The 260,736-nt window shown below is 50.4% G+C and overlaps 1 protein-coding gene across 6 annotated transcripts; it reads right to left on the reverse strand.

The window, feature by feature from the left end:
* Positions 1-43,073: 43,073 nt before the first annotated feature.
* On the reverse strand, positions 43,074-240,593 carry LOC144937220 (spectrin beta chain, non-erythrocytic 1-like). Of its 6 annotated transcripts, XM_078864581.1 has the most exons (47): positions 240,135-240,593; positions 239,691-239,894; positions 239,336-239,451; positions 238,547-238,702; positions 235,384-235,516; positions 143,225-143,449; positions 118,358-118,509; positions 109,252-109,425; positions 108,135-108,226; positions 105,133-105,213; positions 102,108-102,223; positions 100,937-101,049; positions 98,875-99,062; positions 97,038-97,155; positions 96,118-96,276; positions 94,578-94,880; positions 93,322-93,475; positions 91,580-92,004; positions 90,490-90,656; positions 89,514-89,792; positions 87,669-87,806; positions 85,498-85,618; positions 84,074-84,172; positions 82,090-82,188; positions 81,241-81,459; positions 80,809-81,027; positions 80,467-80,669; positions 79,073-79,163; positions 78,260-78,406; positions 77,261-77,524; positions 75,687-75,911; positions 74,065-74,154; positions 72,599-72,877; positions 70,825-70,955; positions 69,517-69,721; positions 66,375-66,569; positions 64,783-64,962; positions 63,433-63,677; positions 61,840-61,978; positions 61,350-61,434; positions 59,004-59,200; positions 58,424-58,521; positions 56,709-56,772; positions 55,545-55,786; positions 52,724-52,897; positions 50,754-50,796; positions 43,074-48,664 (listed from the first exon to the last, which is right to left on the reverse strand). In XM_078864581.1, the coding sequence occupies exons 6-47, from the start codon at positions 143,388-143,390 to the stop codon at positions 48,431-48,433; spliced, it is 7,113 nt and encodes a 2,370-aa protein (XP_078720707.1). In that variant the 5' UTR covers positions 143,391-143,449; positions 235,384-235,516; positions 238,547-238,702; positions 239,336-239,451; positions 239,691-239,894; positions 240,135-240,593; the 3' UTR covers positions 43,074-48,430. The 6 variants fall into 6 exon arrangements, with proteins under 6 accessions (XP_078720707.1, XP_078720708.1, XP_078720706.1 ...); XM_078864582.1 differs by lacking the exon at positions 235,384-235,516; XM_078864580.1 differs by lacking the exons at positions 235,384-235,516; positions 238,547-238,702; positions 239,336-239,451; positions 239,691-239,894; positions 240,135-240,593 and adding an exon at positions 198,646-198,792.
* Positions 240,594-260,736: the final 20,143 nt, after the last annotated feature.

The raw sequence follows: 260,736 nt of genomic DNA on the forward strand, positions 1-260,736 counted from the left end.
CTCTCAGTTTCTCACCCAGATCGATTCTTCTCACGGTGCCCGGCATCCATCATCACGTCCTCATTCCTGCGGTGCACAACGCCTGCTCCCTCACTGGTCCAACCTCTCAGACCCGTTTGTCAACACTGGTCTCATTTGCGCAACTACTCACACACAACCCAGTGCGGTTACAAAATAGAAATAAATGAGTCTGGAATCAAATTGTAACCCCGAGTCGCAACTATGCACTGAGCATGCTGCTGGAATGAGTCAGTCATTGCACCGCATGATTCCAAGAATGCCCAACAGGCAATGCCAGCCAACTACACAGCACATTGATGCCACGGTGCAATGCACAGTTGACCCAGGAACACGGTCATCGATTTGGTGAAGCGGTGGTGCCATTATAGCACGTGCCCCTCAAAACTACAAACAGTCCCGATGTTGGCCATCGCAACGCCCGTGAACGTTTGAAACGAACGTGGCCGACCGACACTGTGGCCGACCTTCAAACTGATCCTGGAGCAGACCGACCGACCCTCCGACAGGGTCTCGTATGTACGGTATGTGTAACTTCTTTTGCACCGTACGGCAGAGGACAGCAAACTCAAGGGCAGTTCCAAAGGAATGAGTTTTCAATCTTAGGTTTAACAAGTGCACAAAAGCGATGGCAGAGCCCCAGGGCCCGACCACCGAACTGAACCATCGGACTATCGGCCACGACGCCGTCAACAATCGTCGAGTTCCGAGGCCCGACCCCTCCAATTGCCCCCTCGAAACTCACCGAGGGGGGTCTCGTCTGCGTGCCCACGTCGGCCGATTCCAACTCGACGGCTACACGTGCATCGAGCAACTTGCGCACCGCATGGGCGCCACGGTGGCAAGATGTTTGTCTTTTCTTCGCCTGGTGTATGCAGGAGGTCGTGAATTCGATCCCGACCCTGACGCCTGTTGTATATTTGGAGATTGAGTGTCTCTCTCTCTCGCCGTGGTCGCGTGGATTTTAATCTGCGGCAGAGGCGGATTATCCTCGTAGCATGCTACGGGCCCCGCACTTTCAAGGGCCCCGCACTAAATGCTTTCAAGCTGTCAATTCCGGTTCAGTGATTCTGCACTTGCTCTATTACTATAGTACTCGACTGCCTTCAACTTTTATGAACGACTGAGTGTTTAAGGTTAGCGATTTGTCGTATTATCTGGCTGTATAGCAAATGAAAAAATGTAATTACTTTACTATGCAAGGAAAAAAAAATTGTGTTTTAATATTTAGGTTTTTTTCATTTAGGGCCCCTTTATAAAGTATGCTAGAGGCCACGCACTAGCTACACCCAGCACTGATCTGCGGGTCCTCCAATTTTTCCTTCCACACTTACAAACGCGCGTTTAAGAGTATTTGGCTGCTATAAATGTCCACGTGAAGATGAGCCACTTCGTGGAGCTATCAATTGTGGCCAGGTCGCTTCTGAAAAAGAGCTATACAGCTCAATGTGCCCTTACCTGGTAAAATAAACATAAACGTTTGTAGTTTATGTGAGACACGCAGGCACGCAGTGGGGTAGGAGCTGGGGACAAGAGGCTGTCGTTAGATTCGGTGTCACATCCCTCGCTGGCGCGGAGCGAAAACCCCTGACCTGAAGAGACTGCCGTGGGCACAGCAGCAATTGGTCAGGATCCTGCCCCAACCTTAACACGTGGGAACATCTGCGTAACATCAACGTAACGGCCACGTACATTGACACGGATCTATCTTTTTTTCTCGGCGCTCGTTTGACGCCGCGAGGCACAAGAGAGGCAATTCAAGTGCTCGGTTGTTAAGGTACGCGCCATAAGTACGCACGTTCTGCTTCCAGGAAGGATTTGCATCTGCAGATTTCACTGCTACCCAAGGTCCCGATGGAGCGATGCTGATTACGGAGAGAGAGAAAAAACCCAGCCAAATAAATGGATTTCTTCAATTTACTCTGCGCATAATGCGTGGCACAACAGACACTCCGTCTCAATGGACTCTCCCTTTCTCATAAAGCTTCTCATTCATTCCCTTTCTTCCTTTCATGAAGGAGCGGCGGGCACAGCAGCTGTCAGCGTTAGGGTTGCAGGAGATCGTACCTCAGAAGGGATGCTTTGTATTGAGCCCAAGTGTCACACAAATCTGAGCCCGATTTATAAAAGAAACCTCAAATGAATAAACACTTCTGGTCGCATTCTGGAGTTGTTATGCTTGGTCATGCCGCCACAGTTTAACCCAAGTGTGGCTGCTTTCAAATTCAACAACTGCTTTGACACTTTCACCAGCACCTGTACCCCCCCACCAGACTAGGGTTCCTGACGGAAATGTTCCTTCGGTTGCTTTTTGTTTTCATCACGCAAGCCCAGCTCGGGAGCTGGGCTAGAAGTTTGCGGCCTTACAGACCGGGTCAACCAATCGCACGTCCGCACACTGGCCTAGATTGGCACGTGGTGTACGTTACACTATGAGAACTCCTTTACCAGTAGCAAAATATAGTAGTGGGTTTTTACCCTTTAAACTGGTACAAAACTGGCACCTTTATACAAGGCATCATGTTTGCAATAACCGCAACACAAGCAGTCAAAATGCAAACAAAAAGAAACAACTCTGATAATGGTAATGATATGCACTGTCCTTGAAGTTGATTGGTGATTGAAGGACAGTGCATATCATTACCATTATCAGAGTTGTTTCTTTTTGTTTGCATTTTGACTGCTTGTGTTGCGGTTATTGCAAACATGATGCCTTGTATAAAGGTGTCAGTTTTGTACCAGTTTAAAGGGTAAAAACCTACTACTACGTGGTGTACTATTTGTGTGTGTGTGTGTGTTTGCCCACACAAATAAAAGTCGAAAAGCAAAGATATAATTGGCCGTCCTTTCTGTTCTTGTGGCTAAGTTAGAATTGTAGAATTTGTCGAGTGCAAATGTCTCGCAAGAGACGCGTGAAAAAGTAAATTCCAGATAAAGGAATAAGTGGCCGGATAGATCGCGAGGCAAGAGCACTGGAGCTGGTACGGCTGAGGGACCCCTGGCTTCGTATTCAGACGGCCGCCTGCGATTGCATCACGTTCTCAGTTGAAGCAAAGTTGATCGTCTGAGCCGAGTCACCAATGACTGTACCAAAAAAACAAAAACCCCCATCATGTTTAAATTTGGATTTGCACTTAAATTGGATGAAAACCACGAACGAAAAAAAATGCGATTCTGCACTTACTTTGGCTAAATTCCAGCCCTGAGGTTTAACTGTTGGTGAACATCCGTTACTTCGTTAAATTCCAGCCCTGAGGTTTAACTGTTGGTGAACATCCGTTACTCCGTTAAATTCCAGCCCTGAGGTTTAACTGTTGGTGAACATCCGTTACTCCGTTAAATTCCAGCCCTGAGGTGTAACTGTTGGTGAACATCCGTTACTCCGTTAAATTCCAGCCCTGAGGTTTAACTGTTGGTGAACATCCGTTACTCCGTTAAATTCCAGCCCTGAGGTTTAACTGTTGGTGAACATCCGTTACTCCGTTAAATTCCAGCCCTGAGGTTTAACTGTTGGTGAACATCCGTTACTCCGTTAAATTCCAGCCCTGAGGTTTAACTGTTGGTGAACATCCGTTACTCCGTACAGGGCTGATAGGAAAGTGGTGCCTCCTGGTGCCGACGAAAATTCAGTGAAAGGGATTTTAGAAGTAGGTCTGTGACATCTGCTTCTGCGGGCCGCCATCTATCACAGGGCAGGGGCTGCACTGCTCTAAGAGATTTCGGAATGAATTCAACTCGCGTCTTGACGCTGTTCGCACAAATCAGGTTAAAATTTGGGGTAAAAGAGAAGAGAAATTCTACACAAAATGTTTTATATCTAGAAAGGTCGGTTTACTCAAGCCAATGGAGGGGTAGGATTATTTGGCTTAACCCGTTGTGTCACTTCCCGTGGCATAGAAGCCTGTGGAGTGTGGGATGGGGCAGTGGCGGGCACATTCGCCGTTCAATGACCTTTAACCCCGCGATGCAACAAATACAAACACACATCTTCACGCATTTATTTGTTAATATTTACACGTTTTAGGTGAGCGCGATCAGCACTATCGATGCGGGTGACGTTGGCATTGTTTGCACAATGTTCCAACCCTGCACATACGCGAGTTACACATCGTCCTCACGCCGAATTTTCCTTTGTTTTTGTGAACGCACATTTAAGAGCCGCCGAAAATTAATCGAGCACGTTAAGCCGGACGCCACCGATTAAACGTACTTACGGAATCAAACAAAGGAGGTGTTGAACGAAAACCAATCTGTGGAAACAACCTCTCCACTCTAGCTGCTTAACAAATTACATATATATGCAGGAGCATGAGCAAGTGTCTGCATCGTTTAAATATTTATTGCTAAAAAGCGTGCGGAAAATTGCATTCGTCTCAGCCCAATTGAAGCCTTGATCAGAGAAACGCTTTTACGAATTCAATAATGATTTGAGAACGGTGGTGCTTCCACAGATAAAAAAAATGTATTATACGGTGAAAAAGTACCGTTTGTTCTATACAAACTTTTGTACGGTATTCTTGTACAATGTATTTTTCAGTACTGTTTGACGTCGTTTGCTTTTATTACCATTGTAATTATTATCACGGTAGTGAAAAGGTGATGTTTCAAAATAAAATCGGACTACTGTCTTTATTGCTTTTGTTAAAACGTCGTCGCTTTATTTCGTGTAAAAAATTGAATGCGTTGCGTTACAGAGCCCTAGTTTACCGTGACAATCACTCAAATAGAGTTTGGTTTGTGTTTTAGACGCGAAAACATTGTATCGTTACCTTTAAGAAATTATTTTCTGTCATCGTGTGCGTCCTTTTTTTTTAGGTTGTAGCTGAATATTCAAATAAAACCTGGCACTCACGCACATTTGCGTTTGTCCTGCAAGTGAACTGTAGGCTCTAAAGCGCACCTGTGACATGGGATGTGCGAACGATACGAATATCTGGCGCGTTGCAATGAACAAAAAACATGATGGAGGTAGCTAAGTGGGTGGCCTAGACGGACAATGTTGGCTCAGATCAGTCAATACCCCGAGTGTTTAACAACCAATCGCTCTCAAAAAATATTCACGTGAGAAACTACAATCTAAAATCCATCCCGATACAGGCTTCCGCGTGCATCGCAGTGTTTGGTTTTCAGTGACAAATTACAAAATACCAGGAAATGAAAATAAAAATGCGCTTTCAATGGCTGCGTTTGCCGCGGCACGACAGACTCAAATTGACAACACCGACGAAGTCGAAATCTCGCACTTTCTTATTTCGCGCTGCCTCTCATCGCCGACACGTAGAGGATTATTGGCATCGTCGGGCAAGTGCTCCTCTTGAGAAGAGCCTTGATCAGTACGCGTGTCACAGGAATGCGTAACGTTTTGTCGAACGATTTGGTTTGCATTACGTCTGTGAATTAAACAACGACAACAGCAAAACATTTGTTGAGGAAAAATGGCCGCTTCCTCCTTGGGGATACGAGCTGTCACTCCAAAGCGAAAACGTAGCGACAACAACAACAACAACATAAAAGCACATATTTCAGTTTCATTTCATTTTAATATATATAAACAGGGCAAAACGTTCAGGGTGATCGCTTTTCCGATGTCTGCGGTGTCGACGAGCAAACGGGGTGAGATTAAAACGGTCGGAATGGGCACACACACACACACTGCGAGCCAGTGGCTTTTTACAAAGGTCAAAGGCTGAAAATATTCATCCGAGCATCATTAACAAAAAGGGAACTAACGCTAAAACCACAAGCAGGGCGGTGAGGTGGCAAGCACGATGATGGAGCACGGGTTGGTGGATGGGGGGTTTGTGGAGAGGGATGATTGTGATGGGGGGGGGCTGGTGGTGGGGGTGGGGGTGGGCAGTAATTAGCACCAATTTCTCTGAAACACACGCGACGTCGTCATTTATCAGCTGTAAGCGAGGTCCTCCACGTCGCTTACAGTAACTGACGCTCTCCGGGAGGGAAAGAAACCGTGGCAGCGTTCCCAAACGCAGGTGGCCTCTTAGCGGTGTGGGTTTGCGCGCTCACACACACACACGCGCGCCCATTCGCTCGCACACACACATACACGCGTGAACCGCAAGCGGACGGGCCAGCATGTCTTATCGGCATTATCGCGCCTCCCAGATCGACGCGAATTCCCGTGTATTGTAGGAAAAAATCAATCAGTACGCGGATATGGGTGTGAAAATGAAAAAAACCGCTAATCTAAGTGTGATTTTGTTGCAACAATTTAACTTTTTTTTTGCTTGTTTTCCCCTCTAATGAACCCACCAGGCAAGAGATTATAGTAATTAATTTTGGCCCGTAAACAGAAACCGCGTCATGTTCCTCTTCACAATGTTGCATTCGTCCTGCCCGCAGTCGCCGAGAATGGCTTGAACGGTGTCAGTTTTGTTGCCAGATAAAAGAGTAAAAAACCAAATATCATATTTTTTACTGGCAAATGAGGTTCCAATGGTGTAAATGCTTACCCCGAGCTCTCATAGTCTGATGGTGCATTGTCTTTGAGTTGTGCGCCTTTTGGCGTCATCTGGTCCAACCCATGTGAGACTCTGCTCTAAGGAAAGCTGTCTCGGGTGTGGACCAATCAACTTCAAGGACGGTGCATACATTAAAAGAGTTATGTTTTTTGTTTGCATTATGGCTGCAGGTATTGTGGTCTATGCAAACATGACTCCTTGTCATCTTCTTAGGTTTTTTCGGTAAAGTCACGTAGAAAGTAAAATAAAATAAAAACAAAAATCACGACGTTTCGGAGGCAACACAAGTCTCCGTCATCAGGTGGGACCGTCACAGCCAGATTAGCTGTATCAAGTGAGGCAATGATTCAAGATGTAATCCCTTAAAAGCGAGTTGAGGGGGGAGGGAGAGGGAGGGGGGAGCTCATCAGACTATGGTAGCCAATGAAAGGAACGTATCGGGAGGGAGGGGGGGCGAGGCCAAAAGGGTGGGCGATGGACGTGGAAGCGCTTGTGCCCAAGCGGCCAATTACTGCACACGCCAACACAATGGAGCGATTGTGCGCAAGCGGCCAGCCACTGCACCCGCCAACACAATGGGCAGAGAGGAGGAGGGGGAGGTCTAATACACATGACAGACAAAAGAACGAAAATGATGATGGGTACAAACTTAGGGGGAGCTCATCAGACTATGGTAGCCAATGAATGGAACGTATCGGGAGGGAGGGGGGGGGCGGGGGGGGGAGGCCAAAAGGGTGGGCGACGGACGTGGAAGCGCTTGTGCGCAAGCGGCCAATTACTGCACACGCCAACACAATGGAGAGAGAGGGGGAGTGGGGGGTCTGATACACATGATAGACAAAAGAACAAAAATGCCCATGTTTATACCAATGCTGGCTGAACAATGAAGAGAGTACTGTTAAAATAACTGGGGATGTTAACACTCGGTAAAGTACAGTAAAATAGTGCCTGTCAGATAAGATGGTCCAAAAAATTTGTGATTAAGTCTGTGATTTTTTGGACCATCTTATCTGACAGGCACTATTTTACTGTACTTTACCGAGTGTTAACATCCCCAGTTATTTTAACAGTACTCTCTTCATTGTTCAGCTAGCATTGGTATAAACATGGGCATTTTTGTTCTTTTGTCTATCATGTGTATCAGACCCCCCACTCCCCCTCTCTCTCCATTGTGTTGGCGTGTGCAGTAATTGGCCGCTTGCGCACAAGCGCTTCCACGTCCGTCGCCCACCCTTTTGGCCTCCCCCCCCCGCCCCCCCCCCCTCCCTCCCGATACGTTCCATTCATTGGCTACCATAGTCTGATGAGCTCCCCCTAAGTTTGTACCCATCATCATTTTCGTTCTTTTGTCTGTCATGTGTATTAGACCTCCCCCTCCTCCTCTCTGCCCATTGTGTTGGCGGGTGCAGTGGCTGGCCGCTTGCGCACAATCGCTCCATTGTGTTGGCGTGTGCAGTAATTGGCCGCTTGGGCACAAGCGCTTCCACGTCCATCGCCCACCCTTTTGGCCTCGCCCCCCCTCCCTCCCGATACGTTCCTTTCATTGGCTACCATAGTCTGATGAGCTCCCCCCTCCCTCTCCCTCCCCCCTCAACTCGCTTTTAAGGGATTACATCTTGAATCATTGCCTCACTTGATACAGCTAATCTGGCTGTGACGGTCCCACCTGATGACGGAGACTTGTGTTGCCTCCGAAACGTCGTGATTTTTGTTTTTATTTTATTTTACTTTCTACGTGACTTTACCGAAAAAACCTAAGAAGATGATTCCTTGCAGTCACGAAAGCTTCAAATCTAGAATTAATGACTCCTTGTAAAAAAGGTGTCAGTTTTGTTGCCAGATAGAAGGGTAAAAAAACAATTATCATATTTTTTTTTACTGGCAAATGAGGTTCCAATGGTGTCAATTCTGCTGCGTGGATGCGTTCCGTCGGCCGTGCTGTCCTTCGACTCTCCGACTTCCGCGTTGTCAATCACACCTCCTCCTCCTCCTGGCTTTGACATTTCTCCTCCGCGCAGACACCGCTAGAACCGATCATCAGCCACGGGCCGTTGCGCTCATCTCCTTCATAAATGAAAAATTGGAAGAAGACAAGCCGCAGTACGGGTTGCGCGATTGTGACCGTACAACCCAAACTACGGACCACACAGTTAGACACACAGAGATGCATAGCGATGCATAGACACAGAGAGGCACATAGAGACCCATAGAGATGCATAGCGATGCATATACACAGAGGCACATAGAGACACATATAGATGCATAGCGATGCATAGACACAGAGAGGCACATAGAGACACATAGAGATGCATAGCGATGCATAGACAAAGAGAGGCACATAGAGACACATAGAGATGCATAGCGATGCATAGACACAGAGAGGCACATAGAGACACATAGAGATGCATAGCGATGCATAGACACAGAGAGGCACATAGAGACACATAGAGATGCATAGCGATGCATAGACACAGAGAGGCACATAGAGACACATAGAGATGCATAGCGATGCATAGACACAGAGAAGCACATAGAGACACATAGAGATGCATAGCGATGCATAGACACAGAAAGGCACATAGAGACACATAGAGATGCATAGCGATGCATAGACACAGAGAGGCACATAGAGACACATAGAGACACATAGAGATACATAGAGACCCATAGCGATAAATAGAGACAATAGAGATACGTTTCGACTCATACAAATACAAAAATACACAGAGATGCGCAGATACCTATAGGGACACACAGAAACCCATGTCGGCTCGAAAATATACATTACAGACAAGCCACAGTAGTGCGATTGTGTCCATGCAACCCAACCTATGAATCATATAGTACACCACTGTGATCTTATTTAATTTATTTTATTATCAGCACAAAAAAGACAAGTGAAGGACAAACAGTGCAAATTAAAAATCAACAAGGCAAAAAGGTGTGTAGGCGTGGTTGTAAAGCCTGAAAAGGCTTAGATTAAAGCCACGTAAAAACAAAAGAGAAGAACATTGAACAATCTGCGCTCCTTCAACGGCGGAGGAACGGCAAAGCCACGAAAAGTCGTCTCCCTCTCTCGCCGGAAGCCCTCTCGCCGTGGCCGGCAGCAGACCGCGGCGTCGACGTCAAGTTCCTGAACATCACTGCGGCCCAGTGCCGGATTATACTCCTCGTAGCAAGAGTAGATACTGCATGTGTAGTAGCTACGGGTCCCGCACTTTCAAGGGCCCCACGCTAAAAGCTTTCAAGCTATCAATTCCGGTTCAGTGATTCTGCACTTGCTCTATTGCCATAGTACTATACCGCCTTCGACTTTTACGAACGAGCAGGTGTTTAAGGTTAGCGATTTGTCGTATTATTTTGCTGTATAGCAAATGGAAAAATGCAATTACTTTACTATGCAAGTTAAACATTTTCGTGTTTTAATATTTACGTGCTTTTTATTTATTTAGGGCCCCTTTATAACAAGCTGAACCCGGCACTGGTTGCTCCCGCCATCAGACGCAACGGAACAGAAACCGCGCGTTCTGCTACGCGTGCTGGGAGATTTTTTCAGGAGCTGAATTCGGTTCCTTAGGAAGCTCCCAGATTAATGATATTAATGATTGCTGGCATTTGATGATATTTGATGGCCAAACGAGAGTGTGGTGCAAGTGTACGTGGACATGTGTGTGTGTACAAGCACCTGTTGATACACATAGAAAAGAACGAAAATGCCCATGTTTATACCAGTGCTGGCTGAACAATGAAGAGAGTACTGTTAAACACTGGGGATGTTAACACTCGGTAAAGTAAAGTAAAATAGTGCCTGTCAGATAAGATGGTCCAAAAATGTGTAATTAATTCTTTTTTGCGTGGTTGATAACATCTTTCCAATGATTACTAAGTTTGTACACATCATCATGGTTGAAATTATGTCTGTGTTTGTATATTTGTATGGCTTCGTGTACAAACCTTTGATGGTAGCCAGGAGGTTTGCAGAGAACCTTGGTCTCGGAAAAGACAATTTCATGAGAGCCCACCGAGTTGTAGCAATGATCGGCAACGGCCGAAGAATCAGTTCTGCCGTGTTTCAGATCTGACTTGTGCTCGCAGACACGATCAGAAACATGACGTTTCGTTTCTCCAATGTAGCAATCACCACAAATGCAACTCAATTTGTAGACTCCAGGATACTGTAAGTCAGGAACGACATCCTTCACAGATGGAATCAGATCACGGATTTTATGCACAGTACTGAATCGGACTTGGATCTTATGTTTGTTTAGAATTTTGGAGATCTTTTTGGTCACGCCTGCTATGTATGGTAACGTGATAGTTTTGGTCGGAGTTTCATGTGGCTGTTTCTGTGTGGTGGGAGAAACAGCTTGGCGGATAGTGCGGTCAGAGTATCCGTTCATCCTGAGGGCCCGATGTACCTGTCTTAATGCACTGGTCAGGTGGTGTTGGTCAGAAATGCCATGGGCTCTGAGGTATAGCGTTTTAATGAGAGAATTCTTTTGAGATGGGTGGTGGTGGGAATCCGGTTTCAAGTAGGAATCTGTGTGGGTGGCTTTCCTGTAGACAGAATGTCCCAAGGATCCGTCAGGCCTCCTCTTAAACAGAATATCCAAGAATGGTAGTTTACCGTCTTTCTCCACTTCCATGGTGAATCTGATGGATGGGTGTCTAGAATTGATGTGGTCCAAGAAGTGGTTCAATGCTGGGAGGCCATGTGGCCAGATGACGAAAGTGTCATCCACATACCTCTTCCACAGGGAAGGACGCAGGGTGGATGTCTGGATGGCGTCTGATTCAAACTTTTCCATGAACATGTTGGCTATAACTGATGACAAGGGGGAGCCCATAGGGGTACCCTCATTCTGTTTGTAGAAGGTGCCATTCCAGGTAAAATAGGTGTTGGTGATGCAATGCCTAACCAGCGCAGGTACATCAGAATTCAATCCATGTTGGACTAAGTCCTCAATTATTGTTAGGGTGTCCGGTACTGGGACTTTGGTAAACAAAGATACTACATCAAAGCTGACGAGGATGTCATCAGGAGATAGTACCATGTCCTTAACCATAGAGACTAATTGGGTTGAGTTGAGTACTGCCGAAGAGGTCTTGCCTGTGAAGGGGAGCAGAGTATCTGATAGAAAACGGGCTAGTTTGTACGTAGGAGAGTTTATCGTCGACACGATGGGTCGTAGCGGGGTGCCTTCTTTATGGATTTTGGGAAGACCATAGAGTCTGGGAGGTCTTGCCGCCGATGGTTTTAGAGAGGGACGTTTGCTTGGTTCGATTAGGGAAGTCGAACTCGTCATGATACTGTTGGTTTTTGTCGTTAGGCTTTTAGTGGGATCGTTTTTAATTTTGGAGTAACTCCCATCATTAAGAAGGTCCAGGATTTTGTTGTTGTATGAATCTTTATCCATGATGACCATGGCATTGCCCTTGTCTGCCGAGAGGATGACTATATCATCTCTCTTTTTTAAGTCCGCGAGTTCAGAGCGTTCGTTTTTGCTGATGTTACTAGTGGGTTTCTTAGCATTCTTAAGAATAGTAGCTATTTCAGCTCTTGCTACATCCGCATGGATGTGTCCTATGCCTCTGAGGGCTACATCAATCTGAGAAATCATATCCTCTACTGGTATATATTTAGGGGTGACGGCGAAATTTAGTCCTTTGGCCAGTACCGTTTTTAGATTGTCAGAAATTGGGATGTTACTCTGATTAATCACGGTCTTGTTAACATCCAGCTTTGCAATGTGTGGCTCTGGTTTCTTTTTAGATAGGAGGTTGAATTTAGAAATCAGGTTAGCTTTGCATTTGGCTGACATTGAGTCAGCAGAAGCAGAAGTCATGTTATCAACGTGGTTCCAATCAGAAGGTGACATTTTTTGTGTTAACATTAAATGTGTTTGTAAGAGAGTCTTGTCTAAATTATCGAGTTCAGATCGGAGTAACCTTATTCTCTCCGAGATTAGTGATAGGCTAGCTTTAAATAAGATCTGTTTAGAGTTCGGTGAGGACACAGCAGTGGATGTGAGTGTGAAAGCGATGGTCCCACCTGATGACGGAGACTTGTGTTGCCTCCGAAACGTCTTGATTTTTATTTTATTTTACTTTCATTAATTTTAATGTTTTACCTACGTGACTTTACCGAAAAAACCTAAGAATATGAATCCTTGCAGTCATGAAAGCTTCAAATCTAGAATTAATGCCCTCTACGGGGAGGAATTCCACCTATCTGTTAGAGTTTTTAACAGACAACGAGACAAGAAGTCACAGCTTCTCGAGACGCTGGCCTTCCTCAAGAGATGCCGCGATAACAAGGTAATACCCATCGCTTTCACACTCACATCGAACCAAGCAAACGTCCCTCTCTAAAACCATCGGCGGCAAGACCTCCCAGACTCTATGGTCTTCCCAAAATCCATAAAGAAAGCACCCCGCTACGACCCATCGTGTCGACGATAAACTCTCCTACGTACAAACTAGCCCGTTTTCTATCAGATACTCTGCTCCCCTTCACAGGCAAGACCTCTTCGGCAGTACTCAACTCAACCCAATTAGTCTCTATGGTTAAGGACATGGTACTATCTCCTGATGACATCCTCGTCAGCTTTGATGTAGTATCTTTGTTTACCAAAGTCACAGTACCGGACACCCTAACAATAATTGAGGACTTAGTCCAACATGGATTGAATTCTGATGTACCTGCGCTGGTTAGGCATTGCCTCACCAACACCTATTTTACCTGGAATGGCACCTTCTACAAACAGAATGAGGGTACCCCTATGGGCTCCCCCTTGTCACCAGTTATAGCCAACATGTTCATGGAAAAGTTTGAATCAGACGCCATCCAGACATCCACCCTGCGTCCTTCCCTGTGGAAGAGATATGTGGATGACACTTTCGTCATCTGGCCACATGGCCTCCCAGCATTGAACCACTTCTTGGACCACATCAATTCTAGACACCCATCCATCAGATTCACCATGGAAGTGGAGAAACGTCGTGATTTTTATTTTATTTTACTTTCATTAATTTTAATGTTTTACCTACGTGACTTTACCGAAAAAACCTAAGAATATGAATCCACGAGGTATATTGATAATTTCTACGGCATTCAGCTGCTTCATGAAGGTGTGTACCGATGCATCGGTTAATCACTGGGGCATGTAGCGTCGATTAATCACTAGGGCGTACAACAATGCATCAATTCATAAATAATTTACGTGATGACGCATCTATCAATCGATCATTTGTGTAGCGATGCATCGATTGATCCCTGAGGTGTTTAGTGACGCCTTTATTAATCGCTAAGGAGTGTAGGGATGCATCGATTACTCACTGAGGCGTATATCAATGCATCGATTAATCAATCCAGATCTATTCACACGGCCATCACGCACACTCACCATACACGCATCAAAAATTGTTGAGGGTGCCACGGTGGTGAGATGTTAACTACCTCGCCTGGTATGCAATAGGTCGTGGCTTCGATCTAAACTCTGACGCCTGTTTATTTGGAGTTTAGAATCAACTTTCATGTAGAGTATTTTGCTGCTCTACATTTCGACGTGATAAGCCACTTCGCTGAGCTATTACTTGTGGCCAGGTCGCTTCTGAAGAAGAGCTGTATGTAGCTGCGGGCCTAACCTGGTCAAATAAAACATAGTGACATCGGTTGTATTCCTCAAGCTTGCTAAAAGGTTCGTGGAAAATAAATATTTTGAGGAATGATTGAGCGCAGAGACAAATAAAAGAGCTACACAGTTGATACCGAGAAAGGGCGAGACGAAGCAGCAGCAGAAGGCAAACAGCGGAAGAGACGCACGCGAGATGAACAATTCGGAGGCCACTTCTGACAACAACAACAACAACATCAATAATAACCAAGCAGAGGAAGGGGGAGCCCTTTGCCCGGCAGTGGGAAGTTACAGGTTGAACACAACAACAACAACATCGTGTACACAATTAGTTTACTGCCCCCCCCTCTCCCCCCGCACCCACTGGAGAAACCACAATGCACCACAACTACATAACTACACATTCTTGAATCTAATAGCGCTACAGTCGCACTCGTTAACAACTTGCCATTTATTTAATACTAATAAACAACAAAGACCTTCAGCATAAAAAAAAAATACAAAACACAAGCCAAAGGACTTACACGGTCGCCTCATGTGAACCCTATAGCGACAAGTAATTTATGTTTTATATTAAATGCAAATGCGGTGCTGCTGCTGCTGCTTCTAAGTAGATGAGAGAGGAAAAAAAGTACGAGGGAGGGAAAGAAACTGTTGGGAGAGTCACATTTGCCGGCGAATTCCCACAGCCAAGTGGACAATGTGGGCCTTATCTGCGGCATGCCCGACTACGCAAAGCCACAGTGGTTGAGCTAGAACACAGCTTTCCGCTCAATCGCCACAGAGTTGCGAACAGCCGACACACACACAACATTACGCCGTTAGGTCGGATAGGTTGAGCGCAGGTTCGGGCCCTCTCGCTCGTTTGTTTTGCGCTCACTTGCCCGTTCATTGTTTCCCAAGATTGTGGATGCAATTGACGATGGCATCAATTGCATCCACAATCTTGTGGGAGGCAACGTTGTTCGCGTTTTGATATCGGGAGGGGGGAGGGAGCGTGGGGAGACCTTTTTTGTTGTTCTGAGCCGGTCGGTCGGAGTTTGCAGACGTCCCCACACGGCGTGGCTTTGGCGACAGTGCAGAAGCTTGGCTCGCAGGCTTTGAGCCAAAAATCGCAATCGTTTGAGACACCCACGAACAAATGTGGATGCAAATGTCACCGTGTATCTTTGTTTGCGTGTTTTTTTTTTCGAAAGTCCTCTTGATTTTCTCGCTTCTTTGGCCAGGTGACCGTGAATTCCGATTGTTTCTGGCTGAGGGCACCTTCACGTGCACGGCGAGCACGTGATGGGTAAGTCGGCACTCGGGTGTGTTGAGTCAAACGGACGGCATTGGCGCGGATATAAAGCCGAGTATAATCATAGTACAGTAGATCCCCTCTTATCTCGCGTCGATGTGGAGGGTCGGACTTCTCGGATCCTATCAGTGATCTGACCAATAACCACCAGGAAGCGTTCCCTTGGAGGGCACCCCCCCCCCCCCCAAAACTTGCAAAGTGTTGGCTGCGCCCTTGCTGCTGGTAGGTCAAACCTCGCAGATGTTTCACATCGATGTTTGAAAAGAGAACATACAATTTTTTAAGAAATATATTCACATATCTAGATAACACATAGGCATTCGCGAACAATATTATCTCCCCCACCCCTCCTCTGATCTTCGCACTTGATTGGGTCACAAGTGACGACATCACATGGAGCCCTCTACTTAAGACCGACGCAGGAGGAGGCTTTCTCCACAGCTCTGCTGGCTGTCACCTGACGAGGCTCGTTGTAACTACTGGCGAAACGTCGGACTCGAATTGTCAATGTTGTGGGTTTACTCTCCAACACACAAGCGGTGTGCTGTACTAGTAACGAACTGGCATGTTTTGTTCACGTGACACACCTTACTAATTTAGCTGGTGGCTGGTTTAACGACGCATTTGTATTTACGCTATCTAACCCAAAAACCTCTATTGTGGATATACATATATGTACACGCTCGTAACGCTAATTTAAAAGATACTACTTCTGTTGTGTATGCGCCAACAATTGCTGGACAAATGGTGAAGAGGGACGTATAACGTCAACCCTGAGCATTCTGCGCACAACCGCACCGTGTTGGATTGGATTGCAGTGGGATGCCCCTGATCCGCTGAGCATCTGAAAGCCATAAGCATGGGCAGTCACGCCACAACCAGCGCATCCTCCACGTTGCAAGGGATAAGATTATTATAACTACACAGTATATGGATGAAAAAAGCATGTAAATGTAATCACATGGTTAGCGCGCGGCGCTACGAACACGGCAACCCGAGTTCGATTCCCGCTCGCAGCCAACAATATTGACGATTATCTGAACCGGTCCTGGGCCTCCCCTATGTCTACTCAGCCTACAATGAGTACTGAGTACCACTGGGGAGACAAAGGCGGCCGGGGGTGGTGCTGACCACCCACCCCTTCGTGTGCCATGCCGGCCTTCATAAGTGCTCGCTAACAGCGCTTGCCCCAACAGTCCACCAACGTTGGTCCAACCTCAGCCACCTTTGGCCCAACATTTGCATGTGTACCGGGTAGTCAACGGAGAAATTTGAAGATGTTGAGAACGACACTGAACTTGATACAGAACTGTATTGGGAGGTTGTGTAGGGGCTTGAAGACGGGGGTAATGTGGTCTTCTATGCCGGTGGAAAGCGTGACTGGCATCTTCCATGATGTCGTGCATTCTGGTGAGTGATTTTGCGGGTGCTGTAAAGGAGAGACTTACTGTAGTCCAGCCAAGATGTGGTGAAGAGCATAGGTCAGGGTCTCACAAGCACGAACATTCCACAAATTATGCAACCTCAGTCAAATATTTTACTGGTAGGAACCTCCTGGTTACACCAGCCCACAGGGGATCATTGTGTCCGTCCATCCGTCGTACATCCAAAAATGGGTGGGGAGGGGCTGTGTAAGGAGGGGAGGGTGGGGAGGGGCTGGGTGGGTGGGGAGGGTGGGGCTGGGTGGGGGGTGGGAGGGGTGGGGCTGGGTGGGGAGGGGCTGGTCACCCCGTGGTGCCCTCATAAAACTCAACGTTTAACCTACTCACGTCGGCTTGTGCCCGCCCTCACAGTCGGCCATATTTGCGGAATACACCACGCCGCCGTTGACCCTGGCCATTGACCGAGCAACCCAACGTTCCTACCAGCTCCCTCCGCAGGAATGTGTTTTTTTTTATTGAATCAAGCAAAGAGGCGCTTCATGACAACGCGAATGATCGCGCACATCTTTGAAGTGTCCACAATGTACGCCCGAAATCGTGCAACTGCCCAGCAGGCAAGGTCGAGCGAGCGCGGAGGTGGTGGATACAGGAGATGTCGCAACGGGAGAGACAAGAGGTCACCGCGAACAAGACAAACGCCTGCTCTAATGCCCAGGCGTGATTGAGGACAGGACACGTGCGTTATTCTTCAAGGAAAACGTCAGATGATTTTGGTCATGTTTTCATTGACGTTTTAAATTGACTGCAGCATACGCGTTGCAACGAAAACCCGAAACACATTTTTTTATTAAATTGTTTTTTTCATGAAAAAAATGTTTTGCTATCTGTCCATGTTTCAAGCAATGGTTAGGTACAATAATCTGTGTTATATATGCAGCAGTGGGATGGGAGGGCATACAATACACATGGTGGGGGTGACGACACAATCGATGTTAAACGAATTGTATACCGATGTTGACCGCGAAACAGAAAGAGCGACTCAGGACATTATTGAGTGGAGTGGGCAGCGCCTTGAACAGAGGGTGGTGGGGTGTGGGGGTGGTTCAGTCGCCCCCCCCCCAATATTAACAAGATATGACTGTGGGCCCCCCTCCAATAACCCGACTCACTTTTACTGGGATGTGTTTAACCCCGTATACAACAATGAGATGTGAGGATATAACTCAGTGTATATTTATGCTTGTTGCACCGTGCATTGGCTTTAGAGGAAGACAAGCCTCACAGTGGCAGTATTAATAAAAAAAAATACACGATTTAAGGGTACACATCTCACAATTAAGTTACCGTGCGTCTTACTTTCACGCGCATGTCAGCAAACAAATCCCGGTGGTCAGTAACAAACACCCAGCAGCAGGACTGCTATATTTTACGCCGTGTGTGCATTTTTCGGAAGTGTTATTTTTGTTCATTTGTAACAATGTTGTTGGGTTTTTTTTGCATCAATGCTTAATTGTTGGAATATGTTTTGTTGAATAACGTTTCTTGAACATTGTTGTTGTTTACTCGTGTATCTGTGGATTCGCCCCCCCCCCCCCCTTGTGGCCGACTGGGTCCCCTATGCGTCGCGTAACGCTGCCATACCCCCCCCCCCCCCCCCAGTTACGCCTCTGCCCCCCTCCAAACACTACAGGGCTGCCTGTGTGTAAACTACAAAACTAAACTATTTTTACTTTTAACAGGTAAGGCCCCACTGATATAAATATATAGCTAACGACTACGACTGTAGCGCGATTCGATTCAACAATGTGTCGTTGTGTAGTTGTGGTGCATTGTGGTTTCTCCAGTGACTGCGGGGGCAGAGAGGGGGGGGGGCAGTAAACTAATTGTGTACGCGTTGTTGTTGTTGTTGTGTTCAGCCTGTAACTTCCCACTGCTGGGCAAAGGGCTTCCCCATTATATCCCATCCCTTCCTCTGCTTGGTTATTATTGATGTTGTTGTTGTTGTCAAGAAGTGGCCTCCGAATTGTTCATTTCGCGTGCGTCTCTTCCGCTGTTTGCCTTCTGCTGCTGCTGCTTCGTCTAACCCTTTCTCAGTATCAACTCTGTCGCACTTTTATTTGTCTCTGCGCTCATTCATTCCTCAAGCTATTTATTTTCCACGTACCTTTTAGCAAGCTTGAGGAATACAAACGATGTGACTATGTTTTATTTTACCAGGCTAGGCCCACAGCTATTTATAGCTCTTTTTCAGAAGCGACCTGGCCACAAATGATAGCTCAACGAAATGGCTTATCACGTGGACATTTCTAGCGGCCAAAAAACTCTAAACACACGCGTTGATTGTAAATGTGGAGGGAAAAAACCAGAGGACTCGGAGAAAACCCCACGCGCCGACTGGGAGAGAGAGACACGCAAACACCAAATTTACGGGCGTCAGGATCGGGATCGAACCCACGAACCTCCTGTTTACCGGGCGAGGTAGTTAACATCTCAAAATGTAACTGCCGTACGCAGATCGTACTTTACAGAGCGCTTCAAAAAATGTTAACTCTCATATGGGACTATCGTTTTTAATGGAAAAAATAACGGATAATACACTTTAACGTGCTAACAAATGTCATGTTATTAGCTTCAAAAAGGCAAAGAGTCTCCACTTGTTGGCCATCATTGTCAACACGTGCCTGGAATTCTCCAGGTGTTCTCCATAGCCCGGAGGGAACATTTCTTTGGTATTGTGGCAAATTCTCAGAAGTGTAAAAAGAAATTGAAACACCCTGAAAAAAACGCATACACGCAAGACGCGCTTCCAGAAAGTTTAATAGACAAGCCGATAAAAAAATTTATTTAAACAAAAAAAAACCCATCAAGCAGGCACCGGGCCCGTTGAGTTTATAAGCACCAACAACCGGATCCTGGGTCGAGAGAGATCAGGAACGGCGTCGCCGATTAGCACGCACGGCTCCGTACGGCGCGAAAGAAGTCCCGACATACGTCCACGAATGCCATCGCGTGAGCACTCGAACGCCCGCGAGCAAACGAGCGGCCAACACGGCCACGTGGCACACCGCCGGTAGCCACGTGGCTCAACCCACGTGATCGTGTCTCCTCCTTGCGTAACGGCAGCAACATGCTGAGGAGCTACATGTGCCGACTTCGGGGGTGGGGGTCCCTCGCTTCAAGCGCACCGCTCGTGTAGACAATGCAAACAGCGTTAACTCACGTTCGAGAAGATGTGACGAGGTGAGGTCGTTTTTTTTTTTGGGGGGGGGGGGGCAAGGGACAGTTGATGGGGACGTCGCCCGTTAGCTCGTTTTCCTTTCGGGGCAGTGTGACAGGACGGACGCGTTGCGTTACATTGTTATCACAGGCACAGTTTTCGTAGCCACGGACCTAGGTGCAAGATTCCCCTCCCACCTCCACCCCCCACCTCTACCCCCACTTCTACCCCCACCTCTACCCCCACCTATACCCCCCACCTCTACCCTCCACCTCGACCCCCCCACCTCTACCCCCACCTCTACCCCCCACTTTTACCCCCCACCTCTACCCCCCCACCCACTTCTACCCCCCTCCTCTACCCCCCCACTTCTACCCCCCCCCCACCTCTACCCCCCACCTCTACCCCCCCCCTCCCACGACTTCCGCCAATGTCCCCTCTCACCGGGCTCCTCCAGCCCAAGGTCCCCGGCGCAGTCGCACCGCCTGCACACTCGATCGCTGTGCCACAGCGCGGGGAAGACGACCCCCGAACACGACTGGCGAGGAACGTTAAACCGCGCCGCGAAGATCAACGGCAACGTTGTCGTTGTTTGCTGGAAGAGGAGAACAAACTAATGCGTCAAAGTTTTAAAAAAAGGCCCCCTTCTCCCTCCAGGGCCCCCCCCTTTGTCTTCCCAATTCGGTGTTGTCTCAACCCCCCAGCTTTCTGTCGCCCCCAACTCCGAGCGGGCCTGTCCCAGCCACTCCTTATCAATCCGTCTTGCTTTACTGCATTAAAACTACACCACCTTACAAGAACCCAATTCTTTATTTAAAAGTATTATCATGCTATATACAATTGTATGATTGCTGTTGGTAAAGGCGCTCTATAAGTATTATTAAGGAAAATTAGTCACCACTCGAAAGGGCCTCCTTTTCACAGCTCCGAACCAGTGAAAATCCCACGAGTAATTGTTTTTTTTATAATTCTATATCTATTTTTTCTTATATACACATATATACACAGTGCCTTTCATTGAAAAATCACACGTGAACATTTCAACACTCCGTAAATACAAACACACACAGTGCTTTCCCTAGACAACAGAATGAGGGTGAACAGACTGCACCCTGCACCGAGTCACTGGGCTCGTGGCTTCACGGGCATGGACGCGAGTTTTCAGTCGTGACTTAGAGAAACATCGACAGGGCCAAGAGTGATGGAAACAGCCGTGGGTTAGGTGGGGAGGGGGGAGCCACACGCTCTCTCTGGAGCGAGGTCTCTTCCTCGCGATGCAGAGAACACCGCAATCCGTGGGAAGCAGATCGCCAGATGAACCATCGGGATGCCTCAAGTCAGGTGGGTATCAAGTTTCAAGTTTCATTTATTTGGTATAGCCCTGTGAGCCATTCGGCTCTTGAATCGGGTGCAACCGCAACAAACAAAAAAACAAAAACATGAACAAGAAAAACATCTTAAAGTGACTATGTGCAAACAGAAAATCCAAGAAAAGACAGCAAAATATTTCAGAAAAAGCACCGTACACCAACGGGTATGGCAGGGAGCTAGGGGGGGTGACGTCTAACCATAGTACAACCAATACTCACATACTCTTAGTTCTTTCGGTAAAGTCACGTAAGTAAAAAATGAAATTAAAATTCATAAAAAATAAAATAAAAATCACGACGTTTCGGAGGCAACACAAGTCTCCGTCGTCAGGTGGGACCGTCACAGCCAGATTTGCTGCACCCACCTGATAACGTGATTTTTTTTTTATTAATTTTAATTTCATTTTTTACCTACGTGACTTTACCGAAAGAACTAAGAGTATGAATCCTTGCAGTCACGAAAGCTTCAAATCTAGAATCAATACTCACATCCCTACCAGGTGGTCCTCATTCGGTGTGTGATGAAGGGATGAATGGCCCGGTCGATTTCCCCTCCTCCCCCTTCCCAACAACGAGATTGTTTTGAACTGGTATCCTGACGAGGCGTGACGAGTGCTCTGACCGCTGTGCTCAGCCCGGCTGGATGATGAAGCCACCGCTCAGGGTGCAGTTTGCCGTTCTCTATCTCGTGGTTGTGTTTCGCAGGCGCGGTGGCGAGGTGGTTGGCTTGGGGGGAAATGATGAGACGCGGAGAATAAAAAATGTAACGAGGTTGAAAAGCTCACGTAGGTAAAAAAATAAATGATACAAATAAATAATAAAAGTAATAGAAATAAAATAATAAATCACGACGTTTCGGAGGCAACACAAGCTTCCGTCTTCAGGTGGAACCGTCACAGCACGATTGCTGTGACGGTTCACGGGCATGGACGCGAGTTTTCAGTCGTGACTTAGAGAAACATCGACAAGGTTTCATAGCAGAATTGCTGTGACAGTTCCACCTGAAGACGGAAGCTTGTGTTGCCTCCGAAACGTCGTGATTTATTATTTTATTTCTATTATTTTTTCTATTATTTTTATTATTTATTTTTATCATTTATTTTTTACCTACGTGACTTTACCGAAAAAACCTAAGAGTATGAATTCTTGCAATCAGGAAAGCTTCAAATCTAGAGTTGAAAAGCTCCTCGAACGGGGACGTAAATGGACCAATGTGGATACGAGACGGAATTAAGAGAAAGACCGGATGAGATACAGAAAGGACTCGTGTCGTCTCCTGCACGGGGGGTGTAGACACGGATAAATTAAGAGAGACCAGAGCAAGTGCAGTGATCTACGTAGATGAGACGCACATTACAGAATGCACACGACAATTAGACAAGCATTCAATACTCCGCATGCACAGTCAATAGAAAAAATTAATTTGCCTCCACAAAGAATTCAATTGTACTCTTAGGTTTTTTCGGCAAAGTCACGTAGGTAAAAAGTAAATAATAAAAATAATAATATAAGAAATAATAGAAATAAAATAATAAATCGCGACGTTTCGGAGGCAACACAAGCTTCCGTCTTCAGGTGGAACCGTCACAGCGCGATTGCTGTATCGAGTAAAGAGAATTCAATTGTAATCCACAGATCATCACTCAAAGCACCGTCGTCAATCCGCTGCCCGAGAGATCTCTCTTCGCTGTGACGATCAAGGGGGGTTGTTGGACCATACTTCACCACACTGGTCTAGTGAGCGCTGTTTGGCGAAGTGGTGGTGATCGGAAACTTATTCTTAGGTTTTTTTTCGGTAAAGTCACGTAGGTAAAACATTTAAATTAATAAAAGTAAAATAAAAATAAAATCAAAATCACGACGTTTCGGAGGCAACACAAGCTTCCGTCTTCAGGTGGAACTGTCACAGCACGATTGCTGTATCAAGTGATCGGAAACGTGTTCAGATATATCACTTGCCACTTGTCAGCCTTGGCTGGGAATCAAACTCAGGTCTCCGCTCGGGTTTCATCGTGCAGCTCGCTAGCCACTGCACCACTACTCCAGCCAGTAAAGTATGATGCAAAATTACTCTCCTTTTTTCTCCTGACACAGATGGTTTATTTAAACGTTTAAAAAAAATGACGTTCTACAGAGTGCTTTGAGGCCACATTAGCGAACTTGCAACGTGACTTCTGGTTACTTATTGGGCGAATTCAAACGAATAAATAAGCATCTAAGAGTATGACCCTCCACACCTAATTGAATGAATATTTTAGTCCATCAATCTATGGTCCTCTGCACCAATGTTGTTGTAGTTTCAGGAATTCCGAGTCTGCTCATCAGCAGTCTCGTCGGCACCCTGCTGATGAAATGACGATTCAAAATAAAATAGAAACTCACATTCATTAATAACGCTGCGGCCTTAAAAGGAAATGTTTATAACAGGCAACGTTTTGAGCAATTGCCCTACTTTCATAGTACGTAATATAGAAAACAATATGAAAAGAATTCCCAAAACAGGACTCCACCCGATGAGATGATGAGTTTCAAAAAAGTTGCAACCGAAGTTTGTCTCCTTAAACAAATGCTGCTGGAGTCAAGAAGGCTGATTGAATAACATTTTATTTTTCACAGACGGCTTTCCGTTTATTTCATAATCACTGATCAATTATTAATTCATTACTCAGAATCCTCACCCAGAATGTGGCCGATCTCATCAGATCTCGGAAGTTACCCAGAGTTGAGCCCGGATGACGCTTGGATCGGTGACCACCATGCACAACAGGTGGGCAACAACAGACAAAGATCACCCGTGTAGCCTTAACAGACTGTTGGGGCAAGTGCCGTTAGCGAGCGCCAATAAAGGGGGTGGGTGGCCATCACCATGCCCGGCCGCCTTTGTCTCCCCAGTGGCGATGTTTACTACACACGGCACCCGGTACTCATTTGAGGTTGAGTCGACCTAGGGGAAGCCCAGGAACGGTTCAGATAATCGCCAATGTTGTTGCCTGTGAGCAGGAATCGAACTCGGGTCCGCCGGGTTCGTAGTGCCGCGCGCTAACCGCTACACCACCGCTCACCCCCCTCGTGTGCGCTTCTGGCCTTCATAGGTGCTCGCTAACAGCACTTGCCCCTACAGTATTTTAAGGCTACACGGGGGATCTTTGATCTTTGTGTACATAAACACATGCACGTGCATGAAAATGTATGAACCAAACAATCAGCTCCCAATAAACATAATCAAATTAACACATACGATCTGTTCTCCTGGAATGAACGCGACGAATGTATGAGGAGACGCATTCTCTCTAACCCGTGAACAGCAAGGCGTTGGGATACTGCTGGATACTGCTGGATGCTTCTGGATGCTTCTGGATGCGACCCACGCGCCTCCGTCTTTGTTTCAACCTGCGTAGGCCTCTCGCGTGTTATCGCGGATTGTGCTTTACCCTATATTACATTATTATTTATTATAACGCGATATTTCCACAACGCGCTGTTATTCTACTACGGCGTTAGGGGCCGTCCATAAATGACGTCACGCACCTGTGGGGTGGGGCGGGTCAGACATTTGTGACGATGTGTGACGATGAGGGGAGGGGGGTTTGAGAAATGTGACGTCACATCAAAATGCGCAACTTTAAATAAAAATAGACAAAACGTTCTACTTAATTAAATAGACGTTTTAATAAATGTTTTCTCCTACAACATCAGAGTGCAGTGCCACATTAAATACGCACTACAATGACAATAGTTTAAAGCGATTTGAAGCATGTTTTATTTTTTTGCGGGGGGGGGGGGGGGCAGAGCTTTGTGACGTCATATTTGAGGGGGGGGGTCTGACTTTTTGTGACGCCGTGTGACGAAGGGGGGGGGTCAAAAATCGTCCAAAATCGCGTGACGTCATTTATGGACGGCCCCTTATAGGAGAACAGACGATGATGCCAATCAATCGATCTCACCTCTACCTTTCCCGCATCTCTCTCCTATCATAGCACAAGCACGCATGTAGCCTAGATGTATCTTATGTCACGTACCTGATCTTATTTCGTATAACTACGCCCCTATCTTGTATCTACATCTGGATATTGGCTAAATCTCTCTCTCTGGTGTATGCCTCTTCTGTCATATCGGTCGGAGTTTATAGATTGTTGTAAGGAGGGCAGCGGAGAGAGCGGGGATGGTGAAACGAATTTCTGCTTCGGGTCTGTGAGGGCGGCTGAGTCCGTGCCCTCTGAATTCTTCCCTCGGGTGATTTTTAGATGTGTAAGATGATATCATACGTGAGAGTTATGACATACTAGACACTATACACTACACACTACACTATACACTACTCTATACACTACCCTATACACTACACTATACACTACACTACTACACTACACTATACACTACTATACTATACACTACTATACTATACACTACACTATACACTACTATACACTACACTATACACTACACTATACACTACTATACACTACACTATACACTACACTATACACTACACTACTACACTACTATACTATACACTACACTATACACTACACTATACACTACTCTATACACTACTACACACTACACTATACACTACACCAGGGGTCGGCAACCTGCGGCTCCGGAGCCGCATGCGGCTCTTTTGAACCTTGACCGCGGCTCCGGGGCGGATGCTAGCGAGGGGAGGAGGCGCACTGTGACACCTGCTCTGGCGTTGCCGCTGCTGACAGGTCGCCGCTCCGCTCCACACTGCCCGCCCGGTGACAGGCAATAACGTTGCCGTTGCTTTGTCACATGTTTGGAAGAAGTAAAAACCTTCCTGGGCAGCAAAGAGCTCACCTTTGCTGAGCTGGAACAGCCAGAGTGGCTGGAAAAATTACATTTTATGGTAGACATGACAGCACATCTAAACACGCTAAATACAACCCTTCAGGGGAAAGGAGGCACAGCCCTGCACATGCTGGAGGAGGTTTTGGCATTCGAGCGCAAGTTGACAGTGTTTGTCAAAGATTTACAGAGAGGTACACTGTCTCACTTTCCCTCTTTGAGAGAGTTCAAACAAAGTCATGATACGATAAATTTGGAATATTTCAAGTCTGCAATCACCACAATGCAAAGTTCGTTTGGGAAACGATTCTGTGAGTTCAGAGAGGAAAAAACGACATTATCCTTCCCTGTCACTCCCCTGGCGATCGATCCATCCCTATTGAATATGACTGCATTTGCAGGTGTAAGTCAACCTGATCTTGAGATGGAACTGGCCGATATAGCCGACAAAGATATATGGGTGTCCAAGTTCAAATGCTTGACCGCTACTCTTGAGGATGTTGCCCGTCAGAAGGCCATTCTGGCTCAGAATCATAAATGGAGTGATATTGAAAACCTTCCCAAACAGGACAAACTTGTATTCGAAACATGGAATGCCATCCCCAACACTTATATAAACATGAAAAAGTATGCATTTGGAGTCCTGTCGATCTTCGGCTCCACATATGTATGTGAGCAGGTCTTCTCCAACATGAACTATATTAAAAACAAACATCGATCACGCCTCACAGATGACAGCTTGCAAGCCTGTGTGAAAATGAAGGTGACGTCTTACAGCCCTGATGTGCAGACACTGTGCACTGAGGTTCAGGAGCAAAAATCCCATTAACCAGGTAATTTAGCTATTAATTTGCAAAAATATATTTTACATTGTTAAGTGAAAAAGTCCTTTTTTTATTCAGATTGACAGCTGACTGCACGATCCTGTATATAGCAATAAGGTAAGAAACAATATATGCAGTGTTATATTTGTTTTAAATGTTGCAATGGTTTTGCGGCTTCCAGTTTATTTTTTCCTTCGGAAACGGGTCCAAGTGGCTCTTTATGTCTTAAAGGTTGCAGACCCCTGCACTACACTATACACTACACTATACACTACTATACACTACACTATACACTACACTATACACTACTATACACTACACTATACACTACACTATACACTACTATACACTACACTATACACTACTATACACTACACTATACACTACACTATACACTACTATACACTACACTATACACTACACTATACACTACACTATACACTACTATACACTACACTATACACTACACTATACACTACTACACACTACACTATACACTACACTATACACTACACTATACACTACTACACACTACACTATACACTACACGATACACTACTATACACTACACTATACACTATACACTACACACTAAATTATACACTACTATACACTACACTATACACCACTATACACTACACTATACACTACACTATACACTACACTATACACTACTATACACTACACTATACACTACTATACACTACACTATACACTACACTATACACTACTATACACTACACTATACACTACTATACACTACACTATACACTACACTATACACTACTATACACTACACTATACACTACACTATACACTACTATACACTACACTATACACTACACTATACACTACTACACACTACACTATACACTACACTATACACTACTATACACTACACTATACACTACACTATACACTACACTATACACTACTATACACTACACTTTACACTACTATACACTACACTATACACTACACTATACACTACACTATACACTACTATACACTACACTATACACTACACTATACACTACTATACACTACACTATACACAACACTATACACTACTATACACTACACTATACACTACACTATACACTACTATACACTACACTATACACTACACTATACACTACTACACACTACACTATACACTACACTATACACTACTATACACTACACTATACACTACACTATACACCACTATACACTACACTATACACTACACTATACACTACACTATACACTACTATACACTACACTATACACTACACTATACACTACTATACACTACACTATACACTACACTATACACTACTACACACTACACTATACACTACACTATACACTACACTATACACTACTATACACTACACTATACACCACTATACACTACACTATACACTACACTATACACTACTATACACTACACTATACACTACACTATACACTACTATACACTACACTATACACTACACTATACACTACTACACACTACACTATACACTACACTATACACTACTATACACTACACTATACACTACACTATACACCACTATACACTACACTATACACTACACTATACACTACTATACACTACACTATACACTACACTATACACTACTATACACTACACTATACACTAAACTATACACTACTACACACTACACTATACACTACACTATACACTACTATACACTACACTATACACTACTATACACTACACTATACACTACACTATACACTACTATACACTACACTATACACTACACTATACACTACACTATACACTACACTATACACTACTATACACTACACTATACACTACACTATACACTACTACACACTACACTATACACTACACTATACACTACACTATACACTACTACACACTACACTATACACTACACGATACACTACTATACACTACACTATACACTATACACTACACACTAAATTATACACTACTATACACTACACTATACACCACTATACACTACACTATACACTACACTATACACTACACTATACACTACTATACACTACACTATACACTACTATACACTACACTATACACTACACTATACACTACTATACACTACACTATACACTACTATACACTACACTATACACTACACTATACACTACTATACACTACACTATACACTACACTATACACTACTATACACTACACTATACACTACACTATACACTACTACACACTACACTATACACTACACTATACACTACTATACACTACACTATACACTACACTATACACTACACTATACACTACTATACACTACACTTTACACTACTATACACTACACTATACACTACACTATACACTACACTATACACTACTATACACTACACTATACACTACACTATACACTACTATACACTACACTATACACTACACTATACACTACTATACACTACACTATACACTACACTATACACTACTATACACTACACTATACACTACACTATACACTACTACACACTACACTATACACTACACTATACACTACTATACACTACACTATACACTACACTATACACCACTATACACTACACTATACACTACACTATACACTACACTATACACTACTATACACTACACTATACACTACACTATACACTACTATACACTACACTATACACTACACTATACACTACTACACACTACACTATACACTACACTATACACTACACTATACACTACTATACACTACACTATACACCACTATACACTACACTATACACTACACTATACACTACTATACACTACACTATACACTACACTATACACTACTATACACTACACTATACACTACACTATACACTACTACACACTACACTATACACTACACTATACACTACTATACACTACACTATACACTACACTATACACCACTATACACTACACTATACACTACACTATACACTTTTATACACTACACTATACACTACACTATACACTACTATACACTACACTATACACTAAACTATACACTACTACACACTACACTATACACTACACTATACACCAGAGGTGGGACAAAGTCATTGTTATGCAAGTCCAAGTCGAGTCGCAAGTCATCAAATTCATGACTCGAGTCTGACTCGAGTCCAAGTCACATGACTCGAGTCCACATCTCAGAGGTGGGACAAAGTCATTGTTATGCAAGTCCAAGTCGAGTCGCAAGTCATCAAATTCATGACTCGAGTCTGACTCGAGTCCAAGTCACATGACTCGAGTCCACACCTCTGCTATACACTACTATACACTACACTATACACTACACTATACACCACTATACACTACACTATACACTACACTATACACTACTATACACTACACTATACACTACACTATACACTACTATACACTACACTATACACTACACTATACACTACTACACACTACACTATACACTACACTATACACTACACTATACACTACACTATACACCACTATACACTACACTATACACTACACTATACACTACACTATACACTACACTATACACTACACCAGTCATTCTCAACCCGGGGTACGCGGACCCCTGGGGGTAAGTGGCAATGTCCCAATGGGGTCACGTGAGGTGATTGACGTGTAAAAGTGTATCACGCATGACAGCCATTGGTGAATAATCATGTTGTATGAATCTGCCGATTAAAAATAACAACGTTAAAATTGTAATCTCAATGCGATAACCCATAAGGATGTAAAATACCTTTCAAAACGCAGTGATCGTAGACCACGTGGTTGCCAAGAGCAAACAGCGAGACGCGCAGAGCGGCGTCCCGTTGAATTACAATATTTTTGTATAATTCGCTTGCAGTTACTAGCCAAGTTAGTATATACCTCACAAAAAATTGACAATTGTGTTAAAATACTGATGTTCATTTAACGTTTACAGAACCGTGTTGGGGTTCAGGCGAAACAAAATTCAACTTGGAGGGGAGGGGGGCAATGTAGCCACACAAGCGGGGTTTAACTTCTAAGTGTTGAGGGGCAGGAGTTCACGTTGTCCCTCACATTACTAATCGCGGGTGCATATAATGAATGAATGTGTAATATTAATTGTAAACAACTAAAAATAAATTCATGAAGGTATCCAGTTTGAGAGGGGGCTGCCCCCCCCCGTGCCCCCCCCCCCCCCCCCGCAACTCCGCTCGTAAATAGCCACAAATATTGGGGATCGAGAATCATCACGGGCGAGTTTAGAGGGCTCAGAAAGAAGCCACCCCCATCCACTCCACTCCACTCCCAGCCACCCCCATCCACCCCCATCCACCCCCATCCACTCCACTCCCAGCCACCCCCAGCCACCCCCATCCACCCCCATCCACTCCACTCCCAGCCACCCCCAGCCACCCCCATCCACCCCCATCCACTCCACTCCCAGCCACCCCCAGCCACCCCCATCCACCCCCATCCACTCCACTCCCAGCCACCCCCAGCCACCCCCATCCACCCCCATCCACTCCACTCCCAGCCACCCCCATCCACCCCCATCCACCCCCATCCACTCCACTCCCAGCCACCCCCAACCACCCCCATCCACCCCCATCCACTCCACTCCCAGCCACCCCCAGCCACCCCCATCCACCCCCATCCACTCTACTCCCAGCCACCCCCAGCCACCCCCATCCACCCCCATCCACTCCACTCCCAGCCACCCCCATCCACCCCCATCCACCCCCATCCACTCCACTCCCAGCCACCCCCAACCACCCCCATCCACCCCCATCCACTCCACTCCCAGCCACCCCCAGCCACCCCCATCCACCCCCATCCACTCTACTCCCAGCCACCCCCAGCCACCCCCATCCACCCCCATCCACTCCACTCCCAGCCACCCCCATCCACCCCCATCCACCCCCATCCACTCCACTCCCAGCCACCCCCATCCACCCCCATCCACCCCCATCCACTCCACTCCCAGCCACCCCCATCCACCCCCATCCACCCCCATCCACTCCACTCCCAGCCACCCCCAGCCACCCCCATCCACCCCCATCCACTCCACTCCCAGCCACCCCCAGCCACCCCCATCCACCCCCATCCACTCCACTCCCAGCCACCCCCATCCACCCCCATCCACCCCCATCCACTCCACTCCCAGCCACCCCCATCCACCCCCATCCACCCCCATCCACTCCACTCCCAGCCACCCCCATCCACCCCCATCCACCCCCATCCACTCCACTCCCAGCCACCCCCAGCCATCCCCATCCACCCCCATCCACTCCACTCCCAGCCACCCCCAGCCACCCCCATCCACCCCCATCCACTCCACTCCCAGCCACCCCCATCCACCCCCATCCACCCCCATCCACTCCACTCCCAGCCACCCCCATCCACCCCCATCCACCCCCATCCACTCCACTCCCAGCCACCCCCAGCCACCCCCATCCACCCCCATCCACTCCACTCCCAGCCACCCCCATCCACCCCCATCCACCCCCATCCACTCCACTCCCAGCCACCCCCAGCCACCCCCATCCACCCCCATCCACTCCACTCCCAGCCACCCCCAGCCACCCCCATCCACCCCCATCCACTCCACTCCCAGCCACCCCCATCCACCCCCATCCACCCCCATCCACTCCACTCCCAGCCACCCCCATCCACCCCCATCCACCCCCATCCACTCCACTCCCAGCCACCCCCATCCACCCCCATCCACCCCCATCCACTCCACTCCCAGCCACCCCCAGCCACCCCCATCCACCCCCATCCACTCCACTCCCAGCCACCCCCAGCCACCCCCATCCACCCCCATCCACTCCACTCCCAGCCACCCCCATCCACCCCCATCCACCCCCATCCACTCCACTCCCAGCCACCCCCAGCCACCCCCATCCACCCCCATCCACTCCACTCCCAGCCACCCCCAGCCACCCCCATCCACCCCCATCCACTCCACTCCCAGCCACCCCCATCCACCCCACTCCAACGGGCCAATACCCGGGGGGGGAGGGGGGTGGGCACTGCCTTCGAGGAAGTAGCGCGGGCAACGCGAAGAGACATTTTGGGCTGCGAGAATGACCCAAGCGATTAGGGGTGGTGGTGGTGGCGACGGCACGGAGAGCCACGCTTCTCCTCGTGCCTCTCCGGCGAGGAAACGCGACCAGGTGTCGTGGCTGTTGTTCCTGTAAATGATCGCCAGAGCACACCACGGAGGGGTTACTGCATTCGTACGGTTACTCATTGGCTGGTCGGGAGACCTGTGGTCGCGTAACGCACTCGGTTATCGTGATCTTTTGAAATTCCACCGTTTCTTAATTTAAAAAAAACAACCAACACGAATACCGCAAAGCCCACAGAAGCGGTGTCAGAAAATAAACCTGTGACTACATGGCCCTGGTTTTTGTTTGTTTGATTGTGTTTGTTTGATAATGAAATAAGGGACTCCACCGGACGCCTGATCGCACCGAAATAGCAAGCGGTGGAAACTAATCATCCACGTCAGAGTCAGGCCAACACTGGCGCGTTGCATTTGAGAGTCGCCGTTTCCAAAAATATATAAAAACCCAAATTAGGCAACTTGTTTTTCATCGAAAAGTTGGATGATCAAAATTGGTTGAATTTAGTTTGGCGTTGTTCCTTAAGATTCATCCAAGCACAGTGAGATTGCAAAGGTCAATTCCTGGCCTAAGGTCAACATTCGAAGATAACGACTATCATCATCATCATGTTACTCGGCATGATCATTCTCCTGTGGCCAATAAACTAAGCACCGTTTTGTGAGATAGCACTGCTTGGTTGCTGGGAATTCAACGGGTGTTCCTGGCATAGCACTGTGGAATTTACACCACAATCATTTCGGTACTGATGTCTTGCCTCTTCTGACATTGTTCGGAAGATTAACAACACAATCGTTCCAATTGGGCAGGTTTTTTTTGTTATCTATGCATGGATTACAGAACACACTCAGGTTAACGATATTCGTATGCTTACGAAAACGGGGCTTGCCACCTCCGAGCAGTTTTCAGTTTCAGTTTTCAGTTTTATTTGGTATCGCCCTATGAAGCTCGGCACGACACACAATGGGGTGGGTGACCAGCATCACTTCCGACCCCGTTTGTCTCCCCTGTGGAGATGAATTTTCACACCGTTCAATGAACCCATACGTGGCTGAGTCGACCTAGGGGAGGCCCAGGACCCATTCAAATATTTGCCACTGCTGTTGGCTACGAACCGAGTGCGCTAACCGCTACGCCACCGTCCCCCACAACAAAAACAAAGACCCCCCCCCCCAGTATAGCCTTAACATACTGCTGGGGCAAGTGCACAGACAAGCCCACAGACTGCACCGAACACGTACATAAACAACCCGTACTCAACCGCACACACCGCAAGGTACAGGGGGTCACCTTTTATTTTCTTAATAGTCGTCCCATGGCCCTCACGAATCCAGTCGCAGTCGCGTTTTAATATACGAAGCCGTATTGATGCGGGGGGGGGGGGGGGGGTCCCTGTGGAGCTCAGCAGCGGATAAACAAGCCACATCGTTAGTACAATGGGGCAAGCCGCATTAACATATGAATTTGGGTATTTCCTACATGAATAGCAATCCCTTTAAGGAGTTGGGAAATTGCAAATTAACACGCACCACGGGCTGCGATATAACAAATGCATTGCTCACGAACACTAAAGGCAAAGGATTATCTCCCCCGTATAGCCTTTAAGAGGCCGTTGAGGCAAGTGCTGTCAGCCAGCACCTACGAAGGCACATGGGGGAGGTGAGGGCGGCTAGGACCTTCACCGTGCCGATGTTTACACACAGCACCAGTTACAGTACTCATTCAAGGCTCAGTAGACCTAGGGGAGGCCCAGGACACACACGTATGTACACGTGCGGTTCTGTGTGCGTCTTCCTTGGCATGGGCACCTCGCTAAGAGCACTTGCCCCAACATTCCGCGCAAGGATACACGGCGGATCCTTTGCCTTTAGAGTGGGGAGCGGTGATTCATTGGTGGTTAACTTACGAATACGGCAGCCTGAGTTCAATTCCACGGCTAAAAACAGCGGCAAGCGAGGCATGGAGCGACCTAGGTCGTTGCTCGCCTAGGTTGACTCAGCCTTAATTGAGCATCGAGGACTGTGTGGAAACAAAGACAGCCGGGCATGGTACCGACCATACCACCCGCTCTTATGCGACGTTACAGCCTTAACACTCACTGACAGCACTTGTCCCAACAGTTTTAAAATATAAAAGGGGGGGGGGCTCTTAAGTGTTATCGTGGCCTTTGCATTTATCAACCGTGGTACCACAATCTGCTTTTCACGTTAATGTTTTTATTTTTATATTTCGTCGGTTTATCATTCCTTCCGTATCCTTGCCGGCACGTATGTTATACCGGCACTTACTCCCTATACGAATCAGCACCTCCGATTGCCACGGTTGGTTATGTACGGCGCGAAAGAAGTTCAACACACGCACGTATATACGGCACTTTAACCACCGATGATATACTGGAACGGTATGGATTTATTGCTGTTAATTTCCCAGTGACGCTTTGCTGGCCTACATTCAATCAACAACATCAGCACCAATAATGACCTGACATTTCAACAACAATTACGTAAACCACTATATTACAAAACTAGACATCATTAATGGGCAAAGGACATTTATCTGGAGTGGGTGCTTTTAGTCTGGCTGCAGCAACACTTTCATCAAAACATATTTCTGATCACACGCGATTGATCACTAACGATCATACAAATTAAGACGACACTGAATTAATTATTCCATGAGCTTCATATCAATCACACTGCTTTACCACAGGCGAAACACCCGCGACGCAATTCCGTGCAGACACCATAAGACACAAGTTAAACAATGTAGAACACGCGTGCACAATAATGGCAATAAAGACTAAACTAAATACCCAAGCGGACAAAACTATAAAGTGGAATTTGTTGGTAACATTTCTATTGTTTTGTTAATAGTTTTGATATTTTTCACCGTAGTTTTTTGTGTTAAAAATGAATATGGGGAAATGGATTACGATAATAATAGGGGGGAGCTGTCCTTAAATGTGAATAAAAAATAAAATGTGTATAATAATGCGTGTCTCTTGGAGAAAAAAAATCACGTTTGGGCCACCCTGTAAAATGGAGTAATTCTCGTAAATCTAAGAACATTGTCAAAGTATTAGCAACGTTGGCCATACACAAGTCATAAGATGAAACCACATTTCTTTAATAAATGGGCCAAATTAATTGCTTTGGAATTTCGATTCCATGTTGTTTATTTTCACCAAATATCTAACAAGTTAGCATTCATTGAGATAACAAAAAAACAGGCTCATTGTCTGCCAACAAAAAAATATATGCACAAATGTTTGCTGTTAACCAAAACAGCCGGCTTTACATAAATTCCCGCGCCTTCAAGTAAATGATGGCGGTGCTGCATTCATAAACGAAGGTTGCAGGAGGTCGGTAATAAGCCGAAGGGTTTACAATTAACATCAATGCGCATGGCTTTCTGGGTGCTTAGAAGTCTCCAGTGGGAATTATTGTAGGATCCTCCAGCCACAGCCATTCGTTTACTTGTATATAATAATAATAAATCTCTCATTTGCCTCTCCATTAGCAACCCTTGTAAAATCAACACAGCTGAATTTAACCACAGCATTTGTTCCTCCTGGGTAGACTCACTGACGCCTTACAACATTTATTCTGTTGTTGTTGTTATTCAGTAGCCCACGGAAATATAACCACATAATTGAAGGTATCGCGTTCATTTTTTGTTCGAGGGTTTATTTTTTCCAAATGTATTCCAGCTTGAGAACCATTTATGAGAGAGCACTGCAGAAAAAGAGAGTTTGCACAAGACATGTGAACATTGTTCAACTCACTATTTTTATCCTTTGCGCAGTAAGGGGCCACACTTCCCCATACACTTTGCTGCGAGATTGTCATACGAGGGTGACACTGACATTATTTCATTCTCAGACCTGGAATTTAGCAACGTTTATTAACGTGATGGGTGTTTTTTGTGCAACTTTCTACACCGGAGAACCTGGTATAATCACAGGCAGCTAGAACCTGGATCTGATCCCAGAATCTTAGCCAACAGTTGCTGTCCTATGGATAGACTGGCTCCTGCCAAAGAAAATGTGGAATTCCCCCCACTGGTTTAGTCCCACCAATGAAGATTGACACTCTCCTAATGCTCATATTTTACTCTGTAATCCACATCTCCCTTGCCACTGACTTTTGTGTCAACAAAGCTCACAATTAGTTCAACGTAAGACAACGTACCTCCACGTGCGTCTATACACTTTCATGTTTAGACCAAATTGAAGTTATTGTTATTGGCACGACATTATTATCATTTTGGCTGTGATACAAACTACGTTGATGCAGCAGAGTATCCGTGTCATGACCAAGAATTCACATCCTGGTGCAGGGTCTAAACTAAGCCCCCATCACCACAATCGACCAGGATCGATAAAACAGGTACTGAGTGCACCAGCGTATTTCATCTGGAATCTGACAGATAGCTGACAACTGGCTGCTTCCTCGTTTGATTGGCTCGGAAGCAGCGGCAAATATTCGCGCACGAATACAAGATACTCAAAAAGCGTATTTTCACTTCAATACATTTCCACGTGGAAAGTCGCCTGAGCTGTTTGTGCTGACCAGGTCGCTTCTGAGCCATATAGCTCAGTGGGCCTTACCTGTTAAAATAAAAAAGCTTAGCTTTTAGTTTCAAATGACCCAATAAATATTCATCATGTTGTACTCGGTGATGTTTATCGAATGATCTAATGCTCTCCGCCACAATTGTGGGCCGGCGACACAAAACAAAATTGCGTGGGGAACAAAAAGCTCCGTCACGTGCTCACTCGCTGAAAGGAGAAAAAAACCCTAAATCTTATTTGACCCTACCAAAGACAAAGATCCCCCGTATAGCCTTATTATAGTGCTGTTAGCGAGCACCTATGAAGGCCGGCACGGGACACGAGGGGGTGGGTGGCCAACGCCACGCCCGGCCGCCTTTGTCTCCCCAGTGGTGATGTTTACACACCGCACCAGGTACTCATTTGAGGCTGAGTCGACCTAGGGGAGGCCCAAGACCGGTTCAGATAACCGTCACTGGTGTTGGCAGTGAGCGGGAAGTGGGCGGGTTCGTAAACGCCACACTATCGCTCCCCACTACACACACGCAACAGTTGTTGGCTGTCTTGGTGAAACAACATTCAACTTGCGTTGTACTTATTGTCAATCCACTGCTGGATGAGGATACTCCCTCACATCACGGGGGCTGTTTGACCACGCTTCACCACACTGGTCAGTGCAAGCTGTTGAATTGCAAGGGCAGCATGGATTGTGTTGGGACGCATAGTACAGTACAGTACAATGGATTGGACTACATTTCCTCTGTCTGCTAGCGCAGCGCAGTGCGGGATTAAGCTAGTGCGGGGCTTGTAGCATATGTTATAAAGGGGCCCTAAATAAATAAAAAAGCATAAATATGAAAACACAACATTTTTACTTGAATAATAAAGTCAATATTTGTCATTTGCTATACAGCCAGAAAATACGACAAATCGCTAACCTTAAACACCCAGTCGTTCATAAAAGTTGAAGGCAGTATAGTACTATTGTAATAGAGCAAGTGCAAAATCACTGAACCGAAATTGATAGCTTGAAAGCATTTAGCGCGGGGCCCTTGAAAATGCGGGGCTCGTAGCTACTGCATATGTAGCTACTTTTGCTACGAGGATAATCCGGCATTGCTTCGGTGGTAATGCACACATCGCTGTGTTCTCAGCGTGTGGCACCACAGCGTCCATGGAGCTCCGAGGGCTCTTTCGACACTGCCGAGGTCCCCGTGCTATCTTGACGGAGCACGCAGCGTTCCGTCAGAAGTAACCAAGCGAATCTTAAGACGGTCGACCATCACTGAGCCCTTGGCGAGACGACTGATGCGATTTCAGAAGCGCGGGGATTGGGTGGGTCTCGCTGGATCGTGGTTCAAGTTGAGGAGGGATGATATTGGGTGGGCCTGGCTGGGTTGTGGTTCAATTTGAGGAGGGATGATATTGGATGGGCCACGCTGGGTCGTGGTTCAAGTTGGGGAGGGGTGATATTGTTTTCTATGGTGCATTACGCCTCCAGTGGCCATTGGGCCTAGGGTGGTGGTTCTTAACCTTGACTGCAGCCTTTGCACCCCTTTGGTTCTCAAACGTAAAAAAGAGTAAAATGTTAATAAATGCATAGGGTTTGATTAAACAAAGTGGTTGTACTTACGTTCCCGTGCTTAATTTGTACCTTCTAAACAAATCTGGCCATGTCCCGCACCTCCTAGAAAGGGCATCTTGCACCTCATGCTAAGAACCACAAGCATAAGCTGTACATATTTATTCTCCGTCCCATGATTGGATCACCTCTCTCTACCAAATAGAGATGGTCACTGTTTGTGTACAGAGCCCTCGAGATGGGTGCCGTGGTGGCGAGTTGTTAACTCACTTGCCAGGTATGCAGGAGGTCGTGGGTTCAAACCCAATCCCGACCCTGACGCTCTGTATATTTGGAGTTTGTGTTCTACCCGTGGTCGTGTGGATTTTTCTCCAGGTCCTTCGGTTTTTCTCTCCACATTAAGAATCAAGGTGCGTTTAGAGTATTTCGCTGCTATACATTTACACCACGATAAGCCAATTCGTTGAGTTTAACACGTAGGCTTTTCGTTGAGCTATCATTTGTGGCCAGGTCACTTCTGAGAAGAGCTATATCATACAGTGGGCCTTACCTGGTCAACTAAAACAGTTTCGCTCGCGTTTATTCAATTTTGTAGCGTTACGTGAACTAATTGCATACAACGTATATGAAACGGGCGTGATAGAGTCACACACGTACAGTTCGATGTGTGTGTGTGTATCGAATCTATGGCTTCGTTTGCGCCACTAATGTCGAGTAAATTGCCAGGTCCCCACAACTGCTCAGATCCTGTCAAAACCACTTTAGCGAGATGTAACGGGAGGATACCCACACGTGATTCCACGTGAGTGATACGTGTGAACCGGTCCTGGATCCCCCTTCACCAACCTACACTCGACTGGCGTGGTGAAATATGGTCAAACACCACTGCTCCTCCCCCCCCCAACACAGCATTGGATGGATGAGGCCCTTCGTCCATTCAGTGGCCAACGTTGTAAATGTAAATGTAGACGGTGTCCGGTATGAAGCCTCTTCCGTACAGCAGCATCGCGCGCACACTGCTGTGTGGAAACATCGTAGGAAGGGAAAACTGTGTGGGAAACCGTCGTTCTGAATAGTGCCGGCATGCATTGGGTGGGTGGTTGTGGCGTGAAACCGTCGTGTTACCGGCCAAATTCGCCTGCCGCAGAAGGCTGCAAACGATGATTGTCTCGGTTCATCTCAGTCCTTTGGTAATATACTTGCGGAAATATAAACACCCACCATTTATAACTACTAAACTATTTTTTATTTTACGAGGTAAGGCCCACTGAGCTGTATAGCTCTTTTTTTCAGAAGCGACCTGGCCACAATCGATAGCTCAAGTGGCTTATCATGTGGACATTTAAAGCAGTAAACTGTTTTAAACGCATGTTTCTAAATGTGGAGAGAAACACCGGAGGACCCGGAGAAAAATCCACGTGCCCACCGAGAGAGAGACATACCAAACTCCAAATATACAACAGGCGTCAAGGTCGGGATTGAACCCACGACCTCCTGTACACCAGGCGAGGCAGTTAACATCTCGCCACCGCGGCACCTTTACTTTTCCTGCCGGTAGATATAGAGGCAAGCAATGTTCGAGGCTTAAGAGAACTATGTTTCGGGTTCATTATTTGCGCCACCTGTGCCAGGAATCAAACCACCAATCGCACCACCACCTACCGCGGAGAGCGCGTCAAAGTCAGTACGTGCCAGCCAATTTGCATGGGCGTTTCAAGCGCCTTCATTTAAATATCAGACAAAGCTCATGTTTGCTCTTTCATGGGTTTTTATGTTTTGGAAACCTGCGTGGAAATGTTTTTCTTCCACCACCACCCACCCCACCCCGCATCCCATCCGTCGGCGGTGGAATAAAAAAAATCTACGAAAGTAAAAATGTTTGCCACCAGGGAAAAAAGGGAGCTGTGGTCGGTGGGCGTTTTTCACCTGCATCACAAAACACAACGAAATAATGAAGCGGATGATGTCTATAAATAAATACACATATACCCGCGTGTGTGTGTGCGGTTGTGTCTGTGTGTGTGCGGTTGTGTGTGCGGTTGTGTGTGGTGGGGGGGGGCGGTAGTGTAGCGCGGTTAGCGTGCTGCGCTACGAACCTGACCACGCGGGTTCGATTCCCGCTCATCGGCCAACACCAGTGACGATTATTTGAACCGGTCCTGGGCCTCGCCTAGGTCGACTCAGCCTCAAATATGTACCTGGTTGCGATGTGTAAACATCGCCACTGGGGAAACAAAGGCGGCCGGGCGTGGTGTTGGCCACCCCACCCCCCTCGTGTGTCGTGCCGGCCTTCATAAGTGCTCGCTAACAGCACTTGCACCAACAGTCTGTTAAGGCTATACGGGGTATCTTTGTTGGGGGATGTGAAACGTTTAAGTTTCGCATGCGTTGTTAATTTTGTGTTTAAATATTCAACAGCGCCTTCCACTGGACGACCTACAGACTGCAGCGGCAGGGCTTCACGGATGGGCTATTGGGGGATTTAAAACTGGCAACTTGCATAGCTGCTGATGTTTCATTACCGTCAGCCGCCCAATTTGTATCATTCTTGTTGTGTGTGGCTGGCAGGACAATTAAACTAACGTCCTTCAATTGATGTAATGTTGGTCATGCGGATTCTTTTTACCATACTTCACCACGCTGGTCAGCGTGGGCTGGTGAAACGGTATGGCCCCTCAAATATCACTCGTGACTCGAGTTAGCACGTCCGATTAGCACGGCTGGCTATGTACGATGCGAAAGCTGCTTTACGTACATAGCAGTTGGCCGGGAGTCGAACCCAGGCCAGCGAGTTCACAGCGGCAGCGTGCCAATCACTGCCAAACTGCCCCTCGAATCCTTTAACGTCTAAGTCCAGATAAGCTCGCCAGGAAATGGCCTCAGTTGCTTCAGTGTCTCTTAGTCAGCTGCAAGACAAGTTTGCTTGGTCCATTATTCCGAGCGGTGTGTGGCGTTGCTATTGCCGTTTGAGCCAAAATGTCGCAGCATCGCGCGCTTGCGGATGCGCGTCTGCGGCCGTCTTGGAACGCTGTTCCTTCCGATATCAGGAAGCCACTGGAGCTATGCACTTTAAAGTCGTCTCGATTGAAAACTCGCTTCTTTCAAGCTGCTTTTTGTGTTCATTTGTTTTGCCCTTTCCCCGCACCTCCGATGAGCACGAAAGTAGTTCAACGTATGGACATGATGGCATCAGCTCGCGTTGAACGTTGAGAAGGATGCCATTTGCGCACTCGGCAGCTGCAGTGAAAGCGTGCGATGGCTCCTTTTGATTGAGTCGGCTCTGTGTCCTCAACCACAGCCCCATATCGGAACGCTCACCAATGAACGCAGGCGGACTCACCCCGGGTCCACCTTTGCCTGGCCCAGAAAGCCAACGCGAACGTCAAAACGACGACAGCGCCACGTGGAGCCGCCGAGGCACAAGGCAGCAGTAAAGGAGCAATGACGCCTTCAAAAAAACAACGTGGGTCACAATAAGTCATAGGAGAATCCACGTACAAAAAAAAAACACGTGGCTTAACGTTTAATTACTTTGTGTGATATACCTGGCCTGTGCGGCAAGTGAAATCACTACCATCGACAAAAAATGCAGAGATTCCCACTTGTAGCCGGAATAGATCTTTGGGGACAAAGTGCTGTTAGCGAGCACCTGACGAAGGCCAGCACGGCACACGAGGGGGCGGGTGGCCCAGCACCGTGCCCGACCGCCTTTGTCTCCCCCAGCGGCGATGTTTTTTATACACACACCGCGACACGCGAGACACAAATTCAGGGATGGCCGTGATTAAAAGTACATAATGGTAATGCTTTATTAGGCTCAAAGGGTAGTAATTATACACGTACAGGGGGGGGGGGGCTTCCAGTTTTCGTCAGCGCTCATTCCGTCAGCTCATCCCGACGGGAGAAAGGGAGTGGGGGGGGTCGCCGCTGCCCAGGCCACTAACGCGCGTTTGAAATTTCGAATTCATCTCCCGATTCCTGTGACCAGATTGAGAATGTCGACCTCAACCACTCATCGCCCCCCCCTCCCCCCCGGTTTTACAAATGCGGAGAATGTTTGAAATGCCTCCGCGTGCTTCGCATTACAAAAAAGGGGGGGGGGGGGGCGCCTGGGTCGGAAATGACGAATCTCGCTGGTATTCTTGGTTCTTTCGGTAAAGTCACGTAGATTGAAAATAAAAAATAAAATAAAACATAAATTTAAAAAGCAAAAAACCCACGACGTTTCGATCGCAACACAAGCGATGCCGTGGGTTTTTTTCTGCTTTAATTTTTAATTTTCTTTTTTCTTCTATCTACATGACTTTACCGAAAGACCCAAGAATATGAATCACCTGAGGACGGCTGCTTGCGTTGTGGCCGAAACGTCGTGAGAATTATTTTATTATGTTTTATTTTCATAATTTTATTACTTCCCTTCTACGTGACTTTACCGAAAGAACCAAGAAGATGAATCATCTGAGGACGGCTGCTTGCGTTGTGGCCGAAACGTCGTGAGAATTATTTTATTATGTTTTATTTTCATAATTTTATTACTTCCCTTCTACGTGACTTTACCGAAAGAACCAAGAAGATGAATCATCTGAGGACGGCTGCTTGCGTTGTGGCCGAAACGTCGTGAGAATTATTTTATTATGTTTTATTTTCATAATTTTATTACTTCCCTTCTACGTGACTGTTCATCACTCGCCGCATTCGAATGCTCGGTACGGCTCGGATGGCGATTCCACCAGGGCACGCGTTCCCCCCTTTTAACAAGCGCGCAGCTCCCCGCGTCCTCAACGCGACACGCGCGTGTCTGGGATGAGCTGGCAGACCGATGTGGCCCCGAGCGCGCACGACTCAGGAGACACCCGGGGGTTGGGGGGCAGGGGCAGTGGGAGAGAGAACGAGGGAATGAAACAATAGCGAGAGTGAGACGTCTTTTTCAAGGAGAAAAAAGTAATTTGTTGTCGGCCTAAACGTCCTACCTGGGAAAACTTGTAATAGCTAAAAGCCCAATACCATGCATAATGGAACAGCTTGCTTAAATATACTACCACCTTTTTGCTTAGTAGGTTATGAGTGTGTGTGTGTGTCGTTAGCATTACCTAAGCACCGCTATCATTCCTATGTTTGTTTCATTTAACATCCTCATCTCTTCGCCCACTGTCCAACACACTTCACGCGCGTGTCACATCATCCGTGGTGTGCGTTGAGTATGCAGTCGCTCCTCTGCGAGTTATTCGTCAGACCTTAGACAAAGATACCCCCCCCCACCCCCACTCAGTATAGCCTTTAACAGACTGTTGGGGCAAGTGCGGTTAGCGAGCACCTATTAAGGCCGGCACGGCACACGAGCGGGATGGCTGCCAACACCACGCCAGGCCGCCTTTGTCTCCCCAGTGGCGATGTTTACACATCGCAACCAGACGTTGACTGCACACCGCTACAACAGGTACTCATTTGAGACCGAGTCGACCTGGGAGAGACGAGGGACCGGTTCAAATGTTTCGTCCCCGATGTTGGCCGCGAGCGGGAATCAAACTCGGGGTCGCACGGGTTCGTAGCGCAGCGCGCTAACCGCTGCGCCACCGCTCCCCGCTGCTAGCGGCTTTGTAGAGAGACGCGTGCAAGTGTCAGGGAGGTTTTCATGGCAGCGGCAAGCGAGCATCATCTTCTGCAGCGAACCGCTTCGTGAGCTTTGGAAATAATTCGGCAGCCCCGTGAGTTTTTTTTTCTCTCTCCCACTTGCACACACACACACTCTCCTCTCTCTCTTTTCAAAGCGATCCGTCCCACCGTGGGTAAGGAGAGAGCCGGACGGAGCCGCCTGGTTGGTGAGACGTGACGCCGGCGAGCGCTGCGCTCTTGGTCGCCGGGCCGGGCATCGCTCCCCAACATTCTCACCGACATAATTACAAAAAAGAAACGGTTGTGGTTTGTTGTTGTTGTTATATCTATGTATATTTTTTGTTGAGTCGATAAGCGAGCAAGCAAGCAGGCATACAAGGCAATAACTTCTTACCATTCGGCCATCCATAAAGCTCTACTAAAGCTCTGCAGAGTGTCTACCCCCCATCCACACCCCACTATCCCAACAAAAAAAATATTGAGTACTGTGTTTAATAAATTCCTTCACATTTAATATATTTATCTAAGTTAATACATATACCTTTATAACATCACCGCTCTGTGAAACTAAAGTGGTCAGTTTACTGGAAGAATAAAATAACACGGCCGCACTTTCACTCTCGAGGGCTTGCGTCTGAGTGTGATGTCCTGGTGGGATGTTGATGAGGTTCTGGTGGGATATCGGTGATCTTGTGGTTGCATAACAGCGTGGTTATGCTGACATATCGGTGGTGTTCTATGGGGATATCAGTATCGTTCTGGTGTGATATCAGTGTGGCTGTGGTGGGATATTCCACACCTCCGATTAACGCGGCTGGCTACGTACGGTGCGAAATAAGTTCAAACATGCGTACATACACATCGGCGATGTGTCCGGTGGGATATCAGTCGGCGGCCTGCGAGCGTTAACGTCCCCGCGTCCGCGTGCGACGCACGGACACAGACATTCCGGGACGCTGCCCCGTGAAGACAAATCAGAGGAACATGCAGCAATAAAACTTGACGTCCGTTTAAAAAATAAAAAAAACCCCAACGCTAACGTGAACAGTAAACGGCAACGATACGGCATGAGTGAAAACGACGACAACAAATGCGAGGTCGGCGACAAGGGCGACCGTTTCTCGACGAACGCTGCAGCCGGTGGCTCGCTGCGAGTGTCGAACCGAAAGGCGGCGGCGGCGGCCACACTCAAGCGGAGAGAGAAGACTTGAAGCTCTACACGAACGGGGATGATAAAACGCGCGGCCGCCGCTGGCCCATCGCCAAGTGTTGTAGTGTGCGAGCCCTCGGCAAGTATGTGTACAATCCCAGGACGTTCCTTCTCCTCGTGTCGAGCGGGGCGCCAAGATAATCGCGTGGTTCCCACTCGTGTTGTTGTCATCAATCTCAAATATTTTATTTTTATTTTATGAGGATAGACCCACCTGAGCTATGTAACTCTTTTTCAGAAGTGACCTGGCGATCACGAATGATAGCTCGACGAAGTGGCTTATCACCATGTGGATATTCATAGCAGCCAATTGTTCTAAACGCTTGTTGATCTAAACGTGGAGGGGAAACAAAGGGACCGGAGAAAAGTCCACGCGACCACGGAGAGAACAATGCCAACTCCAAATATACAACAGGCGTTCGGGTCCGAGATCGAACTCACAACCTCCTGCATACCAGTCGAGGTAGTTAACATCTCGCCACCGTGGCGTCATTAGGGCGATGTTAGATTCCCTGCCGCCCCCAGCCGCCCCTTCGTGAGACTCGAGATATTTCACGGCTACGCAGAATAAAATATTTATATTTCCATGCGTCGCAATTCCACCAACCTGCCAGTTCAAAGGTATAAATCAAGAGGCACAGGGCTCAGGCACACGCACAAACTAATCATACTCAAGAGGAGAGTTCAGTCTTGAGAATAAAAGTCAAACAAATTAAAGGGGAAATACACGGGGCCCTTCAAAAGATTAAATGGTGCAAAAGAAAATACGAACTCCCAGCTATTAAGTTCGAAAAGCAATGCTCTAACGCAATTGAGAGCTGTTCAGTTTGGCTTATCGCCTACTCTAATATAGGCCATATGCTTTTAAAAACATTTGTATAAAAAAAAACACCTTCGAAAGCTTTCCGGTCTAACTTGCGCATCTTCATGACACACAGCTATTCTCTTAATCCACATTCAATCGACCCAACACAGATCACAAATTCCACTTTCCTGTACACATCCTACACCTTCTCTCGTCTCAAATCTCCCCGCGAGCTTCCCCGCCCCCTACCATCGTCTTCCAGTCATTTTGTATCTACATCGTCGCACACTTCTGGCACAAAAACAAGAAAAAAACCCAAACACAAAAGGAAAAAGTCCTGTACACATCGACGGCAGCGCAGAAACTGTGTGGACAGCGACACTGCCATCTGTTCAGAGCACCACACTGAAACACGCTGCATCCTCTTTCTGTGCCAACTGCCACAATCTGTGACCCAATTTGGACAAAGCTCAGAGTTAACAAAATTGCATCAAACGCGCACACACACGCGCACACGCGCGCACGCACACACGCGCGCTTTTTTGTTGTTGTCGTTGTCGTTTCACTCGGCCGCCGACTCAACCTCGTGCAGGAGCTTGTAACGGACCTGGGGAAGGCCGGGAGTGAGTAAGAGATCGGGGTTGGTCAAGGTTTCCCCAAACCGAGCGACCGCTTCGGAGAGAAGGAGGGCCCCCTCTACCCTCAACGGACAGCGTAGGAGAGAATCTCCCCCCAAGTGCAGCTGACTTCACCGGGGAGCGCCTACAGGAGGGGGCAGACTGAGCCACAGGACGATCGCCGCCAAGCTCAAATCCCGACCTCGCCAGCGCGCACGGGAGTTGGCGGCGAACCGCGGGAGTTGGCGCGATCAAAGCAGGTCGGGGGGCATCCGCGGTGCCTTCGAACCGCCATCCACGTTTGGCCGCAAGGGGCACGTAGATAGGCACGAGGGTTAAACACGCGCGCGCACGCACGTACGTGGGTACGCGCGCAGGTGTACGGGGGGGAGGGGCAGGCGTGAAAGCCAAGCGCCAGGGCTCAACGGAGGAATCATCGACGGAAGACGGAGGAGGACGAGGGGTAGCACGTGGGGGCGTGGACGTCGCCATCGGCGCTCGAGGCGGTGGACGAAACACGGGGAGCAGCGCGAAGCACAAAAGAAACAACGCCGCAGGGGCAGATGCGCGACCGTCACTGTAAGGCATCTCACGGGCGCGCCACCCTCGAGGCCCTCCCCCACACACAAGTCACCGTTAGCCGCGTCCCACCAGAGTGTTTCGATGAATAAAAACTTAGAAAAAAAACGATAATAATTTGGCTTTTTTTTTGCGGCCGGCTGGGAAGTTTTTTTTTCTCTTGCCGGCTTGCGGTGATTTACAGCGCGCCCGGCGTGCAGTGCAGCGTGAAACGTCCCGAGTGCGCGCGTTACACAGAGAGCACCGTCATTATGGGGGCAGGGGTGAGGGGGGATGGGTGGGGGTCAGGGGTTGGTGGGCCGGTGGGTGGGTGTGGGTTTGTACAATCCGTTTTTTTTCATTTCTTCTTGCCGAACAGGCTGAAGCGCTTTTCCTTGTCCTTCTCGCGCTTGCCGGGGCTGGCGTCGCCGGCGCCGCTCACGGCCGTCGCAGGCAGCGTCTGCGCCCGTGCCACGTCGCCTGCACCGTCGCCGCCGCCAGCGCCGCCGCCACCGCTGGCGCCGCCGCTCGCCTCCGCCGGCACCCCGACGATGGCGGTGCTCACACTGTTGATCCAGCCGTTCATCTCGTCCTGCAATCGCACAAGAGGCAGAGACACCCCGCACCCCCACGCCAACCGTGTGGCCTTTAACAGACTGTCAAGTGCGGTTAGCGACCACCTGCCCCTAATGGTGGACATCTGTGAAAAAGAGCTTCATAGCTCATCGGATTTCCTCCAGTATCAATATATATTCTGATTCTGTACGGCCAACACCGCACCGAGACCGTGGTGTGGCCTGCACCGCGCCCGACCACCTGCGTTTGTCTACCCAGTGGCGATGTTTACACGTCGCAACACGTACTCATTTAGGGCTGAGTTGGCCTAGGGGAGGCCCAGAATAGGTTGAGATATTCGTCACTGGCGTTGGTGGCCATGAGTGGGAACCGAAACTGGGTCGCCGGGTTCGTAGCGCAGCACGCTAACCACTACCGCTCCCCACAAATGTGGACATACCCACAAGCCCACATTCACGCACACGGATATGTGCACACAAACACACGGACACAGAGACATTCAAATTTGTACACAGACACGACCAGATTTGTACACATACATACATGCAAAGACGAACAAACGTGCACACACACGAACACTAACACCGTACTGATGTCACCGTGGTGTCAATGCCAGGCTTGCTGCAAAGCGGCACTGCGTGGCATTCCAAAAGCCAAATTATAGGAGGTCACATGACATACGTAAGCATTATGCGTGGTAAAGTCTTGCCATTAAAAGGTAATAGGACAAGTCCAGGTAACATGTGTAGTGACAGTGAATAAGTCACTGGAGTGCGTGCCGCTGGGAGATTTGTGGACAATGAAATTAGGGGTAGCAGCCCGTTCTACCAGTTGCACCTGTGGGCAAGGCACGGATCCTTCTGGGGGATCCAGAGGGCTGCGGGGCCGTGGGCGGAGCCTGGCCACGTTCGGGAGGATAAAAGGCGAGCTCCGACTCACAGTCGGGGCTGCTGCGATCTGGAATGGAACTCGTCGTGCTGTCCTCGTCGTCGTGATCTTCGCCCTCTTCAAGCTGTGGGTCTGGCAGCATGCTGGCTGTCTCGACCTTGTATGTGGTTCTCCCCTAAGGCTGTGAAGGCCGGTATAAAAGAGAGAGAGAGTACCTCTCCTAGTGTCTGTGAATTAGCACACTAAATTTGGTGTCGGAATTTTTTTTTTTTAAATATTTTACGGTTCTTAGGATTTTTTTTTTTTTTTCGAATCCTTGAGGGGGATATAGGCTATGTCGAAGTTCGCAAAGAGGAAGGCTCTCATCGGCACATCCTCGGACGAAGAGGGCAACGGTGACGAGGGTTCTCGGGGAGCCCCGTCAGTCGAGATCCCGGCGGGGCAGCGGGTGAAGGACGACGAACCCGCGCCGCCGCCGGCTGGAGAAGAGCTGCGGGCGCTCAGCGCGCGCACCGTGGAGCTGTTCTCCGCTGTGACGGCACTGGGGGGCAGCTGGGTAAGGAAGAGCCGGTGGAGGGGGCTGCGAATCGGGGGCAGCGAACGGGCGATTCCGCCGTCACTGCCGACCAAGGGCGGGTATCGAGTCCGGCCAAAAGTGACCTGCCGCTGACGGCTCGTCCGGGGGCACCTTCCCTCGCGCAGCGGCTGCCGTTTCTCAAATAATTTCCAGCTGCGGGAGGTGATTGGGCAGCCTTCTGGCGGCAGTTCGCCGCCACTTGCGAGCTCGCGGGGTGGTCCGATGCGGAGGCGCTACGTATTCTTCCCACTGTGCTGGACGACGCAGCCTTGGCGGCATTTTTTTTCATTCCCGAGACGGACAGAACGACGCTGCGTCAAGCGTACGCCCTGTTGGCGGCAACTTTTGACATTTGTCAGCAATTCAACGGGCGTGTATGCATGTGGGAAGGAAACCGGAGCGCCCGGAAAAAAAAGCTATTGCGTGTGAGGGGGCATCGTGCCATTTGTAAGTTTGAACCCAACCATCGGTATGATCCACACTTTACCTGTAAGGTCAACAACGAGTGTGCAAAATCTTGGGACCAGTAAAATTTGTTTAAATATGACTCGAAAGGCCAACGAGTGAAAACTAGAATATGGACATGTAAAAAAAAAAATCTAAAGCTCACATCAACAACATGTAAGCAATATGAACTTACATCATCCTTGGCTTGGAACAGGAATTCATTTCCATCCTCGAGCCTGCGAGTGACAATAACACGTGCATTCGTTACTTCGCCAGCCGTGTGCGTGTTTCACCATCCTTCCTTCCTCAGTCTCTCTTGTCGCCCATTGAACCACGTGATTAGAGATACTCGTGTGGTGCTCGTGTGCACAATGCGAGCCCTGGACATTGTCAGGAAATTCCACGTTTCTATGGCAGGCAACCCAGTTAAGTCTTGAACACGTTGTGGACGGTAGGTGGCAAGGAGGAATATGAATTGAAATTGAACTCAATAATTGCTTTACAAAAAGGCTATCGTGTACCACTGTCCAGTATCATTTGCTCAGACTGATTCACGCTGTTAGCCAAAGTGTAACATTAGCATGCAACTAAAGCAGCTTTTGGCTAGCCATCAAACAAAAACGTCACTGCATGGCGGCTTTCAGATGCGCTTCTGCGGCATATTAAGAAGCCACTGGAGCTATGCACTTTAAAAAATATATTGAAAACTATTTTGTATTTGGTTTGTTGTATTCTTAGGTTTTTTCGGTAAAGTCACGTAGGTAAACAATTTAAATTAATAAAAGTAAAATAAAAATAAAAATCACGACGTTTCGGAAGCAACACAAGCTTCCGTCTTCAGGTGGAACAGTCACAGCACGATAGCTGAAGACGGAAGCTTGTGTTGCTTCCGAAACGTCGTGATTTTTATTTAATTTTTATTTTACTTTAATTAATTTTAATTTTTTACCTACGTGACTTTACCGAAAAAACCTAAGAATATGAATCCTTGCAGTCACGAAAGCTTCAAATCTAGAATTGGTTTGTTGTCCTTCCCCGCACCTCCAATTAGCACGGTTGGCTACGTACAGTTTTAAAGAAGTTTAACATCTTATCTTAATGTAATTTATATAGCACCTTACAGAGAATGTTATCCATACATATAACTAAACCCTAAATAATCAATGCTTGAGGTGGCCAGGTAGCTCGAAGGGGGTCGGAGCGAGCACTGCCGAGATCCTGGGTTTGAAGGCAGGTTTTTGTAGCCGCCCATGATTAACCCGAGTTGTAAACGGAGTCGATGGCTTCAGCCCGGTCACCAACAATTTGCACGCGCAAAAAAAAAAAAATAATAACAATCAATCCTCTTTGCGGCAGCGTTATGGAACGCACAGCCAATGCAGCGTCGCAGACAACGTTCGCTTGATCCAACCGTGAGACTGACAACAGGGCTGTGGGCAGGTGACGTCGTTACCGCCACTCAGTGGTGAACGGCGATCGTTGTTGTCGTTGTTGTCGTTGTCGTGATGTGGCCCGGCGGTAACGCGTTCGCCGCTTTTGTTTTGCGGAGGGTTTTCAGTATCAAATGCGGCGGGCTGCCCTGGTTATTATTCCTGCGGGTGTATTCGCCATAAAAATACGTCGCTGCCGCTTGACGGTGGACGATAGCAGACGTTCAAGATCGCCAGACGTCATTCGAACAGAGTAAGCCAAGTGCGTGCCGGCGTCGTGGCTAGCCAGGAAGCCGTCCCGTGGCCAGCAGACCTCGACATTGGCATTTAGCTCCTGAGCTTATTGCTGCCATCATACGCAAGAACAGAATGGCCGAAGTTGTAACTTGCTGACCCGCCCCTTACTGGGCACCTGGGAAAAATAGCTTAATAGCTCATCGGATTCCCCCTGTCTACATTTTAAAACATTCTCATTCTGAAAGTTTGTCAAATTTGAAGGAATTACACCCGAATTGGGATTACACACGGCGGCAGCGGCAGCAGCGGCGGCGGCGACATCGCCCCCGACGGTGAAACTGCCGCAGACCGTGCCTGCGAGACACGGCAACGCCGTCCTACGTGACGGCGGGAGCCCCAGCGCGCCGTGGGAACGACGGCGCGAACGCCCGAGCGCGCTCGATCGTCGTGCATGTGTCCAGGTTACCGAGGGCCCGGGAGCCGTGGCAGCACTCACCGCAGCTTGAAGACATGCTTGCGCTTCTTGTAGTCGGATGCCACCTCGCACGAGGAGCCCGACAGAGGTAGGGGGATCTCGCTGTGAAACGTGACCCCCGTGCCGGCGCTCTTGGGGTCCTTGTAGAAAGCGATCTGACCGGTGCTCAGCACGCAGTACACGTTGTTCCATGACCTGCGGGACAGGGTCAGGGGCGCCACGGTGGCTATGAGATGTTATCTCCCTCGCCTGCTATGCAGGAGGTCGTGGGTTCGATCCCGACCCTGACCATGCCTGTTGTGTATTTGGAGTTTGCACACTCGACCCGTGGCGATCGCGTGGATTATTTGGAGTTTGCCCTCCACGTTTATAAAACATCCGCTGAGATTATTGGGCTGTCACTATGAATTCCCACGTGCAGTGATGATGATGATGATGATATAAGCCACTTCGATGATGAGCTATCAAGTGTGGCCGGGTAGCCTCTGAAAAAGAGCTAATAGTTCAGTGAGCTTTACCTGGTAAATAAAATAGTAAAAATCGAAAGTGAGGGTTAGGATGACCTTCGTGTCTCATCCAGAGACTGGATTCAAATTGATTAAGTCCGTTTCAACTCGATGCCGGTATTAGTTGTCTGTAAGGTAACATGAAAACCCGTGAGAGACGGGCCACCGCTGGAAGGCTACCCTCTCTCGCATCAGAAACGTCAGCAGACCGATATGCACATCGCCATCATGAACAGAAGATTAAAGACACAGGCCACAGGAGTGTGATTGTGGCCATGCAACCAAAACTATGGGCCACTGTAGTAAACCACTAGAGTCTGCGCTCATCCAATGGAGGAGGAACACAATCCATGAACTCTCTCGTCAGGCATCACTTGAGTAGAGAAATCGAAGCGTGTGCAGGCATCATGACTAACCACAAAGCCCTTTTGTGGCTAGCAGACCTCGACATTGACATTTAAACAAAGCTAAACTATTTTAATTTTACCAGGTAAGGCCCACTGAGCTATATAGCTCTTTTTCATAAGCAACCTGCCCACAAATGATAGCTCAACTCTTATCATGTGAAAATGTATAGCCGCCAAATACTCTAAACGCATGCTTCTAAATGTGGAGGACCCGGAGAAAAATCCATGACCATCAATGCGCAAGGATAGAACAGAAGCCAGAGACGCGGAGATGGGAGTTGGTGGATCATGCAGAAGTGGAACAATTATAATTACTAGCTGCCTTGGAGTGTCTCACTCATGCCACTGACTGGTGGAAGGACTTTGACTGGAGGAAGCTCTCGAGATATTTTTGGACTTTGAAGAGGTGGGAGCATCCGCCGCAGGTGAACTGGCTTTCCACGAACCGTGGTGTAACCGTTCATACTCTGCGTGACCAGAGGCGGAGGGGGATTTAAGAAACCGGCACCGTCGTTTCAACTTCCACGCTGGGAGATAGAACGGGCGACCCCGAGGATTGCGAGTCCAGTGGGCTGAACATTACATCACGGCAACATCCCCTTTATAATAATAATAGCAGCAGTGGAATTTATTTCACTTTACGCATCGCCTGCCCAAGGATAGTTCCTATAAACGTTGAAAATAAAAAGGTCCCTTGTTTTGTCTACATAGACTGTTGGGGCCAGTGCTTTTAAGGGGCGTCATGGTGGGTAGCGAGATGTTAACTTCCTCGACTGGTATGCAGGAGGTCGTGGTTTCGATTCCGACCCTGACACCTGTATATTTGTAGTTTGGGTGTCTCTCTCTCTCTCTCTCTGTGGACGCGTGGATTTTTCTCCGGGTCCTCCAATTTTTCCCTCCACATTTAGAAACATGCAATTAGAGAAGTTGGCTGCTGTAAAATGCCACATGGTAAGCCACTTCGTTGAGATATAATTTGTGAAAAATAGCTATATAGCTCAAGTGGACCTTACATGGTACAATATAAAAAATAGTGTAGTTTAGTTTTAAGGCGAGCATGGCACATGAGGGGGTGATGTGGCCAGCACCACGCCTGGCCACCTTTGGTCTACACACCACAGAAGGTACTTCTTTAAGGCTGAGTCAACCTAGTGGAGGCCCAGGACCGGTCCACTGATGTCAGCCATATCTGGGAATCAACACTCTGGTCGCTGGGTTTGTAGCGCAGTGCGCTAACCACTACGCCGCCACTCCCCAAAAAAACGCTCTCACACACGGGTGCGTGCCAATGAGCATGCATGCACGCCAACAAGCACACGCACACACACAAGACAAAACCCCCGTATAGCCTCAAGAGTGCTGTTAGCAAGTGCCTAAGAAGGCAATCATGGCCAGCACCACACCCGGCCGCCTCTGTGTAAATTTTTACACAGAGCAGCAGGTACTCATTTGAGGCTGAGTCGACATCAGGAAAGGCCCAGCACCGGTTGAGATAACCCAGGCCGCCGTAATTGCAGCACAGGGCGCTAACCGCGACACCACCACTTCCCATAACAAAGACAAAGATCGCCCGTATAGCCTGTAACAAACTCTCAGGGCAAGTGTTGTTAGCGAGCACCTATGAAGGCCAGAACGGCACACGAGGGGGTGGGTGGCCAGCACCATGCCCGGCCGCCTTTGTCTCCCCAGTGGCGATGTTTACACACCGCACCAGGTATTCATTTGAGTCGACATAGGGGAGGCCCAGGACCGGTTGAGATAATCGTCGCTCATTTTGGCCGTGAGCGGGAATCGAACTCTGGTCGCCAAGTTCGTAGCGCAGCGCGCTAACCGCTACACTACCGCTCCCCACACACACACGCACACACACATTCACACACACGCACAGACACACACAGACACACGCACACACGCTCGCAACGCCCGCACCTGCTGTTGGCCTTCTTGTTGCTCGCCTCCCACTCGTGCTTGCGGTGCAGGAAGCCCTCCGTGGGCAGCATGAGCACCTCGCTGGGCTTGGCCGGGAGGCTCGCCGAGGTGTGCGGCGCCAGCGGCGGCGACGCGAGGCCCCTCCTCTCCCCCTCGGGCGATGGCGGCGGGGGGCTCTCCCTCGCCCGCCGCGCTCGGCCTTCGGAGCCGTTCGCCAGCCCGTCCGCACCTTCCGCGGCCGCCTGGGCCCGACACGGGGAAGCGCGGGTGGCAGGGAGGGGTGTTACTGAAGCGGCGTGGCTTGCGACGTCATTCTCGCGGCCGGAAAGGATTTTCCACTGAACGTACGTGTGCATGCGTGTACGTTGAACTCGTGCCGTGCCGTACGTGGCCACACGTGGCAATCGGCGTTTAGCACCGCCGGTGTTTGCTACAGAGTTTCAGGCAAACTCTCATCATAGGCTCGCGGTAGGCGAGATGTTAACTCCATCGCCTGGTATGCAGACGGTCCTGGGTTCCATGCAGACCCTGACGCCTGTTGTATATTTGGAATCCCCATGGTCGCGTGGGGTTTTCTCCGGGTCCTCCGATTTTTTTTCCTCCACATTTAGAAACATTCGTTTGGAGTATTTGGCTGCTATAAATTTCTGCGTGATAAGCCACTTTGTTGAACTATCGATCGTGGCCATCCCACGTCTGAAAAATATTTATATAGCTCAGTGGGCCTTAGCTGGTAAGATCAAAAAAACATTGTTTAGCTTAGTTCGGATGTCCCCATGACAGACGGACAGTTGGACAGCTATTGCAAGAACGCTGTCCGACTTCGTTGGGAAGCGTTGTTTATGTGTTCGTGAAATAAGTAGTTAATCTGTTAAGCAATATTAAAAGACTGTGGTGACGCTGACGCGCAAGCACGAATCTAACCGCTCGCTGCGTTTACGATCAGCGCCGCCTCTTGAACAAGTTAACGATATGATCACACGAAATGTCCGTAAGGGTGTTCGACACGCACGGCAGGGTTATTGTTACAGGTAGGAAAACAGTTCAACACTACCCACCAGGGATTACGTCGTGCACTAATGCGCTGTCCAACCAAGTTCCCACCTGCCCACTCCCATGGAACGTGTTTTTTGGGGCAATGACCAACCGCCTCGAAGCTCTCACCTTTGCCGACTCGACTTCGACCGCCGCGACTCCGTTTTGCACGGCATGCGCATCTCCAGCTTCTCTGTTGTTTGATGGAAAAAAACGAATGAAAAATGTAATTAATCAAAATCCAGGTTTAGGACATTCAGAATATTCACTTGTATTCATACCGGAGGAATCCGATTAACTTTAAAGCTCTTATTCACAGTTGCCCAGTCTTTCAGAGATGTCCAATCCATGGCCAAACAACGGACACCGTCGTACCGCACGCGACGATGTCGCTTCGACGCGCGTTACGTCCACGTTGTGCCCTCGTGTTTTTCCGCGCATTGATTAATCAACTGCTGTCAATACGACACGATGTGTTACGCGTGAGCGCTTTCCGTCGATAAAGCAGAGCGCGGTGGGCCTGGCTGCCCGGCGGGCCAGCTTTCAACCGCGCCGATTTTGGCGACTGACGCAGGGTTTCCGGCTCTTCTGGTCCGCCGATTAATGGGCGAGCCAACCGCGTTACCCGCAGACACAGACGGACAGTCACAGGCAAGACAGTCACAGGCAAGACAGTCACAGGCAAGACAGTCGCAGGCAAGACAGTCGCAGGCAAGACAGTCGCAGGCAAGACAGTCGCATGCAAGACAGTCACAGGCAAGACAGTCGCAGGCAAGACAGTCGCAGGCAAGACAGTCGCAGGCAAGACAGTCGCAGGCAAGACAGTCGCAGGCAAGACAGTCGCAGGCAAGACAGTCGCAGGCAAGACAGTCGCAGGCAAGACAGTCGCAGGCAAGACAGTCGCAGGCAAGACAGTCGCAGGCAAGACAGTCGCAGGCAAGACAGTCGCAGGCAAGACAGTCACAGGCATTCGGTCTAAGCTGGAATAACCGCGATGAGCTAATGAAGCTCTGTTTTACAGAGCTTAAGGCGATACGGGGGACCTTTCGTGTGTTGTGGTTGTGTGTGTGTTGTGGTTGGGCGTGTGTTGTGGTTTTATTGTGGTCGAGTGTGTGTTGTGGTGTGTTGTGGTTGTATTGTGGTCGAGTGTGTGTTATGGTGTGTTGTGGTTGGACGTGTGTTGTGGTTGGACATGTGTTGTGGTGTGTTGTGGTGTGTTGTGGTTGTGCATGTGTTGTGGTGGTGTGTGTGTTGTGGTTGTGGTGTGTTATGGTTGTGCGTGTGTTGTGCGTGTGTTGTGGTTGTGTTGTGTTCGTGGTTTTCCCTGTGTCGTGTGTACAGCGTACATCTGTAATCTGGCGCTCTGGAGGGTGGGGTTCATGGTTCGTGCAGAGGTCATCACCCACCTACGAGATGGCCTGTATGTGGTGGTACAGGAAGTAGGTTCTTTGCCAACATATGCAGATTTTTGGGCGTTTTACCCTCATGTGCGTGTGTGTGTGTTTTTTTCCGCCACATCAGCTCCCTACCATAATTCAAAAGAACCCAATAATAAATGGGTCAAATATCGCAGCGGTGGGGGGGGTGGTGGGATGGTGCATTGGTTCGCGCACCCGAGTTGGATTCCCATGGTTGGACAAATTCGTTTCGAGTGATATCTGAATAGGGTCTGGGTTACGCCCATCACCGGTAGAGGCTGACCAGCGTGAAGTATGGCTAAACATGACCCCATGGCCGATACAGAGTGGGGGAGGCCTTCATCCAGCAGTTGATTAATAATGATGTAATATTCATAATTTAAGCTTGTAAAACGCGCACAGTATGATGTTTTTCTTTCTGCTTACCTAGTCTGGAATTCCTCGCTGGGTTGAGGAGGTGAGAGTCTCTTCCTCTCCAGGTCATCCTCCTCCTCCTGCCGACGACGCAACTCCAGCAGCTCCAGCTGAAGAGGGGACAGCAGAGAGACAGAGGTAAGAAACCATCGAGTCCCCGAGTCGGCACTCTGCAGGAATGTAATCACTGTGGATGGCATCCTCCGTTTCTACGTGATCCACCAACCCCGCTGGCATGTTTCCAGATTGCAAGCCTTCAGCATCAATCCGAAAAAAAATTGACGTGCATCGATTTTTCCATTAAAGTTGATTCTCATGCTCACACCAGACGCACCGAACCGTGAGAGTATATTGGTGTTGCGTGTGAGCAACTAGCACGCGCAATTGTACGCTATTCCACTTAATTGCGCGGGATTGCGCGCAATTGTGTGGGATTTGCACGAGACTTATTAGGATTAGCATGGGATTTCACAAGATTGCGCGGGATTGTGTGGGATTGCTCACGATTGCACGGGATTGCACGGGATTGCGCGGGATTGCGCACGAGATCGTGAGCATTCGCGCGAGCTTGAGCGTGCGATCGCGCACCCACCGTCGTGAGTTTCTGCAGCGCCCCGAAGCGCTCGTCCCAAGTGAGCGCCGACTTGTCGAAGGCCTCGTGCCGCTTGATGAGCTTCTCCACGTCGTCCACGCTGAGGCCAAGCTCGCGGCTCGACAGGTACGGCTCCTGGCTCAGCAGCCACGTCTCGGCCACGGACGCGTCGCGGGCAAACTGGTGCACCTCCAGGACTGGCGTGGCCCGCGACGGGACGCGCGTTCAACAGCGACAGCGACGGCAACAACGGGAATAACGTGACATTAATAAAGAAATCACAACGACAAGGCCGATTTGCAGCACGCGCAGAATGCATGTGGCGAGTCGCCAACGTGAGCCAGAGGCATGTTTAAAAACGAGCGGCTTTTACGAACCAAAAATATACCCGGGAATACAAAACCCGGTTTACATCGGGAATGTGTTCCCGAAAAGGTGCGAGGACGAATATATCGAAACCACGTCAAATCGAAGCGATTCACGGGGTAGTCAGGTGGTGGAGGCGAAGGCTGATAGGCGACGGATAACGAGAAAGGACGGACGACGTTGCCGTCAGCGACGTGAGCGTGGGGTCGAGTAGCGGCGCTAATGATCAAGTGACGACGTACTTGCGAAACGACGTCATAGGGGGAGACGTGAATCGGGGCATCACCGCATTTGTTTGTTCTAGATTTGAAGTTTTCGTGACTGCAAGGATTCATACTCGTTGGTTTTTTCGGTAAAGTCACGTAGGTAAAAAATTAAAATGAATGAAAACAACTAAATTAAATCAAGACGTTTGTGTTGCGCCCGAAACGTCGTGATTTAATTTAGTTGTTTTCATTTATTTTTAATTTTTACCTACGTGACTTTACCGAAAAAACCAAAGAGTATGCATTTGTTTGTATTATCGTGAAGTCGCTTCATAAGGTCAAGACAAATCCTTCACAATCACCATCAGCAGCTGTGATCTACCCACCGCTGGGTGGAGACCCACCGCCCCAAGCCGTTACCATCTCTCACGGGAGGGCAATGCAAACGTTCCATTTGGCTTCCGCACGCACGTGACCTGAATCCATCTCCGCGGCGGCCACTTCCTGCAAGCTGCCACTTCCTCGTTGGTTTTGACCACCGGTGTCGATTGTGACTCGCATCGTGCCCAGTAACGAAGTCAACTCCCTTTCCCTCATGCTATTGGTCACGTCACGTTCAGCCCTGTGTTCCCCTGCACGCCTCTCACTGTATATCCAAGAGTTCTTAGCGCCAAGGTGGCGAGATGTTAACTACCTCGCCTGGTACGCAGGAGACCGTGGGTTGGATCTCGACCCCGGCGCCTGGATATTTGGAGTTAGTATGTTCTCTCTCCCCGTGGTCGCGTGGAATTTTCTCGGGGTCTCTCAGTTTTTTCCCTACACATTTAGAATCAATGTGCGTTCAGAGTATTTGGCTGCTATAAATTTCCACAAGACGATAAGCCACTTCGTTGAGCTTTCATTTGTGCCCAGGTCCTTTCTAAAAAAGAGCTACATAGCTGAGTGGGCCTTACCTGGTAAAAAGAAAAATAGCAAAAAAGAAAAAAATTTGTAAAAAATAAAAAAAATTATACTGGCAGACGTGAAAAGCAGTGGCACCAACTTTTGGTCACTGACACAAGCCACGAATAACTCAACAAGGACATAAATAATCAGACGCGACATGTCTCCTTCACACATTCGTCTCTCCACGTCAAATATATAACCATTTCTTACATGATCCATCAGCCGCACGGCCACATCATAGAGAGAGGGGGCCCTTTAGCCCAACGGTCCCCAACTTTTTTGGCACTAGGGACGGGTTTCGTGGAAGACGATTTTTTCACGGACTGGGGGAGGGGGGGGTTCATCATTGGGTATTTCCCCCTTTTCAAAGAAGCTCTCCAGCGACGTTCGTTTTTTACTCATTTTGGCTACTAGGGGTTAGCAGCTTGTGGGCTTACCAACACTGTGACTGAGACGAGTGCGCAGTGCGGGAAAGAGGCGCGGACGGAAGTGGTCAATAATAAAACAATGAGGGCGGGCCACGCGCGGACTCACCGCTATCACCTCCTCCTGCTGTGCGGCCCGGTTCCTAACAGGCCACGGACCGGTACCGGTCCGCGGTCCTGGGGTTGGGGACCCCTGCTTTAGCCTGTTAGATCGGCAGTTTACGAGCATTGATGCAAGCAAGCCAGACTCGAAACCGGTCCAGAGTCGGCTCGTCTTGATCGATGCCGTTAAATTAATGCACTCCCGGAAGGCCGTGCAGCTGATGGGTTATGTAAGAAATGTCAAGTGAGGATCGTAACCGGAGCGCCGAGGTGACATCGCGACCAACGCGGCGAGCACTTACTGAGCTTCAGCCACTCCCATCGCTCCTCCCACTTGTCAATCATCTCCTTCCTCTTCTCCGTCAGCTCGATCAGTTTCTCATTGATCTGGAGTCACCCAAGGAGGGGTCGGGGGTGGCACGCATTCATGTAGAAAAGTTAACTTAAGAGACAACCACGCCCGGACACCGTTGTCTTCGCATCGCACCAGGTACTCATTTGACACTGGTGTTGGCTGTGAGTGAGAATCGAACTGCGGTCGCTGGGTCCATAGAGCAGCGGCACTAACAGCTACAGAAATAAAAAAAACATAAGCACAAAGACACTCATCATCGCTGGCTTAACGAGCACCGGCCCTGGGTGCGGACGAAGCATCTAGCGCCGGAACAGACGCCTCCAGTAGGGACGCAGCAGCAGCCCCAGCGATGGGACGGGGGGGGGGGCGGCGGCAGCTCACAGGAGGGTGGCGGAGGGTGGGAGGTGGGGGGTGGGGGGTGGGGGTGGGGGTCTCACCTCTGCGGAAGCGAAGTGCTGGCGCTGCAGCAGCGCCTGGCCCAGCTCGACGCAGGCGGCGAAGCTGTCGTTGCGGGTGTCGACCTCGGCCTTGATGCCCTGGTGGCTGTTCATGAGCAGCTCCACGGACGACACATCCCTGGGAAGGAAGATGGCCATCGCCACCAACGCCACCGGTCACCCATCGCCGTCTCCGTAAGTCAGCGTCGTAATTTTCATCGTCGCCATCGGCGTCATCGTCGTCGCCGTTATCGTTCTCGCATTTGTCATCGGAGGTCAATGGGTTGAACCGGCACCGCCAAGATGCTGGGTTCAAGTCCGGGTATCAGCCGCCTGTGATTAAACCGTATTCTCTAGTTTCGTGAGATGATGGTCTTAGGTCAGACATCAATGACTTAACAGGAAAAAATAATTGATTTTGTGCATAATTTGGGTAGATTTCAGCTCTGCGAATTTAAATTATCGAATGGAATGTTTATCTCTATGGCAGGGCTGGTAAGAAAGTGCTGCCCCCCAAGCATGGATAAAAGGCCACTTCTAGAGAATTCACGAGTAGTTTAGTATCATCTGCTTCTGCAGGCCATTCTCTAATGCGGGGTGATGCGCCTCCTCTTTGAAAGTTCCAAGTGGATTCTTAGTCGCAATTGCACAATCAGGATAAGGATAAAAAAGCAGGATACATTTGAGGAAAGAGACAATAAAATATTGCACAAAACGTAAGACTTGCGATACAGGCCTGTCCAATTGCGAGCCTCCAGCAAAGTTAAAAAAGTTGGAATGTAAACTATTAACGATATTAATTTCACATGGCAGATTTTACAGACCGTGAAGGGACACCACTTAATTCTGGGTAAGAGTGGCACCTTGATGCGACTCAAATTGGCGTGACTCAAATTAAATTTGACCTCAGCTATTGCGCACAACCGTGAAAACCCACGACTCACGATGGAACAATAGCAAACACGCAAACCCGACTGACACTCTCCACAACAAAGTTCCGCACGCTCACACACGCACGTACGCACGCACGCACAGACACACGCGTACGCACGCACGCACAGACACACACGCTCCCTTGCTCACACACGCGCGTACGCACGCACGCACAGACACACACGCTCACACACACGCGTACACACGCATGCACAGACAAACACGCTCACTTGCTCACACACGTGCGTACGCACGCACGCACAGACACACACGCTCACTTGCTCACACACGTGCGTACGCACGCACGCACAGACACACATGCTCACTTGCTCACACACGCGCGTACGCACGCACGCACAGACACACATGCTCACACACACGCGTACACACGCACGCACAACAACCACTGCCATTCACCACTAAGTGGTGGTGAAGTCACTACGGCGCTTATGCCAGGCTATGTGCCCTCACACACGTACAACAAAGACAAAGATCCCCCCCCCGTGTAGCCTTAACAGACTTTTAGGGCAGGTGCTGTTAGCGAGCCCCGATGAAGGCCGTCACGGGAAATGAAGGGGGTGGCTGGCCAGCACCATCACACACGTACACGCAAACACTCACTCGCTCACACACGCGCACGTGCCCACCCGCCGCACTGACCGGGGGCTCTCCTGCGCGTCGATCTGTCGCCGCACGCCCTCCATCCAGAGCAGGAGGTCGCGCACCATGCGGAAGAAGCGCAGCTTGTCCGCCGTGTCCACGAGGCGCACGCGCCGCTCGCCGCACGCGTCCAGCAGCGCCCGCCACGCCTCCGCCACCTCGCGCTCGCGCCGCGCGATGTCCTCCGCCTTCTCGCCCGCGTACGCCGTCTGCAGCCGCGCCGCGTCCTCCTCGATCTGCTTCACCTGCTCCGGCGCCGAGACCGGCAAGCGAGCGACGGGGGTGGCGGGGGAAGGGGCCGAGGGAGAATGGAGGGGAGGGTGGTGGGTGGGTGGGGGGGTTAGGAGGATGGAGGTCGTAAGCGGGGTTGGCAGACGGACGGGCCGTGGAGGGCCACAGGCGTGAAGATGGAAGAATGTCTCCGATTAGCACGGGTGGCTGTGTACGGCGAGAAAGAAGTTCAAAGTACACTCGTACAATGTCAGAGACGCGGAGCCGGCAGCACTGCTCTCCTGCGTTGGAAACCGGCTTTCAGCCACCCGCGATTAAATCTGGGTCTCAAACGTAACGAGTGGATGGTCTCAAGTTGAAGTCGGCCTGCTAGACCCATATAGTCCAGCCCACGGCATCACACACACACAGGCACAAAGACGAAGATCCTCCCGTATAGCCTTAACGGACTGTCGGGGCAAGTGCTGTTAGTGAGCAGCACCTATGGGAGCTCGCTACCAAACCCTTCGGAGGGGTGGGGGGTGGCCAACACCACACCCGCACCAGTGGCGATGTAAACACACCGCACCAGGTACTCATTTGAGGCTGAGTCGACCTAAGGGAGGCCCATGACCGGTTTCAGATAATCGTCGCTGGTGTTGGTGGCCGTGAGTAGGAATCGGACTCAAGTAGCCGAGGTCATAGCGCAGCGCGCTAATCGCTACACCACAGCACACCACGCGTACCTATACACACATACGCACGCGCACACACATTCACACACACAAAGATCCCCTGTATAGCCTGAACAGACTGTTGGGGCAAGTGATGTTAGCGAGCACCTATGAAGGTCGGCACAGCACACGAAGGGGTGGGTGGCCAACACCACCCCCGGCTGCCTTTGTCTCCCCAGTGGCGATGTTTACACACCGCACCAGGTACTCATTTGAGGCTGAGTCGACCTCGGGGAGGCCCAGGACCGGTTCAGATAATCGTCACTGAGGTTGGCCGTGAGCGGGAATCGATCTCGGGCTGCCGGGTTCATAGCGCAGCGCGCTAACCGCTACACCACCGCTCCCCTCACACACACACGCGCACGCACACATGCGCACACACACACACACACGCGCACGCACGCACCTGCGAGCCGAGCGTCTGGATGTCGTGCTCGAAGGCGGCGTGCACGCGCTGGAGGCTCTCCACCGAGTGCTGGTCGCGGCCCAGGTCGTCCGACAGCTGCTGGTGCTTCTCGGTGACGCGGCCGAGCACCTCGCGCGCCTGCTGCAGGAAGCGGTGCAGCTCGAACGACGCCGCCAGCACCTGCGGCGGAGGACGATGGTTATATATTTGACATGGAGAGACGGAGGTGTGAAGGAGACGTGTCGCGTCTGATTATTCATGTCCTTGTTGAGTTATTCACGGCTTGGGCCAGTAACCCAAAGTTGGTGCCACTGCTTTTCACATCTGCCAGTACAATTTATTATATTTTAAAAAAGAAATTATTTTTTACAATTTTTTTATTTTTTACATTTTTTAATTTACCAGGTAAGGCCCACTGAGCTGCATAGCCCTCTTTCAGCAGCGCCCTGGCCACAAATGATTGCGCAACAAAATGGCGCTATCATCGTGTAGAAATTTATCGCAGCAAAATACTCGTATTTTTAAATGTGGGGGGAAAACCGCCGTGTACCGGCCCATTTCTACGGCTGCAAAAGGCGTTAAACGATGATCGTCTCGGTTCATCTCAGTCCTTTAGCAATCTATTTGCAGAAATATAAACACACACCATTCATAACTCCTGAAACTATTTTTATTTTACCAGCTAAGGCCCACTGAGCTATGTAGCTCTTTCTCAGAAGCGACCTGGCCACAAGTGATAGCCCAACGAAGTGGCTTGTCGCGTGGAAATTTATAACAGCTAAATACTCTAAGCGCATGTTTCTAAATGTGGAGGGAAAAACCGGAGGACCCGGAAAAAATTCCACGCAACCACGGGGAGAGAGAGACACGCAAACTCCATATATACAACAGGCGTCAGGGTCGGAATGGAACCCACGACCTCCTGTACACCAGGCGAGGTAGTCGACATCTCGCCACCGCGGTGCAAATGTAAGCGCACGGTATCACGGGGAGTGGAGGGAGGGAGCAAGGAGGTGTGTGGGCGTTTGTTGTTATACCGTTGCTTAGGACAGGCACCAACAGCCCAGATTACCAAGCGCCCAGTCACAAACGGTTCTACGTAAGGCACGACAGCCATAAGTTTGTAGGTTTGTTGAACTGAGTGAGGTTACATAAGCACTTGGGAAAAGAGGAGATGGGAGCGAATTCCAAAGTGGAGCAGTGAGAAGAAGGAAGCGGCCAGAGAAGGGTCGTGACTTGCAGAGTGATGAGTGGGTGAGTGAGTGAGTGAACGGATGGGTGAGTGGGTGAGAGGGTGAGTAGTTGGGTGAGTGAGTGGGTGAGGAAATTAGTAAACTGTTGAGTTTGTGAGTGAGTTAGGGGGCGTGTTGTTGTGACCTGCAGTGTGATGGATGGGATGAAACTGTCAGAGTCTCGTAGCCCGAGTACTCAACATGTTTGGAGGAAATCAACGAGCGAACTTCAAAGGATTAGCAGCCATGGTAGGTAGCAATACAAGAGTGATTGGGAGGCGACTGACCACCGACAATGGGTGAATGAATCCATCACGGCTCAATAAATCGTCCTCACTGCCCTACCGCAGCGCATCGTACCTGCGTGCGAGTGTCGATGAGCTCCAGGAGGTCGGCCCACGCCTCGTTGAGGCCGTCCTTCCAATCGGCGATGGAGGCGGCGTCGGGGTGGCCGCCGTTGATCATCTCGTCCACCATCTCGTTGGCGGCCTGCACGCGCTCCTGGCCGATGAGCACCGTGTCGCGTGCGAACACGCGGAAGCGGTCCTGCAGCATCTGTCCCCGGGGGGAACGCGCGCGCACACACACGCAAACGCAACATTGATTTTAGCAGGTGAGGCCCACCGAGCTGTACAGCCCTTGTTCAGAAGCGACTTGGCTATCACAAATGATAGCCCGACGGAGTGGCTTATCACGTGGAGATTTACAGCGGCCAAATGCTCTGAAGGCGTGATATCGATTCTAGATGTGGAGGGAAACACCCCGGAGGACCTGGAGAAAAATCCACGTGACCACAGGGAGAGGGGCATGCAAACTCCAAATCAAAAGATAGATGAAGAGTTGGCCGGACGGTGGAGGTTACGCCGCTGCACATGGCCTGTAACCCAGCACTGAGGAAGCAGCGAGGGTTGGTGGAGATCATTGTGCAAATGTTGTGAAACTCCCTTCTACCCGTGGGCGTCCAGGAGGCATCGTGTAACCTGGGATCGCCAGGAGAAGGCGGTACAGCGACTGGTCTAATCTGTACGGGAATTAAACGTTGCGCTTATCACGCGCATGTATTTTTATCTGGATGCTCCGGGTGAGTGTGCGTCGACCCATGGCACCTGGGTCTGCCCCGTGACCTCCTGCCAGCGGGCGTTCGACACTTCACGTGGCCTCAAGGTGCACATAGCCTGGCACAAGCGTCGTGGTGACATCACCGCCACTTAGTGGCGAATGGCGGTTTTTGTTGTTGTTTGGGGAGCGGTGGCGCAGCAGTTAGCGCAGCTGCGGCGCAAACCCAGCGAACCGAATTCGATTCCCGGTCTCGGCTAACAGCAGTGGCGATTATCCAGATTAGTCCTGGGCGTACCCTGGGTCGCCTCAGCTTCAAATGAGTAACAGGTGCAGTGTGTAAGACTTCGCCACTTGGGGGACAAAGGCGGCCGGGTGTGATGCTGGCCACCCATTCCCTCGTGTAACCGTGCATGCCTTCATCGGTGCTTGCTAACAGCACTTGCCCCTTCTTGGTTCTTTCGGTAAAGTCACGTAGAAGGGAAGTAATAAAATAATAAAAATAAAACATAATAAAATCAAATAATTCTCACGACGTTTCGGCCACAACGCAAGCAGCCGTCCTCAGGTGAAGAATGAGACACTACCAAGCTAGGAGCTTATATATAAGCTGGGTTGGAGGTGGAAGAGCGCCTTAACAAAAAGAATGTGCATATGAAAAGGAATTTAGCATATTCATGGGAAATGCGTAGGAGGTGGGTGGGGGGGTTTCATAGTCATATTATGCCCATGCATTATGCAGGATCAACAGCACCAAGGGGGGGTGCAGGGAGTAGCATTAACAAAGGAAAGGAATGTTAATAGTATGTAGCTGCAGTTACTAAACAACCACGTAGAAAACTAAAGTATAAACTACATAAAAAACTAAAGTATAAACTGCATAGCACCATCAGTATACTTACTATACTCTACAATAAGCTGAGTTACTAACAGCAAGTAATACATTACAATTCTACGTCGTAAAAATTATATAATATGCTTCCATCTAAACTTTATTCTCTTACATCACACAAGCATACACCGTACTATATACTGCCATAGATAAACACAACATTAAATTATATACTGTATTGCAATAAACCACCCTATACCTTATACATTTTAATATAACACTATGTATTATTCTACTCACCCTAAAGTGTATCACACTGCTATATGTTTACTATACAATTACGATACTATATATTACTTTGTACATTGTATTAAGCATATAAATGTTATACTATTTGTTATTATACACTGTACCATTGACCGTCGTGTCAATGGGTGAGTCGTGGGGGGAAAACTTGCAGCGGAGCAAAGAATCCATTCCCTGCGGAGAATACAATGCCAGTGAGTGGAACGCGGTCTGAAAGTCACCGTAAACGTGAACACAATCAGTTAAGATCCGAAATGGTTTATTACGTCCTTCCAATGATTGCTAAGCCAGAATCCATCTTCTCGGTTAAAATTGTCTCTGTGTTTGTATATGTGGATCGCCTCATGAACGAATCTCTCATGATAGCCAGATGGCTTGCAGAGAACCTCTGTCTTGGAGAAGTCAATGTCATGTGAGCCCACTGAGTTGTAACAGTGATCTGCCACGGCTGAGGTGTTTGTCCTACCGTGTTTCAGGTCAGCTTTATGTTCACGGATGCGGTCCGAGACATGTCGTTTGGTTTCCCCAATGTAACTGCTACCACAGAGGCAACTTAGTTTGTAGACGCCAGGGTAATGTATGTCTGGAACCACATCTTTTACAGACGGTACCAGATCACGGATTTTATGTACTGTGTTGAATCGGACCTGGATCTTGTGTTTAATCAGGATTTTGGAGATCTTTTTTGTGACCCCAGCAATGTAGGGTAAGGTGATGGTCTTGAAAGGCTCCTCAACAGGATCCTTCTTGACGGCTGGAGTGATGGCTTTGCGGATTGTGTAGTCGGAGTAACCATTAGCCTTAAGAGCTTGGCGTACGTGTTTGAGTTCACTGGCAATGTGTTCCTGGTCGGAGATGCATTGGGCTCTATGATATAGAGTCTTGATGAGGGAATTCTTCTGGGATGGATGGTGGTGGGAATCCGGTTTTAGGTAAGCATCCGTATGGGTGGCTTTCCTGTAGACAGAGTGGCTCATTGAACCATCAGGTCTCCTTTTGATTAGGACATCCAAAAAGGGTAGCTTGCCATCTTTTTCCACTTCCATGGTGAATCTGATGGCTGGGTGTATGGAATTGATGTGGTCGAGAAATTGGTCTAGAGTAGGCCTGCCATGGCCACTTGCCCCAACAGTCTGTTCAGGCTATACTGGGGGAATCTTTGCCTTTGAGTGCTGACCGCCCACCCCCTCGTGTGCCGTCCCGGCCGTCATGGGTGCTCTCTAACAGCACTTGCCGCAAAAGTCTGTTAAAGCTATACGGGTGATCTTTGCCTTCGCGCGCGATGGCGGAGCGGCGGGCGAGCCTCACCGTCACGTGGTCGTAGTCCTGGCCGAGCTCGTGCGAGCCGGCCACCACCTCGCGCTCGGCGATCCACTGCTCCAGGTCGTCCACCTCGCGGTTGAGCACGAACAGCTTCTGCCACTCCTCCAGGCGGCCGCGCCGCTCTTCCGCCAGGTCCTTGAGGCCCGCGTACAGCCGGTCCACTTGCGACTGCCGCAGCCCGATTCGCTCGCTGGCCGCGCCGACGCCGGAGGGGGGGGGGCGACGGGAGGGTCGCGTCGTCAAAGGGCGCGTCGATTATTCGAGCGGAGAAAAATCAATGTCTCACCGGATCCCGCGTGCAATTGCGCGTGTGTGTGCATGAATAAATGGCGGTGGTGTGCCGGCCCCGAGTGTGATTCCCGCTCACAGCCAACACCATTGAGGAATATCTTTACCGGTCCAGGGCCTCCCCATAGGTCCACTCAGCCTCAAATGAGTACCTGCTGCTGTGTGTAAACATCACCACTGGGGGAGACAAAGGCGGCCGGGCGTGGTGCTGGCCACCCACCCCCTCGTGTGCCGTGCCGGCCTTCATAGGTGCTCGCTAACAGCACTTGCCCCAACAGCCCGTTAACGCTGCACAGGGAATCTTTGATTAAATAAATATAGATTGGCACCAAGCGGCGATGCCACTGCACCCCTGCATGCAATGCCGAGGCGGCCGGGTATGTATGTTGAACTTCTTTCGCACCATACATTGCCATCCATGTGTAGAGACACTAAGAGTAGGAGGCACTCTGTTTATTAACTTCTGGCTTCGCCCGCTTCTGGAACCTACTACGGGTTCTCGATATGCCCCTTCCGTGACCCTTCCCCTAAATCACTCTCTGGTCTATCACGTGCCCATCTGTCAGTCAGGGCTGCTGTAGCTGCAGATCCCCTTCCCTGCCAGCAGCCAACGCTATGCTGCTGTCACCAAATCTATATCGCTACACGTGCTAATCGGAGGTGCAGGGGAAGGACAACAAACTAAACACGTAAATCAGTTTTTTCAATCTAGATTTAAAAGTGCGTTGCTCCAGTGGCTTCCTAATATCGTTCCAGACGGCCGCAGAAGCGCATCTAAAAGCGGGCGATGCAGCAATGGAGAGCCAAAAGCCACTACACTGCTGCAAGGATTTCCGGAGTTTGCGTGACTGTTTATGCTCCTTGACGGGAAGTGTTTATCGATTGCGTTACCCACAATGCAATGCTCCGTGAGATTGTGAAACGAGTTGTGAACACCGTCTCGGTGGGTGGCGTGCCAGGCTTGTGCCCACCACCCCCTCCCTCCCCCCACCCTCCAACTCCTACCTCTCGGGGTGCCCGTCGGAGATGAGTCTCCGCGAGATCTCCGACAGCTGGTGCACGTTCTCTGCGTAGTCCTCTACGGCCTGCTCCAGGTTCTGGTGCTTCTTGAGCATGGCCACGGCGCTCTGCTCGTCCTGCTCTCTCACACGAGGCACCGCGCGGACGACGGCCCCGGCACGTGAGCCATCTCCTAGCCAGAGGCATCGGGAAGACACCCTCCCTCAGGTGCTCAACCGCACGTTACGGTGGCAAGATGTTAAAACTAAACCATTTTTATTCCACCAGGTAAGGGCAACTGAGCAACAGTTCAACCGCCACGCAATAGATAGTGGTGGTGGCATCTACGTCTGTAGAACATGAAGAACTAGTGGCATCTACAGAAGATTATACACCTTAGTGTCCATGCCATCTAACATGTTTGGAATCGACAGGAATAAATTTGGACTTACGATCAAATGGACTTACAAACAGACCTCTGGAACCTAACTCGTTCGTAAATAGAGGAGACCCTGTAGCTCTTTTTCAGAAGTGACCTGGCCACAAATGATCGCTCAACAAAGTGGCTTATCAAGTTGAAATTCATAGCAATTAAATACCCTAAACACACAAAAGATATAAACACATGCGCATGAATATCCATCGTGTCAATCTGCTGGATGAGGGACTCCCCTTGCCACGCAGGCTGAGGATTTTAAACCACACTTACATACTTTACAGAACCAAATTAGCTGAAAAATACAATGTTACCATTTAGCGTGGGATTTTTGTGATTGCAAGGCATGTAAAGAAGGCATTGGCCCCCTCCGCATAATTGATGAAATGCCACGATTCGTGTTTGCGATTCAATTTAAAAGTATATATTTTTAACGTGACATTGTGGTGAATGTAGTAGTGTCTGGTAGTGGTGGGGTCACGTGACGCATCTGTAAAATGGCAGGTTCTACCACACACGATCTGATACGTCTACTGTGAGCAAAATAATGCATTTACATTGTTCAATCGTTGCATTGTCGCATGTATAGTCAACCATACCTGGGCTGATATCCTCAACTCCTTAGTATCATTAATTGGCCGATAACACCTCTATATACAGAGGACCACAGAGCTTGGGGAATTGTTGACGCCAGATCCTCAGCGCGTGGCTGCCTTCCCGCTTGTCCGCGGTTCCTCCTCGCTCCTCTGAGTCGGTCTCTCTCTACGAATGTTGCGAGCGGCGGTGCATTACAAGCTCAGATTATCACGATCATAATTGCTATGGCGGAGAGTAGGAGTTGTGGATATGACAATTTCTGTCTTTCCACAACTACCGGGGTGTATCTATTTAGTAGCTCGTCACCACTTAACCCATAGCACCTGGGTCTCTCCTGTGATGTGCAGTCAATGAGCTTTCGGCACTCCTCACATGTTACATGGACCTGTCCTGTTGCCTTTTGATGGGGAGACTTAACTACCCATAATGCTTAGGTATGGCATGTGACCTCCTATAATTGGCCTTTTGTAACTCCACAAAGTGTCGCTTTGCAGCAAACCCGGCACAGACACTGCAGTGACATCACTGCGGTGTGTGTGAAGCTATTATTATAATTAACTCGCTCCACCCCGATACAGCTGCTTTAACCTCACCACGCAGGCGGACATCAGGATTGCAACAGAGGCTCTTGACGGCACCACTGACACGGCCATTGTGATCCAGCCCCTATAAGCTGCCCCAACTCAATGAAACATTTGACCTTGGGGGTTAAAAAAAAAAAACTGCCAAATCTCTCCCCGTCCTCACCTTGGCCTTCTCGTCGCCCATCATGTACAGCTCCTGCTCGCTCATCCACGCCTCCGCCTCGGCCGCGTCGAAGTAGTACTGCTGCGCCTGCAGGGCCTCCTGCAGGCGGCCCTGCCGCCGCTCGGCCTCCGTCGCCAGCCTGGCCCAGAGGTCGCGCAGCGTGCCGATGCGCTCGCGCACCTCGGCCGCGTCGGGGCCGCCGTCTGCCGCCAGCCGCTCCCCGCGCTCGCACACGTCGTGCACCCACGGCTCGTGGCCCTGCATCTCCTTCTGCAGGGTCTGGCGCGTACCGACGGCAACGATGGGGGGGGTATACACGTGGTCAGGTACGCCGCTGCGATGTCTCCACCCCCCCCCCCGCCGACCCATCGAGGAGATACCTGTCAGAGGATCTGACGCGGCAGTGAGCTGGCGTCCCCTTGTCCTGGAGGCACTGGACGGAACTTAGCTGCGTTAGTTTAGTTTGTTGTCCTTCCCCGCACCTCCGATTAGCGAGGTTGGCTACGTACGGTGCGAAAGAGGTTCAACATACATACATGCAGAACTATGTATGTTGAACTTCTTCAAGATATATACATACAATACGGTGCGAAAGAAGTTCAACATACATACAGATTTATGTATGTACAGTGAATTTATTTCGTAACGTACGTAGCCAACCGCGCTAATCGGAGGTGCAGTGCCCCAAGAGAGGGGGCAGCTACCTCCTTCGTGGGTGGGGGATGAAGGAGTCACGCGATTGTGAGCGCGCGAGTCATCGCAGAGAGCGCACAATAGCGACAGGAACCAGATCTAGGCCACCACGCTGCTACGAACGTGAACGCCAAAACACAAGGCGGGGGGGGATATCGTGGGTTCCATTTACGCATGTGAACTGTGACCTCAACAATTAATCTTAACCTGGTACAGTCCAGTGGGCTAGGTGAACAGTCAATATGTCGCCTTTATCGTCCCCCCCCCCCCCACCAGAGTTTTATCTCCATCGCGTTATCGGCATCGCGTCTTCACGAGCCGGAGAGTCCATCGCGAACGGTGCATCCCCTTCGTGTGAGAGAACGGCCCACGGAAGTGGATATCACAGAGCTACCTCTGAAATCCCTTCAAGTGATGCTCTGATCCAGCCAATAGAGGGCAGCACTTTCCCACCTGCTCTGCACGTGAAAAGTACCGTCCGTCGCATGTCAAAGCAATATTTACTTTTCCCGAGCTGGAATTGAGCCAAATGGAAGTGCATAATAAAAAAAATTGCCATAGAGTCATTGGTGACCAGGCTGAGACCATCAACTCACTGCACTTGAGAACTTAGTTTAATCACGGGCCTGGATTCAAACCCAGGACTTCACCACTGCCAAGCTTAGCGCTCTGAACCTCTGACACACCTGTGCCACTTCAAGCAGGCCCTGATTCCAAACCTCCCCATCGTGTAGGGAGGATGCTTGGTGTGCGCTATCGATGTCACGCGTTACCTGGTTTTTCTTCATGAGCAGCTGCACGGTCTGGAGGTTGTGCCCGTGGTCGGTCGACGAAGCCAGGGGCATGTGATCATCTATCCAGAGCTGCGACGGGGCGAGGGCGAAAGACGAAGGGGGAAACGTTGCGATAAAAAACCTTCGCCAGAACAACGCCCGCGCTAGGCCCAAAACGAAGCGCCCGGGGCTCGCTAGTCAGGCGAGGAGCTTGGAGAGAGAGAGAGAATTATAGTGGAGAGACAGGAAGAGTGAGGAAGACGTGGCTCAGAGAACACAGGCAAAATCACAGACATCGAATTGCTTGTGAAGGAAAGTAAACGGACTAGAAGTCTGAAAAATAAGAATAGGTTTTACCCTTTCTAGCAATACAACAGCTGTTAAGATGTTCACGCACTAAATCGATGCACTTTCCAAGGCATCAAGTCTGCATTCACCACACGCACTTGTGGTGAACATGCAAACAAACATGCTCTGATAATATACGTGTTGCCTTCGAAACGGATTGTCCTACACCAGAGACAGCCTTCTTTATGGCCTAGTCTCACCACCAGAGTCAGGCCAGAGAACGCCAAAAGGCGAACAGCACGAGGGCAATGCACTATCAGAGCATTTATAGCTCGGGTGAGCAGCTACATCATGGGACCTTTTTGTCAGTATCACAGTATGAAAGATAATAATAGATGTGTACCCTTTCTAGCAATACAACAGGAGTTGTTCAAATGTCCCAACACCAAGTAGAAACCCTTTGCAAGACATCCAACTCTGCATGAGCCACGCGGACTGGAAGTCGCTAGAAGGGACGACTGCTGGCAGTGGAGACCACCGGCGGGGTGAGAGCCGCAGGGGGGGAACGCGCGCAAGCGGACGTCCACCCTTGCGGGTGGGGAACTGAAATCGGCTCGCGTGCAGCGGCGGCGAGGAGGGCCGTCGCGCCGCGCGGCTGCGAGAGACGGCGACAGCCGGACGACGGTCGGGGGGGGGGGGGGGTGCGATGATTACGGCTCTTCAGCGCCGTACGGTCGTCATTGGCGACGCGGGAGCGTTGGGCACCGTTGCTTCACCTCTGCATAGTCTAGCATCCGTGCATCTGTTTTGCTGGAACAGATGTGTCCACCACCTCGCCTGGCAATCTAACAATGTAATTTTGAGGGGAGACCTTCATCAAGCAGTGGATAGATCATTGCTGACGATGATGATGATGATATCGATGATCGAAAAGCACATACAGTCTGTTCTCCTATAAAGCAGTAGCTGAGTTCCTGAAGAGCATTGCGTTTTGGAAAAATGGCGTAATAATAAATAATATATTATATAGGGTAAAGCACAGTCCGCGATAACGCGTGAGATGGGTACGAGGCTGAACAAAGACGGAGGGCGTGTGGGTAGCGTCTAGAAGCATCCAGCAGCATCCCGCCTTGTGTGATTCTACGCCGAGGCAACCGTACAACTGCTTAATCATACTTGCGCGACGAAGTTCCGTTCACTCGATCGCGTTACATCCAATCCGCGTCCACGTTATATATATATATTTAAAAAATGCGTCCCCTAACACATTCGTCGCTTCACATATCAAATTCGCGTTCTGAAAGCATTTCATTTCGAACCGTGAACCCACTCACAATCTCGTCCTCCAGGTCGCGGTTGAACTGGTGGACCTCCTTGGATGCGAGCAGCTTGCCCTTCCTCTGCTGCAGGGGGTTCATGACCTGGTGGAGCCTCACCACCACCACGCGCTCCAGGCCGTCCGCTTCGTCGGAGCCCTGGCCCTCCTGGCGCAGCGCCGACGCCTGCGTCTGCAGCTCCTCCACCTCGCGCTTGCGCACCTCCATCTGGTTCTCGATCATCTGCCGCGAGGCCCGGAACGACGCGCACCCCACCGCACGCGGTCAGATCGAGCGTCGCGGTTTCTCCCCCCCGCCCCAAAGCCGACCCGGCTCGGGTCTTCTTCCTCCGTTCCCCGTCATCGAGCCGAGGTCACACCCCTCGTAAATGAGACTCGTCCCGGTGGGTCACTCGAGTTCTCACCCTAGGTCGAATAAAGTGTGCCCGGTTGTTTGGCCATACTTCACCATTCTGGTCAGTGCGGGTTGGGAAAGAAAGAAAGGAAAAAGAAGTGTGGAGTGGTCTAGCGTCGGGTTCAAATATCACTGGCCGCTGATGTTCGTGCCCGTGGCCAGGAATGGACCCCGGGTTGCCGGTCTCTACCGCACTGGCCTCCTGGTTTGCTGGCTGTGCAATATTCCTTAAGGACCCTGCTGTACTCGCTCCGTGACAATATTGACGTTTCTGTTTTGTTGTTGCTACTCCTGCTGCGCTGACGCAGCACCGTGGATCTCCCGTGCAATCCGTGTAAACAAATAAAGTAAACTTAAGCAAAAAAATTAAGAGTGCACCTTGACTTAACTTGATCGGGAGGATCGCAGGCTGCGGAAGCAACTTGCAGAGGAAGCCCTCTAGCAGGCGCTACCTCACAAAGCCGGACCCGTACGTTTTGAGGACGGCGATCGATTTCTCTCCGCTTCACGGTGGTTCAGTCACGTGGCGAAATCGGACACCGCGAGAATTACTCGCAGGAGGAGTGAAAGCTTCACCGCTATCCCCGCGCGCGCCGGGCGGGACGGCGTGGACGCAGCCTCCCACAGCCGCGTGAGGTCACCAAGTTAGCCAGGTTAAGCGACGTTGAAGTAAGCGTTTGAAAATAGCACGTTTTTATTTCATCGACTTGGGGTCCCATTATCGGCACCCCAAGAATTAAGAGATCCCCGAGGTAAAACGGACACTGGTTCTCAAGAGCAACAAATGTTGCCCCGGAAATGTCTATAGGCCGATGGAATAATTTATTTCTGCGGTGAAACGGACTGGATGCCGAGCGTAAACATGTATCGGCCGAGGAACTAACTTCGAAAAAAAGCATTGCAAATCCATTGCAGAATGGACTGAGACCATCATTAACTCACCCACTACACTTGTTGCCCTTCCCCAGCACCTCCGATTAGCAGAGTTGGCTACGTACGGTGCGAGAGAAGTTCAACATACATATGTACTTGGGAACCAGCTTCACAATCCCATCGGCCGCCTGGATTCCGAACCAAAACCTCGGCCGACGGGGTGGGGAGAGGGTGGGGGGGGCGGCCTTACCGAGTCCCTAGCCCCCACCTCGCCCCCACGCATTCACCGCGACGCCCGCATCCACCTGGTGCTTCTTGAGCAGGATGTTGACGCCCGTGAGGTCCTTCCCGTACTCGTCCGACTGCGTGTGCGACTCGAGCTCGCCGATCCACTTGTCGAGGTCGGCGCAGCTCTGCGTGAACAGCTCCGCCTTGTTGGCGTCGAAGAGGCGCTGCGCCTTGGCCTGCGTGGTCGACTCGAGCTCACGCCACAGCCGCTGCAGCTCGGCGAGCTCCCGGCGCACGACGGGCTCCGTCTCGGGCTTCTCCGTCACCAGCGCTTCGCCGTCCTGCCGCGCGGGGGAGACAGGGACGGAGGGAGAGAGCGCATCCTCCGGGATTAACGAGAGCGAGCCAACACCACGACGCGCAGCCGCCTTTCGTCTCCCCAGCAAGCGATGTTCACGCACCGCACCAGGTACGCATTTGAGGCTGAGACGACCTAGGGGAGGCCCGGGACCGGTTCAAATATTCGCCGCCACTCAATGGCGGAGCCAGGATTTTCAGGTGGCGGGGGGGAAATCCCTCCAGCAATGAAAAATGACAGAGGAGTTGTTAGTAAGTAAGGACTTGTCCCTTGCTTTTTATTCGACGCGTGTGTGCGGCGATGGCGCAGCCATCGATCGAGGGTCGAATTAGAACCGCGTGGTGTGATCGTCATCGCGCTCGCTGAAGGTGAATGCCTTCAGGGAAGTTGTGTACTGTATACGCAACTGCGCACAATTCTGTGAGTCACTTATAACTGCTTTGCCGTTACTTATTGCCAATTATGGACTCAGACTATTGTCCTATCATCTCATAGAGTCCCTAGCACGTAATAACATGCTACACAGTGGCAGTGGGGGTCGCAAAATGCCGCTTTATTACTAATAAACCCCAATAATTCGATCGACATTAGGGATTTCGATGGGATCATTAGGAGGGCACATGCCACCCCCCCCCCCCCAGCACAAACACTACCGCTCGCACACAGGTGAACGCGCGCTCGCGAGCACACACGGACGAGCGCCACGCAGCGCACGAACCTTCTTGATCTTCTCCAGCCACTCCTTGTTGGAGGCCAGCTCAGCCATGAAGGCCTGGTGCTTGAGCCACTTGGAGTGGAGGTTCCTGGCCTCGTCGTACGACGTGTCCTGCGCCGTCAGCATCTTCTCGTTCACCCAGCACGTCAGCTGTGGCGACGACCAAGCACACGCACACCGGAGCAGCGGGGTGAGTGGGCGAGTGGGTCGGAGGCGGGGGGGAAGAGGAGGCGAGTGGAAGAGTAGGTGAGTGGGTGATGTGAGTGAGTGAGTAGGGGATGTGAGTGAGTGGGTGAGTGGGCGATGTGAGTGAGTGAGTAGGGGATGTGAGTGAGTGGGTGAGTGAGTAAGTGAGTGGGTGAGTAAGGGCGTGAGTGGATGAGTGGGTGAGTGAGTGGGTGAGTGGACAATGTGAGCGAGTGGGTGAGTGAGTAGGTGAGTGGGTGAGTAAGTGGGTGAGTGGATGAGTGGGTGAGTGAGTGGGTGAGTGGACAGTGTGAGTGAGTAGGTGAATTGATGAGTAAGTGGGTGAGTGGATGAGTGGGTGAGTGAGTGGGTGAGTGGACAATGTGAGTGAATAGGTGAATGGGTGAGTACGTCAGTGCGTGATTGAGTGAGTGAGTGCGTGGGTGGATGAGTGAGTGAGTGGGTGGGTGAGTAGGTGAGTGGGTGGGAGAGTGGGTGATGTGAGTGAATGGGTGGCTCCTTGAGTGAGTAGGTTTGTGAGTGAGTTGGTTGGGTGGGATAGTGGAAGAGTAAATGAGCGAGTGAGCGAGCGAGTTAGCAAACAAGTGGCTTCTCCTGCCCAAATCTCACCTCGCGGCACTCCTGAAGGAACTTCTGGAGGTCCCTGTTGTCCCTGAGCCTCACCAGGACGTCCCCAGCCACCTCACGGTTCCTCCTCGCCCTGAGAACCAACGCCGGGCATTCATCAGACATCAATCGTCAAAAGTGATCTCATCATCATCACTACCGTCGTCGTTGTCGTCAAGAGTCATTCGGGACCTCGGATCAGGTGATGGTGGCGTCAGGTTTCGAGCCGGTGTCTCGGAGAATCTGTCCCCCGGGGCAGGCGATGCGGTGAGCAAGTCGGCGGCATCGTCCATTCAATGAATGCCGATGTAAACGTCGTCTACAGTAATTGAGGGCGTCGCGATTATTTTCACGGCGAATGTAATCACTGTTGATAATTACATAGTTTCTAATTACATTTCTTGGAGTAAGAGACGCCACGTGTGCTGTCCCTACAATCACAATGATCGCTCGTTCTTTGATATTTAAAATAAAATTACAAAAATTCCGGGCAAATATTTACGAAATATCGCAATAGTTGCAATATCTAAAGTGATATGGTAGCTACTACCAACAACATGCCACCGGTGCTTCGCAGCAACATGTTGAATGGGACTGCAGTTGAAGGACAGTTTTGGGCAACATGTTTGGTACAGAAGTAGAGCAAAGCACAGAAACCCATGCAATAGAAATGTGAAACGCAATTGTGAACTTATGGAAAACTCATATCGCGATAATTGTCATGTCGTGAATATTAATGTCATACAGTGATAAATATGCCCCAACGGTCAATCACATATTCGCCACTGATGTTGGCCGCGAGCACAAATCAAACCCAAATCGCGAAGCTTGTCGCACAGTGCGCTAATCACTGCACTCCTGCTCCCCACCAGGATGCATAAGGCAACGAAGACAAGCTGTAACCTCCGATAGCCTGAGCAGGCTGCTGGGCCAAGTGCTGTTAGCGAGCGCCTATGAAGGCCTGTACACAAGGCGGTGGGTGGCCAGCACCACGATATTTACAAACTGCACACCAACACCATTATCAATACTCGCCATTCGCCACGAAGTGACGGTGACGTCACCACGGCGCCTGTGCCAGGCCAGGTGCACTTTGAGGTCATGTGAAGTGCCGAAGGCTCGCTGACAGGAGGTCACGGGACAGACCCAGGTGCCATGGGTTGGCTGACTGAGACGACTGGCAGATGCACCAGCTGTGCCCCCCTACCGTGCCAGCTTGCGGTATTTTAGCCGCCTGGCGCTCCGCTCGTTGTTGCGAGCATCGCTCCTCTGCCCTCTGTTGTTGTTGAAGGCCGACTGACTCCAACTGTCCAATCGCGTCCTTCACGAGCCTCCTCCATGCACACACACCCACACCCGCGCAGGCAGGCAGCCGTGCGTGCGTGCGGGCTCCGTACCATTCCTGGATGGTGTCCACCTTGTCGGAGACCTTGTCCGCATTGACGTTGCCGTCACCGACGAGGCGAGCGCCCAGCTCGGTGACGCCGTGGATGCGCTCGTCGTTGGCGTCCATGCTGTTCATGAAGTTATCGTGCTTCTTGATGGCCGCCTCGGCGCCCTCCAGCGTCTGTGGCATCTCCGCGTGGCTCAGCGCGTACTCCTGTGTGCGGAGCGCCGCGTCGCGTCGCGAGAGAGAGAGAAGGGAACGAGTACACGGGTCATCGCATGCAAACACCGATCTTGGATGCTCTCCATCTCAAGGCACATCTCCCGCGACGAAATCGGCGGCGGGCGCTCACCTGGTTGGTGAGGAACACCTCGGTCTGCTTGGCGTCGCGCAGGAACGTCTGGAAGCCGTGCGCCTGCGTGAGCTGCCGGTGGCGGCTCTCCCACAGCGCCTGGACGTCGTCCCAGCCGGCGTCGAGTGACTGCAGCTGCTCCTGCAGCTGCCCGTGCTGCGGGTCGCTTGGGTCTTGCGTGAGCAGCGCGCCCATGTCTCTCACCCGCTGGAACTCCTCCTGCACTCACGCAGCCGTGACAGGGAGGGAGGGAGGAAGGTCGTCAGGGACACGAGGTTGCTAAGCACGAGGTTAATCGCGCACCAGCGGCGTGGTTATCGAGCGAAGGCCGGCGGTGCTGCCTGTCCCGTTGGAGATTCTGAGCAGAAATGTAATTTGGGTGCTGTCACCTGGCTGCTGGGGGGGGGAGCAGTGGGGGCGCGTGCACCGCACCTGGTTGTTGTCGATCTCGTTGCGCAGGCCCTCGAGCTGCGCCAGCTGCGTCTCGGCCTCGGGCAGGCTGGAGGGCGGCTCGTCGCTGGCGATGGCCATCTGCGTGCGCGACAGCCACGCCTGGAAGTCGTCGAGCGCCTGCAGGAACTGCTGCAGCTTGCTCGTCTCGCCCAGCGAGGCCTCGCGCGAGTGCAGCGTGCGCTGCAGCTCGTCCCACACCTGCAAGCGCGCGGTGGAAGGGGGGTGGTCAACGTTTGTTTTTTGCGTGCGAACGTCGCCCTCGGTGGGGTGGGCACCGGTGCGCGTCGCTGTGGAATTGGAGCGGTACCGGGAGCGGGGGCACACGGGGCAAACAGGAATGAGAATTGAGATCCCGTCGAGACCTCAGCGGCTGACACCGACTGAGCGGAGTGAATTGCAACCGCGCAAAACAAACGGCATAGGGAAGGTAAGTAGTCATTCAAATAAATAAAAGGCAAATAAACTTCTTTTTTCCCTTTAATTTTTTTTCACGTAATGGGAAGGCAAGCCTGAATAGACGCATCTTGCACACACCACGGGGGGATCAAGCGACACCACGGAACTGAACTGAGCGGGGTCGGGGTAGAGGTCGGGGTTAAGGGTCAAAGTTAAGGTTGGGCAACGACCGCCGGTGTCATAGCCAGCGGGGTAGGCGCTGTCGCATGAATTTGACTCGATGCAATTTGTGCAAACTACAGAATGCAGGCAAATACGACTGCGTTGCGTGCTTCGTGGTGAGGGGGGCCGGTGCGTGGTACGAGTGGCCAGGGGTAGGTGAGTGGGACAGGCGTCAGGTGAGAGGCCCAGCGGCCTGGCCATGCCTCCCACCTCCAGGTTGTCGTTGAGGCGCTGGCGGATGGCGTCCGCCTGCTCCGGGTGCTCCACAATGAGTCGCTCCGACTCCGTCTGCAGGTCGCCCATCTTCGCCTGTCGAGCGTCAACGTGGCGGCGTGAATCACACCGACGATGGTGGTGGAGTCATTGATAACGATGATGGTGGTACTGATGGTGATGGAACGGCTGCTGTTGACGATGATGACTGATGATTACAGTTGCAATAATAACCGCAGTGAAATAAAAAAGTAAATCAATATTGCCTGAGAAGCAACTCAAGCCACAGGATGCATTTTTAATTGTAGACCTTACGAGCATTAACCCCTTTGTTTGCCAGTTCAGTTTAATTTCTTGAATTCGTTCATAGTAAAAGAGCAGAGGTTCCCAACCTTTCCGTAGGAATCTACGTCAAACTTCTTTCGCATCGTGGATAGCCAGCCGTGCGAATCGGAGTTGATGCCGATGTTACTGCAGATGACGTGCATGATGGTGTGATGCTGTCAGTGTTGCTGCAGATGACGATGTCAGTGTTGATTCTACATTGTGATACGTTTGCTGTTACTGTCGCTACTGCTGTTAGCTGTGCTATCACTGATGACGATGATTATAATGATGCGACTGCTACTCTTGACACTACGACAGCTACTACTACTGCTTTGATAATGATAGTGGTGACATCCTGGACATCTGTGAAAAAAAGCTTCATAGCTCATCAGATTCCGACAATCTATGATGATGATGATTGCTTTACTGATAAAACGATGGTGATCCAACTCTTGCACTTAAAATGACTACCACTGACAAAGACACGAATAACCACGCAGGTTTTCACAGCTGATGATATTACGATTCAAAACTTGCTTTGGTTTGGCCACTTAATGATCTGCCCAAATTTGTGTCAGCAGACCCTCCACCACCTGACATATAGCCAAACCAAATTAAAATTATCAAGTGATGCAAAGGAGTTTGAACAAGCTTCTCACGACCACATTCAACAATTAAGGTACGAATTTGCCATTGTATCTCACTGCTGAATATGACTTTCAGAATGCGTTCCCCAACTCACCCGGCGAGTGAACTTAAGCAATAATAATCGGAGCGCTGTGAAACTCTTGTGTCGGGCAATACGGGGGGGGGGGGGGGTTTGATGACACAAATTTAGCCAGAGACCCTTACAAAGATCATTACTAAGAGGCCAAACCCAACATTCCTCTTTGAAAGCCCCTAAACTGAACTATTTTTTATTTTACCAGGAAGCGACCTGGCCACCACAAATGATAGCTCAATGAAGTGGCTCATCGCGTGGTGAATTCATAGCAGCCAAATACTCTGAACGCGTGACGTTGATTCAAAATGTGGAGGGAACAACCGGAGGACCCGGAGAAAAAGCCACGCGACCACGGGGAGAGAGACACGCAAACTCCGAATAGACAACGGTGGGGATCGAACCCCCGATCTCCTGCATACCAGGCGAGGTAGATCACATCTCACCCCCCCCCAACTCCCCCCGCCTTCCCCCCCAAACACCCCTGCCCCCCCCCCCAACTCCCCCTGCCCCCCCCAACACCCCCCCGCCTTCCCCCAACTCCCCCCGCCTTCCCCCCCAAACACCCCTGCCCCCCCCCAACTCCCTCTGCCTCCCCCCCAACTCCTCCTGCCCCCCCCCCAACTCCCCCGGCCCCCCCCCAACTCCCCCCGCCTTCCCCCAACTCCCTCCTACTTCCCCCCCCAACTACCCCTGCCCCCCCCCACTACTCCCCCTGCCCCCCCAACTCCTCCTGCCCCCCCCCAACCACCCCTGCCCCCCCCCAACTCCCTCTGCCCCCACCCAACTCCTCCTGCACCCCCCAACTCCCCTGCCCCCCCCCAACTCCCCCTGCCCCCCCCTACTCCTCCTGCCCCCCCCAACTCCCCCTGACACCCCCCCCAACTCCCCCCGCCTTTCCCCCAACTCCCCCTGCCCCCCCCCCCGTCGCACCTGGATGGCGGCGAGGTCGCGCTCCATCCCCGTGAGCTTGCGCTGCAGGGCCATGACCCCCGCGAGGTCGCTGCCCGGCTCGGCGGTCAGCTCGATCACCTGGGGGCCCAAACGAAGCACGCAGTCGGATTCTAAGCCACTGCCGAGTCGGTCGTCGGCCAATCATCATCATCATCGTCCTCGTCAGGAACGCGCGGGGAATGAAGGCACCGCCCACACCATCCACCGCGCTCCAAATGCGTCGCAGAAAGGAGGCTTCCCCCGAGGTTAGGCCCCCTGGGTTCACGACGATCCGACGGCCGATCGGACGGTGCCGCGATGGAGACATGCTCGAGATCGGCTCGAGATCGGCTCCCAACGGAGCGAGCTCGACGTGCGGGGCTGCGCGCTCGAGTCGATCGCGCGCAAGAATCAGCGCTCGTTTTGACACGTGCGTTGCACGTGTACGGCGCCTGGCGTCGATCCACCGTTGGGCGAGGGCATCCCCATGGGGGGATACTTGACCGTACTTCACCGCGCTCATCAGTTGCGGGTCGGCGAAAGCGTAGGTGTGGGAGCGTTGAAGTGCAGTGCAACAATGCATTTTTTTACGAACTGCACTCTGCTGCCTACAACGTAGGCCCCCCCACAGCAGCCTCTGTCGCCTTTGAAGCACGGCGTTAGCCCATGGGGACGCTATCCAGGGCTCAAGCCTACTTAGTGGCCGAGATCTGATGAGACGGCGAGCCTTCTGGGCTGACCTTTGCCACAGGTGTGAACTTTACTCCGAGGAACATTTGTGTCACATTTTGAAAAAGATTCAGGCTCAATCGAGTCAAAGTCATCTCTTCCCTGCTCAAAATGTGCATGGGATGGCACTTTATGTCCATCGGTCGCTCTGAGAAACTGACAGCAACTCCGTATTCCTATGGCGGGAGCCAGTCACTCCGATGGCATAACCACTCGACATCCCATGAAAGTGGTACTAATTGTATCGTCCCTGGAGGGATGAAGAGCTATGAGCAGGATTTGAATTTGTAATATTTTCAAATGAAATCAAAATATAAGAGTAACTTATCAGCCCGTGCCAGGTGGTAAGTGACTGACTGTCTATTATTACCAGTCGCCTGTTGGGCTGTACCTGGTGTGAAGTAACCGCATCCGCACAAACCATGGCACGTGCCGTTACTCGATGATGGGCAAATGGGCAACTAAAAACGAATCCGGCATTGTGCAACGTGAAACAACGGAGGCATCACCCACAGCGACGCCACCGCCCCTGACGCAATTCATCTCGCTCAGTCGTTGCTCTACGCCAACATCGGCCACACGACGAAGTAGAGGGAAACCGTCGGGTTGTGCGGTTATCCCATTTGAGCCGTGGGCGGACATTCACTCGCTCGCTCGTTCACTCGATCGCTCATTCGTGGGATCGGAGGACAAACCTTGGTCTTCTCACGGATCCAGGCCATCGTCTCGGTCACTTCGAAGAAGTAATTCTGGATGCTGAGCACCGAGTAGAGACCGCCCTTCTTCCTCTCCACCAGCTCGCGGAAGAGCGCCCACCTGCGGTGCGACACGCCGTGCCGCAACGCGTCCAACGGAAGAAAAATAAACCGCAGCCCGGAGGGAAAGAGAGTTTTTTTGGGAAAAAGTTTTCATCGTTGAAGAGCTAATTGAGACGGCAGATGTTTTTGAGATTCGTAGGGGCTGGACGAAGACACTGATCGGTGGATTTTATTTACCACCGAGAAATCGAGTTTCATGCAAATTAATTTTTTTTTTTACATATCGGTCACCCCATTAGGCATTTCTCATCTCCATTGGTGGCTCTGAGCCGTGGTGCAAATTCCCCATTGCTATGACAGGGATCAGTTTTTCCATAGGACAACCACTATTGGCTTCACACAATTGGTACTCATTTTATTAACTCCGGAGGAACGAGGGTTTGGATCGATGCAAAAATAGGGATTTACAAAAAAGAGCATGAGCCAACGTTAGAAAGAGCGAGGCGGCCACTTACTGCGTGGGTGGGGCTAGTGGCTGAGTGGGCGGGGCTAGTGGCTGAGTGGATGGGGCTAGTGGCTGAGTGGGAGGGGCTAGTGGCTGAGTGGGTGGGGCTAGTGGCTGAGTGGGTGGGCTATGTGGAGTGAGTCGGGCTAGTGGCTGAGTGGGGGTGGGCTATGTGGAGTGAGTGGGGCTAGTGGCTGAGTGGGGGTGGGCTATGTGGAGTGAGTGGGGCTAGTGGCTGAGTGGGAGTGGGCTATGTGGAGTGAGTGGGGCTAGTGGCTGAGTGGGAGTGGGCTATGTGGAGTGAGTGGGGCTAGTGGCTGAGTGGGGGTGGGCTATGTAAAGTGAGTGGGGCTAGTGGCTGAGTGGGAGTGGGCTATGTGGAGTGAGTGGGGCTAGTGGCTGAGTGGGCTATGTGGAGTGAGTGGGGCTAGTGGCTGAGTGGGAGTGGGCTATGTGGAGTGAGTGGGGCTAGTGGCTGAGTGGGCTATGTGGAGTGAGTGGGGCTAGTGGCTGAGTGGGCTATGTGGAGTGAGTGGGGCTAGTGGCTGAGTGGGGGTGGGCTATGTGGAGTGAGTGGGGCTAGTGGCTGAGTGGGCTATGTGGAGTGAGTCGGGCTAGTGGCTGAGTGGGCTATGTGGAGTGAGTGGGGCTAGTGGCTGAGTGGGAGTGGGCTATGTGGAGTGAGTGGGGCTAGTGGCTGAGTGGGCTATGTGGAGTGAGTGGGGCTAGTGGCTGAGTGGGCTATATGGAGTGAGTGGGGCTAGTGGCTGAGTGGGGGTGGGCTATGTGGAGTGAGTGGGGCTAGTGGCTGAGTGGGCTATGTGGAGTGAGTGGGGCTAGTGGCTGAGTGGGCTATGTGGAGTGAGTGGGGCTAGTGGCTGAGTGGGCTATGTGGAGTGAGTGGGGCTAGTGGCTGAGTGGGGGTGGGCTATGTGGAGCGAGTGGGGCTAGTGGCTGAGTGGGAGTGGGCTATGTGGAGTGAGTGGGGCTAGTGGCTGAGTGGGGGTGGGCTATGTGGAGTGAGTTGGGCTAGTGGCTGAGTGGGAGTGGGCTATGTGGAGTGAGTGGGGCTAGTGGCTGAGTGGGAGTGGGCTATGTGGAGTGAGTGGGGCTAGTGGCTGAGTGGGCTATGTGGAGTGAGTGGGGCTAGTGGCTGAGTGGGAGTGGGCTATGTGGAGTGAGTGGGGCTAGTGGCTGAGTGGGCTATGTGGAGTGAGTGGGGCTAGTGGCTGAGTGGGCTATGTGGAGTGAGTGGGGCTAGTGGCTGAGTGGGGGTGGGCTATGTGGAGTGAGTGGGGCTAGTGGCTGAGTGGGAGTGGGCTATGTGGAGTGAGTGGGGCTAGTGGCTGAGTGGGGGTGGGCTATGTGGAGTGAGTGGGGCTAGTGGCTGAGTGGGCTATGTGGAGTGAGTGGGGCTAGTGGTTGAGTGGGGGGGGGGGCTATTTGAAGTGGGTGGGGCTAGTGGCTGAGTGGGCGGGGGGATATTTAAAAGTGGGCGGGGCCGACAGAGGAAGGCTCCAGCAGCTCCCTACGCGCCCGAGTTGAGCCTCCCGGGAAAATTCGGTGACCCGGCTCATCCGGGGGGCAGCCGCTCGTTGCTCACCGCTTGTTGAGGTTGTCCTGGCGTTGGCGGACGTCGCCCTCGCTCGGGTGACCCGTGTTGGCGAGCTGCTGAGCGATGTCGTTTACCGTGGCCACGCGCGACGCTTGCCCGTTCATCTCCGGCTCCAAGCTATCGAACCTGCGCGTCGGCGGACAGGGGACGCCAAACGGAGGGATGACGGGCTGAGTCGACGGCCAACCGGCATCCAGACTCCGCGACCTTTCACCCCGACGGTGCTCGAACCACAGCGCCGTTGTTATTACCAGCACAACGGACGTATGACGATAATTTGTTGAAGTCGAGCATGCGGCGTGACGTGCACCCACCTTTCTCCGCCACGTTGCTCAATTGTTATGAGAGTCAACACGTTCGTCAATAACGCCTTAAGAGGAAAAATACATGACAGGCAATGTCCCGGGCGAATGATTGTAAGCACATGTTAAGGCCAGCGAAATAGAGTGAATTGGAGTTGGAGAATGCAACTTGTTCATACCATGGAGGCTGAAAAGAATTACACTTTAAATATATTTCCAACAACAGGGATGACAATGATGCCCAGTGACAGCCGTGTCAGCCAGGGCAGCACCAATGAGTCCCGGGGCATCCTCGCGGGGACAAATCCCTGAACCCCTTCACGGCCACGTGCTTTCCGACTGTACGTCACGCAGCAGTCAGCCACCTATGAACTCGGCCAGTGTAAATTTGTAGTATTTTGACCCGTGGTCCCTATTTGCAGTACAGGGACTCCTCTACTTATGAACGGGTTAGGTGCCAGAGGTCTGTTCGTAAGTCGATTTGTTCGTAAGTCCACCTTTACTCCTGTCTTTTCCTAACATGTTCTACAGCATGTACTTTAAAAGTTGTATAATCTCCTGTAGATGCCACTGGTTCTTACGTTCTGCAGATGTAGATGCCACCGCCGCCATCCACTGTGCGGCGGTTGAACTTACGACTCTCGATTCGAACAGGCAACTGGACATACGGAGAGGTTTGTTCGTATCCCTGAAAGTTTCATAAGTCAAATGTTCGTTGGTAGACGAGTCCTTGTAATCATAATGTTCCAGATTTTGCCACTAGATGGCAGCAACAGACATACCGCGTGCTTGGCCTGCAAACCACACCCACATTCATAGCTCGCTCACGCGTAACATCGGGACCGGTCACCACCGGAGGGCATCGCAAGGTTCGCCACAACAGACGGGGACCCCGACTGTGAAAGGGTTAAGCAAACCCCGGTGCACCCAAGATCCCAGGGGTGAAACGAGGAAAGTGGCTCCTCTAAAATAAACTGAATTTACTTACCAGGTGGTTAAAGCCCACTAAGCTATGTAGCGACCTGGCTATCACGAATGATAGCTCAGCGAAGTGGCTTATCGCGTGGGAATTCATAGCAGCCAAATACTCTATACGCATGATTCTAAATGCACATGGAACAACCGGAGAAAAATCCACGCGACCACGGGGAGAGAGAGAGAGAGAAAACATGCAAACTCCAAATACAGTAAAACCTTGGATTGCGAGCATAATTTGTTCCGGAAACGTGTTTTTAATCCAAGGCACTCGTATATCAAAGCACTCGTATATCAGTTGTGATCACGTGACGCTCGGCACACAAGCGTATACACGTACTACTCGTATTTCAAGACCTCGCTCGTTTATCAAATTAATATTTATTTTTAAAAATTTGCTCGTCTTGCAAAACACTCGCAGACCAAGTTACTCGCAATCCAAGCTTTTACTGTATAAAAAAGGCGTCAGGGATCGAACCTCCGGCATACCAGGCGAGAGAGAGCACATCTCACTCCCGCCAGCATCCCCTCCCCCGCGACGAGCCCTCGACCGCACCTGTGCTGCACCACCTCCAGGTCCTCCAGGCGCTCGGGGATGACTATGGCGTCAAGCCACTTCTCCTTCTCGTCGATCCACAGCTCGCAGGCGTCCGCCTCGCTGTACATGGTGTAGAGCGCCAGCGCGTCCTGCAGCCGCTGCTTGCGCACGAGCGCCAGCTCCACGAGGTCGCGGTACTCGCCCTCGATCGTCTCCAGGCGGTCGCGGATCTCCGGGGAGTTGGCCGCCTCGGCCGGCAGCGACTGCGTCATCTCGTAGAGGCCGTCCAGCGCCGACCTGGAGGGTCGGGGGGGGGGGGCGACAAACCGCGCGTCGTCAACCGTGGGGAGCGGTGGTGGTGGTGGTGCGTGTGCTTTGTTCGCGTTTTACAGAGAATTCTTTCCCGACCGCGCTGTCGGCGTCACGGTCACGAGCCGCGGTGCGCATGCGGGTCTCTCAGGAGAGCGGCAGAGCTACGTCCGAGACCTCCTCAAGCGACCGCCGTGCGGTGTGCGCACCTGTGGAGCGTGCGTGCGAGGGTGCGTGCGAGGGTGCGTGCGTGCGTGCGAGGGGGCGTGCATGCGAGGGTGCGTGCGTGCGAGGGTGCGTGCGTGCGAGGGTGCGTGCGAGGGTGCGTGCGTGCGTGCGAGGGGGCGTGCGTGCGAGGGTGCGTGCGTGCGAGGGTGCGTGCGTTTGCGCCTTCGGGAGCGGTGGCGATTCGATTCCCGCTCACGGCCAACAATCACTGACAAATATCTGAACCCTGTCGCGGACCTCCCCTAGGTCGACTCGACCTTAAAAATTTTGCAACTTGGTGCCGGGTACGTAAGGGTCGACGCCGGGGAGACAAAGGCGGCCGGCCGTCGTGCTCGCCACAACACCCCCTCGTGCGCTGGTCGTGTGCTGTGCGTGCTGTGTGTACTGTGTGTGCTGTGTGTGCTGTGTGTCCTGTGCGTGCTGCGTGTGTGCTGTGCGTACTGTGCGCAGCCCCTACCGGTGCTGCGCGATCTCCTCGGTGACGTCGCGGTGCTTCTTGACGAGCGCCTGCGTCGAGTACTCGTCCGTGCCCACCTCGTCGCTCGACACGAGGCGGAACACCTCGGCGATCCACGCCTCCATGTCGTCGGCGTCCGCCTGGAACTGGTAGAGCGCCAGCGCCTCCTGCGGCGCGTGAGCCACGTGCACACACAGACACGTATTAATACACACACACATACACACACACACGCATACACGCATACACGCACACACACACAGACACGCAGACACGCACGCACGCACACACGCACGCACACGCACACGCACACGCACACACACACACACGCACACACACAGACACACACACACACACAGACACAGACACACACACACACAGACACACACACACACACAGACACACACACAGACACACACACAGACACACACACACACAGACAAAAAGACAAAGGTCCCCCGTATAGCCTTAACAGACTGTAGGGGCAAGTGCTGTTAGCGAGAACCTATGAAGGCCGGAACGGTACACGAGGGGGTGGGTGGCCAGCACCACGCCCGACCGCCTTTGTCTCCCCAGTGGCGATGTTTACACACCGCACCGGGTACTCATTTAAGGCTGAGTCGACCTAGGGTAGGCCCAGGACCGGTTCAGATAATCGTCACTGGTGTTGGCCGTGAGCGGGAATCGAACCCGGGTCGCCAGGTTCATAGCGCAGCGTGCTAACCACTACACCACCGCTCCCCACACGCACAGACACACACACACAGACACACACACATACACACACACATACACACACACATTCACACACATACACACGTATTCACACACACACACGTATTCATACACACACACGTATTAATACACACACATATTAACACACACATACACGTATTAATACACACACACATATTAACACACGCACGTATTAACACACACACACGTATCAACACACACACACACACGTATTAGTACACACACACGTATTAACACACACACGTAACACACACTGCCACTCCCCCTCCGATCCACCACCAACACTCGTATGAAGACACAGCCCCCACGGCCCCCACCACCCCCCCCCCCGCACCTGCAGCCGCTCGCGCCGCAGCCTGGCGAGGTCCTCGAGGCGCGCCCACTGCGCCTGCACCTCGGCGGAGCGCGCACGGATGCGGTCGGCGCCCGGGTGTCCCTGGCGCGCCAGCTCCTCCCCGCCGGCCACGGTGAGCGACAAGCGTGCGCGTCGCCCGCTCATCTCGTCCTCGAGGGCGCGCTGCGCCGCCGCCAGCCGCAGCGTGGACGTGAGGTCGCGCCCCACCTCGGCGGAGGCGAGCGCCGGCTCCTGCTCACGCATCCACGCCTCGTCCTCCTCCAGCTCCCACAGGTGCTGCCAGAGGCGGCGCGAGTCCTCGAGGCGGGCGCGCCGCTCCGCCGCCAGCGCCGCCAGCTCCCCGTAGCAGAACTCGAGGTGGCCCACGCGCTCCAGGATGATCTGCGGGTCGCACGGCTTGTACGCTGCGCGGGAGGGAGTGGAGGGATTGGAGGGAGTGGCGGGGGGGTGGAGGGAGGGAGTGGAGGGATTGGAGGGAGTGGGAGGGGGGGTGTGGAGGGAGGGAGCGAGGCGACGGAGGGAGGGAGTTGAGGAATTGGAGGGAGGGAGGCGAGGAAGAGAGGGAGTGGAGAGATTGGTGGGAGTGAGGGGGGGTGTAGAGGGAGGGAGTTGAGGGATTGGAGGGAGGGAGGGAGGGAGGTAGGCGAGGAAGAGATGGAGGGAAGATATGTTTACACAGAGCTCCTGAATTTATCTCTGCAAACTTCATTTTTCAACGGTTTTACTTAACTTGATTCTTGTGTCGTGGTCAAACTGGTAATAGAAATTTAGTCCACTTCCTGTTGTCCAATGAATCCCAAATTTTGCACACGTACTCAGATGCGGTGACAATGCATGCCTGTATCAAAATCCGCATCAATTAATCATTAAATTGGCTTTTATAAAGCAATGAACCTTTTGTATGGACCCTTATATATATATTTTTGTGTAGGTCAAAACTGCCTCGGTCCCTAAACTGTGGAATCGGCTCGCACAAAAAGCAGGCGCCGCGTGTCTCAGGCGACATTGACGAACTTCTCGACCGTGAGTTAAACGAAGTTGTTAATAAAACTGTTGTTTTTAAAAAACGTTTTTATTTGCTCTTTCTTTGCCTTCATTGAGTGAACATTTCATCCCTCAAAAGTGAGTTTTTCACTTGATACATCTTTACAACAAAACTCAACACACACACACATCATCTATCACACAGCGATGCGGACGCCTACAAGCTGTGGATCGACGAGAAGGAGAAGTGGCTCGATGCCATAGTCATCCCTTTATCATAGCACATGCCTGAAGGACCAATGCCCGAAACGTCGAGTGTATGGATTGCTTCTAGATTTGAAGCTTTCGTGACTGCAAGGATTCATATTCTTAGGTTTTTTTCGGTAAAGTCACGTAGGTAAAAAAAAAATAATTAATAAAAGTAAAATAAAATAAAAATCACGTTTCGGAAGCAACACACGCCTCCGTCTTCAGGTGGAACAGTCACAGCACGATAGCTGAAGACGGATGCTTGTGTTGCCTCCGAAACGTCGTGATTTTTATTTTATTTTACTTTTATTAATTAAAAAAAATTTTACCTACGTGACTTTCCCGAAAAAACCTAAGAATATGTATGGATTGCTTTTTTTTACAATCGACCAACCGTCACCGAAGGACATTCGGACCCAGCCGTGGTCTGCCCACCTCCCGATCCCCTGCCCCCCCCCCCCGCCCCGCGATGGTACCCTCGTCGTTACCCTCGTCGTTGTCGGCGAACTTGTGCGCGGTGGCGTTGACGGAGCGCACGCGCTCCGCCTGCACGCCGATGTCCGACTCGACGAGCGCGTGCTTCTGCAGCAGGTCCTCCACGCCCAGCAGGTGCTTGCCGTGGTCCTGGGACAGCAGCCGCACCTGGCGGTGGCACAGAGACCCGGTGGGGGGGTGGGGGAGGGAGAGAGACGCAGAGGGAGAGAGGGAGGGAGAGAAGGGAGGCAGGGGAGGGGAGGGAGGGAGGGAGGGAGGGTGGGTGGGTGGGTGGGAGGGAGGGAGGGAGGGAGGGTGGGAGGGAGGGGAGGGGGGAGGGAGGCAGGGGATGGAGGGAGGGAGGGGAGGGCAGGGATGGAGGTGAAACGGACTCCAGGCGATCGCCCACGTGTTGGCGTCCTCCCCGCTGGAACACGCGTGCAGGGAAGGTCGGGTGTCCTGAGGGGCGTATCGCTCGTGGGTGACTCCAAGGGTATCGTCAACGTCTCTCATGCACTTCTAAATCTGGATTGAAAACTCATTTATTCAGAATTGCTTTTTGTATTTAGTTTGGTGTCGTTCACCCCGCACATCCGATGAGCACGGTAGGCTACGTACGGTGCGGAAGAAGTTCAACGTACAATCCGCCCACAGGTAATAAATAAATAAATAAATAGGTGCAGCCACCGCTGGCAGAAGGGCCTCCATGAGAGGGAGCTCTGAAGAGAGCTCCTTCCGTAGGGTATTTGGCCTACTCTTCCATCCTTATTATCATTGGGACTGTTTGGTAAATGCTGTGAGCCAAAGCTCTAACCTGCTTTGAAACTAAAGACTACAATAAACTATTTTTAGTTTACCAGGTAAGGCTCTGTAGCTCTTTTCCAGAAGCGTCCTGGCCACACATGACAGCTCAACGAAGTGGCTTATCACGTGGACATTGATAGCAGCCAAATACTCAAAACGCGTGATGTTGATTCTAAATGTGGAGAGAAAAACCGGAGGACCCAGAGAAAAATCCACACCATCACGGGGAGAGAGAGAGACACGCAAACTCCAAATGTACAACAGGGGTCAGAGTCGGGATGGAACCGTGACAACCTCCTGCACACCAGGCGAGGTAGTTAACATCTCGCCGACGGAGCGTCCCTTTTATTTCCGATAGCCAGAATCGCCAGAGGCCCTGGATAGCGAGGCTGGATATTATTAGAAAATCGCGGCTATACATGAAACAATGGCGACGGGTAACATGGAGCTCCGCCTTCAACAGCACCTTCATCTCGTCCATCCAGTCCATGATGTGCAGCATCTCCTGGAAGACTCGCTGTAGCGCCAAGTTGACTTCGAGCCGGCGGCGCCGGGCGCGTAGCAGCTCCAGCAAGTAGTCCCAGAGGCGAAGGACGTTGTCCCGGCGGGCCGTGATGCGCCGCACGTCGTGGTAGTCCTCCGCCTCCAGCTCGCGCGCCACGTCCACCACGGTGAGCACACGCTCCTCGTAGGCCGCGATGTCCGTCTCGATCGCCTCGTGCTTCTTCGTGGCCGCCTCCACCGCCGGCAGGTCGAAACCGAAGTTGTCCTGCGGGGGGGGAACCGGTCGGGAAGGGCGGAGAGGATGCGTCGGCTTTCGTCGCCACTTTCACCGCGTACACATGTTTGTTGAAATTATTTCGCACCGTACGTATTCGACCGTGATAATCGGAGGGGTGGTGGTGGGGGGGAATGGCAACTAAACACGAAAAATTAGTTTTATAAAAATTCATTTAGAATCTATATCGTCGTCGTCATCATCGTTGTCATCAGCCGTTGTTGATCTGAAGATCGCTACGATCCACTTCACTCCTGCACATGAACCGACGACGACGACGATGATGATGATGGCTAAAACCTACGAGTGCCACCCGTTGCCATCCAATCTGACATCCTGCACAAACAGCTCCATTCCCCTAGCAGCAGTGTCACAGCCCCATGGGCCGGAGACGCCCAGATGCCAGGCTAAAGGGAGATGGGAGAGGAAGTTGAACAAGGGGCATACCTGCCAGCTCTATCGATATGTACACGGTAGACTGCCTCCTAACAAAAACTCAATAACCTTTTACAGAATAGCGATATTCAAAGCACAAACTGAATCACATTTCTTTCCTTCTATAATTAGATGAAGCGGTACAATTAGCTTTGAACGATCGGCATCGGTTGAAAGGATTAAAATATCGGCGGCCCACCACTTAAATCGGGAGGGGTCGCACAAGCGAGAGGGTGGGCAACCTCAGTGGGCTATATCTGGTAAGATAAAAGTAATTTAGTTTAATTTATATTTTTTTCTTAAGTGATGTGTTTACCTTGCATATGCTTTGCACTCCTATCGTGTTTTTGCATCGTTTCTTGTCCTAAATGTTCTAAACCCGCCCCGACTGCGCATCTGTGAAGAAGAGCTTTACAGCTCATAGGATTTTCTCCGGTACAAACAAATGTTCAGATTCTACACCCCATTTCAATCTGTTAGGCCGGGCCCTGACGACTCACCCCCGTGCCCACCGCGCCACACCGCCAGAGGTCGCAACCGGGTACCCGATACCCGATACCCGTACCCTACCCGATACCCGCTCCCTGGTGCGGCCGGGTACGGGTACGGGTAGGCCGTGAGTCACTGGTGAGTCAACGTTTGTCACTCATTTCGGGTAGGGTACGGGTACGGGTAGGGAACGGGTACCCATTTGCGACTCTGGTGCGGCCGGGTACGGGTAAGGAATCAAAACCCGTTTGCGACCTCTGCACACCGCCCACCCACCCAAACGACGGCCCCGCGCGGCGCTCACCTGCGCGACGAGCCGCTGGTTCTCGCTGAGCCAGGCCTCGCGCATCGCCGCCTTGCGGTCAAAGCGCCGCGCCAGCTGCTCCAGCTTCTCCTGGCGGATGAGCTCGTCCCGCAGCGCCAGCTCCCGCTCGTGCTCCGCCTTCTCCAGCCGCTCCCACGCCTGGGCAGAGGAGGCCACGCGCACCACCACCAGTGTTCATTTTGATGCCTTGTTATGAGTGTCTACTTCGTGTTTGAACGCCTGAACACCTCCTGTATTTATTGCCAGAAAGGCCTTTCTTCTCTCTCTCTCTTTCATGTTTATTTATACTGGTAGGAACCTCCTGGTTACACCAGCCCACAGGGGATTATTGTGTCCGTCGTGCAGGGAGGGGCTGGGTAGGGAGGGAGGGGCTGGGTGGGGAGGAGAGGGTGGGGAGGGACTGGGTGGGGAGGGTGGGGCTCGGTGGGGAGGGGAGGGTGGGGAGGGGCTGGGTGGGGAGGGTGGGGAGGGGCTGGGTGGGGAGGGTTGGGAGGGGCTGGGTGGGGAGGGTGGGGCTGGGTGGAGGGTGGGAGGGGTGGGGCTGGGTGGGGAGGGGCTGGTCACCCCGTGGTGCCCTTAAAAAACTCAACGTTTAACCTACTCACGCCGGCTTGTGCCCGCCCTCGCAGTCGGGCATATTTGCAGAATACACCACGCCGTCGTTGACCCTGGCCATTGACCAAGCAACCCAACGTTCCTACCAGCTCCCTCCGCAGGAATCTGTTTATCTCACGAGACAAGCTTCACGGACCCGAATTCTCCCGCTCGGTCTCTGCAATGCGTGTGTCCATGCACGTACGTTGAACTTCTTTCGCAACCGCACGTAGCCAAACACGCTAATCGGAGGTGCCACAGCTCAGCAGGGGAGCAGAGACGCCGCTTTGCCGTTGTGACCTCACCTTGTTGATGTCGGAGATGAGCTTGCCGTCACGCGGCGTGTACACGATCTGGTTGTTGGCCCTCATCTTGCTCTGGATCGTGAACAGCTGCACCTCCAGGTTCCCCTTCTCCATGAACCTGCGCCGCGCACCGCCACGCTCCCCGCGTGAGCGCCCCACGCCAAGTGCGGGGTGGAACTCCGGAGTCCGCGTCGCGACGTCGCTCGCGCACGCCTCAACTCCTCGGTGCCAAGCACAACGGCTGTGGGGCCTTGCACATTTGGTCTATTCATACTCTTTGTTTATTTCAGTAGGTAGGAAATAATAGGTCATTATTATTTTCTACCTACGTGACTTTACCGAAAGAGCCAAAGAGTATGGATTTCTGCAGTCATGAAAGTTTCAAATCAAGATTTGGTCTATTGTCCACAGCCCCTCCCCTCGATTACCCATAACCCCTCCCCTCGGTCCCCCCACAGCCCCTCCCCTCGATTACCCATAACCCCTCCCCTCGGTCCCCCCACAGCCCCTCCCCTCGATTACCCATAACCCCTCCCCTCGGTCCCCCCACAGCCCCTCCCCTCGATTACCCGTAGCCCCTCCCCTCGGTCCCCCCACGGCCCCTCCCCTCGATTACCCGTAGCCCCTCCCCTCACTCCCCCACAACCCCTCTACTCAGTCCCCCCCCCACGACCCCTTTTGTGAAGCCATCGAACAAAGGCGGTCACCGCATCGCGTGGCGCTTTCGGGTGCGCTTCTGCGGCCGTCTGGAACGCTCTTCCTTCCCATATTAGTAAGCCACTGGCAGCTATGCACTTTGAAATCGTCATCTAGATTGATGACTCAATTCTTTAGAACTGCTCTTTTGTGTTTAGTTTGTTGTCCTTCCCCCGCACCTCTGATTAAGTACGATGCATAACATAGTCCCCGCCTTTTCCGGTGTAGCAGGCACCGCAAGAACGCAGCAGCGCCTCGCTTAACGAGCGAGAAACATTCCGCGAAAACTGCTCGGTAAGCAACAAAAAACTATCGTCGTTATCCCATTGACTCACTCCCACGTTTATCAGCCGAGATACGTTTCAGCACCCAACATTTTCCACCCTTGAACAACTTTTTTTTACATTAGAAAATGCTAATTATAATTTTTAAAATGAATTAAACATCAAATGTAACACTTGCCACCCATGAAGAACCACAGTGCTTGCAGGTGCCTGGCATTTGCTGTTTGAAGGGTAGGTGATGTTAGTGGGTGGAGGGAGCAGCAGGCGCCATGGAGGACCGCTGGTTCAACTATCGTCACTGATGGCTGGGAATTGAACCAGGGTTGGTGGGCTCATAGCCACGATGCGGTGATACGAAATGCAGCGCGATTTCCTGGCCTCTAGGGTCTGCAATCAATTAGCGCCGTTTTGGGAACAAATGGGTCTAAATTCACAAAGATCGTTATAGCGAATTCTCGTAGGAAGATCGCTCGTTAAACGAGACACGCCTGTAAAGCGTGTGTTGCGCGTGCGTATGTGTGTGTATGTGTTTGGGGAGCGAAAGTGCAGTGGTCAGCGTGCTGCGCTACGAACCCGGATACCCGAGTTCGATTCCCGCTCACAGCCAACACCAGTGACGAATATCTGAACCGGTCCTGGGCCTGCCCTAGTTCGACTCAGCCTCGAATGAGTACCTGGTGCGGTGTGTAAACATCACCACTGGGGAGGCAAAGGCGACCCGGGCGTGGTGCTGGCAACCCACCCCCTCGTGTGCCATGCCGGCCTTCATAGATGCTCGCTAACAGCACTTTCCCCAAACAGTCTGTTAAGGCTACACGGGGGGACCTTTGTCTTCGTGGACGAGTAGCCGAGCTTACTTGGGCGGCTTCTCCACCGTGCGGTAGGTGTTGAAGGCCTGCAGCTGCTGCTGCACTCCCGTCAGGGAGTTGACGAACTTGCGATTGTTGAGCACCATGATGGTCTGCTCGATCCACTGCAGCAGCTCGGAGGCCAGCGACTCGTACTTAGTGATCATCTTGTCCGTCTCGATGGCGTTGTCCAAAACCTTTGCGGGTCAGACGCCGGTCAATGTGTAGGGCATTTTCAAATTATGTGGCATGGGGAGGGGGGGAATTAAAAACTAATTTTTATTATACAAGGTAAGGCCCACTGAGCTATATAGCTCTCTTTCAGAAGCGACCTGTGCAAATCACAAATGAAAGCTCAACAAAGTTGCTCATCACGTGGAAATGTATGGCTGCAAAATACTCTAAACGCGTGTTTCTAAATGTGGAGGGAAAAAACTGGAGGACCCGGAAAAAAATCCACGTGACCAAGGGGGAGAGAGAACACGCAAACTTCAAATATACAACAGGCGTCAGGGTCGGGATCTGACTCACATGCTCCTGCATACTAGGCGCGGGAGTTAACATCTCGCCACCATGGCGCCCTAATAATAACAGCAACGGTTTCAACTTGCAATGCACAGCCACAGTATCCGCTCGCTCTCGTAGACAGGAGGAAACGCAGACGAGCAGAAAGGCAGCAGCAGCAATCACGCGGTAGGCTGCCACTACATTTTCTTACAATAAACAAGTAGGTCCCACCGGTGTTAGCCACGTCCTGGAATCAAACTCAAATCAACGGGGGGGGGGGGGGGGGGCGGCACATATGGCATTGCGCAAACCACTGTGCCACTGCTCCCCACGTTGGCTTCACTCGTATGGCAAGAGATATCGGCATATACGATATTCACAGGGTTTCAGATGCAGTAGTAGGAGTATTACTCAGGTTTTGTGGATAGGTAATAGAGGTTTTTTGGGTCAGATCGCGTAAATATAAATGTGTCTTTAAACCATCACCACCCGACACAGCCAATCGGCACACCCGTGTGTTGGAGAATCAACCAAAAACATTTACCATTCGAGTACGACATTACACATTAATATTTACGCGATCTAACACACACAAAAACACCCTCTTACGCATAATACTGGTCGATAAAAGCCTACGTGTTAAACTCGAATTAATGAGTGTTTACACGTGGAGGGGGAAACCGGACACTTCGTGAAAACCGACACGTGCCATGGAGTCAACACTCTATCCCACACAGATGGAACAGACGGAGCCCGCATCTTGCTCTACCGCCTACTCCTGGTAAGCCACGGTATGGCGCCTTCTCGCTGCCCACGCTGCCGTTTCAGTGCGCGCACAGAGAGCACATTCAATAATTGATCACAATATCCAACTTCCACAATGAGTACCAGATACCATTCAAATACATGGCGCCACACAAATCGTGCGGAGATTCATTTGCCGATCTCTCCCCGTTGGGAGATGGGTCATGGGGCAAGAGTGTGTCCAATCGGGTGGCATCACGTTGGCTGCAGCGTGAAATCATCGGGTAATACCACACATAGTGTTGGCATTGGATAGAGGCAAATTAGCAATTGTCAGGCCCGCAACATGCGTGTGTGTTTGGTGAAACTCTTTCGCACCGTACGAAGCCAACCGTGCGAATCGGAGGTGCGAGAATCGGTACTCCTGGCATGAGAGTACAATACACACTGAAGACTGTTAGGTCTGGTCTTCATAGGTGGTGACCAATACGCTCCGCATTGGCGGTATCTCAACTGGAGTGTGTCGGTGACCACAATGTACACTCCGACTGATTCACCTCCAATATCGCTCAGTTTCACAGGCTGTATATTTGGAGTTTGCATGTTCTTCTTCTGGTCGTGTGGATTTTTCTCCGGGTCCTCCGGTTTTCCCTCCACATTTAGATGCTGTAAATTTCCACGCGATAGGCCACTTCGTTGGACTATCATTTGTGGCCAGGTCGCTTCTGAAAAAGGGGCTATATAGCTTCAGCGGGCTTCACCTGGTAAAATAAAAAATAGCTTATAGTTTAGTTTTCTCTTTAGAATTCCCTTTGCTCACCTTGCCAATGCGTTTTCCCTCGACGGCCAGGGCCTTCATCTTGGAGAAGTAGTGGTAGAAGGTGACGACATAGGTGATGATGGACTTCTCGTCCGGTTGGTCCACGTTGATATCTGTGGGACATTGTTGTCATCGTCATCGTCAGCAGCAGCATTATCATATTCTTAGATTTTTTCGGTAAAGTCACGTAGGTTAAAATTAAAATTAATCACTTGATACAGCTATCGTGCTGTGACCGTTCCACCTGAAGACGGAAGCTTGTGTTGCCTCCGAAACGTCGTGATTTTATTTTTTTATTTTACTTTTATTAATTTAAATTTTGACCTACGTGACTTTACCGAAAAAACCTAAGAATATGAATCCTTGCAGTCACGAAAGCTTCAAATCTAGCAGCATTATCCTCAGCAGCAGCTGCACAGCAGCAGCAGCAGCATCATCACAATCAACTTCATACAAGTGGTGACGATGATGACAGTCGTGAAAATGTGTTAAGATCATTTCTTACGGTGGTACAAGTGGTGGCACCTTTAGCTGAAAGGTTTCGATGATGACAATGATAATGCTGCTGCCCCTCCTACTACTGCAACTGCGGATGATGATGATGATGATGATAATGATGATTATAATGTATTTACCGACAATGCTGTTGCGGCTACTGCTCCTACTACTAATGATAAAGATGTTATTCCTGCCGATACTAATGTTACTACGCCTGATGACGATGATGACAGTTGCTTTAATGGCACTGCTGCTCCTACCACTGCTTCTATTCTTGCTGCTGATGCTAACACCTTTACTGCTCTTACAACTACTGACGATGATATTGAATATTTTATCGCAGTAAACATGCAAACTTTGGGCTAATGCGAGCTCACGTTGGACCAACCTTGGCTCAACGTTGGTTGACGTTGACCCAACGTTGGTGATCGGTGAACCAACTTTGGTGCAAAGTTCGCCTAACATTGACCCAACACTGGAGCAACGTTGGTTGACGTCGGACCGGTGTCGACCCAGTGTTTGCACGTTCATGTTGCTCCAACGTTGGGGTCAATGTTCGACCGATGTTGACCCAACGTCAACACGTCTACTGAGAAGTATGACGCTGGCGAGAGAAAGAGTTGCCCGAGAGTGCTCCAGGGATCGTCATCGCCCCCCCCCCCCCCCCCGATACCTTCGGGATCGAGCAGCTTGGTGAGCCCCAGCTTCTGCTCGGCAAGGTTGAAGGCATTCTGCAGGTTGTGGTGAGCGTTGGACTTCTTGAGCCGCTCGTAGTCAATCAGGTCGGGCCTGCGGGGGGGGGGGGGGGCAATCGCCAGCGCTGTAGAATCTCTCGCTCCCCACAAGAGCTCCGCTCGCTCGTTTCTGTTTCATTTGCGGACGATTACCAACTCTCCATACCGCTCACGCGGGCGCATTCTCTACACGCAACACATCCACTGCATTTCGATTTAAAGCTTTCGTGACTGCAGGGATTCATCTTCTTGGTTCTTTCGGTAAAGTCACGTAGAAGGGAAATAATAAAATAATGAAAATAAAACATAATAAAATACAATTCCCACGACGTTTCGGCCACAACGCAAGCAGCTGTCCTCAGGTGCAGAACAGGGCTGTCCCTTCTACGTGACTTTACCGAAAGAACCAAGAAGATCCACTGCATTGTTCACGAGCCACCATCCGTACTGCCCGTGGAGTCAATCCCATGTCCATTAGTCACTTCACTGCATTGTCAAGACGGCTCTTGGCGTCAATCTCCCAAGAAAGAGTGCCCCACTGCCAAGCAGGCAAACGATGACTCGAAACCATTCGATTTGTAGTCATCTCTTGTCCACAAGTAATCCACTCCATTGCGCACGATCAACTATGCACCCCACTTGCGTTGTGCTACATCTATGATCGACAAGTAATTCCTCTGCGTTGCAGGCAAACATCTCTCCATGCCACTGACATCATCGCAAATCTCTCTCGATATAAGAACCCCACTACCACTCTCATATTGATTAACTGTGACTAACCCAACCGGTAATATGTACTGGATGTTTTTTAAATTAAGGTAATCCACTGTAATGTATATGACTACATTAACTCCCCCTCTAATCTTCGCACCTGATAGGCGCATGGTGATGACATCGCCTTACTTTATTTAAGACCGGAAGCAGGAAGACATCTTCAGAATTCTGGCAAATCGCCTGATGAAGCTGGTTGTAATCACCAGCGAAACATCGTACTCAAATTGTAAATATTGTGGGTTTACTCTCGAACACACCGGTGTTGCTGAAGTAGTAACTAATTGACACGCTTTGTTCACGTGACAAACCTTACCAATTGGCTGTGTCGGGTGGTGGTGGGTTAACGACAAATGTATAATTCTAGATTTGAAGCTTTCGTGACTGCAAGGAATCATATTCTTAGGTTTTTTCGGTAAAGTCACGTAGGTAAAACATCAAAATTAATGAAAATAAAATAAAATAAAAACAAAAATCACGACGTTTCGGAGGCAACACAAGTCTCCGTCATCAGGTGGGACCGTCACAGCCGAATTAGCTGCATCAAGTGTGCAGCTAATGTATATTTACGCGAACTCTCCGATCTCATATCCATAAGAATGACAGTCTGTTGAACAACCAAATCTCACGTTACAGTGTAAACCTTTATACACAAGAACCCCACTCGATGGTAGACACATTATTTGGCCACGCTGTTACACATTGGCAGCGGTGCACAAGTGAATAACACTGCCTTAGAATGAACTATGCATAATCGGCGAGTGTTGAGCCTTTCACTCCGGGACGATCAGCTCTCCGTGCCAATTGCGCTCGAGTTAACATCCCGTCGACCTCGTGTCGATGGCCTGTAACCCATTTAGCCAAGACTATGGGTGAGCCGGATGGCGCGTACTCACGTTACCAAGCTATAGACGCGTTCTAACCTTTCAGCCGCTTCCTCAATAATCACCCGTATGAAGTAAATGTGATTATTCCTGGCTCCAGTCGCCCACACACACACACACGCGCAATCAACCACCCACCCACGCGTGCAGGGTAATTCATTTTAAATCTTTTGCACTCAACTTTTCGTGAGACACCGGACCCCTAACCCGAATGCCCCCCCCTCCCCACCCCCCCTGTCCTCCTCAGCCAAAATGACTCATTGCAATTACAATCCGGATTTATACGGCTTTTATAAACAACCGTATTTCGCGATCCTGCATAATTGTCGATGTTCCCCAGAAGAAGATGCGATTTAGTTTAACACGCAGTAGGCTTTCGCGACCAATGTTATCCATATTAGAGTTTTTTTTGGGTTAGATCGCATAAATATAAATGTGTCGTTAAACCCGCCACCACCCGACACTGCCAAATAGTAAGGTTTGTCACGCAAACAGAACGTGCCAATTCGTCACTAGTGCAGCACACCGGTGTGTTGGAGAGTAAACCCACAACATTTTACAATCTGAGTGCGACGTTTCGCCAGTAATTACAACCAGCATCATCAGGCAACAGCCAGAATTGTGGAGAAATCCCCCTCCTGTTTCGGTCTTAAATAAGAGGGCGGTAAATGTGATGTTATCACTTGTAAGCCAATCAGGTGCGGAGGCCAGAGGTGGGGGATTGGGGGATACAATCATAGTGGTCGCAAAGGTGGTCACCAGAAAATATGTTTTAATTAAATTCTCAAGTGGCCCCATGACACGAAGTGCAATCTCCAACTCGAATTGTCCACTCCGTCTCTCGTGTCTCTCTATTTATGTGCGATGATTAAGGGGCCATTGCCCGAAACGTCGCCTGTTGTATGCTCTTCGTTGTAAAGGCACACAGGATTGTCGACGAATGTGTAATTTTTTTACTGACCATAATAGCAGTCGTGTTATTACACAGGATAGCAGATACATTCCGAGTTGTATTATCATAATTATTGAGACACGGGTGATGCTGCGATGAAGCTAATAGCTCAGTGGGCTTTACCTGGAAAGATAACAAAATAGCGGAGTTTTATTTTTCAATTTTTTCAAGTGATTTGTTCACCTTTCCTATACTTTGCACTCCTATCGTGTGTTTGTATTGTTTGTTGTTGTTGTCACGATCCGACCCCGTGACTCGACATCTGCGCAAAAAGAGCTTTACAGCTCATCGGATCCCTCCAGTAAAAATATCCTGACGATTCTGATGTGGAGCGTGCGGGGGACGACGACGCCGCACCGGTGCTTGTGGATGAGCGCGTTGAAGGCCAGGCCGTCCCTCCAGCTCGTGCTGAAGTTGTGGATGTTCACGTTGGTGTACCTGCGGGGCAAGACAACGGCGTTCGCGTCAACGGCACGACCCTCAACAGCGGCACCGCTCCGTCGCCCACCCGCACGCTTTCACCGTTTGCAAAAACAAAACGCGCCGAGCCGCTGATCCATCCACCATCCTCCACCCCCTCCCCCATCCACGTCTCAGTAATTCCAGGAAAGCCCTGCTGAGGTTCATGAGCGTCCTGCCCAGGAAGTTTGGCCAGGCCCTTGTGTATTCTTCTCGCGTGGGGGAAGACACGCAGAGTACCAGAGGAAAAACCACGTTCACAAGGGGGGGAATCTGTCAATCTGCTCTGCACTGTGCATATCAACATTTTCGCTTCCTCCCATGTATGTATGTTGAACTTCTTTTGCACCGTACGTCGCCAACTATGCTAATTGGATGTGCAGGGAAAGGACAACGAACTAAACACAAAAAGCAGTTCTAAAGAAACTAGTTTTCAATCTTATTATCGGGAGGAGGAACGTTCCAGACGGCCGCAGAAAGACATCTGAAAGCGAGCAATGCGGTGACCGTCTTTGTTCAATGGTTAGCCATGCCTCTGATATCATCGTCTGATATCAATCAGCGTGACACCAATTCATCGCTGTCCTTTCTTTGAAAGCGAAACAGCTCAGCTGAGATTCCTCAACAATGCTGATCCATCCACCGTCCTTGATCCCAAGTATTGTAAGTGCCATGAAATAATAATAATAAAATAATAAAGTACATTACAGTAAAGCCTTACCGAGTACCAATCTAAGTCCTTACGTACTGCTCAAAAGGACTTTGGGAATGTGTAGAAATCAAAAGTACTCACTATATCTGTCATTAAACGCTAATTTAAATGTTAGTTTTTTTTTATACGTAATTAGAATTTGTTAGCAGTTTTAACCATTTTATGTTTTCATGCACAATTGTTTTTGTGTTAGAACACACCGAATGACCTGTCCACCACCTGACGTAGTCAAGAAAACAAAATTGTCACGCGATGTGGAAGTATTTAGCAATGCGCCAATTAATAGTGCATCAGCTCACTGTAAAGTTGAAATACAATTCTCACAACCAATATTCAGCAGCAATAAGCTACGACATTTCACTTGAATCTAATTGATTTAGTTCTGCAAGGTGGTGAAGAGCTTTACAAGCGTAAATCTGGCCATACAATGACGTGGCCCTAACCCAGAGATCAACTGTGAGTCATAACATTGGCTGCAAAAACCCACGTGTTCAAATGTTATTTACATAACAATAACATATAAAAGAAAATCTTAAGGTGAGGTCCCGGCCGCACCAATGCTCGGTACAGGCCAGCCACCATTGCACTGAACCCCAGTGACCCTTGTGAAAACGACGGGAGTACGGCATGTACTTTAGGAAGAGCTCCTGCATAATTTAAATGAGAAGCGTCAAGTACACTGGGCGCATGGCTCACGAGGGTGTGGCACGCATAATATTCCACAGCTCCGAGGGAGCGGCTGCATAGCAGTGGGGCGGGAGGGGGCAGCAATGTTTACGGGCGTAAATCGAAACGTATAACACCCCCCCCCCCCACACACACATCTGCTCTAAACACCTCAAACACAAATATGATGATGATGATGATTTTAATAAAAATCAGCAGCAGCAAAAAGGCGTTCGTCTTGTCTACTGAGGCCACACTGCCAGAGAAGAGCTGAGAGCTCACGAGGGAGAGTGGACGGAGAGATTACATCTACCCCCCTCACAAAGAATAAATTCCCTCCAAAAAATAAAAATTCGGGACAGAGCATGTGTGTGTGGGGTTTTTTTTCATTCCACAGGATGCAGCTGCTGAGAAGAATTGGCTGGCAATGACTCAGTCTGGCAGAGATGCCTTCTGGCAATTATTGTGCCGGCTTAATCGCCCTCCGAACAAACCGTGCCCGCCAAGTTCTCTGGAATGCGATTGCGAACAAAGCTTTTCCTGGGTCGCTTGAGGATTCAGGCACTGTACGTGGGGGCAGCGAGGCTTACTTAGGTCGGGGCTGTGTGAGCATTGAATTCCTCCCAAATTATTTTGCGCGTAGATGAAAGGGCTTTGAAAGCAATTAATGTTTTTGATGGATGTTCACTGATATTTTAACCACCGCAAAGTAAAATGTATTTTGGTGGACTTTAAACACTCTCAATCTATGAGGCCTCAACGACTCGGGTCTGGGGACGGCCTTTTGCGGAATGGATCTGTGTAGGAAGCTTGGATAATTGCTGCTCGAGTCATTCGTGTGTGAAAGGACGGTGGAGTGCCTACAGAAAATCCATAGATGTGAGCGCAGAAACACTCAGAATTCCAGTCTAGCAAACTTGGTACTCAGCAACACCCAATAACACTAACCTTGACCCTAACCTTGATCCTAACATCAACCATAAGCATAACACGAACCCCAATCCTGACTTTTGAGTGTGTATTTGCAAGTGTGTGTGTGCTTGTGTATATGCGCAACTGTGTGTTTGTGTTTACCTGTTGTGCTGAATTCAGTGGGGAGCGGTACTGCAGTGGTCAGCACGTTACGCTACGAACCCGGCGACCCGAGTTCAATTCCCGCTCACGACCAAAAACAGTGGCAAATATATGAATCGGTGCTGGGTATCCCCTAGGGCGACTCAACCTTACAAGAGTACCTGGTGCAATGTGTAAAACATCAGCACTGGGGAGACTAAGGCAGCCAGGCATGGTGTTGGCCACCCACCCCATCGTGTGCGGCTTGCTAACAGCACTTGCCCCAACATTCTGTTAAAGCTACATGGAGGATCTTTGCCTTTTTTTGCTGAATAATTGGCACATTTGCCACAACAGCCGGCAAAATATCAGATATCTTGCGAGGGCCTGACGCTGTTCATCATGCGGAGATTGGGCCCTCAGCTGCAGATGCCACCAGACCATGAAACTTGGTCAAGTGCCCGCTTACCCGGCCGTTTTCATCTGACACCACAGCAGCAGAGCGTCCTTGGCCGACTTGGTCTCTCTGTTGTCCTCGGTCTCGACGTGAATGTCCTGGATCTGTTCCCACAAAGCCAGGCAAACCATCATCCCACTTAGCAGTCGATACGTAAGTCACAAACAAACTCCTCGTGAAAGACCCGAAAACGTAGAGGACACCTGGCTTCGATCTTCCGCGAAGTTTCCGGTGCACAACCCGCACAACAAACCATGGCAGCAGATGACGGTTACTTGAAGAGCACGTGGACAATTAACAACTCTCCGATGTGCCACTGTGGATACCCAGAACAGACCCTGGGACGTGTTGCGACTCCATGTCCGATTCACAAATACAAAGGAGGCGTCATCACTATCGTACGCTCTGCTACTCCTGATGCCAATATCTGGCAAAAACACCTCAATGTTAAATTATAGTTGTTGCTCGCCATCAACATCAGCCATATGAAGAAGAATAAGTTAATATATGGAAGGCTTTGCACAGCTTCTTGAGTTAAAATGTTCTTAAATGAAACAAATTGTTAAACGTCGCTCTCCAGCATACCGACGTGCTGAAGCAACAATATATTTACACGTTTGTTGACGTGACGACTGTGTTCGTTTATTTGGCTGTGTTGGATGGAGGAGGATGTACGACACACATTGGTATCTCCGCTCACGCAGTGATCTGACCCAAAATTATAAATGACGGGTCTCGCTTTGAAGTGACTTACATTGCGCTATAAAGGCTAATAAAGGCAAACTATGAAAAGTCTATCGATTTCTTTGCTTTCTCTCTCTCGATCGTCGAACAAGCAAATTGAGACAGCAAAATGAAATAAATTGTTCAGTGTTTTGGGAGTAACGTCAGAAGGCGACATGCGCGGTCCGTCTCCGATGATATCGTCCGTCCGTCCACGTTCTCTCAGGCCATCGCCACCATCCGTGGCCTGGTCCCCCCGCATCAACGTCACCGGACGAAGCGACGGCCGGGAACAGTCACAACTTGCTCGTTCGCAACCACGGGTGCGAAAATAGCGCGGCCACGTGACGTGTGAAGGACGCGTGTGTGCAGGGAGGAGGAGGAGGAGGAGGCATGTTGGGAAGACCTGGAAGCGGAGGATGATGGTCCAGATGAGGCCCAGGATAAGGCGGTGATTGCCGTCCACGATGTCGTGTGAGCCCATGTTCTCCAGGTGGACCTTCTGCTCCTTGAGGAACTGCAGGGACTTGTCCACGTTCTCCAGGCAGTGGATCCGCATCTTGCCCTTGGTCGGCTTCGGCTAAAGTTCCGTGACCAAGACGAAAGATCCCCCCCCATCCCGTTTAGCCTTAACAAAAAACTTTTTGGGGCAAGTGCTGTGAGTGAGCACCTGCCTGTGAAGGCCGTCGTCACGGCACACGAGGGGGGTTGGTGGCCAGGACCACGCCCGACCACCTTTGTCTCTCGAGTTGCGATTTTTACACTTTTTTTGTATTTTACCAGCTAAGGCCCACTGAGCTATTAGCTGATTTTTTTGCAGAAGCGACCTGCCCAGAAATGGTAGCTCAACGAAGTGGCTAATTACGTGGAAATTTATAGCAGCAGCCAAATACTGTCAACGCGTGTTTCTAAACGTGGAGGAAAAACCGGAAGACCCGGATAAAAATCTATGCGACCATGGGGGAGAGAGACAAGCAAACTCCAAATATACATGCGGGGGTCGGGATGGAACCCACGACCTCCTGTATGCCAGGCGAGGTATACAGGTCACTGCACCGGGTACTCATTTGAGGCCGAGTCGACCTAGGAGAGGCCTAGGATCGGTTCAGATAATCGTCACTGGTGTTGGCGTTGGGTTCATAGCGCAATACGTTCACCGCAGCAATACTGCTCCCCATGATACAGCCACGATCACCAACACCGTCATCATCATGATCATCATCGCTAAATCATTATCAACATCATCTTCATCAACACATTATCATGAAACACCAAGCAACATTATCTTCACTGTTATCAATATCAGGGTGACGATTGTTTTCTATTTTATCACGAATACTGCTATTTTAGAGATTGTCGTTGGAATTTTCAACATCACCATTCTAATCATGAGGATCCATCATCAACATCAATGCCTTCATGAACACCGTTATGAACCTACATATGTATATTAATGTTGTTGAAGTGGTTTGAACGCTGTTACCACACACGAGCTGTATTTATATGATTTTTGAGTTACCGTATAAGAATACATTGTACTCGGTGATAATCAAAAAAAAGCAATGGTAATGTCAATTATTTATCCAGGAAAATATCACGGAGTCTTAAGACGTTATCACGAGAGTGCTGGCAACAAATACAGCTCAAGCCTTTCCACCCCTTTGTTGGATCATCAGTGAGCCGAGCCCAGACTACAGAGTGCCATGTGAAAGGGAAGAGTGGTGTGTGTATGGGTAATGAACCCACGAAAGTTAACTCGTGGTATTATGATTACTGTTATCACCGTGCCGATGGTGGTCATCATAAACTAAACTATAAACCAAACAATTTTTACTTTACCAGGTAAGGCCCACTGAGCTATATCACGTTTTTTAGAACCAGACTGGCCATAAATGATCACTCAACGAAGTGGCTTATCATGTCGAAATGTATAGCAGCGAAATACTCTAAACGCATGTTTCTAAATCTGGAGGGAAAAGCCGGAGGACCCGGAGAAAAATCCACACGACCACGGGGAGAACATGCAGACTCCAAATACACAGGCGTCAGAGTCAGGATCGAACCCATGACCTCCTGTACATCAGGCGAGATAGTTAACATCTCGCCACCGTCGCCATAGTTAAGTAGCGCAATTGCTGGGTTTCCAATTCCCTTTCATCAGTTGAGTAAAATGTATTTTATTCGGACAAAGCTCTTTGGAAAATGTCCTTCCCAAAAAGATCTGTCACGATTACAAACAGATTATTTTTTCTATGTATGTACGTAGAACTTGTTTTGCACCGTACGTAGCCAATTGCACGAATCGTAGGTGCGGGAAATCGGAGGTTCCGGTATACGAAAGAAATTACTAAATACCATTCAGACGAATTGACTGGACATTTTATTTTTTTATAAGCTACGCGTGACAGATTCTACCCAATTACAAAATAAAAAATTACGTGCGGGGGCTTAAGAGCGGCGAAGGCACCGTTGGTTGGCGGCGCTACGAACGGGGGGGGGGGCCCCGGCCGGCTACGCCGAGTCCGGTTTCACGGCTCACGGCAAACAAATCGCTCGACCCTTCACCAACGCACACTGACCAGCGTGGAGAAGTATGGTCAAACAACGGCCAAAAAAAACGCCGACGCGGCGTGGACAGGTGTTCATCGGCAAGCGGTGGACGATGATTATTATTGTTGTTGTTGTTGTTCCAATCGCGATGCTGTTGCGAAAACGGCGAACGTCGCAGCCACACGCACGGCGGCAAGCCAGCGGCAGCCGGTTAGAAGAGGAAACATTCCACGATGGAAAACGGCAAGTTAGCCAACTTACATGAACAACAAAACACACAAACAACACATGTATACTCAAATAAGCAAGAGTTATTCCTTGATTGGGCTTATTTTTAGTCCGCACGAGTCCACCGTCGAGATTTATTAACGCTGAAAGGCATTTATTTTAACAAAGGCGGGGGGGGGGTGTAGTGATGTTAGGTTGACTGGCCTTGACACCAGCACAATGAAGCACCACTTATAACAACATCCCAATGGGATTTGTAACTTCCAGACAAATAGTTATATTGCCACAACGAATGTTTAGTTCTTCAACGGCACGCAATATTGTCGATGTAGTGATGGGTAACGGCTACGATCCATCTCTTTTCTTCCAGGCAATTTCTCTCTTTTTTTTTAAGCAGTTAATTTGCCCTTTCCAAGAACAGGCTCTGTGCGAAGATGGCTTATCATTGCAGACCACAACCCTGCACAAGAGTGGTACGTTCCGAATTCCCCCCCACCCATGCCGCTACAAGTTGGTGCCGAACCGTTTGGAATGTTCCAATTCATAGATAAGTTGAGAGCGGGGGAGGGGAGATTGGTCACACAATTTGAACTATATGACATCAACTCCACGTGGTCCTCTACCCCTCCTCTCTGTGCATGTCCAACTGATGGACAGTTTGGAAATCATCTTATCTTTGGAAAATGTGGCAACCTCGATCTCTATCTCGAACGATGGAGAAATCGGTTACTCAGTAAAACCAACCAAAAGGGGCGCAGCAGTCGGGCCTTGAGAAAGCACTTCGTCAGACACGCTGACACTCGTACCAACCAGTGGGCTTCATTAAAACACAAGGGAACCCCCCCCCCACTCCCTGCACTACACTGACAGTTACGCCACAGTAATCCACGATTCACTGCCACCGACCGATATGGAAGAGAAAAACAGTGGCAGTAACGGTTTTTATCCCGGCAGAAAATGACAATCCGAAGAAAAATTCACCACCCCGAGAGTTGTTCGTGGAATGTATTACCCCGTCGATGTTTGTGTTACTGGGAGCTAATGTGTCGTTGGTCACTCGTTAATGTTTGAACGCGAGAGTTGCGCCGCGATTAAATACTTTAAAAGGTATCTGGCATGAAAGCAATGCCGTAAAAATATGAAACTCATTTAGAAGAATCCATCATGGACCGTGTAGTATGAATCTTAAAAAAAAAACATGCATACACACGCGCACAAAAAAAAGATAATCTAAACATGATTTCACAGAGTCTGCATCGATTTTAAAAAAGCACATTTTGAATGTCATTCTTGAAATGTCAGCTTTTCAATTTATCTTAGAAGTCCATTTTTTTTTAAATGTTCAATTCATTAAACCAGACACAGGACTCAATGTCCCGCGAGGGTGCGATTCAAAAACCACACACATTGTTCTGGTCTCAAGGTGACCTATGAGACATAGTGATAAGAAAACCCCAAAACATTTAACCAAAATGTGTATCCATTTAACAGAGTGCCACGAGCAGCATACTGATTAAGTGAAGCCACACAGCTGGTGGCGAATCAAAAACTAAACTAAACTATATTCTTGGTTCTTTCGGTAAAGTCACGTAGAAGGGAAACAATAAAATAATAAAAATATAAAACAATAAAATTCTCACGACGTTTCGACTGCAAGACAAGTAATCGTCATCAGGTGTGAAATCCACAGCAAGACAATTTGAAAACTAAACTAGTTTTTATTTTACCAGGTAAGGCACAATGAGCTGTGTGGCTCTTTTTCAGAAGCGACCTGGCGATTACAAATGATAGCTCAACAAAGTGGCTTATCACGTAGAAATGTATAGCAGCCAAATACTCTAAATGCATGTTTCTCAATGTGGAAGGAAAAACCGGAGGACCCGGAGATAAAATCCACGCCTCCACAGGTAGAAAGATCGGGATCGAACCCACAACCTCCTCCCATACCAGGCGAGGGAGTTAACATCTCGCCACCGTGGCGAGGAAAGAAAGACGCTCCCTCGGCGTGCACCACATTTCACGAGCAGTGGCTAAACACGTCCGACACAAATACATCTGGGGAAAGAAAGAAATGGCCGGGAAGTTTATGCGATGCAAGGGAGAGGGCAGCGAGAAGGCCACATGCCAGGTAGAGAGGTCAGAGGAGGCACGGGAGAGGGATTTTAAACTCGCCTGCTACGAAAGGCCGCACGTTTATTTAAGGCACGATGGGAGGAGAACGCCGATTTGATGTCTGCAGCGTCAAATAAAAACAAGCAAAATATATGTCTTTGGGTTATTGGTCGTGAAAGCCTTCGTGTTAAACCAAATAAAAATAAGTTAATGGTTCGGCTTCCCAGGCTTTACTGAAGGGTCCTAAGGACGAGAGTAGAGGAGTAGGCCAAAATACCCCCGAGAGGTTCTCCAGAGCTCTCTCGAGTGGAGGCCCTTCTGCCAGCAGTGGCATGAGACGGATATTGCAGGGATGCACCTTTACCGACTGAAGCGTTTCATTTCTGTCAAAAACATCAACTGCATTTATTTTTTTCACTCAAGTTATTTACGTTATATCCTTTTGGTATTTTAAATGTATACAATTTGAATGCGTATTGAACATACTATTTCCCCGGGGATTGTGAGTATATACGTATGCATTCTTAAACTTCAATATTTGTTTCTGTACGTATAGCGAAATAAACCTCCCGTGAGGCCACGTGCATTCCTGGGTCCTGCCCTGTTAGCGAGCACCTATTGAGGCAGGGGCGGTGTGCTCAGCACCAAGCAATGCGTAGACCCCCTGAAGTGCACACCATGCAGTCGTAAATTCATTTCAGTCTGAGCTGATCTAAAAAGAGGCCCATGCTGGGTTTTCATCGTAGCCACTACTGATGTTTATCTCCAGATATATAAAAGGCAAAGTTGTGATTATGTGTGTCTGTTCAAAATGTTTAGCGTACTTCCCGACATGCAACAAACTGGAAATTTGCCATGTGGGTACTTTCCAGACTGCACACCATGCAAAAAAAAATGAAAATACACTTTTGGGGGGGGGGGGGGAGCTCAATAATGTATATATTTTTTGCACGGCAAGTGAGCTGTGACGTCAAATCTGTCATGTGACCCGCGCATGTGGGAGCGTAACGCATTGTAGTGTGGCGGTTAGCGCGCCGCGCTGCGAACCTGGCGACCCGAGTTCGATTCCCGCTCACGGCCACCAGCGGTGACGATTATTTCAACCGCTCCTGGGCCTCCCCTAGGTCGACTCAGCCTCAAACGAGTAACTGGTGTGGTGTGTGAACATCGCCGCTGGGGAGACAAAGGCGGCCGGGCGTGGTGGATCCAAGTCCCGGGCGAAGCCGGGGTAGTACAGCTAGTACTGTATATGGCTTTGCATTCAAGTCTGAAAACTCTGTTGTTCGGAAAAATGGAAGGAACCGGAAAGAGAGGAAGACCTAACAGAGGATGTCTTGACGGATACGAGCGATTGGCGCAGGAAAGATATGGCACTGCTTTAACACATTGGCACAAGACAGAGGAAAGTGAAAATAAAATGACGAGCTGTGCAGTGGACACCGACCGGCTCTCTGCCCATATATCGTGATGATGATCCAAGTCGGCCTCCATGGAGGAGGCTCGTGAAGGATGCTACTGGGCAGTTGGAGGCGGCTAAAATGCATCAAGTTGGCACAGTGGGGGGAACAGCTGGTGGGTCTGCCAGCCGTCTCAGTCGGTCAGCCCATATCAGCGAGCCTTCGACACTTCACGTGGCCTCAAAGTGCACCTGGTCTGGCACTGGTGCCGTGGTGACGTCGCGCCACTTAGTGGCGAATGGCGGTTGTTGTTATTGCTGCAGTGGGGTGAGTGGGTGAGTGAGTGGGTGAGTGAGTGGGTTAGTGAGTGGGTGAGTGAGTGGGTTAGTGAGTGGGTGAGTGAGTGGGTTAGTGAGTGGGTGAGTGAGTGGGTTAGTGAGTGGGTGAGTGAGTGGGTGAGTGAGTGGGTGAGTGAGTGGGTTAGTGAGTGGGTGAGTGGATGAGTGAGTGGGTTAGTGAGTGTGTTGTTGTGACCCGCAGTGTGGTGGTGGTTAAAGACGGTTGTGGTGGATGAGACGAGACTATCAGTGTGGTTGTCCAGGTCTTCACTGCGGGTGGAGGAATCCACGTTCAGAGTCCATGGGAAGAGTAACCATGGTAGTGTGATCATAACCACACCCGTTGTGAGATTTTGTTGTTAACACACCATAGCAGGTGCTAACTTTACACTGAGTCAACCTAGACGAGGATCAGAACAAGTTCTGATACCACTTGTCACTGCTAGTCAAGGCTAGGAATGCAACTCAGACCACAGAGTTCATGAGGCTGTGTGCTAACTCGGGTCGTTGTTGCGAGTGCCGTTAGCGAGCACCTATTCAGGCTGGCACGCCACACGAGGGATTGGGTGGCCAGCACCACGCCCGGTCGCCTTTGTCTCCTCAGTCTCCTCAGTTCTGATATTATACACACTAGACCAGGTATACTCATTTACGGCTGAGTCGACCTAGGAGAGACCCAGGAGTTGTTGAGATAATCGTCGTCAATGTTGGCCGCGAGGCAGGAATCAAACCCGGATTTCTGGGTTCAGAGCGTGGCGCGCTAACCGCGACGCTACCGCACCCCACACACAGAGACAAAAAAGACAAAGATCCCCCGTATAGCCTTAACAGACTGTAGGGGCAAGTGCTGTTAGCGAGCACCTATAAAGGCCGGCACGGCACGGCACACGAGGGGGTGGGTGGCCAACACCACGCCCGGCCGCCTTTGTCTCCCCAGCGGCGATGTTTACACATCGCACCAGGTACTCATTTGAGGCTGAGTCGACCTAGGGGAGGCCCAGGACCAGTTCAGATAATCGTCACTGGTGTTTGCCGTGAGCAGGAATCGAACCCGGGTCGCCAGGTTCGTAGTGCAGCGTAGCGCTAACCGCTACACGACACAGACACGCACGTGCACACGGCAGCATGGCCCATCTCCTATCTGGAGAAGTCATGCCACGGAATGCCAGCCCACTTCAAAAATACACATCTCCAAATTTATCCCATTTAAAGCACCCGCATGGTTGCAGCCACCACCCACGACAAATATAGATCCACCATCCGTAATCAAGATTTTCAGCAATGCTAACTATTCGCAGCATTAATACATTATTATTATTATTATTTTTTCCACACCCTGAGAAAAAAAATCTCCAAGGTCAATGAAATGTTAAAGAAAGAGCCACACGGCTCGGTTCCTTGGGCACGATGTACAAACTTGTTTCATTGTTTGATAACAACTCAACTAGGAAATTAAAAGCCACGCATTCATTGCACGTGGATTGCGAAGCTCCTTCCAGCACGAGCTTGTCTCCGGAACGGTTTAGTGAGCGAAGAAACTACTCTCTTCAACTACTTACTCTTTTTCATTTTACCAGGTAAGGGTCCCACTGAGCTACGGAGCTCTTCTTCAGAAGCGACCTGGGCATCACAAATGATAGCTCGACGAAGTGGCTCATTGATAGCGGCCAAATGCTCAAAACGCACATTTACAAATGGAGAGGGGAAAACTGGAGGACCCGGAGAAAAATCTACGCGACCACGGTGAGAGAGAGAGACACGCAAACTCAAAATATACAACATGCGTCAGGCTTGGTGATGGAACCCACGACCTCCTGCGTACAGGGCGAGGTAGTTAACATCTGGCCACCACGGCTCCCCTGGTGGCTCCTGCTGAGAGGACTTTGCCGTGGCTGGCAGGGCCAGGATGGCAAAGTGGGGGGTTCCCTTCAGTGATTGTTATTTTGTCTGGGCAACCCTCTTGAAAAACTCGATCAGTTTTCAACAGGGAAAGTCCCATATAGCAACGCAACCTTCATTAGCCGAGTTTTTGTTCACACTTGGCTCATCTTTACGAACAGAAGAGCAGATGGATAGATATAGAGACAGAAAGCGCGAATGGATCAACGCTTTCAATTTTAGTTGGAATGCGTTGATAAAATATAAAGGACAATCATTCGGTGTCCCCCCTTCTCCCTCATGGCTCCAGCCCTGCCCCGTCCCCCTTTGTCTTCCCAATGCAATGTCCCCTGATTACTTTTCAGCCCCCCAGCTTTCTGTCAGCCCCCCCCCCCCAAACTACGACCAGGCCGCTCCCAACCCCTCCTTATCAATCCCTCTTGTTTTACTGCATCAAAACTACAATGACACAATTCTTCATTTGAAATCATCATCATGCTATGTACAATTCTATAGTTGCTGTAAAGCGCCTAGGTAAAGACGCTATGTAAATCTCATTAAGACAAGATTCTGCTATTGCTCTTTTTAGTTTGCACACTGCCACCCTGCAGTGTCCTGTAACTGCCACCACTGTCAATGTTTGGGGGGCTGTGGTCACCCGTGCATCAGAATCAGATTCCTTATTTCGACTGGAGGAATCCGTTGAGCCATGCATCTCTGTTTTTGTCACGGATTTCCAGTAAAACAAAGATAACAGAGCTGTTTAGCTCGATGGGTCTCACCAGCGGAAATAAAGTCCAAATTTCAGTCTCTCGGTGGACTCGGTGCATCTCTGCGTAACTCCGCGGGATCTCTGTGCAACTCGACGGATCTCCACGTGACTCTACGGAACTGCAACGGCGTTGGACTGTGGCCGTCCTCGTAACAGAGCCGCTTTAGCCCAGTGGTGGCCACACTGGCGCCGAGTCAGGACGAACGAACGACCGAACGAACGAACGAGCCATCTCACCAGCCTCTCCCCGGACAGAACCTCGAGGAGCTTGATGAGCATGCGTCCATCGCGCAGGTCCAGGTACAGGTCGCTGATGCGGCACGAGACGCGAGCCAGGTGCGAGTTCACCCACTTGGTGAAGGTCTTCTTCTGCACGACCTCGCGCTCGTCTGGGGCAAAGGCGCAGAGAGGGCGGGGGAGGGGGGGGCATTCGCACATCACCGTCACCATCACCGTCACCATCACCGTCGCCATCATCGTCGCCATAATTTTCGCCATCACCGTCGTCATCACCGTCGCTTTCAGCATCGCCATCATCGTCGCCGACACCATCGTCATCACCGTCCTCATCGCCATCACCATCACCTTTATCAATACTATCAGCATCGCCATCACCGTTATCGATATTGTCAGCAACATCGTCATCGTCACCTCGGTTGTTAAGCTCCCAGCGAGTTGCCCTCTTTGCGATTCAATGAATTGTTACGAAATGTAGCTCGTGAATTGATAATAAAAAAAAAATCGGTTCCCATTCTACGTACGTATGTTGAACTTCTTTCGCACCACACGTAGTGAACCGTGATCACTGGTCAACACACTTTTTCTGGTATAAGGTATTCCAACTGTTTTAAGGTAATTTTTGGGGTGCTGATTCCAAATCTGGCATCAGTTTTTGTCTATCACATCAGGTTTTTGAGATATCAAATATTGCATTTTTAATAAAAACTGCGGAAGAAAAATATTAAATAAATGTGGATATCTACTTAAAATTATATTATAAACACACTATCCTAAAAATACAGCACCATAACACTAAAGCAGTCAGTGACTCGCAACAACTTGCAATCATAAGTGACAGTTAATTTCGGGTAAAATCAATGAAAATGGGGTATGCCAATAGCATAAAAATTAGATGTGATAGAGCAAATCTGAGATCAGATTTGGAATCAGCACCCTGAAATTAGTCTAAAACAGCTGCAAAAGTCCAGGCCAGAAAAAAATGTTTTTTTTTGTTGACCAGTGTAATCGGAAAACCGTGAAATGGGGCGCCCGCTATTGGCTGTGGGCTGTAAGCGAGTCGATTACGTTCACGACGTATACGTCGTGAACGTAATCGACGTGATGGGCCATTACGCAGCACGACGCGTGTATTGCCAAGTGAATCATCGTCGCATGCTTGACGGCTCATGTTTGGCGATGATCCTGCGTCAGCAGTGGTGCACGAGCACGAATAACAAAATAACCCAACGCGTTAGGAAGGAGGGCCGTTGACCATTGCTCTAAATGTCATCGTTTGTATTTATTTTGTTTCTTTTAAGGCCACCGTGTTATTGCTGGACATGTTAACAATTTTGTTCGCGGTTAATATCACCACGAGTGATTATTATCAAGATAACTGGTGACGATTAGCACGCTTGGCTACGTATGGTGCGAAAGAAGCTCAACATGCATACAAGATCTTATTCATAATCATATCATAATAATCATACCAACATCATTATCGTCATATCCATCGCTGTGACCAACATCGTTTTATAATGATCGTCGGAATTATGATTATTCTCATCATCGCTGTGATCAATGTTTTAATTTTAGGGTGTGGGGTGGTTGCCCCCATTGTCTCCCTCCCACTCGACTCCCCCACGCCCCCCCACCTCGCCCCCCTGCGATCCCACCTCCACCAAAAAAGAGTCCAGAAAAGTGAGACCTCAACATCGGTGACGGGAAAACAAAGAGTGAAGCTCACGGGGCGAACCAAACCTCGGCCGTGACGGTAGCAGGGTAACGAGGAGGCGACTGACCGCCGGTGAGCGAGTGACCGCAGTGACTTGGTGGTCCCTGGGGTCACCACTCAACCTGACTGCGGCTTTGCGTTACATTCTATGCAGTGCAGCGAGGTTAGCAAGGAGGGCGCCTCCACCCCAGATCAGAGGTCGCAAACGGGTTTTGATTCCTTACCCGTACCCGTACCCGGCCGCACCAGGGTCGCAAATGGGTACCCGTACCCGGCCGGGTACGGGTACCGGCCGGGTACGGGTACCCGTTCCCTACCCGTACCCTACCCGAAATGAGTGACAAACGGTTACTCACCAGTGACTCACGGCCTACCCGTACCCGTACCCGGCTGCACCAGGGTCGCAAACGGGTACCCATACCCGTACCTGGCCGGGTACGGGTAGCCGGGTATCGGGTAGGGTACGGGTATCGGGTATCCGGTTGCGACCTCTGCCCCAGATGTGAACGACAAGGATGGATGTCGCGTGATGCTGGCAACGCCACAGTATTCCAGCGTTTGGCTCTGTAGTTGGTATGGTCGTGGTAATGGCCACGCAGAGTCAGAGAAGGCTTCGGCGTGGAAAAGAAAGCCAAGCCTCTTCGATGCCTCCTGCACCAGCTTAGTAATCATAACCATTCCGTGGAAGCTCAGATGAGAAGGCTGTGCCAAGCAGATTTGTGGGTTTTACGATGGCCGAGAATAACAAATTACAATTGGCGGCAGCGGCAGCAGGAGGAGGAAAAATAAAATCCACGACAAGGTGAAAAACATTGTTGTCACGCGGGCACGGATTCCGCAGATTTCTATCGGCCTGTGATGCAAGTCCAGAGCGAGCTCGCACGACCGGATTAATGGTGCAACACAATGGGCAACATTGAGCTCCTTGTCAGCCCTGCGCATGGGGAATGGAAACAGAGAACGGAGCGGATGGGAAGAGGGTTCATGGAGGGCAACGCGAGGTGCCGACTGAGCGGTGGACCCGAGCAGCGCGTCTCCCAGTAAACACGGAACGTCGGGGCCACCTTCAACGGTTACAACCGCATTCCAACGTTGACCCAACGTTGACCCAACGTCGCGCGTTCAATGGGTCGGGCGGAGCGGTGGTGGGGGGGAGGGTGGTGGGCGGGGTCAGGGGAAAGAGGGGATCGCAGCCGCGCCCAGGAGCTCCACTGCAATGCAGCGCTGCGCTTCTCTGCGGTGAAGGTGCTGCAGGGTGGCAGGGGGTGGCGGAGGAGGAGGAGGACGAGGAGGAGGGAGTATCGGGCGTGCACGACGCGTTGGAGCGGCGAGATGGGGGGGGGGGCGGTGGGGGCTGTCCAGGCGCACGGGGGGTGCGGTTGGCTGGCGAAGGGCGGTCTTACTTCACTGCGCAACCGATGCGCGGCTGGCTGGCACAGCGCGGCTGCTCTCTGCGCGTTGCTGTTTTTTATTCTCTGCCAATTGCGTCACACGCGCGGTGCGCGGTACGAACGCGAGCAGGCGCATTCCAATGAGCATTGCTGCTTCACAGCATTGTGCGCGTGCACGTTGAACTTCTTTCGCACCGTACGTAGCCAAGCGGAGGTGCAGGGGGGAAAAGGACAACAAACTGAACACAAAAATTCAGTCGTCAAGAAATTAGGTCTCAATCTAGATTTAAAAGTGCATAGCTCCAGCGGCTTCCTTGCGGTGAGTACGCGACGTGACGATGAGTCGATTCCCAATGGCCAAGACATACAGACGTTGAGAATTCATTCCTCGAGTCATGGTTGTTGCATGCAGGGGGTTGGCACTACGAACCCGGCGAGAGCCGAGTTCGACTCGTGGCCGTGGATAGCGCCAGCGGCGATACCTGAGGCCGCCCCCTTCGCCAACGGCGCACCGACCAGCGCGGAGAAGTATGGTCCAAACAAACGCGTCACCATGGTGAGTGCAGGCTTGGGAGGGGGGAGGGGGCAAGGTTGGTGAAGATATCACTCGCCACTGAGGTTAGCCGCGTCCAGCGAGCCAACTCGGGTCGCCGGGGATCATAGTTCAGCGCACCACTCCGCACCCACCCCCACTACACCCCCCCCCCCCCCCAATAAAATGAGCACCACTTTATTCGGCTGCACGCCTTTGTGAGAGGTCAATGTGGGTTGGGTTAAGTTAATCCTGACGCCCCGCCCCCACCCCGTCCCCCGTCATATGAATGTGGAATTTCCACCTCCGGCCAGGGGGCGAACGATCGATGAATCAATCCCAACGACGAACCCCGAGTGCCACCCAGTGCTCGAAAGATTCATCGTGATCACCGGCCATCATCTTATCCACTGCTGGATGAAGGAAGGACTCCCCCACCCCCCCCTCCTGCCCACCCCCCTCAAGCTGTCGCCATCTCTCTCAAGAGCCTTGACAGATGCAACAATCCATTGAACTTTTTCCTGATGTTGTTATCCAATTGCGGCAATTTTTTTTGCTGTGATTATCATTAATGTTGGGCAAACATTTTCATCGGGGACAAATTATGGCGGTTGAACCTGGAACGTAGCGGCTGAATTTGGCCCCAATGTAAACATCCAGAACGGCGCGCGTTGTAAGTGCCATCCTCCTGCGGACAGCGCTCCCAAAAGTTTGGCCATTCCTCCATGAAGTGGCCAAATACAGCAGTGGCTCCAACGCGGGCTCGGCTAAAAGCAACGTCACTCACCACCGCCCATCCCACTCCTATCAAACTGAAGAAACTGCGCTAATGACCTGAGTATACAGGAAACTCGTGCATTGTTTCAAGGCATTATGGGTAATGAGATAAATATACAGACTTCCAAAAACAAATTTAAAAATGTTTAGTCACCGGCCTATTGGATTTCTGGACGATAAATCTTCTTTCCCACGGCTGCTGATGTAGATGCAGAGCAACGACTACAATGTCACATTCAGGTGATCAAGCCAGAAAACTGCGTCAGCAGCAGCAGAGTGGCATCGCTGTGATGTCTCCTTCGTATTTGTGGACCGGGGCGTTGCGTCGATAGACATTGTACGGTTTGTTCTGGATGACCACAGTCGCACATGACTAGAGAGGTTTTTCTATTTTCCATTTGACAAACAATTATCCATGAGCATTTGTTTAAGCAAGCAAACAAGATGTTGCTGGCTTACCAGATGTTATTGGCTAGAGCACTCCGTAAAAACTATGGCAGGATTCCCCAAATTCCAGAATGCATCAGCCCTCCTCTCCTCACCACGGTACGCATGTGGAGAAAAAACCATGTGACCATGGGGATAACATGAAAACTCAGAATTGAACCCTAACCCTCCTGAAAACCAGGCGAGATAGTTATCAATTGGACAGGTTACGGCACACATTTTACGTCCCTAATTTCAGTTTAACACGTAGGCTTTCGCGACCTATTTATATTAGTAACATACCACTTGTAGGGTTGTAAAGTATCCTCAAAATGGAAAAACAGCAAGTAGGTTGCTGATGTTACCATACTAAATCAATATTTTACTTAAGTTAGAGTGGTGGGATAAGGCCTGTGGAATCGTAGTTTGCTCGTTTTTATTTATTTAACTTTGTATAACCAGATTGTGTCGGGTGCATCCATCACAGTTGAGGGACATTCCATCAATTTTCTTAACGCGTTGCTAATTCAGAAATATTGGCCTCTGCTCAGCTAAAAACATGGCCGCGGCATCGACCGTTTGCGGAGCGGGCGGACGAATCCTCGTCTCGGGTTTCCTGGCACGAGGGCGCGGCGGCGGCGCCGCCTCCATGCTGAGCGACACTGGCCTCGTCTCCGCGGTCCGAGCGACGGCGGTCGTGGGTCACGTGTGTCCGCCCCCCCCAAACGGCTACGAAGTCCGGAAGGCCTGTTTGTGGCACGCGAGAAGCAAGGCGATGACTTCTGGCGTCCTCGGCGGGTCGACGGCACGTTCGGTCAGATAGGCCAGTCCTCCGCGGGGCGTGCTACCCATACACGACAGAGGTCCACTTAGAACCAGTGTTCATTTCATTGGCGAAATTAGGGACGTAAATATAAAAGTGTCTTCTTGGTTCTTTCAGTAAAGTCACGTAGAAGGGAAATACTAAAATAATAAAAATAAAACATAATAAAATAAATCTCACGATGTCTTTCCGACAGACCTGTTCTTCACCTGAGGACGGCTGCTTGCGTTGTGGCCAAAACGTCGTGAGAATTATTTTATTATGTTTTACTTTTATTATTTTATTATTTCCCTTCTACGTGACTTTACCGAAAGAACCAAGAAGATGACTCCCTGCAGTCACGAAAGCTTTAAATAGAAATATAAAAGTGTCGTTAAACCCACCACTACCCGACACTGCCAATCAGTAAAGTTTGTCACGTAAAGAAAAGATTCCAATTAGTTACTGGTTCAGCACACCGGTGTGTTGGAAAGTAAACCCACAACATTTACAATTCGAGTACGATGTAGGCTGGCATGGAAAACGAGGGGGTGGGTGGCCAGCACCACACCCGATGGTGATGTTTTTACACAGCACACTAGGTACTCATTTTAGTCTGAGTCAACCTTGGGGAGGCCCAGGACCAGTTGAAATATTCGCCGCTGTTATTGGTCATGAGCAGAAATCGTATTCGGGTCGCCGGGTTCGTAGCGCAGCACGCCAACTGCTCCACTACCCCTCACCATTGTGCCACCGCACATATAAACAAGAACCGCCATTCACCACTAACTGGCGGTGACGTCACCATGGCGCTTGTGCCAGGCTATGTGCACGTTAAGGCCACGTGAAGTGTCGAACACCCGCTGGCAGGAGGTCACGGAACAGACCCAAGTGCCATGGGTCGAATGACTGAGATGACTGGCACCACCTGTGCCCCCTACCGTGCTAACTTGCTGTGTTTAGCCACCCGGAGCTCCGCTCGTTGTTATGAGCGGAGCTCCTCTGCCCTCCGTTGTTGCTGGAGGGCGATCGCTTCCAACCGCACATATGAGACACACACACAAGCAGGTCTCGGGTATGAACCGTTGAAATACGTTGTTTTTTCTTGAAGACTTTGCTGTTTTTTCCTGGATTTTTTGCGTGTAGTCACTTTAAGATGTTTCTTGTTCACGTTTTTGTTTTGTTGCGGTTGCACCCGAGTCAAGAGCCGCATGGCTCACAGGGATACACCTAATACATGAAACTGAAACTGAAACACTGGACTCGTTGCAGTGAAGTGTTCACGATTAATACTGGGAAAGCAATTAACTGTTGTGGAATGACTTATGCACCAGACTTTAAAAAAAAAATAACAGTAATTTAGAGAACGTGTCTATCCACTGCTGAATAGAGGCCTCGCCGCACATTTTGGTCGAGGGAGTAAATTTAGCACGCTGGTCGTTGTGGATTGGTTGAAAATGGAGCCCAGGGCCAGTTAAACGTCACTCACAGCTAACGTGAGCCACACCTGGGAATCGAACTTGGGCGACTCAGCTCATTGTGCAGTGTGCTAACCACCATGCCACCGCTGCTCTTAGGCACAGCACATCACCCCCAGATAAATCAATTAAATACATGCCTGAATTATTCAATTATTGAATGAGTCATACATCAGTGGTGAAACATTTTAATTCGTCTTATTGTTCAACCCAAAGTGGTTTCCCTTTCAAATGAGCACGAGGAAGAGTGGATGTCATGTTTTACAGCCCTCAGCCAATGGTGGACATTCCACATTCCTATGGCAAAGGCAGGGGCCACCCATTAACAATGCCATTTCTGAGTGCCCAGAATGCAGTACTCGTTTCGTCAACAACAGACAAAGCGAACCTCGGGCCGACCGGGAATTAAACTCGGAACTTTCCACTCGTATGTCACGTACTTTAACCACATTGCCAGCCGGCCACGTATTTTCTGTTAATGTCTGTGGAGTGTACATTCTCTGTGTCGCGTAAATACAGATTAAATTATGCTCCACACTACTTTTGTGTGTCGTGTTCCGTTGCGATGGCTTTAAAATGCCGGAAGGTATTCCCACAAGGTCATATCACCCATGCTTTCGTTTTTGTGTTATTTAAATATTAATATGTATTTATTTATATTTTAAAACATCTTTCACCAGAGTCTCAAAGCACACCGAGGAGGAATTGCAGGGCACGTCCGTTGTTAACCGTAATTGCTTTGACATTCAATCCATAACCCCATACATTCTTTAACATTCCATATCAATAAATCAATTACGTTCCCTGAGTCGAGACACAAACCAGAAGCACTCCCCCCCCCTGGCCCCCCCACAAAAAACACACAACAACCGGCTAAATAATATGGGCCCGGCCACCTTTTGTCCTCTGAGGACAGAGGGGCTCTTAGCGCGCAGCTTATCGATTAATCCGGTCACTGCTGACGCCGCCACTGCCCAATGCCAAGGCTTTATCATCGGTAACCGTCACAGTGTGCGAGCACACGTGGCCTGGCACGCGTGCTCCTCTCTCGTTAGGGAAAAGCCCAACGAGGATGTCACAACAAATGTTTTTCCGCCAAAGTTAACTCCGTCGGCGGAGGGCGCGCGTGCGTGTGTGCGCGTGTGCGCGTGCATTTATGCGCAGAAGCGGGTGGTGGTGGCAGTGGGGGGAATAGCAGAATCAAAATATTTATTTAGACGGGAGGAATCCGATGAGGTATAAAGCACTTTTTCACAGTTGTCCTGTAGGGGCGGGGAAAGGCCGTGGCACTGCCGCTGCCACTGCTGCGTTAAAGCCCTCAACCCTCCTAACGCTTCCTCCGCTTGGGTGCGGTCAGCCGTGACCCTGACAAGGTCAAATGACACGCGTCCTCCACCACTTGCGAGTCGCCCGCCGACATCGCAAGTTTCACCTTCGAGAGTGAGCAGTGGTTCTCTCAGCCTGCGGGTCCGCAAGGCGCCACCCAGGTGCACCGCAGAATCTTTTGCGGTGCACGACGATTGGAATAAATTGTCCGCGAAACGTTTTTGAGGGTTCGCCCACTGCCCGTGACCGCGGTGCCTCAATTATTGGAAGAAGTAGCCCACCCCGTTGTGAGTGACTGGCTGAGGTTGCCATCTGTCCGAAGTGCGAAAACCGATCCAGAGTCTGAGACCAGGGAAAAAGCGCCGCACCTCCGATGAGCAAGGCTGGCTACGTACGGTGTGAAAGAAGTTCGCCGCACATACGTACAGAAAGGTTGGGAACCACTGCTCCTTTACAAAGAACGAATTAAGAAATTAAACCGAGCTGGCGAACAAAGGGTTAATGCTCGTAACGTCTGCAATGAAAAATTCATCATGCAGCACGACTTGCTTCTGAGTCTATTTATTTATTATTTCCCGACGGTTATTCTTTTTTTTTGTCTCTCCACAGGCCTCCACTGCTCAGTGGAGCAAGAGAGGACAGGACTCATTTCACAAGCACAGTCTCTCAGGTGGAAGGGAGATGCCTGCCTCGCTCACAGAAGCAGGGTCACACAAAGACGAAGATGCCCCGTGTAGCCTTAACAGACTGTTGGGGCAAGTGCTGTTAGCGAGCACCTATGAAGGCCAGCAAATAGCACACGATGAGGTGGGTGGCCAGTGCCACACGCAGCCGCCTTTGTCTCCCCAGTGGTGATGTTTACACACCGCACCAGGTACTCATTTGAGGCTGAGTCAACCTAGGGGAGGCCCAGGAATGGTTGAGATAATCGTCAGCGGTGTTGGCCGTGAGTGGAAATCGAACTCGTAGCGCAAAGTGATAACCGCTACACTACCGCTCCCCACCTATAACAGACACACACACAGACACGCACACACACAGACACACACAGACCCACAGACATGCACATACACACACACACGGACACGCATTCAAGCATTCACACTCGCTCACGGTGGCCGACCCGTACATTACGCCTGTCCTGTGATATTTTCTCCACTTCGTTTCCCACCGAATCTGTTAGCAGACGCGACGGGCGAGATAAAAAAAAACGCCGTCCTCTGAGTAAGCGAGAAACCTCGCTCTGAGAAAAGCACGTCGCGGGTTGGAAATTTGCTTTTGAAAATTGTTGACGCCCGTCGTATTCGCGGATAGGCCCATTCTAGGGTGTGCTCGGCTCGCTTTGATGGCCGAAGTTTTTTAATTAGGTAAAAACACGCGTTGCGATCGTTTTTCTTTGAAAGGCTGCCAACGTTTCCCCTGGGCTGTCAACTTTTGAAAAGGGCTATCTTTGGTTCGATGTTTTTTGACCACGTCATTAATTATTCCAATCTCGATTCGTTTTGGTTTCATTGCACTGAATAGTTTCCATAAAATCTGTTTTAAATGAACTGCAAGTGCCACGTGATTTAGAACCCGTGCTCATGATCATTATAAAAACAAAACAAAAAAATTGTTACCAGATAATACCCACCGAGCGAAGCAGCTCTTTATCAGAAGCGACCGGGCCACAAATGGCAACTCCAACGAAGTGGCCGACCATGATGTGTCAATGTATAGCACCCATCATACTCTCAACGCGTGTTTCTAAATGTGGAGAGAAAGACAGGAGGACCCGGAGAACAATCCCAGCGACCACGGGGAAGAGGGACATGCACACTCCAAAGATACATCAGGCGTCAGGGATCAAACCCACGACCTCCTGTAAACATCGCCTTAAATCGGCAATGGCCTTCTTCATTGCACAGGGCAACGGCCCACAATTTTCACCTACTACAGTCATGTACGTACGTACGTTGAACTTCTTTCGCACCGTACGTAGCCAAGCATGCTAATCTGAGGTGCGGGTGAGGAAGTACAATAGTTCACGGCTACAACGGGGATGCGTTCCTGAACGTTGCGACGACGACGAATGTCAAAACGACGTCACTCGAAGCGACTTGCAGGGTCGTCACGTGGTGGAGGCGAAGGCTGAGAGGCGACGGATAACGACAAAGGACGGATGACGGTGCTGTCAACGACGTGAGCGTGGGGTCGAGGCGGTGTTCGTAATAAAGTGACGACGTGTTTGCAAAAGGACGTTCAAGGGGGAGACGTAAATCGGGGAATTACTTTATTTAGGATTTTCTTTTTAAGGCCCCAGTATTGTTGACGAGTGTGTTGCGGTGTTTTTTTGTCAATCGTGCTTGTGCACCACTGCCACCACAACAGCAGCAGTGTCGCCAAATAATTTGTTTACTATTGAATTTCTCACCACCTTCCATGGGAACGTGGAATTTCCACCAAGAGCTCAGAGATGAGCCGCCCGCCTTTTCGCTCACTTGAGCATTGAGACAAACGGAACACCGTTCACAACGGACCCTCACCACCACACAACCAAATCGCTTTTAGCAGCCTTGTCGAACAGCGATGAGTGGAGAGGTGAACCGTTATAATACATTACAGAGCGTGCACTACGTAAAAACACACGTCGCACGTACACCCTCGCCATCTCGAACCCTTTCCTCTTCGTTCGTAAAAACGCGTCCATAATTTATTTGAAACAATTTAAAAATTACAAAAAATACCATCGGCTGCTGTGCTGCTCGCTCCCACGTGGCCAGGCCTCCGTTCTATCCTCGGTCATAATAAAAAATTAAAATACAATTTTTATGATTACGAGCAGAGCATTAGCAGACAGCTGTCATTTTCAAATGGAAAGATAATACGGATGACGTTTATTTTTTACGTTCTCCAGGATTTAAATAATTTTCTGGCAAAGTAATTATATTCACAGAAGCACGCATTGAGAATTCGGAGACATTTTGAATAAACCGCGTTAGTTCTCTGCATGTGTTACTCCCACCTCCTCGATGTCGATATCTATTATACACCTTCCAAACTTCTTTCACGTCCTTTCAACTCGTTTTAAAATGTTTATTTGTTACGCAACAAATCCTGTTCAGCCAGTTTCCCGGATAGTTTCGGTGGCAATGGCCCGCAGCAGCCACGACCAATCGAGTTATTGTTGGGGTAGAGAGGAGCCCAGCCAGCAGCCAGCCAGGAAACTCGAGGCATAAATGATTTCGATTTAAAGCTTTCGTGACTGCAGGGATTCATCTTCTTGGTTCTTTCGGTAAAGTCACGTAGAATGGAAATAATAAAATAATAAAAAATAAACCAATAAAATTATTCTCACGACGTTTCGGCCACAACGCAAGCAGCCGTCCTCAGGTGAAGAACAGGTCTGTCAGAAAGACAGCTTAAATATACGCTGCCAAGCCTGGTGGTGTTCATTCAGACGCTGTCTTTCTGACAGACCTGTTCTTCACCTGAGGACGGCTGCTTGCGTTGTGGCCGAAACGTCGTGAGAATTATGTTATTGTTTTATTTTTATTATTTTATTATTTCCATTCTACGTGACTTTACCGAAATAACCAAGAAGACATAAATGATTTGTTACAATAATATTATAATGTTATAACATTAATAACATTATACTCTTTGGGTCTTTCGGTAAAGTCACATAGATAGAAAAATATATGTTTTAAAATACTAAATCACGACGTTTCGATCACAACACAAGCAATCGTCTTCAGGTGAAAAAATACAGCAGGCAGACTGCTGAGGCAGGAAAAATATGTTTCTTCGTGATTTGTATTATTATTGTATTACTTTTCTATCTACGTGACTTTAACGAAAGACCTAAAGAGTATGAATTCCTGCAGTCACGAAAGCTTTAAGTCAAGAATTAATGCCATTATAAATGCTATAACATTATTCTATGATTTGTTTATCCAGAAGGGTTCAGGATCGAGATGTTTGGCCAATAAAATAATGTTTTTGCAGGTGGGAGGAAACCAGAGTGCATAAAGAAACACCACGAAGACGTGGGAACAGCACGCATTCATTTCACTGGGGAAATTCTGTTCCGCGTTCGACAGTTTAACGCTGCGCCGTGGTGGCCGAGATGTTAACTACCTCGCTGGGTATACAGGAGATCGTGAGTTCGTGGATTTTTCTCCGGGTCCACGTTCAGAAACGTGCGTTTTCAAGTATTTGGCTGTTGTAAATTTGCACTTGACGATAATCCTCCTTCGTTGGGATATCATTTGTGATCGCCAAGTCGCTTCTGAAACAGAGCTTCTCTTGCTCAGTGGGCCTTGCCTTGTAAAATAAAAAAAGTAAACAGTAATAAAGCATGAGAATAGGTTTTCCCCTTTAATTCTGGCAACAAAACAGCTGTGTTAAGATGTTAAAGCACCAAACTGAAACCTTTTACCAGGAATCATGTCTGCATTAACCACAATACTCGTGTTCAGAATGCAAACAAAAAACGTACTCTGATAAGAAATGCATTGTCTTTGAAACTAATTTCTTTGTTTGCATTCTGACCACAAGCATTGTGGTTAACGCAGACATGATTCCTTCTAAAAGGTTTCAGTTTGGTGTTTTAACATCCTAACACAGCTGTTTTGTTGCCAGAAAAAAGGGGGGAAACCTATTCTCATTTTTTGATCCTGGCAAAGGAGGTCCCGTGAAGTAATAAAGCAGTCGTTTAAAATTTGCTTTACAATGACTGTATCAAGTGCCCCTTCCCTCAGACTTTGTGTACACCACTCCCCCACACCCCTTTCAAACAAATTGACGCTCCAGGGCCTCCTGTAAAGTTCTGAAATCGCGAAATCACGACGATTAATAGCCGGGGAGAAGTGCGGCGTGACCCCACACACAGTGCCTTCAGTTATCCCTGCAACTGGCCGATGTGAGGAATTCATGGGCCGCAAAATTTCAATTCGAGCTGCACATCGTTGCGACCACAACCACGACCACGCAACCCTATTCTTGTTTTTAGAAAGTCAAATTTAGCTCGTGTGTTCTGCGGATTGCATGTTGCATTGGCGGTTGGGTTCGTGTATCGTTAAGTCCCGATCGCTTTTACAAGTACATCATCGACATTCCTGCTCGTGTTTTTTTCTCCAAAATAATTGAACCGACGTCGTTGCCCCACTGGTTAGAACCCGAGAAGAAGGAAACCAGACAGGATGGTGACTTATTGATGAATGTAACCGCTTAAACGTAATTATGAGAAGAAGAAATACTGTTCCATGCAGACCAAGCCGGTGAGTTAGTGATTTAAACAATGATTTGTAGAGGTTTCACTTTAGACAGCAGAAACTGTTTGGGAAAAGGATCAACAGTGTAATTAATACATGACCCTCTGTTCTGTGTCTCTGCATTAAGATTAACTTTTTAAAAGTCTAGCGGCCTCGTACCTTTGTTGATTTGCGTTACTAGCAGCAATTGTTTAAACAAGCAAAGTTTGAAATTGATTGAACCTGATTTTTTTTATTTTACCATTAAAGGCCAACTGAGCTCTTTTTCAGAAGTGACCTAGCCACAAATGATAGCTCAACAAAGTGGTTTATCATCAAGGGAATCATAGCAGTAGCCAAATACTCTAATTACACGTTTCTAAATGTGGAGGGAAAAACCGGAGGACCCGGAGAAAAATCGACGCCAACAAGGGGAGAACATGTAAACTCCAAATATACAACAGGCGTCAGGATCGGGATCGAACCCACGACCTCCTGTATACCAGACGAGGTAGTCAACATCTCGCAGTCAGGCATGAAAACAAATCCCGCCGATTCACCAGATGTGATTGATAAGAGCACTGCCTCCTAAATAATGGGGGTGGAAGGTGCTGTAAGCACCAATACAATACTTGATCTTATTCAACATATTTTAAATAAACCTGGATACATGATTTAAACACAGGGTTGGATTATGCAATGAGAGGCCCTGAGCAGCAATCATTTATAGTCACCCAGAGCAATTTCTTAAAGCAATTATCAGCACTGCTCTCTGTCGGCTATGCTTGCAACATTCGCTCGATGCTGCTGAAGATGCAGCGGCTCTCAGCTCCCTGTCAGAATGAGTTCAAGTTCAATTCATGTCCCAGGTTCCAACTCGGCTCATCATCCCTCCGGAGTGGACAAAACGAGTGGAATGTCGACAACGGTCGTCCTGTGGGACGTACAAAGCTCCCGCCATGGAAATGTGGAATATCCACCACAGGCTCAGGGGGGGGGGGCGCCGATGGAGATGAGCATCGCCCCACCGCATCAGGTGAAGCAGCGGGAGAGATTGCGACTTTGTCCGTGAGCGTAAGGCTCCGCACGGACACGCGCGCGTAAAAACACACGTGGTAAAAACGACTGCCAGTTAGTTGGCTAATCCAGGCAAGACGTCGCTATAACGGGTGAAAGTTTCCCGCCTGCACAGGATATTTTTTGTTTTGAGCTGGAACGCGAGGCTTAACCCTTGGACAACTCGCTTGACCTTTAGAGGAGCCGCAGCTGCGTACCTTGCAAGCGGCGGACTCGCCCGTCCAGGGGAGAGGTCGTGTACTGCGCCGGCGAAAACTCAAACTCAAAGTTCTGCAGCAGGGTCTCCGTGAGAGCCATCGGGAACAGCTGTCTTTCCTCCCCCACGCAAACAACCTCCTTCTGCTGCTTTCGTTCGACTCTTCCAAGCGGGGGGGGGGGGGGGGGCTGCCGCGAAAATCAAGTACCCTCTTCTTGTTGATGACGAGGCAAAGGAAAATGATAATAGTTGTAAATCGATCTCGCTGCCACCGCCTCTGCTTGGAAAGGGGTCCTCCTCCGTTCAAAGGCACATTTCGCAAGATGCAAAATGATGGGTCGCAATATTCCGTTGGCAGTGACGGGGGGGTTGGATGCTGGCGTGACCACCAAACTCACAGCTCCCCCCACTCTCTCGCTCGCTCGCTCTCTTTTTTTCCGAACGAAACCCCACGATCGATTGGAAACGCAGAAACCTCGAGAGATTCAAATTGGGAGCCGATTTCGAATTCTTCCTTAGCACGACCACGGCCGGGAAATAAAAAAAAAACCACACAACGGAGAAAACGACGCTGATGCTCTGCAGGTGCCGGTGGGTTTTGTTGTTGCTGTTAGCAGAGGCAATTTCCACGGCGTTTGTTAAAAATTTAATGCGTACAGTCGCCGACAGCTGCTGCTGCTGCCGCTGCTGCCGCTGCAGCGGTGCGCCAGCCCCATGACGCGGAGCGCGACGCGGAGTCGGGCGCACGGTGAGAAACCCGCCTCGCGAGACACACCGACAACCACCACCACCACCGCCACCGACCACCGCCACCGCTGACGGCACCACCAGCCGCCGCCGCAGACTTTCAAAAGCCCCACGCGGTGGCAGCGTGAGAGAGCAAGTGATGTGACGACGCTTAAAGGGCGAGCGAGCGGCACCTCGGAGCAAACCACTCCCGCAGCTCTGGGGGGGTGGGGGAGTTGTGTCCATTGGCACGGAGAGGGGGGGGGGCAGCGAGGGTGGCAGAGTGAAACGTCGACAGATTTAAACGGTGAAATAAAAATGCACTCTTATTAACGATCGTTTGCGCGCCAACAATAATGCGACTTGCGAGTCGGAAGTAATTAAAGGTGGCTCGCCTCCGCCCCTCCGTGCAGTCGGCACGGCCGCCACAGATTTTGGTTGATTGCTTTAGAAGACTTTTTTTGACGTTGCACATTTCGCGTGACAGTGTTTGGTGCGATGGGAGGGGGGTGGGGACACGGGGCTGTGGGGGTAAAATTGGTTCGGCCTTTTGAGAACTCGGCCACAATGCAAGCCCGCATTCGGGTGTGTAACAAAAAAAGGATTTATAAAAACACACACACACACAAAGGGTTCTGGAAAGCACTGGTGAAGCAAAAACGCGTGTGTTTTTTCTCTCTCTCTCCATCACAGGCCACGGGAACAAAGGGCGGGGATATAATAACTACAGTCACGCCATGCCCCACAACTCACTGGCTTTTGGGAGTCGCACTCGGTTTGGAGCTCGCCAATCGGCGAGGTTTGTTACTTTTGGGACGCGCTCTGAACACGGATCAGAAGCGCAACTCCGCCAACGTTGGAGGTGGCAACGCCGCGTCGCCGAAGCGCACTCGCCCTTTGTTTTAAGAAGCGAGCTGGGTGGGGTGGGGTGGTATTGTCACCGCGATTTCACGTGTTGGTGGCGAGATGTTAACCACCTCGCCTGGTCTACAGGAGGTCGTGGGTTCGATCCCGACCCTGACGCCTGTTGTATACGGGAAGTTAGCGTGTCTCTCTCTCTGTGTGTGGTCGCGTGGATTTTTCTCCGGGTCCTCCGGTTTTTCCCTCCACATTTGGAAACATGCGTCTTAGAGTATTTGGTTGCTATCTTGATTTGAAGCTTTCGTGACTGCAGGAATCCATACTCTTTGGTTCTGTCGGTAAAGTCACGTAGGTACAAAATTATTAGATCACGACGTTTCCATCGCAACCCAAGCGACAGTCTTCAGGTGAGAGGGTATGGCACATCCTCGATGCCCACGGTGAGAAGGGAGTTCCACAACGTTCGCGTGCGGTGATCCAGCAACCCTCGCTGCTGCCTCCACACAACGGTGCTGGATAACAGCCGTGGCACCACCACCATCCGGTGGTGACGATGGGCTGAGTCAATCCCCGACCAGGAATTTGACACTCGCCACCTTTCCGATTGCGAGCCGCTCGCTCGACCGCTGAGCCACCTATGTCCGGATGAAGGTTGAATGTTTCTATGAGGCCACCTTTCTGGACAGCCAGTGACACGCACGATGCATATAGCCTGTACCAGGTTCGAGAAGGGAGGCGTGGCCAGGGCGGAGCCAGGCCGCGCCAAGTAGGATAGAAGCAGCGGAGAATGGGAGCTCTGGGCTGCCGGTTCTGGGAGTGGACTCGTCTCGTCGTCTCTGTCGTCTCCGCCGCCTTCGTTTCTGCCGTCTTCACGAGATCATTGCGCGGCTGGATAGTTGTTGGCTGTCTCGGTCGATGCCGTCAGTGTAACACGGTCAGGCTAGGCTATACGACATCGGAAGGAACCTGTGAACCTGAGAGTGTCAATAAAGAAGGTGTCTCCTGCAACTACCTCGTCTCCGACTTGTGCTACGCTGCACATAGATTAAGTCCCCACCATAGGAACGTGGAGTTTCCAGGACTGGATGAGGGCTGTAAACAGGAGGAGGAGGGCTTGCCCCCATGCTCTCTTGAGTGTGAACCCACATTTGACTTTTTTATTTTTAAGAATGTGGTTTTCAAGTTTATTTGTTAAAGTGAGAGACCAGTTATGTTTAGGGAAATTTATGAAATAATTCCAATAAACACAGCGGTGTTATTCATAAATATCACTTGGTTTAAATATGAGAGCAACAAAAATTAGGACTACTTGTACACTCAACGAAAGTGATTATCAGGACTCCCGCTGAACCCATCCACATTAATCAGCCAAATGTAACTGGCAAAGAGGGATTACCATCTCCTGTTGGAATGGAGCCAACGTCGGAGGCTGTTTCGTTTCAAGAGGCTAAAGTGAATTATATTTCATTCGCACAGATGCGCAGAACACACACATTAATTAAAAAAAATCCGTAATTTAATTCTCTCATGTAAATGGTAAAAATAATCTAAGTAGGACTTAGAATCTTTCAAAAAAAAGAACATCTGTCAACGCATACCACCTTTATTAAACGAAACAATGTTTTTCCCAGGTAAGGCCCACTCTGCTATATAGCTCTTTTTCAGAAGCAACCTGGCCAAAAATGATAGCCAAATTAAGTGGCTTATCACGTGGCCATATATAACTCTAAACGCATGTTGATTTTAAATATGGAGGGGAAAACCGGAGGATCCGGAGAAAAATCCACGCAACCATGGGGAAAACATGCCAACTCCAAATATACAACATGCGTCAGGGTCGGGGTCGAACCCACAACCTCCTGTATACCAGGCGATGTAGTTAACATCTCGCCACCGCGGCACTCCTATATGCAAATTACCATGTTGCTTTCAAAAAATTAATGAATGGGCAATGGGAGTGGCGGTGCAGCGGTTAGCGCACTGCACTATGAACCCTGCAACCCGAGTTTGATTCCCGGCAAGCGAAATCCGATAATGTCCTAGGCTATTCCCCCTGCTGCACCAACACGCACTGACCAACGTGGTGAAGTATGGTCAAACAACCTCCGTGAAAGGCACAGTGTGGGGAAGTCTTCGTGCAGCAGTGGATTGACAAATGGATGTAGGTTAATAACAAAAAAATAACGGGGACTTTGGAGATAATTTGAAAATTGCTACTAATTAAAATAATTCCGTAATGCCCCTTTATTTACCCAGGAAAGCCTGAAGGAGAGACTTTATTGCAGGAGGGTCCCAGTTTTTGAATGATTTGCCCAACTCCTTTAACAGGTGCGATGTTTGGGTCTCAAACGAGGTGTTCGTTCATGGACGGTCCACGTTGTTCCACTCTGTCCGCCATCGCTCTTCAAGATCTGGGTGAGATTCCGTGATGGTGACAGCGCAAGCCCAGGATGGGGTTCGGGACTTGAGTTGGAGGCGAGGTGCATTGTAGAGGTCTTGGTTGGTGGGTAGGTTGCCATTGGCGAGAAAACGTGTAAACGACCTTGACGTTTGCATGTCTCTACAGATATCTGGCGGCAGAATGTTCGCCAGACCAGGGAGCCAGGGAATTGGTGTCGGTTTCAGTGTTCCGGTGATGATGCACATCGCGTTATTTCATTGTACATTCGGTAGTGTTGCGAACGAGCTTCTGGACCAGGCGGGAGCACAGCGACTACCGCTGAGTAGAGCAGAGAGGAGTTGGCAGTTTGCAGCGCATCAGCTGAGGGTCGTTGCTGCAAGTTGCTGTAGCAGGGCGATTTTGGACCATTACATAGTGGACTACTCCTGCATAGTGAACTGACTACGCCTGAGTGTTTGTGGCTCACTCTAGAGCCAATGATGCATTGCCTCATTGCCCTAAAGAGGATTGTCAAAAGATGAGTGGAATTGGACAAGACGGATTTATATGTGATGATGTAATATTTATAACGAATTTAATCTCTCATTCGCAATATTCTAACCGAGTATTGCATAATCATTATTCAATACTTCTGCATAGAATATTGTAAAGACTGCCATTGAGATTCATGGTGTTTTTTTCAATACCCGCACTGCAGTATAGGAAATCCAAAGTGCATTGCATTTATTTGATAAACTACTAATCCGTTTTCCTTTCATTTTTATTCCATCTCAAATACCACTGATGCATTTTCAATGAGCCTGCCAAAGCCACACGCCACAGTGACTTAGATCAGAGTGGAAAACAAAAAGCCCTCTCTGCCAAGCCCAGCCACATGATGTCGCCAACGCACAAAACGAGAATGCGCGGTGGGGAGGGGGGGCGGGAAGAAATTAAGAGATGAGAAGAAAAAAACAAACGGGCACTAACAAGCGGGAATAAATTGCATTATCCACCGAGGAATCTTTGCCCGCAATTTTATGCCCCGAATGCAAATCGTTTGTCCCCAGGCTGCGTGCGCCGAACAGTGGCGCACTTTGTGCCACAGAGCAAAGGCGCCGTGACTTTACCAGCGACGGTCTCAGGCTCCACATTCCTGACCCGCTTGCGCAACACCGCAACGCCCTCACAGCGGCACACAGAGCAGTGCCCCCGCTGATCGGTAACGCGACCAAGAAACCGCTCTCATTATTCATAGTGACGGTGGCTGGTGGTCACATTGATGAAGCTTATAACCAGCGGAAATTACTCCGGTTATCCGTGTGATTGGATGCTGCTACGGTGTAATAATAGAATACAAATTCAACTTGTCACGTGCCACCACTGCATAGCATTCGTTTACTCTTGAAGACAGAGAATGCCAAGGTGGTGAGATGTTTACTCTTTGGTTCTTTCGGTAAAGTCACGTCGGTAAAAAAATAATAATAAAATATTTTTTTTAATATTAATTAAATTCAAAATAAAAAAGTGAAAACAACTAAATTAAATCACGACGTTTCGGGCGCAACACAAGCGTCCTTCGCCAGGTGGGGACCACCAAAGCGAAAACAGTTGCTGAAGTATGCCGAAGAGATGGCTTTGACAAGGGTTTATATGGTTGTTGATGCACGGCGTATCAATGTCCCTGTAACCCGTCTGAGATCGCCACAAACTCTCCTGAAGCAAAGTCGCCAACCATTCGCGACGCAATCGTGCTCGCAGGGCTGGGTCTCGCAGGAGAAGGGTATTCTGCAGAGCGAGGAGTCGAGCGTCTATCCTTTCAAATCTATAAATGGTGAGATGTTATCTCCCTCGCCTGGTATACAGGATTCTAGACTTGAAGCTTTCGTGACTGCAAGGATTCATACTCTTAGGTTTTTTCGTTGAAGTCACGTAGGTAAAAAATAAAATTAAAATTAATAAATGTAATAATAGAAATAAAATAATTAACGATTAATATAATAAAATAATTATGCTTTTTCTATTATTACTTTATTAATTTTAATTGTATTTTTTACCTACGTGACTTTAACGAAAAAAACCATAGAGTATGGTATACAGGATGTCGGGGGTTCGATCCCGACCCTGACGCCTGCTGCTGTATATTTGGAGTTTGCGGTGTCTCTCTCCCTGTAGTTGCGTGGATATTTATCCGTGTATTAAATCCACTTCCGGGTCACGTTCGTGCGCTTGAGAAAGCTGCATGCACATCGCTCAGCATCCGAACACCGACTCCATCCCAAGCAGGACCCTCCTGACAAGGTCTCTAAGACTCAGTTTAGGCTTCCTGGGTAACAAGATATACACTCATATTATTGGGTCTTTCGGTAATCATCATCAGGTGTGATGATGATTGCTTGTGTTGCAGTCGAAACGTCGTGAGAATTTGTATTGTTTAATATTTTTATTATTTTATTATTTCCCTTCTACGTGACTTTACCGAAAGAACCGAGAATATGAATCCCTGCAGTTACGGAAGCTTTAAATCAAAAGATATACACTCATTACACACAAAGTGATTGCCACAAATGAACCACAATGCCTTGCTGATCTCATCAAGGAGCATAAACCATCCTCACGCAAACTCCGGTCATCTTCATAGCAGCAGATTTTGGCTGGCCATCAAACAAAGAAGGTCACCTCATCGCGCACTTTCAGGTGTGCTTCTGCAGCCGTCTGGAACGCTCTTTCTTCCGATATCAGGAAGCTACTGGAGCTATACACTTTTAAATCTAGATTGAAAACTTATTTCTTTAGAACTGCTTTTTGTGTTTAGTTTATTGTGCTTACCCCGCACCTCCAGTTAGCATCGGTGGCTATGTACGGTGCAAAAGAAGCTCAACATACATAAATAGAAGAAGTTGCAGACCCACAGTTGCAATAACAGGGTTTATGCACCGTAAATTATATGCTTCGAATTTCACCGGTGTGCCAAGCCGGGCGTTGAACACCGGAACTGAAGAGGCTCTGTGTGCTTCTCGCCAGCGTGACATTTCATCCTCCTTCAAGGGATACAATTTCAGGAACTGATGCATTTATTTTTTTAAACGTCGGGACAGAAAGATGCACGAATCTCAGACGTTAAAGCGAACAGAAAAAAGACGAAGATTCCCCCGTATAGCCCACGCAGAATGTTGGGGCAAGTGCAGTGAACGAGTAGCACCTACGAAGGAAGGCACGGAGCACGGCGGGATGTTTGTGGCCGGCATTGTCTCACCATTGCTGATGTAAAAACATGCCACACCAGGTCCTAATTTATGGCGGAGTCGACCTAGGGGAAGGCCCCAGGATGGGTTCTGATAATCGCCACTGATGTTTGACGTAACCGGAAATGGAACTTGGGTCACTGGGTTTGTGGCGCAGTGCGCTAACCACTACGTTCTTCTTCTTGGTTCTTTCGGTAAAGTCACGTAGAATGCAAATAATAAAATAATAAAAATAAAACATAAAATAATTCTCACGACGTTTCGGCCACAACACAAGCAGCCGTCATCAGGTGAACAGACCTGTTCTTCACCTGAGGACGGTTGCTTGTGTTGTGGCCGAAACGTCGTGAGAATTTTATTATGTTTTATTTTTATTATTTTATTATTTGCATTCTACATGACTTTACCGAAAGAACCAAGAAGATGAATCCCTGCAGTCACGAAAGCTTTAAATCGAAATAAAAATTCACTACGTTCTTGTATATTTTGCTGTTGCAACTTGCTGACCCGCCCATACTGGACATCTGTGAAAGAGAGAGCTTCATTGCTCATTGTATTCCTCCTCCAGCCTAAATCAAGATTCTGATTCTGATGTGACCGCTTCCTCCCCGTTGGAAATTTGCCAGATGGCCTCCGAGTGTTCGTACTTGGTCTGTCGCGCTTAAAACGGGGTGGCTGATAAAAGAAAATGTCCACGGCTCTTGCCTGTCCCCATGGGAGTGAATGACATTTACTGGTAATGGAAGTCTGTACGAGTTGAGAGCGAGCGGATAGCATCTTGCCATCAGCTGGGAAGGAACGTATTGTTTTTGCTCTCCATTATCTCAAGGTCTCCATTAGCTAAACTAAAGGCATTAGCTTCACATCGCGGGCTGCCAAATGTCTACCGAAGTATAACCTTCGTTTAACGGATGTTATTTTCTTAAGTGGGGGAAAAAATATTTTGTGAACAAAGATATACGCTGGCAACGAAAGAAAATGTGTGTTTTGTACCATGCCAAGGGAAACACGATGCTACGTAAAATAGCAATAACTCAATTGCTGCTTCTCGTATCTCAAATATTCAGATGTTATGGTAATGTATATCTAACTTGTAAAAGCCTCAGCCATTTCATGAACAGATCCAAACTCCTGCATCAGAGGCGATGGTCAGTGTGCTGGATATTTGTAGCTGGAGACTTTCCAATAAGTTATTTACGTCAGTCTCAAAATAAATGTTTTTTTTTCACTGAAAGAATATTTGTTTCAAGAAGATTTTTTTATCTAAATAGCTGCCCTCCAACATTTAATCATACGACAATGACCTCTGCAAACCTGTGTTAGGCCTAAGGAAGGCTTCATATCCTCTGCTATTTATTTCTTTAGAAATGCTTTTGTGTTTAGTTCGTTGTCCTTCCCCCGCACCTCCAATTAGCACGGTTGGCTATGTACAGTGCGAAAGAAGTTCAACATACAGGAACTCCTGTACATACGAATGAGTTAGGTTCCAGAGGTCTGTACAGAAGTCGATTTGTTTGTAAGTCTAACGTTACTCCTGTCGATTCCAAACGTGTTGTACGGCATGAACACTAAGTTGTATAATCTCCTGAAGATGTAGATGCCACTGGTTCTTCATGTTCAGCAGATGCAGATGCCACCATCACCATCTATTGGCGTGGCCACTCTTGGTCCGAAAAGGCAACTGGACATACGGACAGATTTGTTCGTATTTCTGAAAGTTGGTAAGTCGAGTGATCATAAGTAGAGGAGTTCCTGTACATCCAACATAATACTTACAGACATGTTACGTAGCCCTGTAAACAGGTGATACTGCCTTACACAGGTGTATGACGTTTACAGAGCAGAAAACGAGTCACAATTTTAAGTGGCATCAACGGAAACACACCTGGAGAATCCGATTATACCCCAGTAACCGTGGGACGTTGGGCCATTGTTGGGCCAACGGTTCCAACCACAAGCCATCGTTGCATGTTTACTGGGACAGCACTCGTATCATCATCATCGTCGTCGTCATCATTACACACAAATTGCTCGCCACAAATGAACCACAATACCTTGCTGCTGATCTCGCCAAGGAGCATAAATCACCATCACGCGAACTCCGGTCATCCTCACGGCAGCGTCTTTTGGCTAACCACCGAACAAAGACGGTCACCCCATCGCGCACTTTCAAATGCGATTTCTATGGGCATCTGGAACGTTCTTCCTTCCAATATTAGGAATCCACTGGAACAATACACTTTTAAATATACATTTTAAAACTAATTTCTTTAGAACTGCTTTTTTGTGAAAGAAGTTCAACATACATACATACACACAGGTGTGAGTAATGGATCGCTATCAGTCAGTGCTGCGCTTACTTTTCCTGTGTTTGGGCTTAGAGGTCACTTGCACCCCCCCCACCCCCACTGCCAATTAGCACGGTTGGCTACATACGGTGCAAAAGAAGTTCAACGTACGTGCGTACATGACTGTAGTAGGTGAAAACTGTGGGCCGTGGCCCTGTGCAATTAAGAAGGCCATTGCCGATTTAAGGCGATGTTTACAGGAGGTCGTGGGTTTGACCCCTGACGCTTGATGTATATTTGGAGTTTGCATGTACATCATCTTCCGGAGAGTCAAAGGGGAACCAAATGGACAACGGGCCCAGGTTTCCAATCGCCCCCCACCCCCCACCCCCCATGGCGTGCATTGCTCACCTGCAAGGGCCTTGATGCGCGAGCGCTCGAACAGCCTCGCCGAGCTGTTCTCGTTGTCCCAGTCCTCCTCCATGAGGTCCCAGCGGTTGTTCGTCTCGACAAACTGCTGCTGCTGCTGGCTGCTCTCCACATTGTCGTACTGCGGTTCCGCCGTGGCCGACATCATGGCTGCCTCGTTTTTCGCGTGACCGTTGCTTCACGAGACACGCACCCTCATCCGCCGGTCTGCAGAGAGTGGGGCGGTGGGGGAAGAGGGGGAGGGGGGTCGCGGGGCAGAGCGAGAGATCCATGAGAAAGAATCGTGTGCGCACTGCCAGTGGACCACTGCCAAGGGTCATGCATGCCGATAGAACGCGGTCGCTCTAATTGACGTCGTATCGCGACGCGAAGAAACGTACTCTTGCACAGAACTCTCACACGGCTCACAATTCACCTGTCACAACCGTTCTCCCGTTCGTCACTCCCGCGCACCGCCTTAGCCCACACTGCGGGCGCACACCGTTGATACGCCCTGCGAAAGACGGTTCGTCTCTTGGCGGCCGAAAACTTCTAACTCTCAGCGGAGGTTGGACAATTAGTCAATGATTGTATGTCAAATTATTGACGAGAAAATTGCAATCGCCGACTGTAGTTGTGATTGATCACCCCCTGCACCCCCACCCCCACAGCCATGATGATTGCTGATGACGTTTCCCATCACCGCCCGTCCAGCGGCACACAAATAAGTAGAGGTGAGATCTTTTTCCCCCCCAACTATTTTTGGGTCTTTTTATTCGTGAACTAATGAAACCGATAGTATTAATTGATGTATACTACATGTTCAGAACTGGAATTTATCGAAATGTAGTGTAAAACCGAATTTGGCATCATCATTATTATTATGTATTTTTCTACATGCAGTAACTGGGTGATCAGGGTGAGACGTTCAACGCAAAAACGCTTAAGAACTCCGTTGAACTTCTTGGGTGGTTGAAAATTGGCATCAAACCCAGGATCTCGTCAGCTGTGCTGGCTCATTGTTGCTTTTCGTTACAACTCATAACTACACGCTACTTGATCAACATGAATAATATTCCGTCATAGACCATATTTGCAGGTTTTGTTTGTTTTCCAATACTGAATTCGCCGCAGTTACATGACCTGAAATGTCCCGAATCTTGTTTTTTTGTCTCCAAACGACACTTTGATGTAAAACACGTGTTAATCGCTAAGCTAATTATGTCATCCTTAAGTTATGCCTAACCACACATCTGTACCGCAGGGCACGTGACACCGACCCATGTTACCGTCACCATAGCCACGTCCGTAAAATGCAAACACTGCTCTCTCCACTCGTGCGCATTTTATTATTACTGCGGCGCGCATCGATGGCCAAACAATGGCAGCGGATTCATTCATTGTTACACTTGTGAGGGGCCCATTGAGATGGCAGAACTGTGGTCTGCTTTCTGCCAGCGAATTTAGCGAATTACCAGCAAAGCAGCTGCAGACTGTTGGTCTATTGTGCGTCGTACAGCTGAACCCAGATGGTGCGGCACTTGAGCTGATCTTGAATGTCCAACGCTCTGCATTGTACCCCCTCCACCCCCGCCACCCATTCGGTAAGTGGTACTATGACTATTTCGAGCGGTGTTCTGCATTGCAAGGCCCGCGGGCTACTGGCGGCCTCTTGTGGCCTTTAGTGCGGCCCCTGACGTGCAGCCCCCCACAATACACAACAACACGTGACAACACCCCCCCCCCATCATCATCGCGCTGTCAAACCCCCAATGGTTACAAATGTGCGGTGGCCCTCACACTGATGATGTCTTATCGGCGAAAGTGCCCCCCCCCCCCCGCCTCTGAAAATGAGTGAAGAACACTTATTTGGATGATTTGGCTGCTATAAATGTCCACGTGATGATGGGCCACTTCGTTGAGCTATCATTTGTAATAGCCAGGTCGTTTCTGAAAAAGAAGCAAATGTCTCGGTGGGCATTACCTAGTGAAGTAAAAATAGTCATATTCTTGGTTCTTTCGGTAAAGTCACGTAGAAGGGAAATAATAAAATAAACGACCCACGTTATAATATTAATATTATTTTATTATTTCCCTTCTACGTGACTTTACCGAAAGAACCAAGAATATGAATCCCTACAGTCACGAAAGCTTTAAATCAAAATTTAGAAGTAAAAATAGTTTAGATGAATAATGTTTTATTTATTCGTGATTGACACACCTTTCCTACACTTTGCACTCCTATCGTGTTGTTGTGCGGTTTGTTGCTGTAGCGTTCTGACCCCGTGCCCCTACTGGACATCTGTGAAATAAAGAGCGTCACAGCTCATCGGATTCCTCCTCCAGTACAAATGAAAATTCTGATCCTGACGAGATGGAAACATCGGTAACAAAACGATGATCGCCAAGTGTGGAAAACTGCGGCCAGAGACTTGTCAACGCGGTGGCCTCTGTATAGGGGGGATAGACGGGTAGGGAAATAAATGGTCTTGTACCATCTGAATTCCACCCAAGGAATGAACACAATGTCCAGATTATACTTGGTAGTATGTATGTAAGCCCCACTATAACTTTCCTTGACGGTCAATGCAATGTCAGGAAGAGTCAGGAATTGCTTCAACCAGGCAAACAAATATGACAACGTGGAGGCTCAGAGCAACCGTGACAAGGTTCAAATGTGAAACTAATATAACAATTTGTTTTTAAACACCACTTGAGTCTCCCGTTCCTGTTAGCGCAGCTGTTGGTGAAAGGTGAGAATGGGTGGTAGCTGCCGTTCAGTTCGGCATCTCTCCCCCCTGGCTTCGCAGAACAACACAAATCTGCACCGGAGCCCCACCTACTGGAAGCTTCCCTTGTGCCAGTCACTTCAACCGCAACGTTCCCCCTGCTGCCTGCAGGCATCGTGCCGGTGACAGGGAGTCGATGGGGAACGCCGCCGTTCCGATCGACACCGACACCAACAACTCTGGCAGGTCACGGCCAACAAGCCCGCCGCTTCTGGCCGTCAACAGCCGCGGGGCGCCACGGTGGAGAGACGTTAACTACCTCGCCCATGGAGTAGTTGCACTTCGATATTTGGGGGTGGCGGGGGTTCGCTTTGTCCCTCACTTTAGGAATCGCGGGTGAATATGATCCTCATGGCGGATACCGAGGCGATTAAATATATTATTTCTGGGATACTATTTTGTCCAGGGGTGTACTTCACTCTGCGACTGGGGTACCAATCAATCCGAAGTAAGTGCCACACTCCGCGATGTCGAAACGCAGCGAGGACGATTTCGCCGAAACCCTGAACGCATCGTGGTGGTGCGCATCGTGTACAGCTCGTCGAGATGAGTCGATTGCCGCGTCGCCGACCAACAACAGACTAACAGTGATTGCATCACGGACATTATGCGAGAGCCGGGGTACCGCCATAAGGTTCATATATATATTATTTTGTTTATTTATTGTAAACTAATGAAAATAAATCAATGAAGGTGTTCAGTTTGGGAGGGTCGTTGCCCCCCCCCCGTGCCTCCCCCGCAAACTCCAGACATCACCTCGCCAGGTATACAGGAGTTCCTCGTCAGGTATACAGGAGGTCGTGGGTTGGATCCCGACCCCGACGCCAGCTGCTGCTGCTGCTGTATATTTGGGAGTTTGCCGTGGTTCTTTCCCCGTGGTCGCGTGTATTTCTCTCCGGATCCTCCAGGTTTTTTTCTTCCCTTCACACACCTATTATACTCAATGTGCCATTTAGATTATTTGGCTGCTATACATTTTCCACGTGATAAGCCAACCTCGTTGAGCTATCATTTGTGGCCAGGTCGCGTCTGATTAAAAAACAGAGCAATATCTAGCAGTGGGCCTTACCTGATTAAACTAAAATTTATAATAAAAAAAGGTTTTTCCCCTTTATTCTGGCAACAAAACTGAAACCTTTTGGCGTCCTCTGGTCTAGCACCAATTGAGACGAGGCTCAAAAGAAAGCCGTCTCTGGTGTGGACCAATCAGTTTCAAGGACAATGCATATATTATCAGAGTGTGTTTTTTGTTTGCATTTTGACCACAAGTATTGTGGTTAATGCAGACATGATTCCTCGTAAAAACATTTACGTTTTGTTGCCAGAAAAAGGGGAAAACCCCTATTATTATATTTTGGTACTGGCAAAGGAGGTCTAATGATGCAAAAATATATATTTCTATTTAAAACTTTCGTGACTACAGGAATTCATATTCTTGGTTCTTTCGGTAAAGTCACGTAGATAGAAAAAAAAAGATATAAATTTAAAATAATAAAATAAAAAAACCCACAATAAAAATTGTTAAATAAAATGTAAAAAAAATATTGAAAAGACTAAAAGCAAAAAAACTCACGACGTTTCGATCGCAACACAAGCGGTCTTGTTATCTACGCGACTTTACCGAAAGAAGCAAGACGATGAATTTGTAGTTTTTTTTCTTTTTCCCCGGAGCCTCCCGCCCTTTTCACCCTCCCACCCACCCGCCATTATGCCCCCCCCACCCCCCTCTCTTCCTTCCCGCCAATTCATTTCCTTTTGGGGGTTTCCCCCAATTCCCTTTTCCGCACCTTCCTTCCCCAGCGCCCTTCTTTTATACATTTGAAAATTATTTATTTGATTCGGTGTTTCTTTAAATATTATTTTTGTATTAATTTAATTATTTCTTCAGTTTTGTTATTTATCAAATTTGTTATTAAGTTATTTGATTGGATATTTATTTCATTATTTTGTATGCCTTTCCTTAAATTATTAATTTCATTGTTTGTGTAATTGTTTCATTACTTATTTGTTTCGTTGTTTGCTTCATTAACTTACTTCATTATTTCTCTGGGCGTGGTCCCTTGCCCCTTGTGTGACCCCCCCCCCACACGCCCTCTGCACTGGTAATGTTTACACTGTAATAGACGACGTTTCGCGAAATGGCCCTTCTTCAGAGCACGTGAAGAAGGGCCATTGTGCAAAACACGTTGCCTGTCATATACTTATCTCTGTTCAAAATGTGGTCGGTTTTCGCGACCAATATCAACGATTTTTTTTGGAGTTAGATTGAGTAAATAGAAACCCGCCACCACCCGACACAGCCAATTACAAACCTCGCTAGTCGGCTGGTGGTGGACTTAACGACACATTTATATTTACGCGATCACCCCCCCCCCCCCCCAAATACCTGTATTATGGATCATGTGTTTCCTCTTCAGGCCAGTGTTACCGACGAATGTGTGTTGAGTTTTTGTGTTTTCCCCCTCGCGCTTGTGTCACCACGGCCAAAGCAAAAAGTGTCGCCCCATCGCCGCATGAACCTCACGTGGTCAGAATGTCTCCTCGGAAGGTTCGTGTGCGTGTGCCACCTCCAATGCGCCCCAGCCCACCGTCTTTTTACCAACCCACCGACGGCAGGGTTGAGCTCGCGTGGACAGCACGGCCTCTCTGTGGCGGTGTCGACCGCCGTCAAGGATTACGAACCGGGCATCTGTCAAGCCAGCCGGTGTCCCCTTCAACAGGCCCGAGTCGTTGACGAGACTCAAGGTGTCAAAACTGATCGCAGTTTTTGCTTGTTTAAACAAATGTGTGCTGATTAGCAACAACAACAGCAAAAGCTCAAAAAAGAACGCCATGAGGCCGATGGAATAAAATAATCACCTTATTTTTAAGTGTAGATAAAGAGCAGAGTTGTATTGATTTAGTCATTAGCCATAATCTCTTGCTATAAGAAATAAATACTGGACACTAAAACTGGGAAGATACGTTAGCCAGCGTCCTGTAATTTGATTTGCCTTTGCCAAATAACCCAGAATGCACACGATCTTAAAAACTGTATATTTCGGAAGCCAACCTGTGTTGAGCCTGGTTAGTGTTTGGATGGGCGACTACACAATGCATCGCAGGTTGCTATAGACTGCTGCGGGACTACATGGTGGCCAGCAGAGCAAAAATAATTTTTTAAAATAACTTTGTCAATCCACTAACGGACAAAGAAAGGGCCCACCCCATGCCATGTCGATCACGAGGGTCGTCAGACCGTACTTCACCACCACCGGCCAGCACGGCTTGTCAAAGTGTGTGGGTGCCCAGGGGAGCGTTGAGATTATCACTCGCCGCTGATGCGAGCCGTGGGCCGGGAATCGAACCTAAGAATTCCGGGTTCGTAGTGCGACGCGTTCACCACTGCGCCGCCGTATTACTGCGTCTGCCCACGCTGCAATGCGTGCGCCATGGCGGTATCTGCCGCGGTTGTTTTCCATTCGCAAGTAAAATTCGTATTCCTTTGTGTGTGTGTGTGTCCGTCCCACCACCCCTCTCATTGAACGTAAAGCAGAATGCAGAAAACCGATACCGGGCGGACTTTGGAGTAGCCGCGTGGCGGCGCGGAACCGAGACCCGTTAGGCGACACCGCATTCCACAGCCGCGGATTCTCGGTCGAACATTCGGTCGCCTGCAGCCACAAGAGGAGACGTGCTCGAGTTGACGACGATCAGCGCGTTTGGCTACGCACGGTGCTGAAGAAGTTCACCGTACGTACGCACGTACAGGCAAAACGATCCGTCTTGTTGCCGTGGCCCACGCAGCACCACGGATCTCCCGTGTAAAATAGCTGGGAAATAACTCATCTGGGTAAAAAATAAAATCAACGTAAACTTGTGAGGCTGGTGTGCAGTGCCCATGTCCATTGCAAGCCCGAACTACAATTTTGATTTATTATGGGGTAAAAACATTCCCCACCTGACCCACAATACAACAAATTGTTGCGATTTAAGGCTGCGGTAAAAATACAAAGTTTTACATTTTTCAAATGACTCTTCTGTATTGTGTATGGAGCGGCCTCTAGTGGCAGCAGTGGTGATGGCAACCCATTAAGATGAAACAATGAATTAATTTACAGGCCTTCATCAATCCGCTGTTTGGACAAATGCCTCCCTGCGCAGTGTTGGTCCACGGGGATTGTTAAACCATACTTCACCACCCTGGTTAGTTTGAGGTGGCAAAGTCGGGTACCCAGGATCGGTTCATATACCACTCACCACTGACGTTGAACGTGGCCAGTCATCAAACCGCTCCACCATTGCTCCAACCCAAAATACTAAAAAACTTTTTTCTGTTACGCGATTTAATGCGTGCATCGTGAGTCGATGCACTATTCCACCACCCCCCAACTCCGGTTTACAAGTGGCTATTTGTCAAGTTTCTGTAAGTGCTTCAACTGTACAGACAGAGCGATGGCAATCCGCTGTTGCACACAATTTAATAATTCTCAAGTAATGTACACGAGGAGTGGCCACCTGACGTCCACCGAGACGGGTAAACAATGATCCGAGCGGCTTCACTCCATGCCTCCCCGAGACCAGTGTTGTCAAATCTCTTTCACATCAATTTGTTTCCCATCCACTTGGACGCAATGCGCTATTTACGCAGCTAGCCCCACAGACTGGGGGAAGATCCTGTTTGCAATCGAACCGGAGTGCCCGGAGAAAAACCCACAATGTACAACCAAATAACCTTCAAAAATCCTATGACCAAATCAATCTAAAAGACCCACAAGTTACGACCAAATCACACAAAAAATCCCACAACGTATGACCAAATAACCCTATAAGACCCACAATGCACGACCAAATCACCCTAAAAAAACCCACAACGTACCCTAAAAGATGCACAACGTACGACCAAATCACCTTAAAGCCACGCTGTCTCGTCAGATCCCAAAAGCGAAGCAAGGTTTAGATCTGGTTCGTACTTGGATGGGTGACCACCACCGGGGATTGCTGGGTGTCGTAGGCACGGGGCGACGAGGTGACTGTAACAACAAGAGTCGCCCTCTCTTATGTATGGGTTGTCTTCGCGTACTCCCGTCTCCTTGCGCACGACAAACACTCGTTCATGGAAATTGGCTAAACATCCCTCTCGAGAGCTCATCCTGAAGAAGACACCTGTGTAAATATTTGGCATCCGCCATATGTGAGGAATAACACCGAAAGGCTGGGACGATTTGTCGATCAGATCAATGGATGGGACTACATTTTATAATCAACACATTTTTTATGGTTTATTAAACAGGCCCCTTTAAAAACGGCAGCTGCCCCTGCAAACCACGCCCACGGTGCAACGCGACTGATAACGCCGATGACATCACCGAGCCCTGCCCATCACCTCCCGTCCAGCGGCACAAGGTGGGAACAGAGGCGATAATTGTATTGCCCAAACTATTTCCGTGCTTTCCGAGTGGTCGCGCAATAGAACGATAATCGGCAGAGTAATCGATCACTCGATCGGGCGGCCCAGTGCAAGTAGTTCGACCTACTTGCTCTACTGCCTCCTAAAAGGGACTGCGTTTGCTGACAAATGAAAAATACAAACAAGCCCTCACGGATGAGCCAGCTGGTTTGTCAAGTGACAGCACATTGTCTCACAAAGCCAACAGTTGTTGGTTCAAAACTGCCAATGCATAGATTTGAAATGCATTGCCCCTTTGTTCGACACCACTGGCATATAATCAGTGGAATGCAAGAGTGCTTTCGCTGAGGTCACCTTTGCGGGAGTTGAGTGGATGTTTTTTTTTTCCGAATGTTTTTTTGTTCATCAGCACATGGTGCCTCCCCTCGTGGCAAGATGAGATATAAGTGGACTGGCAAACGTCCAACACTCGTCTCCGGCAACGGGGTCGAGCAAGTGACGGGAACTCCACATTGCCATGGTGAGGTGGCCGTCTCTCAACAGGATCACCGAACGGATGTACCATCATCCAAAGGTCAAGAGGTCACCATGGCCATATGCTGTCAAAGCCACTGAACATGGGTTAACTGCATCATCCGGTCAGAGGCACCTTGACGTTGGCAGTGGCATTCACTGGGGTGAATAAGTGACGAATCGATCCAATGATTATCCTTCATTCTTAAGCTCATTATACCTGCAGTTTTTTGACGACTATATGCTTTGGCTAGAAGATGTATTATATAATTGGTTCACGTGACGACTGCAGCCACCGTTTGGCACAACATTCACTGCAATAATAATTTGAAAAAGCACTTCCCTTGAATCGCGGCGTATTTATCGACTCACCGATAGCGGGCCGGATGAATATTTAACACCGGTGAACTCCTCTATTCCGCGACACTATCACCCATGACGCCTATTGTCCACGCATTTTGTATCTGCAGGTCAGCGGAGCGGATGGAGGGACAATACTATCGGCGACTCCCATCCCCCCGCGTCACCGCGGACGAGAGGAGCTCTCCCGCGTTCGCCGTCGCTGGAGGAGGAGCTACTGCCATCTCAGCGCTGCACCAACAATCCCCCCCCCCGCCACCACCACCACCATGGTCGGGCACCGCTGAACAACCCCCGCGTTCGACTTGCGGAGTCTGTGAGGGGTTCATCGGGGCGCCAGCGGCTGGCGGTACAGTGTTCCGCGTGCGGCGTGATTGATTGGGACGCGTCGGCACGCGCACGACGCACGCGCGCGCGCGCGGACGCCGCCCACGCGCGCGTGCCCGTGCGGGCCCCACCGCAAAGCCGCTTTGGAGGATGATGATGATGATTTTTTTTGCATCAGAGCGCAGGGGCGGTTCCGTACAAGCCGGAGAGAGGACTTTCAATTGTTTTTGCCGCAACGCGACAGGACGACCGCCGGTCGCGGCGCCGATTATTCTCTCTCGATTTTCACCCGCGGTGCGTCTCTCACGTCGGCGTTCATCTTTTGTCGCGTTCACGGACACGCCCCGACGCAATACGGGGGTGGGGGGGGGCAACATTTATCCACATTTGAGGACATTAACGACTCCACGATGATTGCCGCAGTTCGAGCGGAAAGTTTTCATTTTGTTAACGGAGAGCAAGTTTCCAATCGAAAAAACATTGACTGTATGCATCATTGTAATTATCATCGTGATGATTTATTTGCTAAACAAAACATTGCCCAGCCTAATTTAAAATGAGATCCTGATTTGAAATGCCGTGACCAATTTCATGCAAAAACTAAGCCTCTCCCTCTTAAAATATATATCGATGCAATAACCTACTGCTTCCTACTGGCATTACATTGCTTCCCCTGCAAATTAAGCTTTCATACAGGCTGACATCTCTGGGTGCTCCACCAAACCCCTCGTTGGACGCCGATTTTTTTTTTTAAAGGTGAATTTCGTACTCACGTCGATTGTTTTACGTAACTGACCCCTGGATTACGAACGTCTCTGACCACCGCAGCACCGCCTCCACCGTCCTCTTTCTCGACACGCGAGATTCTGGGTTTTTTTCACGAGCCGTGCGCGTGGCTAAATGCGGGCCCGGCTCAATCTCGAGCAATTATCTTCGTCTCCGTAGCAACGGCCTTGGACAGTACACAGAGGCATTCACAATCACTGACATGGAGTGGTGGGGGTGGGGGGGAAAACCAATCCCGACTTCTTGTCAAATTTACCCGGCACTTTGTGTGCTGGGTAAATGTCAGAACTCAGCATTGTAATTTACAAGTCCGGGTCCTGCCGCGTTTCCACGTTCTCCGCGGTTCTTTGGCGCTTGGGAGTTGCCCCCGCGCGGGAAATGTGCGAGAGTTTCAAATCTCTACCGCCGCGGTGGCGAGATGTTAACTACCTCGCCTGGTATGCAGGAGATCGTGGGTCCGATCCCGACCCCGACCCCTGACGTCCGTTGTATATTTGGAATTTGCGTTTTTATCTCCCAGTGATCGCGTGGATTCTGTTCCGGGTCCTCCGGTTTTCCCTCCACATTTAGAATCAACGTGCGTTTAAAGTATTTGGCTGCTATAAATGTCCACGTGACAAGCCACTTCGTTGAACTATCATTTGTGGCCATGCCGCTTCTGAAAATAGCTATATAGCTGAGTGGGCCTTATCTAGCAAAATAATTATTATAGTTTAAATATTCGGGTTTATTTTTTGTTAAAAGCTACGTTACTTTTGGCTCCCTCCACGCCGTGCGGGCAACGTGGGCTGCTTGACCATACTTCACCACGCCGGTCAGTGCGGATCGGTGAGGGACCACAAAGGAGACCCGTCAATGAAGTCCAAACTGTCCCCATGCTTCAATTAAAACATTCTGGATGCTCATGCTTACTGCCAAGCCGTGGAGATAATTCCACATTCCCATGGCAGGGAAATGTCTGCTCCATAGCACAGCCCCTGTTGACTTTCTACCCAGAGGTGTCGTAGCTCCACCAGGTGGTACTCATTTTAGCCCACGCCAGGGGGTGATGATGGGCACAACGGCGCTCGAAGGCCATAATTTGAACTGGCAGCAGATGTGTGCCGTGTCGTGCATGCAAATGTGAAATAAAATGTAAAATCCACGCAATCCGGCACATTTACGTGGAACTACACGCGCACAGCCACTTCAAGGGGGACGCACAAAGCGATTCGCGCAAATCGGTGTCATCTAAAGCCGGCCAATCGCTGTGACCCAACGCGTCTGTTTTTTTTACAAAATTTAATTAAAAACAAAACGGCCGAGCACCGTCCCGCGAAGCGCCTCGCCTCCACGCGTCGGTACCGACCGGGGCGCCAGGCGATCATTGGAAAAGCCGATCGTTGCGGTGCCACCCTGTATATAGCCCAAGCTAAACTTAGCCGCTGCCGTAATCCTGAGCCATGGCAACGGCTGTCAAAAGCCTCGGAGCACTGTGCGCGCGCGGGCGGGCGGGCGAGCGAGTAAGCGCACGTGCGCGTACGAGGGGTCGCTCCGTCTCCTCGGTTAGGTTCGCGCACCGAACGTGCCGACACTGATGACTCACGCCGCACTTGCGCAATTGCACCGGGCGGCACCCACGAAGAATCGCGCTCGCGAGGTCCACCAAAGAGGACTTAAATATACAAGAGGCGACGATTCGGACCAGCGGGACTTCTTCTTCTTCTCCACGATGGAGAGATCTCCCCCGTTTTCGCGACACACTCTCCTCTCTCACAGCGACGTGGTTTCGACCGGGGCCTACCCATCGGGGATTGCGAAGGCCGTGGGAAGCAGAAAACGCAGCTAGACGCTACGATTGGGAATCGATTTTGGTTTAGGAAAAGAACAAAAAAATACCTGTTGAAGGTTGGTCATAATCACCGTTGTGGGTTTACTCTCCAACACGCCGGTGTGCTGAAGCAATGACTAATTGACACGTTTTGCTTTGTGACAAACCTTACTAATTGGCTGTGTCGGGTGTTGGTGGGTTAACAACACATTTATCGCGATGTAACCCAAAAGCCACGTTATTGCTGCGTGTTGGCCCGCAAAAATATTTGTGAGGGTTGACAGTCCATGGTCTGCGTGTCCTGAATGGTTGGCAACCACCGCTGTATCTCTCTCATAGCAGAGCGATACCTGTGTTATGAAGAAGGGACATTGCCTGAAACGTCGCCTGTTACAGTATATCATATGAGAGCAGTGTTATTGGCGAATGTGTTCAGTTTTGCTGTTGGCATTTCTACAAAAGGGAGCATTGCAATTCCATGAAAATGGAATCCGAATCCTTGAGTTTATATTGTTTTCCCTCGCGTCTTACTTGAGCGAGACATGCGATCGTAATGAGCTCTCACATGGCTTGAATAGAGGATTGTCAGTGATGGAAAGCGTTTATAGATGGGCTAAATACATTTCTATTTTTTGTTCCCCATCTGCAATGTCAAGTGCCTGCAAAAGGCAACAGTAAAAAAAAATAGTCTTCAAAATCGTAGTGGCCCAAGAGTAAAATGTAGCAAAATTAGACGACTGTGAGCAGCGGTAGATAGTGATGACATGAAGCGTACTGCACTTAACCGAGCGACCCGAGTTATATTCATTGATTCAATGCCCACTACTAACATCAGCGGCGAGTGATATCTGAATTGGTCCTGTGCTCCCCAGTCACTAGCCCGCACTGCCCCCCCCCCCCCCCCCGTCACGAAGTGATGATTGAGGCTTTCATCCAGCAGCTGATTGAAAATCAGACCCGGGCTCACGACGCCACGCGCTCGCGAACTACGTCTGCAGCGGTTTGCAGCGTCCACCACTTTGTAGCGCAAAACAAAAAACGAAAATTACGCTGCGGCCGTACGACGTAGAAAATCGCAATCGGCCGTGCGGGCAGTTGGGAATGGGAGCTGAGGCCTCCTCTCTGCACAAGCTGCTCGCCAGACTTTGCTATCGACTCGACGGACGTCCCACTGCAACTTCACAGCATCGCTGGCCGGAGCAGACGCAGCGCTATTTTTTCTCAGCCGTACACAAACGCAGCCGATTACGCGGGTGGTGAGTGGGTGGATGGGTGTGCGGGGACGACACTTCATGCCGTGACCACTCAAGGACGCTGGGGGGAAAGCGGCGATCTCAGCGGGCGGCGGGCTCGTTGCGCTGGTCGTCTCGACGAATCGTCGCGCTGACAATGGAGAGATGCGCGCTTGATGTTGAGGCCGAGGGTAAACAGAAGCCTCTTTCATTCTCTCATTCCAATCCACTCCCCCACAACCAGCGCCGACCCTGCCTTGACCCCCCCGCCCCCGCCACTCACCCCGCCCTCGTCTTTTAACTTTCATGGACGAATTTATTAAACCGCCTTTAATGTGCAAAATAATAAATATATAAAAGAGTCCCTAGTGTCTCCTTTTGCAGCCTTTTGCGTTTTATGCGTGGAGCTCATCTTCGTTTTGCTGGTCCCAAAGCCAGGAAGCGGAGATTCCACATTCCTATGGCGGGATAAATCTTTTCATGAACACAACGACTGGGGAGCTGACGGATATTATATTTTATTATATTATTACATCACTGGCTTTACTACCCGGCTTCGCCCGAGACGTGGATTCTTGTCTTGAATTAATTCACGTCCTACGTGGAGGGTGGGGGGGGGGAATGCGTGACGTCAGCAGGCACACTGCGTGGCGCTGCCGCATGCGGGTGACATCACAGATGTGACGTCACCGCTCACTTGCCGTGCAAAATATATCCATTATTGCGCCCCCCCCGCCCCCCAAAATACAAAAGTCTATTTTTATACTCTTTCCATTGTATACAGTCTGGAAGCTACACACATGCCAAATTTCACGTTTGTTGCATGTCGGAAAGTATGCTAAACATTTTGAACAGACACACATTCACAAATTTCACTTTTATACATATAGATTCATGAATAAATAACGACGACTAATTCAGCTCAGCAGCGCCGCTTAAGAAAACGATGACGTACGACGACGATGAGAAAGACTGTTGCTGATGATGATGACGCTGGCAAATCATCCGATGATGCTGGTTGATGTAATTATCAGCGAAACGTCGTACTACTCAAATTGTAAATGTTGTGGATTCACTCTCCAACACACCGGTGGGCTGAAGTCGTCACTAATTGTAACAAATCGCTTACTAATTGGCTGTGTCGGGTGGTGGAGGGTTATGACATTTATATTTACGCGATCTAACCCAAAAACCTTCATTATGAATGATGGTGATGCATAACCGTTTTTGCTCGCTAAGTTGGGACCGACCAAGTGTGGAAGTCGTCAGCGAAATAAGTAACATCTCACGATCTGACTCGTCTCTTTGTCCAACGCGGCGTTTGATTTCACGAACGCTTCAGAACCAGACGACGCACGCCCACATGGGCACAGAGCCACACACACACACAACAAAGATCCCCCGTATAGCCTTAACATACTGTTGGGGCAAGTGCTGTTAGCGAGCACCTATGAAGGCCGGGACGGCACACGAGGGGGTGGGTGGCCAGCACCACGCCCAGATGCCTTTGTCTCCCCAGTGGCGACGTTTACACATTGCACCGGGTACTCATTTGAGACCGAGTCGACCTAGGGGAGGCCCAGGACCGCTTGAGATAATCGTCACCGGTGTTGGCCGTGAGCGGGAATTGAACCCGGGTCGCCTGGTTCATAGCGCGGCGCGCTAACTGCTACACAACTGCTATCCACACTCAGACACAGCCACACACAGGGAGAAACAGAGTGGAAGAAAGTCCGCAACATTCTTTCTTCAGGCACAAATTCCGAAACAGCAAAATCTCACGGAGGCCACGGAACCTCCTCGACGTCGCTTTGGCAAAGCGCGGCTTCCGTGGCTCCCGTGTCGGTGCAAGGGAGGGGAGAGAGCGCGCCATCGACCAAGGCGAGACGATCAAAAGCCTCGCTCGCAGGTGCAGGCGGGGTGGGGTGACCCCAGGCAAAGACAAAAGCGCGCCGGGCAGGGCCGCTGGCAGTGAAATTTTACGAGAGCAGAAAAAGAGAGAGAGAAATACGCCAGGACAGCTCGCCCGGGGCACGTTTTACGCAGGGCAGAGGTCGCAAACGGGTTTTGATTCCTTACCCGTACCCGTACCCGGTAGCAATCGGGTACCCTACCCGATATCCGGCTACCCGTACCCGGCCGGGTATCGGGTAGGGTACGGGTACCGGATTGCGACCTCTGGGATGAAGCCATGTTGCAGGCGCGGGTGGGTTGATTCTAGGCACTTGAATTGTGAGAAGAGACAAGACGTTGGGAAATGAGTGACAAATGGTGACTCACCAGTGACTCACGGCCTACCCGTACCCGGCCGCACCAGGGTCGCAAACGGGGACCCGTACCTGGCCGGCCCATCCGCGGTTTCATTAAATTGTGCGGAAGCTCCGGCTTTAAGTGATCTCGTTGGTGCACGTTGTTATTGATTTCGTTATGCAAGTGACTCGATTTATCCGTTGGGTGGATTGCCCGGGTTGCGGCTATTAACCCTGCTTGTGGATTTTCTTCGTGGATTTTCTTCGTGGATTTTTTTTTGTTAAGTAAATAAAAACACTTTACGTTTACCGGTTCTGTCATTGAATACATTGTTTGGCGATGGTGCTTAAGTAGAGAGGACAGAGAGACAGAGTGGATAATAAAGGGTCGGATACTGCACCTTACTGAAACTTTGGAGCCTAATGAGAATTAAATCTTAAAAGTGTGTTCCGGTGATTAGTTTTCAAATTGTCATGTGAATCGTCTGGAGCGCTCTGCAGCCGTCTGGAACGTTCTTCCTTCCGACGTTAGGAAGCCACTGGAGCTCAGCACTTTTAAATCATCGCGATTGAAAACTCATTTCTTTAGAACTTGTTGTGTTTAGTTTGTTGTCCTTCCCCCGCACCTCCAATCAGCACGTATGGTGCGAAAGAAGTTAAACATACATACAGTGCACGGTAGCCATTGAGTGGCAGACAAAAGCCTTCAATAATTCAACAGCAGTAACATTATTACTCTCTGTTACGAGTTGGCCGTGACCGGGAATCATAATCAGGACGCTGGGTACGCAGAGTAGGTGTGCTTCCCACTTCATGGCCACGCCAGCCACGCGCACGTGCTTGGGTATAATTCATCTTCTCACTCGCCGTGTGCCTCAAGGGACTAATTCCCGTGTCCGAGGGTTCAAGGTTCAAGCCCCTTGGGGGGCTGGGCGTCTCAGCCCATCCTCTCGTGGGGTGGGAGGGGGGTTAACAGCCGTGCCCAGAGCCAAGTTGACCCTGAGCGTTGAAAAATGTTCCCCCGTTGTCAATGGGGAAGGAAAGCGACGTTTCCGTAAACCGATAGCTTCACCTGACGTGACCAGACCCTGCTCTGAAGGTGCAGACATTGGCAGCGGCGCGGCAAAAGACGCGGACGCGGCGTGCATTTGCCTCGAGGTTTTTAATCTTTTTTTTGTTTACAACGATCGCCAGGAAGTCCCTCCGTCCCGTAAAATCCGAGGCCCCGTTTAGCCCCCTCCGCGTCTTGCCCGGCACGATGTCCGACGTTTCGCTCCACGTGCGGGTACAACCCGAACACCCAATCAGAGAGCCATGCAGCGCAAGCCGCGACAACCCTGCGCCCCTCTTTGCTGTTCTGCTCTCAGGTCGCGAATTCAGAGCCTTGCTCTGCAAAAAGACAGCGATGGCACATTTGGCGAGGGCCCGTGAAGGCCGCCACTGTACGCGAGGCAGTGGGTGGGTCGCACCACGCCTTTGCCTCCGCAGCGCTGATGTTTACACACCACACCGGGCGCTAATTTCTGGCTGAGTCAACCTACAGGAGGGTTAAAATATTCACCACTGGTATTGACCATGAGGGGTTTCATAGCGCGGCATGCTAAATTCTGCGCCGCCGCTCCCCAACCCACACACAGCCATGCAACAACACAAAAATACAAAGATCCCCCGTATAGCCTTAACAGGTTCTTGGGGGAAGTGCTGTTAGCGAGCACCTATGAAGGCCAGCACGGCGCAGGAGAGGGTGGGTGGCCAACACCACGCCCGGCCGCTTTTGTCTCCCCAGTGGCGATGTTTTTACGCACCAAGTACTCGTTTGAGGCTGAATCGACCTAAGGGACGCCCAGGACCGGTTCAGATAATCGTCACTGACGTTGGCCGTGAGCGGGAATCGAACTCGGGTCGCCGGGTTCGTAGCGCTCACCGCTACACCACCGGTCCCCACACACGCGCGCACACACGCGCGCGCGTCCCAGAAGCGACCGTGCCCAAGTATAAAAGCGTACATCACCCGCTGCGTCGTCTGCGGCTCGTGCCGATGCCGCAGTGAAATCAATAAACTTGGCCGCGCTGCGCTGTGGAAACGCGCGCGCGTGTCCCAGGGCAGCGTGGGAAGACCCGGCGGCTCGGCAGCCGACTTTGTCGAGCGCACACAACGGCCGCGTCGCTCCCGTTTGGAGGCTCCGAGGAGCCGGCCGAGGGCAAAACCCACCGGGGCCGTTGATTTATTGTTTTACGCACTGCGGAGGCCGCTCGCGAGTCGATGGGGGAGCGGCGGCGCAGCGGTGTTAGCGCCACGCCGCGCTACGAACCCGGCCGCCCGAGTTCGATTGCCGCTCGTGGTCAGTGACGGTGGTTATCTGAACCTGTCCTGGGCCTCTGCTAGGTTAGTGTAGGGCAAAGTCGGTGCTGTAATTTAAATCCACGGCTATAATTAGTGCAGTATAATGAATCGCAAAACATAACCGTTTACAATAATTGTTTTTTGATCCCTTCCCAATCCGCTGCTGGATGAACGCTTCCATGCGATGCTGCGTTGGCAGCTGGGGGTTGTTAAACCATACTTCACCACGCTAGTCAACGTGGGTTAGTGAAGTGTGGGTAGGCGTCAGAACGGGTTACGATATCGCCCTCCCACTGACGTTAACCGGAGCTCGGAATTCAAACTCAGGGGGTGCCAGGTTAACGGTGCGGAGTGCTAACCACTGCACCACCACTCATAGCGGTGCTCACTGCAAGGCCTGCGGGCGACTGGCGGCCCCTGGTGGCCTTTAGAGCGGCCCCTGAAGTGCGGCCCCCCGCAATACACAACAACACGTGACAAACACCCCCCATCATCATCGCGCTGTCAAACCCCCAATGGTTTCAAATGTGCGGCGGCCCTCACACTGATGATGTCTTATCGGCGAAAGTGTTCCCACTCTGAAAACGAGTGAAGAACGCTGATATAGAGTCTATAGATTTAATGGGGAAACATTTTAAACATTGAACAACCACATTGGATGTCGAATTCCCGCACAGGCATATGGGATAGGTACACAAAACAACGTAATGTGAGTGGCGGCGTGGCCAGCAACATGCGTTCCCTGCCAGCGTTGTCTCCCAGTGTTCATGACTGACCACGCGATTGCAGGAGATAGTACTCATTTAAGGCTGAGGTGACCTAGATGGTGGCTCACGGCACCCTTTCTCTGACCGACCACTCCAACAGCGATCCGCCAACAGCGCATTAAAGGGCAATCACTGGAGTCGTGAGACCACGCGTTGACCCTCCGAGTTATATCGATTCTTAATATCACGATGAGCGCGTAGAATTACGTGAGAATCGGCGTATGTTTTATTTTACATAGAAAGAAAAAAAAAACCCCACCGTGCTAGTGCGGGTCGGAAGACCAGAATTTGACGCCGAAAACACGAAGCGCACGGACTACCGATGCCTCGTGCCACCGTAGCGGAGAACGCGTCGCGCGCGCTTGACCAGGCAAGGGACTCGTACGCGGACGGTGCAACAGCCGTCGACTGCCGGCTTCTTAGGCATTCGGAATGCATTTTTATTTCGTATTTTTTTCGTCAGCTCCGCAGGCTCCACCCCGCCACAGGCAGCACTCGGAAACATCCGGCCGCGGTGTCAGCGCCAAAGCAAACCCAGATTGTGGCCTGTGTCAAGGGACCAAGGGTCCGGGCGAGGAGCGGGGATGGATGCGGGGGGGGGGCAGTGCGGCGGTGGACTGGGGGGGGGGAGCGCTTGCTCGCTGGGGTCAACCAACCCGCCCGTCAATCTCCCATTTCTTCCAAGACGTCTCGGAAGAAATGGGAGGGCCCACACCTTGCTCCTGCCCTGCCGATCGACTGACTGCGGTCCTGCTGTTTATGATGCTGGCTGCAGAGGTGGGGGTGGGGGATTTAGGAGCGCTGCGGTGGTGAGATGTTTACTACCTCGCCTGGTATGCAGGAGGTCTTAGGTTCGATCCCGACCCTGACGTCTGCTGTATATTTGGAGTTTGCGTGTCTCTCTCCCCGTGGTCGCGTGAATTTTTCTCCGTGTCCTCAGCTTTTTCCCTCTACATTTAAAATCAGCGTGCGTTTTGAGTATTTGGCTGATCTAAATTTCCACGCGATAAGCCACTTCGTTGAGCCATCATTTGTGTGACTAGGTCGCTTCTGAAAAATACCTATATAGCTCAGTGGACCTTACCCGGTCAAATAAAAAAAATAGATTTTAGTTTATACAGTTTAGTTTTTAGGAAACGTGCGCTGTTGTATCCACTGAGCGCGCTAAACGTGCCCCAAAAAAAAACATCGGCCAATGTCAGTAGAATTGGTTGCACGCTTTGCTGATGAGATTTTACGAAGTCGAAACTGGTCAACCCTAACCGGGATCAGTGTATCCTGAAGGCAATTTTTAAACAAATTCTAGCCGGATACATTGATCTGGAATGGCCCATCAATCGATGGATGGAAAGTCGATTGATTTCGCTCGGTAAATTAAACCCTTTTGGGTATTTGCTTAATGTTTCTTTTATTTATAAACTACCTTATTGACCTGGTAAAGCCCACTGAGGGCTCATCGAAGTGCCTATCATCATCATCATCACACGTGGCAATTTATAGCAAGTGCGCTTATTTTTCTAAACGTCGAGGGCAAAAAAAACCGGACGAACCCGGAGCAAAATCCACGCGAAGACGGGGAGAGAGCGAACAACGGGCCCTCCAAAATATACAACAAGCATCGGTCAGGGTCGAGATCGAACCCACGGCCTCCTGCGTACCAGGCGAGCGAGATAACAATCACCCTGCCACCTCGGCGCCGCCGATTTAATTCGCTTCGAGCGTCCATGCCTCCCACCCCAGCCCCCTTTTGGAGTGCTACTCCACCCGAACACACACATCATGATCGGAGAACCTCTTACGCCCCCACCACCACCACCACGACCACCACTCTCTCACTCTCTCTCGCCCCGTGTTTGGCGGAAACGTTGGGGGTGGTGGGGGGGGCTGGAGAAAAAAACATTTCCCGGCAAAACGCCCGAATTTCAGCGGAACACATGGCAACAATCGGGGGGGGGGGGGCAGCAGGGGGGGGGGGCAGCGGGGGGGGGGGGCAGCGGGGGGAGGAGGGGGCGGGGGGGGGGTAACTCGACGCAAAGATCGTTGCCACCGCTCGCCAAGCAGCGAGCGTCGATGGGCGTTCGTAAATCCTCGTTCCCGTGGGCAGCGAGCGCGAGAGAGACGCCTTCTCGCAATTTTCGACTTCGCACTCCCGTCTCTAGCGGGAGTGACACTCCCACGAGAGACGGAATGGCGAGAGAGGGAGAGACGGAGGAGGAGGAGGAGCGCGTCGATTGGAGAACGCAAGGGGCGGTCGAAAGAGGTGGTTCACGGCGGTCGTGCGTGTCTAAGCGGAGGGGGTGGGGGGGTCACGCGGTCACCAGATGAGGCGGTGATCGCGAATAACGACGACAGCCCAGAGATTAATTAAACCAAACTACGAATACAAGTTGTTTTTTACTTTTTTTTAAGGCCCCCTGAACTAATACAGCTTTTTAATATATACAGTATAAGCGACCCGGTCGCAAATGATGGCTCAACGAAGTGGCTTGTCATTCGCGTGGAAATTTATACCGCAGACAAATGTTCTAAACGCGTGACGTTGTTTCTAAATGTGGGGGAAAAAACCGGAGGACCCGGAGAAAAATCCACGCGACCACGTGGAGAGAGACACGCAAACTCCAAATATACAGCAGGCATCAGGGTCGGGATCGAACCCACGACCTCCTGTATACCAGACGAGGTAGTTAACATCTCCTAGCCACCGTGATGATGAAGAGGGAGAGAGACACGCAAACTCCAAATATACAGAAGGCGTCAGGGTCGGGATCGAACCCACGACCTCCTGTATACCAGGCGAGGCAGTTAACATCTAGCCACCGTGATGATGAAGAGGGAGACAGACACGCAAACTCCAAATATACAGCAACAGGCGTCAGGGTCGGGATCGAACCCACGACCTCCTGTATACCAGGCGAGGTAGTTAACATCTCCTGGCCACCGTGGAACGCGTCCGAAGTGCACCGCGGGAGATGGAGCGATGAAATCCAGCTCACGTGCACGTCCTCTGTGTATTGCCGCACCTCAGGATTGTAAGGGGGGTAGGCCTTCATCCAGCAGTGGATTGATCATGGCCACCTCCGATTAGCACGGTTGAGTAGGTACGGTGCGAAAGAAGTTCAACGTACACACGCATACATGATGGTGATTTATGTTTGCCAATTGCTGCGAGGCAGAAGTGGTGGCGTTGTTGGAGGGAGGGGGATAGGGGGAGGGGGATAGGGGGAGGGAGGGGGATAGGGGGAGGGAGCGATGGAGGGAGATGGGGGGCTCCATGGGAGGATGTTGAGGGCAGCGAGTGAGTGGTCTGTGAGAAGGAGGGAGGGGGCAGGAGGAGGAGGGAGGGGGGGCATATCCCCAGTGCATTGTTTGCCCTGCCAAGGGAGCGTTGTCATGGGAACGCAACTTGAGTCATTGTTTTTATGTTTTAACAAAAAAAGATTTCCGCCCAGGCAGCGGAGCAACTGCTGGCGTGAGGTCATCCACGTGCAGGGGCGAGACACAGCGAGGCAATCAAACACACGCGCATCTGTGAACGCACGACTCCCCGGCACGGCTCTCTGCAGGCAGGCGGTTTGCCGTTAACATCGCCCAATTAATTGGGACGTTCGCCCAATTTAGTTGTTTTTTTGTGTTTTCTTTTGTTTTTGCAACCGGCCAGGATGGCTTCAGTGGCGGAGCGAGGCTGCTCGCAATGGGAAGTTCGCGAGAGTCAAATCCTCGTTGGTTGGCGGTTGAGTCGGCATCAACATTCCTCCCTCCGGGGGGGTGGGGGTCGATAAAATGCGGCAACCACTTTGTGGGAGAAGTCAACGGTCGTTGTATCTATGTAGGAGCCTTCTCCCCGCCATGGGAATGTGGAATATCCACCACCGGCCCAGCACCGCGAACAGCAGATGAGCATTGCCTCAATGCTTATTTGGAGAGCAAAAAAAGAATCACCTTGGCTTTCTCTTTGCAAGCTTATTCCATGCAGTTGTCGTTTTCATAATTTCCATATTTATATCGTGCTGGTTGTTACATGTTTCAAACCTTTGAGCCCTGGGCGAATTGTGTCTGCCAATCTTCGTGGAGGCTGCGCTTAAAAAAACAACATTTACCTACGGCAAGTTGCAATGCCCCTTTATGAACGCGGCAGAGCGTTAAGCCGAAGTCCCACGGCTCTCTCTCAGGAGGAGGGTCCCGATCCATGAGCATGTTGAGGAAGTACCCGGAGACAGTCCACCACACATTGAAGGGGGCTGCACAGATAGAGTCAAGAATCCATCGCTGTACTGGCATCATGGCACAGCACAATCCTACAACACCCGATGTTCCCTGCGCTGTCTCCCACCCAAGTACTAGCCGGGACCAGCGCTGCTTAGCTTCTGAGATCTGACGAGATCGGGTAGTATTCGAGGTGAAACTAAAACTATAAGTGTCTATTTAAAGCTTTCGTGACTGCAGGGATTCATATTCTTGGTTCTTTCGGTAAAGTCACGTAGAAGGGAAATGATAAAATAATACAAATAAAACAATAACATTCTCACATTGTCGTATTGTTTATTAGTATTATTATTTTTTCCCTTCGACGTGACTTTACCGAAAGAACCAAGAATATAAAACTATATTATTTTGTATTTTACGAGCTAAGGCCCACTAACCGATGTAGCTCTTTGTCAGAAGCGAGCTGGCTATCACGATTGATAACGAAGTGGCGTATCATGTGTAAATGTATAGCTGCCAAAGACTCTAAACGCGTGAGGTTGATCATAAATGTGGAGGGGAAAACTCGAGGACCCCAAAAAATAATCCACGCGACCACGGGGAGAAAGAGAGAGAGACATTCAAACTCCAAATATACAGCAGCAGGCGTCAGGCATCGAAATTGAATCCACGACCTCCTGCATACCAGGCGAGGTAGTTAACATCTCGCCACCGTGGGAGAGATGATACAGGAAAACTCAATCAATTCCGTCCGTCCATTTACCTACCCAGACGATCGCAAAAGGTGGCAAATTCAAACGCAAGCAATACGTGTACATACACTCGCCTGGGGTTCACCCCGTAACGTGACCATCGTCAACAACTCTCCCGTCTGAGTCAGCGAACAATGAGGCAGAGGACAATCTGGGCACGTGCGATCGAGCGGAGTGCCAAACTCGGCTAACGACATGCATATGTTTGAGCCACTTCCACCCAAAACACGATACGACTGTACGAGAGCTGTTACAGGCCGACACGAACGATGCACCAGCCAAGCACTGTAGCACCCTCGGGAGGACGATACGATCGCGAGGCTTTTGGGGAAGATAACGATCGCTTCCTGGAGGAGCTCTAGGCAAACGGGGAGCGAAACGTCGGATGTCGTGCCTTGCATCGCGCGGTACAACTGAGAAAACGCCTCGATCGGAGAGAGCTGCCTTGGAATTAAATTATATTTTTGTGGAGAAAAAACATTTAAATCACCTCTGGAAAAACGGGAGTGAATATCCGTGGAATGTTTGGAAATGTTAACAAAATATTTAAAATACGGTTCAGAATGTGCTCAAGACAAAATATATAATCCAGATCACTTTCCACGACCCAGGTTTGTCCAAATATTTTTTTTTGGTACTTAACTCAGCATAGCGCTTAAGGAGCATAAACCATCACGTGAACTCCAGTCACCCTCTCAGCCGCTTTTGGCTCGCCTTCGACCAAAGATGGTCACCGCATCGCGTGGCGCTTTCAGATGCGCTTGTGCGGCCGTCTGGAACGCTCTTCCTTCCGATATTACGAAGCCACTGGAAGCTATGCACTTTTAAATCATCATCTCGGTTGAAAACTAATTTCTTTAGAACTGCTTTTTGTGTTTAGTTTGTTGTCCTTCCCCCCGCACCTCCGATCAGCACGGTTGGCTACGGTACGGTGCGAAAGAAGTTCAACACACCAATACCCGCCACTCGCCACTAAGTGACGGTGACGTAACCACGGTGCCTATGCCAGGCCAGGTGCACTTTGAGGCCACGTCAAGTGTCGAAGGCTCACTAGCACGAGGTCATGGGACGGACCCAGCAGGTGCCATGGGTTGGCTAACTGAGATGACTGGCAGATGCTGCCAGGCTGTACCCCCCTCTACCGTACGTATGTTCAACATGCATGTCCCCTGATACCCCCCGCCGCCCCGATCACGGAGTGACTTAGTCCCCTACCCACCGCGTACGTTCTTCGCGATCGTGCCGTGCGGCTCTCCGACGTGGTCGCTCGGCTTTATGCCGCGCGTCGCTCGGCACGGCGTCCGACGTTTCGCTCCGCGCGCCGGGAACGGGGAACTTCGGCAGTCTTGCCGAACAGCACCCACGCGGCGGCGGGGGTGGCACAAGCCCGAAAACGCATCAGAGAGCCGTTGTTGATGCCCCTCCCGCGCCGGTTGTGAAATGGGTGGCGTAGTCCCCTGGTGAGGAGCCCACCTCTAATGTAACCGTCATTAGGGTCCCAGCTGTGCATTTATCTCAGGCGCCGTCACGCGTGAGAACATGTTAATTGCGTTTTGTGTTGGACGGCGGCGAACGCGTTGATGCCGGTTCGCGGTCGCGGAGATCCGCAATTCTTCAAGCCCAAGGTCAGCTGACATTGGGGGGCGGGGGACCATCCAATTAAAATTATGACAATTTACTGCATGGTCACAATCAAACGCAAGAATGACAACCCAACAAACATCCCACTTTGCTAACTGATTGGGGGCAAGAGCTGTTAGCAAGCGTCTATTAATCCTGACAGGGCACTCCAGGGAGTTGTGGAACAGCCATTGCCAATCGCACGCCCGGCCACGGTGGTGTTAAGTCCCTTGCCTGGTTTGCAGGAGGTCGTGGATACGATCCCGACCCTGACGCCTTCTGTATATTCTTGGTTCTTTCGGTAAAGTCACGTAGTTAGAAAACACAAATCTAATGAAAAGCAAAAAACCCACGACGTTTCGATCGCAACACAAGCGGTCTTTTTGATTTAAAGCTTTCGTGACTGCAGGGATTCATATTCTTGGTTCTTTCGGTAAAGTCACGTAGAAGGGAAACAATAAAATAATAAAAATATAAAACAATACAAATTCTCACGACGTTTCGACTGCAACACAAGCAATCATCATCACACCTGGTGAATTTTTGTTGTTTAATATTTTTAAATCCTTTATATTAAGTTCGCGTGCTTGCTTGCTTGCTTGCGTGCTTGCTTGCTTGCTTGCGTGCTTGCTTGCTTGCGTGCTTGCTTGCTTGCCTACGACCGTGCAAATCTTTCGGTCGTTTTTTAACCCACTTCCCGTGATCCAATCGAGCTGACATTTTCCACACAGACTCGTTGTGCGAGACGGTTAATGTTCGTGAAAAAAAATTCCCAAAATTTTACACTTTTTAGGCAAAAAATTTTCATTTTACATATATTCAAATATAACTCATTCATGGCTTTGGCTGAACGTCAGAGTGTAAGAGCCCAGAGCGTAACCCCTCCACAGGCCGAGGCGGAGTAGCGCAGTTGGTAGCGCCCTCGCTTCCCATGCCAAAGGTCGCGGGATCGATCCCCGCGTCCTCCACAGGCGAATATATTTTAAAATCCTTTATATTAAGTTCGCTGCCACGCATATAAAGGATTTATAGTGAAAAACTTTGTTTTTACGGGTTATACTTATTATTATTGTATCATTTCCCTTCTACGTGACTTTACCGAAAGAACCAAGAATATAACACAAGCGGTCTTATTCATGTGGAGAAAAAAATAGGCAAGCTTCCAAATGCAGCTGCTTATGAATTTTGAGGCTTGCCCCCTCGATTTCTCTCCGCCTGAAGAAGACCGCTTGTGTTGCGATTGAAACGTCGTGGGTTTTTGGCTTTTCATTTAGATTTTTGTTTTCTATCGACGTCACTTTACCGAAAGAATCAAGACTATTAATTCCTGCAGTCACGAAAGTTTTAAGCCTGCTGTATATTTTGAGTTTGCGTGTTCTCCCCGTAGTCGCGTGGATTTGTTTCGCTTCACATCTAGAATCAACATGCGTTACGAGTATTTGACTGCTATAAATTTCCACACGACGATAAGCCACTTTGTTGAGCTATCATTTGTGGCCAGGTCGCTTCTGAAAAAGAGCGATAATAGCTCAGTGGGCCTTACCTGGCAAAACAAAAAAAGTTTATAGTTTAAATAGTTTATAATCTCCCAAGCACAGATGTTTGCACAATGGGCCCGAGTACATTTCTCATGCAAGGCCCAGTCGACCTGGAGAAGGCACAGGTCAAATTCAAAGATTAAAAAAAATGGAACCCACGTCACCGGGGTCATCGCCGGTTGACAAAAAAACGTCGCTCAGCTGTCGTTTGTTATTGTTCGTGCTGCGAGCTCCACTATAATCCCACGTCCCACGTGATACTGTGGTGCGTGACACAACGCCGGGAACGGGGATCAGGTTTCCAAACAACAAAAACCTCGGGACGGGAGAGACGGTCCCCGTGGCTGGCGGCGGTGACGAGACTTCAGCGACGGCGCGATTGAAGAGCGGTTCGCAAAATTCGAATCCAGCGGGCCGCCCTCAGTGACTATTGCGGACGGATTAACCCTATTAGCCGTGACGAGGCTGCAGCGTGTAGTACGTGGCGCGTGTCGTGACGGGTACTGCAAAATCCGACCGCGTCCGTCCGGTGCTCGCCCGAGCTGCGTTGGCTTCGGGTTGCCGAACGAATACATCGTTGCATCCACAAAGTGCTCGCCACAAATGAACCACAATGCCTCGCTGCTGATCTCGTCAAGAAGCACAAACCATCGCCACGCGAACTCCGGTGATCTTGGCAACAGCGGATTTTGGCTGGTCATCGAACACAGGCGGTCACCGCATCGCGCGCTTTCAGATGCGCTTCTGCGCCGTCTGGAACGCTCTTCCTTCCTATATTAGCAAGCCACTAGAGCTATGCACTTTTAAATAAATTAGATTGAAAACGAATTTCTTTAGAACAGTTTTTTTGTGTTAAGTTTGTTGTCCTTCCCCCGCACCTTCGATAAGCACGCTTGGCTACGTACAGTGCAAAAGAAGTTCAAAATACATTCGAAAACTAACAAAAAAATCCATGAGCCGTCCACTTCACGGTGATTGTTGTTGTCGTTGTTTTAATTTTTATTTTATTTTATAAGAACCCAACCGTAGAGTCCCTTTTACGAGGCACACGTGAAAACCAGACGCGCGGCAAACCAAAGGCATCATCGCCTTTGTCGGGGACGAGGCCTTCAAAGGGGAAGGTTGGAGCCACCGCGGGGGCCACGGCGAGCGTCGTTTAAGAGCCCCACACCCCACGCTGCCCCCCCTCACCGCCCCCGCCGCCCCCGCCCCCCCCTCACGAAAAATATTACACCGCAAATTACTCAATTGAGATGACACAGGGCACCATTGACCGCCCCCAATCCCCCCATCAATTCCCCCCCTCCACCTCACCACCTTCTTAAAAAAAAGTATTGGCAGAACTTTACTGAGAAAAGAGTCGTGAGAATCAGCGGGGCTTTCCCGAGTAAACAAGGGGAAAAGCAAGAATAATGATAATAATGACAACCCATGAGCCAGCCGCTCGAAGCCTTGCCATTGCCACGAGCTTCCCTGTCCTGCTTCACATTCATTATGAATTATAACCTTCAAATCTCCGAACAGCGCGCGTGGTGAGAGTCGCTTGTTTAAGCGGCCAAGTGCCGGCGAGCGTGCGGGGGCCAGTTGTGGGAACATCTGTGGCACAACCCTGGGTGCACCTGGGTTCGACACCCGGTGACAGCAAGCGGCACACGAACCTCTCCCTTGGACACGGTGGTGCGGCGTGGTGAACATCAGCGCCGGGATGATATTTTTCGGCCACGCACGGGCTCAGCCACATGAACTTACCTCTTCTCATATTCTTTGGTTCTTTCGGTAAAGTCACGTAGATAAAAAAAAACGTGAAAAAAATAATAAAAATATAAAAACATTTGTATTTCATATTAATAAAAGCATTTAAAAAATATTATTTTATTCACTTTATTTTTCTTAGAATTTTTTTCTATCTACGTGACTTTACCGAAAGAATCGAAGAATATAAATTCCTGCAGTCACGAAAGTTTTAAGTCAAAATTTCACCTCTTCCCCTTTGCCAATTCTCTTCCCTCCTCCCGCCCCTCCACTCCCCTGTCCCAACCTCGTCTCCGCACACCTCTCGATTGGGGTCACCCATTCCTCTTCCCTTGCACGCCTCTACCATCTAAATCATTTCTCCTTTCGCCGTGTTTTTTTTAATTATTATCTTAAGCGCCTTGAGCTAAGGCGCTCTACGAATATAAAATAAGGGTGGTGGCCTTAATAGGTGCTCGCTAACAGCACTTGGTTATATGGCTTAAACTACTAAACACATTCCTGCGGAGGGAGCTGGTAGGACCGTTGGGTTGCTCGGTCAATGGCCAGGGTCAACGGCGGCGTGGTGTATTCCGCAAATATGCCCGACTGTGAGGGCGGGCACAAGCCGGCGTGAGTAGGTTAAACGTTGAGTTTTATAAGGGCACCACGGTATGACCAGCCCCTCCCCTCCCCACCCAGCCCCACCCCTCCCACCCCACCCAGCCCCTCCCCACCCTCCCCTCCCCACCCAGCCCCACCCTCCCCACCCAGCCCCTCCCCACCCTCCCCTCCCCACCCTGCCCCTCCCTACCCACCCAGCCCCTCCCCACCCTCCCCTCCCCACCCAGCCCCTCCCCACCCTCCCCTCCCCACCCAGCCCCACCCAGCCCCTCCCCACCCAGCCCCACCCTCCCCACCCAGCCCCTCCCCACCCTCCCCTCCCCACCCTGCCCCTCGCTACCCACCCAGCCATTCCCTTCACGACGGATGGACAGACACAATAATCCCCTGTGGGCTGGTGTAACCAGGAGGTTCCTACCAGTATAAGGGCGCCTTTATCGATGGGAACTTTTTGCCAGTATCCAAAAAGGTCGCATAGATATCACTGCTCGACCTGAGCAATACGTGTTCTGATACTTGAATTGTCTTGGCATTATTCACCTTTTGCCATTCTCTGATCTAACATAAAGAAATGTGTCTCTGGTGTATATATTATAATAATATATAATTATATATAATTATCAGAGCATGTTTGTTTGCATGTTTTTGCCACAAGCATGCGTGGTTAATGCAGACATGATGCCTTGCAAAAGGTTTTCTATTTGGTAAAAACCTATTATTAGTTTTTTCATATCTATTGTATTGCCAGAAAGGGTAAAACAGATTCTTATTTTTTCATCATAAAGGCAGTGCCTTTGTCTAAACTATGTATTGATACCCAAACCTGAAGCTTCTTATTTGAAGTTAGATATTTCCCGGAATTGACTACAAATCTCGGCTGAGTGTCAACTCATCCCATCTTACTGCCATGGTCATTTAAAGGAGCGCAACTGCACGTGAAGCCAACAGCCCCCCCCCTTTTTGCCCTGTAAACAGACCCCCCCCCAACATGCAAGCCGCTATATAGTATTGGGGGACAGGCATTGTTAGCGAGCCCCTAGTAAGGCCAGCATGTCAACATGGAGAGGGCGTGGTATGGTCGACCCCAAGACACCAGTGCTAATGTTTGCACACCATAGCAGGTACTCATTTAAGGCTGAGTCGACCTAGAGGACATGCAGGACCAATTCAGATATCACTCACCGCTGACGTTAGCCATGTCCACGAACTCAAGTCTCTGGGTTCGCAACGCCATGTATTAACCGCTGTGCCATTGTAAATACGGTACATATATATACAAAGACCCCCGTGTAGCCTTTAACAGAATGTTGGGGTAAGTGCTGTTAGCAAGCAACTGTGAAAGTTAGGATGGCACACAGGGTGGTGGTGCGGCCAACACCACGCCCAGCCGCTTTTGTCTCTCCCGTGCCGATGTTCACTCGCCGCACCTGGTGCTAATTTTAGGCTCAGTCGACCTAGGGGAGGGCCAGAAACAGTTCAAATATTCAGCAATGTTATTGGTCGTGGTTACCCAGAATAGACCATGGAACGCATAAGATCTCAATGTCCGATTCACAAATACATCACAGCGATACATTCCGCTACTCTGGCCCAACCACCCAAACACTAAAATATCAAGTGTTGCTCTACATCAACGTTCGCTTTAGCGAAGGTCGGCCTTGAGCAGGAATCGAACTCGGGTTATTGGGCTTGAAGCGCAATGTACTAACCATTACACCACCGCTCCCCCTTACATGTACAAGACAAAAACAGAGATCCCCCGTATAGCCTTAACAAACTTTTGGGGCAAGTGCTGTTAGCGAGCACCTATAAAGGCCGGCACGGCACACGAGGGGGTGGGTGGCCAGGGCCACGCCCGACCGCCTTTGTCTCCCCAGTGGGCGATGTTTACACACCGCAGCAGGTACTCATTCAAGGCTGAGTCGACTTAGGGGAGGTCCAGGACCGGTTCTGATAATCGTCACCGGTGCTGGCCATGTGAGCGGGAAGTGAAATCAGGTCACTGGCTTCGTAGTGCATCGCGACAACCACTGCGCCATCGCCCCTCACTCCACACACGTGTGCACACACGTGCACACGCGTGCACACGTGGCAGGGTTACTAAGCGCGCGCGTGTCGGGAGGGAGATTTCACAGCGGGAGCGCGAGGACGGCTGCCTGCGGAGATAACGCAGGTGGGGCTCGGTATCTACCGGAGCACCCTGGCCACGCTCGGACGCGCCGGAGCCATCGTCCGGCGAACACATTTCCTCCCCACGCCACCGCCGCCGCCTCTCCAATATTAATCAGAGTTGTGTACCAGGCGAGCGGACACGCTGGCCAACACCTGGGCGAACATAATGGCCGATGAATATTTAACACCTGGGTAAAACATTGGTGAGACGACAGCCCTTGCCCGCGTGCGAGCGAGCGAGCGAGCGAACACGCACGGCACTGCGGCGGCGACGCAGCGTGCTGTCGAGAGTGCAGGCGGTGCAACTGCACCGGGGGGGGGGGGGTCGGAGGGGGTCACGCCCAGTAAACGTGCAACTTTTAGCCAACGTTGGAATGGCGATGGGCAAGGCACCTGGCTACGAGGAGGTCGGGTACCGAGGACAGGGGGCCGATTATAATTAATTTGATTACACCAGGGCCCCATACCAACCACGCCGCTGTTGGCCGTGTAAAATCAGTAGCGGTCTGTTGGGGTAATCAAAGAGTGGGTGTTTATGCGACGTGTTGGCCCTCGTCGTCGGAGTGTCAGCGTTAATAGGCGCAGGCGCGGAGCAACTTGCCCTGGCGGTCTGATCGTTTTGGGGGTCCTCTGTCCTTGTTTTATAAATAGCCGATGCTCTGAGCAGTCCAAGTATTCGAAGAATGAGACGGTTAGTGACCTGTGAAGTAACAAAGGCAAAGATCCCCCGTGTAGCCTCAACAGACTGTTGGGGCAAGTGCTGTTAGCGAGCAGCACTTATGAAGGCCGGCGCTGTGGCACACGAGGAGTTGGGTGACCAACACCACGCTCGGCCGCCTTTGTCTCCCCCAGTGGCGATGTTTTTACACACCGCGACAGGTACTCATTTGAGGCTGAGTCGACCTAGGAGAGGCCCACGACCGGTTCAGATAATCATCACTGGTGTTGGTAGCCATGAGCGGGAATGGAACTCGGTCCCCCGGGTTCGTAGCACAACGCAGTGCTGACCGCCACAGTACCGCTCCCCATAGTGAAGTAACACGCACACACACATCAATAAAACCAAAGCTAAAGATTGTGGTTTGTTTTCCACCGTATAAATCAAAATAAATTACAGCCTCCCCCCCACCCAGTAGATCTGAGATTATATCATGGCCTTGCTGCGCTGTTTCAGTCACATGGGTTGTCTGACCGCACTTCGCCGGCTTGGCGAAGAGGGAGGGGAGCAGCCAATCACCGAATTTGTATATCACTCGCCACCAATGTTAGCCGCGACCAGGAATCAAAGTTAGGTGGCCAGGTCTGATGGCGCAGTGCACCACCACACCGTCATCCACCGCACGCAGCTTTACCGCTAACCGTACGAATGGACCCAAAGGGGCGATGGATTTTCTTGCTCGCGTTTTGCCTACGATCACACACGACCCCGAATGCCTCCGGATGCCGTCGCACCTCAGACACGAAGCAGGCGCTGGGCCCGCTTGGCGCGGCTGACGGGAGGATTGCCTGGAGATGGCCGCCCAGGGGCCATAACAGCAGCGGAGCGCCGCCCGAATCCATCGGCGAGGCCCCCGTGAGCAATGAATCCCCTCTGTGGGCTCCCGCGTTTTTGATCCCGCAAGTACTCTTTGGTTAAACTCAAGAAAATATTCGCCACGCGTCCCAGCGCGCGGGGAGCCCCTGGCGTGAAGATCCCTTCGCTCGCGACCCGGTCGGTGAGCCTCTCACCATGACCCGGATAAAACGGCAAGTAAAGTAAAAATGTAAAAAAAAGGAATCAACTACACGTGTAAATGTTTAAACACTTAGACCCGGACGTTGTTTTTTTTTAGGGGGGGTGGGGGGGAGTTCTGGGTAGGAAGAAAAACGTGAAGACAAAAGGCGGAAGAGCTCACGGGAAGGGAGAGGCAAAACTCCACGACCAAAAGGAAGAGAACCTTGACGTGCCAGAGATAGAGACCCCCCACCCCCACCCACCCACATCTTCTCTTTTGTCGGATTATAGTGGTGGTGGTGGGTGGGGGGGGTAAGCGGTAGGGTGGGGGGGGAGGTCAATGAAGAGGTGAGATGTGACCGTGGAAGGTGGCGGGGTGGGGGGAGGGGGATTTGTCCGGGCGGTGGTGCGTGCGCGCGCAGCTCGCGTGCTCGAAGTGACGGGGACGAGGGATGTTCTTGGCGCACGGGAGGGTGGAATCCGTTCGGAAAAGTCGCTCCTTGTCTCGTGCGCCCCGGAGCCCTATAAATATCGCGCCGCGGACGCATTCCACAACGCACGCACGGACAGGGCGCGTGCCTCCCTGCGCCCGCCACGGTCGACCTGCCACCACCAGCACCCACCCACCACCACCCACCACCCACCACCTCCACACACCCACCACCTCCACCCGCCACCACCACCACCCACCACCACCCACCAACCACCGCCACCACCACCACAACCCACCACCACCCACCACCCGCCACCACCCACCACCACCCACCAACCACCGCCACCACCACCACACACCCACTACCTCCACCCGCCACCACCAGCACCCAGCACCCACCACCACCCGCCACCACCACCAGCACTCACCCACCACGACCCACCACCACCCACCCACCACCCACCACCCACCACCCACCACCACCACCACCCGGCACCACCAGCACCCACCCACACCCCGCCACCACCACCGCACCCACCACCACCAACTTTTACGAACGACTGGGTGTTTAAGGTTAGCGATTTGTCATATTATCCGACTGTATAGTAAATTAAAAAACAATTACTTTACTATGCAAGTTTAAAAATGTGTGTTTTAATATGTATGGAGATTTTTTTTTATTTAGGGCCCCCTTTATAACAACCCAAGCGACAGTCCCCGCACTAGCTGAACCCGGCGCTGCCCCCCCCCCCCCGTCCTCTGTCCTCTGGCAATACGCGGAGGATTCGTCCGACGGTGTCGATGGCGTGCGAGTTGCGCGTGTGTGGGTGTGTGTGGGTGTGTGTGTGAGTGTGTGGGTGTGTGTGTGAGTGTGTGTGGCTGTGGGTGTGTGGGAGTGTGTGTGGGGGGGTGCGGACGCCTTTAACCCTCGCACGCTCCGCATTCTTGACCCCCCCCCCCTCGGGGCGCCGCGCCACCGAGAGGAGCGCCCCGGGGGGTCGTCCGAAGTGGAGTCCGCACCGCAGCGAGGAGGGGGCCCCGCGACGTGACATTTGAGAGCCCTGACCCCGCTGGTGGGGGGGGTGGTGGTGGTGGTAGGGGGGTGGTGGTGGTGGTGGGGGGGTGGTGGTGCTGGTGGGGGGGTGGTGCTGGTGCTGGTGGGGGGGTGGTGGTGGTGGTGGTGGGGTGGGGGTGGTGGTGGTGGTGGGGGGGGTGTTGTGGTGGAGAAGGGAGCCGGGGTATCGCAGCCACGCTGTGACTCTCCGGCACGCCGAGTTCCATTCCCGCTCGCGGCCAACTACCGGTGGCGATTGTCTGAACCGGTCGTGGGCCTCCCCTAGGTCAACCCAGCCTCAAATTAGTACCCGGTGCGGTGTGTAAACATCGCCGCTAGGTGGGGAGACAAAGGCGGCCGGGCGTGGTACTGGCCACCCACCGCCCTCGTGTGCCGTGCCGGCTTTCTTAGGCGCTCCTCGCTAACAGCACTTGCCCCAACAGTCTGTTAAGGCTACACGGTGGGAGGATCTTTGTCTTTAGTGGTAGAGGAACTGCAGAGCGCAGAACTTTTGAGGGAGAAGGTTTGGGTCAGGAGCAGACAAGAGGGGAAAGCAATAATTGTTGTTGCTGTTGATGTTGTTGTTATTATCGCTGTTGTCGTTGCGATGGTTAAACGTGGTTGCCGAGCGCAGGCCCAAAGCGTTAATCGGCCGGCCGCAACAATCACCGTCAAAACCTGGAATTCGTCAAAGTTAAGGCGACTCGTCCGTGAGGTTGCGACCACGACCTCGCCGCTGTCACCAACTCCACCGCGTCTAAGCGCTTCCTGCCCCCAGCTTGGAGGTTTCTGTCGCGCAAAAAAGAACGAAAATGAGCGTTGTTTGTTTGTAAACGAAGCCGGTCTGAAGGGGGGGGGGGCGGCAGCTGGTAAGCACCCACCCACCTCCCTCCTCCCGACCCCCGCGCGATGTTTAAAGGTCCCATTCCCACAGGAGCCACCCACAGCCTAAAAATAGATGAACCCAGAGGCAGCCGCTGGTGGCGTTGGGGAAGGGGGTCGAAGCGCGCTCGGGGAGTCAGATGTCGCGCATTCCGCACGGCGGCGGCGGCGGCATCACGGGCAGCAGATACACGTCCATCACGTCGCGCGCAACAGGCAAAGGTCCCCCGTGTAGCCTTCGACAGACCGCCGGGGGCAAGTGCTCAAGTGCTGCTCGCGAGTAGCGACCCGATGATGACACGCAACGGGGCGGGTGGCCACCAGCGGCACGCCCCGGACGCCGCCTTTGTCTCCCCCGGTGCTGGGGGTTTTACGCACCGCGACAAGGAACTCATTTTGAGGCTGAGTCGATGTAGGAGAGGCCCAGGGCCGGTGGTTCAAGTCGTCGTCACTGGCGTTAACCGTGAGCGGGAATCGAACTTGGGTGGTCGGGTTCGTTACGCAGCGTAGCGCTAACCATTACACTGCCCGCTCCCCACGTACACACACACACATACACGCGTTCACACAAAGACAACAGACACACACACACGTGGCTTCATGAACCTCGGCTGTGAAACCCACGAGAAACGCCAAAGGTGTTTCCTGCTCACAAGAGCTCGGGGGAGCCCCCAACCTCCCGTTTACAGCCGCGAGCCACTCGAGCTCATTCCACATTCCTATGGCGGGGAACGGTTAGACCCCCCCCCCCACTCACACACACAGGATGAGCACCGCGGACCTCCCACGAAGCGCCACTTTGCTCCTCGCTTCATCGACTCGGGAGGGGGGGGTGTCGGGAGGGCTGCCGTCAACACACCCCGGCGGGGCATGCAAACTCCATCATCCTCTTCATCATCATCATCCTCGTCATCATCATCATCTTCTTCATCCTCGTCATCATCATCATCATCTATTTAAAGCTTTCGTGACTGCAGGGATTCATCTTCTTGGTTCTTTCGGTAAAGTCACGTAGAATGGAAACAATTAAAATAATAAAATAAAACATAATAAAATAATTCTCACGACGTTTCGGACACAACGCAAGCAGCCGTCATCAGGTGAAGACCAGGTCTGTCGGGGAGACACCTGATGACGGCTACTTGCGTTGTGGCCGAAACGTCGTGAGAATTATTTTATTATGTTTTATTTTACTATTTTTATTGTTTACATTCTACGTCACTTTACCGAAAGAACCAAGAAGATCATCATCATCGTCATCCTAGGGGCACAGGTGCCCTCTTGAGAGAGACGCCCGCGATGTTGGCAGCAAGGCGGGAGGGACAAGCGACGGGGGACGCCGGTGGAGACCCTTGGAGTCTGGGGCCGAGACGTTTGCCGCGGGGTGGGATGTGAGGAGGAGGAGGGCCCGGTTACCGAGACGGGCATTAGAAGGGTCTCCAACGAGGACACGATGACGCCTCAGACCATAATGGTGGGAAGCTGTCAGGGCAGATCGATGGGCCTCTGTGCGAGTTTATGGATCTCTGCGTGTGTGAGTCTATGGGTGTCCATTCGCTGCTATCTGAGATGAGGTGGTGGTCTCTGTGCGAGTCAATGGATCTCTCTGTGTGTGAGTCTATGGCTGTCTATTGGCTGCTATCTGAGATCAGATGGTGGTCTCTGTTGCGAGTCAATGGATCTCTCTGTGTGCATGAGTCTATGGGTGTCTATTCGCTGCTATCTGAGATCAGGTGGTGGAATACTGTCAGGGCAGCTCTATGGATCTATGTGTGAGGCCATGGCTATCTATGTGAGTCTATGGGTCTCTGTGTGAGTCTAACATCAGGTGGTGGGATACTGTCAGGGCAGCTCTATGGATCTCTGTGTGAGGCCATGGCTATCTATGTGAGTCTATGGGTCTCTGTGTGAGTCTAAGATCAGGTGGTGGGATACTGTCAGGGCAGCTCTATGGATCTCTGTGTGAGGCCATGGCTATCTATGTGAGTCTATGGGTCTCTGTGTGAGTCTAAGATCAGGTGGTGGGATACTGTCAGGGCAGCTCTATTGATCTCTGTGTGAGGCCATGGCTATCTATGTGAGTCTATAGGTATCTGTGTGAGTCTAAGATCAGGTGGTGTGGACACTCTCAGGTCAGCTCTATGGATCGCTGTCCGTGGAGGTCCATGGCTCTCTATCTGTGTGTGTCTATGGGTCTCTGTGTGAGTCTAAGACTAGGTGGTGGGATACCATCAGGGCTCTACCCAAAACGGGCAGTCTTATCAGGTGGTACACGCTGAAGATGAATAAAGATAGACGATTACGATGATGATTGTCCCAGTAGTGCCACCAACACTGTTGTTGCTGCTGCTGATGATGATGACGAAGAAACTGTGCTCACATCTGGAGGGGGATTCAACTCAGAACTTTATTGCTAGGGAGGCCCTGCTGCTGAACTAAACACCAGGAGGGGATTCAACTCAGAACCTCATTGCTAGGGAAGCCCTGCTGCTGAACCAAACTGAACCACGGTAATACCCCACTCGTCGTCGTGTACACAAATTCTTGACGAGTATACTTAAGCCACGTGGGTGACTTGCATACACATATCTATATATATACACACGCGGCTCGTTTAAATTAACAATGGAATGTCCGTGAATGCCATACAACCCCCAAGACATTTACACACGCGACTCAATTGATGACCTACATTGCAGATGTGCACGGCGAAATTAGCAAGGAAACAAATCACGGCGATCACTTACGTACACGCACGCACACGTATTTACATTTATACGAGCCGGCGTTGAAGTCAGACTCTTATCGGGAGCAATATTTCACAGTGTCGTGCCCCACGGACGAAGCCTTTGCGTAGATATAACGCGTTTTTGTTTTGCTTTTACGAGTCAACTCAGTACGAACTCTGACTCCAAACACAGATCCCCCCCCAAGAATAGCCAAAACAGACTGTTGGGGCAAGTGCTGTTAGCGAGCTCCTATGCAGGTCGGCATGGCAAATGGGGCGGGGGGGGGTTAATGTATCCAGCACCACGCCAGGCCGCATTTGTCTCCCTAGTGGCGATGTCTACATACAGCACCGGGTACTCATTTGAGGCCGAGTCGACCTAGAGGTGGCCCAGGACCCGGTTCAGATAACCGTCACCGGTAGTTGGCCGTGAGCGGGAATCGAACTCGGGGGAAGTAAAAAAAGAATAAAAATAAAACATAATAAAATAATGTTGTATTTTTATTAAAATAAAACATAATAAAATAAAGTTGTATTTTTATTATTTTATTACTTCCCTTCTACGTGACTTTACCGAAAGAACCAAGAAGATGAATCCCTGCAGTCACGAAAGCTTTAAATCGAAATAAAAAAAATTGTTTATAGTTTAAATGTCAATTGCATCTCACAACACCGCACACTAATGACTTGCATAATCACAATAAGAGGAATAACATCATATTTGCAACAATTGAATGAATGAAAACCCTCAGAAGATACAAGTTAGTAAACAAATCAAGAAGTGGTATTAAAACCAAAGGTCTCAACAACAATCAAATTTTTAGTTTCAAACCTTCGGGTGCGGTGACCGAACTAACTCAGCGCGCCGCCCGCGTCACAGTGGACGTTAAAGACCCCCTGACGTCATCCGCAAGAGTTGGGGGGGTGGGGCCGTTGTGTTGCCGGCGCCACGATGCAAATTAGCCAAATTTAAAAATGACACCGCAAATTACTCAATTGAGATTGTACACGGCAACGATCACCGCAAACCCCCCCACTCCTATACTTGCAGACAAATGCCCCAAGTTCCTCTTGTCGATGAGACTCATCCTGGTCTCTTCAGTTCTCGCCCCGGGTTAAACAAAATAAACAATTTTCCCGTGCGGTCAATCTTAGACCGCACCGCTACCAATAGTTTACATTTCATGCTGAATCAACCTACAAGAGAGCCAGCTCAGGTCCAGAGTCATCGGTACAATGGCGTACATGGTCAGGAATGCACACAAAGACAAAGATCCCCCACGTAGCCTCCAGAGACTGTTGGGCCAAGTGCTCATGGGGCTGCAAACGGCACGCAAGCTGGTGGTGCGGTCCAGCACCACGTCGGGAGGCCTTAGTCTCCACGATGCTGATGTTTACACAACCGTGCCAGGTACTCATTTGAGGCTGAGTCGATCTAGGGGAGGCCCTCGCGTCCTGCTCACACACCGGGGGGAATAACCCCCCCCCCCCCTACTGATCACGAGAAATGAAATCTAACGGAATACTGAAGCAATTACATCACTGCGGGGCTCCTGTGACAAGCGGACATCACTTCGCTTGAGAATAAACGGGGCGGGGAGGAGAGGGGTGAGTGACCGCTGGTGGTGGTGGACGTGGGTGGTGGACGTGGGTGAGCGGGAATTGACCCGAGTTCAATTCCCACTCACGGTCCAACACCGGTGACGATTATCCGAACCGCCGGTCATGGTGTGGTGTGTAAACATCGCCACTGGGGATACAAAGGCGGTCGGGCATGGTGTTGGCCACCCACCCTCTTCGAGTGCCGTGCCGGCCTTCATAGGTGCTGCTCGCTAACAGCACTTGCCCCAACAGTCTGTGGAATCCCATAGAGGGGGATCTTTGTCTTTGTTTTCGTGGACGTGGGTGTATGTGGATCATTTCCGGCCATTAGCCCGGTCCCATGGGGGGGGGCGGGGGTGGGGAGATCTCGATGCTTAATCCGCAAATGGCACCAGCCGGTCCCCGGGAGAGCGGAGCACTCCATCCGAAACCGCATTACCGATTCCCCGCCACGGTCACGGACGACGCCGCAAGGCGAGGGCTGCGTCGGGGAAAACGAAAGAGGGAGAAGAGAAAAACGTTCAAGCCGCTGATAAATGTACTCGTGAAGGTTGCAAGCCGATGGCCCACCCCACCCACCCTCTCCTCTCCTCCGCCACCCCATTTTCCCTTTTACTTTCGTTCCTCTACCCTTGTCTTCCTCTTCCCCATATACAAAACAATTTCACGTTCCCGCTCGGAGTCGCATACGCGAGTGGGCCAAGTGAGCCCCAAACCTTCTCCCCTGCCCTGAACCCAGGAGCACCGAGGCAGTGCTGGATTATCCTCGTAGCTACTACATATGTAGCTACTTGATATGTAGTAGTAGCTACACGTGTAGTAGCTACGGGCCCCGCACTTCCAAGGGCCCCGCGCTAAATGCTTTCGAACTATCAATTCCGGTTCAGTGATTCTGCACTTGCTCTATTACTATAGTACTATACCGCCTTCAACTTTATGAACGACCGGGTGTTTAAAGTTAGCGATTTGTCGTATTATCCGGCTGTATAGCAAATGAAAAAATACAATTACTTTATTATGCAAGTAAAAAATTAGCGTTTTAATATTTACGTGTTTTTTTATATTAAGGGCCCCTTTATAACAATATGCTAAAGGACCCGCACTAGCTTCATCCGGCACTGCTGATGAGGTCAGGCTTCAGCCCACAGATATCTCCGTACCACCACCCGCCACCCACTTCCCTTGTTACGCTCCGTGCTTTTTACCGGGCTCTTGTCAAATGAAAAATAAATAAAACAAAATAAATACAATAAAGGTTGCGGGGTCGGTCCCAAGCGAGAGGGAAAAGCGCAAGTCGCGACACGTGTGGTAGCGACGGCCCTCCCTCCCCCGTGCAGTGTACAGCCGCAGTTGGGGCTCTCGCCGTGTTCCCGGCAGTGATGGAACGTTTGGGCCGACAACGTCTTCCCAACACATGCCCATCCGCGTGATAATAATAATGATAATAATTTAAATGTAGAAAGCACCATGGAACAATCGTTCTCAGGGCGCTGTGTGGCCCACCGCATGCCGACATGGCCCCAGCGTCGGCACGTTCACCGATGTTATGTTTATAGTAGTAGGTTTTTACCCTTTAAACTGGTACAAAATTGACACCTTTATACAAGGCATCATGTTTGCAATACCCACAACACAAGGGTAAAAACCTACTACTATATTTTGCCACTGGTAAAGGAGGTCTCATAGTGTAACTGCTTACCCCGAGCTCTCAATACTCTGATAGTGCGCTGTTTTTGAGTTGTACGCCTTTTGGCGTCATCTGGTCCAACACCAATGGAGACTAGGCTCTAAGGAAAGCTGTCTCGGGTGTGGTCCAATCAACTTCAAGGACAGTGCATATCATTATCATCATCAGAGTTGTTTCTTTTTGTTTGCATTTTGACTGCTTGTGTTGTGGTTATTGCAAACATGATGCCTTGTATAAAGGTGTCAGTTTTGTACCAGTTTAAAGGGTAAAAACCTACTACTATATTTTGCCACTGGTAAAGGAGGTCTCATAGTGATGTTATGTTTTTTAAAGAAGGACGCGGTGGTGAGATGTTAACTGCCTCGCCTGGTATACAGGAGGTCGTGGTTTCAATCCTAACCCTGGCGCCTGCTCTATATTTGGAGTTTGCATGTTCTCCCCGTGGTCGTGTGGATTTTTCTGCGGGTCCTTCGGTTTTTCTCTCAACATTTACAATCAACATCACGCGAATATTTGGAAGCTATACATTTCCACGTGATGATAAGCCACTTCGTTGAGCTATCATTTGCGGCCGGGTCGCTTCTGAAAAATAGCCACATAGATCAGGGGTCCTTACCCGGTAAAATACAAATAGTTTACATGCATACACGCGCACAAATAAACAGGCGCATGGGCAATCCGGTGCAAGGATGAAGCTTCCTAAGAAAAGGTAAAGCTGCAGCCCTGCAGCCGCTCGCTTAGGCCACCGCTGATGGAAGGGCCTCCACCGGAGCAAACTATGGCAGGCATTTCGGTCTACTCCTCCACGCTGACCAGACGTGTCACACGGAAGAGCTGGGCGTCACCACAATTTAAGACTATTTCGATTATTTTGCTGCTGCAAATGTCGAAATGATAAGCCAACGTGTTGAGCTATCGTTTGCGGTAACCAGGTCGCTGTTGAGAAACAAGTTACTACCTAGGTGGGCTTTGCCTGGTAGGATGGGGATGGTTTAGTTTCATTTGCACAGTACACGAACCAGCATGGCAATTACTGTTCACTGAATCACATTTGCACTTTCAAATCAGCCCGCGGTCATCCTGTGGCGGCACAGAGAACCGAGATGTGGGCACGCCGCCGCGTACCGTATCCTTCCGCGTACCGTATCCTTCCGCGTACCGTATACCCAGAATTCCCACACCGCCCAGTCACGCAGTTCAAGAAAGTAGTTCGTCGTCAACCGCTCAGAAGCCGCGTTACAGCGGTGCGCTTTCCCCGTCGTAACGTGTTCTAGCGAAAACGCGACCCGTTGTTGGCACGCGTTAAGCGAGGACTTACCGTGTAACCGGCTCACACGTAACCCTGTGCCACTGTAATAATGCAGGCAAGAGCACAAGCATATATGATGGCCAAATAAAGTGATGACATTGCCACGACGAAAATGTGACTCACAGCAAAATCCATAAGCCGTCATTATGCCGAGGAACCAAATTTAAACTTCGGTGACGCGCGCGGCGATTCCGTTTCGTGTGGCCGCATTAATTTTTCAGCGAGTTCAAATGACTCTACGTCGGTGCGAAATGTATACAAACATTTCTTTCAGGTTTTAATAACCAAAGTTGGAACGTTATTTTTTATATAATTCCGTTTGACTTTTCATCGTACGATCTCCCAGCATCAAGCTCGGTCCAACAAACTGCGGCATTCGCCTCTTCATTATCGAGGTGTGACTTATGACTTCATTGCGAATGCATTTTGGATTTTTATTCCACACAGTTTCGTTTTCATTCAGCGGGATTTTTTTTTTAACGACGCGCGGGAATTAGATGTAACGGCGAAACACTATTTCAGGATTTAATAAATCAACGTTTTATAGCAGCTGGGACGCTAATGTAATCCGCAGCAGCTATTACTTGCACAGCTGCGCACAGCGCGCGAACGGCGAAAACACGCGGCGCTCTGACGGGAGGGGACACGGAAATCTCATCCGTTCATTAACAACGCCCCAAGCTCCCCCTGTGAATGGATTCGCTTTGATTTTGTTTGTTTCCCGTGTAAGCTTTGACTAAGCCCGTGGAAACACCGCGCGATGGAAGAGCTCGCCGCATCTCACACGTGGGCGCAACGCACGTGCAGGACGGTACGCGCGTACTGGAACGTATGCACGTACCACAACGTACGCACGTACCACAACGTACGCGCGTACCACAACATACGCGCGTGCCACAAGGTAACCACAAGGTACATGCGTACCGCATGGCATGCATGATACCACATGATACGCACGGAACCACACGGTACGCGCGTACCACGAGGTTTTCATAGGTCGTCACCCACACGCTCCGGTTAAGGTGAAGATGAACTCCATCTCTTTGCTGAACACCCAGAAACATTTAAATAAGTTTTTATTCATCTCGTATTTTAACTTACGACCGCATGCGTCAGTGAACACCATATGAATAAGCACACATACACACACACACATACGCGCACAATCCTAAACAATAGTATTATTATTTGCATTACTTCTTAATATTCTTAGGTTTTTTCGGTAAAGTCACGTAGGTAAAACATTAAAATTCATGAAAGTAAAATAAAAATCACGACGTTTCGGAGGCAACACAAGTCTCCGTCATCAGGTGGGACCGTCACAGCCAGATTAGCTGCATCAAGTGAGGCAATGATTCAAGATGTAATCCCTTAAAAGCGAGTTGAGGGGGGAGGAGAGGGGGGGGAGCTGTGACGGTCCCACCTGATGACGGAGACTTGTGTTGCCTCCGAAACGTCGTGATTTTTATTATTTTACTTTCATTAATTTTAATGTTTTACCTACGTGACTTTACCGAAAAAACCTAAGAATATGAATCCTTGCAGTCACGAAAGCTTCAAATCTAGAATTACTTCTTAATGCTACAACCAAAGACATGGACACACGTATTTCACTAAGGACCTCACGGTATTGAGGGATGAGCGATGGTCGCAATGGTTAGTGCACTGCACTTTGAAACTGGTCACCAGTATAAATAGAGATTCTGATTCTGTCCACGCTTACATCGGAACGCCTACGGATGTGTCAGCAACCTATTTTCTGTATTACCTTAAATAGAAAAAAAACACACATGTCCTATGAAAAAGGGCCATGACCCGAAACGTCGTCTATCATATATTTGTTATTTTCAGGCCACAGCGTCTTTGACGAGCGTGCTACGTTCGTTTCTTGTTGTTGTTTGTGCAACACCGCATCGCTCGCTTTCAGTTGCGCTTCTGCGGCCGTCTGGAACGCTCTTCCTCCCGATATTCGGAAGCCACTGGAGCTATGCACTGTTAAATCATCGTCTAGATTGACTGCTAAACTAATCTCTTCAGAGCTGCTGTTTGTGTTTAGTTGGTTGTCCTTCACCCCCACCTCCGATTAGAACGGTTGGCTAACGTACGGTGTGAAAGAAGTTCAACGTACATACATATTGCCAGTGGAAAGCAGCATCGTCAAATCGCTTTATTTTCTTCTCCTATTCCTCTGTAGGAGGCCTCATCGTCGCCCTGCGCACAGCGTCGAACAGTTTTTTTTCCAATATGTATGTTTTTCTTTTTCTAAATTCACTCAAGTGGAGTATTTCATTACCGCAATGCGTGCGATATCCGGGAACAACTGGGGATAATTCGCGCGCAAGCCGGGCACCCCGGCCCAACGAGCGAACCTCCTGCTTCTTGGTGGCAATAAATCCTCCGCGGCGACGAGGGTGGAAATAGACGCGCTCTGTTCACGCAGAGGACAGCTGGAGGCGCCATGAATCATGCGTCCCCCTAAAGCGTCTTGGGTTTGCGAGGCGGTGAAAATCGATGAGTAAAAACTGCACTTTTTACATTTGGCCAACGTTTATAAGGAAGTAAATAATTATATTATTGATTCTTTCAGTTTTTTATCGCGTCATTCATGGAGTGCCATTATAGTGAGGTGTTGACTACCTTGCCTGGTGTACAGGAGGTCGTGGTTTCGATTCCGACCCTTATGCCTATAGTATATGTGGAGTTTGCGTGTCTCTCTCCCCATGGTCACGTGGATTTTTCTCTATGTCCTCCAGTTTTTCACTCCACATATAGAAACCTGCGTTTAGAGTAGTTGGTTACTGCTATACATCTCAATGTGACAAGCCACTTCGTTGGGCAATCGTCTGTGATAACCAGTTCACTTCTGAAAAAAAGTTATATAGTTCAGTGGGCCTTACCTGGTAAAATAAAAAAAATAGTTGAATTTAAATGCCAATTGCATCTCGCAACACCGTACAATAATGACTTGCATAAGCACAATAAGGGGGAGACATCATATTTGCAACAACTGAATAAATGAAAAGCCTCAAAAGAAACAAGTTAGTAAACAAATCAAGAAGTGGCATAAAAACCCAAAGTATAAACAACAAAGTTATCACAACAGAGGTATAGAAAATTGTGTATGGTACAAAGGTCTCTGGCTCTTAGCTCCTCACACCAGCAAGAGCAATCAGTCCACTAAGTGACATCCCAGAGCACAATCCGAACTCCTCACGCAAGCCAGGAAAACCATTCATTGACTAAATGAATGCACAATATAGAGAGGCCGTTTCCCAAAAACGTCGCCTCTAAATATATGTATTTCCTTTGAAAGCCACGGCGTTCTTGACGAATGTGTTGGGCTGTTGCTGTTATCATTTGTGCTTGTGCACCACCGCCAACGCAGCAGCAGCGCCAAAACACATTTCTGCGGAGGGAGCTGGTAGGAACGTTGGGTTGCTCGGTCAATGGCTAGGGTCAACGGCGGCGTGGTGTATTCCGCTAATATGCCCGACTGTGAGGGCGAGCACAAGCCGGCGCGAGTAGGTTAAACGTTGAGTTTTATAAGGGCACCACGGGGTGACCAGCCCCTCCCCACCCAGCCCCACCCCTCCCATCCCCCACCCAGCCCCACCCCACCCTCCCCTCCCCACCCAGCCCCACCCTCCCCACCCAGCCCCTCCCCACCCTCCCCTCCCCACCCAGTCCCACCCTCCCCACCCAGCCCCCCCCCACCCAGCCCCTCCCCACCCTCCCCTCCCCACCCAGTCTCTCCCCACGCAGCCCCTCCCCACCCAGCCCCTCCCTGCACGACGGACGGACGGACACAATAATCCCCTGTGGGCTGGTGTAACCAGGAGGTTCCTACCAATATGATGTTGAGAATTATCGTGATTCTGCTGCGCGGCTTTTTCACGATGAGCGCTGGCTGGACTGCGTTTTGTCCGGCACCAATCGTTTCCCTCCACATGCTGGGAGATTATAATGGAAAAAGAACAATTCTCATGAGAAAATATATATTTCATTAGATAATAATTTTTTTTCATGGCTGAGCGGCAGCGGTCTGCAATCCGGCACTGCGGAGGGCAGTAGCGAGGGTTGGTGGATCACCGCGCAGATGTTGTGAAACTCCCTTCTCGCCTTGGGCGTCGAGGAGGTGCCGTTACCCCCCCACCGCCAACCTTCCCACAATGACAAAGATCACCCCTATAGCCCCAACAGACCGTTGGGGCAAGTGCTGTTAGCTAGGGCCTATGAAGGCCGGCACGGCACGTGAAGGGGGTGGGTGGGTGGCCGGCACCGGGTGTCCATTTGAGGCTGAGTCGACCCTTGGGGAGGTCCAGGACCGGTTCAGATAATCGTCACCGGTGTTGACCGTGAGCACGAATCGAACCGGGGTCGCAGGATTTCAAGCGCAGCGCGCCAACCGCTGCACCGCCGCTCCCCACAAACAACCACGACCACGAACCGCAACACCCTTCCATGTCGGCGTGTCCCATCCCGTTCAAGGGCAGCTCAGTCGCGGAGGCGCGACAATTGCTTCAGCCGGCCCGGAGATTACGACAACTCCGCGACACTTTGCTACAAACGGCTCAGTGTGTGTCAACGCAGCACGCCACCCCCCTCCTCCTCCTCACCCTGCCACTCTCCTCTCCGCCAATCTCCCTCTACTCAAAAAATATTTCGCCATTTCGGGAACGGGGTTGGTGGTGGTGGTGGCGGCGGGGGGGGGAAAGCGACGGTTTGTGTCGCGGAGCCACCACCGCCACCATGTGAGCACGGCCGCCTTGGGGGGGCGTAGGGTGGTGGTGGTGGAGGTGGTTGGGGGGGGGTCATAAAACTCAACCCCGCTGGGTTCTCAGGCACGAGGACAAACAGCTGAGGCCATCGGGCCTGCGGCGATTTTTCACCGTCAACCCGTTCGGCTCGTGGCGGGCGGGGCGCGGCCGCGTGAGTGGTGTTTGCCAGATGTTCTGGCGAAGGCGACGAGAATGTCTTGCTTGCAGAAAGCGCCGTGCCCTGGCAGATAAATCTCCCTCCTCCCTCTCCTGCTCGATGTCGTCGTCGTCGTCGTCAGCCATGGTTAATACGCTGCTGGGGGGACGGCTCATTGCCCGCGCCGTGGTGGTCGTGCAGGCTGTTTCACCGTGCATCGCCACGGTGGGCAGGGACGTTCAAGTGTTGTGTTTGTTTTCTTTAAATAAATGACGTTCAAACGAATTTGCTCAGATTGGATCAAATTTTTTGGTGGTGGTGGTGGTGGTGCTGCTGCATTGGTAGCGGTGCACAAGCACACATAACATATTATTTCCCTTCTACGTAACTTTACCGAAAGAACCAAGAATACTCAACACAGTTTTTTATACTCTTTGGTTCTTTCGGTAAAGTCACGTAGGTAGAAATAAAATAAAAATAAAGCATTTGTTTACAGCATTGTGGCCTTCAAAGCAAAACAATATATATCACAGGTGACATTTCTGGCAAATGTCCTCCTTCATATCGAGGCAGGTGTGCCCATCAAAAGTGTCAGTCCGAGCGTGATGGCTCAACTCCACATCAACCAACAAGGCTTTTCAATGCCATGGGACATTTGTTGCGCCAGTATCAAAGTATGAAAAACAAGAATAGGGTGTACCCTTTCTGGCAATACAACAGGTGTTGAAATGCTCAAACACCAAATAGACACCTTTTGTAATGAGTCAAGTCTGCATTGACCACACGGACTTGCGGTGAACATGCAAACAATCATGCGTTGATAATATTAGTTTCAAAGACAATGACATTTTTTGTTTGATTTTATTTTATTTCTAACTACGTGACTTTACCGAAAGAAGCAAAGAATATGACAATGCATATGTAATTATCACAGCATGTTTGTTCGCATGTTTTGCCCTTCCAAAGTAACATTTCAGTCCGACGCAAGATTCCAGCGTCCCCGTGAAGACCAACGTTCACTGAAACTGCTCGCACTTTTTGGAGCACAATTCTTGGGCCAGCAGCTTGCACAGTTCGTCGCAAGGACAGAGTGTAAGCGCGCTGGCAGCAGCCCAACGACAACAAGCGAACGAGTGCCCGTGCCTCTGCCCTCCGGTTGTTTTGCGGTGGCTTGTAAATGGATTTCGGACGCGAGGCCGTGTCCAATAAAGCCACCCGGCCGCACTCTCCACGGCGGCGAGCAGAACCGGCCCTAGACCCTTGGGGGCCCTAAGCAAAATTTGGTTGGAGGCCCCTTTGATGTATGATTTTTTTCACCCACTAGCTAGCAGTGACTCTAGGGGGCCCTCTGTTGGCCACGGGGCCCTTTGCAATGGTCGCTTAGTGGCTGGGCCGGCTCTGGCGGCGAGATGTCGACCACCTCGCCTGGGTACACAGGAGGGCGTGGGCTCGATCCCGACCCTTGACGCCTGCTGTATATTTCGAGTTTGCATGTATCTTTCTCTCCACGTGGTCGCGTGGATTTTTTGTCTCCGTGTCCTTGGGTTTATTTCCCTCCACGTTTAGAAACAACGTCACGCCTTCAGAGTCTTTGGCTACTGGGCTATCACGCGTCCACGTGATATGCCACCTTCGCTGGGCTATCATTTGTGTGGGCAGGTCGCTTCTCATCAAAATATCTACGTAGCTCAGCGGGGCCTCACACGCAGCCGTGGCTCAACTCCACAACGTCCCCTCGGCCCGGATGAGCAACGCGACGGCGATCGCCTCCCCCCCCCCCGCCAAAGCCGGCGGAGGAAATTCCCCATTACTATTCCGAGGACCGTGTTCATCCACAGAAAGTAGCACACGGCTGCTTGTGTTGTGGCCGAAACGTTGTGAGAACTGTATTTTATTATGTTGAATTTTTATTATTTTATTATTTCCCTTCTACGTGACCTTACCGAAAGAACCAAGAAGAAGTAGCACACTTTTGCCTTTTTTTTTTGCACGAAGCAGCAGGCATTTTTTTTTCTTTATCTCTCGCGGAGACGTGATGGGGGACGGAGTCGACGCGTAACGAGGATTAAAAGCTCGGGACAATGTTCGCGGCTGTGGAGTGTGCAGGCGGTGCAACTGCAGAACTCGGGCCCAGTGTGGGGGGGAGGGGTGGCGAAGAATGGTCCAAGTGCTGGGCTCAAAAGAGGCGGTGGTGGGGTGAGTAGAATGGCCACCCACCCACCCACCACGTCCGCTAACCGTGCTAAATCACAGTGATGGGGGTACCGACGGCTGGCTCACAACGCCCCCTCCCCACCGCGGTATCCGACCCTCCCGCCGCGGCGTCGTGGGTCTCGGGAGGTTTTCGGCCACGGTCGATGGCAACGCATCGACGCTCATCTCTTGCCGACTCCGACTTCAATCGGTGGCTGTTGTTTGCTGCCCGCTCGAGGTTTCTCGGCCTTTGGGGCCCCGTGCTAGGCAACTGTGATCATTTAAAAAAACAAATCTACACACGCGCGCGATTTGTTCCTTCTTGAATTCTCTGTTGCGTTTCACGTGGTTGTTTGTGGGGGTGTTTTATCTCTCCCGTCTCTACCGGACACTCTGATGTGCTGCCAACATCTTCATCATCAGCCTCATCAGTATCATATGAGTATCAGTATCAACATCATTGCTTTCATCATCACCATCATAATTATTTATAACATGACGCTGGATTAAAGCCTTCCCCAGGCTGATACACCTTTAATTACAAATAATACCATTGCTTTAAAGTATTAGCTAATAACAACAACAATAATCTCGCCATAATGTGCCCGTTGCCCAAAACTGGAAACAACGCCACTTCGTTCACAAACACTCACCCCTGCTTTATTGATTTCATTTTCGATTGATTGTATTTGTTTACGCGGGCTAAGAGGCATTCAACCGTCGGCTGATTTACAAGAACGACTCGCCGTGAGAGCCTTGGTGACCAAATGGGAAGTGAGAGAGAGAGAGGCAGCGGATACATCGACACGTTGCAGACACCGAGTAGCTAACACATTGCGGAAAACTCAGCAGCGCTCAAGTCAAGCGCCATTCGAGTAGCACACTGGCGGTGTACGGCCTTACGTTGAACTTCTTTCGCACCGTACGTAGCCAACCGTGCTTAATCGGCCGTGGAGAAAGGGGAGGGGTGACTTCTCTCTCTCGGCCCAAACACTGGAAAAGTGAACACAGCACTGACTGATAACGGTCCGTCACTCACACACGTGCGTGTGTGTGTGTACTGACCACCCACCCCTCGTGTGTCGTGCTGGTCTTCATATGTGCTCGCGAAGAGCGCTTGCGATCCTTACCTTCGTGTCCATTTTAAACAAATTTAACTAATAACCTATTTGTTTTATTTTTACCAGGTAAGGCCCGCTGAGATACGTTGCTCTTTTTCAGAAGCGACCTGGCCACAAATGACAGCTCAACGAAATGGCTTATCGCGTGGAAATTTATAACAGCCAAATACTCTGAACGCACGTTCGAAATGTGGAGGGAAAAACCGGAGGAGGACCCGGAGAAAAATCCACGCGACCACGGGGAAAACTTGAAAACTCCAAATATACCGCTGCCAACGTGGGGATCAAACCCCCGACCTCCCGCGTATCAGGCGAGTAAGATAACATCTCGCCACTGTGACGCCCCTTAAATAAATAAATTAAGCGCGTTCAAATTGCATCATCAAATCCCAAGCATGGAAAAAGGCAGTAAAACAACAGCAAGAACAGTCCCCTACCACACCCAGACAACACACAGTCATTCAATAAAATTATACACTAAAATGTAACTATCGACACATTGCTAAGGAACACATTTTACAAATCACGTTGGCAAATGTGGCTGCATATAGCACGAACCTTTTGCTTCAGAAAATACATTTTGGAAGGAAGATTTACGATATTTAGTAAGGAAACAATGTTGTTGTTCCAAAACGTTGGTGCTGCAATGGCAAAGGCTTTGTGTCACCCATTCCTAATTCTCGTTCTTGGAATAGTTTAAAGGAAATTCGATGGACGCCTTAGGTTTAGTTTGAAGGCGTCGAGGGGGGGGGGGGCACACGGTGGGATTTGCCCTGGGGCTCCGCACCCTTTCATGGCTGGCCCTGCTCGCCACTGCTATGGACTACGGTGGGGCCGTGTTGCAGAGGTTACCGGTTGGAATTGAGCGGCCGCCCTGGTCATTACTGCAGTGGGGTATGAACCGCAAATGAAATATCCCGAACAACGCGTCCGTTTGCTTCACAGCGGACGTCACGAATCGCCGCGACGTCATTCGCAGATTGGCCAAATATTACGACAACATTTACACCGTACATTACTCGAGCGGAGCGCACGCAGCCATCGTCGCTGAGAAAACACGTGGCAGGACACCACCTCATTTGAAAAAGCGTCCCGAGACTCAGCGAGGCTTTCCCGTGTAAACAAGCAAAACGTACAACGACAGAACATGTTGAAACGCAGAGGCTGAGATGCGCGTCTAAAGTACTTTAAAGCGTCCCAGAAGGCTGCTTTCCTCCACCTCCCTGCTACATACGCACTCTGCAGGCTTGGGTGTTCACGCCATTCGTATGGCAGCACAAAGCCTATCACGAAGCTGCTTTTGGTTTTGCCGTGTAAGTGAACTGGCTAACAGCTATCCTCTTATGTTGCTACACTCAACACAGACCCCCCCCCGCCCCCCCCCCCCCCGTATAGCCTCTTACAAACTGTTGGGGGGCACGTGCTATGAAGGCCGGCACGGCACACGAGGAGGAGCGTTGGGGGGCCAGCATCACACACGGCCACCTTTGTCTCCCCAGTGCTACACACCGCACCGGGTACGAGTTTAAGGTTGAGTCGACCTCGGCGAGTCCCAGGACCGGTTCTCATATTGGCAGTGCGCTAACCACTGCACCATCACGCACAGACTGTTGGTTGCCCTACACATCACTGAGGCTATACCCTCGATAGGCTCATCTCCTGCATTATGCTAATCGCACACACACACATCCTGCGTTATATATCCTTTGCTATGTATCGCACTCACATGCTGTGTTCTATTCCCTATGCTATGTACGTTCCGTGTCGCACAATGATCATCACGCATTGCTATGTTCTCTAATACCCCATGCCACCCGATCCACAGCACCATGTCACGTCCTATATTCAACACACACACACACGCCGTACCCTATCAATGTTTGCTATGTATTGAATGATGCGACGCACGTGAACGCAAAACGACATCATCACACATCCTGTGCCCTGTACGCGTGTACGCTATTATGGTATGCCCATCACACGCGCACACGTGCCGTGCTCTGTAACGGTGCAAGCGATGTATCATGGATTACTCATCCCATACGTGCTGCGTTTTATAATTTTGCCGTGCATTGCCGTATTCTCTGGATCGTCAGACACATCTTCCTCCCCCGAGCACGACTGACGATATATACATCACAAGTTCAGGGTGCGTCTTATAATCCCGAGAATCCGCCGTGCTCATCTGAGACACACAGACGCTGCGCTGTACACCAATGTAACGCGGTGTGATTGACAAAGACAAAAATCCCCCGTATAGCCTTAACAGACTGTTGGGGCAAGTGCTGTTAGCGAGCACCTACAAAGGCCGGCACGGCACACGAGGGGGTGGGTGGCCAGCACCACGCCCGGCCGCATTTGTCTCCCCAGTGGCGACGTTTACACACCGCACTGGGTACTCATTTGAGGCTGATTCGACCTGGGGGAGGCCCAAGACCGGTTCGGATAATCGTAACCGGTGTTGGCCGTGAAATCGAACTCGGGTCGCAGGTTCGTAGCGCAGCGTAGCGCTAACCGCGACACCACCGCCCCCCACTGTGATTGACACACACAGACGCACACACGCTCCTGTGTTCCATACATAGTAGCCTCCACCTAACGTGTCAAACTGGACTTCGTCATCACACACCACCGCTCCACGCCGCGTATCGCTGCGGCTGAGCTGCAACGTGTAACATCATCAACACACGCACACAGAGGGCGGTGGCCACATACTGACACACTCACACAAAAGATAAAGATCACCCGATAGGATCGAACAGACTGTCGGGGCAAGTGCTGTTCGCGAGCACCCTATGGAGGCCGGCACGGCGCGCGACAGAGTGGGTGGCCAGGCACCACGCCCGGCCGCCTTTATCTCCCCACCGCTGATACTTGTACACACGGCGCCAGGTAATCGTTTGAGGCTGAGTCGACCTAGGCAGAGGCCCAGGGCCGGTTGAGATAATCGTCGCCGATGGTGTTGGCCGTGAGCGAGAATCGAACTCGGGTGCCGGGGGTTCATAGCGCAGCGCGCTAACCGTTGCGCCACCACTCCGCACGCACGCGCGCGCGAGCGATGTTCCGTTATAATCCAATGCCTCTATCCCACACAGACCGCGAGCTTGCGCTGTGCGTTATGCAATACATCAAGCTGGCCACACCAGGCTGGTCAATTCCTATGTATTGTACAACCTATGCCGCGCACGCGACGAGGAGGTGTTCGCCGTTGTGTGTTCTTGTACTATAATAATGGCAACTAAGGCAAAGACCCCCTCGCCATGTAGCCCGCTCGATGGTAAAAGTAGGACTGCACGATTTTTGGGAAAATATCTAATTGCGATTTTTCTGACAGATATTGCGATTGCGATTTGATACGCGATTACATTTTGAAAAGTCAAGCGTCAGTTAATATTCACTGTGTAATAGATTTAAAACGTGTGATGGAGCATTACCACATGATACCATCAAACTATGAACTGCTCTATATATTCTCATGCAAGGATGATAACTTAAAAGATATGAATTGCTTGCAACATGTATTTATTAAAACGTTTTAATTGAAATATAACAATCAAACATAGAACAATTGTTAAGTGAAGTAAATTAAGTAACGATAATAAGAAAAATAAAACACTTCCAACAAGAAAGCAATAAGACTTTTCAAATCGCCAAAAAAATCGCAGCCTTTGCGATCTGCTCATCGCATTGTTTCAAATTGCGATTTCGATTTCAAATCGATTAATCGTAACGAGTGCTGTGAGCGAGCGCCTCTTCAGGGCGGCGCGACACACGAGGGGGTGATGTGGCCAGCGCCACGCCCGACCGCCTCGTTAGTCTGCACCGCACCAGGATACACGTTTAAGGCTGAGTCGACCTAGGGGAGGCCCACGACCGATTCGACGATGTTGGCCGCGAGCGGGGATCGAACTCGGGTTCCCGGGTTTGCAGCGCGGTGCGCCAATCGCAGCGCTGCCATCAAAGACAAAGATCCCCCGTATAGCCTAAACAGACTGTTGGGGCAAGTAGCTATTAGAGAGCACCCATGAAGGTGGGCAAGGCGGGTGACCATCACCACGCCCAGGCCGCCTTTGTCTCCCCAAGTGGCGATGTTTACACCCCGCACCAGGTACCCGTTAGAGGCTGAGCCGACCTAGGGGAAAACCCATAACCGGCTCGAGATAATCAAGATAATCGTCACCGGTGTCGGCCGTGAGCAGGAATCGAACCCCGGGTCACCGCTGCGCGCTAACCGCGACACTAACCTGAACAAAGACAAAGCTCCCCCGTGTAGCCTGCACAGACTGTTGGGGGCAAGTGCTGTTAGCGAGCAGCACCTATGAAGGCCGTGGCACGGCGCGTTCTAACCCCGCGCGCGACGACACCATCACCGCTATCTCCCACCAACAGACCACACGCCCTGCGCTGATCGCAACAACGCAATGTCCAGTGTATCACCACACACCACGCCTACTTGCTGCTAGGCACACGCGGGCACCATGCATGCCCGCTAACCAGTAATCATCATCACACACGCGCGGAGAGAGACGGGTCTCTCGCTCTTCTACGCCTCGTCGTCCGCGCGTTGTGCGCCGCGTTTACCGGGGTGATTGTCCAAGGCGGGCAAGGGCAGTCTTCTCAGGCTGCTCACACCCGCTCGTGCTGCTGCTGCTGCTCCCGCTGCTGTGAGTCTCCGTCCGAGCCCGTGCGCGTCTCTCCGTCTCCGCACGCGTGCGTGTGTTGGTGGTGGTGGTGTCGATCTCTCCCCCTCCTCCTCCTCCCCCCCTATCACTGAGCCCGAGCTGAGGCTCCGCCTTCCACGCGATGCGCTTGCGGCGGGCGGTGGTGGTGGCGGTGATGATCGAGCGAGCGAGCGAGTCGCGGTACGACCCCTGCAGACTCCTGCCTGGTCCCGCAGGACTGTGCATGTCGGGGTTCAGTTCAACCGGGGGGATTGGGGGGGGGGCTGTCACGGTCGTTCGGCTCCCGCATGGCCACCCATCCCACAGCAACGGGGCGCAGGGATTTTGGGGAGTTTTGTTGTTGGTTTGGAAGTTTTACGGGGAAATATATTTAACGAGATACGAATCCCCGACTCTGTGTGTGTGTGGTGTGTGCGTTGGACTTCTTTCGCAGCGTACATCACCAACCGTGTTCATCGGAGGTGCGGGGGAAGGACAGCAAACTAAACACAAGAAGCAGTTCTACTCCAGCATTTGCTTTTTACAATAGAGCAGTACACACAACGCAAGGATCCCGCTTAGAGCCTTAACAGGCTGTTGGGGCAAATGCTGTTATTAAGAGGTGGTGCGACCAGCACCACACATGCCCGGCCGCCTTTGTATCCCCAGTGCTGATATCTACACACCACATTGTCCACATGCGTGGATGAGTCAACCTCAGGGAGGACCCAGAACCGGTTCAGATATCGATCGCCACTGATGAAGAACTCTGATCGGGTATCGAACTCGGGTCCGCGGGGCTCGTGGGGCAGTGCGCCAATGGCTACGCCTCTGCTGGGGGGAAGTGTGGCAAGAGGCGTGGAGAAGTGCAGGCGAGGGAGCTGCACTGAGAGACTCCGCAAGAGTCGCCACACATTGACCAGGGGACATTCGCAGGCCACGGCATGGCCGGGTGGTGGTGGTGCTGGTGGCTGTCTGCACGCGGCCTGTACTCCAGCACCGCGGAGGCGATGGTTGGTGGATCGCAGGAATGCTGGGAAACCGCCTTCCCGATGACGTCGAGGTGCCATACCCTGGCTCGCCAGGAGAGGGCGGTGCTGCCGTTGGACCAATCGCCATCTGTTTCCATCTGTACGGGTATGGAGTGTTGTCACCTCGCGCGCGTGGCGTGGGGTTTCTCCGGGTGCTGCACTTACTTGTACGATAATCACTCCTCGTTCATTGGCTGAAAACGTCTTAAAATAAAAAAAAACATTATTTGGGTCTTTCTGTAAAGTCACGTCGAGATAGGTTCAAAGAAAATAACAAAAAACGACGACGTTTCGATCGCAACACAACCGGTCCTGGGCCCTCCCTGAACCTATCTACGTGACTTTACCGAAAGACGCAAAGAACATGAATTCCTACAGTCACGAAAGCTTTAAGTCAATATAAAAAAAACAATATCCTGAATGTTGTGATATTTCTCGTGGACGGTCGAGGAGGTGCCACGTGATAGCTTGGGATCGAGTGTTTCCCCCCCCCTCCTCCCCCACTGCATGCATCGGTTTTCTCGGGGTGCTCTGGGTTTTCGTCTGATACGCAAACACATTGACTTGGCCGATAACAGCATCATATATCGAGGACTGTAGAGCTTCAACAATTGTTGGCACCGCTTCGCCGCCTGACTGCTGCCTTCGTGCTTGTGTCTGCGGTTCCTCCTCGCGCCTCTGACTCGTCTTCTCTCTCTCTTGCTCTCTCTCTCTCTTGCTCTCTCTCTCTCTGCTGTTGCTACTGGCGGCAATAAAAGTTGTTTAAAAGTCAAGTCTCTGTCTTCGAGAGTGGGTAGGTACTGTCCAGCGTTCTACGCGTTACAAGTTATCATCATCAGCATCGTAGCGGTTATTAGGGAAAAGTTAAGTGGTTGACAAGTCACCTTTAAATGTAAATTGTAAAACTCATTTCTTTAGAACTGATTTTTGTGTTTAGTTTGTTGTCCTTCGCCCGCACCACCGGTGAGCACGGTTGGCTACGTACGGTGCGAAAGAAGTTCAACATGCACGCGTACAGTACAAACTCAAAAGGGGATAGATACCGACCGGTGGTCGAGACTAACGACGGAATGACAGCCAAACAAGGGAGCACACACACAGACACACACACACACAACCGCCATTCGCCACTAAGTGGCGGTGACGTCACCACGACGATTGTGCCAGGCTATGTGCACCTTGAGGCCACGTGAAGTGTCGAACGCCCGCTGGCAGGTCACGGGGCAGACCTAGGTGTCACGGGTCGACTGAGATGGCTGATGCACCACCTGTGCCCCCTACTGTGCCAACTTGCTGTGCTTTAGCCACCCGGCGCTCCGCTCGTTGTTGTGAGCGTCGCTCCTCCGCCCTGTGTTGTTGGAGGGCGACTGCCTCCAACTGCCCAGTAGCGTCCTTCACGAGCCTCCTCCACAGAGGCCGATCTTGACACCGCTGGTACCAGTCATCGGCAAGTCCACTCAGCTCCACATCCTCCTGTACCACATCACTCGATCTCTTCTATAGCCCGTGCCACGCCCGTTTAGCCCCCTCGATCCGGCCGAACAAAAGCTGTTAAGGCATGCGGTGGCTGGGCATGCGGGCTACATGACCCAGCCAACGCAGCCTTGCCTGCCGGAGGAGCTCACCGATGGGACTTTGTCCAGATCTTTCGAGGATTTGTGAGCTCCTCACACAATCCAGCCTGGTTAAACCCAGGATTGATCGTAGGCAGACACACACACAGACACACACACAGACACACAATCACACAGACACCCGGTCCAGGGTGTATAGCGCGCCGAGATGAAGCGACGATGAAAACAACAGCCTCATGCACAGCCAGAGATGGATGGATTGCGATGGGATGGCGACTGATGATGATGATAATAATTGTATATTGTTATATACAAATGCCGCTTGATTGATTCTTGTATCTTCGTCGCCGAGGGAATGTGTTCACTCGGGCTCTTGGCTGGCAGCTGGCCACTAACTGTTGTTGAGTGGGAGATCTGTTTTGAAGGAGGTTTGATGTTTTTTCACCCCCCCCCCCTCCCAAATCAATTTTGCCAAAAGCTAATTTTTACTTGAACGGCACTTATTCGATGACACTGTAGCCTCAGAAGGAAAATTTATAAGAGGCGACGTTTCGGGCAACGGCCCTTCTCCGTCAACGTTTCCTTTAAAATATGTAATAGAAAATCTTCTTGGTTCTTTCGGTAAAGTCACGTAGAAGGGAAGTAATAAAATAATAAAAATAAAACATAATAAAACAATTCTCACGACGTTTCGGCCACAACGCAAGCAGCCGTCCTCTTCGCCTGAGGACGGCTGCTTGCGTTGTGGCCGAAACGTCGTGAGAATTGTTTTATTATGTTTTATTTTTATTATTTTATTACTTCCCTTCTACGTGACTTTACCGAAAGAACCAAGAAGATGAATCCCTGCAGTCACGAAAGCTTTAAATCGAAATGTAATAGAAAAATATGATAGTTGTGTGTGCTAATGTTACTATTACTGTATTCGTATGCCTGTTCATTCAGGAAAGCTCCATTGGGTTTCAAATATTGTTTCCCCCCCCCCCCTAACAACATAACGACATTGAATAAACTATTCATGCACACACAGAGGGCGTGTGTGGGAACTTGACACCAGGTGAGTGCTGTTCAGCGAGCAACTACGAGGGCCGACAGGACGCGCGTGGAGGCGGTGAGGGCTCAACACCGCGCCTAGCCAACTTACTGTCATCTCGGTCAGGATGGTTGTTGGGAGGCCGAGGAACCGGTTCAGATAATGAATCGTCACAGGTGTTGACCGTGAACTTGGTGGCGGAGGTGGGGGGGGTTCGTCGCACAGTGCGTTAACCGCTGCGCCACCGCTCCCCACTCACCCACGCACACAAACAATACAAAGATGCCCCCCCGCATAGCGTATCGCAGAGGCTGAGCTGCAACGCGTAACATCATTAACACACACACGGGCAGTCGCCCCATACTTAGACTCACACAAAAGATAAAGATGACCCGTATAGCATTGAACAGACTTGTTTGGCAAGTGCTCTGAGCGAGCACCTATTGGCCTGCGTTCAGCAACCACGTTAAACCATTACGACAAAAACAATAACAACAACAATCATTGCTTTCCCCTCTCTCCTGACCCAAACCTTCACCCTCACAAGTTGTGCGCTCTGCAGTTCCTCCACCACCAAAGACAAAGATCCTCCCCCCGTATAGCCTTAACAGACTGTCGGGGCAAGTGCTGTTAGCGACCAGCGCCTATGAAAGCCGGCACGGCTTGGGTTTTGAAGTCGAGCTGACATTCTTTCATACGAGTCAGGGGCCCACCCTTGAGCTGCTAGGGCACCTACGATTCTGCTGCGCGTGGCCACCAACATCCAGACAAAGATCCCCCGTGTAGCCTTAACAGACTGTCGGGGCAAGTGCTGTTAGCGAGCACCTAATGAAGGCCGGAACGGCACACGGTCAAGGGTGGCTGTCGGTCTAGAATTCACCACTCTGGTCAGTGCGGATTTGTGAATGCAGGTGGGGGGGGGGGGTTCACAACTTAGGTTATAATCAGGGCAGATACAAATATCACTCGCCGCAGATGTTAGTTGAGCCAGGTTCGCGGAATCAAACCCAGATGGCCCAGTCCACAGCGCAGTGCGCTCACCACTACGCCACCACTCCCTGTCATGGACGCACGCGGTGATTGTGCAGTATTGGTGCCATCACAGCGCTTCAGGCAGGAGGCTTCATTTGGTGGTGGTGTTTTTTTTATTCGAACCACAGCTGCTGCCCCTGCCAGAAGATGTGTGTGTGTGGATGTTCGCCGCTTCGTGTTGACATTATCGTGGAGGTTGTGAAGCGTGGGAGGAGGAAAGGGGTGGCAGGGTGCAGGATGGAGCATTGAAAGAGAGAGAGAAAAAAAAGCAACTACAAAAAAAGTTCATTGTTTTCACGCGCGGAAGGATATCCATCGTCGGAGGGTTGTGGTGGGGCGAGGCTTGCGCGTGTGTGGAATGTGAGATGGTGGGCAGTGTTGGGTGTGTGGCACAATATCATCAGCAGCAGTATTACTACGACCATTGTAATTAGCAGCAGCAGCAGCACTACCAGTACCACCACAATTTTCACCAGAATTATCATCATCAGCAGCAGCATTACTAGCATCGTCACAATAATTTTCATCAACGCCACAATCATCATCATCAGATTTTGCACCATCATCACCATCACAATTATCATCATCAGCAACAACAGCATCATCAACATCATCAATGCCACAATCATTATCACCACAATAATAAGCCTCAGCACCATCATCGCACACAACAAGTAAACCCGTAAAAACAAAGTTTTTCACTATAAATCCTTTATATGCGTGGCGGCTAGAGTCCTCTCGTCCTCTGGCTTGAGATGGCTGCCACCTATGGGTCAGATGATTGTCTGCCACCATTAAGCAATTGGTAATTAAATATTTAATTTGTTTTCCCTAAACAGTGTAAAATTTTGGATTTTTTTTCACGAAAATTAATCGTCACACACAACGAGTCTGTGTGGAAAATGTCAGCTCGATTGGATCACGGGAAGTGGGTTAAAACACGAGCGAAAGATTTGCACGGTCCTAAGCAAGCGAACTTAATATAAAGGATTTAAAAATATATTCGCCTGTGGAGGACGCGGGGATCGATCCCGCGACCTTTGGCATGGGAAGCGAGGGCGCTACCAACCGCGCTACTCCGCCACAGCCTGTGGAGGGGTTACGCTCTGGGCTCTTACACTCTGACGTTCAGCCAAAGCCATGAATAAGTTCTATTTGAATATATGTAAAATACATTTTTTTGCCTAAAAAGTGTAAAATTTTGGGAATTTTTTTTCACGAACAATAATTGTCTGGCACAACGAGTCTGTGTGGAAAATGTCAGCTCGATTGGATCACGGGAAGTGGGTTAAAAAACGACCGAAAGATTTGCACGGTCCTAAGCAAGCAAGCAAGCACGCAAGCAAGCACGCAAGCAAGCGAACTTAATATAAAGGATTTAAAAATGATCATCACCACACATCATGATCAGCAGCAGCATAAGGGGCCGTCAATAAATGACGTCACGCACCTGGGGGGGGGGGGGGTCAGACATTTGTGACGATGTGTGACGAGGGGGGGGGGGTTGAGAAATGTGACGTCACATCAAAATGCGAAACTTTAAATAAATATAGACAACACGTTCTGCTTAATTAAAACGACTTTTTAATAAATGTTTTCTCCTATAACATCAGAGTGCAGCGCCACATTAAATACGCACTACAATGACAATAGTTTAAAGCGATTTGAAGCATGTTTTATTTTGGGGGGGAGGGGCAGAGCTTTGTGACGTCATTTTTGAGGGGGGGTCTGACTTTTTCTGAGGCCGTGTGACAAGGGGGGGGGGGTCAAAAATCGTCCAAAACCGCGTGACGTCATTTATGGACGGCCCCTAACCATATCATCAGTCGTCACAGCATCATTACTGCCATCAGTAGCATCATTACTGCCATCAGTAGCATCACTAAGTCCATAATCATCACCACGATCCCAATTTAATCATACAACGGAAATGTGCACAATATCTGTTCCATATGAATTGGTACGACCTTAACAAGTACAGTAAACACAATCACTTATTGAAACATTGGCAAATGTGAATACAGTCCTGTAATAAGCGTATATTTAAACCAAGTGCATCCCCTAAATTCATTTTAATATTCCCATTTACGAGAAATACATCACAGCAAATTAAAGACACGCACCAGAGTCGTGTGACCTTGGCCATGCAACCCAAATTGTGGACCATGCAGTAAGCCACTGTAGCCTGCGCTCCTTCAACGGAGGAGAAAGAGCAAAACGACACGAACTCTCTCTCCCGCCTGAAGCCCTCTCATCGTGGCCAGCAGACCTCGCCATTGGCATTTTGCTGCTGAACACACACACACGTACATATAACAAATGCGCAGGAATACAATATAATTCACATCCTTTGAATCGTCACCATAGTCGTCCAATTTGTTTCATTGGATGTAATGGTAAATCATCACCATAAGCCATATACCAGGTTCAGTTATCATTGATATCAATAGTAAAGTACAAACGTGTGCTAATCCACTGTTTGATTATTGTTTTACTATACAGGGTGTTTCAAAAATATGGACCCAATTTCTGCAGTATATTTCACGATGGCAACATGTGACAATTACACGAAAAGTTACAAACAAAAAAAAGTCGCAGGGTGTGATGTCTGGGGATCTTGGGGTCCAAGAGTGTAGCGCCAAGTCTTGGGGTCCCGTACGACCTATCCAACGGTGAGGCAGCGTGTCTTGCGAATGACTGAGACTAGGGGCTGTTTGTGCGCTGGGAGAGGCATCTTGCGGTAATCATTTTAAACTCCACGCCCCGCCCCCTCTATGCCCCGCCTTCCTCTATGCCCCGCCCTCCTCTCTATGCCCCGCCCTCCTCTCTATGCCCCGCCCTCCTCTCTATGCCCCGCCCTTTCAAGTGGTAAGAGTTTCATTCATGGGCGGTTCGTGGTTGCAGAGATATAGCGATTTCAAATCGGGTCCATCTTTTTCAAACACCCTGTACTTCACCACGCTGGTCAGGGGGTGCCCTGGGACTAATTGAGACGAAACGTAATTAACTAATGTCCAAAAATTATTATACCTGTTATCCTAACATTTCAAAAGTTCATTTGTACATACGTTAATGTTAATGGGAGTCAATTTGGGCATTTGTCAAAATAAATATCATAACCCTTTGTCATGAGTTTTGGGTCACCCTCTATATATTTAACACAATTCCTGACCACAGGCCCAAAGGTTCAAGCGGCCGGCAACAAACGGCACCATTATTAAAGTTCTAAGAGAGGAGAGTTAACGTGATTATTTAATTGAGCGGGGTTATTACGTGAGGTTGGGTAAACAGAGACGACGATGGGAGGAGGGAATTCCAAAGTGGAGCAGTGCTTGGGGAGAAACAGAGAGAGAGAAGTGTTGTGAGCTTGCAGTGTGGTGAGTGAGTGGTTGAGTGAGTGAGTGAATATACTTTCTAAAAGAGTGTGTGTGTGGGTGGTTGGGTAAGTGCGGTGAATCTGTAGGTGGATGAGTGAGTCTCTGAGTGGGTGAGTGAATACACTTTTTGAAAGTGTGTGTGTGTGTGGGTGATTGGGTGAGTGGGTGGGTGAGAGGGTGAGTGTGTAGGTGGGTGAGTCTCTGAGTGGGTGAGTGAATACACTTTTTTAAAGAGTGTGTAGGTGGGTGAGTGATTGGGTGAGTGGGTGGATGAGTGTCTTGGTGGGAATGTGAGTGAGTAAATGAATACATTTTTGAGTAATTGTGTTATTGTGACCTGCAGTGTGATGGATGAGACAAAACAGTCAATGTCTGGTCGGCACCGAGTCCTCAAACATGGGTTCGATACCGACCCTGGCTTTTCCCTCCCCATTAATAAACATGCGTCTAGATTATTTCGATAATGTTGTTAACATAAATTTCCACATGAAAAGCCACTTCGTTGAGCGATCATTTGTGGATACGTTGCTTCTGAAAAATAAGCAACATTGCCTACTGCTGTCGGGGTGCAAGCGGCTCCAGGACTCGCTGGGTATTTGGATGGGCGCCAGACAATGGCGGGTAAGGTTAAAAACGGTGGAAGGGGCCCTGCGGCACATCCCAAACGCCTTGAATATCAAGGGCAGTAGAGGCTATGTGGTCTATGCGGGGCAGCCCAAGCTCTGCAGGAGATGTGGGTGCAGAGGACACCTGGCCGCAGCATGCGAAGCACGGGTGTGTCATCGCTGCAAGGCGCAGGACGATGTCGTGGAGGAATGTTGTGCCCCAGCACTGTGCAATCTCTGCGGGAGTAAGGAACACCTATATAGGGATTGCCCGCTATCGTATGCGAATAAGGTCCGGGCGCACAAGAGCAGGGCGACCAAGGGTGGAGCGAGGGGGGCGGCCGAGGCTGGGTCGGAACAAGCACCGACCAGAGGGAAGATGGGTGACGGGAGGGGAGAGACGGGCGGGCAGGGAATGCCGCTGTGGGACGAGAGGGAGGAGGGGGAGAAGTCGTCGGAAGGCGCAGAATCTATGGGCCGACAGGGGAAAGGCCCCATCGACAATGAGTCAATGGAAGAGCCCCCCAAACCAGCGGTGACCGACTGGGCTGAGGTGGTGGAGGCGGGAGAGGAAGGGGAGGAGCGGCAGAAGGCGGGCATCAGAAGAGAGAAGTTTGAGAGAGTAGCAAAAAGAAAATGGAGGGCACCATGCGCCCCAACAAGGGCTACCCCCACACATGGTCCTGAGTCGTCGGGTTCCTCGACGGACACGTGGACGTAAGAAGACGGAGTTGTGGCAGCAAAGATTGGCGAAGGGAGGGGGAAGCCCCCGGAGCTTAGGAGTGCGGAACAGCTGTGGGACTTGGTGGACAAAAATTGTTACCAACTACTGGACGATGTGTCGGGGTAGGGATATGCATTTCTTAGTATGGACCTCTCCTTGGCATCAGTGAATGTGAGGGGAATTCGGGGCAGGGCCAAGAGAGGAGCCATACTGCATCATTTACAGACCCTGAAAATAGATGTGTACTTTCTGCAGGAGTGCCACCTACCATATTCCCTCGGTTGGGAAGAGCTGACGAAGGACTGGGATGGACGCTGTATTTGGTCGGGAATTAATGCCAACAGGAACTCGGGAGGAGCCATCCTCCTGGGTAGAAGGAACGTGGAGGTACAGGAGGCCCGAGAAGTGGTTGCGGGACGATTGCACTATGTTGACGTTACATACGACGGCACGGCGGTCCGGTTGGTCAACGTATACGCCCCCACGCGGTCCCCAGAGCGTGTGGAACTGTTGGACAATGTGGCGACCTTGCTGCTTACGCGAAGATTCCCGCCAGACAAACGGCCCAGGTTCAGATAAGGTGAAAGAGGAAAAAAATGACAGATTGGGAAGAACCAATAAGAAGGGTCCACAAAGTAGCATGGGATTGGACAAGCCCAGCCACGAACCAGTATAAAAGCCAGAGCACTGAGAGCTCCGGCTCAGTTCTCCTCACACGAAGACCGAAGCCCGGGCTGAAGAAGATAGGATCCTGGACTAAGCCTTCCAGCCCTGCTAAGGGCTGAGGCTCAGTGTTCCAGTGGTCAGGGGAGAAAAGGTCCTGGATAGGCAGGACCCTGGGTCCCAGCCTTCCAGCCCTTCTAAGGTCTGAAGCTCTGCGTGATCAGAGGTCGGGGACCAACCGAGCCAGCGGTGGGTCAGTTAGCCTCCCCTAGGTGCCAGCCGGAGGACGCTAGGTTATGCGGGTAGACTTATGTATAGTTCCCGCCAAGTCCGGAGGCTGTACCTCCTTAGGTTAGCAGGTAGGCTTGTATGTAGGTCCCGCCAAGCCCGGAGGCTGTACCTCCTCCGGTTAACGGGTAAGGGGACCATATACCCCTTGTGTGTTAGGGACCCTGTCGAAGAAAGACAATAGACAGTGTGTGCCTCAAAGGACGAGAGAGGGAGGAGGGGGAGATGTCGTCGGAGGAAGGCACATAATCTACGGGCCGACAGGGGGAAGGCCCCATCGACAATGAGTCGGTGGAAGAGCCCCCCAAACCAACGGTGACCGACTGGGCTGAGGCGGTGGAAGCGGGAGAGGAAGGGGAGGAGCGGCAGAAGGCAGGCATCAGAAGAGAGAAGTGTGAGAGAGTAACAAAAAGAAAAAGGAGGGCACCGTGCATCCCAACAAGGGCTACCCCCACACATGGTCCTGAGTCGTCGGGTTCCTCGACAGACACGTGGACATCAGAAGACGGAGTTGTGGCGGCAAAGATTGGCCAAGAGAGGGGGAAGCCCCCGGAGCTTAGGAGTGCGGAACAGCTGTGGGACTTGGTGGACAAAAATTGTTACCAACTACTGGACGATGTGTCAGGGTAGGGATATGCATTTTTGAATATGGACCTCTCCTTGGCATCGGTGAATGTGAGGCATTATTTACGGACCCTGAAAAGAGATGTGTACTTTCTGCAGGAGTGCCACCTACCATATTCCCTCGGTCGGGAGGAGCTGACCAAGGACTGGGATGGACGCTGTTATTGGTCGGGAATTAATGCCAACAGGAACTCGGGAGAAGCCATGCTCCTGGGTAGAAGGAACGTGGAGGTACAGGAGGCCCGAGAAGTGGTCCCGGGACGATTACACTATGTTGACGTTACATACGACGGCACAGTGGTCTGGTTGGTCAACATATACGCCCCCACGCGGTCCACGGAGCGTGTGGAACTGTTGGACAATGTGGCGACCTTGCTGCTTACGCGAAGACACGTCATCATGGGGGGCGATTTCAATTGTCCTCTCTGCTTGTCAAACATGCTGCCAGCAACCAGAGGTGAGAGTTTAGACCTCTCCTCTAGGAGGCTGGGCGCTCTGTTCAAAGATTTTGAATTGATAGACACTTTCCGGTCGGTACACCCAAAGCGGCCGGGATTTACGTGGACTAGTCGCTCGGGAACCTTGCACTCGAGAATCGACTTCCTCTTTGTCTCCGCTAAAGTTAGGAGGGAGAGTGTGGAAATTGAGCCCTTTTCTTCTTCTGACCATAGGCCGATAGCCGCGAGGCTTAGAATCCTGGATGGTCTGAGGCTGGGAAGAGGGATCTGGCAAATCAACACAGGGCTGTTGGCGTCCGAAAAAGTGACTAGGGACTTCGTCAGGCTGTACGGGGAATGGAGGAGCCTGTGGTGTTGCTTCGGCACTGCAGCCGAGTGGTGGGGAATGGTGAAGGGTCAGATTAGGACCTTTTTTCAGACCCAAAGCAGGAGAAGGAGCGTGATGATTGAGCTGCGGGGATTGAATGGGCAATTGGAAAGAGCACATAAACTGTTGGAAGTAGGTTTTCCGGTCATGGGCGAAATAAGACAACTAAAAGATGTGATCTCCACGTTGCTGGAGAAGCGTGCTGCGCAGCTTGCCTTTAGGGCACGAGTGAAGGCAGTGGAGGAGGGAGAGCGGTGTACGAGGTTCTTTTTTAAGAAATGTAGGAAGGCGGAGAATACAATCCGGGAACTAGTAAGCCCCAGTCTGGGCAGACACACACACACAGAGGTGATAGTGGAGGCAGCTAGAAATGACTTCAGGGAGATATACAGGAGCAGGTCGTCCGAGGCGGAAGCACGGAGCTGCTTAATTGGCCACAGTCCCTTACGTTGTGGCAAGCTTCAGGGCCACTTCCTGGAGTCGTGGAGTTCTGTGTGGAGGCTGCTCGCCTCTGTCTCCATCGTCCCCTCCGTATCATTACCCCCTTGCTGTCTGGTGGGGTCCGGACTTTCGTCCCCCATCTGCTCCCTATCCTGTACCCCCGTGAGTGCTGCGGATCGTGTGTGCATGTTCCCCCTGCGCTGATGTTGGCCGCGGAGCGCAAGTTGCCGCCGCCGTGCGCGCGAGATAAACAGCACAACAATGCGCAGCCGATTACGCGCTCGAGCCGCGGGGTTGGGGGTCAGGGGCCCACCACCGCGCCGCACTTACGCAAGTAACGAGCACACGCACGATCGCACAAAGCTAACAGCTTCAATGCGCACAGCGATTTCGCACACGCGAGCGGGGCACACGCCGACACAACGACTCGTCCCCTCCCGCACTCGCACGTGTACGTCAACACAAGTATCGTACAAGGACAATTCTCCTCTCACACGGCTGTGTAGGCACGCAAACACACAAAAACGCTCTCCCTCCTCCTCCTCTCGCTCCCCCCAGCCGTGCGATCACAGCACGCTCCGGCGCCGCGGCTCGCGGGTTCACCGTGTGCGGCTTGCGGGTTTTACCGTGCGCGGCTTGCACACACGCGAGCGACGCCCACGCTCGAGCGAGAGCACGTAAAACCCCCCTCTTGCGCGGCAGCGCGTTTATACAAATACACTGTGCGCTCCCCGGGCGTCAACACACACACCTCCGTACCCGCACAATCGTACAGAGACCACGGCCTTTACGCATACAACGACCACACACCTGCGAATGCAGCGCACGCTAATACCACGTGCAAAAATACCCAACAACACGGTTTTATTACTACGCTCGCGATTTTATTAGCGCTTGTTAACCAACCGAGCCACCCGTGTGTGTGTGCGGGCCAGCAAGGCGCTTCTAACCCACACTCTGGTGGCGTGCAGCCCTATTCTATGCTGCGCTCTCTGTTAAACTGCTTTCCTCTCGTCCTTACCCCGAACTAACCCTTCTCCCACGGATCCTACTCTCCGCTCTGAGGTGTTGTAAGGCGCGTAATACGATACCGTCTGTAGTCCTTGGTGGCCTTGCGGCGCTCAGATCGTCCTGCAGACAATCTAGCGGCTCGCCCGATGACTCCTTCGTCGCTGACTCCGTGTCAAAACTCCAGAAGAAGAGGCCCTCCCCTACTCTGCCCTCCGTCTTTTATACTATTCACATCAAAGGCTAGGCGCCCCCGTCCCGACCGCCTTGGTCTCTCGACCAATCCTGAGCCTAGGATTTCCCGCCCTTTTGCGATCCCGCCGGCTTTTGATCTTTCGACTAATCAGTAGCCCCGGGTCCGTCGCTCTCCTTGTCCTCGGTTACATCAATGGCTCGGCGCCTTCGCCCCCGACCGCATTGTTCTCCCGACCAATCAGGAGCCCCAGACCCGTGGCGCCCTCCGCCAACGCTGCTTTTTTTTGGCCCTGATCCTAGCTATCCGCCTTGCTGACCCGTGTTTGTGTTTGTATGCGTTTCTAACTGCGGGGCTCTCTGAGCTCGCCGTGGTCGTGCGATCTCAAATCCGCCCACGGCGCCGCAGTGTTACTTGGCCTGGGAAGGGTCCTGTCAAATTCCCTGGCCCTGAGAAACCGTGGGGTAACCCCCCGAGGGGGCCCTCGGGTGAAAACTCAGGGTAGGTGACCCGACCACGAGGCCCTACGTGGGTGCGGGTGCGTGCTTATGTGGGGGGGGTGATGGGGGGAAGTGCGGTGGGGGAAGCCGGGCGGCTCCCTGGCTCGGCAGAGCGGCCCCGTCGCTGTGGCACCACATCTGCCATGACGAGTACATTTAATAAAAGCATGTTTAAAAAAAAGTTTTTTTTAAATATTACTTATTAAATGGAGGCCACAGACTGCGCCACGGAGCTTTTAGCGGTAAACTAGGTACTGTATTTACCGGGAAATACTTCGCGCTACCTTTACCCTACTGGGTAATTCTTCCGAGCTACCTTTACCCTACCCTTTACCTTACCCCTTGGCATGTCGACACCTTTACCCTTTACCCTTTTACCCGGTAAAAAAGGTAAATTACCTTACCTTGCCGAGGCCTACTGCCCACCAGGGATTATTTGTCTGTCGTGAATATCTGCCCCACCCCCCACCTCTCTCTCCCCCCAGCTGCCCCACCCCCCAACCCCCACCTCTCTCTCCCCCCAGCTGCCCATCGCCGGTAAACAGTGTGCTTACTTCAAACATTGTCGTTTAATTGTACAAACAATTCATTTAAAACGTGATAACGAGCAATTTTAGGCCAGGACGACGCTGCGCACTGTCAGCGCAGTGCTGCTGCCCGCGACCCCGGCACGGGGCGCATCGCGGCGTGCGAGTCGTGCAATGAGTTTCTCTTTGAGGCCGATAAGACCATCGTCGACGCCGGCCCCATCGACCAGCTTCCCGTTGCGTTCTGTCTCACCAACGAGCAAGTCGCCGAGCAGTGCACCCTGCCGGAGCATCTTGTTGAACGGCACGTCTCCGTGCTGCACGTGAACGACGTCCGGATCTCATGCCAGACGTCAACAACATTGTCCTGTGCTCGACCTGTGCGAAGGATCCGGCCGACCACGACTTCAGCCTCTACAACGGGCACGACAATGGTCCGCGGGGGTCGTTGCCCAAACTGAACAGCACGGCGCTCAACGCGATTTTACCCGCCCGAGCCTTCAATATTGACATCCGCCGTTGCCGATCATTGCTACAACGCTGTGGGCTCTCATGAAATTGTCTTTTCCGAGATCAAGGTGCTCTGCAAACCTCCTGGCTACCATCAAAGGTTTGTACACGAAGCCATCCAAATATACAAACACAGACATAATTTCAACCGTGATGATGGGTACAAACTGAGTAATCATTGGAAAGATGTTATTAACCATGCAAAAAATATTTAACTATGCATATTTGGACCATCTTATTTGACAGACAACTGTTCTTTAGTTACTGTACAGTTTACTGATAGACAGCCAGTTTTGTTTGATCATGTTTAGCTTCTTTTTTCACACGCTGGTTTCCTGCTTTAAGTTTTACCCACCAAGCAACGTAGCAGGAGGCTGTTTCTTCCTGACCTGCTTTTATGCTTTTACCATCTACATGACAGGGGCTCGGTCCCATTAGCAGCAGCCGCACTTTAACAACTCTGGCACCCCCCCCCCCTCTCAGCCGTAGCTTCAGCCGCACCAACCTTACCATAATAATAAAAAAAAAACTCCTATCCAGGGGCCTGCCCTGGCTCCTCCCCCCTCAACCAGTATATATACGGGGTCGGATCTCTTGGAATTTCTCATTTACTTGATACAGCGAGCGTGCTGTGACGGTTCCACCTGAAGACGGAGGCTTGTGTTGCCTCCGAAACGTCGTGATTTTTATTTTACTTTTATTAATTTTAATTTTTATTTTTTACCTACGTGACTTTACCGAAAAAACCCAAGAATATCTTGATAAGGGCGAACCACTCAACGGGGAACGCCATTTGTTTCCCGCAAGACGGTCCTGTCGAGGTGACCACCGTGCTGCCCCGGGTTTCCCCGGTGCAACGCCCGCAGGTGACCTTTCTCGGGCCGCGCGACGCCTGGCGGAAGGCGCAGGCTCGTTTACGCGGCATGTACATCATCGACGTCATCGGGGCGTACCAGTGGCTCGAGCTCTGGACCGGGGTCAAGCATCCGCGATTCGACGGCATTACCATCGACAATTCCCCCGAAATGCGCCAACGCCTGGACGAGGAGGGTGCCGCCATCTGCAATGACGACGCTGACGTCGCTGCAATGAATGCGCACGTCGACGATGATGACGTCAACAACGACGTGGCAAAGTCGCCGGCCAGCAGCACGAGGTACGACCTTGTTCACGCGGCGGTCTTGCCCAAACTATCTCTCCTCAGCGGCGGCATCAACCTGGCGCTGCAGGCACTGAGCGACATCATTCAACCCGACGAGAAGAATGCCGGAGATCGTGATCCCCCTCCTATCATGGTGGTTTCGCGCGGCGAAGACCTAATCATCGAGTCTTTGTTCCTTCTGGTCAAGGGATTGCCCAAGGGCTCCCTCAACAAGAAGTTCCTGCACCATCTCTTTCTCTACTACGATGGCCGGTTCGAGGACCCGCTCTTCATTGCGACCACGTTCAATCAGCTGCAGCGGCACGCATGCGTCCGGCAAACAGCGCACATAGGCGCCAAACGGGCTTCGCAGCTTCAGAAACTCGGCGAGCTGCCAATTCGTCGGCGTTCCGACAACGCCTGCTCTGGGTGAGCGACAACCCGCTGTCAGACGAGGCCAAGAAGCTGAACGCCAAGGTGTGCCGCATCATGTCCATAGTTGGATCGACTGTCCCGTTTAGCCCGTTTGAGCGCGCGGCCACGTGCCCCAAGCTGGCTGCGATGCGTCTCAGGTACGGGATCAGGAGTCATTTCCTGACGGGGTCGCCGCCCGGGTTCGAGGACCTCTCCGTCCTGCGCCTGGCCATCATGCGCGATACTCGCCAATGGAACAACGTTAACTGCCCGCTGCAGCGGACAGGTTTCACGCGCGCCGACCAGCCTGACGAGTTCGTTTCCAATGCCGGCTCGAGGATGGCGGTGACGCGTTCCCATCCTGCTCTGGGCGCAATGTCTTTCGCCAACCACATGCGCATCCTGCTCGATGACGTCGTACGGTGTCCGATGGCTGCGCATACTCGCGTCTCGCGTGACTACTTGCAGCGGGAGTGCGGCGCGTATCTCAATATTGCCGCCGTCAGCGGCGTGATCGAGCCGCAGAAGGGCATTTGAATACGTACAGCTCGGTCCTGACGCCGTCGCTACTGACTCGGTTGGGTTGCCGCGCCAACCGACGTTCAGATCGTCATCGGCAACATTCTCGATAGTACGGCTTGTACACACCTGGCTCATGATGTGCGCAAGAGGTACGACGGGATTGGCGCGCAAGACGGCAACGTCGCGCGCCCGCGCGCTGCCAACCTGAACGTGCCGGATGCGATGGCCGACTACAGCGAGTTCATCGCCATGGGCCAACGCAAGTCCGCCCTGTCGCAGGACCACAAACATGGATTCTCCTGCGAAAAGCCACCGAAGGGCCTGTATATGTGCCGCTTGTGCATGGTATGTGGCGTACGAGGAGCATACCTGCTATGTCGAGCGATTCCATGTATTCGAGATGACTGAGCAGCTCCGGGCCGCTGGCTGTCCGGATCATTGCTGGCGCCTCCAGGGGATGCGGGCGCTACCGCGGCGCTACCCGACGGGGACCCGCTGGACGGATGCCGACTGCGCCTTCCGCCCCATCACCGACGACATAATCGATGGCCTGACGGCACCGATTACCAAGACCGAGATCGCCGCCGATCCGGCCTGGCTCACGGAATCCACGTGCCTGACGACAAGCAATCGCGATCGGGCCGTCGTCAATGCTGCACGCGCTGTACACGTCGCCGTCGCCACGGGACGATACGTTCTGCGGTGGCGTCGGCGCCTAAAGCGCGACGTTCCCGTCTCGCTGCAGTCACTGCTCTACCAGGAGGAGGACAATCCCGAGCTGTTCGGGTACTTCGTCGCTGGCTGCCCTGCCCAGATCCTCGACAATGGCAACAGCAACGTGGTCTACAATGTCGCGAATGGTACGCTCTGCACGCTGGTATCCGTCGCGTGGGACGATGCGGACGAACGCCGCGCCACCATCGGCGCCAAACGTGCTCAAAGCGACAGCGGCGACAACGGCAACAACGGCGTCCGCCGTGTCATTGACGTGCCGACACCGCCTGACCATATCATCGTCTCCGTGCATGGGGTCGATGTGGCCGCGTCATCTCAACGTTGCCCCACGCGATGCTGACGGTGGCGTCGACGCGGTCCACATCCCGATCGGACTGATCCAACGCAAGCCGAAGACGATCCGGATCGGCAAGGTCACATTCGCCTACGAGATGCATGCGGTCGATCTGTCGTTCGCAATCACCACATGGAAATGCCAGGGCGCAACGTTCGCGTACATCATCGCCCTGCTGGAGCCGAGTCGCGGGAGCCCGAATCTGCCATTCGAGTTGCTGTACGTGATGTTCAGCTGCGTGCACCCTCAAGACGTTGCGGCCGAATACACATTCGACGAAATGCCGAATGGACATTGGCAAAAACGGCATGTGGCAACCACGCGCGGGACCGCAGGCTGGCAAGCCGCTCGTCCCGCGCGGGAAACGGTCGCAACCGGAGGAGCCAGCTCCGACGCCGCAAGAGTCTGCTGTGGCGGTGAAGCGGCGACCAAACCCGCCTCCGCCCGGCGTCACTCCACCTACTTCCAACATAAACTGTTGGAAGTAGGTTTTCCGGTCATGGGCGAAATAAGACAACTAAAAGATGCGATCTCCACGTTGCTGGAGAAGCGTGCTGCGCAGCTTGCCTTTAGGGCACGAGTGAAGGCAGTGAAGGAGGGACAGCGGTGTACGAGGTTCTTTTTTAAGAAATGTAGGAAGGCGGAGAATACAATCCGGGAACTGGTAAGCCCCAGTCTGGGCAGACACACACACACAGAGGGGATAGTGGAGGCAGCTAGAAATTACTTCAGGGAGTTATACAGGAACGGGTCGTCGGAGGCGGAAGCACGGAGCTCCTTGCTGGAGGAGGTAGGAAAGGTCATGGAGGCTCCAGAAGAAACGAACAGGCAGATCCAGATGGCAGAATTAGATGAGGTGGTAGGAGGGTTACGTCGGCACAGAGCACCAGGAGAAGACGGGATACTGGCGGAATTATAAATTACCTTTTGGGATACCATCAAGTACGACATGTTGCAGATGTACAGGGAAGTCTTGAAGCAAGGCCCAGTGCCGGATTCTATGAAAAGGGGTGTGATAACCCTTATATATGAGGAAAGGGGAGCGCAGTGACCTTGGGAGGACTGAGGTTGGGGAAAGGGATTTGGCGGATGAACACGAGTCTCTTAGCAGATGATGAGAAGGTGATGAGGGTCTTTTTCAAACAGTATGAGAGATGTAAAAGCCTGCAGTGCTGCTTTGGCACTATGACAGAGTGGTGGGAAATGGTTAAGAGCCGGATCAAAGGTTTTTTTCAGGCACACAGTAAGAGAAAGAGTGTAAGGAATTATTTGTGGGGTCTGAATGATCAGTTGGATAAAGCGCATAGGTTGCTGGAATTAGGTTGGCCAGTGATGAGCGAGGTAAGGCAGCTAAGGGATAAAATCTCCTTGACGCTGGACACGGGTTAGGGCAGAGGAAGAGGGGGAACAGTGCACACGGTTCTTTTTTTTTAAAGTGCAGGAAGACAGAAAACACAATCCGAGAGATGGTCGTCAGCCCAAGCCTGGGCAGACTGACACAGACAGAAGGAATTGTAGAACCAGCACGGGAATACTATGCAGAACTATATGGAAGTAAGGCGTCGGAGGCGGAAGCCCAAGACTTCTTACTGGGGGATGTTATGCAGAAGATCAAGGCTACAGAGGAAATGAATAGGCAAGTTCAGATGTAGGAGCTGGACGAGGCAGTAAGAGGACTACGTCGGCACAAAACGCAAGGGCAGGATGGAATACCGGCTGAATTCTACATTACATTCTGGGACACCATCAAACCCGACATGCTACGTTTGTATAGAGAAATCTTGGAGTAGGGCCCAGTGCCAGAACCCATGAGGGGAGGGGTGCTAACCCTCATATATAACAGTCCCTCCAGAAAAACGCGATTATGCGATCGCATGATTCCATGCAAAATCAGCCAAAGTCCGCATATTTATGCGGGGGGCGCGTTTTTTCAAATACGCCGCACTTTCGCCGCATAAATTGCAGATTTCCGCGCGCAAAATATGCGGGCTTGCATGATTTCATAATCCCCGCATTTTCGTTGCAAAAAGTCACATATATCTTAGCAGAAAGTTGAAAAATGTTGCGTTTACTTCACACAAGCGCAGCCATTTCCCCTGTTGCCATGGGAACGTTATGAAGTGACGTCACTCATTACGCGACATCATTGAAAAGCTGCAAACCCCGCGATGCTAATGAAACCATGATGAAGCCCGCAAATCTTTCTCATTTGCCAACAAACATAAGCGCAAAAGACCGCGCAAAGCAGTTTCCCAGTGTGTTACATGACAGTGGGGGCAAATTATTTTGCACTCCGTGCAACTGCGTGTTGGACCACAGGCGGAAGGCGACGCTGGACAGTCACTTTGCAACCGACAAACATTCAAGGATGGTTAAAGCAGCAGTGGAATCAACCAAGATGAAGCAGCTCACCTACACCGAGGCGTCAACTTCCAAAACAGTTGCTAGGGCTGAAAGAATCAAGGTCAGTAGCCTATTAGATTAAAGCTTGTAAAATTATGAAAAGGCTGATAGTTAAATTGAAACAGAGAGAGGTGTGTGTGAATGAGATTTCCAAGTATGTTGTGTGTGGATGTAAGTTAACGTTAGGGTTAGATAGACTAACAGTAGTGTAATTTCCCATGCAAGATGATTGATTTTGGCATGAAAGAATTATGTTTTATTTGCAGAAACACTACTGTTCTGTGAAAGGCTAACTGTAAATGATTCCGTTTTATACAGCAGTTTTCTGTAGGTTACACTGGACTTTGTGTGTGTGTGTAATACAGCCCAATGATACAAAAGTATTTTTCTGTTTGTAGATTTGTGAAACCTGGGTTGCCACCTGCACTGCCATCAACATCCCACTGTCTAAGACTGACCACCCTGCACTGAGGAAATTTCTGAATGAGAAAGTCATCAATGGCGGCGCCATTCCAGGGTTTCACCAGCTTCAAGATATGTACTTGGGAGCAGTATATGAGAAGGAAAAAGAGGAGCTGAAGACACTTCTTGCCAGAAAACCTCTTGCTGTGATATTTGATGAGACTCCAGATGTCGAGGGGAGATGTGTCCTGAATATCCTCCTTGCACCACTTGAGAAGGATCATTCTGGGAGGATCTTGGCCTACCTTGCAGATACTGTTTTCCTTGAGCAATGCAATCATTCCACTGTATCCATGTCTGTCGTAAGGTGCCTTCAAGAATACAGCATTAACAACGAGGATGTGATTGTGTTCGACACTGATAATGCAGCCTACATGAAGAAGGCATTCACAGCAGCTCTGCAGTCGTTGTTCCCCAACTCGATACACATCACATGCATGGCACACATAATGAATCTCATTGGCAATGCCTTCCGCAAACCTTTTGTTCAGTTGAACAGCTTCATGCTAAGTTTCTCCCAGATGTTCTTCAATGCTGGATCACGCAAGAGAAGATACCTCTGCTTCTTGTCAAACAAGCTGCCTAGAAAAAAGGCGGTCATGCCTCCAAACCCCTGTGCAACACGCTGGAACTCCTGGTTCTCTGCAGTGCAGTACCACGCACAGCACTTTGGACTGTACAAGGAGTTCATAGAGATGGAAATCGAGGTAAAAACTTCCTTCACATAATTCCTCAATACAATTAACACTTCCTTTTCTTCATCAGTTAACCCCCTTTGCACATACAAACATGAATAGTTTAGTAAGATCAAAGTAAAAAAAATAATTGCATTGAACATATTGTATGTTTGACCTAATTCCTTTCTTTCTATTTGTGTTTTTATAGGTGTGTAGCAGAAGTGCTCCACAGTCTGTGGAGAGACTCCACGAGATGCTTCAAGACCTAGCTCAGTCCCTGAATGTCCAGATCAACATCATGGCTGACAAGTGCAAACGCTTCCTAAGTCTTCTCGATATCTTCCAGAGCAGACGTCCTGTGACCACAAAGATCTGGAGGATCTGCAGGTGGTCTTTGCTGCCAACAAAGAGCTGCAGTATGAGGCGTGTGCCGAATACTTTGAAGGGTTTAACTTACCTTACACCACAAAGACACAGATCCTCTGCACAGTTGGTCAGGCATATGAAAACGCTGAAGAAAAGCTCACCAAGTACATGTCACATGGGCAGCCGGCCATTGAGTTTCTCCAGGTTAGGGTGTTTGACCCTCGCCACATTGCATTCCTAGATGACTCCGTAGCAAGCTACAAGGCCATTCCAGGTTTCACTGAAGTGCAGGGTGATGAATTTGATTCTTACTTCAAGACTCTTGGTCCAGCAGCACTCAGAGCTGCACCATTCGGCGTGGTGGATTTGGATGTGCTGGCGCCTCCAGGGGATGCGGGCGCTACCGCGGCGCTACCCGACGGGGACCCGCTGGACGGATGCCGACTGCGCCTTCCGCCCCATCACCGACGACATAATCGATGGCCTGACGGCACCGATTACCAAGACCGAGATCGCCGCCGATCCGGCCTGGCTCACGGAATCCACGTGCCTGACGACAAGCAATCGCGATCGGGCCGTCGTCAATGCTGCACGCGCTGTACACGTCGCCGTCGCCACGGGACGATACGTTCTGCGGTGGCGTCGGCGCCTAAAGCGCGACGTTCCCGTCTCGCTGCAGTCACTGCTCTACCAGGAGGAGGACAATCCCGAGCTGTTCGGGTACTTCGTCGCTGGCTGCCCTGCCCAGATCCTCGACAATGGCAACAGCAACGTCGTCTACAATGTCGCGAATGGCACGCTCTGCACGCTGGTATCCGTCGCGTGGGACGATGCGGACGAACGCCGCGCCACCATCGGCGCCAAACGTGCTCAAAGCGACAGCGGCGACAACGGCGACAACGGCGTCCGCCGTGTCATTGACGTGCCGACACCGCCTGACCATATCATCGTCTCCGTGCATGGGGTCGATGTGGCCGCGTCATCTCAACGTTGCCCCACGCGATGCTGACGGTGGCGTCGACGCGGTCCACATCCCGATCGGACTGATCCAACGCAAGCCGAAGACGATCCGGATCGGCAAGGTCACATTCGCCTACGAGATGCATGCGGTCGATCTGTCGTTCGCAATCACCACATGGAAATGCCAGGGCGCAACGTTCGCGTACATCATCGCCCTGCTGGAGCCGAGTCGCGGGAGCCCGAATCTGTCATTCGAGTTGCTGTACGTGATGTTCAGCTGCGTGCACCCTCAAGACGTTGCGGCCGAATACACATTCGACGAAATGCCGAATGGACATTGGCAAAAACGGCATGTGGCAACCACGCGCGGGACCGCAGGCTGGCAAGCCGCTCGTCCCGCGCGGGAAACGGTCGCAACCGGAGGAGCCAGCTCCGACGCCGCAAGAGTCTGCTGTGGCGGTGAAGCGGCGACCAAACCCGCCTCCGCCCGGCGTCACTCCACCTACTTCCAACATAAACTGTTGGAAGTAGGTTTTCCGGTCATGGGCGAAATAAGACAACTAAAAGATGCGATCTCCACGTTGCTGGAGAAGCGTGCTGCGCAGCTTGCCTTTAGGGCACGAGTGAAGGCAGTGGAGGAGGGACAGCGGTGTACGAGGTTCTTTTTTAAGAAATGTAGGAAGGCGAAGAATACAATCCGGGAACTGGTAAGCCCCAGTCTGGGCAGACACACACACACAGAGGGGATAGTGGAGGCAGCTAGAAATTACTTCAGGGAGTTATACAGGAACGGGTCGTCGGAGGCGGAAGCACGGAGCTCCTTGCTGGAGGAGGTAGGAAAGGTCATGGAGGCTCCAGAAGAAACGAACAGGCAGATCCAGATGGCAGAATTAGATGAGGTGGTAGGAGGGTTACGTCGGCACAGAGCACCAGGAGAAGACGGGATACCGGCGGAATTATAAATTACCTTTTGGGATACCATCAAGTACGACATGTTGCAGATGTACAGGGAAGTCTTGAAGCAAGGCCCAGTGCCGGATTCTATGAAAAGGGGTGTGATAACCCTTATATATGAGGAAAGGGGAGCGCAGTGACCTTGGGAGGACTGAGGTTGGGGAAAGGGATTTGGCGGATGAACACGAGTCTCTTAGCAGATGATGAGAAGGTGATGAGGGTCTTTTTCAAACAGTATGAGGGATGTAAAAGCCTGCAGTGCTGCTTTGGCACTATGACAGAGTGGTGGGAAATGGTTAAGAGCCGGATCAAAGGTTTTTTTCAGGCACACAGTAAGAGAAAGAGTGTAAGGAATTATTTGTGGGGTCTGAATGATCAGTTGGATAAAGCGCATAGGTTGCTGGAATTAGGTTGGCCAGTGATGAGCGAGGTAAGGCAGCTAAGGGATAAAATCTCCTTGACGCTGGACACGGGTTAGGGCAGAGGAAGAGGGGGAACAGTGCACACGGTTCTTTTTTTTTATAGTGCAGGAAGACAGAAAACACAATCCGAGAGATGGTCGTCAGCCCAAGCCTGGGCAGACTGACACAGACAGAAGGAATTGTAGAACCAGCACGGGAATACTATGCAGAACTATATGGAAGTAAGGCGTCGGAGGCGGAAGCCCAAGACTTCTTACTGGGGGATGTTATGCAGAAGATCAAGGCTACAGAGGAAATGAATAGGCAAGTTCAGATGTAGGAGCTGGACGAGGCAGTAAGAGGACTACGTCGGCACAAAACGCAAGGGCAGGATGGAATACCGGCTGAATTCTACGTTACATTCTGGGACACCATCAAACCCGACATGCTACGTTTGTATAGAGAAATCTTGGAGTAGGGCCCAGTGCCAGAACCCATGAGGGGAGGGGTGCTAACCCTCATATATAACAGTCCCTCCAGAAAAACGCGATTATGCGATCGCATGATTCCATGCAAAATCAGCCAAAGTCCGCATATTTATGCGGGGGGCGCGTTTTTTCAAATACGCCGCACTTTCGCCGCATAAATTGCTGATTTCCGCGCGCAAAATATGCGGGCTTGCATGATTTCATAATCCCCGCATTTTCGTTGCAAAAAGTCACATATATCTTAGCAGAAAGTTGAAAAATGTTGCGTTTACTTCACACAAGCGCAGCCATTTCCCCTGTTGCCATGGGAACGTTATGAAGTGACGTCACTCATTACGCGACATCATTGAAAAGCTGCAAACCCCGCGATGCCAATGAAACCATGATGAAGCCCGCAAATCTTTCTCATTTGCCAACAAACATAAGCGCAAAAGACCGCGCAAAGCAGTTTCCCAGTGTGTTACATGACAGTGGGGGCAAATTATTTTGCACTCCGTGCAACTGCGTGTTGGACCACAGGCGGAAGGCGACGCTGGACAGTCACTTTGCAACCGACAAACATTCAAGGATGGTTAAAGCAGCAGTGACATCAACCAAGATGAAGCAGCTCACCTACACCGAGGCGTCAACTTCCAAAACAGTTGCTAGGGCTGAAAGAATCAAGGTCAGTAGCCTATTAGATTAAAGCTTGTAAAATTATGAAAAGGCTGATAGTTAAATTGAAACAGAGAGAGGTGTGTGTGAATGAGATTTCCAAGTATGTTGTGTGTGGATGTAAGTTAACGTTAGGGTTAGATAGACTAACAGTAGTGTAATTTCCCATGCAAGATGATTGATTTTGGCATGAAAGAATTATGTTTTATTTGCAGAAACACTACTGTTCTGTGAAAGGCTAACTGTAAATGATTCCGTTTTATACAGCAGTTTTCTGTAGGTTACACTGGACTTTGTGTGTGTGTGTAATACAGCCCAATGATACAAAAGTATTTTTCTGTTTGTAGATTTGTGAAACCTGGGTTGCCACCTGCACTGCCATCAACATCCCACTGTCTAAGACTGACCACCCTGCACTGAGGAAATTTCTGAATGAGAAAGTCATCAATGGCGGCGCCATTCCAGGGTTTCACCAGCTTCAAGATATGTACTTGGGAGCAGTATATGAGAAGGAAAAAGAGGAGCTGAAGACACTTCTTGCCAGAAAACCTCTTGCTGTGATATTTGATGAGACTCCAGATGTCGAGGGGAGATGTGTCCTGAATATCCTCCTTGCACCACTTGAGAAGGATCATTCTGGGAGGATCTTGGCCTACCTTGCAGATACTGTTTTCCTTGAGCAATGCAATCATTCCACTGTATCCATGTCTGTCGTAAGGTGCCTTCAAGAATACAGCATTAACAACGAGGATGTGATTGTGTTCGACACTGATAATGCAGCCTACATGAAGAAGGCATTCACAGCAGCTCTGCAGTCGTTGTTCCCCAACTCGATACACATCACATGCATGGCACACATAATGAATCTCATTGGCAATGCCTTCCGCAAACCTTTTGTTCAGTTGAACAGCTTCATGCTAAGTTTCTCCCAGATGTTCTTCAATGCTGGATCACGCAAGAGAAGATACCTCTGCTTCTTGTCAAACAAGCTGCCTAGAAAAAAGGCGGTCATGCCTCCAAACCCCTGTGCAACACGCTGGAACTCCTGGTTCTCTGCAGTGCAGTACCACGCACAGCACTTTGGACTGTACAAGGAGTTCATAGAGATGGAAATCGAGGTAAAAACTTCCTTCACATAATTCCTCAATACAATTAACACTTCCTTTTCTTCATCAGTTAACCCCCTTTGCACATACAAACATGAATAGTTTAGTAAGATCAAAGTAAAAAAAATAATTGCATTGAACATATTGTATGTTTGACCTAATTCCTTTCTTTCTATTTGTGTTTTTATAGGTGTGTAGCAGAAGTGCTCCACAGTCTGTGGAGAGACTCCACGAGATGCTTCAAGACCTAGCTCAGTCCCTGAATGTCCAGATCAACATCATGGCTGACAAGTGCAAACGCTTCCTAAGTCTTCTCGATATCTTCCAGAGCAGACGTCCTGTGACCACAAAGATCTGGAGGATCTGCAGGTGGTCTTTGCTGCCAACAAAGAGCTGCAGTATGAGGCGTGTGCCGAATACTTTGAAGGGTTTAACTTACCTTACACCACAAAGACACAGATCCTCTGCACAGTTGGTCAGGCATATGAAAACGCTGAAGAAAAGCTCACCAAGTACATGTCACATGGGCAGCCGGCCATTGAGTTTCTCCAGGTTAGGGTGTTTGACCCTCGCCACATTGCATTCCTAGATGACTCCGTAGCAAGCTACAAGGCCATTCCAGGTTTCACTGAAGTGCAGGGTGATGAATTTGATTCTTACTTCAAGACTCTTGGTCCAGCAGCACTCAGAGCTGCACCATTCGGCGTGGTGGATTTGGATGTGCTGGCGCCTCCAGGGGATGCGGGCGCTACCGCGGCGCTACCCGACGGGGACCCGCTGGACGGATGCCGACTGCGCCTTCCGCCCCATCACCGACGACATAATCGATGGCCTGACGGCACCGATTACCAAGACCGAGATCGCCGCCGATCCGGCCTGGCTCACGGAATCCACGTGCCTGACGACAAGCAATCGCGATCGGGCCGTCGTCAATGCTGCACGCGCTGTACACGTCGCCGTCGCCACGGGACGATACGTTCTGCGGTGGCGTCGGCGCCTAAAGCGCGACGTTCCCGTCTCGCTGCAGTCACTGCTCTACCAGGAGGAGGACAATCCCGAGCTGTTCGGGTACTTCGTCGCTGGCTGCCCTGCCCAGATCCTCGACAATGGCAACAGCAACGTCGTCTACAATGTCGCGAATGGCACGCTCTGCACGCTGGTATCCGTCGCGTGGGACGATGCGGACGAACGCCGCGCCACCATCGGCGCCAAACGTGCTCAAAGCGACAGCGGCGACAACGGCGACAACGGCGTCCGCCGTGTCATTGACGTGCCGACACCGCCTGACCATATCATCGTCTCCGTGCATGGGGTCGATGTGGCCGCGTCATCTCAACGTTGCCCCACGCGATGCTGACGGTGGCGTCGACGCGGTCCACATCCCGATCGGACTGATCCAACGCAAGCCGAAGACGATCCGGATCGGCAAGGTCACATTCGCCTACGAGATGCATGCGGTCGATCTGTCGTTCGCAATCACCACATGGAAATGCCAGGGCGCAACGTTCGCGTACATCATCGCCCTGCTGGAGCCGAGTCGCGGGAGCCCGAATCTGTCATTCGAGTTGCTGTACGTGATGTTCAGCTGCGTGCACCCTCAAGACGTTGCGGCCGAATACACATTCGACGAAATGCCGAATGGACATTGGCAAAAACGGCATGTGGCAACCATGCGCGGGACCGCAGGCTGGCAAGCCGCTCGTCCCGCGCGGGAAACGGTCGCAACCGGAGGAGCCAGCTCCGACGCCGCAAGAGTCTGCTGTGGCGGTGAAGCGGCGACCAAACCCGCCTCCGCCCGGCGTCACTCCACCTACTTCCAACATAAACTGTTGGAAGTAGGTTTTCCGGTCATGGGCGAAATAAGACAACTAAAAGATGCGATCTCCACGTTGCTGGAGAAGCGTGCTGCGCAGCTTGCCTTTAGGGCACGAGTGAAGGCAGTGGAGGAGGGACAGCGGTGTACGAGGTTCTTTTTTAAGAAATGTAGGAAGGCGAAGAATACAATCCGGGAACTGGTAAGCCCCAGTCTGGGCAGACACACACACACAGAGGGGATAGTGGAGGCAGCTAGAAATTACTTCAGGGAGTTATACAGGAACGGGTCGTCGGAGGCGGAAGCACGGAGCTCCTTGCTGGAGGAGGTAGGAAAGGTCATGGAGGCTCCAGAAGAAACGAACAGGCAGATCCAGATGGCAGAATTAGATGAGGTGGTAGGAGGGTTACGTCGGCACAGAGCACCAGGAGAAGACGGGATACCGGCGGAATTATAAATTACCTTTTGGGATACCATCAAGTACGACATGTTGCAGATGTACAGGGAAGTCTTGAAGCAAGGCCCAGTGCCGGATTCTATGAAAAGGGGTGTGATAACCCTTATATATGAGGAAAGGGGAGCGCAGTGACCTTGGGAGGACTGAGGTTGGGGAAAGGGATTTGGCGGATGAACACGAGTCTCTTAGCAGATGATGAGAAGGTGATGAGGGTCTTTTTCAAACAGTATGAGGGATGTAAAAGCCTGCAGTGCTGCTTTGGCACTATGACAGAGTGGTGGGAAATGGTTAAGAGCCGGATCAAAGGTTTTTTTCAGGCACACAGTAAGAGAAAGAGTGTAAGGAATTATTTGTGGGGTCTGAATGATCAGTTGGATAAAGCGCATAGGTTGCTGGAATTAGGTTGGCCAGTGATGAGCGAGGTAAGGCAGCTAAGGGATAAAATCTCCTTGACGCTGGACACGGGTTAGGGCAGAGGAAGAGGGGGAACAGTGCACACGGTTCTTTTTTTTTATAGTGCAGGAAGACAGAAAACACAATCCGAGAGATGGTCGTCAGCCCAAGCCTGGGCAGAATGACACAGACAGAAGGAATTGTAGAACCAGCACGGGAATACTATGCAGAACTATATGGAAGTAAGGCGTCGGAGGCGGAAGCCCAAGACTTCTTACTGGGGGATGTTATGCAGAAGATCAAGGCTACAGAGGAAATGAATAGGCAAGTTCAGATGTAGGAGCTGGACGAGGCAGTAAGAGGACTACGTCGGCACAAAACGCAAGGGCAGGATGGAATACCGGCTGAATTCTACGTTACATTCTGGGACACCATCAAACCCGACATGCTACGTTTGTATAGAGAAATCTTGGAGTAGGGCCCAGTGCCAGAACCCATGAGGGGAGGGGTGCTAACCCTCATATATAACAGTCCCTCCAGAAAAACGCGATTATGCGATCGCATGATTCCATGCAAAATCAGCCAAAGTCCGCATATTTATGCGGGGGGCGCGTTTTTTCAAATACGCCGCACTTTCGCCGCATAAATTGCAGATTTCCGCGCGCAAAATATGCGGGCTTGCATGATTTCATAATCCCCGCATTTTCGTTGCAAAAAGTCACATATATCTTAGCAGAAAGTTGAAAAATGTTGCGTTTACTTCACACAAGCGCAGCCATTTCCCCTGTTGCCATGGGAACGTTATGAAGTGACGTCACTCATTACGCGACATCATTGAAAAGCTGCAAACCCCGCGATGCCAATGAAACCATGATGAAGCCCGCAAATCTTTCTCATTTGCCAACAAACATAAGCGCAAAAGACCGCGCAAAGCAGTTTCCCAGTGTGTTACATGACAGTGGGGGCAAATTATTTTGCACTCCGTGCAACTGCGTGTTGGACCACAGGCGGAAGGCGACGCTGGACAGTCACTTTGCAACCGACAAACATTCAAGGATGGTTAAAGCAGCAGTGACATCAACCAAGATGAAGCAGCTCACCTACACCGAGGCGTCAACTTCCAAAACAGTTGCTAGGGCTGAAAGAATCAAGGTCAGTAGCCTATTAGATTAAAGCTTGTAAAATTATGAAAAGGCTGATAGTTAAATTGAAACAGAGAGAGGTGTGTGTGAATGAGATTTCCAAGTATGTTGTGTGTGGATGTAAGTTAACGTTAGGGTTAGATAGACTAACAGTAGTGTAATTTCCCATGCAAGATGATTGATTTTGGCATGAAAGAATTATGTTTTATTTGCAGAAACACTACTGTTCTGTGAAAGGCTAACTGTAAATGATTCCGTTTTATACAGCAGTTTTCTGTAGGTTATACTGGACTTTGTGTGTGTGTGTAATACAGCCCAATGATACAAAAGTATTTTTCTGTTTGTAGATTTGTGAAACCTGGGTTGCCACCTGCACTGCCATCAACATCCCACTGTCTAAGACTGACCACCCTGCACTGAGGAAATTTCTGAATGAGAAAGTCATCAATGGCGGCGCCATTCCAGGGTTTCACCAGCTTCAAGATATGTACTTGGGAGCAGTATGAGAAGGAAAAAGAGGAGCTGAAGACACTTCTTGCCAGAAAACCTCTTGCTGTGATATTTGATGAGACTCCAGATGTCGAGGGGAGATGTGTCCTGAATATCCTCCTTGCACCACTTGAGAAGGATCATTCTGGGAGGATCTTGGCCTACCTTGCAGATACTGTTTTCCTTGAGCAATGCAATCATTCCACTGTATCCATGTCTGTCGTAAGGTGCCTTCAAGAATACAGCATTAACAACGAGGATGTGATTGTGTTCGACACTGATAATGCAGCCTACATGAAGAAGGCATTCACAGCAGCTCTGCAGTCGTTGTTCCCCAACTCGATACACATCACATGCATGGCACACATAATGAATCTCATTGGCAATGCCTTCCGCAAACCTTTTGTTCAGTTGAACAGCTTCATGCTAAGTTTCTCCCAGATGTTCTTCAATGCTGGATCACGCAAGAGAAGATACCTCTGCTTCTTGTCAAACAAGCTGCCTAGAAAAAAGGCGGTCATGCCTCCAAACCCCTGTGCAACACGCTGGAACTCCTGGTTCTCTGCAGTGCAGTACCACGCACAGGACTTTGGACTGTACAAGGAGTTCATAGAGATGGAAATCGAGGTAAAAACTTCCTTCACATAATTCCTCAATACAATTAACACTTCCTTTTCTTCATCAGTTAACCCCCTTTGCACATACAAACATGAATAGTTTAGTAAGATCAAAGTAAAAAAAATAATTGCATTGAACATATTGTATGTTTGACCTAATTCCTTTCTTTCTATTTGTGTTTTTATAGGTGTGTAGCAGAAGTGCTCCACAGTCTGTGGAGAGACTCCACGAGATGCTTCAAGACCTAGCTCAGTCCCTGAATGTCCAGATCAACATCATGGCTGACAAGTGCAAACGCTTCCTAAGTCTTCTCGATATCTTCCAGAGCAGACGTCCTGTGACCACAAAGATCTGGAGGATCTGCAGGTGGTCTTTGCTGCCAACAAAGAGCTGCAGTATGAGGCGTGTGCCGAATACTTTGAAGGGTTTAACTTACCTTACACCACAAAGACACAGATCCTCTGCACAGTTGGTCAGGCATATGAAAACGCTGAAGAAAAGCTCACCAAGTACATGTCACATGGGCAGCCGGCCATTGAGTTTCTCCAGGTTAGGGTGTTTGACCCTCGCCACATTGCATTCCTAGATGACTCCGTAGCAAGCTACAAGGCCATTCCAGGTTTCACTGAAGTGCAGGGTGATGAATTTGATTCTTACTTCAAGACTCTTGGTCCAGCAGCACTCAGAGCTGCACCATTCGGCGTGGTGGATTTGGATGTGTTTTGGGATGGCCTACAGGAGAGACTTCCTGTGCTGAGTTCCTTGGCCAAGCGGTACAAAGATGCTGTCTCAAACTCAGCTGATGCTGAACGCAGCAACAGCATCTACAAACTAGTGTTGTCTAACCGAAGAAGATCAACTACCAACCAAAACCTCAAAGCCTTGGTCTTCCTTTACCATAACCAACGAGTCCGCAGTGGAGCATTTGAGAGGGAGGAGATGGTGAAGGGGGAGGAGATGGACACTGAGGAAGAGGGGATGGAGGATGAGGATGGTAAATGATTGGCCAGTGTTAGAGGCTACGTAGTTAGTTTTATTCAGGAGTTTATGCAACTTTACAGTTGTAAGATTGCACTTTTTTGTTAGTAGTATGTAAATTTACATTACTGTAAGACTGTACTGTTACTGTATTGCTTACGTTACTGTGCACTGAAAACACTTATTTTAACAGAAGATGTCTGTTTTGTATAGCTACCTCTGTAAAACAGGAAGCACACATTTTATTTTTTAATATTTTATTTATTCATTTTTAACCCTAATTGTAGCATATTCATTTTGTAAAGCTACAGAACTTGTTCGACTCAATGTTTTGTAAGTTTGAGCCATCTGTTTGTTAAGGTCTGAAATAAAACAAGATGAGAACTTAAATATTCCCAGCACTTTCTGTGATGTAGTATGCTTGCTTATCATAGGAAGTAATAAGAAATGACTCTTTACATTAAAGTAGTAGCCTAGTGAATAGGGTGTTGAGGGAATCACTTTTTTTTCTCTTTTTCATCAAACCGCAGTTTTTGCAAGTTCCCGCAATTTTTGCAAGTTCCCGCAATTTAATCGCATAAAATTGCATAAATATCCCGCATATTCCATCGCATTTTTTAAGAAAACGTGCCGCATAATCAACGATTTTTGCCCGCAACAATCACCAAAAAACTCCGCGTTTTTCTGGAGGGACTGATATAAGGGGAAGGGGGCCCCCGCAGCAACCTTGGGAGCTGGTGCCCAATCACCCTGTTAAACTCGGACTACAAGCAAAAGCCATCGCAGCACGACTGGGGAAAGTGGTAGAGGAGGTAGTAGGAACGGACCAGACATGTGCAGTCCCGGGCAGGCGAATTTCAGACAATCTTGTACATGGATGTTGTGGTTTTCTGTAGGCACGTGTCCTCAGTGTGGGAGGTACTAGAGCTCGCGAAAAGTTTTTTTTGGCCGAAGGATCCAAGATTAATGTAAATAAGAGCGAGATGATGATTTTTGGTGACTCTAGGCTATTTTAGGGCTGCCCACCAGAGATAAGAGCGCAGGCAGAAGGGATTAAGCCCCTGGAGGTCACCTTCTACCGGGAGGACTCAGCAAAGAGTAATTGGAAAGAAAAGATAAAAGCGGTGAATGGCAGGCTGGCCAGGTGGACGAACAGGAGCCTTACAATGGAAGGAAGGATCCTGGTTTTGAAGGTGGAAATACAACCAGCACTCAATTATCTGGCATATATTTTCCCGCCGGGCACGCAAATGGCGCAGAAAATAGAGACACTGTTCTTGAGTTTCATCTGGGGAGGCGGGATGGACCGGGTGATAAGGGAGACTATGTTCAAAAACGCTGCGAACGGTGGGAGGGGCGCCCCTAATGTTGCGCGTGCCCTCACCACGATCTTTGTCTGTAATACGTTGCGCTTGTTTTATTCCGATGAGTCCCAGGTAAAGGCTTCGTATTATTTACGGTACAGACTGGCATGGCTCCTGCGGAGACTAGGGATGGCTCCATTGCCGCGCGGCACGCCCCTCGCTTGGACGCCGTGGTGGTTGTGTGCCGTGGTCAACAAATACATTACAGAATATGAGCTGGCCCGGGTAAGAGAGTCGTGGTGCACACGAGGAGTCCTTGCCGAGATGGGCAAGAGGGAGGCCTGTGCAAAGGTGCCACCAGGTGCACGAAGTGCCATACACCAACAAATATGTGAGAACGTGGCATTTGGGGCCTTAACTAAAAGGCAAAGGGACTTATCCTGGCTGGCGGCCTGGGACCAGTTGGCATGCAGGAAGTTCATGTATTCCCGCCATATGGCCCACACCCCTAAATGAGAGGCTGCGATTCGGATGAGTGTACGACTCAAGTCATTGTGCAATGTCCCTTTGCGTAGGAGGTGTGGGAGCTATGCCAGGCTCTTCTGGCTCGTTTTTATTCGGTCAAGGCTACAATGCCAAATATTATTTGGGGGTCATTCCGACGGAAGGCAGGAGGGGCTTGGGCTCATTCATGGGCCGCAGTAGGAGCTATAAAAAAGCCTCGTGGAAGGCGCGTGGACGGATGATTAAGGGTGCTTATATGACATCCTCCGATGTGTACCACCTAGTCTGGAGGCTGATCGACAGGGTGGTGGAGGTTGAAAGAGTAAAAATAGGCAGCAAAGCTGCAAAAGAGAAATGGCGGTGGCCTCCACCTCCATGTGGCACGAGATGAAGTAAGCAGTGCTTCGGAAAGTTCTCCGCCACGGCACTGGGAATAGAGGAACGAGTGTTTTTATTTCTTCGACAACCGCGGACTCTTATTTCAAAATGTAGTGGTTGGACCGGCAATGTTTCTTCTTTTTCAATGATTTTACTTAACTTGATTCCTCTGTTTGCCGTGGTCATATCTTGTAATACAAATTTCGTCCACTTCCCGTTGTCAAATCAATTCCACATTTTGCACACGTACTCAAATCTGGTGACAATGCATGCCTGTATCAAAATCGGCATTAATTAATCAATTAATTCGCTACCTTAAAGCAATTTACATTTTGTATGGACGCCTTATTATATATATTTGTGTGTAGGTCAAAAACGCCGAGGTCCCTAAACTGTGGAATCGGCTCGCGCAAAAAGCAGGCGCCGCGTGTCTCAGGCGCCATTGACGTAGTTCTCGACCGTGAGTTAAACTAAGTTGTTAATAAAACTGTTGTTTTTAAAAAACTTTTTTAAGGAATTTTATTTGTTATTGGTGCACTTGATGTGTGGGGGTGTGGTATGGGATCCTGCTATCGCGGAAAGGACCCTTGTGCGAGTTGTGGTTGCTGTCACGGGGTTTTTTTCGGCTGTCCGAGACAGTGGACTGTCCATGGTTGAGATAAGAAAACTTTTAAATAGTCGTCGTCGTGATCTTCGCCCTCTTCAAGCTGTGGGTCAGGCAGCATGTTGGCTGTCCCGACCCAGTATGTGGTTATCCCCTAAGGCTGTCAAGGCCGGAAAAAAAGAGAGTACCTCCTACTCGTGTCTGTGAATTAGTACACTACGTAAATATAACGCACCACATGGATGGGTAGAAGCAAATTCAGATTCCAAGAACACAGGATGAGATTTTACTATCTTTTGTGCAAGCACTTCCAAGAGTTCATGAACAGTGAGCCTGGTGAAATTTGGGGAGCGCATCGTCAGTAGTGAACCTTTGGTTCCTAGGGTGTTTCGGCCTTTCACACTATACACCCTCCCCAAAGGCGGCCAGCGACAGGGTGATCAATGCTACGCTTGCGTCCCATTCCCAATTAGTCATAGGAGTTGCCTTGTTGTTGATAGCCAACATCCCAAGCAGAGGGGAGCGAAGAAGGGAGGAGGGGAATAAAATACAAATTCCCCATTGGCTTCGACTGCTGCGTCGGGAGATGCAAGCAAAGTGGCGAAGCTCTGGATCGCACCTCCGGCAGGGAGCAAGCGTTAAGAGTTTGAGGAACCCCCGATGGAGCCCCCTCGAAGCTCGAGGTTTCCAGTAATTTCTCGCGCTGGCTCTCCACAGTGGGCGAGACTCCAAATAATAATACTGCAATAATAATTCTGCTATTGGAATGTCAACTTTAACGTGCAACCAACGCACATTATTCGCTCGCTCTCCCGGAGATAGTGAGAGAGAGAATGACTCGGAGGCCCGAGAAGGAACCACAGACGTGATGCAGGCAAGGCAGCAGCAGCAGGCAGGCATTGAGCCGGCACCAAATCCCCCTCCGAGTTCTGTGGTCCTATATATATTAAGATGTTTATCGGACAATTTCTGAAGGCTTACATGTGAAAGGAAACATGAGCACCTGGAGAAAAACCCACGAGGGCAAGGGGACAACACTATCCCATACAGATGGAACAAACAGGCAGGGGGTCCAACATTTTTGCTGTACCGCGTTCTCCTGGCAAGTCCAGGGTACGGCACCTCCTGGAGATTAGTCCACATGTGCTGTACAGCATCGTCTTCTGGCAAGTACAGGCAGGGTATGGCACCTCGCCAACGCCCATGGGAATTACGTTGGAACAGATGGAAATTATGTATGTAGATCTCATTTCGAACCGTACGTAGCCAACCGTGTTAATCGGAGGCGCGGGAGTAAGATAACAAACTAAACAATGAGTCCACATTTGCTGTACCGTCTTCCGGCAAGCCCAGGGTACGTCACCTCCCACCCGACGCCACACAATGTGTGTGTGTGATCCACCAACCCCCTCCTCGAGCAAGTGCTCAGCTGCTCCAGTTGAGTCTCCGAGCCCGAGACTTGGGAGGGCATTCATTCGTCCATTGCCTTGTGAGGAGCGCAGAGCAACGTTGTGGGAATGATGCCTTCCAGACTATCGCCTGCCCTGCCACACATCGGTTCAAAACGTCAACGGCTAATTGGTCACACGTGCAACAACAACAACAACACGCGCGCGCACGATGTATTGAATGTGGTTCGGGTTTTTTTAAACCCCTTCCACCCTTTCTACCCCTTCCACCCCCACCCACCCGTCTCTGTACGCGCTCCTAAATTGGGAAAACAAACGACATCATTTTCAAATTGCTTGCACAAGGATAAACACGCGCGCGGTTAGTTAGTTGATGACGGCGGTGCTGACGTCTGCTGGCAGTGGTGGTGGTGGAGGAGGGGGAGCACGCTTAATTACGCAATTTAATTAATTATCCAAATTAGGTCACGCGAATTCCGGAGCAAGTGGATTCATCTCACGGGCGACGCACGCGTCGAATGGCAAGTCGAGCAACAGTTGTGGCAGGCAACTTTACACGAAGAAGTAAAACTCCGCTCTTTCGGGCTTGCATCACACACCACGGATGGCGGCGCTCGCTGCTTTTACAGCTGCTGCATCACCGCGCGCAAGTGGTCCAACAGTCGTGCTTATCAAGTTCCCTTGCTGCCTGCGGCAACATGTTAGGAGGAGCTAAAATGACAATGTCCAGAGGGAATGCTGTTGGCGGTGTTGAGTCACTCCCGCGATTGTGAGACACGCAATTGTCCCATACGACCAGCGGTTGCCAAGGCTATGTGTGTGGTGTTCCCGTTGGGGCGGCTGGATAAGGGCCCGCGACTTAATTTCTAACACTCAGAATTCGCCTTCCTAATCCATCAGGATCTCAATAACGTCCCCCCCACCCTTATAGGTTGAAGTCACGCAAGCCCCTTTTGAACCCGTGCGCTTAACTTGCAACAAGGCGCCTTAAACTCCGATGAAGATTGGAAAGTTTAATTGAGTACAAAAGAACTCGCAAACACCACCTTGTAAAAGACCCAACACAGAATATCCCTGGGTTTGACCTTCCACGAAGCTCGTGGTCCAACTTAAACCGCTGCCACTGCACAAACCATGGCAGCAGATGCAGATACCTGATGCACAAGCGGAAAATGCAAAACTCTCCAGTAGTAGTGTGCGACTGTGGTCATCCAAAACAGACCATAATACAGGTGTTTTGGGTTAGATGGCGAAAATATAAATGTGTCGTTAAACCTGCCACAACCCGACACAGCCAATTAGTAAGGTTTGTCACGTAAACAGAACGTGCCAATTCGTCACTAGGACAGCACACCAGTGTGTTGGAGAGCAAAGCCACAACATTTACCATCTGAGTACAACGTTTCGCCAGCAATGACAACTAGCATCGTCAGGCGGGAGACAGAACAGACCATAACAAGGTTACAACCACGCAATGCCCCGATCCATAAACACGAAGGAGACATCGCAGCGATGCCACTCTGCTGCTTTTAACGCGGTTATCTCGGCTTGACCACCCTGAATGTGAAATTGTAGTCGTTGCTCTGCATCTACATCAGCAGCCGTACGAAAAGGAGGAGAGAGGATTCCAACCCCTTTCGAAGCTGCCCACAAAATGACATTCACATCCGCCACTGCGAGCATCCTAGGCGCACTAATCGGGTACTAGAGGGGACATCATTTTGATCTGGCTGCAACAACACTTCGTTTATAATTTCAGGAGCCCACACGCAGTAACGGTGAGCCCTAAATATGTTTTGCGTTACTGGTGGATGAGGATAAGGTGTGTGTGTCTGTGTGTGTCTGTGTGTGTGTATGTGTGTGTGGGGCCTGTCAGTTTGAAGGCAGTCGCCCTCCAACAACAAGGGAGAGCAGAGGAGCGATGCTCACAACAACGAGCGGAGCGCCGGGCGGCTAAAACGCAGCAAGTTGGCACGGTAGGGGGCACAGCTGGTAGAATCTGCCAGTCATCTCAGTCAGACAACCCATGGCACCTGCTGGGTGTGTTCCGTGACCTCCTGTCAGCGAGCCTTCGGATACAAAGTGCACCTGGCCTGGCACAGTCAGGCGCCGCTTAGTGGCTGTTGTTGTTGTTGTTGCCGTGTTGCCTGTCGGATGTATTTAACGTCCCAATCGGACCCTCGGCAAGATCAAGGTGTCCCGCGTCTGCCGCGCGAGTAGACTAATGCCGAGAGCTCTACCGCCAGGTTTACTTTGCTGCAGAGAAAGACGCAGCGGGTAAGAGGCGTCCCTTGTCGCTCGGCGTCGAGCTTGTGTGGGGACAGCAACGTGGGCCACGCAAGCTCGAGTGGCTTCTTTAATGAGAGGAAATGGACTTTAAATTGACTGCGAGTGCCGCTGCAGGGACGCCACCGAAACGCTGCATTAAAAGGCTGCAGTAATCGATGCCACGGGAATGTGACCGCAGCACGGATCCTGGAAGTGCGGGCTGTCGACTACGCAACAGAAGAGGGGGAAACCTGGCAGACAGGAGGAAGCGATGGCGAGCTGCGGGTGGCATCAACGGCATTGGACACGGCGACAACTTGACCTTGAGCTGGATGGCCATTACTCTCGTATGCGGGGCAGCTGGGAAAGTGCTGTCTGCCTTCGACCGTGTTGGACAAGAGGAATCTCAGGGGTAGTTCTGTCGTATCCGCTTATGCGGGCCGTACTCCAACACTGCGGGTTGCATTGCTCTGTGACAAAGATCTGAATGAATAATTCGTCTCACGCTGTGACACCAATTGGCACAATCTGGATACTACCGCAGGGGAAATTACCAAAACGAGTTTATGCTTTAAAAAGTGAATGAGTCAAGGAACACAATATAGTGGTTCGTGGACATACGTGTTCTGAGCTGCACACATTAAGAGTCACGGACCAGCACTTTGTCTTTGTGAAGATATTAGTGTCCGCTGTCAAGCAAAATCACCCGGAAATCACGACCAACTAGACACGTAATGATTCATTCCCCTTCGCAATTCAATTAGTTGCCACAATTGGGGAGTCATGGATCGATGTGCGAATCAATTATCTGTGTCCCGTTTGTGCTGTCTCATCTGCGCTATCTCGTCTGTATTGTCTGCCTGCCGTGTGTCGTTATGTCGCGTTGACTTACACAATGCGTCTGCAGGTGATGGTCTTGTCCGTCTCGTCGCAATTCAACACGCCAATTTGTCACGCTCGTGCCGCACGCCAACAAGGGTCTTCTTGGGTGCACGCGTGTAGCGTCTCCCTCTTTCCTGTATGGTTTTTCTCCGGCCTCTTTGGTTTCCTGCCAAAGTAAAACATAAAACATTATTTTAACAAAAATACAACGTAACTGCCATTGGCCAAACATCCCAATGCTGACATTTAACCCGCAAATTACGCAGCAGCAGCAACGTCGCTTCCCTTAAGTGAAAACTTGGCAGGACCCTCCTGAAAAAAGGAGGCTTGCCTTGGGTAAACAAATCGCGCGTGCGAGCCCAGAGCCGCCGCTGGCCCACAGGGAGGCCCCGAGACGTGTCAGGTGTGGTAAAAGGAAGACGAATGTGGACAACAATAATAGCGAGATGTAGTGGCGTGAGAGAAGATAGACCGCAGCCAGTCATAGGGAGAGGAGACAGATTTTGAAGTTGGCTATATTCACGGTCATGCTCGCGTGATATTCATTGGGTTTTAAAGTCGAGCTGATATTCTGCGAGGCACCTACGATTCTGCAGCGCGTGGCCATCTATATCCAGACAAAGATCCCCCGTGTAGCCTTGACAGACATTTATGGGCAAGTGCTGTTAGCGAGCGCCTACAAAGGACGGCACGGCACACGAGGGGGTGGGTGGCCAGCACCACGCCTGGCCGCCTTTGTCTCCCCAATGGCGATGTTTACTACACACCGCACCAGGTACTCATTTGAGGCTGAATCTACCTTGGCGGAGGCCAGGGACCAGTTCGGATGATCGTCACTGATGTTGTTGGCCGTGGGAGCGGGAATCGAAGGCGCGTCGTGGCGCAGCGCGTTGCCCACGCACGACTGCTGGACATCTGCGAAAAAGAGATTCATTGCTCATCGGATTTCTCCAGGGTAGAATAAAAAGATTCCGATTCTGACACTCACACGGCAGCAGCAGCAGATGGGTGCGTTCTGTCGAACTTATTTCGCACCGCTCCGTAGGTGCGGGAAAGGACAACAAACTGAACACGAAAATCGGTTCCAAATCAAACGCGTTTTCAAATCGAGACGCTTCAAAGAGTGCAACGCTCCTCTGGCGGTGACAATTTACCTCTCCATTGTAACAGAGACCGGCCCCCCTCTCTGCTCGTTTCACGCTGAATGAGTCAACGCAGAGGGCTGCAGTGGGGCACGATCCACTTGAGGCACCCACACATCGGGGCGACCTTTTGGTGAACTTCGCCCTCGCCTGTGCGAGGGGGAGTCGGAGGCTCGTGAAGGACGCCGCTGGGCAGGTGGGAGGCAGTCGCCCCTCCTGCAACAACGGAGGGCAGAGGAGCGACGCTCACAACAACGAGCGGAGCGCCCGGTGGATAAAACACAGCAAGTTTGCACAGTGAGGGAGGAGAGGCGGTGCAGGTGGTGCATCAGCCAGTCATCTCAGTCAGTCATCTCATCTCAGTCACTCATCTCAGTCACTCATCTCAGTCATCTCAGTCAGTCATCTCATCTCAGCCAGTCATCTCAGCCAGCTCAGTCAGTCGACCCGTGGCACCTGCTGGGTCTGCCCCGTGACCTCCTGCGAGCGGGCGCTCAACACGTGCACCTAGCCTGGCACAAGCGCCGTGGTGACGTCACCCCCAATGGCGGCTGCTCTTGTTGTTGTCGAGGACGCGTTGAGAACATCCTCGCTGAGTGGTGGGGGGGGGAGCAGCTGACGGGAGACTGCGACAATGAGCGAAGAACCTCACTAAGTCCCGGCACCCCCCCCCCCAGCGCGACGATGGAGTCGGCGGAGGCCCTCGGAGCCAGGCCAAGCGTTGCGTGTCCACGTGACCGCCGCAAGCTCCTCCCTTTACCACTCTGGGTCGTCGTCGTAATAGGCCAGGTTCTACCCACTGCTGGCCGAAGGCCACCACCCACACGCAAGCAGTCGCCATCTCTCGCGGTCTCGCGGTGTTCGCACTCCGTGCGGGAACGCGACTCCATCTCGGCGCTCCGTCCACGTGCCGGGCCGCCCTCTCAATCCCTCCCTCCCTCCCACCCCCACCCACTCCCCCTCCCCTACACCTCCATCCCCACCCCCCCCTCCTCCTTTGGCTGCCACCGTCGTTGAGTCGCGACTGCCGTCTCCTCTCCTCGGCCTGTGCCCCCCCCTAGCCCCGCCCCCCCCTAGCCCCGCCCCCCCACAGCCCCCCCCCTCCACAGTTCCACCCCCCACAGGGCCCCCCCCACAGGGCCCCCCCCCCCCCACAGAGCCCCCCCCCCCACAGGCCCCCCCCCCATAGGCCCCCCTCCTCCACAGCCCCCCCACAGCCCCCCCCCCACTGGCCCCGCCCCCCAGGCCCCTCACTTTGTCCGAGCGGTCAGAGTGGCGACTTGGAAGCTGCTGCTGCTGCTGCGCTCTCTCAGACTCTTGCCGTCACTCCGAGGAGCGGGCACCTCTCCCTCCTGCTCTCACTCCAAGCCACCCCCACCCCCCCCATGGGGTTTCCCTTAATAAACAGAAGATAACAGAAGCATCTCCCAATCGAGGAGGAGGATGATATGATGATGATGGACGCCACGGTGGCTAGGAGATGTTAACTACCTCGCCTGGTATGCAGGAGGTCGTGGGTTCCCATCCGGGCCCTGACGCCTGCTGCTGCTCTGTGTGTTTGGAGTTTGTGTGTCTCTCTCTCTATCCGTGGTCGCCTGGATTGTTCCCCGGGATCCTCCGGTTGTTTTTCCCCTCCACATTTAGAATCATCCACACGCGTTTAGAGTGTCTGGCTTCTATAAAGTGCCACACGATAAGCCACTTCGTTGAGCTATCATTTGTGATAACCAGCTCGCTTCTGAATGACAGCTCAGTGGGCCTGAACAGGTAAAGTAAAAAGTAATATTTTTTTTTAAACACGCTTTAATGAAAAGTACCCTACTAGTAATGGAAGAACTCCACGACTCCAGGAAGTGGCCCCGAAGCTTGCCACAACGTAAGGGACCGTGGTGATTTACAGCCAACGTCAGTTGAGCGTGGACAATGAGACCCAAGCCGAAACATAACATATAAAAGAATGTTTTACAATGTTTTATTTTTTTATGATAGAATATAGTATTGTCATCAGTATGACATAAATATACCAAGTTTGCAGTCGATATCACATTGAAAAGTGGGTTAAAATGTAGTTACAAGGTTTGAGGATACAACGACGACAACAACAGACAGAGTGAGTTAATAGAAAGCGTGTAAACAAAATAAAAACAGCTGTTTAAAGAAATTCGCACCCAGAGGTCGGAGGAAAAGGGGGCGGTGTGTGCCGAGTGCACCCAACAGCTGAGACAGCTGAGTTCATGTTCAGTAAAATCTTGGATTGCGAGTAACTTGGTCTGCGAGTGTTTTGCAAGACGAGCAATTTTTTCAATAAATATTAATTTGATAAACAAGCGAGGTCTTGCAATACGAGTAGTACGTGCATACGCTTTGTCTGCAGATCGTCACGTGATAACAACTGATATACGAGTGCTTTGGATTACAAACACGTTTCCGGAACGAATTATGCTCGCAATCCAAGGTTTTACTGTATTAGGTATAGCCCTGTGAGCAGTGGCGGTTCCTGCAAAATCTCTCAGGGGGGGGGCAAATGTCTGGATGATTGATAAGGATAAGGTCCACCCATGCAATGGATAAATTAACAGCTTAAGCATGTAAAGGCAACTTCACTTCTTTAATATTAATTAAAAAAAAGTGACTATTACAATACATCTTGTTTGTTTCTATACTCACTATTATTACAATCCACTCAGTTTCTTTTATAAAAAATTCCACTAGGTGGCGACAAATAATATTGTTGACTGAAACGTGCTTACGTATGATGACGTAAGCACGTTAGTGCGAGCCCTCCCGGAAGCCATAGAGAATGCATTGCAGCGCCCCCCGTTCGAAAAAAAACATCTTTGAATGTAAGTCTATGGGGCCACTCGGGGCGATTCTCAGCCGGAGTGAAATCGCCCAAAAAGAGGCGGTACTCCACAGAACGTGACATGACGCTGATTGGACTATATCCAGAGGCACAGTAACGGCTAGCATGATTCTGTGGTTGAATGAGATTGGTGGTGCGTCGCCCAATCGCCCTAATGAAGAAACCGCCCCTGCCTGTGAGCCATGCGGCTCTTGAATCGGGTGCAACGAGCAAGGCAATGCAGCAAAGAACACCCGTGACGCGGCACTTTCGAAGCGGAGATTTTGGTGGCCCGCCCAGATTTGTTGAACTCCTCAAGCCGCGGTGCAGTGGTGACACCCGCGCCTCCGATTAGCACGGTTGGCTTGCCCTACGGTGCGAAATAAGTTCAACGAGCCGAGTGCAACACTCGTGCCTCACAGCTCAGAAGGGGGGGGGGGGGGTTCGATTCAAGACTCAGTCGCCTTCCCCGTGGAGCTTTGTATGTTCTCCCCCTGCTCTACGTGGGTTTCCTCTGGGTTTTCAAGGTTTTATACCAAAGCTAAAACAACAACAAAAACATTTCACGTAACTTGTGCCGGTCAAACATACCCAATGCTGAAACATTTACCTGCAAATAACTCAAATGGGATTAAGCGCGGTAGCAGCATCGTCCCCGATTGAAAAAAAAAGAGTCTTGGGACTCCGTGAGGCTTACCCAGATACATATCTGTGAAAAACGAGCTTCATAGCTTATCAAATTCCTCCAGTACAAATATTCTGATTCTAATGGTAGAGAGATTAACGTCGTTTCGCAAACACGTCGTCACTTTATTACGAACACCGCCACCTGATTTGCGTCGCCTCGACCCCACACTCACGTCGCTGACACCATCGTCATCCGTCCTTTCTCGTTATCCGTCGCCTCTCAGCATTCGCCTCCACCACCTGACTGCCCTGCAAGTCGCTTCGATTGACGTCGTTTCGATATTCGTCGTCATCGTCGCACCGTTCAGGAACGCATCCCCGACTCAAACCGGGACGGTCTTGCTGGACTATTACTCCGGAAGTGATGTGAGCCATGGTGACATCAACTGCATTGCCATCATAAGCTGCTGACCTCACCCTTGATTAAGTGCTGGACATTGGTAACAACCTTAGACACACGGAGAGCAAACGCACCAGCTCAATACCAGTGGGTGCAAATTTCGCAGCGAACAAACCGCGCCTCTTGAATGCCGTTGCGATGCCAAGTTTCCACATTTCCCATTGGCAGAAACGTCCACAATGACGATTACACCCCCCGCCGTCCCCCGCTGAGAAAGCACGTCGCTGGTTATGCCCTCGCCACGACTACACCTGTCTTGTGTTTTTATTGAAAAATCCAACTCCCTGCCAAGCTTTATAGACACGTGACCAATCTGGCCACCATCATGCAGTTCATGAACTAAACTGAACTTGTATTTTACCGGGTAAGGCCTACTGAGCTCGACAGCTCTATTGCAGAGATATTTAGCTCAGTGGTTGCCTACGTACGGCGCGACAGAAGTTCAACATACATACAGAGCGCAACAACAAAGTGGCTTATTTAAATGTGGACATTTATAGCAGCCAAAGACTCTAAACGCCTGATGTCGATTCTACATTTGGAGGGGAAAACCGGGGGACCGGGAGAGAGATCCACGCGACCACGGGGGAGAGAGACACGCAAACCCCAAATATACAGGCGTCAGGTTCGGGAACGAACCCACGACCACCTGTATACCAGCCTGCGAGGTACAGTTAACATCTCACCACCGTGGCGCCCTGAAAAAAATGTTAAACTCATCATGCGGCATCTGCACGTCACGAACCAAGTGAGCGTGAATGCGTCGCATCTTATCCGATGTGTCTTCGTGCTCTTGTTAAGTGTCCACGTTCCCACTCGGCGATGTCATGCAAATGCCACCACCACCATCACCACCATTATGGTCGGCGGTCTCGGGGGCTGTGGTCGTCCTTGTAACAACAACAAAACTAAAAAAGCCGCTTAGCACAACGGGGCCTGAACAGTTGAAATGAAGACAGAGTCTGAATCCGAGACGTCGGAAGCTAAGCAGGCTAAAGGCAATGCACTGCAACGTTGAATATATGGTGCCAATCGGAGGTGCGGGCGGAGGGACAACAAACGAATGCCGGCACTGGTCTCCTTTTTAGCGTCGTGCAACCAGTCAGGACAAACAGTCGGCACACGTTGCGTGGACACTGCGGCCACGATCGTGGCGGTCACGGCTCACGCGGCTGGGTCGCTCTCAATCTCCCCTCCACCGCCCCACCGGCCCCCCGCAATGCCCCCGTGGGACCGAAGCTTCCTCTCCCCTGCGTTTCGTCACGGCGAGATATCACAATGGTCGGAAGGAAGGACCCACAATTGCCAGGAAACTATAGACCGAGCAGGAATGTTCTTCATTCTGAGAAAAAAACAAAACAAAAAAGCGAGCATCCATGTCAACCCGAGACCTTCCACAATCACGGACACGCAGTTCCACTGATACCCCTATCTCAATGTTTATATATTTAATTATTGTGTAGTGCGTATTTGTGTTTGCAGATACAATACAAAACTACGTGGATTCAGATAATGCGTGGCGTCAACACGTGACCCGCATCTCGAGATGCTGTACAGAAACAGTGGACATTTATTTGGTTTTTGTAGAGAAAGGGGCAGAGACATTGATAGGTGGAGGACAACATGAAGATCTTACGCTGGACATGAATGGGGGGGCAGGCAACTGACAGCGCGGATTGCTGGGGGATTGCTGGGGGAAGCGAGTTCCACGCTTTTACTGGTAGGAACCTCCTGGTTACACCAGCCCACAGGGGATTATTGTGTCCGTCGTGCAGGGAGGGGCTGGGTGTGGAGGGGAGGGTGGGGAGGTGCTGGGTGGGAAGGGTGGGGAGGGGCTGGGTGGGGAGTGTGGGGAGGGTGGGGCTGGGTGGGGGGGTGGGAGGGGTGAGGCTGGGTGGGGAGGGGCTGGTCACCCCGTGGTGCCCTTATAAAACTCAACGTTTAACCTACTCACGCCGGCTTGTGCCCGCCCTCACAGTCGGGCATATTTGCGGAATACACCACGCCGCCGTTGACCCTGGCCATTGACCGAGCAACCCAACGTTCCTACCAGCTCCCTCTGCAGGAATGTGTTCGTGTGACGACGAACGGCCATTGCCCGAAATGTCGCATATTTTTTGTATGTTAAGGCCACGCACACACGCACTGTTATTATTGGAGTACCATGGTGGCGAGATGTCAACAACCTCGCCTGGTTTGCATGAAGTCGTGATTCGATCCCGACCCCGTGGTCACGTGAATTTTTCTCCGGGTCCTCCGGTTTTGCCCTCCACATTAAAATCAACATGCATCTCGAGTATTTGGCTGCTATAAATGTCCATGTGACAAGCTACTTCCTTGAGCCCTCATTTGTGGCCAGGTCGCTTCTGCACAAGAGCTATACAGCTCAGTGGACCTTACCTCTTAAGATAGAGTTTAGTTTGGTATGAGTTGAGTTTTTTGTTATTAATTGTGCTTGTGCACCACCGTCAACGCAGCAGCAGCAGCATCCCCAACTATGTATTAATTCCACGCTCCGGGGATAGATGTTAAATGTTCTATCACTCATTCGAGCAGATTGCGAATCATTAAATATGGACGGGGGTGGGGGGCGTCTAATCAAGGACATACGTGTCCTCTGCCAAAATTAACAATTAGGTGGCGTTTACCTCTGTAATGCGGGCGTAAATGGGCGGGTCGGATGTGACGATCCGAGAGGGAGGAGTCAGGGTCACGTGGGGGGAGATGTTATAGCGGGGAGACAGGAAGACATCTGGGTCAGTCGGGGGAGTGAAGAGTGGAGACCACGTTGGGTGGTCGCCGTGCCTCAGCCTGGTGGCTGAGGGGCTCATGACGGCGCCAGCCAGCGGGGTGGAAGAGAGAGTTGGGGATAGAGACAGAGAGTGGCGAGATCGCCACAGAGGCCACGCAGGGCAGAGGTTGGAGAGTGGCGAGATCGCCACAGAGGCCACGCAGGGCTGAGGTTGGGGAGTGGCGAGATCGCCACACACGGTAAGACTCGGCACCGCCAGCCAGCGGTGACCGAGCACGGAGGAACGGGGAGCAGCGGTGGAGCTGCTGTGAGAGCAGTCGGAGGACTGCACAAGGGGGACCTGCAGCGGAGCTGCAGGAGCGCGAAAGGCTACGGGAGCGAAGGCAGAGGTCGAGCTGCCAAGCGGGGGAGACTCTGAGCGAGGGCCGTGTGGGACAAGTGTAAGAACCCGAATAAAGGACAACGGAGACAGACCCAGGATCGAGTCCTTTATTACACCGCCATGATAAGTCCCTAGCCAGTGGTGGTAATTCCACATTGGTACGGAAGGGGCCCGTTTATCCGCATCACAATCATCGCTCAGGTTACCACCGATATGCGCAGCCAGACGTTGTCCCCTTTACACGTGCCGGGGTTTTCTCTGGGCACTTTGTTTTCCTCCCACATTGAAATGATCAAAGTTGAAATGGCCAAACGTCCCAAGGGAAGACCCTCCTAACAATGGAGTCACAATGGTCGATTCCGGATTTTAAAAAATAATAATTGTATTCGTCGGTGCAATGTTTTCGATACCGATTTGAATCTCCTATGCTTTGGCATTAGATAATCACAAATAAACACGCACGTTATTGTCCAAACATGAACGGCAGGTTCACGCACAAAGATGTGACTCCCCCATCACAGGCATCTTGGACGAGCAAGGGGCCTTGTTTACAAAGCGGACCGGGTTATCGTTGAGGGCTGAGTCCACCTAAAGGAGGTTAAAGACATCCTGACACCACTCGCCACTGATGTGGTCTATGGCTGTATGGACTATGTTGAACTTCTTTCGCACCGTACATATTCAACCGTGAATCAAACTCAGGTCACCAGGTTGGTAGCACAGTGCTCTAACTTTTACACCACCACACAAATATAACAATAATAATAATAAATAAAAATGCACGTGTCGCCTTTATAGACAATTGCACTCTCATGGTGCTAATCTCTCATTAACACTGCTGTTGTGCACATATGCGGGGATGATACTCTTATGCGGCGACGGAAGCTCATTCATGCTAATCTCTCTCTCCCTAATCTCCCCTATTACTGGTAGGAACCTCCTGGTTACACCAGCCCACATGGGATTATTGTGTCCGTCGTGCAGGGAGGGGCTGGGTGGGGAGGGAGGGGCTGGGTGGGGAGGGGAGGGTGGGGCTGGGTGGAGAGGGGAGGGGCTGGGTGGGGAGGGTGGGGAGGGGCTGGGTGGTTATGGTGGGGCTGGGTGGGGGGTGGGAGGGGTGAGGCTGGGTGGGGAGGGGCTGGTTACCCCGTGGTACCCTTATAAAACTCAACGTTTAACCTACTCACGCCGGCTTGTGCCCGCCCTCGCTGTCGGCCATATTTGCGGAATACACCACGCCGCCGTTGACCCTGGCCATTGACCGAGCAACCCAACGTTCCTACCAGCTCCCTCTGCAGGAATGTGTTAACACAACTGACGTGCTTGCGTCCGGGGATGGAATTCCTTTCCAGCTCAGACCCCGCCTGCTTGCCCATCGCCACATATATAGCCTCTTGTTGTAACAGCTCTCTCGCTGGTTCAGCAGTTCCACTGCTGGATTATTTGTTCCGCCTGATGACGACCACTTGTGTTGCGATCGAAACGTCGTGATATATTATTTTGTATTTTGTTTTATTTTTCCTACCTACGTGACTTTACCGAAAGAACCAACGAGTATGGATTCCTGCATTCACGAAAGCTTCAAATCAACATTTTATGGACAAGTTCCGTTCGCGAGCACCTATGCAGGCTGGCACAGTCAACGAGGTGATGGTGTGGCCAGCACCGCACTCTGCCGACTTGTTTTTCCTCACCCCAGAGCCGATGTTTCTGCACCACGCCCTTGAAGGCCGAGTCTACCCAGGGGCTGCCCACAACCGGTGCAGATATTTAGCACGGACGTTGGCCATGAGCGGGAATCGAACTCAGGTCGCCGAATTCGTAGCAACCACTAACCCCACCGCTCGAACGGTATCGCACCACCACCACGAGACACACAGAACAACAACAACCGCCGCCATTCGCCACTAAGTGGCGGTGACGTCACCACGGCGCTTGTGCCAGGCCATGTGCACCTTGAGGCCACGTGAAGTGTCGAACGCCCGCTGGCGCTGGCAGGAGGTCACGGGGCAGACCCAGGTACCACGTGTCGACTGACTGAGATGAGTGGCTGATGCACCACCTGTGCCCCCCACTGTGCCAACTTGCTGTGCTTTAGCCACCCGGCGCTCCGCTCGTTGTTGTGAGCGTCGCTCCTCCGCCCTCCGTTGTTGCTGAAGGGCGACTGCCTCCAACTGCCCAGCAGCGTCCTTCACGAGCCTCTTCCTCCACAGAGGCCGATCTTGACACCGCTGGTACCGGTCATCGGCACGCACGCAGACGCGTAGACACAAAGACAAATATCCCCCGTATAGACTTAACAGACTCTAGGGGCAAGTGCTGTTAGCGAGCACCTATGAACGCCGGAATGGCACACGAGGGGGTGGGTGGCCAGCAACCACGCCCGGCCACCTTTGTCTCCCCAGGAGCGATGTTTACACACCGCACCAGATATTCATTTGAGGCTGAGTCGACCTAGGGGAGGCCCAGGACCAATTCAGATAATTGTCACTGGTGTTGGCTGTGAGCGGGACTCCAACTCGGGTCGCCGGGTTCGTAGCACAGCGCGCTCCCCGCACAGACACACACACACAGTGTACACACACAAAGACACACACACAGACACACAGACACACACACACACAGACACACACACACAGTGTACACACAAAGACACACACAAAGACACACACACACAGAGACACACACAGAGACACACAGACACACAGACACACAACAACAACAACCGCCATTCGCCACTAAGTGGCGGTGACGTCACCACGACGCTTACGACGCTTGTGCCAGGCCATGTGCACCTTGAGGCCACGTGAAGTGTCGAACGCCCGCTGGCAAGGAGGTCACGGGGCAGACCCAGGTGCCACGGGTCGACTGACCGAGATGACCGAGATGACTGGCTGATGCACCACCTGTGCCCCCTACTGTGCCAACTTGCTGTGCTTTAGCCACCCGGCGCTCCGCTCGTTGTTGTGAGCGTCGCTCCTCCGCCCTCCGTTGTTGTTGGAGGGCGACTGCCTCCAACTGCCCAGTAGCGTCCTTCACGAGCCTCCTCCACTGAGGCCGATCTTGACACCGCTGGTACCAGTCATCGGCAAGTCCACTCAGCTCCACGTCCTCCTGTACCACATCACTCCACACAGACACACACACAGACACACACACACAGACACACACAGACACACACAACACACACACACACACGAGACACACAGACACACACACAAAGACACACACACAGACACACACACAGAGACACACACACAGAGACACACACACAGAGACACACACACACAGACACGCGGCTTAAATTCGCATGCGATATTTGCTGAGACACCCCCCAGCCCCCACCCCCAAAAAATATGTCTCTGACAGTTGGAAAATATTTTCCGGAGCTCAGCCCCCAGACAGCTCCGGCTGAAGTGAGGTCCTGCGCTCACATCAGACGCGTCATCGGTGTTCACCGCGCAACGGGATGCGATGTGATCAGTGCGCGTTGCACGCTCCCTCGCCCACGCTGGGCGTGGTCGCCCTGGGCCGCATTACAGCAAAACGCAGCGTCAGGCGCCTCCTCCTCCTCGGTCAGCCTTCCCTCCAGCCAGTCACCCACCCACCGACTCATCCACCCACCCACACCCACGCATCCACCCACGCATCCATCCACTCATCCACCCACCCAGCCAATCAACCACCCACCCAGCCACTCATCCACCCACCCAGCCACTCACCCAGCCACTCATCCAGCCACTCATCCACTCGTCCACCCACTCGTCCACTCATCCACCCACTCATCCACCCACCCACTCATTTACCCACCCATCCAACCACCCACTCATTTACTCACCCATCCAACCAATCATCCACCCACCCACTCACCCACCAACTAATTCACCTACCCACTCATTAAGCTACCCACTCATTTACCTACCCACTCATTTACCTACCCACTCATTCACCCACCCAACCGCTCATCCACCCTGCCGCCAGCCAGCCACATAAACCATCCACCCACCCACCAAACCAATCATCCATCTAGCCAGCCACCCAACCATTAATCTAATTAAATAGCCAGGCATCCAACCACTCATCCACCCAGCCAACCAACCACCCACCTAACCATCCACCCATTCATATTCACTGATCCACTCAGCCAGCCAGCCACTCACGCAATCGTCCACTTACCCATCCACACAGCCAGCAATCTACCCAGCTCGCCACTCATCTAGCCAGCCATCCACATTACCATCCACCTTACCATCCACCCACCAAAATCATCCACTCACACCCCCTCATCTGCCCAGCCACTAGCCAGCCAGGCACCGACCCACTCAATCACTTCTCCACGCAGCCACCCAACAATGCATCCAACTACCCACCCAGCCACCCAGCCACCGACTCGTCCACCCCCATCATCCGGCGTTCCGCAAAGGGTCGGGGCCACTGCGGCATCGCTGGGACGTCCGCCAGTAAAAATGCGGCGCGGGCTTTATTAGCCGGCTGTACGACGGCAATGAGTTTCCTAATAATCGCAGGATTGGGCATTAATTATTGACCGCGTGAAGAAGGGACGAAACCGCTGACATCGGCAGGGCGAGCGACTCGTGTTTCGCCGAGCTAAGCGTTTGGAAAGCAAAGGCTCTTGCCACGCAGTTTGTCGAGCGAGGGAGCGAGCCGGGCGAATGAATATAAAAGGGGGGGGGGGATGACGGTGAGTTATGGTTCAGTGTTACTTGTGAAAGCAAATGCGTCGAGACGGGCACCTTAAGTGAAGGGTAGCGCCGTTCGCTTGCAGTGGGTATCGTCTGGAGTATGTCGAACGGAGAGTAAGCGGCATCATCGTGCCTTGTTATATATATACCACGTACGCATTCGGCATCAACGGGAGTTCATCTTTTCACAAGAATCGACTTCACTGCGGCAGAAACTGCAGCATCAGCAATCGCAGCGAATGCACCAGCAGCATTGGCATCGTCATCAACAGCAGCAGCTTAATAATAATCACATTGCAATCATCATCAACAAAATAATAATCGTACAGGCATCGTCATTATCACCAGCAGCAGTAACAACATACTCAGAGAAGGCATCAGCAGCATACTACTCATAGGCATCATCATCACCTGCAGCAAAATAAACAGTATTTGTATAATGATCATGATAATCAGCAGGTATAATGATCATGATCAGCAGGAGCAGCATCGAAATAGGCATCCTCATCAATATAATCTCATTCATTATAGAAGCAGCAGAAGCAGCATTCATATATAGGCGACATCATAACAATAACCAACAGCAGTTTGGGGCATCATCAGTATTTACAGCGGCAGGAACACGAGTAATGCACAATCATCAGCAGCGCCATCAGCAGCTGCATGAATGTACTACTGTATATAAATGTATCTTCACAACAATAAGCTACAGCAGAACGGGCATCTTGAATATTAACATCAGCAGCAGGATTGGTTACTTCAGAATCAACATCAAGAACAGCGGCATTCATTCCCCGCATCTCCGATAAGCGCGGTTGGCTACGTATGGTGAGAAAGAAGTTCAACATACATGCAGTGCCGGATTAAGCTCGTGCGGGGGCCTGTAGCACATGTTGTTATAAAGGGGCCCTAAATAAAAAAAACACGTAAATATTAAAACACACAATTTTTTACTTGCATAGTAAAGTAATTGTATTTTTTCATTTGCTATACAGCCAATTAATACGACAAATCGCTAATCTTAAACACCCAGTCGTTCGTAAAAGTCGAAGGCGGTATAGTACTATAGTAATAGGGCAAGTGCAGAATCACTGAACCGGAATTGATAGCTTGAAAGCATTTAGCGCGGGGCCCTTGAAACTGCGGGGCCCGTAGCTACTACATATGCAGCCACTTTTGCTGCTAGTGTAGGGGTCTTACGGAGGAAATATGTGTAGAGCTGATATGTATGGGATCCTACGGGAAACTAGCACAGTGGGCGGGGCTACGTCAGTGCACGGGCAGGTGCCCTCTACGACGTCCGCGCTTCGGACGTTACGATCCCCCGGGGCCCCACCCCTCAGGGAGGGGGATGTATAAAAGGGGAATGTATCGGGGGGCTCGGGAGTGTTGGGTTAGCTAAGAAGAGAAGACGGAAGACGTCCTAGATAGAGCCCTGGTCTCCCCCTGGTACGCCGTCCTTGTCAGGACCGCGCAGGCTCGAGCCAGTGGCGTGGTGCCAGAGCCAGAGCCAGTGCTGGTCTGGACTCTGAGTACCGGGCCCGACTGACCAGTGTCGGGCCAAGATAGCCTCCCCTAGTCCACGAGAGGAGGACTCTGAGGCAGGCTAGGGTTAGCTAGGAGGTGTGTCCTCAGATAGACGGGTGAGGGGGCCAATACCCCCTCAAGTGTGTATGTCACAACGTTTGGTGTAATAAACCTCAGTGTGCCTCAACCCCGGGTGTCGACCTGTATTCGACGGTACTACACTAGGATCACCCCGCTCTTCCCCCGCCCCGGTTCCAGCGCGGACACAACACGTGGGAGAATGTGTCTAACGCACGTGGCCCTTTGCAGTGTTCATCTCGCGTTCCAGATCTGTCTCGAGTCCCTGAACAAATCGGACGCTCCCCGAGGGGACTTGAATATTGAGAGCTCTGGGGAATAGAAGCAACTCCCAGAACGTCATGGAGCTGACGGGTGCTGTAAGAAATCGTCTTCTTCTTCCTAGCGTTGTTCCCGCTGTGGCACAGGGTCCGCTTTTTGGCATTGTCTTCTCCATTTGGCTCGGTCCAGGGCATCTTCAGGGAATGCGTTGACCGTCTTCACGTCTTCCTTTATTCGATCCATCCATCGCTTCTTCGGACGTCCGCGTGGACGGCGGCCCTCTGGCTCAATACGCATGGCAGTCTTGGCCACTGATGACTCTTCACTTCGCATCACATGGCCGTACCACCGAAGCCTTGCCTCTAGCATCTTGTCCGCAATGGGGGTCACACCAAGTCGCTTCCGAACGTCTTCGTTCATGACACGATCCCATCGAGTCAGTCCAGGGCTCCATCTGAGGGTGCTGTAAGAAATACTTTTATTTATTTAATATATATATATGGAGCGACAGATTTGTGGAGATATACTGTCTTGCTTTTTGGCCCCTCTAAGACCGAAATATGATTTCTACACAATTCTGGATGTCGCCTCATGAGGCTGGTTGTAATTACCGGCGAAACGTCGAACTTGATTTGTCAATATTGTGGGTTTCCTTTCCAACACACCCGATGTGCTGAACTAGTAAATAATTGGCATGTTTTGTTTGCTTATAGACCTTACTAATTGGCGCTATCGGGTGGTGGCGGGTTGAACGATACATTTATATTTACGAGATCAAACCCGAAAAAAACTATTATGGATACCGTCTGCTTATCTATTTTTCTAAATTCAAAGTTCTGTACCACACACGCAGGGCATTTAGCTTGATAGCCACACTTACACACAGTGTGTAAGGGGCCGTTCATAAATGACGTCACGCACCTGGGGGGGGGGGGTCAGACATTTGTAACGATGTGTGACGAGTGGGGGGGGGGGGTGAGAAATGTGACGTCACTGGCCAGGGTCAACGGCGGCGTGGTGTATTCCGCAAATATTCCCGACTGTGAGGGCGGGCACAAGCCGGCGTGAGTAGGTTAAACGTTGAGTTTTATAAGGGCACCACGGGGTGACCAGCCCCTCCCCACCCAGCCCCACCCCTCCCACCCCCCCACCCAGCCCCCCCCAGCCCCTCCCCACCCTCCCCACCCAGCCCCTCCCCACCCAAGCCCCTCCACACCCAGCCCCTCCCCTCCCCATCCAGCCTCCCCACCCTCCTCCCCCCCTCCCTCCCCACCCAGCCCCTCCCTGCACGATGGACGGACACAATAATCTCCTGTGGGCTGGTGTAACCAGGAGGTTCCTACTAGTAATATGCACGACAATGCCAATAGTTTAAAGGAATTTGAAGCGTGTTTTATATTTTTGGGGGGGGGGCAGAGCTTTGTGACGTCATATTTGAGGGGGGGGTCTGACTTTTTGTGACGCCGTGTGACGAGGGGGGAAGGGGGGGGTCAAAAATCGTCCAAAATCGCGTGACGTCATTTATGGACGGCCCTTAAGTGCACACAACATAGGCAGTCTGAACAGCCCGTGTATCCAGGGACAAACTCGGCTCAGACCGCCAAGCCCCGCACTGGAGAAGTGTAAGAGAAAAACTAAAATCCGTGCGTAGATGGAAACAACCTCAGGGTTTCGAGATGCAGTTACATTCGGATGATTTACACAAGTCCAAACAATGGACTTGGTTGTGAATTTGTTGTCAATTGTAGACGAAGGATTCTTAGCCTTCCGCGGGTGCCGTGGCACGGAGGCTGGGCAAGACGGACAGGACCACGAGTGAGGGACACCCACCTACGCGTTCGCACGAGGCAGTACAGCAAGTAGGTCGCCGGCTTACCCGTGCGCATTGCTTGGGACACAAATACAAACCAATGCGCGTGTGTATTTCTTTTGCCGTCTCACCTGCGTTACGTTACAGACGTGTGAAAACATTCCCACTGTCAAAACGTTCAGCCGATGACTCGTCGTTAACGTGTGTATTTGTGAAATGTATGTATCGGGCAATTATGTATTGTATTCGCTTTACGTAATGAAGGTCTCCCTGGAAAACGGAGACTCGAAGTCTTAATGAGTTCTCACTTGGTTAATAAGATTGTTGTTGTTGTTGTTGACGTGGAGGTTTCCTTGAATCGCTCGCCACTGATATGAGCAATCACCAGGAATCAATCTACACGAAGCTGAAACAAAACGAAACACATTTTTATTTTACCAGGTAAGGGCCACTGAGCGATATCGCTCTTTTTCAGAAGCGACCTGACCACAAATTATATCTCGACGAAGTGGCTTATGACGTACAGCAGCCAAATACTCGGATGCTGATTCTAAATGTGGAGAGGAAAAACGGGTGGACCCGGAGATCAATCCACGCGAGCACGGGGAGAGAGAGAGACACACACAAACTCCAACGATACAGCAGCAGGCGTCAGGATCGGGATCGAACCCACGACCTCCTGGAAACCAGGCGAGCTGGGTTCATGAGTGCAGCTCCCTCGCCACTGATCCACTGCTCGCTCTAGTGGAACATTAAATGTTGAAGAACAAAAAATACCTGCCAAGTGTCACTCCTCCAAAATCGTACACCCCCAACAAGCACAGATCTGGAAATGACTTGAAGTGGCAGATGTCATAGGGATTGGTTTAGTGGGTTTGTATATTTATTGAAAATATAAGTGCAATGTCCTCGGATGGGCAGACACATTTGATACAGTGTACTGTAAAGTTTCCAGGGTATACGTATCAATAAAAAAGCCCGTCAGCTGCCATCACTGCAGACAAAACATGGACATCTGGAGCCTCGGCAGGCCACGGATGCCAGGAATGGGTTTTTTGAGATCCGATGCAATTCACAACGCTCCGAGTGTGTAGTAATGACACGGGAGACGGCGCAAACCTCCCTATTATTAGAACCCCGTGAAATATTTGGAAGGACCAAGCGGCAGGGGACACCCATTGGGGTGTTGCCCTGCCCCCGAGTTTCTTAGCCGAGATAACGCAACAACACGGGACGGAGATAACGCACGACAGCTGTTGCGTTTCACGGGCCGTGTTTTGCCGTGGTGGAGAAACGAGACTGAAAATACTATTACTGCCACAGCCAATTAAAACAAATTATTCGGCGATGCTGCTGCATTGGCAGTGGTGCACAAGTACAATTCACAGGAAATACTCACATTCTTCAATAACACCGTGGCATTAAAAGAAAACAAATATAATAGGCGAGAGTATGGGCCATGGCTCAAAGCCGAGAGAGATCGGGTGGATTATAAGATTCTAGATTTGAAGCTTTCGTGACTGCAAGGATTCATATTCTTAGGGTTTTTTTCGGTAAAGTCACGTAGGTAAAAAATTAAAATGAATAAAAGTAAAATACAATTAAATAATATAATAATATATATTTTTTATTTTACTTTTATTAATTTAAATTTTTTACCTACGTGACTTTACCGAAAAAAACCTAAGAATGTGGATTATAAAAGTTGGAGACTGCACTTTCAATCATTACAAAGGTCAAGAGGGCATCAAAGCAAGATGGTTCCAAACGGCGCCTTCGCTTCCTTCTTTCTGCTAGGTTCTGAACTTATTGCAAAGTTGGAACCAGCCCTCTTCAGGGATACTCTGACAGTCTCCCGCCACCTCACTTTAAGTCTGGTATCCGTCTATCCATTTATAACAAACACTGCACAAACACTAATTCAGTACCGGCATGGCCACCTAATAGCTGAACTGGCTGATAATTGCCTAATGAATGAACTGAAATAACCGACTGCAATGCTGACAACGGCCCTTCTGCGGAGCAGAGGGCCGGCAGAAGATTGCGACATCGTTGGAGGCCGATTTCGACATTGTGCCACCTCTGCATTTAAGAAGGGCAATTGCCAATGCACGAGCTTATTGTACGTTTAGAGAATAAAGCAGTAGTCATTAATGGAAATGGTGATGAAGACGTTTCACATGTTTAAAAACACCCTTTTTTTCCCCCTCCCAGCTATGACGATCTTTTTCCTGCAATGTTTTCAGTACCGCATCTCTCTCTCTCTCTGAACGGGCTTGTTTATTTTCATTTACAAAGGGGCAGGGGATGGGGTGGCGGTGGCTACGCACGTGGCCTGTAATCCAGTTACTGTGGAGGCAGCGAGCTGGGTTGGTGGGTTGCACGAATTCTGCGTAAACACCCTTCCCATGGCCGTCAAGGTGTTATATACCCTGGCTCGCCAGAAGGTGGTAGGGGAAAATGTGGACTCATTTCTGTCACATCTGTATGGGATAGTGTGTTGCCACCTCGCATGCGTATCCTCCCAGATGTAAAAAATAAATGTAATTGGTTGAACATCAATGGAACCTCCTTTGCAAGTGTCAAAATAGGATAATTGGCTTTTTTACCCTTTTATCTGGCAACAAAACTGACACCTTTTTTACAAAATCAAAACTTTTCTCTTTCTGCCCCTTCCCTCGCACCGCTCGACTCTTTGACATTCGCACCCCATCCTCCTCCTCTTTCGTCAAGCTCGTCGAATCCTGCCCGATTCAAGAAACGTGTCACCTCTTGCCGATTACAACTCTGAGTGCTGGTCATTGCCGGCCGCTTGATGATACAATTGTCGTGGAAAGGTCTGTCCTTGAGCCAATCGCGACTCTTCGTGCGACTATTCACGCGCCAGTTTAACAACCGGTCGTCAGAAATCATAACAAGTATAACCCGTAAAAACAAAGCTTTTCACTATAAATCCTTTATATGCGTGGCGGCTAGAGTCCTCTCGTCCTCTGGCTTGAGATGGCTGCCACCTATGGGTCAGATGATTGCATGGCACCATTAAGCAATTGGTAATTAAATATATTTTTTCTTTGGTTCTTTCGGTTAAGTCACGTCTAAAAATAAAATAATAAATTAAAATAATAGCGACGTTTCGATTGCAACACAAGCAATCATCATTAGGCATAAAAGAAATAGCAATAAAAATCTAACTAGAAAACTATAGACAGACATACAAGCAGACAGACATCACAAGGACACACAGAGAGAGGACACATATCGGCACAGAGAGAGGGGTCGTTTCTGTGACGGTCCCTTAAATATAGAGAGGGGGGGGCGGGGACGGAGAGAGGGAGGGGGCAGAGAAAATTAGCATATCAATGAGTGGACGGCAACGTGTTGCTGCTGCGCAAGTAAGATGACGACGTGGCACGGCACACAAGCTTGAAAATTAGGAGAAAGGGACACTAAAATTAAATAACCTCGCAAAATATCGAAATGTGATGTAATGCAACACAGAGAGTCGGTCAACACACAATTAACGCATAGCCTGGTTGATTACGTATTTCAAAGATTGCTAAGTTAGAATTTAAGTGTGAAAATTCCAAAGAGAGGACACAGGCAGAGAGAACAAATAGTCAGAGAGAGAAAAAAGATAAGCTTAAAACTTCCCCGTAGAAGTGGTTCAATCTTAATTTTGGAGCTTTCGTGACTGCAGGAATTATTCTTTGGTTCTTTCGGTTAAGTCACGTCTCCTAATTTTCAAGCTTGTGTGCCGTGCCACGTCGTCATCTTACTTGCGCAGCAGCAACACGTTGCCGTCCACTCATTGATATGCTAATTTTCTCTGCCCCCTCCCTCTCTCCGTCCCCGCCCCCCCTCTCTATATTTAAGGGACCGTCACAGAAACGACCCCTCTCTCTGTGCCGATATGTGTCCTCTCTCTGTGTGTCCTTGTGATGTCTGTCTGCTTGTATGTCTGTCTATAGTTTTCTAGTTAGACTTTTATTGCTATTTCTTTTATGCCTGATGATGATTGCTTGTGTTGCAATCGAAACGTCGCTATTATTTTAATTTATTATTTTATTTTTAGACGTGACTTAACCGAAAGAACCAAAGAATAATTCCTGCAGTCACGAAAGCTCCAAAATTAAAATAAATTTTTGTCCTAAAAAGTGTAAAATTTTGGAAAAAAAAATTCACGAACATTAATTGTCACGCACAACGAGTCTGTGTGGAAAATGTCAGCTCGATTGGATCACGGGAAGTGGGTTAAAAAACGACCGAAAGATTTGCATGGTCGTAAGCAAGCAAGCAAGCGAACTTAATATAAAGGATTTAAAAAAATACTGTGTTCTCATTTGGCTCCTGATTACCCACCGTCTCCTCTCGCCTCTCTCTTTGCCATACGAAAAATGGTCCTTGTCCATAACGCCAACTAGTATGTACATTTACCCCCCTCCTTTTAAGGCCACGGTGTTTTTGACGAATGTGTCGATTTGTTTTGTGAAGTCCAGGGATGTAAAAATGTACGTGGTAGCCGCGGTGTCGTGTGGTTTGCAAAGGGGACCTTGGCAAGATCCCTGCTTGCTTAGCGCCCCCTAGCGCAGACAAGCCATGCTCGTAACACTGAGTGGAAGGTCGAAATCGGACAGGAGCGTTTGCTTGCTTACTATTTAAAAACGAAACTATATTTTTTTAATTTTACCACGTAAGGCCCACTGATCTATACAGCTATTTTATTCAGAAGCGACCTGGAGATCACAAATGATAGCTCAACGAAGTGGCTTATCGCGTGGAAATGTATAGCGGTCAAATACTCTAAACGCGTATTTTTCTAAATGTGGAGGGAAAAACCGGAGAACCCAGAGACCATGGGGAGAACATACAAACTCCAAATATACGGGCATCAGGGTCGGTATCGAACCCACGACGTCCTGCATACCAGGCGAGGGAGTTAACATCTAGCTGCTAACCGCTTAAACAAATTCCTCCGGATTTTGATCTGAAAAGGCAATAGGCCAATGGACTAGACATTTTTTATTCATGTGGACACGGACGGGAACCCTGCTTGTATCTTTCTTTTACCAGTCCAATCACTCAAGCGACCTCCCATCGCAATTGTCTGTGGGGGGGGGGAGGGTGATCTCGGCAGTGATGTGCAATCCATTTAAGTGACACTGCTTACCCACATTACCAAGATTGGCCCTTACCTGCAGGCGATCCAATAAAATGCTACTCAAAAGAAAACACACTAAGAGCTTTAATACCTTGTAGACACGCAACTGGGCTGTGCGTTTGAAGCGTCGTTAATTAGAAATATGACGCTGCACTCATTGTGTTTTTTCAGAGTTGCTGAGCACAAAGCCCAAAAGGAGCGAATCATCAAACGGCCAGCATCAAACAGCACTGCTATCGAACGTGTAATGGAAGAGATACGTGGATGACAAGTTTGGCGTCTGGCCACATGGCCGACTGGCTCTGAACCAATTCCTCAACCACATCAATTCCATGCACCCAGCCATCAAATTCACCATGGAGATAGAAAAGGATGGCATGCTACCTTTCTTGGATGTCCTAATCAAAAAGAGACCTGATGGCTCAATACGCCATTCTGTCTACAGGAAAGTAACCCAT

This window comes from Lampetra fluviatilis, chromosome 18 (assembly GCF_964198595.1).
Source record: "Lampetra fluviatilis chromosome 18, kcLamFluv1.1, whole genome shotgun sequence".
In the NCBI taxonomy this organism is placed as follows: Eukaryota; Metazoa; Chordata; class Hyperoartia; order Petromyzontiformes; family Petromyzontidae; genus Lampetra; species Lampetra fluviatilis.

Bases quoted from the DNA above. Each gene is read 5' to 3' on its own strand.
- LOC144937220 (XM_078864582.1), bottom strand. From the start codon at position 143,390: ATGATGTCGGCCACGGCGGAACCGCAGTACGACAATGTGGAGAGCAGC. The intron at 81,460-82,089 runs GTGGGAGGCATG...GCGCGCTTGCAG, and splicing joins GCCTCAACGACAACCTGGAG to GTGTGGGACGAGCTGCAGCG. The intron at 79,164-80,466 runs GTACGGAGCCCG...GTTGGTTCTCAG, and splicing joins GTGGACACCATCCAGGAATG to GGCGAGGAGGAACCGTGAGG.